Source organism: Mus musculus, chromosome 3 (assembly GCF_000001635.26).
Source record: "Mus musculus strain C57BL/6J chromosome 3, GRCm38.p6 C57BL/6J".
Taxonomy (NCBI): domain Eukaryota; kingdom Metazoa; phylum Chordata; class Mammalia; order Rodentia; family Muridae; genus Mus; species Mus musculus.
In genome coordinates, this window is record NC_000069.6 from 101685175 (window position 1) to 101958725 (window position 273551).

The following is a 273551-nucleotide window of genomic DNA, read 5'->3' on the forward strand; positions in this document are numbered from 1 at the left end:
CAGGCTGTACCCAACAAACTGGCAGCTCACACCTTCAATCCCAGGACTAAGAAGGCTGAGGCAGGGAGAATTTCTGTGAATATGAAGCCAGCTCAAGCTATGTAGAAAAACCCTATCTCAAAATAGAACACACACCACAAAGTCAAGAACCCGTCTAGATCTTCTCTGTTTATTCCGCTGTGTTCAGTAGCCTCCTGTGAGTCTAAACTGAGTTGCACAATCACCCCACCCCCTTCCTGAAGAGAGCTCACGCCTTGGGAAGAGAGAGCCGTGGAGAGGCCAGACCTTCCCGTGGCACATCTGACCCTCTCCCTTGGCTGCGCAGTTTAATGAGGTGTTTGCCTTCTTCCCTGCACCAGGCTCTGTGCTGAATAGTGCGTAATCTGGTTCCTTGTCATGGAGAACTGATCAGAAGTGGGCAGCCCTATTGCAAATGAAGCTATGGAAGCACAGACTCAATATTTGCCTAGGGTTAGAGTCTTAAAGACAGTGCAGCAACTTACGTCCAGATCTTCAGCTCTTGGATTTTATTTCCTTGTCCCTCCAGCTCTCCCCTGGGCCAAGATCCTGTACCTCTGTGTCACCAGCAGAGAAAGAAGTCCATCCATTCGTCAAGTATTCATTCTGCATTTGCCCACCATGAAGGTAGCGTGGAGCAGGGGTCGCCAATCTTTTCTGTATAAAGGACCAGGCAGTAAATATTTTGAGTTTTTCAACCATGTAGACCATTATAATGACATCTCTCTGCGATTGTAGTTAAAAAAGAGAACAGAGTGATTGGGTGAGGTTGTGTTCCAATAAACTCTATTTACAACCTCAGGCTGTGGTCTGGGTCTGGCCCATAAACTGTACCCCTGCTCTAAGTACTGGGGTTATGATTAAGAATTAAAAACAAAATAAGAGCAAACCTTTCTCTTTGTGGAGCTGACACTCCAGAAAAGGCAAAGAACTTGTATCCCTGGCTGTCCTGGCTAGTTAATGTCAACTTGACCCAAGTTAGAGTCATCAGAGAGGAGGGAATGTCAACCGAGAGAAAAACACCTCCAGAAGATCAAGCTACAAGGGATTTTTTAAATTAGTGATTGATGGGGGAGGCCCAGCCCGTTGTGGGTGGTGCCATCCTCGGCCAGTGGTCCAGGGTTCTATAAGAAAGTTGGCTGAGGAAGCCATGAGGAGCAAGCAAGCAATAAAGCAGAGAGTAATAGGAGCAGGACACATGGTGGCCTCCTCATGTGCAGGTAGGGGTGTGGTTTTGCATTTTTGTAGAGCTCCCCCCCCCCCACACTGAATCTTTTAGAAAATAAGCCCTAGCTAGCACTGAAGGGGCAGGAAAGGGGGCCAAGAGCAGAGCCTCTCAGCCTCCCTAACGCTGTGACCCTTCCATACAGTTCCTCAACTTGTGATGACCCCACAACCATAAAATTATTTTTGTGGCTATTTTATAACTGTAATTTTGCTGTTTTGAATTTTTTTGCTGCTGTTATGAACTGTAATGTAAATACCTGTGGTATTCAATGGTCTTAGATGACCCCTGTGAAAGAGTCAATCAACCCCAAAGGGGTCTCTAACCACAGGTTAAGAACTGCTGACCAAGAGACTCTGGGAGGCTGAATTCTCATTCCCTTCCTGCTTGTGACCTTGGGCAAGTCATCTCTGCTTTCTGAGCCTGGGTTTTGTCGTCCATAACAGGAAAGTGTCTTCCCTCCTGACAGCAGTAAGACATCTGGTCTGGTGTTCTCTAGCCGACAGAACCATTTCCATTCACATCCCTACCTCCTTTGCATCTCTACCTCCTCAGCCCTGGACCACCCTCTTCGGGACACCCTGGCCACATCCCTTTCCAGCAGCCTTCAAGATCTGCCCCTCACACCCACTGTGCATGAAGTCCGACTTTTCCCTGAAGGCTCCCTTGCCTTCTTGAGTGTGAACAGGTAAGATGCCTTACCTATGACTCCCTTGGCTTATATCAACTAAATTATTTTCCTTTCCCATAGACCTTTGAGCAGAATGGTGGTTGGGGGCCTCACAGGAGCTGTTTGCAAACCTATAGAGATAAGTCAAATTGCTTTTCTGTTTTGGGCTCTCAGAGGCAATTCTTGTGGCTTTGAGACTTCTGTAGGAACCGAGAGTTAGTTGATCAGGCCCAGGACCATCTAACGTGCCTTGAGATTCTCCTACTAGTCTGGGGTCCAGACCTCATGTGCAAGAGATCTTTGGTTCCTGGCACTTACTCTTGGAAAAGTTAAACTTCCATCTACCCTCTTTGTCTGAAGCAGTCTCGGCAGCTCTTCAGTTTAAACAACAACCACACAACAATTCTCCGTGATGGCTCCTACCAAGGGCGCTTCAGCCCGCGGAACACCTAGAATCAATGTAGGTAATAGTGTGAGGTGGGTTCTGTAGAGAGAAGCTGGTGATCATTTGCACAAAGGAGATTAGCTTGATGTAAGGAGTTTGGGTGGTTGAGAGGTGGGATAGACCTCCACCCCCCACCCCTCTACACAAACCAAGAGGCTGAGTGTTGGGAACTAAAGCATCCAGATTAGGGTAGGCATAGGAAGTTCCAGGTTCATTGGAAAATTAACCCAGTGGAGGAGAAAGTACTGCTTAGATCACAGCTGACTTGGTTTTCTCAGTTTGTGTGACGGTCACTTGTCCTTTCTGAGCCCCCATAATTATTTCCAGAAGAGGCAGTGCATCGTAGGGAAGTATCAAGGTGTGGAGTCTGTTGGATCAGCATGGATTTTTAATCTTGGCTCTGATGTTCTTTCCTTGTGTGCCCTTTGCTCCTATTTCTTAGTCTCTTGGTCTTTTAAAACTTGGACTTTTAAATAAGGAGAATACCTTCCCACCCAGAAATGAGGATTAGAACATGACAGCATTCAAAATACTGATGTTAATATTATATACACTAATTTGCTCCAATATATTAATCCAATTGCTTAACATGGATAACAAGCCTTTAGTAAATGTCATGCGATTAATTAGATGCTACAGGCTCCATGTTCCAATTATTGCTTACAGAGAACCCGGCAAGGCATGAAATATGATGAATTTCTCTTTCTGCTCTCTGCTGTCTGTGTTACCTATTGTGCTTCCAGAAGTTCACATGTGTGAAATCTAGAATTCTAAGAAGAGGCCAGGCATGGTGGTACATACTTTCTATTAGGCAGAGGCAGAGGCAGAGGCAGAGGCAGAGGCAGAGGCAGAGGCAGAGGCAGAGGCAGAGGCAGAGGCAGAGGCAGAGGCAGAGGCAGAGGCAGAGGCGAGGATCTCTATGAGTTCAATGCCATCCTGGGGTACATATGAATTTCCAAGTCAGCCAGGGAAACACAGTGAGACCTTGTTTGTTTGCTTGCTTGTTTCATTAATAATAATTCTATGGAGAATGCTCATTGAGACACAATACACAGAGAGGAGTTACCTGTCTAAGGTTGTGCAGTGGACGAATGGTAAACCTGGGCTAGGCTCATCCTACTGGAATATCATGCATGTTTTCCTCATGGATTCATGCATTGTCTCTCATCTGAGCTCCTGGCCATGTTGCTAAAGTTGTTTTGGTTCTCAGTGCCAAAGCCACCATGACCTTCACTCTGCAGAGAACAGATGCAGAAGAGAACTGAGGTGGAGCAGGAGCAGCGTGGGGGAGGGGAGAAGTGGCTGCATGGGCCTTTCTCTACTCATCTCTACCTGCCATACTTCACTGCCACCCACACATCTCACACAGAACCGCCTGCAGGTACACACTGGAAGCACCTGACTCCTCATCTGCTCAGTCACAGACTGCAGACTAGCCCTCACAGAGGAACAGAGTCCCATGGAATTGCCTGATCCGCTCAAAGGATAGCCATGAGCCTTTCGCTGACTCTACTATCTTTGCATATTTGATGGTAAAACTTTTGACTGTATCCTAGTCAGCTTTCCTTTGCATCCTCTCCTCAGCTAGTCATCTGCTCTGCAAATCCATTTGTACTCAGGGATGATGATGATGGTGGTGGTGGTAATGTTGGTGGTGGTGGTAGTGATGGTGATGGTGATGGTGGTGGTGGTGGTAATGAACTCGGTGATGGTGATTTGTACCTTGTAGGCAGACATCCCTGCCAAGCAGGAATTTCATCTCCAGTTGAACCTGAGATCTGGAAGTTTTGGACTCCTCCATCAGCAGTATTTATTTCCTCACTACTGCCTCAACTTGGTTTCTTTCCTCTTACTCTTTCACAGTGAAAGTAGGTCCTTAAACATGAGGGAAAAGCCTTCTGTCACTGTAACTCTCAAAGGAGTCATTGCTTGGTGAAGTACCGGGCTCACATGAAGAGCTTGGTGCATGTTACAAAGGTGAGCTACAGAGCCCTTCCCTCCACCTATTTGTTAGGATGGCTGTAGAAGGTCCTGGAGCCAGAAGACACTGCGGCCTGAGAGATGCAGAAAGAGGATGCTTCATGCAAGACCAAGGTGTTTGGAGCAGGGATAAATTACCAATTGTTAGTGAAGAAGCAGGCAGAGTCACTCAACATCCAGGTTTACAGATGGTTCCATTTATGCAAGAATATTTGTCTCACCAGGTACTGAGAGCTATGCCTGGGCAATATAAGGAAACTCTGTCTCAAAAACCAAAACCAAAACCAAACGAACAGCAAACCTAAAACATTCAAAATGCCACTATCCTGCATAATAGAGTTTGGGGGAGTTGAACTTCGAAGATTTATTTATTTATTTGTTTGTTTACTTATTTACTTATTTAATGTGTGTGAGGGCTCTGTTTGTGTGCATGCCTACAGACTAGAAAAGGGCATTGGATCCCATAGGGCTACAGTTATAGACAGTTGTGAGCTGCCATGTGGTTGCTGGGGATTGAACTCAGGACCTCTAGAAGAGCAGCCAATCCTCTTAACTGCAGAGCCATTTCTCCAGCCTAAGGGTTGAGTTTTGTTTGTTTGTCTTTAAGTAATTTTGCAGAGAGGGCATCTCCCTAATATCCACATAGCCAACAGTTCCTGAGAGCTTTTGAGCAATAAGTCCTGTGCTGAAAACTCACCATGGTGATACAGCACAGCACAGACCTACGCTAAGAATAACTTACCCCATCTGCCTGCATATCCACCAATGCCAGGGTAACAGGGTGCAGGGACCGAGGTGTACAAGGGTGTGGCGGGGATACCCTTGGGACATTAGCCTAGCCTGAGGCTGCACTACAGGAGGGAGAACATTGAAAACACGGGTCCAGGCAGCAAATGCCAAGACCCGGGAAGAGGGCCATGGTGGCAGGTGTATGGGGAACTGCCAGGCCTTCGGTGTTGCCAGGGCAGGAAGAGAAGAGGTGAGAGGCAGCAGGCAGCCCAGAGGAGGCTCCAAGGTATCTAGGGCAGATCTTGGAAAGCTACTAAACAGCAAAATGCATACTTGTTCATTGGCTTATAAAATCAACACAAGCATACAGGACAAAAGGAAGAAAGGAAGATGGCAGAAGGGGAGGTGGGGGAGGAGAAGGAAGGGAAAGGAAGAAGAGAGAGTGAAGGCAAGAGAAGAGAAAACTAAAACTATAAATAACAACAAATGTTTTTTTTTCTTGCCCATCTTCCTTCTTCTCCATAAAGGAATTGTGAAGAGCTTTTAAGTTCTTTCTAGGAAAGAAAAGTGTATGTAGTAGATTGCTCTGGCTAGTTTCATGTCAAGTTGACACAAGCTACAGTCATCTGAGAGGAGGGAGCTCAACTGAGAAAGATAAGATTGGGCTGTAGGCCTGTAGGGCCTTTTCTTAATTAGTGATCCACAGGGAATGCCCAGTCCATTGTGGGTGGGGCCATCTCTAGGCTGGTGGTCCTGGGGTCTCTAAGAAAGCAGTCTGAGCAAGCCGAGACAAGCAAACCAACGAATAGCACCCCTCCATGGCCTCTGCATCAGCTCCTGCCTCCAGGTTCCTGCCCTGTTTGAGTTTCTGTCCTACTTCCTTTGATGGTTAATAGTTCTGTGGAAGTGTAAGCCAAATAAACCCTTTCCTTCCCAACTTGCATTTTGCTCATAATGTTTCATCATAGCAATAGTAACCTAAACTAAGAAAGAACGTTCTAATATTTGTGACTATATATTCATATTCACTTTTTATTTATCACATTCAACGTGTACTGCCCTGAAGTTATAACGCAGAGTTTAGTTTAGTCTTATGCATTAGAAGTCATCTTAAGTCAAAACACACAGATTGTGACATTGGTCTTAACAGCTGTAGGGTTCTCTATTGTATGAGTGTCCAGTGATTTGGTTAAATTCCCTCCTGTTGCTGGACATTCAAGTTGTTTTTGAGTTTTGTCTATTACAAACATTACCTCAATGCACATTTTTGTTAATGTTTTCACTAATTGAATATTTACTTGGTGCCTTGTGTTACTCTCCCTGAGGGTCTCCATAAACAGAACGGGAAGTTTTGATCCAGGGGAATGTGTCCTTTCAGCATTGAGGGATCTTTCCAAAATGTTCGCTGAAGGCTGCAGAAGTCTCTACTCCTTATATGCATGGCTGAAGATGCAGCTTCGTGGTAGGGCGTTCACCCAGCACATGCCAGGCCTTGGGTTTAAATCCCAGCTCTAGGAATAAAACCATCACATATAAAGGGTTGTTTTGCTCATCCTTGCCTGCACTGGGAATTGCTCAGACCTGAGAACTTTCACCAAGCTGGTAAGCAAGGCCCGTATTCATCACTCCCTTGACTGGTTCCTTCTGGATGGCTTTTCTTACTTATTAAGCATTGTATTTTTTTCCTGTGAACTGCATGTTTGGGCAATTTCCTACTGGATGGCTGTGTCCTACAGTGTTCTGCTTGCTCCTTGTAAATCAAAGAAATTAGCCCTTTGTCATATGAGTAACAAATACCTCTTCTGTCTAACCCTTTCTCTTTGGCTCTGTTTATGGTAATGTTTTTGCAATGCTTTCTTGTAAAGAGAATGTTCAAGTTGCATCTTGAACGATGAGTCATCACGGTAATTACTGGCACCTATGTATGCTTCGGGCGCACTGAGCTTGCTTCTGAGAGGTGAACGACATATTAACTCATTTAATTCCACCCCCCAAAGATCGTTTACTTTTCCCCCAAACCCCAGGGGGTAAACCTACAATCCCCTCTATTTTAAGAGAAGAAACAAGCAGGTTGTCAGGTCAGGGAAGTCATTTGTCAGGACCTCACAGCTGGTGAAAGCAGAGGCAGGAATCAAAACCACAAGCAGCCATTTGCCAGGCAGTCTGGGCACAGTGGCAGAGACTTGGAGGTGCCAGCCTGAGGCTGGGCTGACCCCTGGAGAGAAAGGGCAAAGGAAGCTGGTGAGCACAGGGTGAGGGGTTCTCACTTGGTCAGAAGGGCCTCCACGTTGAGTTTCCATGAACTCAGAGTCCATGTCTAGACCTCGTATTACTTCACACCCTGAAGAAAATGTCCAGGGAGCTGGAAGGAAATGGAAACACACCTCATTGTGCCTGAATACACACAAGTGCTGTAAGGCATGTGTCTTAGTTAGGGTTTCATTGCTGCAAACAGACACCATGACTAGGCAACTCTTATAAGGGACAACATTTAACTGAGGCTGGCTTACAAGTTCAGAGGTTCAGTCCATTATCATCAAGTTGGGAGCATGGCAGCTTCCAGATAGGCACGATGCAGGAGGAGCTGAGAGGTCTACATCTTGTTCCAAAGGAAAACCGGAGAAGACTGGCTCATGAGCAGTTCGAAGGAGGGTCTCAAAGCCTACCTGCACAGTGACACAGTTCCTCCAATAAGGCCACACCTATTCCAACTAGGCCACACCTCCTAATAGCTGCACTCCCTGGGCCAAGCATATTCAAACCGCCACAGCATGTTATCGGGCTGAGCCAATGACTCAATAATCCTTTCTAGGATCACTGATATGGCTCCTGGGATTCACAGCCATGGGGTGGGCGAGCCTTATATACATACTTATATATATACATAGATGGCCTTTGCTTTAAGGGGCACTGGCAGCAAATGTTTCTCTCAGTGGCTATCTTACCACATACAGGTGCATTTTGGGATGTCTTCTTGGGGCAGCCTTGGTACCAAGAAGGTACCATTCTCCAAGAGAACACATCCAAGAAGATAGATCTGCAGCCTGGCAGTCATGTGCTGCCTTCAAAGACAGATAAAAACGATGGCAGATTAAGTGTGCCTCTGTCACTAATATCTTAGAGCCTACTTGTAATCTCAGCACTTGGGAGGTACAGGCAAGAGAATCAGAAGTTTGTCATCCTCTGTTGCGTATCAAGTTCAAAGCCAGCCTACCCTAGATGAGATCCTGCTTTAAAAAAAAAAGTTTAAACATTTAAAATTATGATGTCTTTCCAACTTGGAGGTGGTATTAAGTCCTGTGCGATGGACAGAACATTCCGGCTTGACAAAATGTCATGTTACTTGCTAATAGTGCCCTGCTCGGCTACCTCTTGATGGTGTCCAGCAGCTTTGCTGATGCTTCTCTTGGCTGAGATGGGAACTGTAGGAACTCTGGCTTCTGAAGCAATGTGCTGAGGGAGGAAGAGTCCATGATGCAGAGCCTAGTAACTCAGTATCACCTGTCAGGGATGCCAAGACGGTATCAGCACCCACCCCAGCCCCATGTGCCATGGCAGGTGTTGCTAACCAATCATGCCAGTTTGCCTGCTGAACCTGGCTTTGACTCTTTGTATCTCTCACCTCAGGCTAATGGCTCAAAGCAGCAATGCTGGGGTCTGACAAACCTGAGTTTAAGTCCCGAGGAACATGGACAATTTACTCAGCATCTCTAAGCTCTGTCTTTCTTCCCATTCATCAGTCCCCAGAACTCGGTGACAAGGTAAAATGGGCAGCTTGTCACAGAAATGCCTTGATAGATGTAAATCCCAGTTGTATTCACACTGGGAAAGTTACATGAAGTCTGTGAGCCGCTAAATGTGTGGCTAAGCTTAGATCAGTCTGAAGTCAACCCCTCCTTTAGGAGAGCGAGGCTGTCTCCCTATGTTTTACATTTATTCACTGATTTTCTTCTAATTGCCATTTGGGGGTAGGGAAGGTCCTATTCTAGACTCTGGAGCAAAGGTCCTTTCTTCTACTTGAAGAGCTTCCTTTATGGTGAGAAGAGAGACAGTCAACTGTCAAGCTCTTACTATCATGTACAAATCATGTTGTACTGACAAGTGGAAGTGCCTTGAAGATTCCAGTCTCCTAACACTGAGGTAAGCAGGGCATGGAGTGTCCTGTCCAGAGCTGATGCTGGGCTTGGTCTCTGACACACAGGAACACATGGTGCCAACTAAGCAGATCACACTACCCTCCCCACCTGGAGAACAGCCTAGAAATAAGTGGGCTGTATGGTGAAGAGCCCACACTGGGAAAGGAAACAGGTCATAAGCTCATGCTACAGCTACAGCTACAGCCTCCTGAGGCTCAACGTGTACAGCAAGGGACAGCACTCACTGTTGCTCCTCTGGGGAGGAACAGAGCTCTCTGGACACACATTTTATCCTGGCATATTGAGTGTGTGGCCACAGCTGGTGGTCCATGGTAGGCAGTTGTCAGCATCCCCACCTGGGACTAGATGGCTGGAAAGAGGATGTAGATGGGTCAGGAGAGGGGGAGTGTGTATGTGTGTGAGTGTATTTGTGTGTGTATATGTGTGTATGTATGTTTTTTACTGTATGTGTGTGCATGTATGTGTGTTTGTATGTCAGTGTGTATATGTGTGTATGTATGTATGTGTGTGTGTATATATGTATGTATGTATGTATGTATGTATATATATATATATGTATGTATGTATATATATATGTGTGTGTGTGTGAGTGTGTGTATATGTGTGAATGTGTATGTGTGTATATATGAGTGTGTGTATATGTGTAAATGTGTATGTGTGTGTGTATGTATGTATGTATGTATGTGCATATGTATGTTTATATGTGTGTATGTATGAGTGTGTGTATGTATGTATGTGCATATGTATGTATGAGTGTGTGTGCATGTGTGTGTATATGTGTGTATGTATGTTTTTGACTGTATGTGAGTGTGTGTATGTGTGTGTGTATGTATGTATGTGTGTATATATGTGAGTATGTATGTGTATATATATATATACATATATATATATATGTGTGTGTGTGTGAGTATGTGTATATGTGTGAATGTGTATGTGTGTGTATGTATGAGTGTGTATATGTGTGAATGTGTATGTGTGTGTATGTATGTGCATATGTATGTGTTTATGTGTGTATGTATGAGTGTGTGTATGTATGTGCATATGCATGTGTATATGTGTGTATGTATGTATGTATGTATGTGCAATGTATGTATGAGTATGTGTGTGCATGTGTATGTATGTATGAGTATGTGTGTATGTATGTAATGTATGTATGTATGTATGTATGTATCTGTGTGTATCTGTGTGTTAAGTATATGTGTGTTCTGTATTGTTGTTTCTTATCACTGCCTTGGCCTGCTCATGTTTTCTCCCCTGAAGATGACAAAAGCTAGCAGAGATAACTGAAGTTCAGAATGTTATAAAGGGCCAACTGCAGAGGGGACAATAAAATGAGATAAACAGGATGCAAGTCTATAAGAATCAGGTAAAAGTCCTGTCCCCGAGGGTCGGAAGGTTCCACCCTGTCAAACCCTGGTGGGAGACTCAGAGAAGAAAGAAAGATTTTGAGATAGAAGATGAGGGCAAACACAAGAGAAGCAGTCAGAGGAGTGTGGCCCCTTTGGCATACATGATCGTAGTGAGAGTTGTGTCACTGGTGTGCCCAGACCAGGGTGAGGGCTTGTTAGTGTGAAGAGAACAGGTGCTACTTCTGACTCTGTGGACAGGCACTGAGGAAACCTGGTCCTTTAACGACATCCTTCAAATCCGCAGCTGGGGCAGCTGGTTATGGTGAGACCCAGCAGCAGTCTGGCAACAAGGGAAATTACACTGAGAGACTTTAGAGGGCAGGGTCTCCTTGCTTAGAAGACAGGGTCTCTGTGCTTAGAGGGTGGGAGTTCCATGCTTAGAGGGCAGGGGTCTCTGTGTTTAAAGGGGGTCTTAGTACTTAAAAAGGTGGGCAACTGATTTCAGTGTATCAGTAAAGGCACAAAACAAGATATAAAGCCCTAATTTAGGAAGCCACTCCAATTGTCCTGCTGTACCTTGGGGCTATTGTATGCTAGGAACTTAGGGAGTTTAGCGGTTTGGGAAGATACTAGGAAGGCTATAAGGCATAGCTAATCTCCTCTGTGACAGCTTCTGTGATACAACAGGCATCGCGCTGCGTTTCACACTGGCTAGATCCTACCTGGAACAGGTGGGGTTTTTAAGAATATTTTAAGAAGAATTCTTAATATGTTCCACAAAGGGCATTTAATCAAAACTACAAAGTCTTTTGTGTTCAGAATGCAAGAAAGTGCTGGAGAGTCTTTCCCTAGAAGACTAAAGGCTTCCAGGGAATGGAGTAGATGCCTACATTTATTTGAAAAATGTAACAAATAACTCTCCATACCTACGGGCCTGGTGGTGCAGGCCTGTAATTTGGGAGATTAAGGCAGGAGGATTAAAAGCTCAGGGCCAGTTTGGGCTAAAGAGTGAATTCAAGGACAGTTTGGACAATTTAGTGAGACCCTATCTCAAATAATCAGACAAGTGGAGGGGTGGCTCAAAGATAGAGTGTCTGCCCAGAATGTCTAGTCTCAAGCTCAGTCCCCAGTACAAACCAAACAACCAAAGAGCCCAAAGAGTAAGACGAATAGTTAACAATCTGTGGTTAAGAGTACACACTGCTCTTGAAGAGGCTTAATTATCAGTACTCACATGAGGTGGTTCACAACTGCCTGTAAAGCTATAGTTACAGGGGAATTGAGCGCCCTCTTCTGGTCTCCAGGGGAACCTGTGCTCATATGCACATACCCCCACACAGATACATATATATAATTGAAGAATGATTTAAAAAGTAGTAATGGGGCTGGAGAGATGGCTCAGCAGTTAAGAGCAGGAACTGCTTCTGCAGAGGACCAGAGTTCAGTCTCCAGCACTAATATCAGGTGGCTCACAACTGCCTGTAACTCCAGCCACAGAGGCTCTGATATGACCTTCTGGGCTTTGAGGAGCACCTGCTCTAATATGCATGCCCTAATGCCATACATGTATGCACATGTACAATTTAAAAATAAAAGAAAGTTTAAACAAGACCCCAACAAGCATAATATTTCCAGACACACTAACATGGAAGAGGGAACTCTCATTGGGCCCTAAACCTACTCAAGGAACTATAGACAACTAAGAAATGCTTAGAGTGGGAGAAATAGTCTTTCCCCAATGAAGAGCTTATCTTATCCAATGTATCAGCCCTGAAACCATATACATATAAGCAACATTGTATAAACTGCTGTGCAAATTGTATTTACAAACTTAAGAATATAAGTCTATGAATATATATGCATATATACACATACATGCATATATATGTATATATACACATACATGCATATATGTATATATATATATATATATGTATATATATATATATAATTTTAAAAGTCCAAAAAATTTTTAAAAATCTGAACAGAGATAATAATAAAAACAAACAGAAATACAGGATGGTAGGACCTTTGGGGCTCAGAGATTTCCAGAAATTTCATTCTTAAATATTGCAGTTGCTTAATTTCTTTTACTGTTGCTTTTCTCTCAACTCCCAATTGTAACTTCACAGAATTCTTGTAAACACAACTTGGAATAACACCAAGTGCACAAACCAGTGCTGAGCCCATAGGAACCGCTTAAGTGTTAGCACTTAGTTTACTGTATAAAGGTGTCCAGAGATGTGTGGTGGAAGGTAGATTGACTTGAAAGGCATTAAGCAAGTCTGTCTCTGAGGATGTCTGTGTGTCTGCAGAGGTGGTGTAGAGGGATGCCCCACTGGGTGGACGATTGAGGCAGACGCCTCAGTGTTTCAGCTGTTACGTGAGCCCACGACCCTGCATCCCCATTTGCCACTGCTAGGTTGAGAGAGGCCATGCTCTCCTCACTGTCTGGATTTGAGGCGTAGTGTCATTAGTGTGACTTCTCAAGTGTTGTCACACTGGTCCCATGTAGGTGGATGTCTTCATCTTTGTCTGTGTCTCCCAGTTCCTATTCTCACTTTAAGGAAGCTTCCGCCCTCAGCATTGGTTCCTATGGTTGGGCTGATTCTGATTCCACCTCCCAGATCTGTTTAGCACAAGACCCCCTCAACCTTGTCTTTCTGCCTCCTGGCCACTATCCCTTGTTCACAGATGTGAAGAGGGCCCTAGTCAGTCAACAAAAGCATTAAGGTTGTGCTAAGACCTCAATCAAAAGCCATCTGCCGAGCCCCATCAACCCACTGAATCTAAAGAGAAATAACAGATCCTGGCTTCATTACAGATCACTGCAATGGCTAGCTGGAACTGCACAATGGAAGCCCTGAGAGAATCCAGACCCAAGGTTAGCATCCACTGCCTTTCTGTGACACCGCCAGCAGTGAGGAACACTTGTCCTAAACGGGAAGCTCAAGGGTGACACGCAGGTAGAGGCTCAGGGGACCTTTCAGCTCATGCCTCCCTCTCTCCTCATCAGGGACGGAGGTGACAAGCCCTCTGGCACGCCACGGATTCGTCTTGTTCTCATTCATGAATCCACCTTCTTACCCATGCAATCAGATACACAATCATTCAACACGACGACAATAAAATGATTCTCAAGGGGTCAAGCCTTGTCAAAGGGAAGCTAAATCAGGAAAACCTTTGTTCCTTAGAGAAGCCCTTCTTTATAATTAAGTCGAGGATTAGCCATATCCATAACAGTAAGACCTATATTTACAGACTCTGGGATCCCCATTGGTAAGAATTTCCTCTGGACATTGATAAGAACTTGCTGTGATGTGTGCACAAGAAGTTCTCTGGAGAGTTTTGTAGTGGGGTGAGAAGATAAATTATCCATCTATATGGGAGTGGCTGATGAAATTGTGATCTACTCAAATGAGGGGATGTATGAAACCAGAGGCTATAAAACGTAAAGAATAGATGTGTGTAAACTATAGGAACACATGGAAACAATGCTCCCACTCAGATGGGCTCTGGGTCCCCCACAGCACAGCAGAATCGCTGTCCCACAGAGTCCTTGTGATGTTCTGTCCATTTTTTAAAAAGACAGAATCTCTGTAGCCCAGGGTGACCTCGAACTCCTGATCCTACTGCTTGTATGTTCCAAGTGCTGGGATTATAGCCCTGTGTCACCATGACATCAGATTCTTGAGGTTATTTTTCTATATTCAAAATGCTTACAGATAATAGATATGAAAGTGTATGTATACATTTCTCCAAAGTTGGCTGTGTGAGGGATAACAGAAGGAATTTTGCACTCCATTTTCACTGTGCCCTTTTCAATGTGTTAGTTAACCAAATGCTTGTACTTTCTGTACATTAATAAATATTATGCAGGGCCTGAATTTGTGGGTCGTGGTTTTATTCTTTATATGTTCCTGCACTTCTTTCCTTCCTCCCTCCTTTCCTTCTTTTTAAGATTCATTATTTTTATTTTATGTTTATATCTGTGTTGCTGGCATGTGTGTAGGTACAGTATGGCCATGTCTGGTGCCTCGGAAGCCAGAAGAGAGTGTTGGATCTTCTGGAACTGGGGTTACAGCAGGATGGCTCTGGGCTGCACTGGGTGCTGAGAACTGTACTTGGGCCCTCTTCCAGGGCAGCGAGTGCTCTCTCTTAACCTCTGCGCCCTCTCTCCAGCTACTCTGTGACGGTTTTCTAAATACTAAGGCACAGCTTTAATTTTCTTTCCCTAGAGAGGCCCGTGAGTGTAACCATACCCAAACCTAAGTTTCGCAGCTTCTTCGGGTCAAGGTACCCACCCACCTTCTCATGAGAAACATCACACCGCCCCTGCTGCAGAGCTCCTCCAAGATATGCCTGCCTCTGCTTGCAGCCCTGACACCCTTGAGTGAGCACAGATTTTTGGCCTCGGTGCAATTGGTAGAATGTGGGGTTGGGGTGGCAAGTGGCTGTGTGCCTACTTCCCTTTGATCAGCTCCTGCCAGGTGCCCGCCACCCCACCCCACCCCACCCTGCCACCGTATCCTCAGTGCACCTTCCTGCATGCCAGGTCTCAGGGGCTGCTTAGAAGAAGGCTATGAATCAGCAGCTTTTCCTAAGGCAACGTTGGTTGGATGCCAGCACCAGCCCTGCCTGGCTTCAACTGGCCCACTTCAGTGGTACCTGGGAAGAGGGGGTCAGAGCCTCCTCCTGGGTCTGGAAATGAGTCATCTCCTTTGGCTGCCCTGGGGAGGCAGATGGTCCTGCCAAGGGAGAGGATTTGGGGACTCTGAATTGAGGGCCTGGCACCAGTGAGTGAAATCTGAGGAGTCCTGACTCTCCTATCTTACCCTCCCCGTCTGCCACCCTACTGAGGACCACTTCCTCCTCTGTATTCCTCACGAGTCCCTTCCTCCGTTGCAGTGCCTCTGCTTCTTCTTGACTGGGGACTACAACTTCCAGAAGCCCAAAGAAGGAAAGAGTGAGCCAGTTCCTCCAGTAATCGGTGCAGATTTCCTCACCACCTTCAGCATCGCTTCCACAGGGCAGGGTGGACTCAGGGACTCTCGCCTCTCCGACCAGGCACAGCTGCCAGTGAATTAGACCTAACCAGGCTCGGAAACATCGTTCTTCTTCAGGAGCTCCCACTGGATGGAAAGCAGTGCTCACTTATCTCAGTTGTCATGGTTTGGCCACCAAAGCAGCCAGTAGGGCAGGAGGAGTGCTGCTCATGGGACAGTTTTATGCTCCCAGATTTCAATTGGATGCAGAGACCCAACCGTATTGTCCTTTGAGGCAAAATCTCTTACAGAAAGCAGTGAGAAACACCAAAATATCGTAACACAATATATACAGTTCCCCACCAGCTGCTCCTGTCTGGGCACTTTCTTCTGTAGAAAAGAGGTATCCCAGCCCCCCAACACCACGGGGTAAGGACTACAGGTGCTGGGGTAGCCAGGCATGAAAGGAAGAAGACAGTTAGTTGTCTGGGCTGTCTTGAACTGTGTGGTGCTGGAAGCTGGAACTAACAGAGTGGAGGACATTCTTCCCTGTTTTCATAGAGGCTGGAACTGAAGGTCAGAGGGATTTCAGGATTTTCCAAGGTCAAACAGCCTGTCGCCCTTGATGCCTCCCCCGGGGCAGATGAGGGGACCTCACAGTCAGTTAGTGAAGGAGGACAGCGAGGGCTAAGATAGATTGAACTTCCTGCCTCTTGATGCAGGGGGTGTGACCCAGCCTCACTGCGGCTCACAATGCGGGCTCTGTGCCAACAAGATAGAAGTGGCAAGTCTCTACCCGAGGCCGGGCAATTACAATCCCTGCCCTGATCTTAATTCCCATGAAATCCTATAGCATCACATTGAGAGAAAAACCAAAGGAGGTTGCCCAACCCTTCCAAATTTCAGGGCCTGAAAGTTGGGGGCCCTGCTCACTTGCCGTTGTGTCGTACTCCCCCACCCCCACCCCACCACCGCCATTATGGGAAGATGTAACTGTGGAAAGCACAGTCCTTTCAAGCCTTCATACCCTGGTCTCCAGGCCTTTCTTTCTCTGAGATAAGGTATCTGGCTGAAGGGTTGTGTGGGGGCTCCCAACCCACTGAGCCACCTTCTTCCTGGTAAGGACAATGGCTGCTCTGTTTACAGAAGCACCTTCCTAGGTCTGGCTTTGGGCCCTGTGGTTACCATGACAAAGCTAGAAAGGAGCCCCCTCTGGGCCTCAGCTCTGGGCAAACTGTGATAAAACATCAATTTTCCAACAGAGGCCACTCTCAATTATTCATGGACTAATGGCTCAATTTGAGGAGCCTTTTCTGGTCCTTTCCTTTATCCCTCTTTCTGTGCCAGCTGCGTTTGGCTCTCCTCCTTAATCCACCAACCAGAAGAGGAATGGGGAGGGGACAGATGTTAGGGCCTGTTAGTGATTACAGTACAGTGTTTGTTTTAAAAGCAGGTTGGGCAGAGGGTAAATGGTTTTGCATATTCTTGCTAACCTCATTCCCTTAGACAACTTCCTTGAGTGTTTTGGTCCCCCTGGCTTCCTATGTCTTCTTTGGAGAAATATAGCCTAAAATTCAAACAGCCAGAGCCACTGGGAGGCCAGGCTAGGGCTAGACCAGTTGAGAAAAGAACTGCATCCATCCCATGCTATCCTGAAGACCCAAGGTGCGTGTGTGTGTGTGTGTGTGTGTGTGTGTGTGTGTGTGTGTGTGTACTTGGCTTCTTTAAAGGACTGTCTCTAATGAAACATGCTAGAAGTTGGGTTTTGAGGTATACAGAACACTCAGGTTTTCCTCTCTAGATTGGTTGGAGTTTTATATTCCCAAATCAACTACAGTAGCAAATAGCACATGAAAACTCATTTTCAATATATTCTAATTTCCAAGCACGTGTGGAGGCACACACCTGTAACGTCAGCACTCAGGAGGCCTGTGCAGGATACTGGTGAGTTCAAAGTCAGCCTGGCTGTGTAGAGAAAACTAACTTAGATTACAAACTGAGACCCTTTTCCAGAAAACAAAGGATACACACGGTTTGAGTCCTAGAAATGCAAGAAAGTACATTCATATGCTTTAGCAGTCCAAGGCTTAGGATGGGTTGTATTCTCAAAAGGAAAGATTTTTTTAAAATGTACTGTGATATTATTATTATCAGAAATAAAATTAACTGCAATGCGTGTCAGGTGCTGGATTTTGTCAATTCTGAACTATCTTTTTTTTTTCATGGTTACCCAGATGCTGAAGGCAGAAAGAAAAAAAAAATGGAGCTTAGAAAAACAATGTGGTCCAGGCTACTGAGGGTAGGTAGGGTATTGTTTGGCGTTTGACAACAGTTGACAGAGCTGTGGTTCCAGACCCACTACAGGGCCCATGCACCAGCCTGTTCTGTTGACTCAGCGATCATCACCTGTACCAGTAAGACCCCAGCAATGGGACCTGGAAGCCTCACTCTCCTTCATGTCTCCTTCCATGTATCTTGACCCTCAAGGCCTCATGGACTCTGTTGGACCATCCATCCCACCCAGCAGTGACCTGTGGGCATCCTGTTTTTCTGCGATCAGTCCCCTTGGCATTGGTACATCTTGTTCAGGCAGTTGACTCTTTTGTGCATCTTTGTTTAATCTCTTCGGAGTATAAGTTGCACACAAAGGGGCTCTGTCACCTTTTGTGTGTATTTTGTCAGCATCCTAGCGTGATGTTGGGTGCACATAAAGCTGGTAATGCCGATTCTCTGATTGGAGGGGTGGACACAAAGCAGCACACCCTCACCCTCATTCTATGTCTCACAGCACTTAACACAACGCAGAGCACATCAGAGACGCTCGGTGCCAGTTTTGATCCAATGAATGAACATTTGTCAAAAAGTAGGCTGAGCATCTACTGTGCACATTCACACCACCTGAGGTGAATTTCAGAATAACTTTATGAAGATGTTATCTCTGTCTTCTACACAGCCCCAGACTACACAGCCAGGGAATACTGAAGGTAGGGCTCATAGGCAGCAGGGTCAGGTGACTACAGGCACCTAAGGACATTCGCTTGAGACAATGATCACCCTTGGAGCCATCCTGGAGAGAGCTATCCTATAGGGGAACAAAGGACTAAAGTTAGGCCAAAGTCAACAAAGTACTGATAAGTGGGGCTAAGTGTTCTCAGCAGCAGCCCCAGGAGCAGCCAGGTCCATTGGGAGTCTCTGCCCCCAGCCCCTGATCTAGTGTTGCTACCAGGACATACCTATTTCAGACAAATGACATCAAACAATCCTCCCCCCGCCCCCCAGTGTCAGAACACACAGAGAGAACACCCTGAGTCTATGGGAACTCTGGGGGTGTGGATAGGAGAAAATGGGGTTAGACTAATTAACAAAGAAACCTTTCCTGCCCGGGGAACAATGCCTGGCGAGTGGGCCTTGAAAGATTTGTGCAGTGGGATTTTATTATTTTGTTTTTTGGGCCTGGAAACCTCTACAAAATATGGGAGGTGCTAGTTTATTGTTGCAGGAGAGACTAGACTTGGCCTAGGGTTTCCAGGCCACCCTGCCAGGTCCCTGCTATCCATTCCCAAATCTCCAAGCTCAGTTCTCCTCAACCCCTGCTATCATGTTTGACGTCGTAGAGCTTGTCGGAGACCCTACGGCTTCCACTGTCCATTCCTTCCTTTCTGAAAAATTTCTCCTACTTTGGATTCATAGCAGTCACCTCCTCCAAGAAGCCATCCAGGGATGCCTCTCTGAGGCCTTGGGCAGGTATTGGGTCTCTGAGCTATCGATCAGCCTTGTCCTTCTTCTTCCAAGAAAGATTTTAAAAGGGTTTGTCCTTGGCTCCTGCAAACTGTTGCCAGCCCACTGTGCAATGCAAGCTCTGGTAATGTGGCTCAATGAGAACAGCTACCAGGTCTGTCTGTGTGCCTGTCTGTCTGTGTCTGCCTGTGTGTTTGTCTATGTGTCTGTCTGTGTGTCTGAGTGTCTGTGACTGTGTAACTGCTCTCTCTCTCTCCTTCCTTCCTTCCTTCTTTCCTTCCTTCCTTCCTTCCTTCTTTCCTTCCTTCAATCCTTTCTTCTTCCCTCCCTCCCTCCCTCCTTTCCCCTTTCCTCCCTCCCTTGTAGTTTAACCCTACAAGGATTGATGGTACAAACAGAAATAAAAATAGAAGATGATGCCTATTTTTAGAAAGTTTATTTTAACCATTGTGGTATCCCATTTTTTGGAGAGATGAAGGCACAGGCTGGTTTGCACAATGAGGCAGTCTGTCCCCTGAGCACATAGACGTCACCACCTCCCCTGCCTCTCTGTCTGCTCTCAAGCCATACTCATTCTTGCCTTCTCAGGAATGCCACCACCGGCCTTGGCTTTTTAAAACTATCACTCACTCCCTGTCACATTTTCCATGACCACGTTCTTCACTCTCTGGGCCAAACAGCACCGTCCTGACCTCCAGCAGCGTTGAAGACTGCACGTGACTGCGTTCTTTGATTTCCCCCACTTCTTCCCAGTTGTTTTTCCCAGCTTGAGGGGTGCTGTGCGGAAGCTCTACAGCCCCGTGTCCTTTCCTGTGCCACTCTCCTGTACCCAGTAGACTATTAGGGACCTGACGACAATGCTCAGGATGCAGATACGGGTGCTATGAATGACAAGCTACTCAGAAGTCCTGGCATCTTTGCATAAGGCTGCTGCTGTCCACACATGCTATCTGCTGTTCCTTCTAGACATGAGTGGGTACACACAGCGGACAGAGGCTGCGGATACTTTGGTGTAGAGTAGTGTTCTTTGTCTTGTGGTCTGTAAACTGGGCATTGCCTTCGGACCTCTGCGTCTCTGGACTCTTTCTCTCACTCTTCCTTTGATTTCTTCACTTGACCTTCTCTCTCTCTCTCTCTCTCTCTCTCACTCACTCTCTCTCTCGCTCTCTCTCTCTCGCTCTCTCCTGGAAGAAGGTCAGTAGGAAACAGCTGTTGGACTGAACTAGGAAGAGATAAGAAATGAAATACAAAGTTAAGTCCAGGGAAAGAGAGGCCGGGAATGGACCAGTTCTCCTGGCCAGGACCTTAGGCCCCATCTCCCCTTTTCTAAGGACTTTCTTGAGGACCCAGCAGCTCCCCCTGGAGCCTCACACCACCCTGTTCTGAGGAGCTTGCTAAATCAGAGCATGAGGACCAGCGGTTCCTTACTGTGTCCTGTGTGCACCCAGAACCAGCCAGCCTTTTTCCAGCTTCCAATTTTCTCGCCTGAAATAATGATTTCCAGCCTTCCTATGAATCCTAATGTAGAGATCTGTGGTTTCATAGGGACCCCTGTGAGAGGGTTATTTAACCTCTGGAAGGGGTCACAACCCACAGATTGAGAGTCACTGTTAGGGGCTGGTGTGTAAACTGCATGAACAACAATGCCCAGCGCTCCTGTGAACTATCAGCCGTCATCTCTGCTTCTGTGCACCTGTTTGTGCAACCTGCCATTCATTCAGTAAGTGACTTGGACCATAGTGAGACTGGGAAGGGTGTTTCCTTGTGCTAGGCCAGTGAGATAGAGGGAAAGGGACACAGCTTCCTGGGACAGTGGACAGATCAGCATAACCTAAGCAGGGCGGTGCTTTTACTCCTGAGCTTGCAAAACTTCCCTAGGAAGCTCACTCAACCAAACACAGGTAGCTTTGGACGTTAAAGCTCATAGTTCCAAAGGCCCCACCACCATTACCAACTCAGAGTGGAGCTTTCGTGGTTAGGTTCTATGAACATCTGAGTTTGGTCCAGGCTTTTCTGTTCCTTTGCTTTGTGATAGAACGTCATCACTGTACTTCCCCGAGCCTCAGCATCCCCACGTGTAAGTGCATAGTCCCTCATAGGACTGTCATAAGGATTAAATACACATGCGTATAAAGAGCGTAACATAGTGCCTAGAACACATGTGGAGGTCAACGATCCCAGCCAGTGTCATACAGACTTAAACACCTTCGTCATAGTCATCCCTCCGCTGGCCTTCCCCAGCCTAATGCCCTCTCACCCACGTTAGGAAATCGTGTTTAAACACCTTACCCTTTGCTTCTGCTCACGGAAACTGTTTTACCATCAAAGTCTACCGACTGCTCCTTGAGAATATATTCCTCCTGAAGCCACCTCAGTTTCCTTCCAATTCTGTAATTCCCGATTTTCTGATTCTTCTCCCTGTATCTCTGCAGCTCCAGCGTGAACCTCTTCCATTCTGGGTGCCTCTTCTGTAAGATTCCACTGCCCCAGAGACAAAGACAAGTGAGCTTTGGGGCAGTGGTTCTCAATCTTCCTCATGCTGTGGTGACCCTGAACCATAAAATTATTTTTGTTGCTACTTCAGACCTGTAATTTTGCTATTGCTATGAATCTTAATGTAGATACCTATGGTTTCTGGTAGTCGTAGGTGACCCCTGTGAAAGGGTTATTTGACCCCTGGAAGGGGTCATGACCCACACTCTTTAGAGCTCCCATGCCCTGAGCCCCATCCATGTCCTCACCACCACAGAGGCCTTGAGCGGGACAAGTGTGGCTAAGCATGAAACTGATTCTGTTCTCACTCCATCCACAAACTTTGGTGACCTGACTTCTAAACTGAGGACGACAATACTACTTAATCAGAATGCTACAACAATTGAAGATGGTCTGTGCAAAGCCCTGCCTAGAGCTCAGGAGCTCTTGCTACCTCAGTCTTTGTGGTCTTGTGGTCATCTGTCTGCAGAGAAAGAGAGAGAGAAAAAAAGAACAATGAAAGTTCCTGTCCGCATGAAGAGTCCTAACCTGTCACAACCATTTCTCTCAAGAGCATTTCCCATCCCTATCTTCCTAGAGTAAAGCTCATCGTATGATACAGAGCTCCATCTCAGCTCTAGGTCATGCTCCTTCAGTACTGTGTAGCCAGTCTCCACCCTGTTAAGCTAGAACTCTGTGTCCTTAAATAGTAACTCCCAGCTCCTCCCTGTTCTTAGACCCTGGTATCCATTGTTCTGTGATCCCAGCTTTGTGACTGCCCTCACCCCAACTAAGTAACTTAGGCCATTCGGGAACTCACTGTGTAGCCCAGGCTAGTCTACAAGTCATTATACTGCCCATGCTGGACTCCAACTCATGACCTTCCTGCCTCCGCCTGCCCTGTGCTGTGGATGCAGGCGCACTCCAGTCCTCCTGACCTGTAGAGTGTGACTACTCTAGGTGTTTCCAATTAAGAGACTCATACACCGTTCAGTATTTGTCTCTTCGTGACTGACTTTTTTCAGTTAGCGCAATGTTTTCAATGTTCATCTTGTAGCGTAGTTTGGAATCCCTTTCCCCTTTAAACTAAACATTTCCCCATTTGTGTGTGTGTGTGTGTGTGTGTGTGTGTGTGTGTGTGTGACATTTGCTCATATTTCACCAGTGGTCGTATGTGTTGCTTACACACTGAGAATGTAGTACTGAGAATGTAGCTACTACAAATACCAGGCATTTGTCCCTGGGACTGTTTCAGTTCTCCAGAGTGTATTTCATGGTGATGGCAACATTTTATATTCATACCAACCGTGCACCGGCCTTTGAGTTTCTTCACGTTCACATAAAAAATTAGTGTCTGGTCTGGTTTGGTTGGGTTTGGTTTGACTTCGGGTTTTGGTTTTGTGTTTTTTGTTGTTGTTGTTGTTGTTCTTGTTGCTGTTTGATTTTGGCAGCAGTTATCTTGATGGACAGCAGGTAGTCCACCACTCTCTGAGGGAGCTTCTCTGACCAAGGACAGGTTTAGAGGACAGATTTTCTTTTCTTTCTTTTTTTGTTTTTTTTAAAAATAATTAATTAATTTTTTACACTCCATATTTTAATCCTCTGTGTCCCCCCATCTACCCTCCAACTGTTCCACATTCCATACCTCCTCCCCAACCCCCTGTCTCCACATGGATATCCCCCACCACCTGACATCTAAACTCCACGGGGCCTCCAGTCTCTGGAGGGTTAGGTGCATCATCTCTGAATGAACACAGACACGGAAGTCCTCTACTGTATGTGTGTTGGGGGCCTCATGTCAGCTGGTGTATGCTGTCTGTTTGGTGGTCCAGTGTTTGAGGGATCTCAGGGGTCCAGATTAATTGAGACTGCTGGTCCAGAGGACAGATTTCCTAAATGCATTTCTTAATTCATGTATGCACCCAGCCCTCCTCAAATTCGGATGCCTTAAATTCACAGGCAAGAAAGCAGCTTGATACAGAGCAGCCTGGGCAGCAGGCACACAGCGGGTGAGGTGGCGTTTCCGCTGAATCCTGGGCTATAGAGGAGTTGAAGAATTGCCCTCTCAACATCCACACGGTTCAGAGGACCAAGGTGCGAGCACTCCTTCATGATTCTCTGGAACTGATCGCACCCTGAGGCTCTGCCCAGCAGCCTTGCCCTCGCCCCAGCTGCCCAGTAGCTAGAGGCTGTCTGGATAGGAAACAAAGCAGCTTGCATTTATTATTTAACTAAGGCCCAGGTGCATCTGTTGTAGCATTGGGCACTGTTTATGGTTACAATAAAACACAGTTCCAGCAACAGAAGGTTCCCCTCAACTCCTAAACTCTGTGTGAGAGGGGTAGCTACCATTGGCCAATGTCTTTAAGTCTAGCCTGCTCTCAAAGAAAGCTATCAAAAATAAATAAATTAATTAAAAAAATCATGCACTGGGTTGGATTTTTGCCTGATCTCTGACTAACAGCAGCAGTTTGAAGACTTTCTCCTGGCAGCAGCTGGGCAGGGATACTCTCAGACACTCTGGCTTTTGTACTACGGGAGATAAGGCAGGGCCAGCCTGGCAGGATCCCAGCCGGACAGGACCGGTCCCATCTACCCCGCTTGCAGAATCAGCCACATATTTTACTGGAAAGCCTTTGTCCCAGGTCTGGTAATCTTAATTGCACCTTGGGGCACCACTGATCAGTAATCTCGAAGTCATTATGTAAGTCTTGGGAACCTATCAGGGGTGCCCACACACTGACTCCAGTGTGTGCCCTATGGTCACAGGGGTGGCTTGACTTATCTGTCACGTGCTCGCTCTGCTTCTCCCTTACTCCGAAAGCAACATCACATTGTGACTCAGTCTTATAAGGTCCAGTGGGAACTGTAAGCTCAGCAATCGGCAGGGAAAAGGGCAAGCATGGGCCTTAGCTCTCAGCAGCAACCCAGGGCAAGCAGCAGACGAGGCTTTGGCTGGAGGCAACCTCTGCTGGGTCTTGGCGCTGAAGAGAACTTTACAAAGTGAGGTCCAGAGCTGATACGTCTTAGGAGAGAGTTGTGTAGACATGACCATATGAAATGGGATAAAACACAGAGCTGTGCAGGCAGCTGGTGACACAGAAGGACCTATCATCAGCACCAGTGAGGAAAAAGGACACAGAGAGGAAAAAGCATGAGAACTGTGGTCAGAATTTTGACTCATCAATAAAGTATACTAATTCTTTTTCATGCCTCGTGGAAACTTTAAAAGTGAGGCAAGTCTCTTGGGGCTGGAGAGATGGCTCAGTAGTTAAGAATACTAGTTTGCTGCTCAACCTTAAGGGCCTGAGTTCAGATCCCAGCACACACATAAGCTGCTCACAAATGGCAGCTCTAAACGGATACGACGCCATCTTATGACATCTTCAGGGACCACACACACATGTGGTCATGCAGGCACACATGCATGTAAAAATAAACAAGTATTCAAAACAAAACCAAGATTTAATTAAACCAAGATTAATTAGGCATGGTGACTCATGGTATTTAATCCTAGCCCACAGGAGGCAGAAGCGGAGGTAAGCAGGTCTCTGTGAGGCTAAGGCCAATCTGTTTTATCTAGTTAGTTGCAGGCCAGCTATGGCTACATAGTGAGACCCTGTTTCAAAAACTGAACAAAACGACCCCCCCAAACAAAAACAACAAAAAAACAAAGGCAAGACAACTCTCAGGGATGTATACATATATCAGGGTATATATACTATACCTCTCAGGGATGCATACATATATCAAGGTATATCTACTATACCAGAAGTTGTAGAGTAAATGGCTGAGAACTTGAATATTGGCCTCTGAGACCTGTTTGTATGGTTCTGTTCTCAGATTCATATATAGCAATGTGGGCTCATGGAAGTTCCTTCATATAAGCTTAAGTATTAATGTCTAAAGAGGGGAGATAGTGATGCTATTGCAAAGCACTATTCGTGCTTGCATACTACACCCCAACCAGACAGCTGCTAGTCTGCTCATGTTGTAAGTCAAGGCAAGAGGACATGAAGTATTTGGGAATATGGCTGGTCAGTTAGATGCAACCTAAGAAAGGTGAGCTTTGGCTAAATGACAGTCCATACATCCCTTTGTGGCCTAGGGACTGTGCTGGCTTATGGAAGTAAAGAAAGAGTCATAATTCAGAGTCATCACTCTTTCATGATTAAATGGGATAAAATTAGACTTTCTCACTGCCCCTGGCTTCCTCCACATTACGCAGATTGCACTGTGGTGGCTCTATCTCCCAGCATGCATTGGGGTTACCTCTGCCCCCTGGCCCAGGAAGATCAGGAGAGAAGTGGGAGGTGGGAGGCAGCAGCAGGACTACAGGGTGAAAATACAGGGCTTCATTCCTGGATAGTTTGGGGTGGGGGTAGGAGGGGTGAGGGACGAACAGGGATTCAAGCAAAAGAGGAAAAGGTGCCCCATCTATTTCAAGATGGTCTGAAACTGTTTCAAGATGGTCTGAAGCTGAGCCGTGTTTTTCAGGTCTAGCTTCTGTTTCAGACTCACAAATTCTACAGCACCTTGGTACTGGAAAGAATTAATGGGCCAGTTGACCCAGACACACCATTTCCAGCTCAGTGAAGGTAAATCTCTTGCCTAGTGTCTCAGAATCAGCTAGTCACAGCCCAGATCCAAACCTTGATTTCCTCCCTCCGTGGAGCTGCCTGGACGCCTCAAAAGGGCCTCTGAATTACTCTTTGCCCAGATCCCTGCAGTAAGCCTTTATGGCTGGCCTCACGGTTTTTTGGATCCAAGCCAGTGTTGGGGAGGGGTGTCGGGGACGAGAAGAAAACACCTGGGGAGTGACAGGATGGTCCTCCAGTTAATTTATCCACATCTGCGGGGACCAATTGGAATCAAAGCCTTATCATGGAGGAGCGTGACCCCCGACCTGTCTAAAGCAGCCCTGAATACTAACCAGGGTGCTTAGATGGAGCTAAAAATAACTGGCTAATCACCAGCAGGAAGAACTAACAAGGCCTCAGAAGAAAGGGAAATGTCTCAATCCTCCTCTCTCCTGCAGCTGGCCTCCAGCTGGGTGGGGATGCAGGCTCCTCCTGGCTGGTAATTAGGCCGCAGAGGCTCTGGGGCCTGAAGGAACAGGGCGGCCCAGGCCCTGCCTTCAGGGGGATCAGTGGCAGGGTCATTTGGGGTGAGGTGAGTTGGAAAATGGTGAACCCAGAGGAAATGAGCGGCCCAGGAAGAGGTCTGAGGAACCGAGCAGCCAATCCTCTTCGTGGTTAACAGCCTTTCTCTGAGAAGGTAAAATCCTTCGTTTAAAGGAAAGGGTTTTTATTCTACTCTGATCGGCCGCCCCGCCCCTTTGAAAGTCTTCCTTTCTCCTAACGTAGCGGTCCCCTCCAGAAAGCATGACTGGGGTCCACACCTGGGTACCTGCTTGGAAATGACTTCTCCTGAACAATCGTCTTTGGAGAAGACCAGAGTGTAACTCTAGGGAGCAGTGTAGGGCAGAAGGTGTAATTGACACTTAGGAAGAGTGACTAGAGAAGCCGTGGGGGCAGGGAGGGGTGCTGTGTATCAGATATCATGAATATCAGATATTTACGTTGCGATTTGTAACAGTAGCAAAATTACAGTTATAAAAAAAAAATCAATGAAAATGATTTTATGGTTGGGGGTCACTGCAACACGAGCAACTGTAAGGTTGCAGCAGTAGGAAGGTTTAGAGCCCCTGGACTAGAGCTGAGAGTTCTTCTATCTGAAAGAGTAGAGCCAAAGGGTTGTGATTCCAAGCTGAAGGAGGCAGTTGATGAGGCGTGGCAATCGTTTTCCTGAGACAGAAATCTACATGCTTACTTCTTCCAAAAGCTAAGATCATCTTCAACAGACAACTATAACCCAATTCACAAAGGAAGTGCTTGGAGTCCATCCCTAAGCATCCACATGTACATGTGCCTGCGTGCGTGTGTGCGTGCGTGCGTCCGTGCCTGCGTGCGTGGGTGGGCTGGGCAGCAGGCAAGGGGTTTCTCCCTCTGGGCTGTGCGCTTGGGTAGGGTCAAGCAGATGGGGAGGCAAAAGAAAAGAGCCAAGCGAAGGGAGAATTCAGAGACAGCGGAGCCTAGAGTCGCATGGCCACTCTTCTAGCTGTGGGTATATTGGAGTTTATCTTTCCCCTACAACACCCCAATCTGACTTAGGCCACTAGGACCGGAGTGTTCAGCAACCACGTCCACTTCCGGTTCTTTCCTTTGCTGAGAGAGTGTCCCTATCCTGTGTTCTCAGCTCTGTACTCAGGCCTGGGGCTCTCCAGTCTGCATCCCCACATGGCCACGGCCCTGGGACAAGGAGCGGCTGGGGAGCCCCCCTGGGGGCTGAGTTCTGGAAGCCTCTGAGCCCAGGTTTGCATTCTTTTCCGGCAGCAAGACTGGCCCCTCCTGCAGTTTGAGTCACGTCCTGGTCTCCAGGGAGGAGATGGGCTGCTTTTCTGCCGGAGGCACTGAAGAAAGCCAGACTGAGTGTTTTCTTGTTTGTCTTTATCCACAAGATTTAAAATTCCCAGACAGCATAATGACACTGAAAAGAGAAAGGAGCAGAAATCACAGTTGCTCTGTCACCGCCTGCTCCGTGATGCTGGCAAGTTGTTTAACTCCCCGGAGCTGCTTCTGTGACTGCGAAGAATGACTTCTCCATTGCCTCCCTGGGCTGTGTGCAGCCACTGAGAGCAAACGTTGAGTTGTGAACAACCTCATCTCCCTCCGCTGTGGGGTGAATTCGTGTTTTGATTAATAGCCTGCTGTGACAAGACCTTCACCTTCTCTCTTCTGGTTAAGTTTTTTATGTTGATACATTTTTCCCCCCTTTCCGAGTTTTGACAGAACACATGCGGATGCCGTCACAGGAGTGCTCCATATCTGTCTCCTGACCCACGAGCAGTAGTTGCTCTAGACTATTCCTAAGTGGAATTGTGGCGCTGTCTCAGTTCCAGCCTCTACTTTGCATAATTCAGGGAGACTACCACGGTTATCGGGCGCATCCAAGAATTCCTTCCTCTCATTGCTAAATAGTATTTTAGTCTGTGGTTGTACCATGGTTTGTCCGTTTGGATTGCTACTGTGAACAAAGTGCATTGACATTAGTATACAGGTTTTGTGTTCTTTCTTTCTTTAAGGGTGGGAACAAAAATATCTAGGAATGGAACTGCCACACAAACACAAGCTTAATGAGACAGGGCTGTTGCCAGTGTGAAGGTGACAAGATGGTGGGAGACAGGGGTGGCAGACTATCTACTGTCTTCCATGACAGGGCTTTCTGTGGTCACTGTGTTGCTTTGGAGAGTGCAGAGATAGAGGCCTAAGAGAGAAACATGCTATTGGTGAATGCTGTGTGTGTGTGTGTGTGTGTGTGTGTGTGTGTGTATGTTGCATGCATGTTGTGTGCATGTGTGTGTGGTATGTGTGGTGTGTGTGTGTGTGTGCGCGCACACACATGAGTATTTGGTCTTGTCCAAGGATGAAACAGGAGAAGGGCACAGCAGTGGGTAGGATGTCCTGGGGGTGGGGGAGAGGAATAAAGGTGTTAGTGCCTTCTGGCTCAAACAGTTCATCCATTCATTCTCTTTCCTTCCTTTCTGCTGTGACCTTTGCTTGGGAATTGAGTCCTTGCTGATGGAGTTCCTGCCACGTGAGTGTTCCATAGGAAGGAAGGGGTCCTCCAGGAGCAACCAGGGGCTGGCCCCATGGGATAAGACATTACAAAAGACATGGAACCAAGGCAGGGCCAGAGGCTCACAGCCCCACACAGGGTGGCTAGAATCTACTTCCTTCTCAACTCGTATTGCCAACGTGTGTGTGCAAAGTTATTTACCCTCTTCCTTGCTTGCTTTTTCTCGCAAACACGCTGGTGGTTTTATCTTCTAGGTGGGGCAGGTCAGAACATTCTGTCTCAGCAGGATGCCTCTTTTTGGAGAGAGTTCAAAAAGTGCTGCCCGAGTTACCTAGAGGACAGAGCATCTGGGGTGGGAGCAGTAGAAACCCAGGTTCTAGCCCTAGCCGGCTGTTGCGTTCTTGGAGGGAGGCTGGAGCTGAGTAGCACTGGGCAGGTGGCAGTCCCTGGTGCAGAGTCCTGCTTTTGGACTTGATGAAACCAGATCCAGTAGACTTGCCATTTACCAAGCCCAGGTATCGAGGATGCAAACCTGGGAATCCCAGCACTCAGGAAGTCAGGGAAAGAGTTCAAGGTCACTGTCAGCTAAGAATTCCAGGCAGCCTGAACTATTGGGAAGCTGTCTGCAACTATCTAAATAATAAAAGACAACAGCAGCAAAGGGTTTTTGTTTGTTTCTTTGTTTTCCTTCCTTCCTTCCTTCCTTCCTTCCTTCCTTCCTTTCTTACTAACATGAGTGTTTTTACATCAGTCTTTTCATTGGGGCGTTTAAAAGCGCAGATGAGGGGTTGGAGAGATGGTTAAGGGCACCAGCTGTTGCTCTCCCAGAGGTGGTGAGTTCAATTCCCAGCACTCACATAGGGGCTCACAAGGGTCTATAATGGGATCTGATACTCTCTTCTGGTGTGCAGATGTACAGGTAGACAGCAGAGGGTCTATGTTCCCATCCTTGTGGCTTAAATGGAGCAAAGCAAGAGAAATAGCTTTCTTTAAATGGCCTTCCCTCACAGTGGCACTTCCTCTGATGCCCTGAACAGATGGCTCTCTCCTATGCACCTGCTGGCTGCTCCCACAACTACTGAAGATGAACCTCCTGCTGGCTGGACCTCCAAACCCAGGCAGAAATGAATTCTCATCATCATCCCTAATCATGTGTTCCTTCCTCCTTTCCCTCCCTTCCTCCTTTCCCTCCCTTCCTCCTCTCCTTACTTCCAGTGTGTGTGTGTCTTAGTTAGGGTTTCCATTGCTGTGAAGAGACACCATGACCAAGACAACTGTTATAAGGGACAACATTTAATTGCGGCTGGCTTGCAGTTTCAGAGGTTCCACTCCACTATCATCATGGCAGCGTCCAGGGAGGCATGGCGTTGGAGGAGCTGAGAAATCTCCATCTTGATCAGAAGGTAGCCAGGAGAAGACTGTCCTACCAGGCAGCTAGAAGGAGGGTCTCAAAGCCGACCCCCACAGTGACACACTTCCTCCAACAAGGCCACAACTACTCCAACAAGGCTATACCTCCTAAGAGTGCCACTTCCTGGGCCAAGCATATCCAAACCACCACAGTGTGTGTTTGTGGTGTGTCTGTGTGTGTGTGTGCGCGCGCGTGCACATGAGTCCGTAATGTATGTATATATATATATGGGTGCCTGTGTGTCATGGCATATGTAATGAGGGCCAAGGATCTCTTTGTGGAGTTGGTTCTCTTAGTCCATCTTTACTTGGTTTCTGGGGATAGAACTCATGTGGCAAGTGTGTGTAGAAAGCACCTTTACCCACACAACCACCTTACTGACCCACACCTTGTTATTTTTGTTTGTTTTGATAGAACTCATGTGGCAAGCCTGTGTAGAAAGCACCTTTACCCACACAACCGCCTTACTGGCCCACACCTTGTTATTTTTGTTTGTTTTGAAACAGAAGAGTTCCCTGAGACAGCTCACTGAGACCTGGGGCTCACCAACAAGGCTAGGCTAGCTAGCTGTCTCAGCTTCCTCAGCCTTTGGGATTGTATGTGCATGTTGCCAGGCCAGCGTTTTATACTTCTATGCTGGGGCTCCAACTCAGGCCCCAGTGCTTACACTGACAAACACACTGCTCACTGGCCATTTCCCTCGCTTTCCTTTTATTTGTTTTTGGAGACAAAAACTTATTATGTTGCCCAAACTGGTCTCAAACTTACCATCCTCCTGCCTCAGTCTCCTGAGTGCTGGGATTGTAGTTGTGTGCCTATCTAGCTCACTTTCTCTTTTTTTTCTCCTTCCCTCTGTTGCTTTGGTCACCACGCCTGACATCTTACACCATCCTACTTTAGCTGCCCTCCAGTAAGCTCAACAGGAACTTCAAAGTACGATCTTACAATCTTCTTCACTTTAAAAACTGGCGAAGCTGGGCTTGGGGCAGGTGGCTCTGTGGTAGAGCCCTTGCCTCCCTAGCATGCACAAGTCCCCGGAAACACCCCAATATCACTTCCCCACAAGAAAAGCTGCTACACATGACAGAACTTTTGGTTTTTGTTGAGAGAGGGTCTCATGTAGCCAAGGCTATCCCCAAATTCTCTATATAGCTGAGGCTGACTTTGAGCTCTGGATCCTCCTGCCTCTGTCTTCCAAATGATGAGCTGTGCCAGCATGCCCAGTCAACCAACTCTCCACGCCCACTCCTCAAGTCTATCGTCTTCCGCTGAGCCAGCACACTCTTTATCACCTAGCTGATTTTTTCCTATTAACTCTTCAGAGTTCTAGCTATTGAACTCCGGCATGTGCGTAAGATCAATCAATGTGCCTAAGATTCAGTGTTGTAATATCTTACTACTTCCAGGATGCTGGGAACACCCAGGTGTGAGGTTTATCCTTCTCTTCAGACTTCTTTTCAAAAATTTCAAGTGCCCAGAGGTTCAGTGTTGGTGAACCTCTGGGCCACGCCCATACTCACATTCTACCTTAAAAAGAATCAGGTGAGTCCTGCTTGTCTTTCAACACTCAAGTGAAGACTGCATCTTTTCAAGAAGTATCCCCACCTGCCTCCCCACCCCCCAACCCCCACCCACCTGTCATGTTTTCATTCCTCTCTCCACACCAGCTAGGGCTCAGTCAACAGGTTCTCCATTCCCACTCCCACTACATTATCTTTCTCTGAGCAAGCACCCTCTCTGATACTCCTCCCGTGAATGTCTTGTTTGCATCCATCAGTGGACATCACAAGAGAGATCTATGTTGAAAACTGCCTGCCCTTGGAACCGCACTGTGGAGTGTGAGAAATATCTGCAGCTCACATTTACTTGAGGGCTTGCTCTGCACCGATAGCTGTCTGAGCGCCGAGTGAAAATTAGCCCTTTTTAAGCTTGACAGTGACCCCGTGCAGATGCTGCTCTTCCTGACCAGGCTCTCCAGTTCCGCTCTGTGGCCAGAAGAACTCGAATGTTGAGTGAATGTCGATTGCTTTTCCTAGTAACTCATGCAAAGCTCTGTCCCACTCAGACTAAAACAATTACTCTAATTCCATTTCTCAGAATGATCGGTTTCAGTCCTAAATGGGACAGCTATTTCACTGTCCCTTCTGAGGCTCCGGGAACATTGCAGAAGGGGTGGAAACCAATTACTGTAATCTCATTTCTCTTGGAGTGACTGGTTTAGATATGGACATGTAATACAATTCTGGGCAATGTGGAAGGGAAGGGAAGGGTGGGGAGGAGGGGTACTTCTTGCAAGTGTCTGGATGACAGGCGTTTTGGTGATGATTTTGCAGCTAGAAAGGTATATTAGCTATTTCCTCATAGCTGACGAAATACCTGACATAAACAATTGAAGAGAAGAAAAGCTTATTTTGACTGAGTTTCCAGAGGTTTGGATACATCACATGAGGGGACACACTCTGAGAGCAGCTCCATCTGTGGCAGTGACAGTGAGGCCACAGAATGCTCAGGCTAGAGCCACAAGGGCCTATTCCTTCAAAGCCTGTCCTCAGCGACTGGCTTTAGCAACCTCAAAACGATGCCAGAAGCTGGGGCCCAAATGCTCAATGCTTTGCATCTAACCCTTAACAGAGGCAACCAGCCTGAGGGCAAAGATGCATAAAGAAAGTCTTGGAAGCAAGAAATGAAAAGTAATGGAGTCCATCAATTACTGAGGTAACTGATAACCAAGGACCATCAGGAGTTCTTTTTATGTGAGGAGACATATTTTTCTTATTTTTCAAGTAGAAATACCTAGCGGCCTCTTAATCACTGCAAAATCCACTAGGCTATTTTATATTAATTTTATAAGTAAGGCAATCAAAGTTTATCGACTTTAAGTAATATATCCAGATTCAATTGCCTGTGAAAAGCTAATCTGGCTCCAGGACTTTTACATATTACACAGCGCTCACACTCTGAGAGGGTCTCAATCTTCCTCAGGTTTTATAATTACTGCCATTATTATTTGTTGCTACTGTTTTAAGATAGCCTTACTTAAATTTTTTCTTTACGTCTGAGAATCATTTACATGCACACAATGGAATGTGATCAACTACCCCCCCCTTGCCAACTGTCCCTACATTCCCTTTAACACCCACCAAATTAATGTCCTACCCATTAGTAGGTACAGCCCAACTTTGTTTACACTATTTCAAAGCACAGGATTTAGGACCAAACAACAGATCTAAAGGGATGGGAGGTTGAATGTCCTAGAGGATGCAGAAGTTGATGACAAGTTTGGAGGAGAAGAAGAAGGAGGAGGAGGAGGAGGAGGAGGAGGAGGAGGAGGAGGAGGAGGAGGAGAAGGAGAAGGAGAAGGAGAAGGAGAAGGAGAAGGAGAAGGAGAAGGAGAAGGAGAAGGAGAAGGAGAAGGAGAAGGAGAAGGAGAAGGAGAAGAAGAAGAAGAAGAAGAAGAAGAAGAAGAAGAAGAAGAAGAAGAAGAAGAAGAAGAAGAAGAAGAAAGGGGCTGGTGAGGGCACATGGGACCATCTTTCAGAGTCTCCCGTGGATACCCAGGTGCCCCAGGCAGAGAGAAAGTGAGTCTTACTGAAGAATTTGAGCTTGGATGCACCTAGTTGAATGATTCCAGCCAGTCTAGCCATGCTGAGGGCCATCCACCAATGATGGCCATCTACTAACAGTGGCCATCCACCAACAGTGGCCATTCACCACCAACAGTCATGCCTACTAGTCTATCTTCATGGTCTTGTCAATGAGGCATTCCGGTTCTTTCGCCTAGTTGTTCAGGGTTCAGTCTACAGCGGCACTCACACATGCTTTAGTCTTTCCATAGTCCTTGGGCCAATAGTTGTTCTCTGCCAGGTAGAAGACAATCCACGTCCCTCTTCCCTCATTGGGCAACAGCTCCTGCAGCAGTGGGATGCCGTACTGATACCATGCTTGTATATGATTCACACCAGGCACCGTGTATACTCAAACTGTTTGCTCTTGGAGACAGAGCCAGCTGCCTGCTCAGACTGAAATTTCTTTACAAACCTCCCAGATCCTCCAGACATCAGCTCAGTCAGCACAGCCTTTGTGACCACCGCCCCTGCAAGGCAAGTTTCACACCATGGTCCCTACTGGGACCCAGGCTGCACAGTCCAGTGGCAGGGGGAGAGTTGTTCTGGGTTTTTGTTTGTTTGTTGTTTGTTTTGATAACCCACTGAGTTCAGTTAACGCTGTCATGTGTGAGTTGAGTGTGGGCAGCTGCTAAAACACTGGAAACCTACCAGTGGCCACACCTCATAAAAGAATGATTCTTCCTTCCTGGCAACTGTCCAGTGCCAATAACTCTTCAGTAAGGGATGGAACCTGGAGATCATCTTTCTGTTCTATGCTCGAGTTTGGCTGGTTTTATCTTGTGTAGGTGACCACAGTTACTGTGAGCCCGTGAACTCGTTAGCCGTGAAATTATGTCCAGAAGAGAACATTTCACAGTGCACCTCCCAGCCTCCAGATCATGGACTCATTCCACCTGCTCCTCCCTGATGGTTCCTGAGCCTTGGTAGTGGAAGTTAACATAGATGTCCCGCTCAGTGTTGAACACTCAGTGTCCTTTTCTCAGTACTCTAACTGGTTACACATCTCTCTGGCGACTGCTGTCCAGAGTGGGTGGAGGAGTTTCTCTGACCAAGGCTGAGAGCAGCCCACATCCACACATGTAAACAGGAACATTTAGGAGTCAATTTGACAACACAGCTATTTAACAAAACTAATAGTACCGGATTCTAGTCCCATCAAAGTCTTATTCTTTAACAGAGGCTAGCATGAAGCTTGCTTTGTAGCCCAGACAATCCTCTTGCTTCAGTCTCCCGAATACTTGGGTTATAGTTTTGAGTTAGCACAGTCAGCATCTTTCAAGTCCTTTTTTCTAGCATAGCATTTGGAATGGGATTATTGTCCAGCTAACAGGTTAGGAAAGACAGCAGCCTTCTATGAAATCTTAACTTCTCTGAACTGTTGTGATTTGAATCCAAAGTGTTCCTCCTTCCATCCTTCCTTTCCCTTCTAAATATCGACCACATCTCTATGATGTCATCAAATTACATCAATTTCATTAACGGCTCTGATGAAGTCACAGCCCTCATGGTCCAATCATTTCCTGCTAGTGCTCATGCCTTTAACACTCCAGCTGTGAATATGAAAGTCATTTGAAGGAGAGAGCCCAGAGCTAAACACTTGAAAACAAGTACCTAGGAAAGTGTTTTTTATAGATTTGGCCACCCAGTCATACAGAAATCACTAGCTGCGGGTGAAGGGGGCCAGGGTGTATCTCTTAGCTGGCAATAGAACTTAACACATCATCAACATGGTATATTTTTTCAGGCATTAAAGTGCAAATGTAAAATGGACATAGAGTCTTACGCCAAGGGTCCAAATAGCTGCTCAGAGGTTGTGCTAGTAGGGTTGGTATTCCTCCAATGAATCCCTAAGAAGCTATTGCTCAAAGCTGTGAAAGTGGAATCTGTCTCCCTGCACTCCCAATGAGTTCAGAGATGCCAGAACAATGTGATATTTACTATGAAAAGCTACAGGCTTGGAGTAAAGCCAGTCTAGGAGAGAGGACCCATATTTTATAGGTAGCAGAGCTAAAGGAACAAGTCTACTCAAGTCCCTTGGAGCCTTGGAACCCAGAAGATCCCATCACAAGCCACAGATGCTGAATACGATCGGCAGGCAGGATTTGCTACTTGCCTTACTGTGTTTTAGTTTTGTTTGGTCAAATCTTAGCTGGTTCTTCTTGCCTTCCTCTCTGTTGCAATGGAAACATTAACTCTGCCAATCTTTATTGAAAGTATGTAACTCATTTTTTGTTTTTCTTAATATTGCAGGCTTTCAAAGTTAAAAGTTGTCTTGAGTCTCAAAAGTATCGGATCTTCTAAAGATTATGGAGACATTTAGAGATGGAATAATTGAGTTTGGGCTTAGGAGGTAGAAAGAGGACTTTGATGCAAGGAATAGAATGCTCTGACTTAAGCATATGGGCTTAGGAGTCAAGGTGATAAGGCTGGAATTGTGAGGGTTAATCTTCATTCTCAATCAAATCTCATTGTGATGAGATTTAGACTCATCATTTAGACTCATCGTGAAGACACACCTTCAGACTGAATAGAAAGAAGGTGAACTGAGCGCCCGCTGCTTTCTTCTCTCTGCATCTTGACTAAGCAGTATGACCAGCTGTGACATACTCCTGCTGTCAGGCCTTCTCTGCCCTGATGGCACGTACTCTGAGACCAGGAGCCAAAGTAAACCCTCCTTCCTCCTTTACCTATTTTTATCAGGTGTTTGGTCACAGCAGTGAGAAAAGAAACTGATATAATAAAAAGCACACCATAAAATTTGATATCCATTTCTTCTTATAAAACTTGGCAAGCTAGAGGGGTGGGGGGAACCCAGTTCCTTAATCTTTTAAAGCATATCTGTCAAAACTCAACGACGAATATCTAACAGCACTGAGGGATTTAAAATCATTCTTTCATTTATGATCAAGCCCATGGCTATTTTTTTTAACTTGCTGAGTACTAGAAAGCTTATGTAGTGCATTAACACAAGAAAAGATTAAGATAAAAAGAAATAAAGCTATTATTATTCATAGGAAATATTATTACCTACACAAAAATGCAGAGGGGATGCATATAAAGATTGTGAGCACTAATAAAAATACTCTTCCTTGTTGCTAGATCAATGTGCACATATTGCATTCCAGAATGTTTGCAATGATTAGAAAGATAATAAAACACCACCTTTAGCAGCAACAAAATCTGTAAGGTTCCTGGAATAAAATCCACAAAAGAGACATGTATTAGACTATTATGAAAGAATAAAACCCAGAATTTATTGAAAAACATAAAAGACAAAACTAAATGAAGAACTAAAGAAGACGATGAATTGACTTAGATTCTTATAAAAGTTCCAACATTTCTCAGATGAAGCTGTGAATTCTATATGAGAAGCAAGAGAAGGCTCAACACAGAGTACCTTAGTACTCCACATAATGCTATATTAATGAAGACTTCAAAAGCATTGGGTAAACGAGGCTTCTCGAACTTCACATTCCTCTGAATCCCATGGGAATCTTGTTAATCACGGATTCTGGTTAAGAAAGTCTGGATCAAAGCTTGAGTTTGCTAATGACCTGATGCTGGCACAGCTGGTCCATGCGACACACTCAGAGATGATTACTAGGTAGTAAATAAAAAGAACAGACTAGCGAGCCCAGAAATGAGTTTATATACTTATAAAAGCTTCCGGAGTAAGAATGCATGGCAGGTTAGTATGGAAAGTGAAGTATGTGAGAAATTGTGTTGAACTAATGTAAAGAGGCAGACAGAGACACACAGAGACACAGACAGGAGAGGGAGAATAGGGAGGGAGGAAAGAGAGAAGAGAAAGGAGAGAGGAGATGGAGGAGACAGAGATAGAGAGACTGAGACAGAGACAGAGAGACTGAGACACACACATGAAAAACAGAGAGAGAGTGAGAGAGAGAGAGAGAGAGAGAGAGGGAGAGGGAGAGAGGGGGGGGGAGGGAGAAAGGGAGGGAGAGAACGAACATGGTTCCACTCACTCCCTGGTGCTGCCCACTGAATCATCTTGGGCCCCTGACTGCTAAGACTATAGGAGAATGAATTTACTGTTTTAAGTTCCTGAGCTTGTGGCTATTTATTGGTTTAGAGCCTTAGGAAACAAGTACCCCACATGAGAAAGGACGCCACAAGACTAAATGAAAAGATTAAACTACAGATTGGAAGAATTTTTCCAAGTATATAGCTGCTAAAAGATTCAAAGTCAAATTACAAGATGAAATGCAGGTATCCAACAATGAAACAAGTGACTTCTAGACCAGCAAAAGGATATGACAGTTCGCAGGAGAGAATGCCTTACTGTCAAGAGCCAGCAGAAAAGACCACAAGCTCACTAACCATTTCGGAAGCCCACTAGAACAGCGAGGTACCAATTTTTATCCATCACAACTGAGACATTGATCACAGAAAGTTTCTCTTTTTAAGATTTATTTATTTATTTCATGTGTATGTGTATATTGTCACCTAGACACACCAGAAGAGGGCATTGGGTCCCATTACAGATGGTTGTGAACTACATGCATGGATATGTCAGGGCCAGAAGTCATCTTTGGTGTCTGTCTCTAAAACTCCTCACTTCAAAAACTTATGTGTATTTTTACTTATATGCACGTGTGTATCTGTATGTGGGCGTGTGCACATAAGTGCAGGAGCTCATAGAAGACAGAGGCTCTAGGATACCCTGACATTAGAGTTAGAAGTGGTTATGAACCTCCTGATGTGCATGCTGGGAATTAAACGTCCATCTTCTGCAAGAGCAGAACACTCACTCAAACACTGAGCCATCTCTCCAGCTCCTTTGCCATTTTTTTAAAAACAAGAGTCTCTCACTGATGCTGAGACTTTCCATTTTGACTATATACAAAATGACCAGCAGATCCATAGAGTTTGCCATTCCTGCCTTCTGCACCCCCCCCCCGCCCCCTGTACTGAAGCTAGACAGATGTATGCAGATCCTGGCTTTGTGTGGATGCTGAGCCCACTGCCAGCTTTTGACCATTGCAAACAAAGCAGCTTTGAACACCAGAGTACATGTCTCTGTGTAAACATTGCTTCCTTTCCTTGATGAATGTATCAAGGTATTGTGGCTTGATTAAAAAGTAGGTATGGACTTACGTTTTAAAGATTCATCATGATAGCTGCCCCATTTCATATTCTCCGGAGCAGAGCACTGAACATCATGTATAACATTGTAACAATCTGGGTGCCCTTGTTAGACACTGAAATCTGGAACCCATTCTCCCATGAAAACTGATGGAGGAGGTCTAGAAAACACCTAGGAATCCGAAATCTGGGTGTTCAGAATATCCTCTGAGTGATCAGATTTCTCACCATAAAACTGGGCTTAGAGGCCGTTGGGGCTCTTGCTCCTGCCTGTGTCACTCCCTGCATCAACACTACGAAATGTGTGCAGCCTTTATATGATGGGCGCTGACATTGTCTGGGGTTTATGGAAGGTAGTGGATGTGATAGTGGCCCCTCCAAAAGATATGCCCACCTCCCAAGCCCGAGAACCCGAGACTGTGACTTTCTTTGGAAGAAGGACCTTCAAGATGGATTAAAGATCTTGAGAAGACATCAGCCTGAATTTAAGATTGAAGCTGTCTTAGCTTTCTACTGTTGTGATAAAACACCATGACCAAAAGCATGGAGAGGGAAAGGTTTATTTGCCTCACATCTCTGCATCATATTCATCATCAAAGGAACAGGCAGGAACTCAAAGCATAAACCCTGAGGCAGAGGCTGAAGTCAGGGAGGAGCACTGCTTACTGGCTTGTTACCAATGGTTTGCTCAGCTAACTTCTTTATACATCTCAGGACTACCTGCCCAGGTGGACTGGGATCTCTCACATCAACCATCAGTCAAGAAAATTCGCCACAGTGTTGCCTACAGACAATCAGATAGAGGCATTTTCTCAATTGAAGTTCCTTCTTCCTAGATATGTCTAAGTTTGTGTCAAGTTGACAAAAACCAACCAGGGCAGCAGCCCTGCTGCTAGAAGCTAGGAGAAAGAACACTCATGACTTTTTTCCTCCTAGAGGCAAGGGATCATCCTCTATGGAGACTTTAGAGACAGAGAATGCCCTCAACTTGCACCAATGGCTATTAGAACTGTGAGACTGTATTTATATTAAGTCACTCAGCTTTTGGGAATTGGTTATTGCAGTGAGGACTTGAAGATCAAAAGTATAGAATCAACTAGGCATGGTGATTCATACCAATATTTCTAACACTTGGGAAGCTGAGGCAGGAGGATTGTTGCATGTTCCATACCAATCTGAGGAGTCTGGGTTACATATTAGACCTTATCTCAAAACAAAAACAATCAAAAGCATACTCTTTGTTTTGAGATAGGTCTCTCTCTGTAGCTGGTTTTGAACTTACTGTAAGGTCTCGGTTAGCCTCAGACTCGTGATTCTTCAACCCCAGCCTCCCAGGTACTGGCATTAAAGATGTGGTGCTACCACACCTGGCTGGACCATGATTCCCCACCCCCAATATTTGTGTCTCTAAGACAGAGACCTTGGGGCCAAGTACATAGTATCTACTGAGTTTGCATTTGCTGGATCCTTGAAGGCAATGCAATATTGCTAATAACTGAAAAATTGAAGACAGATTACTGAGAACAAGTTACATAAATTGCAGTCTATCCACGCTATGCACGAGCATGGAGTGCTTTCACACAATGAGATACATCTGTGGTACTGGTGTGAGAAGGGTACCATGACAGATTGGGAGTGAAAAGTCACAGGAAGACCAGTCAGAGGACCAATCCTAAGGTGAGATGCTGTTTTACAATCAAAAACGATTTAGATTTAAAAATACATTTGACTGAGAGAAGATAAAGGTATGGAAAGAAAAACAATTTGTTTTCTAGCATGGTTTTTTTTTGAGACTAATTATAAAATTTTTGTATGTGGGTAAGTAGTCTTATCAAACATGTTTGTCATATATTTATTATCTCTCTGTGTATTTTTTTTATATATTTATGAGTAGTGCACGTCTGTAATCCTAGCACTCAGGAGGCTGAAGTAGAAAAATCACAAATTCAAAGACATTCTGGTTATAGGCCAGTGGGGCTACATAGAAAGATCTTGTCTCAAAAACAAAACAAAACAAAACAAAACAAAACAACAACAACAAGCCTACGCACGCGCACACACACACACACACACACACACACACACAAAACCCCTCAAAATTGTAGTGGTCTAAATTGTTAATATCACTTAGTATTACCAGGGCTGCTGAGAGAATAAGAGAAACAAGTTACTTGTAGTTTATGAAGAACCATAAAATTGTTTGCATTGTTTTAAAAATTACCTGTGAGTACATATGTCTGCATGTACATATATATACAGGTGTAGGTGCTCTCAGAAGCCAGAGGCATCCGATTCCATGGAGCTGTGGTAACAGATGGTTGTAAGCTACCTGGTATGGGTGCTAAGAAGCAAAGTTGGGTCCTCTGGAAGAGCAACAAGTTTATTCATTTATTTATTTACTTCTTTATTCATTTCACATCCCAGTCAGAGCCCCCACTCCCAAGGGGAAGCTCCCACTTGTTTACTACCCTACCCTGGGACATCAAGACTAAGTATCCTCTCCCATTGAGGCTCAATCAGGCAATCCTGTGGGGGGAAGCAGATCCAACGTCAGGGAACCGAGTCAGAGACAGTCACTGCTCCAATTGTTAGGAGACCCACATGAAGACCAACCTTCACATCTGGTACAAATGCGTAGGAAGTCTAGGTCTGGCTTCTGCATGCTCTTTGGATGATTGAACCCCCATGGGCCCAGATTAGTTGACTCTGTAGGTCTTCCTAAACTACTATATCCAGCAAAACCCTCAAGCACCATACATAGATGGAGTCAGCGGGGTAACAAGTCCTCTTAAATGATCAGCCATCTTCCTCTCAAGATCTATGTTTTATAAAGAAAAAAAAAATTTTCACTGGTACAGCTTTTTGTACATGTAAATACTTTTTTTGTAACTGAAAACACATTTCTAAGCCAAACATTGTGACACATGCAACAGGAAGCTGGTGTGGACTGTAAAGGGAGACCCTGCCTCAAAAAAATTAGCCAAACCCAAGATATTCATGTTTTGGACAATTCCCGAGAAGATGGGAAGCTGCAGAAAGAGAAAAGGCACAGTTCCTGACAGCCACTACCACCCTCCCTTCTGCTCTCCAGACCCATGTGTGGTTGACTCCCACCCACCTGACTGTAGACTTATTGCCTGTGCCCTTCCTGTGCCCATTTTCCAATCTCTGCTTCTCTCATCTGTCCCCTGCTCCCTCTCCTGCACCCTGTCCTCTCAGCCTGTGTCTGCAGGCTCTTAACCACATTCCCAAAGCATGTGATCCCTGTAAAGTTTGGGAAGTTGAGGCTGTGGGAGCAATAGTGAACTTCAGGTTGGTTCATGTTAGTGACTCCATTTCCTTGGACGGACCATAAGATCCCTGGGAAGGAAAAGAAGTAGAAGAAAATCAAACTCTGCCAGTCAGTGGTGGCACGTCTTTAGTCCTTGCCTCCCCTCAAGAGGTAGAGGCAGGTAGATCTCTAAGTTCAAGGCCAGCCTGGTCTACATATGAGTTTCAGGATATCCAAGGCTACACAAAGAAACCTTGTCTTGAAAACAAAACAAAACAAAACAAGACAAAAATCAAACCTTTAATACCCAGCAGACCCATCATATTCTTAAGAAAATCTTCTGGAATGTTTGGAGCACTGAGTTCTCGGCTGCAAACTCTATGCACCGTGGCACTGGGAAAGAGAGTGTACAGTCCCTTCCTGCAGATTTCCTAGCTCAGTGCCTCCAAGATAGTGCTTGCTCCATTAATGTTTCATAATGATAAAAGTAGCTTGTCTTTTGGCCAGCACGTTCATTAAATAGAATTTGTATGCATTTTCCATTAAAGCTTCAATTCCTCCAAGTTTAAAATAGAATTGGAAATTTGCTGTGTTTGAAATATTTTGGTTCCATTAGCATAATCTATCAAGTTAGGAAATTAGGAGCAATGAGAGCAAAGAAGGTCCCGCCCACACAGTCTCAGGCATGGAGTCAGGCAAAGGCGTCAAAGGGTGTGAGGTCCCACAGTTGAGGACTTAGAATGACTTAGAGGTCATGGCAGGAAGGAGCAAAGGCAAGCACCATCTCTTTCTGTTGTTGTTTCTTTATGGTAGGGGTCACACCCATGCCCTAGATTTTAGGCAAGCATTCTCCCCACAAGCTTCACCTATAGCCCTTTATAGCCTGGTGAGAAGAGCTCAGACTTCCTTGGGGCAACCTAGACTTGCTCTCCATGGACTGGAGACTGCTGCCTATGGACTGGGAATCTGGATCAAACCAGCCTCAGTTTCCTCCTCACTGAGGTAGCAGCATTAGTTCTGAGGAGTTAGCACACATGAATGCAGTTTATGTAGAACTAAGCCAGCAAGGCATTTGCAATGATCTGAATGGCCGAGCTACTGGTAGGGTTTTGATTCTGTCCTCAGTCTGAAAGACAGGATTGTATGAAAGCACCTGAAAATACTTTAGAGGCAGGCGTCATCCCTGCATTTCCCTTCCTCACACCTGCTACAATGGCATCTTACATGCAGCAGCTGCTGAGCTGACGCAATGAATGAATGACAAATGAAGGAATCTGACCCATAACTGCTTCAGCCATGATCTTTGAATAGTCATAATGATTACATCAGGTTCCTGACTCTCTTCTTGGGATATCCTTGGGTTGGACCCATCCCAAAACAGCCATAGGCTGAAGGAGAGGGGGTCCTAGGAGAGGCTAGGAGAGGGGCAAGCATGTGGGACAGAGAACAGGGTAGCTATCAAGAAGAACCCCCCCGCCCCCAAGTCATGATTTTTCTGGTCACCAAAGGCCTGGGCTAGAGCAGAAAGATCAGGTCAAACAGGGAGAACAGGGAAGGATGTGATATCTGATGGTGATAACAGAAGTGATCTTGACGACTAAAGCAGGCTTGCAGCTGGGGAAGTGGCTTGAAGGTTAAGGGCCTATACTGTGCTTGAACGGGATATGAGTTTGGTTTCCAGTACCTGGGACAAGAGATTCACAACCACCTGTAACTCTAACTCCATGTCAGAACTTCTGGTATCCAAGGGCAACTTCACACACACACACACACACACACACACACACACACACACACTCACACCACACACACACTTTTAAAAAAAACCAAAGATATAAAAGAGCAAGAGTGAGAGGAAATGATACTTGTAATGGAAGCCAAGTATGAATCTTTCCAATATATTATTCTACACAAAGTTGTAAGGTCACTGTAGTTCTTGATATATCTAAGGTGTGTAAGGTTGTGTTAGAAAATGGGGGCTTAAATTGCATTTCTTATACGTTAAGGCAGGCATGGTTGCAAGAGTGTGAAGCAACTGATGACGTGGCAGGTGCCTGCAGTCAGGAGGGAGAGGGAATGAAGAGAGAATGAAGGCTGGTGCTCAACTTGCTTTCTCCTTCATGAGTCCAGAGCCAGAGCACATGGGATGTCACCACCCCCATTAGAGTAGATCTTCTCTGTTCCATTAAAGCTTTCTGGAAATATCCCATAGATACACTCAGAAGTGTGGTTCTGTGGTGACCCTAAATCCAATGATGTTCATGATTAAGGCTACCCATGATGGGTGCTAATGCACATCTGGCTTGCTTTCAGCCGTAGCGCTCAGTTGCTTTTGATGGCAAAAAGCATTGCTTAGAATCAGGATGAGAAGATTTGGTGGTTACAGAAGAAAGCTGGAATGGATTCTTATAGTGTGTTGAATCACAATCCTGAGAGAGAAGGACAGAGGGAGAGAGGGAGGGGGAGAGGGAGAAAGAGACTGAGACAGTGAGAGATACATTCCTACCCTTGGGATTTATGATTGGAGCCTTATAGAAGTTTTACTGGGTGTAATTAAGCTAAGAATCTTAGTTGAAATTATCCTGGGTTATTCAAGAGCCATAGAAAGGCAGAAGTGGGTGCCCTACTCAAAAAGCAGAGAGGGCTTTAGAACAGATAGGGGAGAAGAAGGCAATGTGAAGACCTATACAGAGACAGGGAGGATGTGTTGACTACCTGTTGAAGTGATGTTTTGGATATTGTAGGTTAAATAAAACAACCAAACCCAATAATAACGACAATAATAAGCCACAGATGAGAGATGGGTTAACAGTACTGCATGACAACTAAGTTGTAGTTGCTTCCCCTCCCTCCATCAGTCACTTAGAAAGAAGGAAGCTTAGGCTGCTTGTGTATGAGGCTCAGAGTCTGGACTGAGGTTGCTGGCCGATCTGGAATTCTCCTTCCTGGTAGAACAGAACTGTGGCTGTAATGTGGTTCACGGTTAATGAGAGACACGTTCTCATTGGCGGGTGCCCAGAGAGAGGTCAGGTGATGTTTTAGTAGCCTTGTCGCCTTGGCAAAAAGACTTCGGCCATATCCAAAGAATGATCAGTTTAAAAGTATGCAGATGGCGGTAGAGGTGTGTGGTAGGGTGACATCCTGTGTTTTCAGAAAGGGAACAAAAGATCAAGGAAATAGTGACAGAGACCAGTGAATATATATTTCTAAAAATCAGAGGTATCCACGGTGGTGGTGGGCTGTTCTGTGAGAAGGGGACTCGAGTTCTAGAAAGAAAAACATTATTCCAGTGGCCACCAGGGTGGGTGAGGCTGAACTCACTAGCTGGTTGATTTCATTTGATCTTTCTTCACTACTGTGTATGGGTTCCCTTGCAATCACATGGTTGATCAAAAGGAAGAACTTTTTCGTAAGAAAAACGGCCACATTTTTCCACCCTCCCTCTCTCTCTCTTTCTCTCTCCCTCCCCCCCCCCCCGTGTGTGTGTGTCTGTTGTATGTAGGGAGGGGGCAGTATGCACGTCTGTGTGTGTACATGTGGCCAGTTTGGTATCAGGTGTCTTCCTCTACCACTTTTCCCTTATTTTTCTAGTCTCTTGTTGAACCTGAAACTTACCATTTCAACTAGACAGCCTGATCCACGAAATCTCATGATGTGTGTGTGTGTGTGTGTGTGTGTGTGTGTGTGTGTATGTGTGTGTATGTGTGTGTCTTTTACCTCTCCTCCACAGCAGTAGGCTTTTTACATGGGTGAAGAGATCTGATCTCAGGTCTTCAAGTTTACCTAGCCAGCACTTTAGCCACTGAATCTTGTCCTCAGGCCAGAAAGTCCATTTTTTATTTAATGGGTTCAAATAGTACCGTGCTTGGCTCTCAAAACTTATACTGAAGGAAACTCTTGGATAGTGACATATTAATTACATTATTTAATTAGAAATATTTTTGTTTCAGGTGACAAATACCTAACTCAGATCAGTTGGCATAGAAGGAAATATGCTCACATAGCAAACATAATGTGCTCGTGTGTGTCTGGAGCACAGAAGTTGAGTAGGTCTCAGGCCTAGAAGTCAGACATGCCCTCTTCATCTCTGGATTCTGATTCCTCCACCCACAGCCCATGGCTGCAAGGAGCCTTTGGCTGACTTCATCCTGATTGGCAAGGCAGGGAAGAAAAGACCTAGAGTTCTTCCCAAGGAAGAACTTCCACTGGCCCAGCCTGTGTGAGTCCTGTGGTTGTTCTTGGACAAACCACCATGGCCAAGAAAATGGGGCTATCACTAGCCAGACCTAGGTCATGTTCTCATTATTTTGGCTCTGAAAAAAGGGCTGTAATTAGCAGTCAGACCAGCACTACATGGATCTGAAATGAAGCACCAAGGAGATAGAACAATGGGAATCTATTACAGTGCCTATCACAGGACATTCCCCCACACGAGATTTCATGGTTCCTCCCTAGAGCCCTCTGAGGGTAAAGAGGACTTTCTACTTATCTCTGTGGTGCCTCTTCACCTGACAGGCTCAGCAGAGGATCTTTATCATATAATCACATTGCTTGTTATAACTCTGCCCTCCCCTGATATCTCTATTCAGCTCTTGATGGCAAAACACTCTCTCCTGAATTTTCTGATAAATAAATAAATAAATAAATAAATAAATAAATAAATAAATAAAACAAAAATTAGTCACTATACCCTGAAGGAGTCACCCTCTGAAACAACTGCCTTCTTCTTTCCCATTTCTTTTCCTGGCTCTTTGCCTTTCACAGAAATCAGAGACACCATTAGGAAAATCAGACAGGTGATGTTGAAAGATGCACTGCAAGGTCAAAGGTCAGGTGTGGGTCCTCATCAGTAATCTCAGAACCTCAGAGGTGGAGGAAGTCCAAGTGAGTCTAGCCTGGGCTGCATAGCAAATCCCAAGCCAGGCCAAACAGCATAGTAGTGGGTGGCAGGGAGCTTTGATCTGAGTCTAGATTCTTTCCACTTTGTTGTTCTGAGCCACCATTGCTCCAGCACATCTTGAGGCAGGGCAAGTTGTAGGTCAAAGTTTTTGTGGCTGGGTTGGTGTCCCAGTCCCACCACTAGAAGCTTTGCCTAGTTACAGAAGATGGCTGGTTCAAGCCCCATATCCTCTATTACTAGGAGTCATCACTTGCATATAAAGATCCCAAAGTATTTATGAAAAACACTAGTTTATTCCTCTCACACATGTATATATTTAGGATTAGTAGTGGGTGGCAGGGAGCTTTGCTATGATCCCAGGTTCTTTCCATCTTGTTGCTCTTCTACCCCTTGGGTATGGTATTTGTCTACCACATCTGCTTTCTAGGCCATAGGAAGGAAAAGAGTAAACAGGAAAACTTACCTTGGCTCAGAGCTGTGGGAGTGGCCAACCAATGAGCCCATGCCCAAACCTGCCTGAATGGCTAGGAACATGTAGATGACTCAGAGACCTAGGGTAGAACCAAAAACAACAGACCAAAAAAAAAAAAGTCACATTCTGCTATACTTATAGATTGGTGTCTAGGTCAACCATTATTAGAGAGGCTTCCTCCAGCAGCTGATAGGAGCAGATACAAAGACTCACAGCCAAACATTAGGTAGAGTTTGGGGAACACCACAGAAGAGGTGGAGGAAGGACTGTAGAAGCCAGAGATCTGAAGGACACCAGGAGAACACAATCTACAGAGTCAACTAAGTAGGGCTCGCAGAGATTGAAAAGGCATCATAGAACCAGTGTGGGTCTGTGCCAGGTCATCTGAATATATGCTGTGGTTGTTGTTTAGCTTGGAGGTTTGTGTGGGACTCCTAACAGTGGAGTTGGGGTGCCTAGTCCAGCCTTGGTATGAGGGATTTTCCCTAGTCTTGTTGCATCTTGTTATGGTATATTTGTATCACTGGGATGTCTGCTCTTTTCTGAAGGGAAATGGGGGATTGGAGAAGAGGGAAGACAAGGGTGGACAAGGAGAAGTAGAGAGGGGGAAGGCTGTGGTAGAGATGTATTGTATGAGAGAAGAATTAATAAAAAGGGGGGGGGGAAAGTCTCAAGTGAACCCAGGCATGGTGGTGTACACCTTTAATCCCAGCACTCAGGAGGCAGGGACAGGAGGATCTCTTTAAGTGTGAGACCAGCCTCGTCTACATAGAAAGCTCCAGAACACAGGATTCCATAGAGAGACCCTTCAAAAACAAAACCAAAACAAAGCAAAATCTCAAGTGAGTGTTCACCTTTCCTCTACCTTTCTACAATGGACTAACCTTCAGGGTCATGTCTAGCTGCAAAGGAATCCAGTAAATGTAGCTCTAGCTAGGTCATTATGTGTTTAGTAACAACTTAACCACAAAAGAAGAGCTGAAGGGCAGGTGGGACAACAGCAGTGTCTGCTCTGCTAGTTATAGACAGCATGGTGTCTAAGGAGAGACTCAAAGCAAGAGTCCTGCTTGTAAGTTGCTTTGAGTGATAGAAAGCTTATTCTTTGCTTCCTAGCAACAATATAAGGCAAAATAGAAGAAGAAATAAGAGAATGAGGCAAACACCTCAGAAAACTCAGACAAAAGGTAGGAATACCTTGAAATTGAGATATTAAAAGGGGTTTTAGAAGAAACCCTTGATATGGTTGGCTTAAAATACAGCCTTATTTAAACAGAATGGTGACAGCTGTAAATAAAATTACAAACTTCAGAGATACATGGTGGCTTCTTTAGTTACCACTTCCTGATAGCCCTGCACATCCCTGCGTCTCTGTACCCATCTGCTTTAACATCTTCCAGCTGCCAAACCTCCATGTCCTCCTGCTCCTGGATCCTCCAGTCATTCAGTGCCAAGGACCACACAGCCTAAGAAGGGCAGGCTGGGCTGTGAGTCAGAGCAGGGAAACCCAGGCTTCAGAAGGTCTTAATGCCTAGCACTTCCTGAACTTTGCAGCTTCCGGAGCATGCTGGCCTGTAGGATTTTACTTGACTCCAATCTCACTTCAAGTCAGAGCAGCTGGCTGAAGTACAGCACCAGATATAGAAATGGATTGAAGATTGAAAACACTGCAGAATGGAAAACACCATTATGGCAGCCATATTATTGTTTCAAACCCATTAACTCACAGTGTGAGAGTCTAGGCTGAAAAGTATCTTTATGGTTAGTATAGCTGGAAGGATGTGAGGAGCCAGTTAACAATGGTGAAGATTGCCAGGAGACATGAAGAACCCAGGATGGACAGGGACACTCAGTGCTGAGCACTCTGCAAGAAGCATCTGACCTTGGTTAATTTTGCACAATGCTCTTTTTATTCCAGCAGGACTTCTACAAGGCAGTTCCACTTTCTGTTAGCTATTCGTTTGAGCTATGGAATATTCTAAAGAGTAAGGAATTGCTAAGCTAGTTAGTTAGGAACCTCAGGGAGTTCTCATGATTAAGACTACTCACTCAACTACCACTCGGCCAGATGGTGGGGAGCAGACAGGTCTGGAATTGAGTTGTAGACTGAACTCATTTTGGTATTGAAAACTCTTCCCTTTCTGGTCCCTAAGATTGCCTTCAAACTTCAATAAACCAGATAAATGCACCAGGACTCTGGTGGTGTTAGGCTGGGTCTGCCTGATTCCCTTCTCACCTGCAAAGTACCTTTACACTGGCACTGGAGAACTCTCTGAACTCGCTGACATGTAGACTCTCTTGGACTTCTACAGAAGATTATCTGTTTCTGAGTTTATTCTGTGTTAAATTCCCACTTTTACTGATGCCTAAGGCACTGGTCTATCTAAGGGGTAGAGCCAGGACTTGAACCCTAATTTGCAGATACAAAGCAAATGCAAATTTTCCCTTTCCAAGCATAGGTCTTTCTTTGTTCCATGGCTTGGGTAGTTGATCTGTCTATCTATCTATCTATCTATCTATCTATCTATCTATCTATCTATCTATCTATCTATCTATTCCTATGGTTCCCTAGGATCTGACCCAAGGTTTTATAACATGCCAAGCAAAAACTCTCTGGCTGAGCTATAACCCAGTTTCTATGAACATACTTTTAAAATGTGCATGGTATTTTCTGTCTAGATATTTGTGTGCCATATGCATTCCTGGTACCCTCATAGACCAGAAGAAGGTGTCAGATTCATGGAACTAGCATTACAAAAGTACACTTTCAGATAGGGTGCTGTGAACCCCACCCGGGTCCTCTGAAAGAGCAGTCTATGTTTTTAACTGCTGAGCCATCTTTCTAGCTCACATATACATGCTTGCTCTGATAGTCATTATATATATATATATATATATATATATATATATATATATATATATATATATATATATATATCCTTGGTGTTAACATTTCCTGTTTAGGAAGATGGAATTCAATAGCTTTGTGTCTTAGTTAGGGTTTCTATTACTGTTAAGAGACACTATGACCATGGTGACTCTTATAAAGGAAACATTTAATTGGGGCTAGCATATACATAGGTTTAGAGGCTTGGTCCATTATTACCGTGGTGGGAAGCATGGTAGATGTAGGCAGACAAGGTGCTAGAGAAGGAGCCAAGAGTTCTATATCTGGATTGGCAGGCAGCAGGAAGAGAGAGTGGCTTTGGGACTGGATTGAGCATGTGAAATCCCCAAGTCCACCCCCAGTGGCACATTTCCTCCAGCCATGCCATGGCTCCTAGTAGTGACATCCCCTACGAGCCTATGAGGGTCATTTTCATTCAAACCACCACACCTTGTTTTCTGTATGTTTAGTAATTCTGACAAAATTCAGAAGCTGAGGACCTGTCTTCCAGTGGTTTTCCTTGAAGCCTCAATATGAGACCTTGTTTCCACTGAGAACAGACATGATTGATAGGAAGTCTGTAGCGTGATTTTGTTTTGTTTTGTTTTGTTTTGTTTTGTTTTTTCATCTCAGACACACTCTCTCTTCACAGAGGGAGGCTGCCTGCCATTTGGTTAACCTGTCGGTCGGGCTTAACCCTTATTCTGCATGAAACCCCTCTGTCCTAGCATTGGTGGAGAAGTGCTGAGATACAAGAGAAACAGAAAAAGCTGCCTCTCTAAGGTAGAGGGAGCTGGTGGTGGGCATGTGGAGAGGAGGAGATAGCTGTAACAGGAATCACATTGGCTGGGTGCAAGCCCAGATTCACTACTCACAAGGCACAAGGTCCAGTCGGTTCTGGTAATAGGTCTTTTCCCATCTGGCCTTCTGAACCTTTTGAGACACTGTCTTAGTCACTCTTCTATTGCTGTGAGAAGACACCATGACCAATGCAAATTTTATAATAGAAAGCACTTAATTCTCATTCAAACCACCACATGACACTCCCTGGCTCCCATAGGCTTGTAGCTATATCATAATGAAAAAAAAATGTATTCAGTCCAACTTCAAGGTTCCCCATAGTAAACTACAGTCTACACACTGTTTAAAAGTCCAAAGTTCCAAGTTTCTTCAGAGACTTCATGGCAACCTCTTAACTGTAACCCTGTGTAAACTCAAAATCAAAACACAGACTCTTGCACGCCCGACTCACCAGCAAGAACGACGCTGCAACAGGATCCTTTGCACACGTTTATTGGGAGAGCTTGATTGCAGAGGCGAAGAGACCAGAACTGGTGCTGCTTATATAGGCCTAGGAGAGGCGTGTCTCACACCCGGATTGGTTATGCATTCTACCTCATTTGCATGTTCCTCATCTGATTAGTTATTCTCTCAGTACCTCACAGAACCTCATTAACATACCTCATTATCATGCCCGGGCCAGGCAGTGTTTTGGCAAAAAACTTTACTGCATATTTACACATTGGTTGTTTGCCCAAACTTATGCGTGGTGGCCAGCAGTAGCCAGCGCCACCCTGCAACGGCACATGTGGCTTCCCACAACAGACCACATGCTTCCAACATACAATAGACAGAGAATCTACATTTCTATTCCAAAAGTAAAGAAAATGAGCATAGTGAGACCAAAGCAAGATTGGAAACCAACAGGGCAACTTCCAAACTCTGCATCTCCATGTTTGATGTCAAACACTCTTCAGATCTCCAACTCCTTTCAGTTTTGTTGACTGCAACACACTTCTCTTTCTTGGGCTGGTTCCATTTCCTGTTAGCAGCTCTCCTCAGCAGGCATCCCACTGCTCTGGCATCTCTAATAGCTTGGGGTCTCCAGGGCAACTCAGACTACACCCTCAGAGCTTCACTCAGTGACATCTCCAGACCCCCAGGCAGAGATGTCCTTACACAGCTGACTTCCTCAGTCATGGAGGGAGATTCCACGCCCCTTCCTTGTATTCTTGACTCTAAAGCCAGAGCCACGTGCTGAAAGCTCCCAAGTTCTGCTGCTTGATGGGGCTGGAGCCTGGTCCCCTCCTTCAGTTCCATCTGCAGCAGCTTTCTGTTGTAGGTGGGTTCCTTTACTAAGCTTTTCTTTAATTGCTTTTCCCAAGTTGGAAGCTAGACTGGGTGTGGTCTTGCCCTGAGGTCACCACTCCCTTTATTCCTTGTAGCATTAGGCTTGGCCAAGGACTTAGCTGCATTACACTTCCTGGTGCTTCTTTCACCTCAAACTACATTTTGTACTTCTCTTTCTCCAGCTTGTTCCTTTTCATTATAGATTTTCATAAGAGTGACCACTAATAACCACGGACACAGTCAATACTAGACTGTCATGAAATTTCCTTTGTCAATGCCATTAATCCAAAACTCTTCAATTTAGCCTCAGATAGATATTTAGGACAAGGGCCAAAAGCAGCCACAAGAACAGTCTCTCTGCCACTTACTAGTATTCTTCTCCTCTGAAACTTCTTGAGCTGGCTATCATAATTTATATCTCTCTCAGCACCACTAATGTCCATGTGCCCACTAGGATGGCCCATTAAAGCCCACTTAAAATGTTCAAGTGCTTTTCTAGTACAAATTCCAAATGTCTTTCATATTTCTCCAACAAACAGGATGGCCAGGCCTACCACAGCAATAGACCACTCTCTGGCACCAACTTCTGTCTTAGTCACCGTTCTATGGCTGTAAAGAGCAGACATGCTCTTATAAGAGAACGAATTAAAATGAGGGTTCGAGAGTTTTAGAGAACTAAGGTTCATTATCATCATGGACAGGACCGTGGCAGCAGGCAGGCATGTTGCCAGATAAGTACCTAAGAGATACATTCTGAACCAAAGGGAGAGAGAGAGAGGGGGGAGGAGGGGGAGGGGGAGGGAGAGGGAGAGGGAGAGGGAGAGGGAGAGGGAGAGGGAGAGGGAGAGAGAGAGAGAGAGAGAGGGAGAGAGAGGGAGAGAGAGGGGGTAGGGGGAGGGGTAGGGGGAGGGAGAGGGAGAGGGAGAGGGAGAGGGAGAGAGAGAGAGAGAGGGAGGGAGGGAGAGAGAGAGAAAGAGGGAGAGAGAGAGAGACTGGGCTTTTGAAAGCTCAATGCCCACTCCCAGTGACACACTTCCTCCAACAAGACCACACCTCCTAGTCCTTCTAATCTTTTCCAAATTGTGCCATACCCTGATGACTAAGCATTCAAATATATGGGTCTATAGGGGGCATTCCTATTCATATCACTACAGACAGGGTCTCTCTCAGGTTGGCTCAAGCTTATGCCCACCAGAAGGTTTGGCTGTAAAGACAACTGATCTCATGGGAAGCCAAGACAGCTAAACATTTGGCTCCTTCATGGCAGAAAAGAAGTCAAGCCTGAGAACCAGAGAGTACTGTTCTCAGTCTCTCACCATCACCATGGCCCCAGGGAGCTGCTGTCTCAACTTATTAGGGAAACTCATTTCCTTCTCTTCCTTCCTATTCTCCCTCTCCTCTCCTCCCCATGTTACCCTTGGCAACATCTATAGGTTTATACTGACTACAGCTTCTGGTGACCAGTACCCTTGTTACCTGGTTCTGCTAGCCAGTTATAGTGGATATTCTTCAGTTTGAGCCTGATTGGATGGAGATTCCCTTAGGAGGTTATGAAAGCACACCTCAGAGTGCATCTGAGAAGATGCTTCTAGAGACAGTTAGATCCTGAGGGAGGGCTCTGATCTAATCCACCAATGATTCAGCTGGGGGTTGGAGGATGGGGCGTGGAACCTAGTCTCAGGAAATGCATTGCTGAGGAATGAGATTTTGAAGGGCATGTCTCTGCCTCCACCCTTTGCCATCTTCACTCTCTGCTTCATGGCTGCGGTGGGGTGGGCAGCCTCCTCCACTCTTCTGCCTCACCGCAGAAGAAGCATGGTCCCGTAGCATGGAGCCAGTTGACTAAACTACAGCTCCCTGTGAGCCAAGGCAAATTCTTTCTTAAGTTACCTTCTTCAGGCATTTGGTCACAGTGACAAATGGCAAATATAGCCTTACTCTCTGGGGGAAAAATCAGCTTTTTTCCACTAATTCTGAACCTTACAGTCTTGTCTACATAATTGCTCTAAGTTCCTGTCTGGCTGTGGCTGCTTTGCAATATTGATGGCTCAGGTGCTGCTTCAGTCAACCACAGGTTGGCCTGGGTTATGCACAGGTCCTTTGGGGGAATGTCCCTTCGTAGAACCTGTGGGCTTCTTCTAGTGCTCTGGCACAGATGCACACACTTGCCTTCTCCCCACTTTCTCAAGGAGGAAGCTAGAAGTACCGATTGCATTAGGGGCTTGTCCCGACCAGTCGTGGCTTCTGCTACCCTTACAGTCTGGGTAGAAAGGACTTGCAAGCCACCCTGGAGTATAGGTGGTCTCTTCCTCAGCCTGGCCTTTTGTCCCCTAGACAGTTCAGCCTATGTATGGTTCACGGTGAGTGCAGAATCCCTCCATTGGAGGTGACTGCTTCTAACTTCCTTACTGCTCTAGTCCATCCTTCTGGAATTTAAAGAGCATCTGGTGCCTTTCAGCTGTGATGCCTGGTGCTGAGGGTGTGGCTGGATGATAATTGAGAGGCCCTCAGTTCACTCTCCAACGCTGAACAGTAAAGTTATGCATTGTTAGATAATAAGAATTTTTTTGGTATCTTTGTACAAACTACATACCCTAGTTCCTGCAAACATTCCTCAGATGACTTACTTTTGGGCTATTCTGGCACCCTGACTATTCTCCTTAGAATTTGGTCCCATTTGCCTTTTAAGTTATAGCCCAGAGGAGGAAGCAGTTCTCTGGATGTGGGCTAACAAATTCCCAGCCAAGTGTGGGGAGGTTGCTCTCATCCAGATTTCCAGTTAACGTCATTCATTTCGCATCCTTTATTCTAGGAGCAGCCCTTGGTCATGTAACCGGCCAGCACATTACCGTCAGCAACCTTTCTGCTTCTGAGTATGCATCCTGTGAAAATTAAGTCACCCAAAGACAACTCAGGATAAACATGTAAACACACATGCGTGCGCAGGTTTCTGCTTCAAGTTCTTGTTCTGACTTCCCTCAAAGATGAGCTATGACCTGGAAATGGAAACCAAATAAAAGATTTCCTCTTCTAAGTTGTTTTTGTTCACAGTATTTGTTAAAGCAACAGAATGGAAATGAGAGTGATTCAAAGTCAGCCTGGTCAGTGTAACAAGACACTGTCTCAGAAGAAGGAAAGAAAGAAAGAAGGAAAGAAGGGAAGAAGGAAAGAAGGAAAGAAAAGAAAGAAAGAAAGAAAGAAAGAAAGAAAGAAAGAAAGAAAGAAAGAAAGAAAGAAAGACAGGAAGGAAGGAAGGAAGGAAGGAAGGAAGGAAGGAAGGAAGGAAGGAAGGAAGGAAGGAAGGAAGGAAGAAGGAGAAAGAGGGAGATAGAGGGAGAGAAAGAGGGGGGGAGAGAGAGACTAAGGAAGGAAGGGAGGAAGGGAAGGAGGGAGGGAGGGAGGGAGGAAGGAAGGAAATGAGAACCTGAAGACTTAGTCAAGATTGCATGCTGACAGCTGACTGAGCCGGGGTGTGAGTCCAGGGTTCTAATGAGATGCCGTCTAGCGTCTCTCCTCCTGTGCCTATAATGGACTATCAGCTCTAAACCTCAGTGGCCACTTTCCTTTGTGTTCCAACCCTCCCCATACCTTTGCATGAACAGTTAAACTCTACGTTCTTTGTGTCTGAAACCTGCATGCCATTGTATTATTTCCACCATTTCTCTGTTGTACAGGACAAGAGGACGGTGCTCATCAGTCTCCTTGCAAGGCGGCCTTGTTTGGCCACTGTGTGATGGTTTGTTTATGTTCGGCCCAGGGAGTGACACTATTAGAAGGTGTGGCCCTGTTGGAGTAGGTGTGCCATTGTGGGTGTGGGTTTTAAGACCCTATCCTAACTGCCTTGCAGCAAGCATGCTGCTAGCATACTTCAGATGAAGATGTAGAACTCTCAGCTCCTCCTGAACCATGTCTGCCTTGATGCTGCCATGCTCCTGCCTTGATGATAATGGACTGAACCTCTGCACCTATAAGCCAGCCCCAATTAAATCTCCTAATAAGAGTTGCCTTGGTCATGGTGTCTGTTCATAGCAGTAAAACCCTAACTAAGACACACTGCCTACAGCCCAGGCTATGACTGATTGAACAGGGAAAGGACCAATCCGCAGACTCGGGATGTGTGAGCCTGGAAGTGCTCTGCTCAGAGCTCCCTCCCATCCTGTGGTTCAGGGGATGCTGCAGACTGACAGCCTCCACCTGTGGCCTTTATCTCCAGCGTGAGCTTTGCATTTCCCATGTGCTCTGTCAGTGCACATCTGGATGAATGCAGCCTGACCACTCCTGCCCCACTTGTGGCTCCGCTTAGCCGACAGCCTTGTTGGAAGCTCTCTACTGGCCCTGCTGAGAATGGAACTGCTCAATACACTCTTCTTTCTGCTCTGCTCTGCTGAGGATACACAGTACCGAGAAGCCAGAGGTTGGACACTTGCTCTATCTGCCTCAGTGAGATCATTTTATTCTGTCTTGGTAAAGGCGGGCCACGGTTCACCAGAGAAAAAGAAGGGAACGGTTCTTCTGTAAGGTAAGAGTGTCGGGGAGAGACATCAACCCTCAGTAGTGCTTGCATAAATAACTCAATCCCATTTCTCCAGTCTTTCACAGGTCTAAGGTGGGTTTTTTGTTGTTGTTTTGTTTTGTTTTGTTTTGTTTTGTTTGTTTTTTGTTTTTATTTCATGACAGGGTCTCACTGTGTAGCTCTGACTGTGTAGCTCTACATAGACTAGGCTGGCCTCGAACTCATAGAGACCTGCCTGCCTCTGCTTCCCTGGTGCTAGGATTAAAGGCATGCACCAACAAGCCTAGCTTTCTTCCCCAGTTTTGATATGAGACCTGGAGAGGCTGTTACCGTTTTCAAGGGCTGTTCTCCAGCTTTCTTTTCGGGTTGCTTGGCCAGTGATATCAAGTGATGGCCCTTTAAACTCATTCTTCCTTATCTGGTTTTAAATTAGGTTGGATATTTCTTAGAAGGTGCAAAATTGACCAACTTATCGATGAAAAAGTCTCACAATCGTTCAACATTAGGAAAAACTCAAATTGAAGCCATAATGAGATACCACCTCACTCCATTGGCATTGATCACTAAATAAAAGAGAAAAAAAAACCCCATGAGATGCCAACAAGGATTCAATAAATGAAATAGTCAGGCCGGAACTCTGCCTGCTTTCCAGGAGGCCTGCCAGCCTCAGGGACACTAGCTAAGACTCCACTCCTCCAAGTCCTTGCTTGCCAACTCCCCAGAAAGCCCACCCAACAGCGCAGCTAAACTGTACCATACCCTGCTCTCAATTTCCCACCCCACAACTCTGCCTGCTTTTCCAGAGGCCCCTGCACCAGGGATCCTAGGCCACACTGGTAATAGAGACCCTAGAGGAAAGTTTAGCACCCCAAACCCTAGAGGCCACAAAAACTCCACTGGAGACATACTACTGGACCTTAAGACTCACTGGTCACTAGAACCTAGAGCCACTCAGGTTAGAAGAATGGGAGGAAACAGAAGCCAAAGTGGGGGGAAAATCCAAAAATCATCCATCCAACAAAGACAAACTCAGAAATCATCATCTGCATTCACGGTGAGTCCCCTCAGACAGGGTCAGAGACGCATCTTCTGGGTGACTCTAACTCATCCACTTCACTTAGCAGTGAAGATTGACCATCATTATCCCTGATCATCTCTGGGGCTGGTGGCCCTTGGGCTGTGCAGTGTCTAGCTCCATGTGGTCCTCTCCAGGGCAGTCCTCAGGAAAGCTTCCTTCTCTCCCAGTCGGAAAACAACCCCAAAGACAGCCAATGTGAGCCAATGTGATAAGAGATGCTCTGCTTTCCCTGGCAAATCCCTTTGAAAATGCCTCTCCGTGCAGTGTTTTTGGCACAAGCATCCAGAAAAGGGTTATAATAATCATCAGCCTGAAGCCTTAAATACAGTCTTAGGTTCTGCAAATACCATAATGACAGACTTGAGTTCTCAGTATGAGGCATGATTGTGGGCACCGACGCTTAGCAATGTCCTGGGCATGGAAGCAAGTGTGAGTCTTATTTATGTCTGGGATCCAGAAAGAAAATGAGGATATTAAAGGCCAAATGATACAGTGCTCTCACAGAGCAGAAAAGCATCTCCATGAGGCATTTCTGGGAGGAGAATACATCCATGTGGGTCCCTCAGTGCACAAGGCTGCAGGGCCTGTGTGTCAATGTGACAGCAAGATGCATCTGAGTTAGTTGCCTAAAGTGGAGTCAGAGATGAGGCTAGAGCAAATGGGTGGAGCCTCCTTGGGTCCATGATGGACTATAGTTAAAAAACGTTTGTGGCTGTTGATGAAATATAGTGGGACAATGTCTAAGAAGGAAAGAAACCCCAACACCTGCTTTGAACCCACTAGTACCTTTATTTTGGAAGGCAAATGTCCTTGCAGAATTCAAGTTTAAAAAATTATAGTTTCCTTTTGGGGGGTGAGGGGGATGCAGTTGGAGAGATGGCTCAGTGGTGAGAGCCCTTGCTGCTCTTCCAGAGGACCTGAGTTTGGTTCCCAGCAGCCATGTCAGCCTGCTCACAACTTCACCTCCAGGAGCTCCAGCGCCCACTTCTGCCTCTGAGGGACCTGCACTCATATGCAAACACTCGTACACACAAATATTTATTTGTTTTTTTTACATCTTTACAGTTTTTTACATTTTAAATATTTTTCTTTAAAACTAAAAAATAATTATTTTATATATGTATATGAATGTTTTGCCTGCATGTTTGTCTGTTGTTCAAGTGATGTCTGCTGCCCATGGAGGCCAGAAGAGGACACTCGATCTCCAGATCAGGAGTTACAGATGGTTGGGAACAGACATGTTGTGCTGGCTGGAATGGAGCCTGGGTCCTCTGAAAAACAACCAGTAATTTCAACCACTGAGCCACCTCTCTACCCCCTTAAGTGTTTACATGTGCATATATATATATGCATATATATAATGTATTTTAATCATATTTTCTCCCATTACCCATTCTTCTCTCTTACTCCAGTCTTTTCTCTTTCCTCCCCCTCCTCCCTGTCCTCCTCCTCTTTCCTCCCCCTTCCCTTCCTTCACCTCCATTTTCTCCTTCTTTTCCCTCTTTTCTTCTTTTGTGACAGAATGATTTTTATAACAGTTTTTTTTTTTTAAACAGGAGCACAGACAAACTCTTCCTCCTTTTATTTGGCATAAGCCTAGCTAAGAGATATCGGCTGTGTGTTTATAAATCACTCCTAGTTTGTAAAGCAGGTTTTTCTACATTGCATCCCTTAGACCTGGATACAACAGCATTTTTCTAGGGGCCTTAGGTCAAAAGTGGATTCCTTGTGAGTTGTCTCATCTTTTAGGGATTTTCCAGGATAGCCCATGAGTCTGTCTGTCTGTCTGTCAGTGTTCACACGGGACTAGCATGCAGTAGGTTCCTAGCATGTGATTACCCTGTTAGAATACCCAGTACCCAGAGCAGGAGATTGCTGCAGCCTTCCTGAGAGGCCAGGTGAGAGAGGCCAGCCTGAGAATCCCTGCCCTCAGCAGATCCTTCAGGACTGGCTACACTGTAGCTATTTCAACAAGGTGACTGTGTGACATGATGATTTAAAATGCATTATTAGCAGCAGAGGGAAGGTGAGAGGGTCCTGGTTCTAGCAACTGACACCAAAGTGCTGCTCACCTTGGTCTGCTCAGTCACCTGTAACAAAACCATTGCCCTTCAGGATCTGTGGGGTGTTGGTTTCAGGGCCCTCCTTGGGTATCGTGGTTACCAAGTCCCTTAGCGCAAACAGCGAAGGGTTGTAGTGCTGCTGGCTCAGTGGTTAAAACTGTCTGTGTTGTTCTTGCAGAGGACCCAAGTTCTGTTTCCTGCTTCTACACCAGGCAGCTCACAACCACCTATAACTCCAGGGGAATCTAATACCTCTATTCTCATGGGCACCTGCACACATATGCTCTCTCATAAGCACACACACATACACACACACACACACACACACACACACACACACACACACACACACAAAATAAAATAAATCTATTTTTTAAAACCTCAGTATTAGGCTAGAGAGATGGCTCAGGGGTGGTGAGGACTGATTGATTCTTCCAGAGGACCCAGGTTCCCAGCACCCAGCCAGCAGCTAACAACTGTATATATTTACTGTATGTATGTATATACATGTATATCCAGTTCCAGAGCATCCAAAGGCCTCTTCTCACCTTCTAGGCACTGCGCATGTGTGATGAAAATACATTCATGAAACAAAATGCGCTTACACATAAAAATAAAAGTAAATAAATGTAAAACAGTCAGCATGATATATATATATATATCCCACACATGCCTGTATAATTTAAACATTTTCTAGATTATTTCTAATACCTAAAATAATGCAAATGCTGTGCAAATAGTTGTTTCATGCTACATTTAGGGAACTTTGATAAAAGAAATGTTTACACACACACACACACACACACACACACACACACACATATATATGTTCAATATATATGAAAAACTTCCCCCAAATATTCTTGATTTGGAGTTGGTTAAATTTACCAACTAGAGGGCTGACAAGGTGGCTCAGTGTTTAAGAGCACTGACTGCTCTTCTAGAGGTCCTAAGTTTAATTTCCAGCAACCATATGGTGGCTCACAACCATTTGTAATGGGATCTGATGCCCTCTTCTGGTATGTGTCAAGACATAGCATATATATACACACAAACATACATACATAACACACACGCATATATATATATATATATATATATATATATATATATATATCATACATACAGTAAATATATACTTACTAACTAGAACCTGTAGATGCATAAAGCTAGCTAGACCACACACTGAGTGGCTTCAACACCAGGCATTTATTCTCACATTTCTCAAGCCTGGGAAATGTAAGATCAAGGTGCAGGCAAATCCATTTCCTGGCTGGGCTCTTTTCCTGGCGATCTCCATATCCTTACAGACAGAAAGGGAGGAAGCCAACTTTCTGTCCACTATTAGAAGACCCTCCGACCAGTATGATAGAGCCATACCATGCTGGCCACATGTAACTTTACTCACCCCCTGCAAGACCTCTCCAAATGTGTCATATGGGTCAAGGTCAACAAGTTCTGTTTCCTACTTCTACACCAGGTGGCTTACAACCACCTATAACTTCAGCCACATGGGGATCTGACACATCTATTCTCATAGACACCTGCATGAATATGCTCTCTCATATGTGTACACACACATATATACACACAATTAAAAAATAAAATAAATCTATTTTTTTATTTAGCAATAAGTTTGAGGTCACAAAGAAGGAGACTACTATTCCAACTAAAGTCTGGACATGGCAAACTTACTGTCTTGACCAAGAGGGTTTGCTGGGAAAGACAGAACACACACACACAGAGGAACTGCATTTGTCTTTTATTTTAAGTCAGGTGGTGGCTGTGTCGTTTCACCATTGGTTAGGGTATCATCCCACAGTCTTGATTTAATTGGCTTGTCAGAAGACTGATGCACAGAAGTGAGGAGAGGAGAAAGGAGTCACTGATTTCGTGGTGGCATTATCTGGTTGGTTTGACAACACCCAAGTGGTGTGCTCATCGCAGTGTCTTCTCTCGTCTACAGGTCATGCCATGAAGTAGGGAGACCCTGAGGGAGAAGCAAGATGAACCAGGCTGACACATGTCTTTGTGGAAGTCAGAGTCCACTGGGGACAAAGAGCCCACCCTGGAGAGAATGCAACTGATTCACAAAGCTGTGTGCTTGGCTTCCTCATGCACATCACAGGTTATCCATTTAGGATCTGGGTGGGTGGCTCAGGATGCAGTGATGGAGAAATGTTTGTCACATGTAAAGGCCTGGATCACCTGGTGGGCAAATAGAGAGCAAAAAGCACAGGGTTTGGTCAACATTGCCAACAGGCCAAGGATAACCACAGACAAGCCTCTAATCCCCTTTGTTCCTTGATCTAACCGAGAGAGTGCCAAGGTCTCCACCCTTGCTCTCCTTCCTGCCCCACCCACCTACTGTGCCGCAGCCTTTTTCTAACAGCAGTGGGTAGCAACGCCCTTCAAAAACTCAGGGGACATTCTTCCTTTGTCAGAGTGTCACGCTCATACCAGCTTAGGTTGTCCCCATTTAAGACTTTATTCTTCTAGTTGTGAGTCACTGCTGCCATCCTGTCTGTCTTATTCCTGCTGGGAAAGAAGAGTAGGGGAGCGGTGGAACACCGAGGCTGAGAGGAATGCCAGAGGCTGAGGTGGTTCCTTGTGGAGCTAGGGAACATGGGGCAAGGCAGTTACAAGACAGCTCTACTGCCATGGGCAGAGGAAGGAATCACTCCTATAGAGTGGAAGGGACCAGATTGCTGATCCTCGTATTCTGGCGAGGTTACCCATCTCTGTGAGCCTCAGCTTCCTCACTGGTATAAAAAGTCCCCGGTTCTTTGAAAGAATAAGAGAAATGACTCCATTGCAAGCTAGGCAGTGCCTGGCACATTGGGGTAACCCCCACCCCACACCTCTTCCTTCTCTCCTTCCACCTTTGTATATGTTACTTTTCTTGATACTAAGACCAATCATCACCCAAAAAAAGCACTGTAAGGGGAGAAGGGCTTATTGGGGTTCACAGTTTGAAGGGTCACAGCCCATCATGGTGAGGAAGGCATGCAGAAGAAGGCAGTTGCTCACACAGCATCTGCAGGCAAGACACAGAGAGAGGTGGGGTGCTGCTACTCAGTTCCCTTTCCCTTTTTAGGGACCCCACCCCCACAGGATGGTGCCATCCTCTCTGTTACCTCTTTCTGGGAGCATGTTCATAGACTTGGAGATGTGTTTCCATGGTGATTCTAAATCCTGTCAAGTTGACAATGAAGATTAACCATCCTGCTTCTCCTAAAAGGAGAATGAGTGTCTCTAAACAAGCAAGTATCCTCAAACAGGCTGGGCAAAGTGCCACCATGCCACCACCATGTCACCACCATGCACACAAACACCATGCACCCAGAGGGGAACAGGGACAAGTGGGAGAGAACTTGGGCGACCCCTGTATGAAGGGTGGGGAAGGGGAGGGAACATACTCATCTATTCCACTCAACACTGTGCTTACAATGATTTATTCCACATCTCAGACTCAAGACAAGAATTTAAATCCCACTTAAAGGCAACTTTTCTCATGATTCAGCTCCATAATCATCATCAATATTTATCGGCTCAGGCCTGCTTCCAGACATCATAGATCTCCGTCAGTCTGGAAAGCCGAAGGATTAGAGGGGCCACTGAGAGAGAGGGGGGGGGAGGGAGGGAGGGAGGGAGAGGGAGAGAGAGAGAGAGAGAGAGAGAGAGAGAGAGAGAGAGAGAGAGAGAGAGAGAGAGAGAGAGAGACTCCAGGCTCCCAAGGGACAGCTACAGCAAAGGGAGCAGCAAGCCCTGTGCACTAGGTCTAGCAAGGGCCCGGCGACATTCAGAACATGAGGACATTTAGATTCAATGAAGGGAGATGATGTTTTGTTCTCAGTGAGAATGAGATACGCAAGAGGGAGTTGAGTGTGACCATAAAATGAATGCAGGAAAAGTTTCAGGCAAGTTCATGGTTGCCTGAGCTCTGGGAGAGGCACTATGACCCTCTGAGATTGCCTCGAGGAGGGTCACCTGACATGTTGCAGAAATCAAAAGAAGGAGAACCCTGTATCCTCAGGCCTTGGGTTCTGGCCCCATGACTGGCTAGTCATGTGACAATGGTTTGCCCTTGGTTCCTGCTCACGTTTGTGATTTTCCAGTGCTGTTAATCTGAGCTGGAGGAGGCATTCCCAGAGAAAAGGGCTTTTCAGCAGGAAAATGGGCTCTCAGGCAGCTGGGCTTTACTTGCCCCAAACCCCAAATATCTATACCTCCTCCAGCAGCAAATGCACAGGGAACATTTTCAATGAAGAGTTAATTGTGGTTTCCACCCTGAACAGCTTTGTGCATTTGTAATGGGACTTGGAAAAAGAAGCAGTAACAGTGTTAGAAATTCAATGGCTGAGCCCTGTGTGTGTGTGTGTGTGTGTGTGTGTGTGTGTGTGTATAGATTTTTTTCTAATGTTTTCGCCATATTGTGGGTTAGCATCACACACACACGAGATTTATTAGAGTGGTTTGCTGGCTAGTCCAACAGTGGCTATCTCCTGACTGAAAGGCAAAGAATATGGTAGTTGTTCAGTCCTGGAGGCTGGATGTCTCAGGAGTCCAAATCTGGCTCTGGAGTCGTGGAGAGCTGCTAGTCTTCTATGTTGGAATCCTGAAAAAGGTAGTTCTGAGATACGGGAGAGTGAAGGCAAGCAGGCAACCAAAAGCTTCCTTCCTCTATGTCCTTTTGTGTGAGCTACCACTAGAAGGTTTGGCCCAGATTTACAGTGGGCCCCTCTCCCTCAAGTAAGCCAATAAGCTAATCCAGAAAACAGGAGTCTCCAGCAGCTTGGGTTTTAGTGATTCCAGGTGTGGTCAAGCAGGCAGCCAAGATTAGTCATCAGAGTGCATGTCTTGTGTCCTATAAGGCCTCTGAGGTCTCTCCCAGGATGGCTTTAACCTTTTTGATAGAGTCCTCAGCTCTTCTCTTTTAACAGAACCACATGTTCCAGTGCAACAACCATTTAACTGAGGTACAACCACTGAGGTGAGGAACACAAAAGATGGGCAGCTTGCATTTTCCATGTATCCATGCTTGTGGCACCACTGAATTCTACTGTCCGGGCAGATTACCACCCCTACCAGCCTCTCTCATATCCTGACCCGATCAGTATGCACCCCCTAGTCTGCCCTCTACTACTGTATACTTCCCGTCTCTCGGCTATGGTAGAAAGGAGGTGGTGGGACACTGGCAACCGTCTGACTTCTTCCTTTCTCTCAACAATGTCTCTTGTAGCATGCAATGCTCAGTTAAATTCTACTTCCATTGCTATGAACTATTCCACAGTGTAAATATACCAGTGTTTACTTATTAATGCATATTAGGACTTTTTCCCAGAGTGGGGCTATTTCCTACAGTGAAGAGGTGCCATTGTATGAGTACACAGCCCTCACTCTGTTGGATGTGAGCCTCAGAGCATCACTGACGGTCATGTGGTAGACACATGCTCAATTTTAATAAATACTGCCAAATGCCTGTACCCATGTAGATGCCTGCAGAGTGTGAGATTAAATATTCCAGCTCAGATGCTTCAATAAAACACAGTTTAAGAAGAATTCTTTTAAAACTTCAAGGAGAACAACTGCTTTCAGGAGCCCCAGGCTACTTCAGGAATGACAGTTAATATGTTAACCATTGTTACGTGATCACATATCCTCTAACCGCTGACTTCCATCGTATAGATCATTTTGTTGGCCTAGTCTGGGCTATGGTTAATTTCTTAAACATAAGCAGGCATGCTCCCTTAAAAATAATTATAATTTATGGTTATCATTCATTTTGAAAGACTCCATCTGCTCACACATGGATTAATGACTTTACCACTCAGATTATAGATGATTTTCTTTCTAAGAACTAGTGTCACCATACTCTGACAGTGTGATGCATGTGCCTTGTGTATCTTAGGAAGTGACATCAACTCAATTACACACTCCTTTGTTCATTCTTCAAGGTTGGAGTAGCCAGCAGCCCTGTGTAAGGCACTCGGAAGATTAGGGCGTTAAAAAGAAGACTCACGGAAATGGCATCTACCCTCAGAGAACACGGTTCAGAACTCATGGATGCAAAGTCCCCAGTTGCCTAGGAGAAAGTTTGGAGTCTCACACTTCATTCCAAGTATCCTTATTAGGCAGTGGGGTACCAAGGTAGGTGACATTTCAGCAAAAGGAGCTGTCTTAAAAAAAAAAAAAAAAAAAAAACCTAAGGACAGAAGGTCACACAAGGGCAGATTGTTCTTCTAAAACTCCTTGAGGTTTCCTTTCACATAAACCTTATAGGCACCTGCTACCATTGCCTAGAGGTCAAAGGAAGTGATGGGACGCTGGGGGATGGTGCACTCAGTAAAGTGCACATGGCCATTTAAAATCACATTCCTACGCATACTTGAATGAATGGTCATACCCAGGCTGTAGCAGACAGGCATTGTTGGTTACTATAGTGGAGTTTTCATCCTTCCTTTCCTTCTAGATTCTTTTATTATATTTTAATTGTTAAAAAATTTTTAATTATGTGTCTCTCTGTGTAAATTTATGTACATGAAAGTAGGTGCCCACAGAGGCAATAGGTGTCAGGCCCCCTAGAGTTGGAGTTGCAGGTGGTTGTAAGCCAGTGATGTGGCGTTAGGAATTGAACTCTGGTCCTCTGCAGTATAACCCCTGAGCCCTCTCTCCAGCCCCTGCTTCACTAAGTTTGTGCATGCCAGCTTCTGTGACATTCTGACAGGGGAAATGCCCGGCCTTGGATATTCTGCCTCAAAGATCACCTGGGCTTCTGTTCTTAGGAGTAAGGCACAGCATCATGACTCCATGGGAATGAAGCAAGATAGTCTAAATGACAAGTGTCATGGTTTTTTTTTTTAAATTTAGTTTTTAATTAGGTATTTTCTTCATTTACATTTCAAATGCTATCCCAAAAGTCCCCCAGACCCCCTCCTCTCCCTCCCCACTCCCACTTCTTGGCCCTGGCGTTTCCCCATACTGAGGCATATAAAGTTTGCAAGACCAAGGGGCCTCTCTTCCCAATGATGGCCAACTAGGCCATCTTCTGATACATATGCAGCTAGAGACACAAGCTCCAGGGGGTACTGGTTAGTTCATATTGTTGTTCCACCTATAGGGTTGCAGACCCCTTTAGCTCCTTGGGTACTTTCTCTAGCTCCTCTATTGGGGGCCCTGTGTTCCATCCAATAGCTGACTGTGAGCATCCACTTCTGTGTTTGCCAGGCCCCGGCAGAGTGTCATGGTTCTAGTCCCATGAAGAGACACTATGGCCAAGGCAACTCATAAAAGAAGTTAATTTTTCTTTCTGTTTTTATTGTAAATTCTAAATTTACTTTATAATAATAGAAGAATAAATACAAAGAAAATAAATATAAAAGAAAATATGAAATAAAAGCAAATAATAAAAGAAAAATGCTTATTATAAAAGAAATTTAATTGGGGGCTTGCTTATAGTTTCAGAAGTTAGTCCATTATCCTCATGGTAGGGAGCATGGTGGCACTCAGGCAGACATGGTGTTAGAGCAGTAGCTGAGAGTTTTATATCCTGAGATGTAGAGTGGAGAGGGAGAGGAGGAGGGGGGAGAGGGAGGGGGAGGGGGGAGTAGGAGCGGGAGAGACTAACTAGGCCTGGCATGGGCTTTTGAAACCTAAAGCCCATCCCCAGTAACTCACTTCATCCAACATGGCCACACCTCCTAATCCTTCTAATCCTTTAAAAGAATTCCACTCACTGGTGACTAAGCATTAAAATAAATGAGCCTGTGGGGACATTCTTATACAAACCACCACAACAAGCAGAGGGTAGAGGGAAGCTCCTGGTGACTATGGACCAGGCTTGCCTGAACATCATGTCCATGGGCTGAAGACATGACTTAGTGACTCTGGGCATCTCTGAGATGAAGATCTCCAGTGCATCTCTCTCCTGAGTGGTGCACCTGTCTGGGTTGTTGTCCTCCCACAGCAGGTATACAGAATCTTTCCTGTCTGCATTGTTGTCCCTGACAGCTGATGTACAGAAACTTTCCTATGTGGGTTGTTTTCCTCCACAGCTGTTGCACAGAATCTTTCTGCAATATTTTGTCATTGTCCTTCTAGAAACATTCTGGCTTCTTTTTTATACCGAATTTCCTGTTCCTGATATTTTTTCCCCGTTTCTTGGGAAAGATGGTGTGGGAAATGCATTTTGGAGACTTTTTAAAAATATTTTTATTACATATTTTCCTCAATTACATTTCCAATGCTATCCCAAAAGTCCCCCATACCCTCCCCCCCACTTCCCTACCCACCCATTCCCATTTTTTTGGCCCTGGCGTTCCCCTGTACTGGGGCATATACAGTTTGCATGTCCAATGGGCCTCTCTTTCCAGTGATGGCCAACTAGGCCATCTTTTGATACATATGCAGCTAGAGTCAAGAGCTCTGGGGTACTGGTTAGTTCATAATGTCGTTCCACCTATAGGGTTGTAGATCCCTTTAGCTCCTTGGGTACTTTCTCTAGCTCCTCCATTGGGAGTCCTATGATCCATCCAATAGCTGACTGGGAGCATCCACTTCTGTGTTTGCTAGGCCCCAGCATAGTCTCACAAGAGACAGTTACATCTGGGTCCTTTCGATAAAATCTTGCTAGTGTATGCAATGGTGTCAGCGTTTGGAAGCTGATTATGGGGTGGATCCCTGGATATGGCAGTCTCTAGATGGTCCATCCTTTCATCTCAGCTCCAAACTTTGTCTCTGTAACTCCTTCCATGGGTGTTTTGTTCCCAATTCTAAGGAGGGGCATAGTGTTCACACTTCAGTCTTCATTCTTCTTGAGTTTCATGTGTTTAGCAAATTGTATCTTATATCTTGGGTATCCTAGGTTTTGGGCTAATATCCACTTATCAGTGAATACATATTGTGTGAGTTCCTTTGTGAATGTGTTACCTCACTCAGGATGATGCCCTCCAGGTCCATCCATTTGGCTAGGAATTTCATAAATTCATTCTTTTTAATAGCTGAGTAGTACTCCATTGTGTAAATGTACCACATTTTCTGTATCCATTCCTCTGTTGAGGGGCATCTGGGTTCTTTCCAGCTTCTGGCTATTATAAATAAGGCTGCTATGAACATAGTGGAGCATGTGTCCTTCTTACCGGTTGGGACATCTTCTGGATATATGCCCAGGAGAGGTATTGCTGGATCCTCCGGTAGTACTATGTCCAATTTTCTGAGGAACCGCCAGACTGATTTCCAGAGTGGTTGTACAAGCCTGCAATCCCACCAACAATGGAGGAGTGTTCCTCTTTCTCCACACATTTTGGAGATTTTGAATGCTAAAAATATCTCAGTTCCACGAGAGTTTGGCTAGGTATAGAATTCTATAATGGGGAGCATCTCCTTCCAGAAGTTTGAACCCAAAGCCCCTGTTTTCTCTTTTGCTTCAGCTATTTTGCTGATGCTATTGGGAAGATCAATACCATCCTTACTTGTAGTCTTTTGTAGGTGACTCTTTAATATCTGTGTTTTTGAAGACTATCTTCTTCACTGTGCCTTTTGAAAATTTTCAGTGACAAGTCTTAATGTGAATCTATTTTCACTTGTTACATTGCATATTTGATGTGTTCTTTAGAGTCAAAATGTTTGTCTTTCATTGCTGGGAAATATTTTGGAAGCATTTCATTAATGAGTATTTTCTACAAACTTGAATTATTTAGACATCTTATGTCTTAGACTACTGTTCTATTTTACTCTATCTTTAATTTTCTATTTGATTTTAAATTAAATTTCACGTATTTAATAATTAATTAATTTATTGAGAGCACCCTTATGTGTGAAGCACTTGCTATAGCATGAGTGTGGAGATCAGAGGTCAGTTTTCAGGAATCAGTTCTCCTCTTCTACCAAGTAGGTCCCAGGGATCAACCTCACATTGTCGGATTTGGCAGGAAGAACTGATTTCCACTGAGCCATCTACCAGCCCTCTCTCAGACTTTTTTGCTCTGCTTTCTGAGAGACTTTTTCCTGGGTTCTTTCATTTTTGTTGTTTTGCATTTAATTTCCAACAGTTCCTTTTGTATTCTGCCTGTTACTTCTTCATTTCATCCTGGTTTGTTTTTTTTTTTTTTTCTCTTGGATTGAGCATATTGTTACCTTATAGAAACTTAATATACATTTTATAGTAAAGTTTGTGTGTGTGATTAATTCTCTTGCACTGAGATTTCTGTTCCCCTCCACAATGCTTTTGTTTTGTTTTCCTTGTGTTTTCCACTCACATTATCAGTTCTTGAAAAGTCTGATTATGATCAAAACTACAGAACTATTGTTTGATTAGTGTGATGGTTTGTATATCCTTAGACCAGGGAGCGGCACCATCTGAAGGTGTGGCCTGGTTGGAATAGGTGTGACCTGGTTGGAATGGGTGTGTCACTGTGGGTGTGGGTATAAGATCCTCACCCTAGTTGCCTGGAAGTCAGTCTTCCACTAGCAGCCTTTGGATGAAGACATAGAACTCTCAGCTCCTCCTGCGCCATGCTTGCCTGGATACTGCCATGCTCCCACCTTGATGATAATGGACTAAACCTCTGAACCTGTAAGCCAGCCCCAATTAAATGTTGTTTTTTTTTTTATATAAGACTTGTCTTGGTCATGGTGTCTGTTCACAGCAGTAAAACTCTAACTAAGACAATTAGAAAAAAGAATTTTTTTACATCAATTGAAAACTGGGCAAGTTAGCAAGAGCTTTGAACTTGGTGTTACTATGTAGGTTTGGAGAGCTTCCTATGTTCTTGAGTTTGCTGCTCTTAGATTACCTCAGCACTCTGCATCCAAAACCACAGAAAACAGAAAGATACACATAACACAGCTTACCCCAAGTTCACATCCTTGCCAGACTCTCCAGCAGAACTACACGGGTACCCATTATTTTCACAACAGTTTGGGTACAAACTTTGAATGGCAGCTTTGGGACTCCTAGGGTGGCGGATGGGTGACAGAGGACAGCAAAGGATGGGAAGCAGCTGGTGGAGATGCTTCCTGTGTATCCTCCTGTGTATTCCATGAGCAGCACTCCTCATGGAATGGGGTTTGTCACACATGACACTTTCTCTGGTTGCCTCCCACTTTAGGGATGATGGTATCAGAGGGCCAACTACCAGGAAAGAGGAGGTGAGATCCCACTAATTTTGTTTGGATTATTAACCCAAACTTTCCTCTTGTCAGAGATTGTGAGTCACATACTGTGTTCCCCTCCTTACTACCAGAGGAAGATGATGAGATTATCAAAGGCATTTTGGACTCAACCATAATGGACCCTGGCTTGTGTGTTTTTTGGTAGTCGTGGGCGTGTCTGTCTTAGAGTTCTATTGCTGTGATAAAGCTCTATGACCAAAAGTAATTCAGGAAAGAAAGGGTTTGATTTACATATTCTGGCTGGGCAGTGGTAGAACACGCCTTTAATCCCGGTACTTGGCAGAGGCAGGCAGATTTCTGAGTTCAAGGCTAGCTTGGTCTACAGAGAGTTCCAGGACAGCCAGGGCTGTACAGAGAAACCCTGTCTTGAAAAACAAAACAAAACAAAACAAAACAAAACAAAACAAAACAAAACAAAACAAAACAAAACAAAAGACTTACATATTCTGAATCACACTCCATTGACAGAAGCCAAGGCAGGAACTCAAGGCAGAAACCTGGAGGCAGAAGCCATGGAAGAATGTTATTCAATGACTTACTCCCCATGGCTTGTTCACTTTGTTTTCTTATGTACTCCAAAACTACCAGCCCAGGGGTGGCTCTTCCCACTGGGATCTGAGCCCTCCCACACCACTTATGACTCAAGAAAATGCTGCTGTGCTTCCCCATGGGCAGGGTTACGGAAGCATGTTCTCAAGTGGTGGGGTCTCTCTTCCCAAATGACTCTAACTTGTGTCAGGTTGACAAAGACCTAACCAGCATGGTGTTCTTTTCTTTTTCTCTCAGCACTCAGCCCCTAGCTACCTGTAAGACTCTCTGAACACAGGTGAGCAGCTGCCCCAGAGCCTGGTTGCTCTCCAGACTGGAGTCTTCTCCCAAGAGCTGATGTAGCCTTTGGCGGAGAGTCAGCCCTGCAGGTCATCGATTTCAATGGTTCAGCATCTTGGTCTTCTTATGGATCTGCCTCTTTCAGTTTAATTCTAACAACTTTCTTGGCACAAAGACTGGAGAGAGCATTGCCAAAGCCAATAACCAAGTTCCTGCCACCAAGGATGATTTTGGTTTCAGTGTTTCTGCAGGGAGCACGCTTTGGGCTGTGTTGTGTTCTGCCTTTAGTCTGTTTTCAGATAGGATAGTTCATATTAGGAAGTGTGAGCTGGATTCCCTTCCCCTGTTATGTATTTCATTGCCTTCTGATGCTTCGTGTTATTCCTTTTTTCCTCCCATGAACTTTTTACACCATTGTTTCAAGGATAAAAATTGGGTAAGCAATCTCTTTTTTTGCTTTTATTTATTTATGTCTAGGCAGGTGCTGTCACAGAGCCCATGTGGAAGTCAGGGGGTGACTTGTGGGAACTATTTGTGTCTTGCTACTATGCAGGTTCCAGGGATCAAACTGGAGTTATCAGGCTTTGCAGAGCCATCTTGCTGGTCTAGGTAAACAAAATATTTATCAGACATTTATTATAACCCAGGCATTGAGAGTAGGGTCTTTGAAACTACAAAATTTTAAAATCTAGAATATGAAAAAGAAAACTAGGGCAGGCTGGTGAAGAAGTGTTCTCATGTGTTTATATGGTCACCCAAGGCCACACATCACACTGATCCTATAAACCACAGTGGGAAGGAAGGTGAAAGCTGAGTGGTCAGCATGTGGCTCCATGGCTCTGTTCTTTTTGCTGCTTCTGGCAAACTTCCTTGTGTCTCCGTGTCCTTATCTACAGAAAGGGAATGACAACAGAGGCATGCATCCTCTCGGGTTGCTGAGGGATCATTCATTGCAAAGTACAAATGGAAAACTTAACATAAAGCACTTGGGGAAAGTGGGCACACAGTGAACCATCACTGCTGATGCCCTGCCTTCCCGAGGTCCTTGCCCACAGTCTGTTACTCCTCCTTCAGACAAAGATGTGTCCAGCCTGGGTGCCATGCCTCTCCCTCGACCAGGGCATGGAGTTTGATCCTAAAATTCCTGCAAACTTTTGACACACCTCCCCAAAGGCTGCTGGGAATGCTATTGTTTCTAATTGCTGGATTTCCTGAAGTATGGCCATGTTCTGGCTGAGGATGGCTCTTTTGACATGGGTGGGATCAGGATGGTGCTGTAGTGAAGAGCCTGTAAGTCTGGAGCCAGCCAGACTTGGTTCAAGTCCTGGTTCTCCAGCTTTTCCAAGTTGTGTGATCACAGGCAAGCGGCTTAACCTGCCCCAGACTCGAGGCGCTCATGTAAACAGTAATATCACCCTGGCTTCACCATCACGAGGTGAAATAAAGTCATTTATAAAGAGTCCAGCTGGTATCTGCTACAGAAACACCCGATCCATAGGACATGCTTAATTCTGAGCTGGTTTACAGGGTTCTCTCTATCCATGACTTCTTTTTACCTTAATACAGACTTCACATCCATAGCTGAAGGAAGAGACAATCAGAGGTCAACCAATCAGATTGTCACTCAAGGGGCAGCCCTGGGGCTCAAACCCAGGAGGCTTTCTTACTCTTCTCAGAAAGTCTGAATGGACTCCAAAGTGCCACAATCAAGAGGCATAAATGGGGCTGGGGAGGGGGAAGGCTGGGGAGAGAGCTCAGTGCGGACAAGTGCTTGCTGTGCATCCTGATGGCCTGACTTTGGGTTCCCAGAACCCAGACAGTAGCACAAACACCTGCAATGCTAGCATACCACTACCAAGAGATGAGAGGTTGGAGACTGAGGGATCTCCTGAAGCTCACACAGCTAGCCTGACATAAGCAAGGATGAAGAAGGTCAATCTCAAACCAGGTGGGAACATATCCCCACAGTGGTGGGCTACCCTCCAAGTGCCACATGTTCACCATGGTGCATGTGCATGCACATGCACATGCACATGCACACATTCATACATACATACATACATACATACATACATACATACATACATACATGGCAAAGGAGTGGTGCAGAAAAATAGACTGGAGCTCAAGATCCTGTACAAACCGTACTGACGCTCCTGAGCTGGGCCCAGGAGATCCAAACGCTCAGCCATGAAGCAAGCGTGGAGGAAAGGCAGCTATCTGCAGTGCACACAAAGCCAAAGCAACAAATCCAAAACCTGTGTGAACAGAAAACATCAAGGAGAGCAATCATCGATAAATCAGAGGCTGGAGAGTCCTGTAGGATATTGAGTACTGTCCATTTATCCTAGATATAGGAGAGAGCCAAGCAGAGGGCAGAGCAGAGTCCAAAAAGATCCCCAGCGTTGGAAGGGATTTTTAATGAAATGTTTTAAAATTAGTTTTTATACAAACATGCAGTGTATTTTAATCACTCTTTCCCCAACCCCTCCCAGGCCTACCTTCCTTCCCCAGACATTCTAAACTTAAAAAAAAAAAAAAATTAAAAGCCCACTCCTTCCGATTTGTACTGTCCACATGCTTAGGAGTATGTGGCCATCCACCAAAGCATGGACTCAGAGCCTTTAAAAAAAACTGAGTCTCCCTCCCTATCAATTTCTCCTCTGCTAAGAGTTGGGGCTAGTGAATCTCTCTCCACTCCATGTTTGAATACTGACTGGCTTAATCTTACACAGGGCCTATGCAGATAACCACACCTACTGTGAGTTCATGAGTGTAGTGAAGTCCACTTGTCGTCCCATAAGATACTGTTTCTTTTGGGTCCTGGGAAGATAGTTTTGAAGATAAAGAAGGTTATCGGGATCATAACTTGTATGTTCAGGCACCATTATCCTCGGAGCCTGTGGATTCACAGGGAACTGTTGGTAAGTTGAGAAGGAATTGTGGGAGGGGGAGAAGATGTTTCAATCGCAGATCTTTCCTTCCCTTCCCTTGCTGGGATGTGGGACAATGGACCATGCAGGAAACTTGGTAAGGTAAAGCGGGTCTGAGACCCTGGCACTCAGATACACACCTGAGGTGGTAGGCAGCCCCCTGCTCCCTACTAGATTCCTGGCCTGGAACACGTGCCACACTTCCCATATAAGGAAATGTGACCTGTGGTGACATAGGCTTAGAACAGAGTTCTCCATGAGGTACCTAGGGGCCCTGAGGGTTTATCTAATAAGCTTTCCTTCCCTGGCATTCCTAATTTGCTTTCTCTTTGGTGTGGTAAGCAATATGATCCAGAGGGGTCGGTTTCATTCAAACTACTATAACTTGGGGAGAAAAGGGTTTATTTCACCATATACTTCACTGTCCTACATGGAGGAAAGCAAAGGTGGGCACTCATGGCAGGCAGCACCTAGAAGAAGGAACTGAGGCAGAGACCATGGACAAGTGTTGCTCAGTGGTGTGCCCCCCTCCCCGGTTTGCTCAGGCTGTTTTCTTATAAAACCTATGACCGCCTGGCCAACAGTGGCATCACCCACAATAGGCAGAGCCCTCCCCCTCCTGTTTATCAAGGATATGCCCCTACAGACATGCCCAAAGGAAAATCGGATGGAGAAACTTCCTGAGTGACTCTTGTTCATGTCTAGTTGATTTAAACTAAACAATCCAGGTGGCCTGCCCTTTCCCAGACCTGTGAAGATGGGTGGGTGGTAACACTGGAGAGGTCCTTCAACACCAGATCTTCTTGCTTTTGTTGGAGAATTAGGCTGAGTCTTGCGAGCTTGAGGCACAGGAAGGATGTTGAATTAGAGGAGGGTACTTCGCAGAATCCTATTTTGACATGGTTTGGGTAGAGGACTATGGCTATAAAGGGGACAAGGACTATGTCCCTCTCCCACATTACTGTAGCCAGTATGGTCCAGTCACAGTGTAGCATGGCATACTCCAGAACATGGAGAATGTTGAACAGCTGGCTTTTCTGGAACTGCTGAACCCCCTAGATGTTACTATTTTCATGATGCCGGCGTAATTCAAGAGACATAAGACCTAGGTCCAAGGATAACTCCTCTACATTATTATAGCTGTGACACATCTGAGGAGTAATGTGTGTGTGTCTGTCTGTCTGTCTCCCATTATTTAACCCTTTGTTTATTTATTACTGGGATCTGGATGCCATTAACCAGCAAAGCCTTCTGATTTTTGTCCCACTGAAATTTAATCCTCCACTCCAACTGTCTCATATACTAAAGAAGTGGGATCCCAACCCTGTAGACTCATACAGTACCCTAGAAAAGCTGCTTTGCCCTGGGCATCATTGCCTCAGGTCTTCTGCCACCCTTGGTGATTCTGGTCACTAATCTCTGGGAAACTCAAATGGGTCATTGCAACTCAGTGGTAAAGACGTAGGCCTGTCCCATGAAGAGATAGCAACATTGAGAGAGAGCCTGGCGGGAAGACTGAGAGATGAAGACCCCAGACAGTGAGCTGGTGTTGGCATACCCATATTGATGGTCATGAGGGACTTGAAGTAGATCCATGGAAAGGACCAAGGATCAAGAGGCTGGGATGGGGTCAGTTGGAGAGTATGGAAGAGCCCTTAAGGTGGGGTTGGGAGAGGGAAGGAACATCAGGAAGACTTCAGTCTCCCTGTCTCCTGATCATTGGTTTGTTATGATATCACCTACTAAGCATAGCATTACTAAAAGGCTCAGAGACAACAACTCTTGTGAACCAGTGGTGATTTTTTTTTCCAACCAGTTGCTGAAAAAAAGACAAAAAAAAACCTCAGTCCATGAGCTTGAGAATGTAGTTTGTTTATGCAGAATGGAATTTTCTATGGCTTGAATCCTCAGAACTATCAAACATGTTCTCACTGGATGCACTAGCTTGAATTCAAACAAGTCAATTCAATTAAGAAGCAAGAGCCATCCTGCTGTTTGGATTCATTGGCAATTAGATTTCTCAGCCAACCTTTGCAGTGCTATGCAATTTATAACGGTTGTCTGCATCACCCTCTTGGTGCCTGAATTGACCTCCATTTTACAGAGATAAAATCCAGGCTTCGAAGAGATTCAAATAAGACCACATGGATAATTCTAGATTGTGTTAAATTGTCAGTTACAACCAAGAGCCACAGTTGGCTACCAAAAGCTCCAGTGTCCCCTCAAGCACACTCCTCAGTGAGGCCCTGGGCCTTCCTGAACTGGGCCTGATTCCCAAGCCCAGTACCTTGATCTTTTGACCAATTGTGGTAATTTGATTCTCTTTGCTGGGGCTTGATTTATAAAGAAACTTGAAACGGAATTCTGCATAATGAAATCGAATAACTCATCTGTGAATGCTTCTGGAAAGACTTTTTTGGCTTTTTAAAGAACTACAAGAAGTATGGAATTTTCTTTTCTGGCTTTGAGCATGTTTGCCCAGGGAAATGATCACCAGAGGACAGACAACCATTTTGTGGTTGTGATGGAAAACGGCTGGAAAGAAATATAGAAAAATTCCCAGATATTTACAGAGTATCATTGTTTCTTAATTTATTTACCTCAGGAGCTTCCCTCTTTCTAAGCATCATGTTAAATATACTGTATCACTGGGGGGGGGGGGGCAGTATGGTTGTTGTTGTTTGTTTGTTTTTTGAGACAGGATACTGCCTTGAAAAACTGTGTAAAACTGTCTTAAAAGACTGTGTGCCCAGCTGTCCTGGAACTCACAACCATTGACCAGGCTGGCCTTGAATTCACAGTGATTCACTTGGCTACCCTCCCAAGGGCTAGGATTAAAGATCTATGCTACCACACCAGACATGACAGATTTTATTAATGCTTTTAACATTTTTAGTAAGTTGAAAGTAGTTTGCAAAAGTATATTAATTAGCCCCATGTCATAGGATCACCTTCTACAAACCACCTTAAAGGAAAATGGCTTTACTGGGTTTTGTTTTTGTTTTTGTTTTAGTTTAATTATTTATACAAATGTTTTGCCTACACATATACATGTGCACCAAGAGGGCCACTGTTGCTCCCAGAGGTCAGAAGAGAGCATCATGTGAGAGTTACAGATGGTTCTGAGTCACCATGTGGTTGCTGGGAATTGAACCCAGGTACTCTGGAAGAGCAGCCAGTACCCTTAACTTCTTAGCCATCTCTCCAACTCCAGTTTTCCTATTCTTGAGATGAGCCCACTTAGCACAGATCAAAGAACCACTCTGACTGGGTGAATGGCCAAGACAGAAGGCATATAGCTGCTTTCACAGCTTAGCTCATCTAACCCCAAACTACAGTATTAGAAGGGATTTGAGGGATATTTACTTAGATAAATTTTAAACTTGGATCGATAGACTTATGTAATTATACAAGGTTACTTCACAAACCTATAAATATTTGATTTAAATTTAGTTTGCACCATAATCTAAATGCTTCAAAAATAATTTGTCAGGGCATCATAGAGGAAGCTTGCAAGCATGACGTGGGGAATTGAGACAGGAAGTTTGTGAATTCAATGCCAACCTGAGATCCATCAAAAGATCATGTCTCAAAAATAACATCGGACAAAATACCACAGTTAAGCATTTTATATGCCCAGTATGTACACATTAAAGACCATGGTAAGCCAAATGTTCATTTTTCCATGCTTATATGTGTATAGTTCTTGTTGAAGCTGTTTTGTAAATGTCTGTTGATCTTCTGACCTGGTCTTTTCTTAATTAATTAACTAATTCATTAATTTTGGAGATGGAGCCTTACTATATTTTCTATTCCTTTCAGACTCACAGAGATCCATATAGCGCTGCCTCCCAAGTGCTAGGATTAAAAGCATGTGCCCCACGGCCATCTTTATTATTTTTTTTAATGAAGTCCTTCCATGCTTATTTATATAAAATCATGCACATGAATTAATTATAGGATGCACAGGTACTATGAGATAAAAAAAAATCCAGATAAAGTTTGCTTTTGTTCCATATTTTGTATGGTGAAAATACAGTCATCAGGTTTCAGAAACAACAAGCAGGCCAGTCTTATAAAATGCTACACTGGGGGTGGTTTTGTGCCTTCTAAGATCTGGGCACCTCATTCTTCATTTTGGAGATTAGGTAAGTTCACCTCGGCAGAGTGACATATCTGGGTTAATTCTATGTCAATGGTCACTGTCTTGATCAGGGTTCTATTGCTGTGAAGAGATACCATGACCATGGCAACTCTTATAAAAAAGACCATTTAATTGACTTACAGTTCAGAGGGTTTGTCTGTTATCATTGCAGCAGGGAGCATGGTGGCATTCAGGCAGACATGGTGTTGGAGATGTAGCTGAGAGTTCTACATATGGATTGGAAGGCAGTAAGAAGAGTGAACCACTAGGCCTGGTTTGAACTTTTGAAACCTCAAAGTCCAACTACAATGAGACAATTCTTCCAACAAGACCACATCTACTCCAACAAGACCATACCTTTAATAACACCAATCCCAATGAGTCTCTAGGGGCCATTTTCATCCAGACCACCTTGACATCAAAGAATTCAGTATAAAATATAAATTCAATTTCAGGGAAATAATTTTGTTGATTTTAAATTTTTGAGTAAGTATCAGAGAGCAGCCATGGGGGACCAGAGACATCTCTCATGTCATGGCAGCTAGCAGTAGTTATCACGTGGCCAGCAGCATCCTGGACCCCTGTCTGTACTGACCGATTTCACTCACCTAACAATCTTGCACAGTGAGTACAGTTTATGGACCCATTTTATGGATGAGAATAGCAAGATAAAGGTCCTCCTCTGGCAAGCCAGCATCCTGGGATTTGAATTCTCTAGGATCCAGACTCTGAGGAGTGAACCTTTGCTGTGTTGAAGAACCTCTTTGATGACTTATAACCTTCAAGCTAGATACACTCCAGCTAAAAAATAAGAATATGATCTTGCGCATTTGAGGTTTGTTTGTTTGTTTTAGTTTTAAATTATGTATATGTGTCTCTGTGTGGATTTGTGCACATGAGTACCAGAAGAAGGCATTGGAGCTTCTGCAAATGGAGTTACACACAGTTGTGAGCTGCGCCATGGTGCTGGCAACAGAACTCAGGTCCTCTAGAAGAGGAGCCAATGCTCTGAGCCGCTGAGTCATTTTCCCAGACCCCTTTGTTTTTGTTTATGCGTTTGTTTTCTAAGACAGAGGTTCACTGTGCACCTCACTCTTGCCTGGAACTCACAAGGATCGTCTTGCCTCAGCACCCTGCATACAGTTGCAGAGAGAAGGCAGCATGCAGGTACTGTGGTTATCGATGCTCACCTTCCAAAGTCTCAGACAGAAACTGCAGCCTGAACAAACCCAGCTGCAGCCCTTCCTATGTGAGACAGAGTATTTTCTCAGTTCTGTGCAACAAAACCAACTCACCAAGTACAGTGGCCTGTGAGGTGGCAGGAGCCCGTAGCAAGCACTGGCCTTCTGTATTATTAAATGCTTGTATTCATTGAATTGCAGATAGGCTTAGTGACAAGAAAGCGTTACCAAACTAAACTTAGAAATATTCCCCACTGGTGTCCACAGTTGCTGTATTTGATGGACATAGACTTGTCTTTCTTGATCCGGGCAATGACCTCAGAAAACTCCTGCAGTTAGAATAAAACAAACATTAGAAAGGCAATTAAGAGCAGTCAGAGGCATTCAGTGCCCAAACAAAGAGGAGTCTGTCTGTCTGGCAATCACCAGAAGGCAGGAGGCGGATGGTGCTGGCGATGTCTGGCAACTCAGCAGGATTGAGGGCCAACAGCTCCTAGCCTTTAAGAAAAGGTCAACAACACTGGTACAGCCAACATTGACCCCCTCCTGGCAAGAAAAGGAGGAAAGCAGGGAAGACAGGGACCCTTCTGACCTGCCACAGAAACTCCTAGAGGCTTCTGTGCTCCTCATATTGGTCAGGCTAGCCAATAGTCAAGTGAAAGGGAAGCTGGGAAGGCTCTCAGATTCCCAGTTTCACATAGAGGTGAATGTAAACAAGTCAGGAGAGGATGCCGAACCAGCACAAAGATGATAAAAGTTTTCCTTGCTGCTCCTCATGTCCAGGGTTAGAGCAGTGCTTAAGTGCTCACTGTGTGCACCCAGCGCTGTGCTATGATTGGCTGTAGGTTTTCCTGCCCTGAAGAATTTGCTAGATGAATTCCATAACCAATTTTTTTCAGGGTTAAAATATCATGGGGGAATTCTTAGCCGTGTGTGTGTGTGTGTGTGTGTGTGTGTGTGTGTGTGTGTGTGTGTGGTGTCCACACAAGAATTGAGTCTCTAAAGACACTTCAAACTCTATAGCTCTCTGGGTCCATATAAATAGTTATGAATAAAAGTCTTCCCAACCCCCACCTCCAGTGCCACGGTCAGCGATACATGGCGATCCAGATTGCAGCATAAATGATTTCTGTATTGATTTGATATGGTGGAGGCAATGGGGATTGGCCTGTCAGCCCTTATTTTAAAGGGTGTCAGTGCCACAAGCTTAAGAAACAAGGGCGAGGTATGGGGATGTGTCCAGTGACAGAGTACTTGTCTAGCATGCACAGGTCCCTTGGTCCAATACCTGGCACCAACACATAAAACGCCAATCCATGCCAAAGGATAATACTAGGAAATTAGAGGAAAAATTATACTAAACATAACTTTTCACTGGTTGTTTTTCTTTTCTCTTAAAAAGAGGTTTATTCATTTAGTTTCTTAATTAAATAAATATTCATTATGCATACATTTGTGTGCCTGTATGAGTTTATGTGTACTATGTGTATGAAGGTGCTCCTGGAGGCCAGAGGGCACGAGACCCTTAGAACTGGAGTTAGAGTGGGTGGTAAGCCACCTAAACATAAGTGCAGGGAGCCAAACCTGGGTCCTCTGAAAGAACAATAGCACTCTTAACTGCTGAGCCATCTTTCCAGTCCTATTTTGCAATCAGGTTTTGTTCTTATTGTCCCAGCCTCTTAACCCAAGGGCTAGGACTTTGGAGGTAAAGGACTACATAGTCCATTACCTTCACACTTCTGGACATCATTGATATCCACTAATGAGATGAATCTGTTTCTTCTTCTGGAAACAGAAGGAGGGGAAAGCAACCTGTACCCCCATCCCACAGCTATGGATGGCATAGTTGTAGGAAAGAGCACAGTGTAGGGGGACCCTAAAAGTGAGCACCATCACCCCCAGCTTTCCTCACTCTCACCCTTCTAATACCTTTATAATCATTTGGGGCCTTTAATCTACTTTTCTGCTTGAAATGCCAAGATCTGTAGAAGAATTTTAATCCAGTAACATGGCTGCCCTGGATGGAATGCAAACACACCCTTAGTGCACACCTTTAATTCCTAACAATGTAGGTGATATTCGTTTGTAGAAGGAAGCAGCTATGTTGGATAAGAATGTCTAATTGAAGGACAGACAAAGTGACAAATCAGAGAAAGATTTGACAGAATGAGTCAGAGACGGTATATGTCCAACTCTTATGAGAACAACCCAGGAAAGAGAATCTACTTAAAAGCAGGGCAGAGAGGGGGGGGGAGAGAGGGATGAGAGAGAGAGAGAAAGAGAGAGAGAGAGAGAGAGAGAGAGAGAGACCAGTCAGCAGTTTGGTTGAGTGAAATTGAGTTCAGTACAATCAATTGGGAGGCAGTGCAGTGCAGTGAAGTTGAATTCTTTTGTGAGTTCATGCAGATTGGTGCAGGTCAGGAGAGGCTGTTGAAGCCAGGAAATAACAAGAAGCCAGAAGATTAGAACAGATTGTCAGAGTAAGTTTGAGACTAAGCAGAACAATTCTGTGAGAAGCTAAGAGAAGCCAGACTGAATCAGTCAGCTTGGAGAGGAGTTTGGGTCAGAACAACTGTGTCAAACCAGCCAGCTCTAGTTCAGAGAGAACTAGAAAGGGTGAGCTTATTCAGCAGCAAGGCTTCAAGAGGACAATTACATCAGGCAAATAAAAGTTACTTTTACCAAAAAACAGTTGTTTCTATTTTTTGCTTGCCACATATGGCAGGGTTATGCATCAGTCAAACTTAACAGGAGGGCTGGGAAGATATCTTAGTGGTTAAAGTGTACTCTAGCATTCGTGTAAAAAGCCGGGTATGCGGTGCATACCTGTAATCCCAGGGCCTGGGAAGATGGAGACTAGAGGATTATGCCCAGTGCTTAGTGATCAGCTAGTCTAACCGAATTGGCGAGCCCTAGGTTCATTAAGAAACACTGTCTCAACATTGAGCGTGATTGAGGAAGATGCCTGATGTTGACATCTGACCTCCACATAAGCATATGGTGTGTTCATATACACTTTCATACACACGACTATATATACACATGGCCAATAAGAAAGCTAAACTGAAGAGTCTCAGTCATCCATATTTACAGTCAATATAACTATCTGCATATGGAAACTAGGTTTATAGTTAAGCACTATAAATGGCAGAATGTTCAGCAGGTTGCTGGATACAAGACTAATCCACTGAGAAAAGCCAATGAGCAAGCCCTGAATATGGACCATCCCTGATTCTGCTCTCTCATCTCCCACATCTAATACTTACTGAATCCACTTGAGTACACATATTCAATATATACAAAGTGCACTGACATCTCACCACCATCTCCCTAAGCCAGGCCACTGTCATTTCTAGTCTATGCCAGAAACTTTCTAACTGGACTTTCTGAATGCAGTTCTACCTCATGTGTCCCTCAAGTGTAGCTGGCATTGTCTTTCAAAGTCATTCACGTACCTCAAAAGCTTGACAATGCTCTTGAGAAGGATTCACAGCTCTTTAGGTTCATGAAGTTCTTCACTACCCGCCCCTGCTGGTTTTCTTTCTTGCTATCCCACACTTCCTACTTGAGAACTCCAGCCATTCTGGATCCATTCACGTTCCAATGTACCATTCAAAGCAATGTTTCTACCTGGAGCATCCTCCTATTCTTTACTACCCCTCCCTCTTCAGCTCCTTCTCTCTCTCTCTCTCTCTCTCTCTCTCTCTCTCTCTCTCTAATGATTTAATTTTACTTTATATGTATGCGTGTATGTGTTTGGTGCTGGAGGAGAACAGAAGAAGATATAAGATCCCCTGGAACTAGAGCTACAGGAACTCATACAGATGTTGTGAACTGCTGTTGACTGTGGGAATTGAACCTGGGTCCTCTGGAAGAGCAGTCAGTGCTCTTAACCAACAGAGCCATCTCTCCAGTCCCTGCCTCTTTAGCGTCTCATCCATTCTCAAGCTTTAGGTTGGCCTTTGTTTCCTCTGACTTCCCAAGCTAGGTGAGAAGCCCTGCTGGCTGCACTCTGAGCTTCCTGCCTCCCTTATCTCTTCATGGCACTGAAAATGCCTTTAACCCTCACTCAGCATCAGCCAGCGTAAGCTCCACAAAGGTTGCAAGTGTGCCTCATTGTATTTTTCATGCTGAGACCTGGTAGGTGCTTATTAAATAAGTATGAATAATGATTCCCTTCTGTGCTCTTCTCAGGCAGTGGGTTAAAAAATGGGGACTGGGAAGAATCCCTAGGCCAGGGTGAAGACAGCTAAGGCTCCAGCCATGGGTCACTGTCCTGCAAGAGCCACCACAGAGCATCCCAGCTAAACCATATCTCCAACAGCAACAAACGTGCTCTGTCTAATTTTAGAACAGAGAACACTCAGGATACCAGGGCTTATAGGGAAGGAGTAGGGAGCCCCAGAATAACGACACAGGTCTGCCTCAGTGTGTCATGAACACTGGATGATTCAGATGTCCCTGAGAGGTGACAGAGCTTCCCTTTATTTCCCAGCAACCTCCATGAGTGGGATAGCTCATTATCCTTAGTTGTTGATGAGGCATATGATTTTTTTCTATGAATTTTAAAATTAGTCCTTTGAGGATTTCGTACAATGTATTTTGATAATAACACCTCCTACCCACTCCTCCCATACCCACCTCCACTTCCCTATCCATCTAAGGTGTGTCTTTTTTCTTTTTTTTAACTCATCATGTACAATTGATGCTGCCTATATTCTTGTGGATATATGGCCTTCCATTTGAGTGTGGTAGGCCCACCAGGGACCACACCCTTAAAGAAAACCAACTCTCCCTCTTCCAGCAGCTGTCAATTGTCAGTAGTTTCTTAGCTGGGGAGGGATTTTGTGCCCACTTCCCCCATTTCCATGCTGGTCTGGCTTGTGCTTGCACGGGTCTCATGTATACTGTCTCAAATGCTATATATTTCTAGGTGCAAGAGGGGCATGATTCTTACAGAAGGTAAATGATGTCAAAGCTACCGATTGTAATAGACTATCCAGGTTTTTCCACACATGAGCCAAACACATGACATAAAGACTGAGGCATGTTTATGTGAGGAAAGATTTTATAGCTGGCTATGAGTCCACCCAATAGAAAGGATCATCTTACCCAAAATCATTTAACAATGACTTCTGAACCATCCTGCAAGTCAACACCATTCTAGGAACAGAGAAAACACTGAGCAGAAGCAGAGCAAATACTAATGATAATGACAATAATAATAATAACAACAATAATTTTTCTACAGTTTCTTCTATTCACTCTTTTTTTTTCTTCTATTCACTCTTAATATCCCCCTCAGTCTTCGTCTTTAATCACACAACTCACTGCTAGGGCAGGATTGTGTCATCAGCTATACACACCCCTGTTGATGGTTATTTAGATGATTTCCAGTTTTCTAACATCTTAAGCCTTCTTTGGCCAAGCCACTCGTTTGTGCAGATACACATATTTCTTCCACCAGGTCAGACTTCTGTAAGGAGAGCTGTGAAGGTGAAAGGTTATGCATTTTTCATTTGGACAGGTACAGACAAATCCCTTGCTCATGTCTCCTGGGCTGCAACCATTCTGTCTCCTGGTCACACTGGAGAAGGTTGTCTCCCTTTGGCCTCAGTCAAAACAAACCTTTGAGCCAGTTGTCGGGGTTCACACTTATAATCTCTGTATTTGAAAGGCTGAGATAGGAGGATTACCAGGAGTTCAGGGCCACCTTGTTCTACGTCGTGATTTTCAGGCCAGCCTGAGCTACAGAGTGAAACCCCATCTTCAAAAATGTCCAGTTTTCTGAGGAACTGCCAGACTGATTTCCAGAGTGGTTGTACAAGCCTGCAATCCCACCAACAATGGAGTGTTCCTCTTTCTCCACATCCTCGCCAGCATCTGCTGTCACCTGAACTTTTCTTTCTTTCTTTCTTTCTTTCTTTCTTTCTTTCTTTCTTTCTTTCTTTCTTTCTTTCTTTCTTTCTTTCTTTCTTTCTTTCCTTCCTTCCTTCCTTCCTTCCTTCCTTCCTTCCTTCCTTCCTTCCTTCTTTCTTTCTTTCTTTCTTTCTTTCTTTCTTTCTTTCTTTTTTTCTTTTGTTTTTTGAGACAGGGTTTCTCTGTGTATCCCTGGCTGTCCTGGAACTCACTCTGTAGACCAGGCTGGCCTCAAACTCAGAAATCTGCCTGCCTCTGCCTCCCAAGTGCTGGGATTAAAGGCGTGCGCCACCACGCCCAGCTCCTGAATTTTTGATTTTAGCCATTCTGACTGGGTGAGGTGTAATCTCAGGGTTGTTTTGATTTGCATTTCCCTGATGATGAAGGATGTTGAATATTTTTTCAGGTGCTTATCAGCCATTCGGTATTCCTCAGTTGAGAATTCTTTGTTTAGCTCTGTGGCCCATTTTTTTAATGGGGTTATTTGATTTTCAGGAGTCCAGCTTCTTGAGTTATTTGTATATATTGGATATTAGTCCCCTATCTGATTTAGGATTGGTAAATATCCTTTCCCAATCTGTTGGTGGCCTTTTTGTCTTACTGACAGTGTCTTTTGCCTTACAGAAGCGATCCACTAAACACAGACACTATTGCAGATGCCAGCAAGATTTTGCTGACAGGACCCTGATATAGCTGTCTCTTGTGAGGCTATGCCGGTGCCTGGCAAATACAGAAGTGGATGCTCACAGTCATCTATTGGATGGAACACAGGGCCTCCAATGGAGGAGCTAGAGAAAGTACCCAAGGAGCTGAAGGGGTCTGCAACCCTATAGTTGGAACAACTATATGAACTAACCAGTACCCTCCAGAGCTTGAGTCTCTAGTTGCATATGTAGCAGAAGATGGCCTAGTTGGCCATCATTGGAAGGAGAGGCCCTTGGTCTTACAAAGATTATATGCCCCAGTACAAGGGAATGCCAGGGCTAGGAAGTGGGAGTGGGTGGGTTGGGGAGCAGGGTGGGGGGAGGGTATAGGGGACTTTTGGGACAGCATTTGAAATGTAAATGAAGAAAATATCTAATAAAAAATTTGTTTAAAAAAATGTCCAAGCACACCAAGCTGTCGAACTTGGGTTGCCTAGGTTCCCTTTGCCACTTACACATCTCTGACTGCTGAGGTGGGAGATCACGGGGTTTGGTTAAGATGCCTTCCTCCATTTCTTTTCTAACTTACTTCCTCTTCTTTACCATTCTATAGGAATACTGTACTTAAGTTTGTGTATGAATATGGGATAATGTTAAAAAAGAGTTTAATCCCAACCTGCCTCCAGGAAATTAACTTTGTGGATTGATTTTTTTTCCAAGACTGTGAAGTGTTGCATAAATGCTCACTTACTATTACAGCATTTACATTTTTTGACTTATTCATTTATTTAGTGGAGTGGGGTGTGATGCTTGTGGAGGTCAATTAACAACTTGGTGGCTCTCTCCTCCCCCCATGTGGCTTCTAGGAATCGGAGTTGGGTCATCAGGCAAGTGCTTTTAATCTCTGAGTCTTCTTGCTGGCCTTGTAATGTCTTTGAAAGGTTTGGTATTTAGTTAGAAAGACCTTACTCACTTCTTTTTTTTTAAATTAGGTATTTTCTTCATTTGCATTTCCAATGCTATCCCAAAAGTCCCCCATACCCTACCCCCCTACTCCCCTACCCACTCACTCCCACTTCTTGGCCCTGGCGTTCCCCTGTACTGAGGCATGTAAAGTTTGCAAGACCAATGGGCCTCTCTTTCCAATGATGGCCAACTAGGCCATCTTCTGATACATATGCAGCTAGAGACACAAGCTCTGGGGGATACTGGCTGTTCATATTGTTGTTCCACCTATAGGGTTGCAGACCCCTTTAGCTCCTTGGGTACTTTCTCTAGCTCCTCCATTGGGGGCCCTGTGATCCATCCAATAGCTGACTGTGAGCATCCACTGTGTGTTTGCTAGGCCCCAGCATAGCCTCACAAGAGACAGCTATATCTGGATCCTTTCAGCAAAATCTTGCTAGCGTATGCAATGGTGTAGCATTTGGAGGCTGATTATGAGATGGATCCCCAAGTATGGCAGTCTCTAGACGGTCCATCCTTTCGTCTCAGCTCCAAACTTTGTAACTCCTTCCATGGGTGTTTTGTTTCTAATTCTAAGAAGGGGCAAAATGTCCACACTGGTCTTTGTTCTTGAGTTTTATGTGTTTTTCAAATTGTATCTTGTATCTTGGTCACTTCTATTCCTGCACTAATATCATGACCAAGAAGCAAGTTGGGAAGGAAAGGGTTTATTCAGCTTACATTTCCATGTTGCTGCTCACCAAAGGACGTCAGGACTGGAACTCAAACAAGTCAGGAAGCAGGACCTGATGCAGAGGCCATGGAGGGATGTTACTTACTGGCTTGCTTCCCCTGGCTTGCTCAGCTTGCTTTCTTATAGAACCCAAGACTACCAGCCCAGGGATGGCACCACCCACAATGGGCCCTCCCGCCTTGATCACTAATTGAGAAGATGCCTTACAGCTGGATCTCATGGAGGCATTTCCTCAAGGGAGGCTCCTTTCTCTGTGATAATTCCAGCTTGTGTCAAGTTGACACACAAAACCAGACAGTAATCTATCTATCTACCTACCTACCTATCTATCTATCTATCTATCTATCTATCTATCTATCTATCTATCTATCTATCTATCTATCATCTGTCTACTATCTACCTATCTATCTATCTTGTCTCCATGACATCACTACGTGCAGGTCACTATTCCATACACTGGTGAAAACTCCATTCCCCTGTATTTCTCTTAGCAATTCTACTGTTATTATTATTGTTTTACAAATAGGCTGTTAATTCATTCAGAATTTATTTCCAGGTAGGGTGTAAAGGGGGAACTAATGTTTTTACAAAAGAGAGTAGATTTCCCCATGGTAGGGTTAGCTGGAAGATAACTAGTGAATGCGAGCACCATCACCAACAGCTGATTGCCGTTCGTGAGTACTGCTGTGTCTGTTTTTAGCTGCACTGCTGCTGAGCCTGCACCACACTGCTTTAATTACCATAAATTTGTAATATACTTGATATCAGGCAGCACAAGATTTTCTTAACTATTCATGCCCAATAAACTGACTGCACACTTCTATTGTCCTTTTGACAGAATTGTATGGGGCATGTATGGGACGTGGCCCAGGGCCTCTCTATATGATCTCCATGGATCATACCTATGTCATTGATCTTGGTCAGAGCCTTTTTCTTATTTATATTCAAGAAAAGTATAGTTTTTTGGTTTTTTTTTTCAAATGGATCTTACATAGCTCTTGCTAAATGTATTCTAATTTGAGGGTGGTGTCATGATAGAGTCCCTGCCTAGGATGTTCAAACCCCTGGCTTGATCCTCCAATAAGTGTTCTGGGCTCCTAGCAATATTGATTGATAGGTGTGCTGGTTCATTCTTTATCAACTTGACACAAGCGAGGGTCATCTCTGGGAAGAAGAAACCTCAATTGAGAGAATGACTCCATCAGATTGGCCTGTAAGCAAATGAGGCATTTTCTTGATTAATGACTGACGAGAGAGGGCCCAGCGCATTGTGAGTGCTGCCATTCCTGCACAGGTGGTCTTGAGTTGTATAACGATGTGCTACCAAAAGGTCTGCGGCAACGATGTAGGTTGAGCAACCCATGAGCGAGCCAATAGGCAGCGTTCCCCATAGTCCCTGTTTCAGTTCCTGCCCTGACTTCCCTTTGTGATGGACCATAAGCTGTAAGATATAACGTGAAATAAAGTGTTTCCTCTCCAAGTTGCTTTTGGTCATGGCATTTATCACAGCAACAGAATCAAGTAAGGACATTCTATAAAGCTGCTTGTGTTACATCATAGTTACTAACTGAACATTGCTGGTATGCCAGAAAGCTATTACATTTTTTTGGAAATTGTCTTTTTTTCTGTATTTTATTTTGTGCTTGGTATTAAATCCAAGGCCTATGAATGCTATGACTGAGTACATCCCCAAACCATTTTTAATATTCTCTCTCTCTCTCTCTCTCTCTCTCTCTCTCTCTCTCTCTCTCTCTCTCTCTCTCGTGTGTGTGTGTGTGTGTGTGTGTGTGTGTGTGTGTGTGTGTCTATTTTGAGACAGGATCTCATTGTGTAGCTTTGGCTGGCCTGGTATGTAGACCAGATTGGTCTTGAATTCATAGAAATCAGCCTGACTCTGCCTCCCGAGTGCTAGAATTTAATTAAATAGTTATTCTTTTTGGAAGCGGGTCTTAATTACTTAAGCTGACCTGGAACTTGTGGCAACTCTCCTGCCTCAGACCCCTGAGATGAGCCACAAAGACCAGCTGGTTCTATTTCAGTAGCTTCTCTTGGTGTGTCCAGGTAGATGGCTGTAAGGGACAGCTCTTCATTGTGCCGACTCTTTGATTTGCATCTAAGCACTTTACACATGTTAGTGCCGCTATCAAACCACCCTTTGCAGGACTCACTTCCATTGCCCCTACTTTTTTGAGGTAGAGATCAACTGACTCACTAAACACCATGCTGTAAAGGCTTGCCTCGGTATTCCCTCTCTATGACATTACTTACAAATTTACATCTAATTCTGCAAGGGCTTTGTCTCATTGTTACTCTTTCTTGGTGTCATATTGGCAAAAACCCTAAGAATTTTATTGACAAGAGCAACATCTGGTCCTATGACTAGGCAAACAAGGCATTTAGGTGCAGAATTTTATGAGGCTTCTGAAAGTTCTATACTCAGAACAGAAGCATTTTAATAGACTTCCCAATGTTTCAGATTGGAATCAAGGGCAAATCACTGATATTAGTTGAAATTTGCATATTTTGTCCTTTAAGGACTTTTTAATGTTAACTTTTATTTTAAAATATTTTGTTTTACAGATGACTTAAAGGGTCTTTTTGGCATGTGTATTTTTAGCTGGCATGTGTGTTTTGAGCTGGCATGAATATGTTTGTGCCTATGGTAGTTCTTGAGGTTGTCAGCTGTTCTCAGCTTCTCTATTCTGGGCCAGTAAATCTTCTCTTTCATCCCTATGGTCCCACCAGCTCTGAGAATATGTAGGGCGTTCCCTCACTCTCTGACAGGCAGGCTTCTTCTATTTCTTTTCCACTAGACAATTTCTCATAGGCCTGTGTTCATGTGTGGCCCACATGCCCTTCATAACTAATGGGATGTGTTTTGATCCCTAGATTACTAAAATCACTTATTAGAAATGGCATTGAATGGGGATAAGGAGATGGCTCAGTGGTTGGAGGGTATGCGGCACAAGCACGAAGACCTGAGATCAAATCCCCAGCACTTACGGAAAAAGCCAGCCACGGCCGCTCACACATTTCTTTAGGTTATATGTAGGAATGTTTTACCTGCATATGCGTATGTGTGCCATGTGTGTCTGGTGCCCAGAGGGGTCAGAAGAGAATGTTCGATCCCCTGGCTGGAGTTCCAGAAGGTTGCATACAGCCACGTGGATGTTGGGAACCACAATTCTGCAAGAACGAATGAATGCTCTTAACTGTTTAGCCATCTCTCCAGCCTTTCTGACACATTCATAATCCCAGGACAGGATGGGTAGAGACAGGATTTCTGGGGCTCATTAGCCATCCAGTTTAACCAAAATATGGTGAGCTCCAAGTTCAATGAGAGAGCTTGTCTGAAGGGAATAAGGCAGAACACAACAGAGCAGGACACCCAAGCCCTCCTCTGACCTCTGCATATGAATGTGTGGAGCCCACGCATCCACAACCATGTATAAACAAATGCATGTGCATGTAATATAAATACACATACACATATGGAGGATCATAGAAGTTGATAGAGTTGTTTTGTTTTGTTGCTGTTATTTTAGGACAAGATCTCACTAGGTAGGTCTGAATGGATGACACTTACTGTGTAGATTAGGTTGGCCTCAAATTTACAAAGATCTCTCTCCCAAGTTCTGGGACTAAAGGCATATGCTATGAAACCTGGCGATTATTTTAAAATCCTCAGCAAAATGATCAGATGGGACTGAATTTCACAGGTAGCAAGAATCATCTCCCATTGTTTTGTTATCCTAAATAAGCAAAAAATATCTTGATGATCTCATGGATAGAATTGGTGGATTGCCAGGTTTTTTATTTACTTATTCTTTTTGTAATGGTTGGACTCAAACCTAGGGCTTTATGAGTGCTAAGCCAGGGCGCTACCACTGAACTTCCTCCTTAGCACTTGATTTTTGAAGATAGGGTCTTACTATGTACCCCAAGGCTAGCCTGAAACTCATTAGCCCCCTGCCTCAGCTTCCTGGATGCTGGGATTGCAGATGTGTATTAGTTCCTTATCCTGATGTAGCAATAAAATTCCTCACAAAAGGTGAGAGAGGAAGAGTTTATTTTGGTTTGCACTTTGAGGAAAGAGTCCTCCACAGAGAGGGAGCCATGGTAGCAGGAAAGCTGGGCAGTTGGTTCCCCTGAGTCAATAGTCTGGAAGCAGAGAGATGAAAGTTGGTGCTCCACCCACTTCTGCCTCCTTATTTGGTTCAGGACCTCAGCCCATGGAGTGCTGCCACCCACATTGGGGTGGATCTTCCCACCCCCAAATAATGTAGAAACTCCTCATTAGACATGCCCAGAGGTCTGTTTCCATGGTGATTCTAAATTCCATTAAAGGACAATCAAGATTAACATTACACAGGTGTGCATTCTAGACAGAGGGAGTATGCCGCCCGGGGAGGGGGGGGGGGGAGCAAGGGACGAGCAAGCATGACAGCCGGAGCAGGAAGGGGACAGCTCACATCCTGAGCCACAAGCAGGAAACAGAAAGCAAACCCGGAATGGCACAAAGCTTTAAAATCTCAAAGCCCTCCCCCAGTGACATACTTCCTCTTGCAAGGCCACACCTTCCGAAGCTACTCAAGCAGCACCACCAACTGGGGACCAAATGCTCAAATACTCATATGAGCCTACAGGGACCTATTTGTATTCAAACCACTACAGCTGGCTATTTTATTTTAACCCCCCTCATTTCACATTCGTCCTGAGTGAAGCACACTTTAAGCAATGCTATTATCAACCTTATCAGGATTCCTTCCCTGGTAGTCTAGAAGAATCCTACTTTCCCATGGCGAGGGAGGCGTGGCTAGGACTGTCATTCAATAGCCCAGTCCGCCTCCTGAGGGCTTTCACTGTGTTTTACAGGAAACCACGGAAAGTTATCCCATACAGACAGCTCTAACAGAACAACTTCCTTTTCCCTGGTCTCCTGGGATCTGAGTAGTTAGTGCGGGAAGACAATGACGGGGCTTGTGAACAGGAAAAGGAAGCCACCCGTCGTCTGTCTTCTCACAGTTTCGCTGGATTGGCTGGGTTGGCTGGGAGTGTAGTGAGGATCTTTGACTGACTCAAGCAGGGCAGTCCAGTGTCTTTTTTTTTTTTTTCCCAGGAGGACTTGCTGATTGCTAGTTTCATATCGCCACTGACATACAAGTAAGGCCTGTGTGGGAAAGAAAGCCCTAAGTAACAGGGAGACTCCCAGTGGTGTAGACCAACACACAGGAGCACTCCTTTGAGACCAGCAAATGAATACAGCATTCCCATCCTGCCGGCGTGCCCTGGAGGACTGGACAAGAAGGAGCATGAGGCATACTCACCAATGAGAGTATCTTAAGTAGCGGGAAGGGTCAGAATTGCAGTAAGTAAACAGAGTGATAGCAGTTACAGAACATTCGATTGTGTATAAAAGAGAAATATCACAATGCCTTTTAAAAAAGAGAGAGATTTCCACATTGTATACTGGGGTACATGGCAGGAAGCTAACACACCTCCAGAGATGCACCTCCTTCTCTTTCTTTTCCATCCATAGTGTGTTGGCTTTTCTCTCTATGTTATAAAAGGGCTACTGGGCATCCAGTTATTGTGCCCATATTCATAGCAGGAAAAGTGGGGAGGGCAAGAAGCAAGCTAGCCAGGTCTGGCCATTTCCCACAGAAATGCCTACGCTTCTGAGAGTCTGCTTTTGGTTTCTTCCTTTAACAAGACTTGGATCCTGTGGTTATCTCTGGATCAATTCCCTTGCAAAGTCTCTAGAGTTCATGGTTGTTTCAACCAGGCAGTTTAACCACCCTCTGTGCCTCCCCTTGTCATTAGAGGTCCCCAAGGGTAACTGAAGAGACTGGGATTCTGTTGAGGACAAGGGACAGACATCATCGGGTGGTGTCTGTTAACAAAAACTGTGTGTCAAAAAGACTCTAATAGCATTGACCACATTGTTGGCAAACTGAGAACTCAGAATGCTGTGTTCAAAAACTAAGAGTCTCAGACTACCAGTGGTTAAGTAATTGTGGGACCCTTCTGAGTTCATGGAGGAGGCATGAGGAATGTGAGGGGGGCAGAGAGAGGACCCCAGTGCTTCTTAGAGAAAAGAGTTAGAGGAAAGCTGACAAAATGGGGACATAGAAGACAGTGAGTGGGTGCCAAATGCATACTGTACTTTCTGTCTCTCTGCCCTGAGCAGTTTGGGTTGGAGCTTGGGGGGGTGTTGTGCACATAGGACAGATAGGAGAGGGAATGCAGATGGGTGCTGCATTCACCCAGGACCCCCACCCCACCCCGGGTGGACATAGTTTTTCAGAGGGAGGAGCCAGTTGGTTGCAGCCTCACTCTGCCAGACACTCACTGGACCCAGCCTCAAGGTGCCTTAAGCAGGTCACCTGCAATGCAAGCTCAGGACACATGTCCCAGGGGTCATCTGAGGAGCACTCACTCCAGAGGAAAGACCTCATTGTTCCCTTCAGCATGAATGCCACCCACCCCTGCCTAGCGTCTTCCCACCACCACTGTCCCCAGGCCTGCAATACTAATTTGGAGGGTGTCAGTTTTCAGAGATTGAGTCTGAATGGTGGGGTTCAGAAAGAGGAGGGAAGGAAGAGGCCCTTGGAGCAGGATTTGTTTATGCAAACCCATCCTGCCCCTTCCACCTTAGCCATCATCCCAGCAGCTGTGCCCTACAGTGATGAGCACAGGGCTTTGGTGACGTCACCCCCTCTGCTGCCAGGAGACATAAATTCCATTTCCCAGAAGATGCGGCAGACTGTAGCTTCTGGGCAAACAGTAACACTAGCGGTAAACATTGGCGGAGAGACCTTCAAATGGAAGAGCTGTGTAGACCTGGAGCAGCCAGGCTGCAAATCCCCTAATGGAGAAGGATCTCATGCTTCAGACAAGAAGACAGGACTCGCAGTGGCCAAAACAGTAATTTGAAGCCGTGCCCAAGCTATCAGCTCCTAAGCCTAATCATTAAACAAAAAAACATGCTTAACTGAGGGAGGACTATAGAAACCAGGTAGAGACCCCCTCCAGGAAAACAAACACACAAACAAACAACCCCACCAGGTCACTGGTCACTGCTCATTCATGGAGGAGTGACAGAAACGATGTCACTGGGGGGGGGGGGAGCAGTGGAAAGAAGAAGGAGGGGGAAGAGAGAGAAGCAAGGAGAGAGGGGGGAGAGGGAGAAAGAGAGAGAGGGAGAGGGAGAGGGGGGGAGAGGGAGAGGGAGAGAGAGAGAGAGAGAGTCAGTCATTGCCCTGGGGAAATCTAGGAGGTCACAATTTTAGTTACCCCTGAAGGAACTCACCAGACAGTCCACAGACTGTCCGAAATTTAGACAGCCAGGGTTCACCTGAACACACACACAAACGGGGCAGGTGGCAAACTTCAAGCTGTCTTCTAGATATAACTTGTGGGAAAAGGCCACCTGCAATGTTTTTAAATAATTGAAGTCCAGTTCACATGGTGTCTCTCTGAAGAGGCAGTCACTTCCAACCTACCAGAGGAGGGAGGCAGAGGCTGCCTTCATCTTGCACACTGTGGGACACTTAACAAAGGAGAGGCTGGCATCTGGGGACAGACTCCAGCTGTGCCAGGTCTGTAACACAGAGCCTCAGGTTGAGCGCAGCTCTGCCTAGGGAGCCAACAGGACACAGCTTCCTGTGTCATTCACTCAGTCTCAAACCCCTGTGCAGTGAGTCTGGAACCTCCAGGGATTCCCAGTGGAACCAGACACTAAATCCTATTCTAGATTTTTTTCATCAGCTGAGAATATCGCTCAGTTGGTGGAGAACTTGCCTGGCACGTGTGAAGCCCTGGGATTGGTTTCCAACTTTTCATAAGTCTGGGTCATGTTGCTCGCTTAGAATCCTAGCACTTGGAAGATAAAAGCAAGAGGGCCAGAAATTTAGGGTTATCCTTAACTACCTAGAGCATTGGAGGACAGCTCAGGCTACAAGAATCCTTGTTTGAAAAATAAAATGATATTTTTTTAGAAAAAAAGGCATGACAATCTGTCTCAAAAATAAGAGACCAAATAGGGAAGAATAGGAGGTCACCAGTGACTGGAGGTGTCGGGGAATGCATCAATAGGGAGATGTGGATCAGAGGGTGGTAAATTGGGTTAGACGAGAGGGCAAATTCATTCTGGAGATCTACTGTTCAGCACGAATATCACTAATTATGCACTGTTAAAAGATACATAAACGTCCGCATACAGCCAGACATGATGATAAAGGCATGATGTCGTTAGGTGTTTGGTCACAACCTGAGCAATAGAGTGAGTTTTTGGCCTGTTTGAGTTATATAGCAAGATCCTATCTCAAATAAGTAAGTATAAAATAAATATGAATTGAAAGAGAGAGGGAGAGAGTGAGATCTCCCCTGCCAGACTGAAGGAGTTTGCCCTGTATTGGGGAGTTCAACTTTCCCGAGACCCAAGCTGGGTCAGAGCTGCTGGGGGTGAGAAAGACTTTGGTCCAAGGCCTTTTTCTCTACAGGGTGTTTGATCCATCCAGAAACCTAAGCCTTTGGTACAGAGCTCTCTTTGGAGCGTCAAGGCAAGAGCAGATAGATGGGGAACCAGGCAGTGATGCACCTGGGGGAATGACACCGTTTCTCCTTCATCTTTATGTCACAGAGGCTAACCTTTACTGCACTCAAAACTGCTTCCTAAGTACCCGAGCAAATCCATTTGAGATAAACAAACAAACAAACAAAAAACCTTGATCTGATCTTGACTCTGCAACTCAAGCAAATCCCCAAAGCTCTCTCAACTCCATCCCTTAGCAAGGTGCTTCATCCCTTGTGGCATTGTTGGGAGTCAGAGAACTGAAACCCGAAAGAAGTTGATGAACTAGAATGTTCTAAAGGGGCTGGAGAGGCGGCTCAGCAGGTAAGGGCTTTTGTTGATCTGTAACTCCCACACCAGGAAATCTGATGTCTTCTTTTGGTCTCTGTGGACACACACACACACACACACACACACACACACACACACACACACACACACACACACCCTGCTCATAAGCATGCACACATGCACACACACAGAGAGCTCGATCATAAGCATGCACACACACACACACACACACACACACACACACACACACATTGCACTTATATCAGGCAACACACAGTTATAAATATAAAAATAAACAGATCAAGTGTGCTAGAGATGTAAATGTTTAAGAGGAGTGAGGCTGAGTTTGGACGTGTTTGGCTTGCTGTTTGTCTGACCATAGACATGCCCTGCTAGTTTTCGGTTTTCCACCCTGGTCTAATAAGCATTGAAGAGAAGGCAAATGAAGGCTGGGAAGAGAATCCAGAATCAATCTCCTTTCTCTTACTTAGGATCAGCCGTGTCCCTAAAAGAGCATCTGCAGTTACCATGGCAACCTAGACCCTTCCCACTTCACATCCTTGTGTCCAGAACAATAACCCATCTTAGCCCTCTGTGTTTGTGCCTATGAGTGGGCCTTGTGGGAGTGAGAGTGATCTAATATTAGGACACTGTGCACTCAGTGCTCATTAAGAGACCAGGAAGTGCTCACAAAGAAGACTTTTATTTACCTCCTCTAATAGGACACAGGAAATGGGCCATCTTTGATACTTTAGACCAGGGTGAAGTACACTGCTGCCTCTAGACTCCTGTGTGGTTTTGCCCAGCTTATGAGCTGAGAATGGCTTTCATATTTTTTAAGTGTTTGAAAACTCAGAGCAGTGGTTTCTCACAGTGAAGACAATGTGTGGCCAATCGTCTCTGTGCATAGCAGTGTTCTCTCAACCCACAGTCCCCCCTTTCTTTATGAGTTATCCAAGGCTTCTTTCATAATTAGGACAGAGCTGTGAGTGAGGCTATCTGGCCCACCAAGCCCCACATATATCTATTTGGGTCTCAGTGTTCAACTCAAGAAGCTTTCACTGAGAATGGACTCATGGAAGGCTCTGCCCAGCCTAGGGTCACTGAAGACCAAGGTTGCCTCCAAAAGGCCATGGCCAGGATCTGAATGGTAATACACTATGCTTCTAGGGAATCCAGATCTTTGCAAAGAGCCCTGCATGATGGCTTATACAAAGGAATTCTAGAAGGAGGTGATATGGACCTTGCCAAGGTCTAGACCATTCTGCTTCCAGGAGATCTCAGTTCTTTAGCAGAGCCCTCTGATCTACTGCCACGAGCCTAATTGGTAGCAGTCTCTACGGCTGCTTGTATATAGGTGGTTCTCACATTCAGGCACGTCCCTGTGCCAACCTGTTCCAACTGGCATTTTGCAAATAGGTGCGGGTATACCCAGCCTTGATATGCTGAAGGCCTTTGGGCCACAACTCCAATAGTCCATTGGTCACCTGCCCTGTGTGGATAGCTGCGGCCCTGTTCCTCTGGTGGATTGCTTTATGGCTTCTCTGTCGCCCTTTTATTACACTTACTGCCTGCAATCAGCTCTCTCCCTCCTATCCTCAGCCTGCCTCCCACAGACTTATGTCTCCTTCCCTGGTGTCCTCACTGAGCCTTTCCTGGTGTCACCTTTAGGAAAGCTTGTCGTGGGAGGCACAGGTCGGATTCAAGCACATTCAACACCAATAAACTATTAAAGTAGCAAACTAATGGTCATAGCTGGCCAAGTGTCGTTCAAGGTCTCCCAGGCCCAGGGACACTGGGCTCCAGGCCTGGAGAACGTGCAGTGTTTACACAGTGGCGTTTGTGAGCTGCTCTACAACAGTGGGGAGTCTAAATGGGCTTTGGAAATTACTAACTGTAAGTTGGGTTGACTGTTGACTAGGTAAGGACTTGACCTGATCCAGGGGAAGGTGCAAAAGACAGCAATATATGTGGTGCACGAGGACTGGATAGGATAAAGGATGTACCCAGGCCCCACACGAGGTCGTGATGGGTGATGCATTCATCGCTTTTCTCATTGCGCTGACAAAATGCCTGAAAACAGCAACACAAAGAAGGGTTTATTCTGGCTCCAGGCTGAATGGTACCATCCATCCTGTGATGAAGGCAGGATGGCAGGGGTGTACGGCAGCTCATCACACCACTGTGTGCTCAGTCCAGGGTCGCAGCCCATGGGACGGTGCCACACACACTCAGGGAGGATCTTTCCATACCAATTAACCTAATCTAGACAATGCTTCACAGACTGTAAAGAGGGTTGTTTCTAAATCTCATCAAGGCTACAATCAAATTGACTATCACTTATGACAAAAGGGGTCCTACAAGCTGCAGAAAGGACACGTTGGCAAATCAACTTTGATTTTAGGAGTGTATGTTGGCTTTCTGTTGCTGGGATAAATACTGTGACTAAAAACAACTTGGAGAGGAAAGACATTATTTGAGTTATATTTCCAGATCACAGTCTGTAATGGAGGAAAGCCAAGACAGGAACTAAAGCAGAGACTATGGAGGAACACTGCTCTTCACTGGCTTGCTCTCCAGGCTTACATACAGCTATGTTTCTTATGCCTACCAGGTCTGCCATCCCAGAGGTGGCATGGCCCACAGTGGGCTAGCCTTACTCCAACAAGGAACAACCAAGAAAATGCCCCCACCGACATGCTATAGGCCAATCTGTGAAGGCAATTCCACAATTGAGGTTTCCTCTCCCCAGGTGGCTCTAGTTTGTGTCAAGTTGACAAAAGCTAACCAGCCTACTGGGGAAGGGCTGACAGGGTTGTAAAATACCCACACAGGTTAAAGACTCATATTGAAAGCTGTGTTGTTCTGGGTCGTGTAATTGGCTCTTGGGTTCTCCTTGGCCTACCTGGGATGCAGGCTTCCTTGCATACTGATCCAATGGGCCAGACTCCCTGAGTTCTCAGCAGTACCTCTGTGAGGGCCAAGGGTGTGGTAGAAGGTAACGTCTAGTCTGAAGGATTTGCAAAGTGGCAATGACTTGATGTGAGAACTTCCTATTAAAGTCTCTTACATCGTTTCTATGCCCTCTGAATTTCCTGGTGTAAACTTAAGTTCTCAGAGAAAAAACCAATGTTGTAGTCAAGAGTCAAATCATCCCAGGCTACTTTTAGCCCCTTAGAAAGCCATTTACAACTCACCTCTGTGACTGCCCTAATGTCCTTGTGACTATCAAAACCCTTAAGATGTATTCTTAGCAGAATACTCCAGCTCCCACCAATCCAAAAGCTAAAAACATTATGGATGGCATCTGAGACCCATAGCAAGGTCATCCTTACTTTGCTTTACCACCCACCTATAGCCCTTGCCAATGCATTTGGTAAATGCTTTGATTTATGACTTTCTTTGTTCTGCTAATAGAAATCTCATAGAACCACTTGCATGGTGGAAACATCCTGAGTTCATGTTCCTGGACTATGGTGACTTATCTTTGACTCCAGAATAAACTATTCCTTGTGGGGCAATGGGCTATGTTCAGACAGCCTAGTCTCCAGTTGAGCTGAGGTCTTGAACCCTGGTAGAACCCGATGGGTGGTAATTCCTACCTACATGGGACTGTAGGCGTTCTCTCATGTCTCCTGGACCCCTGGCTCCTGTCGAAGTTACCGCTCCCACAGCCCCCCGCAGGAGAGGCTTGTGGCTTTCAGTCATGTAGACAATGTCCCAAGCTTCTGACCTTCTGGCTAGACTCCGCCCCACAGTTACCTAGCAACAGCAAGATAGCAAGCACTATAAGAGGGGCTGCTTGGCCCCACCTTGCTCTCTTAAGCTTTTACTTTCCTTACTCTCTCCCTAAGCTTTAACCTTTCTTACTCTCTAGCTCTCTTTCTCTCTTTCCCTTCCCCCTTCTCTTCTCTTGGCCATGGCCAGTCTCTTTTACCTTCTCTCTTTCCCCCTGCCTTTCTACAATAAAGCTCTAAAACCATAGACTGTCTCTGTTCATCAAGGTCCTCTGTGCTTGGACGCTGAGATAGGCTTTCTTCTAACGAGCTGCTTCTAACCTCCCGTCAGAAGGCCTTCCTGCGCTCCAGCCACAGACAGGACTAAAGACTCTTGCCTGTGTGGGAACCACCCAGTGTCCCCTCTCTCCCCCTGACCTCTCGTCCTTTCCTCTCTGGGGCTGACTGCCATCCCAGGGCCCCTATTCTGTTCTCAGCTCCTCGGCTATATCCAGCGTGGGATGCCGGAGACTGAGAACCTGGTACTGGGGACTGCTCCTTGTCCACCCCCACGCCGTGTGGGGTCAGTGGCTTCATAAGCCAGATGTCCACCCCGGACCATGTGGAAAGCATCCAGCAGTCCTCCTGAGTCTGCCTGCCCAGAGCACAGGAACTCTGGCCAGACAGGGGCTCTCTCCCTCCCCACTTTTCCCCTACACCCTCGACCCCACAATTCCTTATTTCCTTTGAGGTGAAAGCTGTGTGTGTGTGTATCCAGTGGAAAGGTGTGTATGAACAAAGTGTATGTGTTTTGAATAAAATATACATGTAGTATTGTAGATCTCTATGTTATAAACTACGTTCAAAGGCACAGTTTTGACACTGAGGAGAGGCAGCTATTTATCAGCTGCTGAGACTGAGACTATTGACACAATGCCAGGGCTGCCTCCATCCACGGTAATGGGGATGCATAGTGCTAGACTGCCTTGATGGGGTATGAAATGGATCTTCTTCAGCTGATAGAAAGATAGATAGATAGATAGATAGATAGATAGATAGATAGATAGACCAATAGATGATAGATGGTAGTTACTTAGTTTTAGATAGCATCTAACTCTGTAGCCCAGGCCAACCCCAAACTGCATCCTCTCACCTCAGCCTCTTGAATGCTAGGATCCCAGGCATCTCCCACAAGACCCAGAGTGCTGGGCTCATTTTCAAGACAGAAAACATTCCCTGCAGCCTCTTCTTCTGGCTGCATTAGGTTAGAGAGCTTGGTATCCTTTCTTGGTTCAGTCACTGGATGAAGATGCAGGACTGGCTTGGATGGAGGCCATAACTGGAGACACTGCAAATTTATTGTCACTGACACCAGCAAGGCTCCTCATATCACTTTGCCCTTATACATTGCTTTGCCATGTTTTTTAAACTAGTGACTTTCATGCTTAAGTGTATATCAGACTCACCTAGATGATGTACTGAGACCCAAATTGTTGGGCCTAGCTGCAGAGCTTTGGACTTTTGAGGTTGGAAGAGGGACCTGGGATTCTTCATTGTCAACACATCCTCAGGAGAAGTGGATCCCATGAGTGCTAGAATTCAAACTGAGAAACCAATCCTTGAGGACATTACTGTTCAAGACAACCACCATTTCTTTAAGGTAATACCCACACCCTGTTCCTCCATCCATTTTCCTGTTCCTGTCGCCTGTTTCACTGGAAACGGAGAACCATGGTCACACCATCAGTCTCCCTTTGCCCTGTGCTGTGATTTGCTTTGTGCTGCTATGGATGACCTAATGTTCACACTAACAATCGTTCCCTCACCCATTGGACTGCACCCCCTTCACCTGACCAAGGACATCACTCCTAGACATGACCCTATCTATGGGACATTATCATAGCAAACAAAATCAATACACAACCAAACAACTAAACTATTATTTTTGGTCTCAGCTTTCTCTGCGTCAAAACTCTGGGGTCTCTCTTCTCATCCTCCACATATCCTTTCCTGCCATTCTCTCTTGGGTCCAGTCCAATTAGACCTCTGTTCTCACTTCTGCAGTGCCATTGTTCTTGTTGAAGTTATCATTGTACCTCTTGTTTGTTGTTTCAGTAACAAGATGTCTGAGATTGGATAATGTTGAGTTTGACACTGGGGCGGGAAACAGATGACTTTCAAAGGGGCTAAAATAACCTAAGATAATTTGGCTGTGGTTCTCAACCTGACCGTGAGGTTCAGTCATCTCATCTTATAAAAATGTTAACTCCCATCTACCTACACGTTCTCTTTAGGTAGCTTTATCTAGTGTCTCAATTTGAAATGTCACCACTCTGCCATGACTCCCATTTTATATTTTCAGCCCAGACTATTCCATTGAATTCCCAACACTCGTATCTTCTACAACCTTCAAGGTGGACTAGACAAAATTAACAGTTCAAGGCTGAATTCCTTACTCCTCCCCAGCAACATGGGAGGCTCATCGACCCAGACAGACAGAACACACACACACACACACACACACACACACACACACACACACAGAGTTTCTTCCCTTCTATTCTGAGCTGAACAATGGGAACTCCATTCCTCAGTTCCTTGAGGTCATCTTTGTCTCTTCTCTCTCTCTCTTCCCACACCCAAACACAAGCACAGACCTCTGGATTCACTTTCAGAATGCATCTAGGACCCTACCCTTTCTTGGAACCATTTGTATTTTCTCACTGATTCTTTCCTCACCTATGGCATCATTTCAAACAAATTCAACCCACGACTACATTTAAAGGTCAATCCTGTCCTAGAACCCCACACCACAGAATCCCACCCACAGAGGAAAAGGCCGAAGGCCTCTGAGAGAACTGCAAGGAATCGAAGCAGCTTCGCTCCGACTTCGCCATGAGAATCCCCTAGCTGTTTCCTGTGCACATCAAGCATGGCTTATCTTTTACTGTTTCTGACACTGCTGGGAATAGTCACCATCTCAAATAGAAAATCAGAGACTGTATTAGCTTTTCAATCAAATGCTTTAAATTAATTGATGGAAATGCGTGTTCCTGCATAAATCAAGAAATTGGTGACTAAATTATATCTTGGGCATGAGTTAGATCAGGTATAGTCAGTTCTGTAGAGTCCCACCAGCTATGTCCAGACCCATAAAGAGACCGTGTATTTAGTCATTCCTGTGGTTGCTGTCATACTGAGATGCCTGGCCAGCCAACTTATTTCAATTTTTTTTTGGGGGGGGGCTCTGGGGATTGAACTGGGGTCCACAAGCACTGAGCAACTCAACTCAGCTATTCTGCTGCAATGCTAGAATGTCTCCTTGATTGATCTAGTTTGCCAACACTTTCCCCCCAACACCATCTCAAAGCTGGTCACTTGTGTTTGCACTGAAAACATCCCAGCCAGCATAGTCCTCCCTCATCTGTGCTCCCACAAGATGATATTCCTAAGTAAAGCAGGCAGGGAAGAGTCATTCTGATAGTTGTGTCTAGTCACAGCACAGCCACCTGTACCTCAACAAGGAAATGGATTATTCTAACAGGACAAATCACTCTTCCGTTGACATTGATGTGACTTTCTTCTTTCATAAAAGCCAAAACCTTTTCTTATCTCCCAGACAATGTTCTTTGTTAAAAATAGAAAAACACAGCATTCTGTGAAAATGGCAGACATCTCCATTAGGAACTGACTTGCTAGGAGCCCAGCCAACTGGGCACTGAATACAGTCCTACAAAGCTGGGGACCTGGTGGGCATCTTCACATGGAACCCCATGCCTTCTCTTCAAGTGAGGTAGTAAGGTTGGTGAAGGGGCCCAAGAAGACTCTCTACTGAAACCTACTGGGTTGACACTGGCCAGAAGGCTAAGGAGTCTCTCATGTTGAGTGAAGGTGGCATTCTTGTAGGGCCAGTGGTCCTTGGAAGATTCCTTTTGCCTCCCTCCCCCTCTCTCTTTATCCTTCTGCATGGTCGTTTCCCTTTCATGATGATTTGGTAAATAATAGAGGCCTCTCTCTCACCCCAGCATTGTAAATTCTAAAGAAAAGCCGGATCTAAGGTGAAAATGGTAAGGACAGAATAATCTTTCATCAGATTTCAGGATCCAGAGTATACGAGGTCTTTTGCAATGCCATTCCTTAGACTTTGTCCTAATACATCAAGGAATGCAAAGCACGTAATTTTTTGTAAAGTTGAACTCAGAAGAACTACATGCACAAGGTAGCTTGTGATGTTCTGGCCATGGGAGCTGGTGGCAGGGGCATGTCCTAGACCACGATGCTGCTGTTCAGCACAATACCTTGTCTAGTTTTCTTCCTCTCTCCTGAAGCCTTTTGAATAAACTTGATTCCTTCCCCAGACTCCCCACTCTTGAATACTATTAGCTTTTGGGCAGTGACAGTCTACAAGTAAGGTCAGAACCAGATGGGCTGAGAAGACTCTCATTATCTTAGCATATTTGATCACAATGCTGTCATTTATACAGGAAGTTTAGTTGGTTTAAAGCAAGCCATGGATTCCAAATGTGGCAGGGAAAATATTAGTGGAATTGACTATCAGTTTTCCATACTGACAAGTAGGAGAAAGCTCTCCATAGTAAGGCACTGAGAGATAGGTGGGGGCATTTAGGACCAGAGCAATGTGATGAGAGCAATAGAATCTGAATTCAAAACAGCAGCTTCACCCTATCTGGAACCAGGCCAGTGGAGGGGCCCAAGCAGACACTCTACTGAAACTGGGATGACACTGGACTCACTGACCAGAAGACTAAGGAGTCTCTCGTGTTGAGTGAAGGTGGCACTCTTGTGGGGCCAGTGGTCCTTGGCAGATTTCTTTCACCTCCCCCCATGTTGAAATTTGACTGGCTTGATCTTCTACAGGTGTCATGCAGATAACTACAGCTGCGGTGTGTTATTACCTCAGCCCTGCCATGCCCGGAAAATATCATTTTACGACTATTCTCCCCATCTACCTTACATTCTTTCTGCCCCATCTTTCACAATGTTCCCTGAGCCTTAGAAGGAAGGCAGGGGTGTGATGTGGATGAGACCTCCACCATTGAGTACTCACATTTACTTATGCTCAGTATATTGACCAGTTCTGAATCTGTGCATTAATGACTACCCATTTCAAAATGAAAGCTTCTAAGACATCCACTCTCTGTGACCCAGTTCCCCAGAGTCCTGGGTCCATGCTGTTTTGTTAGTCTTTCTAATTCACTGGGAGCTCACGGCCTAACTGTCTGGGGTCAGCTTTCTGATGCACTCCATCTGCTTCTCAACACTGACTGCATATTGCTGTTGCCATGATTGCCTTGAACACATCCTGATGGGACGTCACAATGACCATGGATTCTCTAAATGGGATTCAGTTGCTGATTTGATTGTTGTAACTGATTTTAGTTCGTTGGAACAGGTGTTTTCAAATTGTAATGTTCATCAGAATCGTCACCTGGAGGCCTTATCAAAACTCAAAACTCAGCTTGCTGAGTCCTGGAGTAAGATTTCTGGAATTTGGATTTCTTTAAAGGACACAGAAATATTATAAGAATATGTTTCCATTTTAATCCCAGTTGTGGGATAGGGGCTGCTTCAGATTTTCCTCGGCTGCTGACTATGATTTACCTCGTGCTCTAGCAGGGGCGTGATTTTTGCCAGCTGCAGATGAATTCTGGCCATTTAAGTGTGAGGGCCCTGAGAGGTAGGGAGGGTTCTTGGTTGGTTAGTTGATTGGTTATTGGTTGTTGTTGGTTGCAGTTTGCTAAGTAGTCATGGGCAAAGAAGAAGCAACAAGAAGAAAAAAATTAGGTATTCTGACAGCAAAGATCAAACTTGCACTAGGGAACTTCTTCCCTAATTAGCAGGAAGGATAACATCACCCCTTCCCTACTCCTGACTTTATTTAGGGATCTCTTTCTTTTCTTTCTTCTCTTTTATCTAGTGTTGGGGGTTGGAAGGATGGAAGAAGGGTCATGGAAGAGGGAAAGAACCCACCAAGTAGCTAAAGACCAGTAACAGGGTCCCACCCCTACAATTTCTGGGACCCCCAAATTAAGATTTCTAACAAGTTCATGGTAATGCCTACGCCACATAGATCTTGGCAACACTTTCATAACCAGCATTTGACATGAATCAGGCTAGGAACAAATCCATTGTATAAGAGAGGAACACATAAACAGGTTTGCCATATTGGGATTCACAAAAACATTCTTTCATAGAGATCAACAATATGGGCTTTCTGTGCCCTGGTCTTCGGTCCTAGAGCCTAAACTTCCATACAAGAACTCTGACCTCCTTGTCAGAGCAACAGTGTGGGAGGCCCAGGGAATATATGGAGAAAGAGGTCTTTCTAGAGTCTAGTCTCATAGCCTTCTTGGCCAAAGTATTAGTCACACAATTAAAATTGTTTTGGATCCTCTAGACCAGCCTCAGCACTGAATATCATGAGATGACTCCAGTCAAAGCCACCCTTGAGCAGAAGAATCACCCAAATGAGCCCTGCCCTAACTCCTGACAAAATCACGTTGCATAATACAGGGATTGCCATTTAAGCCACTGAATTTGGGGTGCTTTGTTCTGTTGCAATAGGCAACCTGGACCATGTGCCGATAACTATTGCCCTTACAGGTGTGAAATTCATGCAGGAGACTGTTACAACTATTTGACTGATGTCAGAACAGATGCAAGTGCACATGGTGATAGTATGAGCGTGTGAAGGTCTGTGACATTTTATACTGTCCCAACCCTGAGTCCTGCGGCCAGTTAAATGTCCCATGGATACACCTCTGCAGCAAACTATGCAACTGCTGCAAACAAGGCCTCCTTGTGAATTGTGCAGAGGCTCATGAGTTAGCATTAAGTTCAAAGTTGGGACTCATCAGGAGGATGTAGGAAGAGGTGGCCACTTGTGAGGAAGGCCGGACAGCGTGGAGCCCAGACACAAGGAGGGCTCTGTCTGCCCCCGAGCACAACGTGCCTGTTTCTCAAGGTGGAGTTTGGAGTTTGGGAGCAATTCTCTTTCTGAAGAAGGAGGTTTTTATTTCCTCCTCTCTCCACCTCCCTTCTGCCTCCCTCAGCCCAGGGGGAATTTTTAGAACTATATAATAAGGACACTTGCAGAATCACAGCCTCTTTTTCTGAACGTGTTTCTTATGTAAATGCATAGCAGAAAACCCTTCCTCTGCTTTACACTTCAATCCTGCTTTGAAAACCTGCAACACTGAAACAGAAAAAGACACCTTGGGAATGCATTGGCTTTCATCTGCTTTCCATTTTTACCTAAGGCCCCTACCCGTCCTGTGCCCCCCACCCCCCAGCCTTTATTCTTCAAGTTAAGATTAATTTTAAATCATCTCGTGTTGAATAAGGACGGTTCCTGTGCATTTGTTCCGTCCAAATATATTGAGGTGAAGCCCTTCACAGCAATCTACCAATCCTTGGAAAACGGAAAGGGCATAGGATGCCCAGCAGCAGGGCACAGAGACTCTCTATCAGATGACTGGGTCTCTCCTGTGGAGGGAGGGGAGCAGCCTGGATCCACAGTTGGCCTTCCAGGTTTCCTTCTTATCCTCCTTTCTCTCTTCCCACCTCTTGGTACAGTGGTTTGTTTACCAGTCTGTTAGCCTTGCCTTGGGAACCCAGCAGTGAGGGGGGCAAAGGATTCCTCTTCATCCCGGCTCAGAAGCACACCGCCAAACAGTATTTAAATAAAGAATAAATGCATGTGTTTAACCGAGCGGTGCTTGAATGAATGGGTTTGAAGCCCAACTCAGACACTTAACTGGCTGCATGAAGACAAATCTTAGGGGGAATGGAATACTTCAAGCTGTAATACAGCGTAATATGCACCGACTCCAGACCCTTCACATTGAACGCATTATCATGAAGCAGTGAGGCGGAGGGCAAATGCGAGCTGGTGGAAGACTTGGGATGACAGATGTTAAGGGGAACACTGATCAGCTCCAAAGAAAGGAGTCCTTTTGCGGGGATTTGTTACCCTCGGGGAGACAGCCCAATCAGACAAGTGGAGTGCATCATGAGGAGGACTCACGATCTGATTCCCGGATCCCACTCAAGAAACAGGTAATGGAGAGTGCCTTCTAATTCCAGGCTGGAAGACAGGAGTTGGGAGAGGGACACACTGGTCAGCTGCCTAGTCAATTCAGGGAGTTTCAGGTTCAGGGAGAGACTCTGTCTCCAAAAATAAGATGCCCCTGCTTCCACATGCACCTGGACTGAAGGACACGGGTGAACTCATACACGTTCATATCCCCTTCTGCGCATGCACACAAAAAAACGTCTTTAGGGACTGCAGGTAAAGAGGGGCTGTGTGACACAGAAGTTAACAATGCAAAGCTGGTGTGAGGCGGTGTCACAGTGTAACTCCACACTCGGCAGCAGGCTGAACCTTTACCTGTGGTCCGAGGAGGCTGTGGTTATCGCTTCCTTTCCCTCCATTCAATATCTCAAGCAGTGTTCCTTGCCTGGAGCCAGCTGCGGCCCCGGGGACAGCCATCTGAATTAATTATGAGAGATTGCATTATTTTTTCCATCCTCAGATTCCTAACCAGAAGCAGAAGGGAAAGTACAATAATAATTCACTGAGGCCTCAGGAAGGAAATAGTGAAGTCAGGCCATTCAAGGGAAAGCCAGAACACCGAGGGGAACTGGTTGTCCCTCCAACCGACAGGGGGCACCACTGAGTCAGACCGCCACTCCTGACCCCCGCGGGTGTCATCTGGCCTTCCTCATCTCTCTGCCCTCTGACTGGGATGTCTCAGGCCTTGATATTTGCCATCCCACCCAGCCCAGCCCTGTCCTTCAGATGAGGTTACCCATTAATTACTATGGTGCCCCATTCAGAGGAGCCCCAGTGAGGGAACAGTGGACCCCCGTAGTCAGGGTGGAGAACACTGGGTACCAATCCTCCCCGCCCCTCCTTTACACATACACCTCATTCCCTCCTCTTTCGACGTTCCTCTTCCTTCCCACTGTCCCTCCTCCCTTATGAAAGGCCCAAGACCCGCAGGTGCAACAGACACGTTCAGCCGCCCTTTGACCACGTCGTCCCAGCTCGCAGGAAGAAGGAGCAGTAAGGATATTTGGATATCTGAGTTCCCAGCCTTCTGTGAGTGCTGCCAGGAACCCCTTGCACCTCCCTGTCTGGCCCCTGCATCCCTAGACGGGCTCAATGCTCACTGCTCTCACTGAAAGCTACATTCAAAAGATTGAAAGGAGGCAACAGACAACATTGGCCACCTGTTCCCTCCCTGCTGGGCCGTGGCCAGACAGTAGAGCAGTGCTACGTTGTGCCTTGGGTGTGACGGACTGCGTGGGCCACCCAGGGTGTGGCTAAGGGCCCCTGCACTGAGGCAGCAGATCCCTGAAGCCAGGCTAGTCCCCAGGACGACCTTCTCCCTGGGGTCCACTCCCACGTTCTGAAGCCTTTGACATTTCTCTTCTGTGCCTCCCTATAGGTCCCGCTGCTCCAGGAGAGAAGAGTGATCCAAATTGGTGTGGAGAATGTGTTTACTTAAAATCCTATTGAAGTCTAAATTTAGAGCCTGTATCTGCCGGCCTTATCAAGAAACAAGTTCTAGAGAGAGGGTCCTGGTGCTCCGATGACCTTTAAGGAAAGATTTCAGAGTAGGCAGAGCTAGGTACACTGTCCTAGGAGGTGGGTCTGTGCCGCTTATGTCCTCACCTGCCTTGACAGAGAGGCAGCCCCGGGCGGTGGGGGTGGGGTGGGGGGATTCCCTACAATCATGGGTGCTTCCCAGGGATAACAGGGCCGTGGCCTTCCTCTCTTCCCACCTCTGACACAGCAAGAGATAACTGTCCTTTCTTAACTGTCCTTTCTTCCCTCCAATAGACCCAGAGAAAAGTTAGTTCGGCTGGCAGAGATTGTCTCCTAATAGTAGACATTACTGTCTCCCACCCTCCAGATATTGTTCAGGTTACTTAGCATAGAGTGGCTGCTTTAATTCTCACTCTTCCCCATTTTACAGACAGACAAAACAAGTCATGGAGGCATTGGCAATGTATCCCTAGTTGTAGAGCTTCTTAGTGCTTTCCTCACCAAACAGAAGTCCCACATGGAGGCCACACTGCCCAGCAATTCCCCAGGGGAAGTCTGAGGGTGACCCTGACCAAATAGGAAAGACCTGGAGCTACAGAAGGAATCGCCTCAGGTTTGTGTGGCAAGGGCTGCTCTCCCAGACCTGGCTTCAGAGCATCTGCCTCACAGGGGCAGTAGCCCATCTCCAGTTCTCCCAACTGTTCAGGGCAGGGTGGCCTGGAATCCTTAAGCTCTACTGGCAATATCTAGTGAAGAGTGTCCCCCTCCCCAGCCCCCCCCTCCCACCATGCAGATGCCGGACAATGAGAGAGCACAGAGGGGGGTGGGGGGGCTCCTCATAGGTTGCTCCTGCCTGGGTAGGAGGGAGACTCAGGTCCAAAGAGGGTGGTAGGATATGGAAATCTGTGGCCACACCCTCCAGGCTCCAGGGATACTGGCCCTTTTCTCTGTTCAACACGAATGCTCTCCAACAAACAGCATGGTATCCAGCTTCATCCTCATGCAGCCTGGGTGGGGCAGTAGGAGAGCAGAAACCTGGGTGAGGACAAGGGGGAGCTGGGAGGCTGTGTCCTCCAGCACCACAGCAGAACAGAACACTGCTGGGGGCTGAGAACAGAAGCAAAGGGGGACAATGTCTGTCACCACTGTTGAAACTTCCAGGAGAACAGACCCCTATCCACAGGGACACACAACCATAAACCCAGCCTCACTGGGGATAGCATCATTTCCTAGGCAGGTGGCCCTGGGTGGTATAAGAAAGCTAACTAAGCATGCGCCTGCCCGTGAGTGAGCCTGCTGTGCCCTGTGGTTCCTGCCGTAAGTACATCCTTGGCTGTGCGTGAGTTTCCTGGCTGGAGGCAATGCTGTGTGCAAGAGCAAGCATTCTCTGCCTTCAGGTTCTTGTCCTGACTTCCCTCAGTGATGGAAAGTGACCCGTAAGTGTAAGCTGAATAAGCCCTTTCCTCTTCTGCATTGCTTTTGGTCAATGTTCTAGCAAAGCCCCAGACTGAAGCTGGAATGGTCTCCTTGGCTAATGGCCATGCTCAGGGAGCTGGCCCAGAGCCTTTGAGCAGCAGCTGGCTCTTCTAACTCAGCTGCTCTGCACAAGGCTGCTTCTGGGGGGCCCCTGGCAACCCTGGCAACTTCTCGGGAATTTTATTTATCTCATAAATTAAATTCGTGAAATTCAAAAGGAAAGCAAAACAAATCCAAAGTCTATCCAAAGGTACAAAGGCCTACACATGAAAGGCAGGGACTGTTTGGACACGTCGTCATCGTCGTAGTGGTCTCATTATCCATACGACTTTGCTTCAGCCAGAACATACATAAGAACGGACTCAAAGCTGCCCACCACCTACCACCACCACACCACAGCTACACTCTGCCTACGCACTGCAAAATGGGCTTCAGCTCTCTCCTGTTTCTGTATACGTGGAAACATTATTTTATTAAACTAATATTCAGAATGGCATTCATACAAAGCCATACCATGGACCAAAATTCAGCAACTTAAATAATAATTTGTTCAGATCCTTAAGAGCAATGTATTTGCTAATTCAATCCACCCCACCCCCACTTCTCAATGGCTGTCACTTTTATCAGCTCTAGGGACTCAAGCTTAAAGTTAGTACATTCTCCAAGTTACCCCATACTCATATTTGAAAGGGAGGGGGTGTCCCTCTCCAGTAGGTCTGTTAATGGATGTATGCAAGAAGATCATGGAATTCCTCTGTGTTTAGGATGACATTAGGCTGTAGAATCGGATGGGCTTCCTTTTAGGACCACACATGATAGAAGTAGGCAGGTAAAAGAGGAGGTGGCTAAGATGGAGGCTCTCTGTCCACTCGCTGGGACCCAGAGCTTGCCTGGGGGCTTCCCCTCCTACACAGCTGGGATGCTCATCAGTAGTACTTCTTGACTCTGTAGCACCCGGTGCTCAGGATGCTAAGCACCGTGATGACTACAATTTGTTCTGCACCTAGACCCACACAGAAGCCCCAGACTGTGGGGCTGCGAAGCATGGGGTCCAATCATCTGTTTACCGAGCCCCGTTACCTGGATTTCCATCCCCTGGTGTGTCACTGGCCAAGTGGCTTTAACCACTCCAGGCCTGGTTTTTCCTTGTGTGTAAAATGAAAGCAAACTTTGCCTAACCCCAGGTTCTGTCACAGCAACTGAACAAGGAAATTTGAGCCAAGTGTTTGCACAGTTGCTGTCCACCCAGAACTCTCGGGAGTGGAGGGAAGATAGGTGGGAAGGCACCTGACCTGAGCCTCCGAGGCCAGAGGAGGTTGAAGGAGGACCAGATAGGTGACCTGGAAATGACCACAGGCCTGAGTCCGGGCTGTCAACTTTGATATCCTGGAGGGGCGATACATGAGAGGGTAATTCCGGTAACTATATTTCCTTGCAGAGTACACTGTGCTCTGCCACAGGAACATTTTCTCATTACTATATAATAACATCAGCGCTAATGTCCTCTTTCTCAAAGGAGTCCAGAGCACTTAGAGATTGCATGCTCAGTGCCCAAAGTGCAGGCCTGGGGTTGGTGGCAGAGGCTGCCAGATATCAGGCTTCTACTGCAGTAAAGCGAGCAGAAGCCAAGGGTGTGTCACACAGAGTCACCGCACTCAGCATCTCTAGTGCTCTGGGGACCCACTCAGAAAGGTCACTTCCCTTGAAGACACCACCGAAGCTAGTTTGAGGGGACTCCAATGAGCAGCCTTCTCTGCCCATCACATTCAACAGGAAAAACGGGGCTGGGGAGGAACTGGGAGGACTCTGGGAGCCTGACTGCTCCAAGAGGGTGCTTGCTCCCAGCCTCCTTTGCGGGCTGAGTCAGAGAAGGTCACACATGATTGAGTAGATCTGGCTGACCACCGCAGGAGCTCAGAAAGGGAAGTGTGAGCTTTCACTGCGTGGTGGATTTGGTTCCCAGAGGAGCTACTTACTGCTCTGGGATTGAAATTTACCTGATGGGAATGACAGATTTCCGCAGATCAACTGTGACCCTCATGAGAAGACCTATTGCTATGTTTTACTGTAGGGTCGTGTTTGGTATTTTACTTTGAGACCAAAAAAAAAAAAAAAAAAAAAAAAAAAAAGGGAAGTGTTCCTCATTGTATTATTCCAGAGCTTCCAACTTGCTGGACTCGCGGGTCATACACCTGCGCTAGAGGCCTGAGTACCAAACACCTTCACTGCCCCCCTGGGTCCCACAGCTCTAACGTGCGGGGAAGCCCAGGACCACACATTTTATCTGTGTTTCTGCAGGGTATAGGTCGCACTCAGATGCCACCAGGCAAGGAAAACCACAGTGCCTGAGGGTTCCAGGCACAGAGCGGTGGGTAGAAGGTGCTCAGACTTTTGTGACTTCCTGTTGCTGATGACGCGGCTCATGCCCGGGGCGGGGGTGGGGGGGTGGGGGAGTTGGGGGTGGGGTGGGACTGGCTGAAGGAGCAATGGCCTCCGGGGCTGAAGTGAACCATAGGCTCGAACAGTCTTCACATCTCACCCACAGGAGCTCTTTTAGTGTTGCCAGAGCCCCTTGGAGGCAGGGCCTCCTAACCAAATGGTAAGATGAAGAAAGTAATAAAGAAACTGAGACAGACACGGAAGGGAAGCCCGACGCTGGTGACCCTGATCCCACTGGCACCTGGGCCCTCACTAACAGTCTTTATACATCAGTCTCTACTCCACCCTCTCTCCTCCTGTCCCCTCCCTTCCCCCCAGCGGCACCCATTTCCTAGCTTTTGCTGTTTCTCTATCTGGAATCACTCTTCTGTCACCGCACCAGAGGGATCCCTTGACTCCATGTTCCATTGTCATTGGGTTAAAACAAACAAACAAACAAACCCCAAACAATTTGTAAACACCAACAAAAGAATTCGGATCCAACCAATTTATTCTGGGAATGGTGGGCATGGGAGTAGGGGGCGGGGGTGGGGAGGGGGGTGAGAGCTACCCAGGAACTTTTTTAAATGAGGGGACAGCCATAGATACATGTTTTATGATTATCACAATGGAAAACTGGGGGCAGGGGGTCCACCACTTATAGTCCAGGGTCATTGAACAGTCAACAATGCATGTGGTCGCAGCAAAACTGCCTTGGACTGTCCGTGAATGAAATGATGTTAGGGACCACTTTCCTCTCAGGTCCAATGTGGGGTGGGGGCGGGGCGTGCCTAGCTCACTTTTCCTTTCCTGTACAGTTCAGGGTCCAGTCCTATGGTGGTATCCACTTTCAGAATGGCCTTTTTCCCATGTCAAAATCAATGCAGTCAAGACAATCCGCTACAGGTGAGCCCGTAGGCGAGGCTGGTTAGAGGGCCTCTCTTTAAGAGTCATCTCTCCAGCGATTGATTCTAGATTATGTGGAGCTGACAATTAAAACTGACAATTACCATGAGTTCTGACATGGCACTTCCCATGCTCTTGTTTACGACTGCGACTACTTCCTTCAAGCTCCTGTTGCCATTACTGCCCCCTCAGTGGCAGACTGCAACCTGGGATTGTGAGTCTGATAAACCATTCTCCCTAAACAGAGTCCGCCGGAGCATTCATCATATCACAGTGTCAGGAAATGAAACTAACACACACACTAATGTATCCAGGCGGCTGCCAAAAGAGCTTCTCACTAACTGGTCCCGGCTCTGGGCTTCTTCCCAGGTGGAGATGGAAACCCTCTGTCACTCAGAAAGTGAACACAAGAGCAATCGTGTCAAAAATCAGAAAGTCCATCCGTCACTTGCAGAGAGTAAGCATGCCCGTGGGGTCCTGCTGGAGGTGGCTGGGAGAAGCAGATGAAGAGGGTGAAAGGTCAGGCTAGGAAAAAGGGATAGACTCAAACACCGCTGTACATTTGCATATCTCTCCTCTCCTTCATTCATCAAATGCTGGTGTTTGTCAGAGATATAGATCTCAACCTTCAGGAGTCATGGCGGGAGACTGACTTAATCTTTAAAAGACTCAAAATGCTATAGGGACATTTACCAAAGCCCTGGAAACTTGGGTCAAACCAAGGGGGCTGAGTCTGCTTCCTGGTGGTCCCCAGCATAGCCCTGACACTGAAGAAAATCACATCTTGTTGGAGTGGCACAGTGACACAATGCTTCAAGAGATATTGTGCCAGCAGACCCATCCCGGGGCTAAGCTGTTCCCTGCCATGCGGACCCCTAGAGTGGAGCAGGCAGGGTTTTCAGGAAGAGTGGAAGCTGTAGACTTGAGAGAGGAGAGACTCTTGCCAGGTATACGCGACCTGTGCTCCGTGAGTGGCAGTTTGGGGTTTAAGCCACCATTCAGAGGCTGCCACCTGCAGTCATGTTGTCTCCTATTTTCTAGTTCACAAAGCAGAGGGCATGCCTTCCAGCCAGGACAATCCTAAGGCTTCCGTGTGTGAAGAAGCAAACCCTAAAGACTAAAAGGAAGCAGAACCCTGCGATGCAGGAGGGGTAAGGCAGAAACACTCACTCCTCGGGCAGCTCAGGGGTGTCCTGGGAACATATAGGCTCTTCCTTCAGCATAATCTAGAAGGGTGGATTTAGATGTAAGATTTTTAAAGATCCCTCTGTCCCGAACGGTGTCTGCATTGGGGTGGGTAGCTTACTCCATTGGATCCAGAGCACAGTCTGTCCAGGGACAGTTTCATGACAGGAAGGAGGGGGGTACTTCCTCTTCAGTTAGCTTAGCGCTTTGCCCTCCTCGTCTCCCTTGGAGTTCCAGGTCAGTAAGGCAGGCTTCGTGAGAACCATTTTCAGGGCCAGCAAAATGACTCAGCTGGCAAAGGAACTTGCTTCAAACCTGGTGAGCTGAGTTCAACCCCTAAGGCCCATTGGATAGAAAGAGAGACTTGACCCCTGAAAGTTGTCATCTGGCAACCCCCCCCCACCCCCCCCCCCACCCCCGCTACATATATAATCTATGGTCCTTATTTTTTGTTTGTTTGTTTTTTGGGTTTTTTTTTTGTTGTTGTTGTTGTTTTTGTTTTTTCGAGATAGGGTTTCTCTGTGTAGCCCTGGCTGTCCTGGAACTCACTCTGTAGACCAGGCTGGCCTCGAACTCAGAGACCGCCTGCCTCTGCCTCCCAAGTGCTGGGATTAAAGGCGTGCGCCACCACTGCCCGGCTGGTCCTCATTTATAAAATGATGCCTTAGAAAGATTAAGGGATTTGCTTTTTGTGTTATATGGCCCACAAGCTAAGTTGCTTTTCTCTCTTCTGTGTCTAAATGAGTGATGGGAAGTGACTTCAAGGAAGACGGGTTTATTTGGGGCAGGTGGTTTGGAGCTAGAGTCCATCGTGGCCGGGAAGGTTTGGTGGAGGAGGCTTCTGCATATCTGAGTGGATTAGGAAGCAGAGACAGGGGCGTGAGGGTACTTGTGTGGCTTTCTCTTTTTCACCTGGGCCCGTGGCAAGGCATCACCTACATTCAAGGTCCTCCCTGGATTAAGCCTTTCTGGAAGCTCCCGCACAGGCATGCTCAGAGGTGATTCCAACCCCTGTCCAGTCGACAGTTAGAAGGGTCCATCACAGAGACAGATGTGATGAAGCTGGCTATCAGGGAAGTTTCTAAGATCAGTGGGACTCAGATTTCCTTGAGGATGCTAAGGGACAACTTCGTGACACAAGTAGGGCTCAAGAAGACAGTGGTGCAAGCAATACCCGGACTCCTCCCACCGCCCACCTGCAGTCTCCAGGGTTTTATTTACCTGTTTAGTTCTGTCACCTAGTAACAGCAAGCTCCCCAAGGGCAGACAGAACTCAACGCTCTCATTTGCCATTGAAGTTCCGGTGCCTGGAAGAGAATCTGGCTTGATGTCTGTGCACAATACCTATTTTTGGCTGAATAAACAAAGGAGAATGAGATCCTTAGCGAAAGTTTGTTTTGTTGGTCTCAGATAGTGAACCCAGGACCCTGCCCTAGCCTCTGAAAAGCTTTGAGAAAAGGGAGCCTTAGAGCTGAGCCTTCCTGAAAAGGCTGGAGATTTTACAGGCTGGAAGAAGGATCACTCAAGTTCCAGACTGAATATGGAGGAGACGGCAGAAAGCTCTGTGTGTGTGTGTGTGTGTGTGTGTGTGTGTGTGTGTGTCTGGCCATACTGTGAGAGAACTGTTTCGTAGGGGTCCCTAAGTGTCCACTGCAGTTCCTGCCCAAAGGAGAGGCTGGCCAGACCTGTGGATCAGTGGCTCTGGGTGGGGAGTGAGAGATATGGGGCTGCTAAGGTTGGGGGTGGGGTGTTGGCAGCAGGAGCCCACATTAACAGGTGACAAGGGTGTCCAGGCAGAGATGCTGGTACTATTAATAGGAACATACGTCACAGATAATGCTTTTGTGTGTCAGGAACATGGCCGCTGATGGATTGCGAGACTTCAAAGATGACATTGAAGTGCTAAGGTCAGGTGCTAGGAAGAGAAAACAGAGCGGGGAGGGTCTGGCAGCCAACGCCACTCGGTGTGTTTGCTCTGTGCATCACAGGTTTGAGTGGGAACTGCTTTGTGAAAATCTCCAGCTGGTTGCCAAAATATGAGCTACACGAGTGGCCCAGCCTGTCCCTCTGGACCCCTGAGCCATAAATAGTCAGGAGGACCCAACTAAGGGGGGTGGAGTTCATTTTGTCGTGTATGGAGTCTCATTATGTAGACGAGACTGGCCATGAATTCATAGAGACCCAGCTGCCTTTGCCTCCTGAATGCTGAGATTAATTGTGTGCACCTCTACCCCCCAGCTAGGGCGATTTTGGAGGTAGCCTGCAGGATTCCAACCTGCAGAATGCTGGCCTGGCAAGGGACTGGGAGGCTCCTTCCTTCACTAAGGACAAAAGGAGGATTGGGACCGTCTAAGCTGGGGATGGGGTGGTGGTGGCCGGTGTCCTATGACTTGCTGGATCAGGTAGACATTTTGTCTCCCATGGTTCTTAGAAAAGGCCGTTGAATGTCTGACGATTTGAGATTCCATGGTTTTGTCAGCCCTTCTGTTTGAACAGAAAGCTCCCTAATCCATGCCCCTCTCCACATTCACGCATAACTGGTTAACAAGTCATACCCGAAAATACGAGCCTCCCCTTCGGTGCACGATGCTGGTAGATTGGATTTTATTGTTGCCATCCTTGGGATATTCTTGTTTGCTAGGGTCTCCACGAGACACAAAGCTATAGATCAATCCCCTGCCCTGTACTCCCAGTCTTAATGTTATACACTGTTATTGAGGAACTATGGCTTCAGAGGTGAAGGGCTGGAAGAAAACCAAGTCTTTCTGGACCCTCAAATTCCTTTCTTCCTGGCCTAAGGGGCATTGTTCGGATCATAAATTGCAGGCCTTTTAAGAAAAGCAAACAAAGGCTAACTGCATTGCAAAGGTCACCGGGCCCGTGGAGAGAGCGCGTGATTAGCTTCTGAAACAGAAGGCTTTGAGGACTTTACAGGGTTCAAAGGTGCGACCAGAAATTTTCAGTCCAGGGCAAATCCTAAGAAGTCTTCCTCCCCCATCTGTCACCTCAAGAGCTCCGCCCATCTACCTTCTGGGAGGACCCGCTGCTGCGGACAGGGCTGACAGGGCGGGTCAAGCAAGGGCAGGAACATGCCCCACCCCCTCCCCTCAGACCAAGCCAGGAACAGGGGAGGTTTCCACTTGGAAAGCCATCCTGGTCGGCTTCTCCACGTGCCTCTCTGTCACCTGCACTGTGAATGACTAGTGATGACTTATACGCATGCCCAGGCGGTGACCTTGGATTTTTTTTTTTTTTTTTTTTTTTTGGTCTGTGATTCTCAAATGTTTATGAATAAATTGATAATGCCTACCCTGGTTCAAAGGATGGTTGGAGGGATGAAATGAGATAAAGCACAAAGAACAGGAAATGTACAGAACACATATCCGTGGATTTTAGGGGCCTGAACTGTTCTTTTCTGGAACATTCTCACCCTCCACCCATCTGTTGTCTTTGTGCCGAGCTGGGTGGGGGACGCTTGCACTGGGTGGGGGACACACGCTGTGTGTCCAGGGTGGACTGTACTGTGACTGTCCCCATGGAGTCAACACTCCCCTTTGCCAGCCTCATCCAGAGCATGGAGAGCCTGTGGGTCAGGATAGCCTGTCTGCGGTGGGAGAGGGCCACAGTGTGGCGAACTGCTCTCCTCCGCTGCCATTGGCCACGGTCAGCAGCCAGCCAGAGAGAAGCCGCGAGCGCCCCCTGACGTCTTCACCGCACAGCACAGGCGGGGCTGCCACAGCCAAGCAGCAGATCTCAGTCAGCCAGCAGAGATCGCCAAGTGTGCCCTGCGCATCTCCTGCTGGTCTGCTGTAGGTCTTTACTCCGTTTGGAACACCTGTCCTGGTCATAAAGGACAGGTTTCACATATGTGAATCCTACATAGAGAGACCCAAGGGCAGAGGACATTTTTGATGACCATTACCACGGAGACAAAAGGAGAATATTCTAGAAGGAGGCAAAAGAGGAAAGGGCAAAATAAGAGAAGACTATGGGGCTTGGGGTGAAGAAGAAAAGGAGTCCAGACCCTTTGGGCCCATGGCTCACTAAGTGAGTTCTCCATCCATGGTTGCCTCTTGGGCCTGAAACCACAGGTTAGGTTTTGTTTCGAGCCGCCCTAATGTTGACTGCCCCACAGAATATTCCCATCCCCCTCCAGGTGGGGAGGAGAGTCTACAACTCTGACCAAGTTTGGGCTGTCTTTGGGAGATGTGATTTGCTCAATTACGGCACAGTTCCCTGACACTCGGCACTGATCTCTCATTCCTTTGTATCCAAGCACCCCGGGTTGGGTCCTGACAGGAGAGTCATGAGCTACGAGGACTTAAAAGCTAAAGCTGGCAAAGGAAAGTGACTCCCTCTCAGAGCAAAGCTGTTGAATGAGAGGAAATGAATGGTCTAGACTCAGAAACAAAGCAATGGGGAGGGAGGGCTTCTGCCAAGACCACTGCTATTTGTTCCCAGGCTTGGCAGGAAGGGAGAAAGCCTGAAAGCTTTGCTGACAAGCATTGTTTACAAGCAGAGAGAGTGTGTGTTGTCCACACAGCCCTCGAAGTGCACCTTGGATCCCAGTCAGGATAGCAGACACCAGCTGTAGGGAGCTGCGATGCAGGCCCATCAGTGTGCCTTCTCAGGTCTGCTCTATCAGGCTGCACAGAGAGAGGAGGCAGGCACTTCTCAGAGACAGGCTTCTGGAGCCAGAGGTCCTTTTCCTTTCTCACTGTGATTTTTCAACATCTCAAAATTGCTTTATGAAGAGCCTCTTCTGAGCCTTGCAAAACTTGAGATCAAGTCCAGTTCCCCTGCCTCAACGCAGCAAATGCATGAAAACCCATCTTCCTTCCTCCCATCCATCCATCCATCCATTCATCCATCCATCCATCTATCCAAGTCTGCATTTATCAAGCATCCATGAAGCATCTGCTCTGCACAAGTCATAGTTCTGGGTGCAGAATTCAGAAGTGAACAACTGAAACAAGCCTCATCTGAGTGGAGTTATTTTCCAATAGGAAAACAAGCCAACCAGATAGGGACAGTAACAGGGTGGTGGGGAGCTCGCCGAGTTAAGCTGGTCTGGGAGGACTGAGCCATGTTGACATATGGCACGGAAGGCTTGTGAGCCAAGGGACAAATAGGTGCAAGGTGTGCAGAAATGTACTTGGTCTATTCAAAACAAAGCAAAGTGAGCCAGTGTGGGTGAACAGCTCGCAGGAGACTGACGGCAGGCGCCAGACCTGTGTGGGCCTTGCAGGCCATGGTAGAGAGCTTTTAAATGAGGTGATGAAAGGCCACTGGAAGGAACAGAGCCCTGAAAAAATATGACTCAGTGTGCAAGCATTTAAAAGAATTCTAGCTCGTGGGGTGAGCTGGTGTATCGGGATGGGATGGTGGGATGGGAGGCAAGACCGGATCTGCCGAAGTCTACAGGGTCAAGGGGATGGCTTGGCCTAGATACGTGGGGAATATTAACTTGGGACCATAGTTAGAGAGCAGCATGGGGACGTGGGGGTCCATCCGGCTTGGATCAGGTTATTGCAGACTGTAGTTTATCAGATTAGCCCTCAGGGTAGCACCTTCTCACGTGACAGGGCTGCAATGCTGAGTTAACTGCACGGATTCTAAAACCTTCCTAAACGCATTCTTGATGTAGAAATACATAGCTCTCCACCAGATGAAGCAAATCCAAGAACCAACCGTGGCAGACAGGTAGCCAGCAGTGTTGGTCCTTGGGGCCAGGAGTGGAGTCCAGGAGGTCTGCAGCCTTTCATCAATGGTCCTCCAGGGATGGAGGAAGATGCACATGGCTTGCTGGAGAGGGAAACCTAGCAGTTTCTGGAGTCTCCCGATTAAGTTGGGTCAAAAGGCGACATTTCCAGAATGGGTTGGATGAGAGCAAGTGTCTCTGAAGGAGACTTGGACATCTAGGCATTATCACTGGGTGATAGAAAAATCATGTAGACACCCCCTAAGGATCTGTGACCACAAGGTGATCTTGAATGCTTTCTCTCTGGACTTGTCTATTTGTTAGCTTGAAAATGCACAAGCATCAAATGTAATTTAAATGATCTTGGCTGTGCTGTTGGATAACTGGCAGGTTTAAAAGTCAGTCTTTTTATGTAGTTCAGCTTCAATCTAGACCTCAAACAATCCCCACAGATGATGTTTAAAGGAAGAATAAACAATCCACATTAAAAATTAACAAAGCACACAAAGAAACTATCATAGATTGTAAAATGAAAAAAAAAACAGAAATGACACTCTGGTGATTTCAGATATTAGAGTGGTCTTACATGGAATAAAATCATTTATTATATTTAAGATGTAAAAGAGGAGCTTAGAACATGACCATGACCAGGAGACCCCAAAACTGTGTTTCTCAACCTGTGGGTCATGACACTTGGGGATTGCATATCAGATATTCTGCATATTAGATATTTATGTTACGATTCATAATAGCAGCAAAATTACAGTTATGAAGTAGCAAAGAATTTTATGGTTGGAGGTTGCCACAACATAAGGCACTGCATTGCATGGTCATGGTGTTAGAAGGTTGAAAACCACTGCCCGAGAGCTTAATCGCACAAATCTTGGAAATGACCAAACAGACTCTTAAAATAAGAACCAAAATAGTAGAGCTATATTCAGTGGACACAGCAATACCACATTAGATGCAGCTTAAGAGAGAATTAGTCAGTTGAAAGGCGGGTGCAAATGTATATCCATCCAGAATGCAGTTCTGAGAGATAAAATAGTGTAAATTGTCAAAGCTGAAAGTCACAAAGGGTAGTATCGCCAGTTAACTTCACAACCACCTTAGATTTCCCATAGGAAGAAAGAGTAAAGACATTTTAGAGTTAAATGCTAATGATTCCTTAGAATTGTTGGAACTTGTTTTTCAAAAATAGAAAATCTAATAACCAAAAAAAGAGAGGAGAAACACTACACACACACACACTCACACACAAAATGGGGGAGAGAGTATTAAAAGCAGAAAGAAAAGAAAGATACCTTGTAGACAAATGGTCAACTGGATGATTTAATAATGGAAACCAGAAGATAGCAGAAGACATATTTTAATGTGCTAAGAATAAGTGTGTAACCAAGAGTAGAAAATTTCTTTGAAGAATGAAAATGCTCATTCTAGCCTGCTGTTCCTGCTGCGTGAGGACTCGCAACACAGAAAATGCTAGCGTGCATATTAGGGACTGAAATTCCAGAGAGTAAAGGTAGTGTTAAATGTGTGAACCAAATAAAATTGGACTTTATGAAGTAATTGAATAAGAAAAAAAATCTCCATGTTTGTTTATGTACTTGTGTGTATGGAGTGTCAAATGGGCTAAAACCAACATCCCTACTGACAGTAGCAGACAGGGAAGGAGTGATGGGAACCCCAGCCTGCTAAGATCCTCGTCATCATCAGATTAGAGTGGAGATGTTGGCCAACTCTGGATTCCAGTTCATAGCCCAGGTAACTGTTAAGAGAACCTAGACAAAGCAAGAAAGTCCCAGGAAGTGATGCAAGAAAAGGAAAGGAGGGGAGGGGAGGGGAGGGGAGGGGAGGGGAGGGGGGTGACAAAGACAATGATCTTAATTTTAACAGGGGCAATAAAGTGGGTCAAGAGGCATAGAGAGGTCAGCTGGAATCCAAGAGACAAGAAGAAAGCAAGCCACATGTGTGTTTAGTCATGAAACGTAAACACACAGCCCCCCAAAACACAGTGTGATGAACTCAGCTTCCACCATTAAAGTAAAAGATTCAAAAGCAAAAGAAGTGACCAGAAGGTAGAGCTAAGGTAAGAGGCGCTAATGAAAATAAGATGGAGCCTCTCCAACAAAATGCAAGCAAAGTGTATACATAGTTAGAAAAGGCCTCTGAAAGCTGGGCAGATAGTAACACTACTGAACCTACATGTCCCTAACAACATAGTCTCAACATTAAACAAAAGTTCTATGAAAACTGTAAGAAGCTGAAAACTTGTAATATCATGGGAAATTTAAAAACACTTTGTTCAGTAAATGTTGGAACACTTCAGGAACGCAGAAATACAGAAGTGTTAAGCAGCATGTGACCAGGTGACCTGACATTTATTGAACTTCAAATTTATATTTACATATCTTCTTGGCATGTACATCGAACAATGAGGAAATGCTGACTTAAAAGTTGTCCACCTAGAACGTGGAGAGATTGGGGTCTCTCAGATCTTCTCTGTGGTTAAGAATGTGAACCTAACCAAGCAACCTTCCTTGGCTACTTTTTAATGGCTGTGACAAAGGACCATGACCAAAAGCAACTTATACTTTGGGGCTGTTTACTTTGGGGCTCATGACTAGAGCCCAGCACCTGCTATCATGGTAGGGAGCATGGCAGCAGGCAGGCAGGCATGGCGCTGGAGCAGTAGCTGAGAGCTCACATCCTTAACTGCAAGTAGGAGGCAGAGAAAGACCTAACTGGGAACGGGTGGGCTTCTGGAACCTCAAAGCTCTCCCCAGTGACAGACACCCTTCCTCCTGCTAAGCCACATCTCTTAATCTTTCTCAAACAGTCCTACCAACTGGGGATCAAGTATTCAAACATATAAGCCCAAGGTGGGCATATGTATTTAAACCACCGCACAACTCACTGTGTTTGTCAGGAATAGCATTTTTAAAACTTCAAAACCCATGGGGTCTACTATCCACCATAGGTCTGTTGTTTCTGACTAACACCATTTTCTTAAGTCCTGTTAATTGCCCATTCTGGTGGAAACCACGGGGGTCTCCGCAGCAAACACCTTTTCTATAGTGGCAGTTTAGATCACTTATACTGTTTTCTCTTATAGACCTACCTATATTCTTTTTTTTTTTTTTAAAATCAAACACTCCAGAATTTAATATGAAAAATAAGTTAAAACTTCAAAGCAGCTTACATGTGCTCTATCCCTGAGCTACATCGTTCACCATCCATGGCTTTTTTTTTTTTTAATTGTTATGAAGAGTGTGTTTGGGATGGTGTGGCTATGAGGCGTGGCAGACCATGAGGGAGGAGAAGACACTGATATGACAAATATTTCCACAGAAATCACCCTGTACCAAGGACTAGGTTTCCATATCTATTTGTCCCCTTTATTGATTTCAATGTTCTAGGGAGAATTTTTTTTAAAGACATTTATTTTCTTGAGGGTCTGGAAGTCACAAGTTCAAGGTCAAGGTATGGGCAGGGCTAAATTCTGTGGTCTCTGTAATGAGTCCTTGCTGTCCTCTGGCATCCAGTGGCTCGTCTCTCCCGTTGGCTCATCTCTAGTGTCCCTTCTGTGAACCCTAGTCCCTTTTTGAGGACACCACCCAGACTGGATTAAGGCAACAGCACTTTAACTTCCTCCTCTCTTTAACAGCTTCTTTGTGGGCTATGGGGGGATTAGGGTTTCAGGCAGTGAACTGGGGAGGATATGACTTATGCTCCAGCAGCTGTTTGGGGAGACGGGGAAGTTGGAGACCCAGAGATGCCAAGCAACTGGAGAAGGCCATGAGCTCACCCAGCATTGCAGGTGAGAGGCACACAGTCAGGCTCATCTGAAGGCCTACCATTCCCTGAGCAAGCATAGCCCCGTTATTGGATGTGGGCAGGAGATGGAAAAGGTCCTTTGGAGTTCAGTTCCCAGCACCCATGTGGAGTGGTGTGTAACTGCCTGTGGCTCCGTGCTGGGAATCCAGTGCCCTCTTTCTGGAATCCTCAGGCACCTGCACGCACGTGGCATGCACACACAGAGACACACAAACAGGTCTTTATTATTGTAAAAGTGACGACAGAAACTGACCAAAGCTAAGGAGCGCTGTGATCAGACATTGTTGCACTGCACTGTGCAATCCAGCCTCAAAAACACTGGCGCTGAAGCTGGCCATCTGCGGTGTCCAGGTGGGGCTGCTCGGCAGGCTCTCCTTTCACAGCTCAGCATTGAGCAAAGATTGGAGCTTTAGCTGAGGCGCTAGAAAAGGTCAGCAATTTAGCATCAGGGGAAACCCACCAGTTTGCAGGAAGCTGGGTTGGTTTGCCTTTTAGACTAACAGTCCTGAAAATGAAGGCCCCATAGGGCCTGGCTCTTTTCATTTGTGAGTGCCTGCTGGCCTCTGCTGGCCAGATGTAGGAACAGCCAGGAATCCACAGAACATCCTACAACTTCCACAGTGCACAGCTCTAATGGAAAACACTTGGTCTCACAGGCCTGTGGGTCTTCCTCTCTAAACTTCACACAGTTTTTAAGTAACAGCACGTCCAGCCTCCCTTTTGCATATTGTAATCTTTCAGCTCCATGACTAGAAGGCAAGTCTTGGTGCTTTAACATCGCATTTGCTTTTTTCGTGCTTCCAAGGGGGGGAAAGTCATCTGGTTACATAAGACACATTTTCAACCGTTTAAAACTTTGATTTACTGACTGATAATCTGGGGTTTCTACTATTTTGTTGCAGCACTTTTGAATAAAAATAATATTGATTTTCACCAAATCGGAATCAGAAGTGGTGGTACAGGACTATCATTCCAGCGACTTGGGAAGCAGAGGCAGGAGGATTGCAAGTTAATTCAAAGCTTGCCTGAGTTACAGAGTGAGTTCAAAGCCGTCTTAGGCTTTTGCCTTGGAAATGTCATGGAATGGGGGGGAAGAATGGCTGATGGATAGGGTGAAGGGTTGTGGACTGCGGTCTCCAGCTATAACGTAGTGATGACACTATTGAACGCTCAGAGGCCGTGCTCACTCAAACACAATTGGACTGTCACCATTCTGTCACAGGTGGAGAATGCTAACAAGGCCCCATCTCTCCCTGATGCTTTATAAGCCATTAATGGCACTTTCTTCAGTGGTGTAGCCACTAGAAGGTGCCCATTCTCTGTAACTAGTCCCTTATCCATGTTCCTGGATGAAACCCGTATACAAGTCATTGGTTCACACACATGCGCACACACTCATACACAAAATTTTATACATGCATGAAAATATCACATGAAACCAATCATTATGTATAATTAATATATTCTAATAAAAAACTAATAAAAAAATAGAGCCATCCTGGGTAACTTAGTGAGATCCAGCCTCTAAATAAAAAGCCAATGCAGCTCATTGGCAGGGCGCATGCTCAGAACGTCAGGGGCCTCGGGCTCGTTCCTCCGCACGTGGGGTTTCTTCAGAGCCTCCAAAGCAGTGTTTGTGCTTTTAAGGATATTACTTTGTTAAGCAAATTTGGGAAGAATGTTCAAAATTCATAAAGGATTCCCTGGAGTTGAGAAGCACTAAAAACATGCCAAAGGAAGCCATTCGCTCTTAGAGCACAATCCCCAGACTGTACAGATGTGCGATGCTGTGGGGCTCCGAAGTCTCTGCATGGTGAAGAGCAGGGACCTCAGGATCCCTCCTAACATGACCACCAGAGCCATCATCTGAAATGTGCTTCAGACCACAAAGTCTTTCTTCTTGTTGGAGGTAAATGTTGCACCTTTGATCCCAGGACACAATAGTACCGACTCCACCCCAGCTTCTCACAGCCAGAGCTGCCCACCCATCCCTCCCAGCCTGCCTGAGGTGACCATTCTGGTCTCTCTTAGCTGTCCACACGTTCCCTCAGGATCGTCCTTCTGTGTGTGGTGACAGAATTTACCAATTTACTGTCTGCTTTCTGTCTTCTCCAGTGAGTCTGTCTTGTGCGTCCCTGTATTCTCAGTGCCTAGTGAGTGTTTATGTGTCAGCGAGGGAGTGAAATGATGGAGCTCACATCCAGATGTGAAGGACATGCCAGGCCACAGCACAGAGCTCGCTCCTGAAATGGAAGCAAGTTATAGGCTTGACCGTGGCAGAGGGGGTTGTGACGAGTCAGGCGACAGGTAGAGTTCCAGCTGCGTCCTTCTCTGGAACTTTCCCTGAGACTTATGATGACTCCCCACACTTGAGAGAGGAACGGGACCCACTGGCCTCTGCTTGGAGCTGGGGTGCAGAGAGTTAAAAAGGACACCAGCCACTGGTGGGCTGTCTGTCATGGTATGGGTTCTGGTCTAGCCAGCTGGAGAATTCACCATCTGCAGACTAATGCCTGGCCTGCACTGAGCCCATCTCCTGAGCATGGAGAATCAGTCACTGGGGAAACTGGATGAGAGCCGTCCCCAGGAGAGGTAGGGAAGATGAAATGCTTGTATGACCTGGGGCAGGAGCAGTTTTGTCTCTGGTGAGCTAGCTGACGGCCTGGTTCATTCTCTCTGTCATTGGCAGGCTGTCTCTAGCACAGGATCCTGGCAGCTGACAGAGGAACCACCCCGAGAACAAAGTCAAGCAGGAAGGAATGAAACAAGGGTTCCTTGGGCCAGCTCAGGGCAGCTCAACCTGCGGGTTCTTTAGGAAAAAGGCCACTTTCTGGGCCACCGCATCCAGCTCGCTTGGGTTAGCTGACTGAAGGAGGTTGCTCTTTGGAACAAAATAGTGCTTCAGGAAGTGCTGGCTCACACACCTGTGCAGCTTCCGGACGAGGCGCAGGAGGGCTTGATGGAAGACCTGCCAATCCTTGAGGTGGGGGTATTTCTCACAAGTCCAGAAGAGCACGGTCTGGGGGAAGAGAGATGTTGGGACAAGTTGAGTTTACATGGGAGGAGGAACAAGGCATCTTGGGAAAACTGGATTCACCAGGAACTACTGGTCCATTGCTTCACCTGGGCCTGGGGCTTCCCTAGCTGGCTCACACCTCCAAGTTATTCTCTCTTCCTTTCCTCTGACACTCAACCATCAACACTCTCCTGGTGAGTCATAGGGCCATCCAAGCAGAGGCTTTCTGCCTCCTAGCATGCAGGGGTACATGGAAGCCCTCATCTCTCGGACCAGAGAGTTCTGCCAACGTGGTAGTCTCTTCCTTCTGTATCTATCACTTGCTCACAGGCCTCTGCCTCTCAGAAACCCTATAGGAGCGACTCCCCTCTTAGAAGATGGCCTCTTGGCCTGGTCAGAGCCTCCTGCTCTCCCCTGCATGTCCAGGCACTCTCCTAATTTCTCTCCTCCCACTCACTCCGTCCCTTCATCTACTCCAGTGGGGGACCTCCTGCCATTAATCCTGAATGCAGCTCTCTTAGCCCAAGATCTCCAGCCATCACTATGCAGGCCCTTTCAGCCTCACCCCTGCTTGCCTGTCAGTGGATTGGACAGTTGGCCCACACCCTCCCTCTCTAACCAACTCTTCCTTTGGCCTCCAAGACAATGGTCTTCCAGGCTTCTCCTCTCATCCTAGCTACTCCTCTGCACTGCCTATGCACCCTAGCCGTCTGTGCCTGCTCTGCTTTGGGCATCCCTGAGGGTCCCTCCGTGGCCCCTTCAGCTCTTGTCCCTCCCCTGCCTAGCTCAGTGCAGAGCCGCCTTCTCAGTAAGATGGAGGACTCACATGGTACCTTCTCCAGCCCAGACGCTGCCTCTGACCTGCTTAGTCTTGAGTATTGGCAACTTATCTCAGTTTCAACATGCCCAGACTGAACTCATGGCCTTCGCCACAAACCTGCCTTTAGACCTGCTTATCCAGCTAGCTGTGCCAGACACAACCTGGGGCAGCATACTCCCTGTCACTCACAGCCCAACCTGCTCACCTTCCTCCTCATTGGTCTCTCAGACCTGCCACTCAGCCTCACTTCCCTCCCACTGTCCTCCCCACCACACTTTGGTAGCATCTAACCTGTCTGTGCCTTTTCTAATTACCAGCTGATCTGAAGTCCTTTGTAAAGTACAAATCTTCATCGTTTATTTGTTAAAATAACAGTTCCACTCACTGTTGTCTAAGAATACAAGACAGGGTCTCGCTGTGTAGCCCTGGCTGGCCTGGAGCTGTGTAGACCAGGCTGGCCCATTCCTATTCACAGACATCCTCCTGCTCTTGCCTCCTGCGCGCTGGTCACATGGGCATCTGGCTAAGGATACACTCCTTAGCACGCTCTGTGAGGTTTGGTCCCTGCTTTGCTTGCCAGCCTTCCCACCAACACTGGTGTCTGTACAATCAGGCCAAGTGCCACCAACAGCGACAGACAGGGAAAACAGGGCACTAAGACACAATGGAGGACTGTTCATCCAGAAAGAAATGAAGCCCTGTCCTCTACAGGAATACAGAAGAACATGTGTTAAGTAGAATGAGCCAGACTCAGAAAGATGGGCACCGTGGTTTCCTTTCCACAGGTGGAAACTAAAAGATAAAGTCTGAATGTGGTGGGATGAGGGCTGGGAATTCAAGAGAGTCAGGGTGAAAGGGGTAAAGGGGTTGAAGAGGGGTAGGGTGAAGGGGGTGGAGAGGGGTGGGGTGAAGGGGGTAAAGAAGGATGGGATGAAAGGGGTGGAGAGGGGTGGGGTGAAGGGGGTGGGATGAAGGGGGCAGTGCAAAGGGAGGTCAGATCGAAGTGGTATATGTTGTCCACATATGCAAAGATGTCACACCAAACCCAGTTACATATGCAATTAAACATGGCAACCAAAAATAATCAATTTCAAAAGAGTGTATATTTGAAGTCCTGGGTGGATGAAGAACACTGCCTGCTCATCCAGAGGAACTCAGCACTCTGGTGATTTCCTGTAAACCTGCTTCCCACCTTAATTTATAAATAAAGGCTAGAGCCGGTGGAGAAAGAGGGGAAGGTGGAGCTGAAGGCTTTGGGAGAGAGAGGATGATGGAGGAGGAGGAAGAGGGAAAGTGGAACAGAAGCAGCTGGCCTGGAGAAACCACAAGCTGTAAGGGTCTCATAGACGGGGAAGATGGTAGTGTAGTGGTAGACCTGCCCAATCTAGGCGCACAGCATGGATTCATAGTAATTGTGTTGTGTTTCCTTTGCTGGGGATTATTTGGGTTGGGGATTTACTGCCACAACCCAACAGTACTGTCAACAAGAGAGAAAGCAGATGAGCATGGACACTCCGAACTCAGATTCGGACACATGGAACTCAGATGCGTTAAAGACAAAAGATGAAGTACGATGAGGAGGTAGTATGGACAGGGGCAACTCCTACAGTGCTGGGGAGAATATAAATTAGTGTAGCTTTTGTGGAAAACAGATAGGAGGTTCCTACAAAATATAAAATTTGGTTATGCATACCAAGGAAATGAAATTAGAATATACTCTATGGCTACTGTGGCATTATTCACAATAGCCAAGAAAAAAAAATAACCAGTCTAGGTGTCCATCAACAAAAGAATAAAGAAAATGTGGTATATCTACATGGTGGAACACGGCTCATCCATGAACGTGCATGGAATCCTGCCATGGCGAAGTATGGAGGAAGTGGGGGAGCCCATGAGATAAGAAAGCAACTGGCAGGTGAACACTGCACACTCTCGGTCATGTGACCACCAACACAGCAGGTTCCACAGAGAAAAGCAGCGATTATGAGAACTTAGGAAGGGAGGGGAGAAGGGACAAAGGAAGGTTGGGTGTTACTACCAAAACACCCAACGATGACACGCTCACCAGAACAGCAGTGTACAGAGGGAGGAATACACTTGTGTGCTCACCAGCATGGCAGCACACCTGCAGCTTCCAGAAATTTGGGTTTTTTTTTGCAATAACCAGAGGAGTTGGAAGGCCCCCGACACAGGCAGGATAAACACTCGAGAAGGGAGTGTTCATCACCTGGCTTTACATGGTGGATGTTCTGTGTGTCTCAACTCTTTCTCTGTACCCACAACGTGTTCATTTGTACAATAAATCATTCCTAGTGTCACATCAAAAGAAGGGAGGAGAGAGAGAGGGGCTGAGAAGAGAGGTCAGGAAGGCGAGAAAGAAAACCCAACTGCTGTGATGCACAGCTGGGGTTTATGTCTCCAGGAGCTGAGCTGCACGCAGTGTGGAAATCCTGGAATTGAAAACCATTCCCATGACCCCATCCTGATCCCATCACACAGTGGGACCCACCTAGAGACAGTTGCCCCGTCTACCCCCACCACACCCGTGCTCACCTGCAGGTGGTGGGTGGTGATGACTGGCCTCCTCCCTGGACACCACACATCCTCCTTCAGCTGCCTCAGGACCTGAAAGCATTGCCTGCGGCAGCCTCCATCCTCGTCCAGCTGCTCAAACAGCACCTGCTCTGCCTGGGAGAAACTCAGCTGCCAGTGATAGGCGGACTGGGCCACCAAGTTAAACCCAAAGGACTGAAAACGAAACAGGATTGGAAAGATGAGAAGCACGAAGCTGGATACTGTGGAGAGCAGCTCAGACAGCTGGAGGGACCCGCAGCCCACAGCCTGTGGTATGCCTACGCAATGGAATATTATTCAGCCAATAAAAAGGAATTGAATCCAGTCATTCACAGGGATATGGATGGGATTGGAGTATAATATGCAAAGTGCAATAAGCTAGAAAAAGACAAACTCATACTGACTATTCTCACTCACATGTGCATGTCAAAACATGGAGACCTAATGGGATCATGGGAGAACAGGAAGCATCTTGGTATACTCAGGGAGCAAGGATGGCTCAGACCCCTATGGCAGTTGTTTCTACCCAAATCAGAGTCCTTGAGGACATACCAGCCTTTGCCTAAGGGTTTCAGATAAGAAACCTGCATTTCTGATGGCAGTGATGCTGTGGTGGTGGGAGGGGGTGCGTGCATCAGAACAGCAGCCCCAAGCAAGCCCCTAATGTGATCAGCAAAGCTGACCGCTCTATACTGAATGAACCCCCACCTGGTCACCCATACCTTGATGCACTCCACTCTCTCTGGGGAAGGCCATCGCTTCAGACACCGAGGCCACTGGGCTTTCTCAGGCCAGGTGGTGGGGATCTCCACGGTGGGGGCCAGCTCCAGCTCCACCTGGCCTGTGGACGTTTCCATGGCAACCCAAACCGTAGTGCGTTTTTCTAGCACAGTGACTTTGCCTGATGGGAAGGAACAGGAGGGACCCTTGAGAAGAAAGCCTTGCTCTACACAAGCAGCAGTGAGCAAACACTCTGGGAACTGTCCCTGCGACTGTCAGAGTCAGTTCTGTAGACACCAGTCAGCTATGGTCACAGGGTCACAAGGAAGGCTCATGGCTGGTGGGTCTTTGCTTTTACTCCCCACTCCTCCAAAGCTTTGAAGCATATGTTATTTTAGGGTGTGTGTGTACATGTGTACATGTACATGTGTGTGTGTGTTTTGCTAGAGATCATGCATGCGTGCATATATGAGTACTGCGGGAGACTGAACCCAGGGCCTCACACATGCTGATCACAATACCTCTGAGTTATAATCCAGCGGGTTTCCATTCAAATTGATGGGTTCTCTTCTAAAAGCTCAGTGAAGGAAGGTCATAGAATAAGATGGGGAGGGAGCATATTGGTGATTGTGCAATGGAATCTAGCATTTCTGTGTCTCACTGCTGGTTTGGCAGGGAAGGCTGGTGAGGGTGAGGATGGAGCTCTCACTCTCCTGGCAGGATCTTGTTGAAGTGTGGCGCTGACCCCACCCTCACGCAGGTGCCTTCCAGGGGAGTCCTACTAACCTGCTCTTTGTTTGACCCAATCTCAAGGTGCTTGCTTCTACTGTCCATCTTGGAAGCCAGCTTGGACTTATTGACCTAAGTCCATCTGATCACAAAAGCCCTCAGAGCACATTGGAAGAGGTCAGGTGGGTGGGAGGGGTCACAGCTGGAAGGGGTCAGGTGTGTGGGAGGGTCTTCTTATTTCATTTTCCAAGCAGACAGTGAGGAAGAAATCTGTGTTGTGAGTTTTCTAGCTCATGCGCAGCTTGCCCTCATTGCCAGGGAGAATCTCTATTAATCTATGTATACTTGGGTGCCTGTATGAGTTTATGTGCACCACATACATATAGCAGCCTACAGAGGCCTGAAGAAAGTATCTGATCCCCCTGGAACTAGAGTTACAGACTGGATCCTGGGAATTGAACCCAGGTCCTCTGCAGGAGCAGCCAGTGCTCCTAACTACTGAGCGTCTCTCCAGCCCCGACACATGGATGGGGTTGTGGTTTTGTTGTTTGTTTGGTTGTTGTTGTTGGATTTGTTACAGATAAGAATGGATGTCTGAATCGGGCATGGTGGCACACACCTTTAATCCCAGCACTTGGGAGGCAGAGACAGGCAAATTTCTGAGTTCGAGGTCAGCCTGGTCTACAAAGTGAGTTCCAGGATAGCCAGGGCTATACAGAGAAACCCTGTCTCAAAAAACCAACCAACCAACCAACCAACCAACCAAACAAACAAACCAAGAATGGGTGTCTGAAACTAAGGTCTGTCATTTCAGTCTTTCCTTCTGAGAGGACAGGAAGCTGTTAACTGTGTTTGGCTGCTCTGAGGAAAGAAAGCTGTCCTGAGCTAGATATGGTGCATGGCCCAGGGTCTACATCTCACCAGAGAGGCCTGCACAAGGCGAGGATGAGGAGCTTTTCTTGCTGGAAGCTTGTCACTGGTCTGGCCCAGCTTGCCTCTCCCATCGTCCCTTTCACTAGTAGACCATCTCCAAGTGCTAGGAGTGAACTTGGAGCTAGACTGCCAGGACCACTTCCTGCCGCCTCCTCCCTTTCTCTCTCTCTCTCTTTCTTTCTTTCTTTCTTTCTTTCTTTCTTTCTTTCTTTCTTTCTTTCTTTCTTTCTTTCTTCCTTCCTTCCTTCCTTCCTTCCTTCCTTCCTTCCTTCTTCCCTCCTTTCTTTCTTTTCTTTTCTTTCTTTTTTTCTTTCTCTCTCTCTTTTCTTTCTTTCTTTTCTTTCTTTCCTTCCTTCCTTCCTTCCTTCCTCCCTCCCTCCCTCCCTCCCTCCCTTCCTTCCTTCCTAATAAGGTTTCCAGTATCCCAGGCTGGCCTTGAACTTTCTATGCAGTGAAAGAGTAGCCTTGATCCTCCCTCTCCAGAGCAGAGGTCACCAACACGCCAGATGTATACGGAGCTGGTGATCAAATCCAGAGTGTTGTCCATGCCAGGCAAATATTCTACCAACTAAGCTGCACATGGCCCCAGTCTCAGACTGCCACAAGACTTAAGTACACACAAGTACCTTCCATAACAGCCATGAGATGACCAGGATGGAGACTTTCAGAGCTATTCTGTTCAGACAAGCAAGCATCTGACACTGAGCTCTGTAACCTGTGTAATTTTTCATAGGATGTGTGTGCCTGTGTGTCTCGCTTGGCAGAGGCTGCGGTCTGCTAGGCAAAGGGGCTGTCATTTACTGGACCAATTTTCTTGGAGAGCCAATTAGGTTTCTTTTTTCCTACTTGGTTACTATTTTCAAACCTAGAGTAGAGGATACTCCTGGCCATATTCCTTTGTGTGTTTGCAAAAGCTTATTTGCTGAATGGCCAAGTAAGCACTTCATAAAAATAAATAATGGATAAATTGCCCTTTAAGAATGAAATGCTCCCAAATTACCCATTCCCAAGAACAACATGAAAATGCCTGACCCACCCATACCCAGCAGGACCACACTGCTCAGACTTCCTATAGCTGTTAATATGCTACGTTTCCATTGTTGTTGGGATTCTTTGTCATTATTGTTTTCTTTTAGGTTTATTTTACTTTTAATTCAATAATGTGTGAATTATGTACACTCGTATGCAGGTACCCATAGCGGCCAGCAGAGGGCATCAGACTCCCCTGGAGCTGGAGTCACCTGAGGTGGGCGTTGGGAACTGAACTCGGGTCTTTTGCAAGTGGCAGCCACTGCTCCTAACAACTGTGCATCTCTCTGGCCCCAGTTGTTTAATTTTTTAAGACAGGTTCTCACTGTGTAACCCAGGATGGTTTCAAACTTGTAGTAATCCTCCTGCCTCAGCCTTCCCAGGGCTGGGATTACTGGCATACACCTGCCACCACACCTGGCAATCTGCTAGAATTGTCAACACATTAAAAAAAAAAAAACAACTACATTTTTTTCTTTAACTATTTATATTCTTCCCCAAGATTCCTGTTTTTGTGTTGTTGGTCTTTCCTTCCTTTCTGATCTCTCTCTCTCTCTCTCTCTCTCTCTCTCTCTCTCTCTCTCTCTCTCTCTCTGTGTGTGTGTGTGTGTGTGTGTGTGTGTGTATGTGAGTAATTATTTCTGCTGATCAGCTCATCTTCCTTCCTGGTTTATAATTACTTTGGTAACTAAGAAATTTAGTCAGTTTTCCCACATATGCAAGTGTGCTTATGTGTGTGCATCTGTGTGGACATATGAACCCCTGGATCGTGGCTTCGGTGTTTGCTGTTGCCAAGGTCAGTGTGTCCTTGGGCTGAAGGGCTTCTGCTGGGGTGGCTTGGTGCTTTTTGAACATTTCGTCTCTACAGCCTGTGTGCAGTCAGATGCTTAGTATTGCACAGAAATGTGCTGATACCCAAGGTCTGGGTGTGTGTGTGTGTGAGTAATTTGCTGCTTTAAATAAGTATGATGAGTTTGGGGCTGAGCACCAAACCCACAGCCTGAGGTGTGTTTGTCAGGGTGGTAATTTCTAAGTCACGGAGGCTCCTGAGAATGAATCCCTGCCCTGGGCATTTCATTACCAGACTAGTGCCCCTTCCCCCTCCCATCACCCTCCCATCACCACAATGTAAATGGTGACTGGTTATCACTCCCCTCTCACCTTCCCTTGACCTCACCGGCTCACCTGAGAGGTGACAGGTTCTCACTGCATTTTCCACCAGCGTCCGGAACACCTGCAGGACTTTGGCTGGCACAATGTCCCCCTCAATGTTCACATCTGCCTTGTGCCACTGCCACAGGGTCTTCATGAACATCTCAGTCTCCAGCCACTGTTGCAGGCCTTCGGGGTCCCGCAGAGGGCAGGTGAGCTTGGCGCCCTGCACATTGTAGTACCGCCAGCGCTGCCTCTGGACCCCCTTGTACCCTGCAAGGCCTTTCAGTGGGACGGTGACATGGAAGAGGCTGGGGGCCAAAACCTGAGGTCAGAAAAAGAGAAGAGGAGTTGAGCTCACACGCTGGGGAGGTGATCGGCAGAGGGGTGCCGACCTGTCCAGTCAGGCAGCTCAAGCAACCTTGCAGCCCTCAGCAATGTGATGATGTGCACAGAAACCGCCTGGGGAGTGCTGAGATGTACGTTTTTTTTGTTTGTTTGTTTTTTGTTTTTTTTGGGTTTTTTTTTTGGCACTAACCCACCTGGGGCTGTGGCAAACAGAGTGACTTGACTCAAGGAGTTTTGGGGTTTGTGAAGCCACAAGTTAAGCATAAAACCCAGAACTCTGGAGGGAACCTGAAGTCCAGGAGAGAAGAAAGGAAAGCAGAAATCAATCCACTGAGCCTCACACACAACCCAAATCTCTGGCTGTGCCCATCCCTTCTCTGAAGTCACAGCAATAGGTAACCTAGATACCACGCCCCCTGGCAAGCCACCTAAGGCTCCGAGGGGCTACCAACTACCTGGGGAGACTGACAGCACATGGAAGAGCTTTGAGTGCTTGAAGCAGTCTGTCCAATGGTTCTAGTCTTGGGATAGCTGAGCATTCTGGCATTAAGGAGAATGGGATAGGACTTTAAAGTGTCACTCTTTCTTTTCTCCTGTCACGATGACCTAGGGTCAGTATGCATGACTAACCCTTACAGAATTCAAGGTGAGATGAAAGTCTGTCTGTCCGGACAATGTGAGCCATTGAGATGATTCTGAGTTCAGTGGGAAAATGGATGTGAATCCACCCACTCCCACTCTCCAGAAACCAGTTAAGCTGTCGAGGAAGAGAGCAGGCAGCATACCACGCAAAGGACACTGTAAACTGGTTGCTGGTGCAGCTATTCCGGAGGGACCCTGAACTCTGGCTGTGCCCAGGCAGCTCACTGGCAGCCTCTTTGTTCCTCCAGCTACATTTTTGAAGAAAGTAATAGAAAGTCCAACAATAGTGAACTTTGGTCCCTGGTGTGGGCAGTGGCCAACTCAACGGCAACTGATCCCGCCTCGCTTTTCAGAGGACTTTTGATGCTTTCGATGAGGGCACCACATGACTTCTGGTGTGCAGAGGTTGGATTAAACAGGGAGGTCAGACACCTAAACTATAAATGGAAAGTGTTCATGCGATTTGAATTCTCTTGTACACGAGTTCAAACGTGCAACTGTGGGGCTGGGCAGGTGGTCTGCCAACACAGAGCTTGTCACATGAGCATGAGTACCGAGTGCCAACCACCAGCACCTATCAAAAGTCAGGTGTGTAGTCACATGCCCGTAATCACAGCTCTGGGGGCATGGGGGTGGGGCTGAAGCAGGCAGATCCCTGGGACTTGACCTATATCCACTATAAATGAAGCAGGGAGTCTCTAGGTTCAGTGAGAGCCACCAAGGAAGGAGGGCAGTCGGTGCTGACTTCTACAGCTTCCCCAGGTACACATACATGGCACACACACCCGAACAGGTGCATCCACCCACACCCATACTCCCCCAACAACATCAAATAAAGACTAAACCTTCTGCATTGCCAGTCACACTGATGCTGCTCAGTAAATACTTACCCAGCTTAGTCCAAGATAAAATTAAAGGCATTTTATGTGGTCTTTTTGTTTTGTTTTGTTTTGTTTTGTTTTTTAAACAGGGTCTCCCATATCCCAGGCTGGTGTCAAATTTGACATGGATATTCCCTCGGGTATTTTACACTTCGCCCCCAGGTGATGGCACTATCTGGGGAGGCCTTGCTGGAGGAATTAAGCCACTGGGAGTGGGGGAAGTGGGGGTGGGTGAGAGTTCCCTATTTCATGTTTGTGGTTGAAGACCTACTGTGTGCTCCCGCTGCCTCACCTACTATGGGCTCCCACTGCCTCACTCACTGTGTGCTGCTATGCCTTAGCCACCACGATAAGCTCAAAAGAATTATTTCTTCCATAGGTGGCTTTGACCACAGTATTTTATCACAGCAACAGTAAAGTAAGACAACGCACTAAAACAGATATCAAATGTGACCAAGCATGTCCCGTCGTCCTCCAGCCTTTGATTCCCAGGTGCTGAGATCACAGGCGGGCTGGGGATGGAACCAGGGCTTTGAGCATGCCAGGCAAGCACTTTACCAACTAAGCTGTATCTGCAGTCCCATTTCGAAGCTTACTCTACAGGACATAATGTTAGTTAACGTAGGATAGATTTTGAGCTATAAGAGAACTTTTTTGGCCCAGGTCTGGGGAGAGTGACGTGGTGTCGCTCTCTCTAGTCCTGGGCTGTATGTGTCTGATTAAGACTGGACTGGGAAGGAAGATATGGACAAACGTTCTAAAATGACCGGATCAATGCTAGTCTCACAATCTTTACCCTAGAGTCAGTTTCCTGAAATCTGATTCTGCCTCAAAATCCACAAGTCTTAGAACCTTGTGAGTGGACCCTGTACCCACCAGCCTGGGGTGCACGGGGCCAGTCACAGTTCTTGGTGCCAACCTCATTCTTCAATGTGCACGTGCCAGGCCTTAAAATCCAGGATCTTACATACTGGTGGGAAGACGAGTAAGACCACTGCAAGGTGAAAGAGGTTTATATGCAGAAAAACTGAGATCAAGAATAGTGAGGATTGAGAGGGGCACAGAGCCCCTTCCTGCTTCTTAGTGGAGATGAGCGAGAAGTCCAGTGGCTGACAGGCTGGGTGGGTTAGGGTCTGAGTGAGATCCCTGCTGACTGTCATGCCCTGGCCCTGGTGGTTAGACTCAATGGGGTCCCTCAGCAGGGAGGGGCTACAGTGCACTCCTATAGTTCCTCAGAGCTGCCTCAGAGCCTTCCCGCTCCCCCTCACCAGTACCCCAGTGTCTATTACCTTCAATGGCTTCCCCATGAGTTCCCTCAGCCCCCTCTGCCCAGCCTCTCATCTATTCAGCTGTGTTTAATAAGTGAGCCTGAACCACAAGGCAGCATGCTTCACCATCCGTCTTTGGAATGAGATCTGGCTTTAGGGCCAAATAGGACTCAGTCAAGCCCTTTGGCTTCCTCACCTCTAGCCTCTGTGGTCTAGGCCTGTGTGGACTCCCACAAGGGAAATATCATGGGGGTGTGTACACTGTGCCTGGAAGAGCATCTGTGGAAACCTGGGGCAGTACTAGGCTCTCAGTGGCATGGAGTCCCTCCTGTCCCAGGTCTTGGGTACTTCCTAGAGCTCCTCCCACAGGGAGAGCCCCACTTACCTTAATGCTCTCGTTGTGTGTGTCAGAGACAGGCACGGCTTCGAAACGACTGTCCTGGCGGCTGATTTCTGTGGTTAGCAGGTGGATGATTTTCTGCACCTCCTCCATGGTCTGAGAAATCTGCTGCCGCCTCAGGTCCACCTAGGCATGAGGAGATCAGGGAAACATTTACAGAGCCCGAGGAGATACCGGCACACAGGTGACAAAGCATAGGCGCAGTGATGCCTGACCCAAGGTCAGGGCAAAAATCTTGCCTCCCAGGACTCCAAAGGAGTCGCCTGCTTAGGCCTGACAGCGACCAACATGACACTTGCTTGCTTCTGAAACAGGTGCTGTTGCTCAATATTTATCCGGGATTTTTTTTTCCTGTGCAAAGACTGGGATATAACAGCAACCAAAGCGAAGGCAGGAGGTAAGGGTGGGGATGGAGGGGCAGGGATACATTGTAGCACACACCTGAGGTAAGGGTGGGGACACATTGTAGCACACACCTGTAATCCCAGTACATGGGAAGTAGAGGCAGGAGGATCTGAAGTTCAGGACCAGCCTTGGCTCTGCAGTGAGTTTAAGATCTGCATGGGTCGCATTAGATGGCCACAGAGCCATCCCTTAGAGAGACAGAGTGCAAGGCTGAGACCACACCCACCTGCACAGGTTTTATGGCCCGTAGGGTTAGTCCACTGATAAATATTCATTTAGCATTGGCTGTATGCAAGGTACAGCTTCATGCAGTGTCACGGCAGAGTAGACAGACATGACTGTGCACTTCCAGCATGGGAGAAGCCACATGAAAGAGAACACGTGTGGGGGCTCCATCACAGGGAAGTGCGGGGTGCTGACAGATACAACAGAGGGGCCATCCCCAATCTGCATTCTGAGATCTCTTTGATATGTATGCTTCCATAGACAAAGTCCTGTCTTTGGAAAATAAACTTGTACTGTCCCGATAGCCAACACTACACTGAGTAGCAAGAGACAAAAGCAAGGTTTGTAACTCTATGGGCCGGAGAATCTCATGGGAAACATCAAATACTCAAAGTGGTCTTTTTAAAGTCCACACATCTTCCTTGGTCTTGAGAATGGCAGTTGTACCTGCAGTGTGAGTGAGCTTCTTGTTGCCACTAGCAACCGTTCCCTCATTTCTAACCCTGTAATGCCCACCTCGTGATATGCAATATGAGTAACAGGGCAGAGGGACCCTCTTTGAATGGCTTGCACCTGTGGGAGGCTCTGCATCTTCTAAACTGCAAGTGGAAGAAATAAGGTGCTACAGAAGGGCAGAATGTCAGAAATACAGGAGGGTGCTTTGGGGAACCTTTGGTTAAAGATCCTCCTCACAGATAGAACTTCCCCCGTATGCCTGATTCAATTCCACGTGGGCAGTTTTCACTGAAGGCCCACTTTTTTGCTGGAACTATTTACTGCATGGTAAGAGATTCACAGATTGACTGCCAGAGTAAGATGGACTGAAATAGTTGTAGTCAGGTGCTGGAGAAGGCATTCATAGGACGCGGCGGAACAGCCAGAGAACAATTATCTAACCTGGAGGCCAAGGGTCCTTCCTGGAGGCAGAAGGTAAGAGCGAGATAGCTAGGGGGCTAGGGATCTGTCTCAGTTGGCAGAGTGAGCCCTTGCCTAACATCTACAAAGCCCTGGATCCCACCTCCAGCCCTGCAGACACTGAGTGTGGTGTGCATGGCTGTAGTCCTGGTACTTCAGAAGTGGAAGCAGAAAAACCATTCTCAGCTTCTCAGTAAGCCCTTGTCTCTATGTGTGGTCTGTAAGGTGGCAGGGCCAGAAGAGGGGGGAGGAGATCAGGGCCCCGTAAGTGTCTGCAGAGTTTCCCAACCAGAGCGGGAGGAGGAATTCATGAGGACAAAGGATCACCACTCCTTAAGAAGCTGGACCATGGAAGCAAACAGATTAGATAGGACCAGCAAGGTAACCGCTGGCTGTCTCAGACTGACACAGGGGCTCAGGCATGTTTAAACGCAGAGGGAAGTGCCAGTTGGAGAGGAAGAGGCGGCACAGCAGGGATTTCCCAGGAGGAAGGTACATGCAAATCTCCAGGTACTCACCACCACCTCATGTCAGAGGGAAAGAAGAGGGGGGACAAGAAGGGATGCTGGGAACTGGAGATTTCCTGCTTGGAGTCTATTTTCTTCACAGGGAAGGAGACAAGGCAATATGGAGACAGGAAGCCAGAGAGGTGGCATTTCCCAGGGGATGAGGGATGGCTTGGGTAGTTTATAAAGATAGCCAGGTTGTGGGGTATGAGTGGACTCAGTTGTAAGATAGAGGGCCTCTCAGCCCTCCATGCCAAGCTGGGGTTGTGAGTTTGGGGCGAGCTAGGAAGAGTTGGAGGGGTAGAAGCTAGGTGAGGTTTCAGCCACCGATTTTATTCCAGCCTGAGGAGGGAATGCAGAGATTCAGGCTGCTAGATTATAGGGCACTGAACAGGGTCTAGTCTGCTAAAGGAGTGTAGTGTGGGGAAAATATATAGGATCACTACAAGTAACATAATACAAAAGTCATGTGAGACGTTCTGACCAGGTAGCACACTGCAGTCAGAGTGGCTGCCATGGGGGCTCAATGATAATAATGCCAAACTCCCCAATCTTTAAGTTTGTGGATGTGATTCCATAGAACTTGAATGTGAGAAATTCAATGGACACACACACATACACACACACAAACGTGCCCTAGGTTGCTTCCCATTGCTCTGGAGAAATTCGGCTTACACATTCCGTTCACATTCTAACAGCAGGGAAGGCAAGGCAGGAACTCAAGCAGAGCAGGAACACAAGAAAGTCAAGCAGAAGCCATTGAAGAGAGCTGCTCTCAGGCTCGCTTGCTCTCCGGCTTGCTTAGCTAGAACAAGGCACTCTCTCAGAGGAGGTACAGCTCTCAGTGGACTGCGTCTTCCCACACCAACCATCAATCAAGAAAACACCGCCACAGACTTGCCAATCTGATGGAGGTGTTTTCTCCACCAATGTCCCCTCTTCAAAATGACTCTAGCTGGGTGGAGCCCAGTGGCGAATCCCAGCCCTTGGGAGGCAGAAGCAGGGAGATCCAGAACAGCCGGGGTACACGGAAAAACCCTGTCTCAAAAACTAAACCAAACCAACAACAACAAAGACAAAACAACAACAAAAAGCTCAAACTTTTGTCAAGTTGAAAACAAACAAACAAACACCCAAACCAGCACACTAAGAGAAGATCCATTATGATACTGGAATTACCAGAAGGGACGTGGGCAAAACTCCCAGGGGAATAGCCCTCCTGGGGGGGAAAATTCTTCATTATGAACTTGACCACAGACTGGGCGGTGACTGTGCAGAACAAGACTGAACACATCCTGGAAGGTGCCTATAACCACTCTCATTATCTGGGTGCTTAGCTCATCGTCCTGATGTGTTCTGATCTGCAGGCATGAAAGTCAGAATAGAGGACTCAGCTGTCTAGAAGGTGAGACTACAAGTTTTTCTCTGCCACTTCTTACACATAGATGCCTTAAACTTAGCATCTCAGAATTATTTCGACTTCAGCAATCATCTTATCTGGGGTCACTGAACAGAGTACCAGAGCATCAGGTGGCTCTCCTACGTTACCCTGGCAACTAGAACTACACCAAATGCACGGGGTTTCCGATGGCATTTCCAGCACTCCCGGCCACACCCTCCATGACAGTGCTGTGGGTAGAATGGGCCGCTGATCTTCTTCCTGGACTTAGAGAAAGCCTGCAGTCTGCAGTCAGGGCTCATGAAATGACAAGTCTAGAGTTGCCGTTTTGTGGGGGCTGCTGACTCTTCATGCATGCCACAAGCTCACAAAGATTAACACAGCAAGGGCCAGGCAGTGATGTGGGCATAGACCAGAGTCCCAGATATGTCTGTCCCCGCGGTGCCTTGGCTGCTGAATCAGGGTGCAGGTCTCATTAGGTGATGCTTGGCCCAGTCCTCCTGCACCACTGGCCATCCGTGCAGTGTAAGGTTCTCACTAGGACAGGTACATCACGGAGCCATCCACAGACCCCAACTGAGGTGTGCTGAGGTTCCCAGGCCCGTGTTAGGTTGTAACCCCAGCCTGGACCCTGGCAGTCCCCTGGACTATTGCCTTCACTTTTCTTGACTGAACCCAGAGAGACAGAACAAGAGGATTCAGACTGAACTTCTTGGTGAGGAAATGCAGAGATGAGGCCTGAGGGTGACTGCAGGGAGTGATTTTGGTGAATGGCAGGGGTGGGAGGGGGTGGGGGGGATGTTTTGCACAGTGCAGGTCCCTCCAAGACCAGCCCAGAATCCTCCCTTATCCTTAAAATAGTCTCTCAGGTGTCAGTGAGCTAGCAATACAGATTCATCACCAAATGTATTTCAGGCAAAGAAAAGCTTGAAAATAAAGATAAGAGGGAAATGAAGAAAATGGATGTGAAACACAATTCAATCCAAGCTCGACCTAGGGGACCTATCCAAGTTTCACCTTCCTTGCTGATAAAGTCTACGAACCTAAAGGGGTCCTTTCTCTCTTTTCAAAGGCTACATTTGTGGGTGTGACAGAGCCTAGGCAGAACCAAGCCACACTGAATCAACCAGGCACAAAGGGCGGGATGCTCCAAGGTCACACAGAGCCACAGATGACGATTTCCCACCAGAGCTCTGCCCAGGGCCTCATCTCTCCAGGTGTGTCTACGTGCCTGAACTCTCATCCCTGTCCCACCCCAGGTTCCCTCCCTCCCTCCCTCCCTCCCTCCCTCCCTCCCTCCCTCCCTCCTTCCAAGCCCCTGGCTTATTGTTGACCCATAAGTCATTTGTTACTATTAATAGTTCAGGTTTGTGAATAATTTACTGTTTCAAAAAAAAAAAAGTATTGGGAATCCAAGACTGCTCCCTGTAACAAGGCCATGCTGACTCACGGTGTTGCAACCCCCTTCCGTGAACTCAACTCTACGGAAGGGCACTTAAGCAGCATGCAGGGAAAGCTGGGGCACAGCTGCCTGCAGAACAGGTGGTCCTACTACTGCACAGCCAGGGGCGGGAGTAGGGGGCAGGGAGGAAAGACGGCTGAGAACTTCCTCCCAGACAACAGAAAAGTTAGGCTGCCGATTGTGGAATGGCTTGGGCCCAATAATAGGTTACACAGAATAAACAGGCACCTTCCCTGTCCTCGAGAGCTTGCCAGTTTAAAGAGAGAAAGACATATACTTAGTGACAGATGCAAAGGGGACAGTGGGCCTTCCTCTCTGCTAAGGCTAATTCTGGGAGGAATGCCTCCACCACCTGGAATTTGTTCTCCGAGCAGCAGCAGCAGCAGCAGCAGCAGCGCGGTGGAACTGGGGTTTCTCAGTCCGTCCAGGAACACTCAGGCCTCCTATACCATAGCATTTGCTGGTGGTTCCTGCTTTATAGATGGGGAAATTGAGGCTCAGGAGGTAACTTACACCAGAGTTAGTAAGTGACAGACAGATCATATTTGCTACCTAAAAGAAAGCATAGCTGAGTGCAACACCCGCCCCCATGGGATGGGGATGGGTGGGTAAATGGGTTTCATCTATTGAAACCTAACACATCCTCTAAGCCCTCATCTCCATCCCTTTCTCTGTAGACCACTTTTCTCCATCAAAGCCAACGTCCTTTCTTTCCCTCTCCAGAGTTCTCCACAGTAGCTTGGGGTCTGCCGCACACTGCAGTTAGCATCCTGACTGTACACAAAACATCCCCTTCCTCCTTGGAGTTAAGAATAGACTCTGCAGGTATGGCTGGCCATCCCTCAGGCATGCACAGAATTTCGTTCGCCTTTAGTGGAACACCTCTCAGGGTTTGAGCTCCCCCAAAACCACAAAGCAGGATTTGATATAAAGAGGATGTTCCGTGTGCATCTTCAAGATAGAGAATGTCAGCAGAGGGGATATGGTCTCTGGGTCCAGCCAGCTGTGCTGAAACCAGCACAGCCAACACACAGCCAGCACACAGCCATGGGACTTTAGCCAAGTCATTTCACCTCTATGAACCTCTTTCTTTCTCTATAGAAATGGAGGTTGGTGAATGTTATGGGCACCTCAGCCTGTTAGCACCTTTTGGGGGGTAGGTATATATATATATATATATATATCCAGGGGACTCTGTAGATATTTCAGACTACATCTTTTCAAGATACTCTGGGAGTATGGAAGGAAAGGAACGAATATGTCCAGGACACTGTTGGTCCCTTTGAAAAGGTAGAAGGAACCTCCAAGGTTGAAGTCAGAGGCTAAGGCAGGGCTAGGGAGAGTCAGTGCTTAACCAATGAGCACTATCAGCTCCACAGTTCCCAGGATGACAGAAGTGTTCTGTGCCCGTGTGTTAGAGAACCTTTTAGGCCAACTCTGAGCTGTGTGAGAAGAGATTAAAATGAGCCCAAAAGAAAAAGAACAAACACAAGGAAAAAGCTGGGCCCGAGGTCTGTTTAGGACAGAGCTCTTAGGGGGAGAAGAGGCTGACCCATCTTCAGGGACAAGAGATGAACAAGGACAGAGCTGTCAGACTGGTGGTAAGGGGCTGCAACCTGCTGAGAACTGGCTGTCACACGTGCTAACACTCAGTCCACAATTTCCAGGCCAGACACCGGGCCTGTGGTTGCCAGGTAGCGTGATTCTTTTTATCCCTACAGGGGACAGAAGCCTAGATTCTTATGTAGATATCTTGGTATTTTTGAAATGTCAATAGAGAAAACTTTAGAAAATGCTCTAGAGACCAAGCATACCATGAATCCAGGCTGGGTTCCACGTTGGGAATACCATTTACAATTTCTGCTGGTAGCAATGCCCAGGGAGAGTGGGTCAGAGGACTGGGCAGGTGAAATCACTTGAATGAATGCAATGCTAAGAAAATTGGAATGCTGCTGGTTTTCCAGAAAACATGCGACTCCAGGAAGATGCCCGTCAACACGGCCTCTGTGTAGAGGAGTGTCGGGGAAGCCACTTTGCTGGAGATTGGTTTTGGTGCAGGTCGATTTTCCTTATTTTCCCTTGATGTCTAAAAAATGCACTCATGTCTCACTGTGATAATAATCTTTGCTTTGTTTATGTATAAAGGCGTGAAAGCCAGAGACCAGTCCCCCACCTCTCAGTTTAAACCTCTTTGTTTAAACATTAACAACATGCCTTAGAAGCTTCATAGGTATGTGGAACAATGGAAGAGATTAAAGTAAATAATATTTAAGGTCCCTATAAAGTCTAACATCAAAAGAGCCTAAAACTGAAATTAGCCCTTCTCTTTCTCCATATTCCTATTTCCCCTCTTTCCCCCCTTTCCTTCCTTCCTTCCTCCCCTTCCTTCCTTCTTCCCCTTCCTTCCTTCCTTCTTTCTTTCCTTCCTTCCTTCTTTCTTTCCTTCCTTCCTTCTTTCTTTCCTTCCTTCCTTCCTTCCTGTCTGTCTTTCTCCTTTTTTCTTGAGTCAAGGTTCCACAATATAGTAGCCCAAGCTAATCAGGAATCCACTCAATAGACCAGGCTGGCCTTTGAACTAACAGAGAGTTGCCTGTCTCTGACTTCTGAGTGCTGGGACTAAAGGTAGGTTCCACCATGCCCAGCTTACAAATGAAGTAATACTTTTTGAAGATTTTGTTTTAATTTTACATGTATAAGTGTTTTGCCTACATGCATGTCTATGCACCACAAATGTGCCTGGTGCGCCTGGAGACAGAAGAGGAGATTAGATTCCCTAGAACTGGAATTACAGATGGTTGTGAGCCACCATGTAATGCTGAGAATCAAACTTGGGTCCTCTAGAAGAGCAGTTAATACTCTTAACTGCTGAGCCATCTCTCTAGCCCCCAAACAATATTTAAAAACTATCAGTTTTGTAGTTTTAAAACAAACAAACAAACATTGTCTTAAGTTCTTTTTGTTTGGTTGGTTTTGGGTTTTTTTGTAGGTTTTTGTTGTTGTTGTTGTGTTTTGGTTTTGTAGCTGTTTTTGAGGCAAGGATTCATGTAGACCAAAATACTCTCAGTTTCTGATCCCCATGTCTGTCACCGTGCCTGTGCCTGGCTACTCATATCCCAGTAATCCCACTCAGATTCTCATTTTACAGAAAGAAGTCTGAAGTCTGAGGCTCAGATAATTAACTGGCCATATGGACCTCCTCAGGGTGCTGAGGGTAGCCACCCTGAGTTCCTGAGAACGAGGCATCTATGGCCTCCAGAAGCAGGGGATTCCTTCTGATCAATGGCCATGGGATGGAGAGTTAGAGGGTGTGCCCAGGAGAGGCCAGCCCTGGCTCACCTTGCTCAGCAGGCAATGGTCTAAGTCTCCCTCTGGAAGAGACTTCATGGCTTCTTGGTCAACCCCCAGTATAGCAGCAACCTTCTGCTTTCTTTCCCGATGGAGGACAAATCTGGTGGGTAGCTTTCCCAGCAACGTTACTCTCTGGATAAAACTTCTCTGGAATTGTGAACGTGGACCAGAGACTTGACTTCTTCTTGCCTGCTCACTGCAGTTTTCCTTTCCAGCATGGAAGAATTCATCTGCCATCTTTCAGGGAACTGTAGAAAGACTAAAAAGGAGACGTGATGAAAACGAGTTGGAACTTATCCTGTTTTTTTTTTTTTTTTCTTTATCCTGTTGTCCTGGCACCAGGTGCACCTTGGTGCCCAGTACCTTACATCTCCCCGTCCTTACCTTGTTGACAGTAAATATCCCTTGGCCCTCCACTCCTGAAAATTCTGCAATTGATTTACTTCCTTACCATAAACAAATAAGAAATTGCAAACAAGCCGCCTGGTTTTTCATCATGCCCGGCACAAGGCTTGCCAATCAGATGAGGGCCAGGAGTGACATTTAGAAAAGCCTGAGCTCACAGGGACACTTGTGTATAGAGAGGCAAGCTTACATGCTCGCATAGTCACACACAGACACAGGCACACACACACACACCACATGCATTCACAGAGACACTTGTGTATATAGAGGTAAGCTCACACGCTCACACACTAATACAGACACATACATGAACTCACAGAGACACTTGTGTATACAGAGGCAAGCTTGCCCCCCCCCCTCTCTCTCTCTCTCACACACACACACACACACACACACACACACAGAGAGAGAGAGAGAGAGAGAGAGAGAGAGAGAGAGAGAGAGAGATACAAACAGGTAGATACACGCAGAGAAAAGTAGGGCAGAGAGTCCTGCCTCTCACCTGCTGACCTTAGAATGTGATTTCCCACTTGGACGTTGGCATTCAAAATATACTCAGTATAAACAGGCCCCTTAAGAGTCTAGGACACATCTAGTTTTACCAGTAAAACTCATCCTAGAAAACCGACAATAAGTTCCCAGTCTGACTGGTTGGGCCTAGTTTTACTCCAGGAGGGAAAATATCCCAGCAGCCTTATCTCCCTAAAGCTCGTGAGTATCACCGTCTTTGATCCGAAAGACTGACAGACAACAGAGCTGGCAGTCCAGTTCATGTCTGAGCAAGGCTTTCAAACAGGCAGCTCTCCAAGCCAGCCTCCTCAATGCTCAACCGCAGCCAATCCAGCCCTTCCACTCTCTCCCGCGGCCCCAAATTTGCATATCCTCCCAGACAGCTCCAAGGAGAGCCACATCAGACCCCACCCACCTCCCTCCTCCAGGCGCTGGGGCGGCCTTCTCCAGGCTTCATCTGCCAATCCCAGGTCTTATACCAGTCCTGAAAAACTGAGGATCCACAAAGGTCCCCAGAATCCCCCTCCACGCTGACTGCCTTGACTTTCCACCTGCTTTTCCGTGTCCTGGAAATCCCCTTCTCTTTACGGCACATGCTCTGAAATGGTAAGGGAATCTCTGTCCCTTGACTGCTGTTACTATAGTCATCATTCCGAATCTACCACATCAGCTTTTCACTAGTGAAACAAGAAGCTCTACCCCCTAATCTGCCTTTGGGAATTCTCTTTCCATGTTGCTTTCAACTCTGCTGAAGTCTCCCCACCCCCACACTCACTCCCTTCCCCACACACATACTTTTATTTTCACCCTAACTTCTGCTTTTGCTGGAATCACTACTGCATAGTCCCTGTCCTACGGCAGGGTCTTTCCCAATAACAATAAAGTTGCCCCGGGTTTCTGGAATTAAATGCCCACACCTTCACTATTCTTGCTCTAACACCGTCCCGTCTCAGTCACTCAGTACTACAGATTCAAGTGTTGTATCTGGAAACTTCTCTTGCTCCAAGATGGAAAGATACTTGCCAGGTATGGAGAGGGAATTCTGAATAATTGAACTATAGGAGGAACCCAGAGAAGGAAAGGCACTGTGAACTCAGGGCAGCTGCCTGTAGATGTATTCCCAGGAGAGCCACATCTGAAGATTGGTGTGTTGTGTGAACACAGCTTAGAGTAGCATGGCCTGGTTCCTAGTGCACTGGTAAGGTTCCACAGCACAGGGCTATGGCACAGATGAAGGCTCTGGCAGCTCCTATCAGACAGGCTGAGGAAAACAGGCTTTACCGGCAGACACAGATCTCTAGTTAATGGGACAACAGGTCAGCGAATGTCTGTTGGGTAAGGGTGTGCCTGAAGCACTGTGCCAGGCCACCAAGAGGGACCTAGTTAACTCAGGCTTTCCTCCGTCCTCAGGAAATAGAAATCCTCATTTTTTTTATAACATGCCAGTTTGAAAAATGGAAACCAGCTTTAGCCCAATTCAATCTGTAAGGACCAGGCAGGTGAGATGGCTCAGCAGAGATAAGCATCTGCCACCGAGCCGGAGGACCTGGGTTCGATTTCTCCCCACCTCCCAGGACCCATATGGTAGAAGGAAAGAGTGAACTGCCTCGTGTGTGCATCCACACATACATAGAAATAATAGATAGATAAATGTAATAGATTTGGAGGACCAATAACATGTTTAATGTCTGCTTTCCAAAGTATTCACAACATTTTATTTATAGTCTTGTGTGTGCACACAGAGGTCAGAGGACAAGCTTGGATGTCAGTCCTCAAGTACTTTCTTTTTTTTTTTTTTTTTTTTTTTTTAAAGATTTATTTATTTATTATATGTAAGTACACTGTAGCTGTCTTCAGATACTCCAGAAGAGGGAGTCAGATCTTGTTACGGATGGTTGTGAGCCACCATGTGGTTGCTGGGATTTGAACTCCGGACCTTCGGAAGAGCAGTCGGGTGCTCTTACCCACTGAGCCATCTCACCAGCCCCCTCAAGTACTTTCTACCTTTTCTGTGAGACAGAGTCATTCACTGTCTCAGGAACTTTGTCCCTTGCTTCCAGGCCTTCTGGGCCCTGCCTCCCATTGCTGGATCCCAGGCATTTGCCTCTGCACCCAGGTTTTCACATGGGCCCTGGGGATCTGAATTCATGCCTTCATGATTTTGAAACAAGAAGCTTATTAACTGAGCCAGTTCAAGGTTTTCAAAAACCTTAAGTCAAACCTAATATTCACTCTGAGGCATGAAGCACCCATCTTGAAAGTGATGTTTAATTGAGTGATGAGGCCAAACAGAAGAATTCAGGTAGAGGCTCAGAGAAGTCAGATTGAATCCGTCATTTTTGGAGAGGAATTTGAGCCAGAACAGCTGAGTTGAACAAGCCATCCAGACCCCAGGAAGCTTATTCAGCAGTAACTCTCAGAGGCCTAGATTAGATTGAAGAGAGGCTAGAAGCTTCCGGGACTCGGCCTAGGTTGACAGACAGAGGCAGCAAACCTCGGAGACGACAATCACATCAGGTGAATAAAGATTTCTTTTGCAACCTGCTTTATTCGCCGAAGGCAGAGGGCCTTCCTGTAATGTGTGGGGTCACTCTCCCATCTTTCTGTTGCACCGGATCACTTAATGAGTCATTTGTCACAGTTCCACCAAAAAGCTGTGTCTTTTCCTCTTGTGCTGAGGTCATTTGACATTTTGTCTGGGTTCAGAAGCAAAGGTTTCCAGACTCACACACTTGTGTGGGTGGGCAGAATCTAAAGTAAGAGTAGACCATGTGGAAAGAGAATAAGATGAGACCTAGGGATGATTTCAGGAGCATATACCCAGGACAGGAGGCATGGCTCAGTCAGTAAAGTACATGCTCAAGGATGGGGGTTTAAGTTTGAATCCCAGAACCTATGTAAAATGCCAAATATAGTGGTCCAAGCTAGTACTGAGGAGATGGAGAAAGGCGGATGCCTAAGGCTTGCTGCTCAGCCAACCTAGCCTATCCAGGGAGCGCCAGGCCAGTGAGACACCCCTGTCTGAAAAAACAGAGTGGAGGAATTCTAAGGAACTATACCTGAGGCTGATCTCTGACCTCCACATTCACAAGAACACACACACACACACACACACACACACACACACACACACACACACACACACAGCTGACTTCAACCCAGAAGGAGCAAAGCAACAGGATATGTGTCTGCACCTGAGGGAAGCCACCTTTCACAGGCTAATGCTGACAGGAATGCTGAAAAACAGCCCAATGAAAACGCGCTAGGAGCCCAGAGTCCTGTTTCTATGAAAGCCACCGCTTCGTCTGGCCGTCTGAAGAACAGTATACTGTTTCCTAGCTACTGCGATCATCCCAGCTCCAGAAAGAGCAGCACCCTCACAAAAAAGAAATCGGATGCTTACTTAACAGTAATGGCTCTGTCCCATACACAGCTGGAGGTCAGCGAGAGTGGGAAAAGCCAGGCTGCAAGGTCCAGCCGGAGAGATTGCCCAGCAGTTGAGAGTCCATATCGCTTATAGAGGACCTGGGTTTGGTCTGGTTTGGTCTGGGGCACCTAGATTCAACAGCTTACAGCTGCCTATAATTCCAGCTCCCGGAGATCTATCGCCCTCTTCTGGACTCCTTAGGCACTGCACTCATACCAGTGCATACCTACATTCATATAATTTTTTAAAAAATTAATTGTTTAAAAAGAGAGGAAGTATGAAAAGTGATTCGGTGTACGCTGGGGCAGACACATTTCCCAGATCCGTGTCCATCTAGGTACAAGATCACTACTATATTTTCCTCATTCGGTGGACTGAGCCCAGAAATCAGCCCAGAGACTTTTTCCACAGAGGACAGCCATCAAAGCCGTGAAGCTCTTGTTATGGCTTGGATAACATTTTATTTGCAAATCAAATCTCTCTGTCTATTTTTTTGGGGGGGGGAGAACATTGTATTTTCATCCAAAACTCTTCCTAATGCCACCCCAGTCACCTGAGGCTGGATATTGTTAAGTTGCTATCACCAGAGAAAGTGAGAGGGTGAGGCGAGCACCTCAGAGGAAGCAGGCACCTCAGGAAGCAGGCAGCTTTTTGCTCCTTTTTTTTCTGACTCAGTCTGGTAACGGCTGACCTGCTCAGCCCAGTTTCTGGGATGCCTGAGTCAGGAGGAAACACCTGGCTGATGGAATCCGTAATTTCAGCTCTTGGACATGCAGAGGAAAGCCCTCTCCTCACTACCCCACCCATTGTTGCTTATGAACCATGACAAATCTGTCTGATTGCTTACTCTACAGAGACCAACATGAGGATATAATGGGGATAAAAGTTTCCCGTCATAGATTTATGCAAATATGGCCATTTAATCTTTGGCAAAGAATAAATAAAACCAAGCCCACTGAAGAAAAGATATTCAACAGGTGGAATGATCAACAAATGGCGGTGAGATGGGTGGTGTGAGCGATGAATCCACTACAGGAAAGGAAGTCAGCCTTTTTTAAAAGACAGATTGGGCATGGCTCACAGACCTCAGGAAAAACACAAACCCTAATGCTTGTAGAAGGAAAGGCAGGGCAAGCCCTGTGACTTTGGGTTAAACAAAGATTTCTCAGGAGTGACAATCCAATAGCGCTGGCATCATTCATTGTCAAAGGGACAGCATGCTCAACAGGTGTGTGTGCACAGGAAAAAATTCTCAGAGAAGAATCACTTTCGCTGTTTAGCTAGCCCACCCTGTGGTGTTCGACAGCAGCCCAGGAAGAGCGGAGCTCTCTGTGGAAGAACTCACTTGTGTTTGTCGGAGCTAGCCAAGTGCATCTTAGGGGCTCCACCCACCCACCTATCAATCATCAGTTGCCCGAAGCCCAGACTGCAGTCTTTCAGCCAACATCTTTGGATACTTTGTGTCTTGCTTTCCTCTCCTTGACCCTAGGTTGGCCTCACCTGTGCTAGGGAAGCATTCTACCACTGATCAGGTTCTATGCACAGCCCGCCCCAGTGTCTTACTTTTCTGAAACATGTTTCTGTTACTTTCCCCACCCCCACAAGCATCAGAGGGCAAGTTTATCTTCTCCCTTTGGTCACAGGAAACTGGCTGAACCACCCGACCCCCAGAGGGCCTCTTGCCCTCTACCATCTGTCTTCAGAAGACTTAGTAAGTACTTCGTAAATAAGACTCCTGAGCTCAGGTGCTCAGCAATGGTACAGGAAGGGGCAGGTGCATCTCCAGGACTTGCGTATTGAAGCTCACGCATTAGCAGCATGGTCCCCAGTATCCTGATGCTGAGAGCAAGTATAGAGCCCTGAAGAGATGGACACTACTAGTAGGTCATTGTCTTAGGGAACTCTGACTGTCCTTGGCTGGATTTATGTCGTTCTCATAGCATCTTGGGTTGGTTTTCATGAGTGAGTTTTTACAGAAGAGCAAGCCTGGCTCCTCTTCATACTCTGGCTTTGTGTCCCACCTTGCAATTATTATGATGCTATCTGAGGAGTCTGAGAGTCCTCAATCAAAGGATAAGGCCAAAAATAAGGGACTAATATGTTCTGGAACCTCCAGCACCAGAATTTAACAACTTCCTTTAAAAATTATCCAGAGTCCAGTATTTTGATACAGTGGCTTGAAATCAGACTATTCAAGTATCCCAATTAAGAACGTACTAAGGGGCCAGAGAGGTGGCTCAGCGGTTAAGAGCACTGACTGCTCTTCCAGAGGTCCTGAATTCAAATCCCAGCAACCACATGGTGGCTCACAACCATCTGTAATAGGATCTGATGCCCTCTTCTGGTGTGTCTGAAGACTACAGTGTACTCATATAAATAAAATGAATGAATATATATATATATATATATATATATATATATATATATGTACTAAAATGAAACTTTCTTCCACGTTTTCCCTTGGGACTTCAGGACTCTAGGAAGGCCCACGATGGATGTACTGGGTTCCTCCTGGGAAAGGTAACAACCTCTCAAAGCAGTGCTGGGGAAAGGTGGCCCTTCAGCTCCGACCTCCACCACTCAGAGAGCACTGTGTGTGTTGTTGACAAGTGATTGACAAGGTCAAGTGCCAAGGCAAGCATGGTGCTCGCCCAGACAGGCTTATCAGAGCATTTGCCGATGCTAAGAAAATAAGACTTGGCCTTTGGGCGGGGTCTCCTTCAATAAACGTGATCCAGGTCAACTCATCCACACAAAGGACAATGGTGGGACACATGGAGGAGAGATGAAGGATGATCCCAGCACCAGTCAGCTGTCATGATGAAACTACTCATAAAATATAACCAGGGCAGTGTCCAATGGCAGGTACTAATTGGGATAGCTTTACTTCCAAAACTTACTGTAAAATAACATGCAAGATTTCTTAGGCCAGGTTTTGCCTACACTTCTTGTGGGGGTCATAGGTGAATAGAGGAGAGACAGGGACAGGCTGGTCCCCAGAACTGTAGGATTCTTGCACTGTTTTCATAGAACAACTCTCACGTTAGGAAGGGCAACATGACACTTCATGCCCCAGTCAATGACAGGCTATCAACAAAGTCCTACTAACAAATGATGTGTGGGCTGTTCTCATCTTCTCTAATGCAGCATCCATCATAGTCACTTCCCAGTGCATTTCCCCTATCACTATGGCAACCCCATCCATCATAAGCAACTAGAACAACAGTATCCATCAGAAGGGAAAAGGAGGCCCCTTAGCTCCAGCTCACGTGGTTTCATTTCCGACAATGACCTTGTCTGCTGGTGAATTCGGATCATATTATTACCCTGGATAGCCAGCTGCTGACACTGGAAGGCTCCAAGGACTTCTGGGCTTTTGGCACAAAGGACTGATCAGATTTCAGTTTCCTTTTTAATGTCCAATTAAGAGCAGGATTATATAAAGCCTCGACTTCTGTAGTCATTCTCTGCCATAAATGAGACTACAACAGTCAAAGACAAAGACCACGCTGACTGACACAGGGCCGCCAAAGGCCCCTCCAAATGGATAGCATGGGGACAGTATACAGCTCAGTCACTCCTGCAGCTCTGTGCCCAGGCCAGCTCATATAACTCCTACTGATTAACTACTTCTAGAAGCTTCCACAACCAAAGTATCTATTATGACCTCTTCAGGTTAATAGAGATGACCCAGTTAGAGATACACCCACTGAGGCATGGCTGAAATTGCTATAGAGTTATAATAGCTTTTCACCATGTGCTGGGGACATATATATATATATATATTCTTCATATAGTTTATAACTCCAAGTTAGGGAAGAGTGCAGATCTCCCAGAAACGCTATAGCTAAGGCAGAAGAATACATAAGTAACACTGCTGTCTGCCCTCATGGGTCTACGGATAACTTGCTTTTATTGTCCTGGTAAGTGGGTTTCACATTTGCCCCTTCAGAGCCTTAAGTCAAGTCTCTCAGGACAGCAGAAGGCATCTGTATTCAGCCGTGGGACGGCACTGTCACTCCACACTGAACTTGGTCCTTCACAGCAGAGTTGTCAATATAGGAGGCAGAAAGTGTCTAGTCAAGGCGGAGTCACTCAACTGCAAGGCAGGGTGGCAGCGAAATGTAAGTCAAATACACACGCGCTGGGCTACTGCTGGCTAGGAAGTCACGGAAGAAGGATTTACATCAAACCGTGAATGGCTGGAAGACTGATGAGATCGTTTAGAAGGAAAGGATGTTCCAGAGAAAAGCAGGCGGAAAAACAAAAGCCAATGGAGTCAGGGCGTCACTCGGGATAGACAGAGACCATCAAGACCTCAAGGCCCCCCAGACTCAGACAGACATCAGCTGATTCCTTTCATTCGTGTTTCCTGGATTTTATGTCATATGCATACATCAAATTACATGCAGACACATGGTGTGACATGGATGCAAAGCTGTCTAGGAGAACATAGGACTGATGAGGGGGTGATGTGGGTATGGGGGACTATGCTCAAAGTACAGAATATGTCTGTATAAAAATGTCCTTATCCAACCTAGCACCATGTACAGTGAGCATACATCAATAGGAATATCTCACAAAGATAAAAATGAAAATCACACTATAAAAATATAGTGAGAGAACAGGTAAACTTTGACAGAATGTATTTTTTAAAAAAAAATAGGAAATTAAAGATGTTTTTCTTCTTTTTCTTTTTTTAAAATTTGATTTAATTTAATTTTATCATTCTTAGTGCTGGGGATAGAACTCAGGACCTCACACATGCTAGGCAAGTGCTCTACCCCTGAGCTACATCCCTAGCCCTGAGAAATTAAAGACCTGTCAATCTGGGGGATTATTTCCTGAGTAAAGAAAACGAGCTCTGTGTGTTTTGATGTTTCTTGTTTATTCATTAATTCCATTTATATTTCAGTATTCAACTCTGTTGTAGCATTGTGACTTAATAACAGAGACTCTTGATAAACAAAACAAACCACAAACAAACAAACACACAGTGTTTTGGCGGGCCCCAGGGGAGTCAAAGGGGACTTGAGGTCCTGTCATCTGCCGGGACCTTACCTGCTGCGACCTTCCCATACTTCCAGGACCAGAACCTCATCTGTTGCCGCATTTCCATTTTCCCGGGCCTGGTTCCTGCCACTCAGCCCCTGTACCAGTCTTGCCTGATGAGTTCCTCCAGATCAAGCCTGCCTGCACCATCTCCATGGGCCTAGGCCTGGGTGCAGCTCACGTGCTGGCCTTGCCTAATGTAGCTTACAGCTTGTTTCCTCAGTAGGTGAACACCAGCACAGAAATCCACAACTGGGCAAAAAATGCAGAGAACAGTTGCTTATGGGATGTGCTGGCATCTACAACATAATCCCTATGCTTGAGGCGCAGGGAACATTGCAGAAGGGGGTATAGAAAAATTGCAAGAGCAGGAAGACCTGTATGACCGCTGTGAGATAAGTGTCCTCGGGGCATTACAGAGAAGCTGCAAGCACGAAATCTCAACACTATGGTCACCTAAATGAGACCAGCATGACAACACCAACTGGACTACCATTGTGGATGGGGAAATCTCGCAAGGCTCTGAAGAGCTGCAGGCAACCAATGCCTGCTGAAAGAAGCAGACTCAGTCTTCTCTATGGTCAAGCCCTTGGATCCATTATGCTATCCCCAGGGGTCAGCCCTAAACACATGCATATGAACAACACTAAATAGACTCAGCAGGCTGTATGTACACCCACACGCACACACACTTAAAGATGAGGTCATGAGTTGGAGATGGTTTGGGGGAAACATGGAGGAGGCATTAGGGGAGAGGGGGAAGGGTACTCTGAGTGAAATTCTCAAAAAATATTTTTTTAAAAAAATGTCATAGCCTTGCAGCGGTTTGGTGGCCCCTTCCTAAAACCTTTTCCTTGAGGGGATTTTTCTAAACAGTCACAAGCAATCGTTTAGTTTCATAACTGCCCAAACAAATGGACAATAAGACAAATGACACATTAGTGAAGAACTTAAGAAGAAAAGTCAGGGAATGGGACACCTATAGAGACTTTAGTAAGCATCTACCTATATCTGAACCTAAAAGTCCATGCTTGTGTGAGCCCAAGGCTGAAGAGATCCAAGGAGGCCCCAAGTTCTCAATTCTGATGACTAAAGGCTCTGTACAAGCAGGAAAAGATGAAGTCAGAACTGCCTGCATCCTGGATGCTTTCAAAGTCACGGGCCAAACTGAGACCCTGTCCAGACAGCCAGACCCAAATCCTCATGAAAACAGTAAGGTGCAAGGAGGCCAGAGCCCCAAACCCTGAGCAAGACACTAAATCTCAGTGGTTGAACTTCTGACTCCTTCAGTTGCCAAGATCTTCTGCTGTCTGTAGGAACTACAGAAATGTAAGATTCAAGTGAGAATGTAGATGAGCCATTACTAACGTGGTGTATCATCACACGAGGGGGCAGATTGTTAGAGGCTCAAAGGGTGATGGCAGAAACACAGTGGTCCCAACACTTCTCAGTCCTCAACAGAACAGGAAACAGACACACCATCAAAATAAAGACAGGGACAATCCTCTCAAGTGCCCACCATGACAAAGACAACCTTAAGACTTCTAAAAAGTTACACTTGCACGTCAATAGAAACACTGTGTGCTAAATAATCATGGGAAGGAGGAAATTAAAGAGAATAATGAAAAAATCAACAACGGAGACACTCACAGATGTGTTCACTGATCTAAATAAGTAAAAAGGAAAAACCGACAATAAGCACCCAGAGGTCAGAGAGAGAGACACAGTTACGGAGGGCTACTCTGCAAAACCTTCTGGCGATCCACTTAAAACCAGAGCTAAAGAGATGATGTCCCAGAAGGCAATTAAGGAAACAGCTCGAAAGCAGTGAAAACCTCTGTAAAGGAAACCATTATAAACTGCACAGCTGTTAGTTTTGTCTCTGCAGAAAACGCTGAGCTGGCTCTTTTTATTCATGGTTCTGTTAAACTTTCAGGAAGTGTAAAATTCATGTAAACATGTATGTATTCTGAACAAAACACCAGAGAAACACAGAAAACATGCCCAAGCTGTATCCAAACTTTTTATGTGGAAGGATTCTGTAATATTTGCTGATTTTTTTTCCTCTAGAAAGTAGGAGAGACAAAATGGTCCCCATAGGGTTGAAGTAAGTCTCCTGTCTCCTCTCTCCTACAGTCCATTTCCTTTCACCCTTACCCTTCTGCCCAAGCTGCTAGAAGCATTTGAACCTTCTGGATCCCTAAGGCCTGAAGGTTAGGATGCTCTTTCTTTTCTGAGATTAAGCACAAGACCTATCTTGAGGTGAGCCGTCCCGCTGAGCTCTCAGCTCTAGCCCAGGATGGCTCATTTTATTGGTGGAGACAAAATGAGTAGTTGTACTGGCTGGTTTTGTGTGTCAACTTGACACAGGCTGGAGTTATCACAGAGAAAGGAGCTTCAGGTGAGGAAATGCCTCCATGAGATCCAGCTGTAAGGCATTTTCTCAATGAGTGATCAAGGCGGGGAGGGCCCATTGTGGGTGGTGCCATCCCTGGGCTGGTAGTCTTGGTTCTATAAGAGAGCAGGCTGAGCAAGCCAGGGGAAGCAAGCCAGTAAGAAACATCCCTCCATGGCCTCTCCATTAGCTCCTGCTTCCTGACCTGCCTGAGTTCCAGTCCTGACTTCCTTTGGTGATGAACAGCAATGTGGAAGTGTAAGCCGAATAAACCCTTTCCTCCCCAACTTGCTTCTTGGTCATGATGTCTGTGCAGGAATAGAAACCCTGACTAAGAGAGGAGTGAACAAGTGGGGGAAAGAAAATGCTCAGCACATTCAAAACTAGGTAAGGCTAGACCATCATGTCACTCTGCTTCACGTATCAAAATAAATTCCAATGAAACCAAGAAGTTAAACAGAAAACTGGAACTAGGAGTAAGAGATGAGCTCATATGTGTGGGGGACTTCTGTGGTCAGTACCTCAAACTTCTGATAAAAACTGAAAACTTCAACAGGTAGGTAGGGGCGGCACAAGCCTTTAATCCCAGGACTCTGGAGGTAGAGGCAGGCAGGTCTCTCTGAGTTTGAGGCCAGCCTGGTCTACAGAGTGAGTTCCTGGACAGTCAGGGCTACACAGAGAGACCCGGTGTCAAAAGAAAAAGCAAAATGAAACAAACAGAAAGCATAAAACTTCAAAATTAGGAACCATGAATTTGAAGAAATAATCTTCAAAGAAAAAAATAGAAATAGCCCATATTTCTAGGCATCAATAATATGCAAGGTAAGTGCTAACATTAAGGCGGTCCCTTAACCACACAACAGACACCCCCACCACAACTGATAATTTGACAAAGACCGGGGAATTTTCCAAGTGTTCAAAAGATTGTGAAAATTCTGCCTTCATATATTACAAATAGGAGTATAATCTTGTATAAATGTTTTCATTATAACTTACTAAAGTGTGCCTACTGACCCAATAAGTTATCAGAAGGAAAAAAATAGGTGGGATACTGTCTGCGCACCTCATTTATATGAACGAAAACTAGACAGGAGCTGAATAAGTAACCGTTGGAAATTGGCTAAATAAACGACAATACGTCAGGTAATAACACTCTGTGGCCTTTAAAAAAGTAGTCTAGAAAAAGACAATTTACTACTAAAAAGTTTTCGTGAGAAACGTCACAGAAGCTTCGGAGTGACTCTCTCTGGCTAGTAAGGTTGCCCTGAGCTTTTCTTTGTTTCGCTGGGACAGGATCTCTCCTTTAGCTGAGAGATGGATGGCTTTAAACCATAGGTTCTCAAACTGTGGGTCACAACCCTAAGGGGTCATGTATCAGATGTCCTACATATCAAACAGTTGCATTATGCTTTATAAGAGTAGCAAAATTACAGTTATGAAGTAGCAACAAAAATAATTTAATGGCTGAGCGTTACCACAACATGAGGAACTGTATTAAAGGGTCGCAGCATCAGGAAGGCTGAGAGCCACTGCTTTGAACTCTTTAAGTATCCCAGGCTGGGCTTGAACTTGCCACCCGCCTGCCTCAGCCTCTCCAGAGGTAGGATTAGTCATTTATAACACCACGCCTCACTAGTGTTTTTAATGTTAGCTTTTCTTGTGTTCCCCAACATAATGTTTTTAATAACCAACAGTTGTCATTTTAAGAAAAAAAATATTACAAATCACAGAACCCAGTATTCCAAGATGGTGGCATTGAGAGGGCTCAGAGAGACATATAAAGCAAAAAGAAAACAGCGTACACACACACACACACACACACACACACACACACATACACACACACACACACACACACACATACACACATACACACACACACACATACATACACACACACACACACACACACATACACACATACACACACACACACACACACATACACACATACACACACACACACATACATACACACACACACATATACACATATATACACATATACACACATACGCACACACACACACACACACACACACACACACACACACGCACACACACACACAGAGCCCATGAGGGAGCCCGCTGTATCAGCTTATCCCCCACTTACCGCCATACCTTCACGGGTCAGTAGTCCTTTGCTGGAGGAAGTGTTTGTGTGTGTGTGTGTGTGTAACCCTCCACCCCTCCCATCAGAGGCAGCAGCCAGGCCCAAGATTCTTCAGAAAAGTGGGAGGGGCAGTCAGCTCGCCCCAGGGGGCAGGTGGTTTTACAGACAGCCCTTCCCAGAAAATGACAGGTTTTCCAGGACCATAAAGAAAAGGGAAATGACCTCATAAATGTCACATTTGCTCAGTTACATTATTAGTTGGCAAATCATTACTAGTGGCTCTAATCAAAGTAAAAGGCCACTTTAAATATATATATATAAGAAAAACAAAAAAACACCAAAGCTCTAAGACTGCTGGGGCTTCACCCTTGGGCCTTTTTCATAAGCTAAGCACAGAATCTGTCACCGAGCCATACCCTATTTTATATTATTTTATTGAGGATGGCTTGCGGCTGCTAGATTCAAGTGATCTCTTATCTCAGCATCCTTATTAATTGCCATGGTAGGCATGAAATGCTGGTCTAAATGAAAAGCATATTCAAAAGCCATCACTTTAAAAAAAAATATCTGTCATGACTGGGCAGTGGCGGTGCCGATCTTTAGTCCCAGCACTTGGGAGGCAGAGGCAGGCAGATCTCTGAGTTCAATGCCTTTAGGAAAAAAAAAAAAAGCTCGTTGACAGATCCCGAGGGACACACCTTATGATACACCCTACTATGTGAGATATTTATAATTATCAAAGCAGATACACAACTTAAAGGCTATTAATGTTTTCTGTTGCAGGCAAGGAGAAGGAGGAACCACTGCAGTCTAGAGACATTATTTTTACAGGTTCAGTTACTAAGAGTTCAGGAGGCACTAAAGTGTCTCTAGAGAATATTTTGAACTGTTCCAAGGTTGAACAGATACTGACCACAAAATAAATGGATGCCCTGTGCAATGTGAAGCAGTTTTTGATGGCCTCTGAAAGGCCATATTGTCTGCCCTGGGTTACTAAGTGTTCTGAGGAGAGAAAGGAGAGACACTTCTAAGAGCAAATGTTCCCCCTTACATTTCTTCTCCACAGCATGGGCTTTAGTCTTGATGAAAGTGCTGGGGTCAGGCTGGAGAGATGCTCAGTGGTTAAGAGCACTGACTGCTCTTCTGCAGATCCTGAGTTCAATTCCCAGCAACCACACGGTGGGGTGGCTCACAACCACCCGTGATGAGATCTGATGCCCTCTTCTGGGGTGTCTGAAGGCAGTTACAGTGTACTTATATATAATAAATAAAGAAATCTTTTAAAAACATGCTAGGGTCATTAGAAGTTATACATTTCTTCAAAATTCTAGCCAATGTTTCTAACATCTGACTTCTCAAGCTAATCGTCCCCTCAGAAAGCAAAGGTTGCTGTTATTAGCCCATTGCCCAGACTCAGATAACTGAGGTCTTCCCTTCCTTCCTGAAATATGTCAGCTCCTTCTGCTGTCTTCCCCATGTCCTAAGCACACAAACTCAGTCAGGTCAAAGACTGGGAAGTCTCACTCATACCTTGAGATGCCTGTCTCATTGATTTTTGACTGTCCCAAGGCCACTACAAAGTCTTAGTCCTCACATTTCTTGAATGGACTCAAATGTAATGCGGGTTAACAGTGTCCCCAAAGTGATTAATAAGAGCAACCCCTAGAGACAGCCCAAAAGTCGGCCATTGCTGTAACAACATCTTACTCTCCACAGCCAGTTAACGAAGGCTCAGACTCCTGACAGGCCATGTAAGTGAATACATAAATATCTTCCTCCACTGATTTAATACTGAAGAGAGAAAAAAAAAAACCCTTCATGCTTCCTGAAAACATGGGAACCCTTAACTGATCTGAGTCCTACATGCTAGCCCTGCGCAGCAGCCTTCTGTTCTAAGAGCCAGGGGTGACGTGGAGATGTTGCTAACAGTCTCTCAAACAGCATTGCTCCTGCTTCAATTTTCTCCCTTCCCCAGGAGGCAGAAGCAAGTACTTGTGTGAGCCTTGCCATCCTCCAAACAGGTCTAGACTCAGCACTGCCACCCATGGCTGTGACCCTGGGAAAGAAGGTCCCCGGTTTCCATGTTTTCATTCACCTGACAATTTTAAGAACAATATGGCAGAACCCTGGATGGTCTTATCACGCTAGCATGGAGGTGGAACCCTCTGAACAGTACTGTGCCAGGTCTCTTCACTAACCAAAGCCCAAAGAAAGATGAGTTCAGGGGAAAACCAAGCACACATCTGCCAGTGCAACACATGTTCCAGTGAGACTCGGGATAAGGCAGATGCTCAAGAAATCACTGAATAAATATGATTCTTCCTGATGCTCGAGGGTACTAGAAGCTACTTGGGTCTTCTGGTCATTTATCTGTGTCCATACATGAGTAAGCTTCCAGCTCCGAGAGGCTGGAACACGGGAGACCAGGTTTATGATCCCTGTACCCCTCACTGCTCACGACAGCATCACGGGATGCCAGCCAGCTGGGGGTACTGAGTTCCCTCTTTGAGTTACCTGTTCTACTTATTCCATGTGCCCTAACCTCCCTCCTTCCCTCCCTCTAGTTTTTCCCCCCTCAGGCTCACCCTAGGGTGGCAGCTGCCTAAGGCCCCTCCTTGCCATCCCGGGTCAGCTGACTCTGTATCTAACCCTTCCCTGCCCTGTAATCAGGACTGGAATGATCATAAATTCCTTCCCCGTGAAAGTGAGTCTATGAAACTGGTGCTGCAAAAATCTTGCTGAGTCAGCAGTGTGGAGCTCCGCAGCAAAGAGGAATCGAAGATGTCTCAAAGATGTTCTGGGGCCCATTTACTAAGGGGCCTTTTTTTTTTTTTTTTTTTTTTCCTTGAGGTGTGTCTAGATGAAAAAAATCAACACAAGGGCTTATCAAGTGTTCTCTCAGGCCACTCTTCTAGCTGTTTTCATTCTTCTGACTATTCTAAAGTTATCTGTATTTAGGTTAACCCATAAAAGCCAGCTTTTGAGGACTAATGAAGAACTCTAAATACTGATTTAATAGGGGTGATTTTAAAAAATTTATTTATCTTCAGATGCCTGGAAAATATATCACAATTTTTGCAATTAGTTTGCAAAGAATAAATTGACCCAACTGACAGCATTCCTGAAACTCTGACATGCTATTTCTATTAGATGAGTTATTAAAGAGACACAAATGATACAACATTGATGCTTAGATCCAAAATTCCTCCAAAGAACACCTTCACAATGCAGCGGCTGCCTTTGAGGACAGAAAGAAGATCAATTAAACACACAGTCGGACACATACACATATATCACGTGCACCATACATACAACCACACATACAACATTCCTACTTCCTGAATATCACACATAAACCACATAGACAACATACACGTATCATATATATTATATACACACATTCACACACGTACTATACCATCTACACACCACACATATACAAAACACACATTTACAGACAAATATCCACTATACATGCCCCTTATACATATTACATATACCATACACACACATACCATTCTCTCAGATAACTCCACACCACACATACAGATACTGTAGGCAAACATATATAATATACACATACACATACTCATCTCCACAGAGCCTATGGGCTAGTAATGAAGACATCGTTCTTTTAAGTTACAAAGTTAGCACTAGCATAGACAAGTATACACTGCTTTAAGAGAACCTAAGTAAACAGTGAACCACAGGACTGACCTTGCTAAGGCAACTGCCGAGCATTAGGAGACAAGTGGAGCGGCTGAGGGCTAGTATGGGGGCTAGTTCAGTGGTAGAGTGTGTGCTTGGCGTGCAAGAGGTGTTGGGTTCAAGCCCCAGCATCCACACCACGAAAAAAGTACAGCAAATGAAACTCAGAAATCAAGACTTGTTAGCTACAAAGGTGTTGTGGACCACTCAGCTTATTCTTTCAAACAAGAGCCACACTGGCTCTCAGGGGGGACCATGGCTTAGCCACGTAGGTAGAGAAGATCAATGCACAGAGATTATGGCTGCTATCCATGGTCTCTGTCTGCCTTCTCTGGCCAGTTAATCATTCCATTAAATCTACAATACGTTGAGCTACTAGATCAATAATAGTTGATCCACAGGTTCTTTCTGCTTGATGTCTTAATGACACATACTTCAAGAGATGATAGGCTCAAGTCATTCACATTCCAGTCCCCTGAAGCTGCCTTAACGTTTATTGCGAGAGATCCTTCTGAGCTGTGATTAGGGCTAAGGCCTTCCGATGGGAAGATTAGATGGAATTCTTTGGCCTGACTGATGATTGCACAGGAGCCAGGTTTTGAGGGAGGCAGGAGAACAGACGGGGAATAAGGCTCTTCAGTGACTGGGAGTGATGACATCAGAGCCAAGGAACACAGCAGCCAGTACTTCTTGATTGTCTGTCAGCAGGAATGTTTTCCAGATTCTCTGTTGCAAGCTTCCTTCCCTCCCTCTGCTGCTGCCCTGCCACTTCTCCATCCTGGGAACTTCAGAATCAATATTTTGTTCTAAGTGCTGTATCAGAACAAGCATAATATTATAGACAGACCAACCCATTTGGGGTCACTGTTTGGATAGTTTGCATTCTCAAAGAAGTAGGGGTGGCATGTGAGGCTCTAAAGCATTTGGTGACCCTGGTTAAATTTTTTCCCCCCTTCTAGAATCGTCCTCAGGGAATTGAGTTAGAGACCTTGATGACAACCTCAGGGTATTAGGACTTCGTGAAGGGGTTGTTTGGCAGATGGCCCTCCAGGAGTAGGCGCTATCCTTTTCATTCAGATATGCAGGCCTGGTGCCTGCTGCACAGTGGGGGCACACTAGCATCCACACATGCTGAAATGCATCTGTAATCACAAAAGTGGCTGTAGGAAGCGATGGGAATCTGATATGAATATGCCCATCAAGAACAGCACAGCGTCGGCCACCCTGAAGGACCCCTCTGCAGGGACAGATAGCTACACCAACTCCTGAGTGTCCGTAGAGGTATCTTTGCACGTCTGATGCTTCTTCCTCAGGCGAGCCTCGGGTCCTGCAGGGCATCTCCTCAATGCCCTGCCCACTCCTCTGCTCTTGCATTGGGAACTTTTTCATTAAATTCTTCTCTAAGCTGAGTGTATGTGTGAATGTTTGCACACTATACACAGCCATTTAATTCCATTTCTTCACTTTATTCTCTGAAGCAGAGATTCTGAAGAGCTAGTTTTATTCACAACCAACTATTCTACATGGTCTAGGCAGAGGTCTTTTAAATAAATCTCCCCTTACTATTTCTAATACATAAGCTTTTCTAAGCTTTATAAGTGCTAGAATTGTCCACATGTTTCTGCAAATGCAAGGCTCTCTTTTTAGGAGAAATTCAGGTCACCATGTGGCCACGTGGGTAGACTTCTTTATGGAGAAAAGGAACACCTCTTCATGTGGTGGAAATAAGCACAGAACTTTTGTATTTGTGTAACATAATAGTAATTCTTCTGATTGGAAAATATGGCACAGAAAGGAGAGAACTTCATTTAGTAAGTACTCCAATCACTCTTTAAAGAAATAACTTTATTCTTTGATAATTTTATATGCCTCCCAGGTCCTCTTTATTTCCCCAACTTCATATTCCTTCCTTTTAAAAAGTTAGTAACCTGTCCACTCCAATTTGTGCTATTTGTATACTTCTGGAGAGGTGGTAGGGCATCACTGGAACACGATAGATCTACCAGAAACCACAGCTTTAAAGAAAACCGACTCCCTCTCCTCCAGAGTCACTCACTCTTGAGACCTTCCCACCTCAGTATTTAAACATTTTTTATTGCACCCTGTGCATATAAAATAGAGTATATAATTCTCTGAATTGTCCATGTATACACACATACACACACACACACACACACACACACACACACACTGTTGTACAATTAACAGTGGCACAGTGGGACTTCTTTGGACACATCTCTTTGCACGTATGTGTACTTGGTAGGAGCTATGACAGCATGTCTTCTATAGCTGCATACTCTGACTTAATGTATTGTGAATCATCCCAGAATCGTCACCAGCATTCTTTTCTCTTCAGTGAATCAGTATGGTGTAGATATGGGTTATCTGTGTGTACATTCAAATATATTCTTTGTCACTGCAAAATTAGTACTTATGTTACACTAAAAAGTTGAAGGAAAAAAACTATTCCATGATTATAGAATTTGCATATTTTCAACCTGACTTGCTAAGAATACGATTGAACAATTTTATGCTTATATCATGATGTCAGTAAATTCCTTTTTCTTCAGTTTCAATCCTTGGTAGTCTGACTCATTTTTCTGAAATTTTTTTGGTGCTACTTATCTTTTTTGATTAAGATTACAATTCATAATTTTGATATCTTAGAAGTCTGGTTATTTACTTTTTTTAAAAAGAATGTCTTAACTAATTTTTAAAAAATCTTTACTTTCTGATGTGAATTCCAACATTATTTCATGCCTATGTAAAATGTTATTTTAATTATCATTGCCACTGACTATCAACATCCCCAGTAATACTGCTTGAAAGAAATCAAATGGTCCACCATTATGAAGCACAGCCATAAAAAGCAGCTCTCTACCTTACTTCCATATTTTAATTTCTGCATTTGATAGACTGAGGCCAAATTGCTTCAAGAAACATAGCTGCAAGGGAGTCCAGGCAGTGTACATTTTTAGCCCAAAGCTTCTGCAATACAAGGAAAATGGTGTATTTCAAGTAGGGTTACAACTTATTAATGGCTCATAAAGTTTACTTATGTCACAAATGACAATAAAAATGAAACAAAATTACATTTGTTTTACTGTTGAATTACATTTTATGAAAGTTATAGACATTTATTTTATATTTTATTTTTATTATATTTTATTTATTTAAGATATTTTACATATCTCTAAGGGGAGAGAATATATAAAAGCATTTCTTAGGCTGAGGAACTGGTTCAATGTGTAAAGAGCCTCCTATGCAAATATGAGGACCTCAATTAGGATCCATGTAAAAGCTGGATGCAGCAGTAACATCATCTTTAGCATCAGTGCTCAGGAGTGGAAGCCGGTGGGTCTTGGAGCCTCCCTGGCCAGCCAGTCTAGCCAGAACGGAGCGCTCTAGATTCCATGAGAGACTGTCTCAAAAAATTATGTGGAGAGCAATAGTGAAAAATGTTCAACATCAACTTCTGGTCTCCTCACACAGAAATACACAGGCACACATAAATACATTTTTAGAAATATTGTGTATCTGGTGTGTGTGTGTAAGATATATGTGTGTGGGCATGTGCATACCACAATGCATGTGTGGAGACAGATAAAAAGAAGTGTGGAGTCAGTTCCTTCCTCCCACTTTTATGTGGGCTCTGGGGACCAAACTAAGGCACCAGGCTCGCATTGGCACTGCAAGTGTCTTTACCCACTGACCCGTTGTCCTGTTGGCTCCATAACAGTTTTGTCTTTTTTGTTGTTGATTTTTGGTTTTGCTTTTTTTTTTTTTTTTTTTAAGATTTCTCTGTGTAACAGCCCTGGCTGTCCTGGAACTCACTTTGTAGACCAGGATCCATAACAATATTAACTGTGGATCAGGATCAAGTAGTCCGCAGACTATGGTTCCAGGAGATGCAGATGCTGTGTGCCACTCACCATATCTACATCACACCTCTTATTTCACTAAGGAAGCTTTTGTGGAAGTCCTAGGACATATACGGGAATGAGTTCTCCACTTCTGTTATACGGGGCCCAGGCATTAAACTGAGCTTAAGTCTGAGCCATTTCGTTAGTGTTTCCTGTATTCTTAGTCTGTTGGTAGCTTTAATTTGGCATGAGTATTGAATGCTGTGCTCACTGAAGTGTCATGAATCTTTCTCCTCTGATGTACCCCATGCATGAATTTTCCAGAATTGCACCATCTTTGTATTCTGCAACACTGTTCTCCTGGGTTCTTTTTAAGTCCCTGACTTGTTACTTGTTACAATCCATCTCACAGATCACTGGTGACTTCTAGTAGGTTCTTCATTTGTCAAAGTTGTTACTGTACTCCTAATGTACTCTATATGAACAAAAGGACTGTATTCTGTGATCCTTTAGTAAATTCACAAAGGGCAGGCATTAATTCCTGTTTGTTTGTTTTTTGTTTTGTTTTTGTTTTTGTTTTTTGTTTTTTCCAGACAGGGTTTCTCTGTGTAGCCCTGGCTGCCCTGGAACTCACTCAGTAGACCAGGCTGGCCTCCAACTCAGAAACCCGCCTGCCTCTGCCTCCCGAGTGCTGGGATAAAAAGCGTGCGCCACCACGCCTGGCTGTTTGTTTATAAGATTTATTTATTTGATGTTAGTACACTGTAGCTGTCTTCAGACACATCAGAAGAGGGTATGGGATCTCACTACAGATGGTTGTGAGCCACCATGTGGTTGCTGGGAATTGAACTCAGGACCACTGAGCCATCTCTCCAGCTCCCTAATTCCTGGTTTTATTTAGTTAATAAAATACCCTGATCTTTGTTACCTTTGCAAACTAAGGACCAACGATCAACTACCTGTAGGAAGAAGTCCTACTGAAAAGTGGAATTTCAGTTCCAAAATTTTACATGACAGTTACTTGAACATGTGTGCACTAAGAGTATAAATTGTGCACTAAACTGGACGGTGCCTATCCTGGCCACAGTCACCCGCCAGTGCCCCAGATACTATACTCTTCTTGTATTTTGTGTTCATGCTGAGAATTGAAGAACATCTCCCTTGCTCTGGAGCCGCTGAAGACCAGAAGCCATGCTGTGGCTGTGGTTTCAACACAGCATCTGAAACTGAAGCACGGTAGCTTTGAACATTCTTGTCACTTTTAAGGTTAAAAATTAAGGTTAATGTTCTCCCCCAAATTTTTCTCAGACTGGTGTTGGACTTGTTAGTTACGACTCTTGTCAGCTCAAAGGGGAAATTCTTATTTAAACTCCATGTGTTTATTTATTCATTGATTTCCATGTATTTAGGTATTTTAGGTAGTTAGTAGTATGATACCTTATGACTTTTCAGACATCCTTACTGTTTCTTTAAAGATGCTTTTAACAGACTATCTGTACAAGCAAAATAGGCTACCTACCAAGTAAGACTTCTGTGGCTTTGTACCATCAATACTCATTAGCAGCCATCATAGGGAATAAAATTCATCTTTACAAAGGCAGAGAAATAATTATTAAACTGTGCTTAGAGGACTACCCAGGGAGAAGAAAAATGTAATAATTTATCCAACAAGAGCAGCTGACAGCCAACCGGGCCTTATTACTTGCCACGTAATTCACCCTGTGGTCTGTCCTTCTACCTCTAGGCTGGGAATTACCTGGAGTTCACTTGCTTAGCCAGAAGCGGCAGGAACTTCAGCAGCAGCAGGGAATGAATAAAAAGCCATGGCCCTGCTTCTTCTGCAGCTAGACTGACGGATGCACTTTCTAACTTCTAGTACCAAATTTTCTCTGATGGGTTATTGTAGCTCTTTGTATTCTATATTAACTGTATCCCCTCAAAACTGTTTGCACAAGAGGGTCTGCATGTAGCTTCTGGGGACCTGCCCCCAGTTAACTGTGATTGGTAATTAAAGATGCCAGCAGCTAATAGTTGGGGAGACAAGAAAGAGGATTGGGGTTTCCAGGGCTTGGGACCTGGAGGAGGAGGAAGAGCAGAGCAGCACTGCCTGAGAGTGAGGGCCAGAGAGGCAGAGCTACCGTGTAAAGGTCAGGGGCAGCCAAGATGGAACATAGGAACTAGTAAGTAGTAACTTGGAATTATCGGTGGGAGGTAGAGTCTAACACCATGGAGGGTAGGCAGTTGACCAGCTATTGTGCTCCTTAAAGCATATTAAAATATAAAGGTTGTGTGTGTGTCTTTCATTTGGGAACAAAAACCATTGAGGTGGGAAACAACCTTGTGTAGGGATATATTAAAAATAATACTCCTACAGGTTACATTATATAAAAAGAGTTCAATAACATTTATATATATATATATATAAAATTTATATATATATACATATATATATATATAAATTTACTGCTTTATTTTAAATACTTTATTTGACAAGAATCAAGAGTTTCTGGAAGTCCTTTTCTTCCTCTCCTAAGGAGAGCTGACCTCCATTTCCCAGAGAGGAGAGCAGCAGGACTTCGTGCTTTGGAGTGTGGGACACCCTTTACTGGAATTTGCGGATATGATGTCGCAGGGAGTTCTATAATCTTTCTGACAGCTAGACACAGGATCACCTATGGGGTCTTCACAGCATCCCGGCCAGGCATGTTCCTCATACTGGTAGAAACAGCTCCTCCATACCCAAGGGCACAAAGGAAAAATTATTTAACAGTGGAACAGACCAGTACAGTAAAAGCCCAGACAACACAGAGGAGTCCAGGAACATAGCTGGAGGCAAAGAATGCAGGCTTGCACAGTTTCCAGGGGCATCTACAGAGCACCTTTCTACTCTGTGTGCTTTCTACTCCCAAGAGATTAGCAGACACAGAAATCCTAAACACACAGCCGTTTCCCTGGTCGGGGCGTGATCGATTGATCGATTGCCCACATGTGGACTCCTGGCTTATATGCCATTTGAGAGTGTTCAAGTTTTGTGAGAGACAGGTTATGATTCATTTGGAAATCCACGGAAGCACTCAATGAAAACCCACCATTTTCTTAAAAAACAAAAAACCCTCCACCCTGCCTTTTAAATAACCAGTAGAGGCTGATGCAGGGCAGAGTCCAGCCCTGGTGTGCTGTGCATGTCCCTTGTTGCACACTGACGACACTGTGAGAGACTCTCCCCTCTTAAGTCATTTACAAAGTGCTTAGCGTGTCACTTGCTCGCCACCCTCAGTCTGTAAAGTTTCCTCGTTGGCTGGGCATGATTTTGAAGTTATTGCTGATGCTAGAATCTCACAAAGAAAAACAGTCCCCAAATGCATCCAAGTGGGGGAAAAAAATCGCATGACGCAAGCGTCAAAGGGAGCTTCCCTGCCACAGCCAGCCCTCTGATGAGAAATGCTCCGCTAATTCTGCCCTTTATTAGTGAATGAGCACAGACTAAAGGCACAAGCTGCACCAGCAACCAATGAGCTGGGAACCAGCCAATGAGCTGATGGGAAGCTGGGAGCTCTGTACACATCAACCTGCACCAGAAGATTCCTGGTGGGGGAGAAGCAAGTGACAGGGATGCTTGCTAGGAAGATGACATCTCGGGGAAGGTCTGGCTAACCCTAGTTAAAGTGCGAGCAGTTTCACACACCTGCTCTTAGGTCCCGAGGAAGGGTAGCAGCATGAGGCACCAGTCCTACAAGGTGGATCTGAGCTGTGCAGCCAGAGGCGTGGTGCTGAGCTCAGCCCCAGTCCCGAACAAGTCAGCAATGACTCCCTCAACGCAGCAAGTTCTCCCTTTTGGAATCTCTCCTCCACCGCCTCTCCCATCTGGAAAGCGTCAGTGTGGGCTGAATACATCTCTGGTGCTGAAGCTGAGGCACTAAGGATGATGGGGCTCTGCTTCTGGGCAGGAATGCGGGCTCTTCACTTGATCATCTGGGTCTCCTCATCTGCATCATAGAACTCTTCCTCCTCCTCACTCTCACTGCTGACCTTGTCCAGGGGCTGCAATGGCAAAGGAGATCTTGTAGAAGTGATCATGACAGGCCTTAATGAGAATTACCACCCAGGCACTCACAGTGCAATTTTGCTGTTGTTTTGAGACAGGGACCCATGCAGACCAAGTTAGCTTCCAATTTTCTAAGTAGCTGAGATCACCTTCTGATCTTCCTGTCTCTACCTCTCTAGTGCTAGGTTTACAGGGGTGTACCACCACACTCAGGTTTAGATGGTTCTGGGGATCAAACCCAAGGGCACCTAGATGGTTACAGCATGTGTCTCTATACCTGTGGAGGATCCAAGGTCTGTAGAGATAGCGCTTCCTCTCCTAACCTCCTATATGAGTACATTTGAAGATCAGAAAATGTCTCCAGCAAAGGGCTGTTCAGAGTCTCTGGCAATAGCAGGCTCAGGAGGCCTGAGGTCAGGCCTGTGGCTCCAAACACGATGAAGGGCAGAGACCACTGTACTTCCTTCTGTGGAGACAGGAAGTGGAACAAAACCAAACAAACCATTCAGCTTCTCAGCAGGTGACATCAACAGTTGGGTGATCAAGAACTGCCATGTTTACTGTCTAGTCAGCACCTTCCCACAAGAACACCACACACCATGTTTTCTTTGCTCTAAGATAGTTATCCAGGGAAGTCACATAATGTTTCTTCAGGCATTTAGTGATAGGTCTAAGTGAGCCAAAGGGCTAGACAAGAATATGGACGAGAAGCCTTGGGCCAACCATGTCAGACAAAGCATGGCCATGGCTCTCTGTTAGCATGGCAGGCTCACACTGGCAGAGTTCACAGGAACTCTCAAGTCCAGCTTCCACCTGAGGGAAAAGTCTGCCCCACACTGATCTCCACATTCTCTTCATATGAAGACGGCCCTGGACTATCTGCTGATAATAAACTTTGCAGTGGTCAAATGTGTTATAATGTTCATCATTGAGAGACCCAAGATTTAAAAAGTAGAACCCCTCCCCCCAAAAAGCCCCATGGCACACAGAGTTCATAAACTATTTGAGTTGAATATGGTGCAACTGCTTCAGAGATACAAAGAGCATCCTCAGAGAAAGTCGATGATGCCTTTCAATACACAGGCTCCCAACCATCATGGGCTGGCTCTATTGGTTAGGGTATTTCTTTTCAATGTCCTCTAGAAAAGCCCTTAAAGGCAGCATCAAAACCCACAGTGTAACTAATGCCTTAATGATATTTTATTATATAATAGTACATTGTGATATAATACTCTAAAATATATTTTAGGATTTTAACTGTGTGTGTGTGTGTGTGTGTGTGTTTGTGCATGCACAGATGTGCTGGTGTCCACAGCAGTGGTGGAGTCCCTGAAGTTATAGGAGGTCGTGAGCTGCCTGACATGGGTGCAAGGATCAAACTTGGCTTCTCTGTAACAACAGATGTGTTCTAAGCCATTGAGCCTTCTCTTTAGTCTCTTTTATAAACATCCTAGGATTCAGTGTCTTTGTTAGTTTACATGAGAAAATGTCCTGGACCCTACCCAAGAACGCTGAATAATGAAGGGCCATTCTGACCTTCAGAAGATACAATATCATGGTTACCACATGTCTGACTCTGAGACAGCTCAAGGTCCCATGCCTGATCTCATAACTGTCTATCAATTAAGACGTGTATGGTCTCAGGGTTGAGACAGTCTGCAATTTTAGAAACAACCTTTACTATGAAAGCTGGGGTCTATAATAGCTTGTCAGCTTCATAAACAGGGCTTGGGCTACCTGTAGGACCCTTTCTCTCAGATCTACTGTTCATATCTGACAAAATCCAGGAGAGACCTGCAAGGGCCCCTAGGGCTTTCACAGGACCTGGGCATTTAAGACCTGGAGGGTTTTAAAGGGGTCATTTGTTTCCCCTGATCCCCACCCTTGTTTTGGGTTATAGAATTTTTAAAAATGCCCAAGAGGACGGGGCATGTGTGCTGCTAGGTGTGCTTTTCTTCCTGTTTCCCCCCCCCCAGTTGTGAGCACATACTCAACCTACTTCTAAAACACGTCTCATCTTTAGAGCTGATGACAACGCCTATCTCTTACAGCGATGGTGAGGGTTATATGCAGTGCAAACACTGCACAGCATAGAAGATTGATCGTACACACTAATTGACTTCTGAATGTTGATGGAAAGGGGAATGCTGGTATCACCAGCCCCTCCAGTGGGTCCATGTGAGCAAACAGTCAGACGCACCAGGGGTAAAAGCCCCAGTCCATCCACCCTGATGGAGGGCAAGGCTCTGCGTCAGACAGGCACAAGCTCGGCATCTGCGCAGCCGCTCTTGGCTGAGCTTACTCATTGCCTCTCTCTACACAAAGCACAAACGAGTGGGGAAGCAGAGGGCCACAGGCAGAGACAGGAGGTACAAACCAACCAGGGAGGGGACGAAGGGGGCAATGATCCCACCGACTCGGGAGAACATGGAGCACGCTCCCAGGCCAACGTTTCTGGAAAGCAGGAGAGAAACAGAATTAGTTAAATGAATACAATCACTCAGTCTCAGGGGGACAATGTAAAGATCCGGGGTAGGAAGAACACAATGAGCCAGACACAGTAAGTGCCTAAGGACAAGGACCCCATTAGACCTTTCTACGAGGCGAGGCGTTCCGTAATGACATCACCCTGTGCAACAGCACTAGACACACGAGGCGTCTCAGCACTTGAATGTGACTCATGAGAATAAGGAAAGGAACTTTTATTTTAAGAACAAGATCTTGCTATGTCAGCCCTGGCTGGTCTTGAACCGTGCCAATCCTCTTGCCTCTGCCCTCATGCTCTTCGAACTGAAGATATGGGCCACACCATACTCAGCAGAAACTGACTTTTAAAAGATGTATTTCTTTTTATGTATCTGAACGCTTTGACTGTACATACGTGCACCATGTCCATGCCTGGCACAGACCGGTGCAGTCAGAAAAGAGGTGTTGGATCCCCTGGGGCTGGACTTTCAAACAGTTGTGAGCTGCCATGTGGGTGATGGGGATTGAGTCTGGGTCACCTGCAAAGGCAGCCAGTGCTCTTAACCACAGAGCTATCTCCAGGGCCTGCAATCTTCATTGATTTAAAGTCACATGAGGATAGCAGGAGCCATATTAGTCAGAAGGTGGACAGAACAAATATCTGAGCATGTCTCACGGGAAGTAGTGAACTTTAGTTCTTCCATCAGTTATGATACCCACAACCCAGGCTCTGTGATCCAAAATCTTTGACTTTTTTCTTTTTTAACTCAGCTAGCTACTAAAAGTCAGGCGTGTCAATAGGAAGTGATGCATGCACATTGTGAGGTAGCCCACAACGTGAGCAGTTTAAGCAGAAAAGGCATTGAGGGAACAGAGAATGGCGCTGTTTCCAGATAGGCTAGGCCTCCACTTCTGCCTCAGCCCCACTGTTAGCATGGAAAGCCTCCTTGTGTGGATGGGGTGGCTCCCAAGTTACAGAAAAGGTTGCAGAGACAAGATGAGAAGACGCCAGCAGAGCAAGCTGCTTCTGGGAAGACTTCAGATCAACAGGTGGAGAGCATCCATAGGCTGCTTGCTTGAGGAAACAGAAGGGGTTCTTTCGAGTGCTCTTTAGGGAGACTGACAAAGGGCTGGCACAGGGTGGACCAGCCCAGGGCACAGGAAGCAGGGCTGAGGCTGCAGCCCTCTCCTGAATCTGGGTTTGCTCTTGTCCTCATGAAGGGAGATTAGGATTGCAGATGTTCTTTCTTATATAGGTATGCACTCGCTACTCCTCTTACACAACCGACTCTCTGAAACTGTAAGCAAGCCCCCAAGTAAAAGCTCTCTTTTATAAGTGTTGTCACAGCCACAGAACAGTGCCTAAGACAATGGGTGATTAAATGCTCTTAGGACTGACATGTACCCATGCACAGGTAGAGAAGACCATCTCTGTCCACGAAAGCACAGTTAACAAAGCCCAGATGGCATGAATGGGGCACAGAGATAAGAGACCCTTACCTGATGACAGTGGGGTACAGCTCAGAGGTGTAGATGTAAACAATGTTAAAGGCAGCACTGATGGTCAGCTTCCCCAGCAGGGACAAGGAATGGCTGTTGACCACTGCAAACACGCCTGTGTCTGAGGAGGGCAGACAATATTAGTGAAGTCCACAGTAAGAACTGTCAGCACAAAGGGTAAACTTAAAATACCAAAACATTCCACTGAGGTGAGGGATAGTCTCATGAAATTTTTGAGGGAAGATATGACAATGTTCTCTAGAGAACAAAAGATAAAAGAAATTTGGAAAAAAACTTGTAATCTTTTTTTTTCTCCTCAATTAATTTCTTCCTTGGGTTATTAATTGATAATTAGATTTGAATTTTTTAATCTATTTACACAAAAATGTAAAAGCATTCCAGTTTCACAGTCTTAAAATACAGCTGACTATCCTGTGTGGTTCTTTCCTTTATTAACAGGGGCTCTAGAGTTGTCTTCTGCCTCCAATGAAATCTCTCCCCTTCAAAAATCCACATACCTCTGCCTTCTGAACAGCAATTTTCTCCTTGTGAGAAGAAAACAGTTCTGAACTTTCTGTGCCTCCTCCTGTCTCTGCCACCAAACTTCCTCTCTAACTCCCAGCACCCAGGTGACTGGCTGCCTCTCCTCAAAGTCCCACCATCCCAATCTCAGATGTAATTGCCCTTCTTATTGACACTTCTGCTAAAGAGGAGACCTTGTCCCCTCCTTTGGATGATGTCTTAGTCAGGGTTTCTATTCCTGCACAAACATCATGACCAAAAAGCAAGTTGGAGAGGAAAGGGTTTATCCGGCTTACACTTCCATACTGCTGTTCATCACCAAAGGAGGTTGGGACTGGAACTCAAGCAAATCTGGAAGCAGGAGCTGATGCAGAGGTCATGGAGGAATGTTACTGGCTTGCTTCCCCTGGCTTGCTCAGCTTGCTTTCTTATAGAACCCAGGACTACCAGCCCAGGGATGGCACCAGGGATGGGCCTTTCCCCCTTGATCACTAATTGAGCAAATGCCTTACAGCTGGATCTCATGGAGGCATTTCCTCAAGAGAGGCTCCTTTCTCTGTGATGACTCCAGCCTGAGTCAAGTTGACACACAAAGCCAGCCAGCATGGACAATGTGGCACTTGAGCCCCTCTTCCCTGAAGACCTCAGTGGCTCCGCTGCTCCTCCTGCAGCCACCACTGCCTCTGCCTCCCAGTCCACCAATCAGCATATCTTGGGCGCTCTCTTGTCATTGCTCACTTCCCATCTTGTTTATAAAAGTGTATTTCAAGGTATTCTGTGCTATGGTTGGTGTCCTATTTATTCCGGTCTGGCCCAGAATTCCCTGGGCAATAGGGCACACTGTTGGTCACTTATCTGTTGAGCTGAGGCACTGGGACTCCCACTGGCATGAGTATGGTGGGAAGAAGCTACCCTCAGCTGCCAGCGAGGAGGGCAGATCTCATACCCAGTCCTAAACCATGTTAGTCTACTTTAACATGGTGGCATGAGACCAGGAACAGGTATCCTAAACACATAGGACTACATTCAATGCTGCCAAGATATTTGGGGATGACCATGGCTAGTTTAAGTGATCTATATTTAAGCCAAAGGTCTCTCTAGAAAGAGTCCATGCCTCTCAACATTTGCTCTAAGGTATGTTTCTAGGACTTGATAGAACTTCCTCTAGTAACAATTTAACTAGATTATTCACTTCACCATTTAAACCAATAATTCGGATAGATAAGCCTCTTCTCTATTTTCTAGAAAACTGAATCAGGAACAAAACAAAACAAAACAAAACAAAACATTGAGTAGCACGGATGAAAACAAAACTGTGTAATTGTTTGTGTAAACTGAAGTTCCTCAAAAACAAACAAGCAGGACACCTATGCTGTGGACTCTATGTGTAGGGGGTAAGCAGTTAGAGCTTTGGATCCCTGAAGAGTTAGAATGGTACAGATCCTAGTCCAATTATCAGGCTTTCTTAGTGCCCTCATCCCCACCCCTGTGTTTGATCTAATGTCTTTTGACTGTAAGTAAAGCCTTGGAAATGTACCACTGTCTTCCACCAACTCCAAGGATAAGACTGTTGCCAGCGTACGTCTGAAACTCAGAACTGTTGCTTTAATAAGTTTGTCATAACCCAGCTACCTGCAGCACCCCGTAAATGCAACTGATAGACACATTTCTTACTTCTCTCATTCTGAGGCTAGTAAATGCTTATGTGACTGCTTCCTTAATAAGCCATGTTATCCTGGGCACCCTGGATCTATACAGGTTCCTGGACACGGTCAGTAATATTTGGCTCAAGAATAAAGTATCTCTTCTTTCTCTTGAGGTGTGTTGGCTTCTAACTGCAATGGCTTTTGGTAGGGATGGATTTCCCTCATGTCCTGCCCTACGCACAGTAGCATCTTTCCAAACCACACGAAGGCACCCTACATCTCTACTAACAGGACAGAAGATTGCCATCTGGAAATTTAAATTCACGTGGAGCACACAGAGACAATCATCTAACTTCCAACAGAGTCCAAAGCTGCAGGAGGATTCCCACGTGAGGTGGAAGACACCTCCATCAGTAGCTCATTTGGGGAGGCTGGCTCTGGCCACAGGCCAAAGCCAGTCCATCTGCTGCTTGAACCCTCTCTCCTCTGCTCCTGCCAACGCACCTGCAGTCACTTCTTCAGGGGGAACCCACCTCTCCCCTAAGATGGCTTATGTCAATAGCAGACAGCTTTCTTTGTTAAGGTTCCTGCGTGTGCAGCTGCTGGGCTGCTGGCTGTGTTCCGGAAGGCTCTGCAGCCACTGAGTGGTCCCCTGCCTTCCTGACCTACATTCCTAGTCATTCCCAATGAATGGGCAAAGTGTTGTTTGGGGAAAAAGGCAAAGTGATTTAGAGGGGAAGTTAAAATGAAATTACAGTTTTTAAGAAGTGGATTTGCATAGCGCTTGTTTCTTTCCACATACCAAACTCCATGAGGTCATAATTTAGCTCCCAGAAGGCCAGAGTTTTCAGGACTTGCAGGAGCCCTTTGGAGTCATCAGAACAATCGTCTCTTTGGTCCACTTATTACTGAGTTTAACTGACGCCATTCCCTAACTGACTCACTCTTTCACCGTGTGTATGTATTTTATGATTATTCTCTCCTAGCCTGTGCTATACTCTTTCCCTTTAAGGGTGTTGTTTTAAAGGACTCAGGATTCCTGTTGCTCAGGTTGGCCCTGAACTCCTGGCTCAGTCAGTAAACTGTTGGTTCCAAATAGCAAACCTCAGCTCAGCCATTCTCTTCTCTCACAGAATGATAAGCATGAGACAATTTGTTTTATTTTGCTGTGTTGTAAGACAGACAGGGTTACAGGTAGCCCAGGCTGTCCTTGAGCTTGCTGTGTATCCAAGGATGACCTTGGACTCCTGGTCGTCTCCCCTCCCCCTCCTGAGTATTCTTCTAAAATTCAAACCCTTGCCCTGATTTAGCCTATCAAGTATCACACTGTCTTGATTGCTATGACTGTACAATAGGTTGAACACGATCGTCTACAGCTTTGTTTTTCTTGATAAAATTATTTTGGCTAGTCTAGAATCCTTTGAATAGTCATATTTGCACAAATTTATTCTATCAATGAAAGGATTCTCCTGGACATTTAATTTTGTGCTAAAGATAAATTGGTGTGGTAAGAGATGATGGCTTGGTTATCTCCTTATTTGTGAGTATTACTAGTGCCAATTCAATTAAAATTTTTTTAGTATAGAATAGAGTTTATTCGGGGCATGGGAAGTGGAGTTAAGGGCATAGTAGAGGCAGAGAAAGGCAGAGAGAAGGAGAGAGTAGAGAAGCAGAGGTTGGCCATGACCATGTGGAGAAAGGGGGAACAAGGAGGCAAGAGGCAAGAGTATAAGCACCATTTCAATTATTTAGTCCTTTTATTTCCTCCTTTCATAATTTTATGTTATACTTTATACATGCTATGGAAATTTTATCTCTAACATTTTAAACATTTTATTACCAGTACCATTGTTCAATTGCATAGTAGATTATTTCCTAATAATATATAGAAATAAAATTTTGTATCACATGATTCTGATAAGGTCATTTATTAATTCTATTTTCTAATGTTTAAATTTGTGTGTGTGTGTGTGTGTCTGTGTCTGTGTCTGTGTCTGTGTCTGTGTCTGTGTCTGTGTCTGTGTCTGTGTCTGTGTGTGTGTGCAGCATGGAATGTGTGTGGTAGTCAGAGCAGATCTCTGTGGGTTTGGATCTCTCCTTTCAGCATGTGGGTTCCAGGGTTGTTTCCCTCTAACTCAGCTTGAGTCTCTTTCCTGTCTTCTCACTGTTACCTTGCATTGACTGGTCCGTTTCTGACCATGCTCCATAGAGAATGGGCATCCTGATGACAGTGAATAGTATTCATTCTTTCAGTGGTAAATGCAGCATTTGCTAGAGGGTTTCCCCTCATCCCATCTGTCAGGTTAAGGAAATTCCCTTCTGCTCCCAGCTGCTAATGCTTCTTATGGAGGATGCATGCTAAACTCCAAAACCTGCATTTTCTGCCTGGGCTGGATTATCATTTTTCTTTCTAGGCTTCCAATATGGCGAGTGACACGGATGGGTGCTTGAACTTGGGAGGTAAAGCTTGCTTTTGTTTGACTTGGTCCTTGGGGTGATTGATGGCCTAGTGTGAACTGCTGGGAAATCAAATGGATGGGAATCTCTTCTGGTGGGAATGTCTCTAGCCTCACACTGGACTTCCCTCCAGCAAAGGGCTGCAAAGGCCACCTGCTGGCTTTCACAGAGGCTTTCTTGGACTGTTTCTCTACAGACTGGACCTACCCTGGCTTTACTGGCACAGGAATAGTCATGATGTTTTCTCAATCATGCCTAAGGCTCCTTCAGTGATGGCCCCATCTTCATTTCTGATATTTGTGATCCGTGTCCCCTTGTTTTTTATTTGTTTAGAGATTTATTAATTTTAATTGGCCCTAAACAATAAAGATTTTGGTTTCCTTGATTTTCTCTATTGTTTTTCTGTGTCATTCCTTGTTTTTCTCTCTATCATTTCATTTTTCTGCTTGCCCTCTGTCTCACTTGGCTTTCCTTCTTTAGAGTTTATCTTCTAGAGACAGAAGTTGAGATTGCCAGTCTGTTCTCTTGAGTGTTGATAATTATATAAATGTTCATACTTAAGCCTTACAAAATTTTCTACACGTCAAGAGTTTTGATATTACATATTTAATTTATGGTTTAACTAAAATATCTTGTAACTTCCTTTGTTATTTTATTTGACCTGTGTGTTTTGAAAAGGGTGTTGTTTAGTATTAAAATGTTTAGGGTTTTGTTTTGTTTTTTTCAGATACCTTTTATTATTGACCATTCTGGTCAAGCAATACTTTTATAAATCTTCAGTACTTTTAATTATTTTTACTTTTGTTCATGGTCCAGACTATGGCATCTTACCAGATGTCCTGTGGCTTTTCAAATGGAAGCCATGTTTCCTTGCACTAGGGTGTGGTGTGTTTGAATCAACTGAGTCACGATTGCTCTGTCTTGATTTCCTACTTTTTCAACCAATCACTGAACCAGCTACTGAAGGATCAAGTCTAAGTTCTGCACAGTTTTTTTTTTTGGGGACTATGAATGCTTTATAGTGGGCATACACATACAGGATCCTTACATGGTCACTAAAAGGCCACTCCTCAAACATGTATTTGAAATTTTATCAATTTATGAAGCTTCTGGTCATCATTTCTGCTGATAACATTTTCCCCTGAGACCAAAGTTAAATGTCAGGCCACTTGATATTTTCCTGCAACTCACTGGTGCTCTCTTAGATTTTATTTATTTTTTTAAAATTTATGGTGAATAGTATTTTTGTTTGTTTTGCTTTTTGTTTTTTGTTTTGTTTTGTTTTGTTTTGTTTTGCTATGACTGAAATTCATGGATCTCTTCTTCTGTGGTATCCAGTCTGCTGTTGGTCTCATCTCTCTATTGCTTTTGCATGCTGCATGCTTCCTCTTGAGCTATTCTGTGTATGTCTTCTTTATAGCTTCATTTTTCTGTTCATTCCAAAGATGCTTTTTGTCTACTTAAGCACACACACAGTTATAATAGCTTCTTGGACTTGTCTGCTTAAGCACACAGAGCATGGTCATAGTAGCTGCTTGCACATTTGTCTCCTTAGGCACATGAGCCACAATTGCAGTCACTGATTGGATGTTCTGTCTTCCTGGTCCTGACATTCATGCACCTCTGGGTTGTCTCTGCTGATTTCTCTCCTTGTGAGGAGGTTTTCTCCTGCTTATATGGATGTCTGGAAATTCTGATGGAGAGCTGTGTGTGACCATTCCCTGGTTAGGTGATGGGCTCTGTTAGTGACTTTGCTCTATGATGCAGCTCAGTTAGTTACTCAGAATCAGTTGATCATGATATGTTTGTGTTGAGCATTTTGGCAAACAGCCTTTCTTTTGCTTAGGTCTTTTACTTTTGGTCCAGGTTGTCGTCTCTAATGGTTAATGTCTAGCTAAAGGATGCACAACGCACTCATGGCCCTGGGTTCCATTGATGGCTCTGCCTGCTACCATCTGATGATTTCCTTCACTTCTATTTGGTGGTCCTTTCCATTTCTGTTTCATCGTCCTCCCTACTCCTGTCTGGTGATCCTCTCCTCTCCTGTCTGGTGATCCTTCCCTCTCCTGTCTGGTGATCCTCCCCTCTCCTGTCTGGTGATCTTCCCCTCTCCTGTCTGGTGATCCTCCCCTCTCCTGTCTGGTGATCCTCCCCTCTCCTGTCTGGTGATCCTCTCCTCTCCTGTCTGGTGGTCCTCCCCTCTCCTGTCTGGTAGTCCTCCCAGTCCAAGCTCATGATCTTCCCCACTCTTGTCTACGGTCCTCCTCAACTCTATCTTATGGTTTTTCCACTTATCTAGTGATCCTACCCACTCCTAACTCATGATCCTCCCCAATCATGCCTGGCAGTCCTGCCCACTGCTGCCTGACAGTCTTCCCCATTCATGCCACTCCATCCTTCTCTTGTCTAGTAGTTTCCTTCTGTCCTCACAAGCATCCTCCACTGCATGCACAGAGCCCGGAGGAACTTTCTCAAGATCTCTGGAGGTCTTCCTCTGTGGGTTTTACTTGTCTCAATATTTTTTTTTTTTTTTTGCCCAGCAACATTTAACTACCTTAGTATCTATTTCTTCTAGCCATCTCAATACTTTTGCTTAGCAAACTGTAGCCATGTTCAATATCTTGTTCTTTGGTTGACCCTGAGCAATCCCTCTTAGAGCCTGCCTTTGTTTAGTGTTCTCTTGCGGATCATCGCCACATGAAGCCTGCTGTCCAATGGCTAAACACGGACTTTTTAATGTATGTTTTTTAGTTTTTTAAAATAGGTTTTATATTTTAAAGTGGGACAATCATGGCCTAAAGTCCAAGCACTTGTCAGTTCTCCCATGGCACTGTAGTTCATTATTTTTGGATCACTAAATTCTCTCATTAGATTTCAAGCTGCCTGAGGCCAGGAAGTGGGCCTCTGTTACAGGCAGGACCTCGTATTCATAGACGCTGGAGAAGTTGGGACAGAGACGGGCAGATGACTCTGAGGAAGGAGATGGGTTATGCTGGTCACTCTGGGCAGTCAGTACACACACTCTTCAACTTCAATGTTGCTGATCTGGCGCATGCTCACATCTTCCAGAGAGGCCACAGCTGCCGTGGGTCTTGCCTACAGCGGTCAGTGCCACCCTAAGATCAGTCTGTTAACCCCGGGCTAGTCCCCACCAGGCCTGCCACTGGAGGGTTAAGAACTGGCCGTAATCACACAGTGTTAATGCCCAGACACTACAGCTTTACCGTGTGAAATCACGATCGTTGGCGCATCTCCATGAGAGCCTAGGCTGTGCTGTGAGCCAGGGATAAAAGGTGGACATGCTACCTGACCAGTCTGAATTTTATTTTCCTTATGTGGTGACACATAATGACCTTCTGTATATGGAGAGAATCCAGCACTTAGTCCACACTCCAAATGGCAATTTCTATTGTAAGATTAATTAGGACCCTTCTCTAAGCAAGAACACAAACCAAGTAAAATGCTTGTGATGAATCTGTTTTTAAAAATGAGTAAGTGGCCCTGCAAACACTCCTAGAGGAAACCACACCAGGAGGCCAACCAGGAAGAAAACACACGGATAGGAAGCCTCCCTCTATCAGTGCTGAAAGTTTTTGGATTTTGGAATATTTTAGATTTCAGTTTTTTGGATTAGGGATATTCAACTTATAATTATAAATCACAGACTGCAAGATACTAAACATCTGGGTTTTGGCTTGTTTTCTGTGTCTCTTATATTGTCACAGTATTCACAATGGTCCAGAAACTGAGAACCACAACCATATGCAAATGCTAAAAAGAAGTCAATGGGTAAAGGGCACCTGAGTTGGCAGAAAGGGGAGGGTGCAGGTGTAGAATGCTTGGTGGAGAAAAGCAGAGAAATGAGCAGGAGCACGGTGGAGAAATGAGCAGTCTTCTAGCTCACATGAGCTGCTAATAGAAACTGCAAGGTTTCTTTTTTAATACATACTTATCAGATCTTTCATAACCTATAGCTTGAAACTCTAAAAAAAAACAGATTTAAAAGAAACCAAACAAAACATCTTAAAGGGTAAATATGAGTAGTTTAAAGATATTTTTTTAAGCTCAGAGAAGATTCCAGAAAGAAGAGCAAGGGTGAGGCACCAGATGCTGGCCATCTGTTCTCTGTCTTTAGTGACGAATCAAATGAGGAGACTGGGCTCAGCCGCAGTGGAAGAGGATCATTCTAGTAGCCATGGTTATTACAGTCAGAAATCATTTACTAAGGGACATTACAGAGTTTCTTTCCTAGGGAATCTTTAAAATTTGTCAGGCTTTCCCCAAGCATAACTGCTGTGTTATATTCCCCAAGGCCGTGGGAACCATTGCTTCACTGTGTCTCAAGCACGTTTATCAAGGGGCAAGTCCACAGAGGGTTCCAGCAGCTCTTGGGACGATGGGGATAAAGAAGGCTGGCTGATCTGGTTAGGAGATTGTGCATGTGTGTTCATCTTTGGTTTTTGTTTTGTTTAGAATAGAGCCAATGTTAAGGGAAAGTTGGGCGCAGAGTCGTAGGGGTGGGGTACCTGAACATGCAAGGGAGTAAGAGGAAAAAAAGATATCCCTTGGCCTTGGCTTCCAGAGTGGGATGAGATACAGAAGAGGTGGTGTATGGCAGTAGGTCAAAGCTCCGCTCTCTGAGGTGATGCATAAATACAACAGTCATAGTAGAAAACGACATCTCCAAGTTGTCTGCATGAAACACGCTCTGCTGAGCATAAATCTACCACAGTTAGAAGCCCGTTATCTCAGACATACAGAACCGGGGCGCTGGCACTGGCATAGGACAAGACATGGACATGCATCCTGAATTCTCCAGTCTCCATGAGTTGATAAAGATCCCTGCCCAGCTTTGGTACAATCCCAGACTAAATCACTGTTAAACGGAGAAACGGTGTGTGTTCTGGTTCATGGCACAGAACTTCATGTGGTGGCCAACGGAGGAGCAGGTACTCCACAGGGTCAGGGAGTGAGTCTGGGCCATCGGGAAGGCTCCGGATAAGACCCTACAATGACTGAACTTTAAGGAGCAGCAGCCTAAGCAGAGGGGCACTTAACGTGCAGGCTGCTCTGGGGAACAACCACTTCACGCTTCTCAGAAGCTACCAGACTATCTCCATGACTCCCATCCAGAGCACGAGAGCCATATGACAGTGATCAAGGTCCCAACACTCAGTGTTATTAGCCTGTGTGCCCTGGTAGCAAAGCTGGTAGGACCCTCCTCACTGAAAACCACATCACTCTGTGCAGCAACAGTCACGCCTCCGATGTGCAGGTACCGTAAAAGGAGCACAAAACAAAAAAGCTTAGAAAGCTGTAAATACCTATGTATCTACAGAATTTCTTCCTTTTCTGTAATTGAAATGATATTGTGTTATGTAGCCCAGGCCTGCCTCCAATTGGCTACATAGTCCAGATCGGCCTCAAGCTTGGGATCTTACTAATTCAGTCTCCTAAGTGCCGGAATTGCAAGCATATGCTGCTATATCTAGCTTTACAGAATTCCTATACAGGGGTCACAACGTTAAAGGAGATGACAGAGAGACATTTGTTTCTAGATAGGGTCTTGTGTATCTGACCTCAGACTTGTAATATAGCCAAGGATGACCTTGAATTTCTAATCTTCCTGCCTTCCAGAATTCTGGGATTACAGATGTGCCACCATGCCCAGACTTTATGCGATCCTGGGAATTGAACCCAGGGTTTTGTGTAGTCAAGACAAGTGGTCTACCAACTAAGCTACATTCCCACCCCCAAAAAATATCTTTTGAAGCTGTTTGTTTAGTAAAGCTACAGAATTATAAAAATACCAAAGCTTCCTACAAATACACTTTATTTGAACTCTCTCTCTCTCTTTGTGTGTGTGTGTGTGTGTATGTGTGTGTGTGTGTGTATCACAGCATATGTGGGAGTTGTTCTCACCTCCATCATACAGGTTCTTGTGATCAGACTCAGGTCACAGGCTTTGTGGCAAGGCCTTCCCCAGCTGAGTCACCTCAGTAGCCATTAGTCATGCTTTAAAGTGACCAAGAGCATAACCACTGTGCTCAACAGTGGATGTTATTCTTATGGTGTTGCTGTTGTTATTATTACTAACCTTGGGGTACCACATGGAGACATTTAGGGGTTCCTAAGCTACCTCTGAGAACCAGAGTCCAACTGCCAGTCTCAAGACTGGCCAGAGCTCGCAGTTTCATTTGCAGCTTGGAAGGAGTGTCTTTTGGGTGCAGAGTGGGTCTTAGCCTTCCCTGTTACCAAGTAAACAACTCTAATGTCGCCAGTGCTGCATCCCAGATACCCCAGATGGTAGCTTAATAGCCTGAAAGAATTAATAGCACACCTCTGAGCACATTATTCACCCAGAGAATAGTTCAGGCAATGCAAAGGATCTGGCCCATTATAGCCCGCACAATTGCTAAGTAATATGCAATCACAGGAATGAAGCGCGGCATATGGTAATCCCTTTACTATATTGAGATTCATTGTAATAAAAGTGCTGTTCAAAACCCTCATGGAAATGTGAAAGGCATACCTTTCTTTTCCGGAAGAAACATCACAATAAGACAGGCCAGTCCTCCAAGGCACAGAAACGCTGCTAGTGTCCGCTTCCGACCAAACCTAAACAATAGGAGGAAGTCACATGTCTCTCCAAAGAATCTTATAAAGCCATCTTCCCTCTCCTGCAGCTTTCCTACTTAAATGTTCTCAATTTAATTTTTTTTTTGAGTGGGTGGCAAATGTAGCTGGTCAGGCGACAGTTCAGGATATAAATAAGCATGAAAAGGGGGACTCACTGGATAGCAGGATCATATCATGTACACAGGAAACAAACCATTGTATTTCCAAGAGCATGCACTGTGGCAGGAACTGTTTTAAATGCACGCCACCTATTACCTCACTGAATCCTAATAACAAATGTGTAGGCTTGTGTGGTGACACTCTCCGTCTTTTAGAGACTCAATCCAATAAAGAGAACAGAGTCCACTAGTTTGTCTTATTCTCTGGGTATCCAATTCTTATGGTGTTAAAATTTTTAAATGCCAAGGTTTGTTGGTCTTTGTCTCAAATCTTTAGAAAAATAAACAGGAAAAAACTTCTTGCTCGTGGTTTCAATTTAAGTAAAAGGTACTGTATACTTCAACTTCCAAAAAAGAGGACCAGGCTTAGAACAAATGATGTAACAATAATCTCCACTCTCAAGCCAGCAACAGGCCAGCTCCTCGGCTAGGAACTTGTAATTCTGATAACTAATTTGTCAGGGTAGTCAAGTGAAAGCTCAGTGGGGGGACTTCCTGAAGTCAGGAAGCTAACATGTGGCTCACACTAGAAGGAAACCCAGGTCTGCTTGACCCCAAAGGCACTAAACTTCTCCCTGCAGATTCCAGCCCTGCCTTGAGGCAGCAGCTGCTGGAAAACAGGAAAGAAAGCTCTGGTGTCTTTTTGACAGCTATTTTCCAGGTTATTTTTAACTGCTAGCATGCAATGGCTTTTGAGTGACATTGACCACGATAGGCAAACCCAGGCATAAACTATCCCCATGAATACCTTCCTGGTGATACTAGAAGTGGCCATGAGAGGCATATACAGGAACCTGTAGCTGGAAAAGAAGAGGCTGTGCCCTTCCTGGGATGCTGAGTGTGATGGCTGGCCTGCTTCTGGGACCATGGGGAACGTGAGCGATGGTCACCAGCAGAGGACTCAGGCAAGGGGTCTGCAATGCTCTCTGGGAGGCAAGCCTCCAACTGAGCAGAGTCCTGCATTTGGTTCTCAGCTGAAGCAAGCTGTCAGGAGGGCCGATGAGCCAGGGGTGGGGCTATGCAGGGCATTGCAGCTCATGGCCCAGTACTTTTGATGGCTTTTCCCTTCAGCTCACTAGCCCACCCCTATGCTCAGCAATGCATTACTCTTTGCTTTTTAAGAACAAAAGTAAACACAAACCTGGCACCGGTTGGCCTGGCACCTCAAAGGTCAAGCACATTTTCCTTGGCACTCTGGATAGCACTGTTTCTCTGGCCTCCATGCATGACTTGAAGGCCTGGCCTTCTCTCTATCTTCCCTGTGCCCGGATTTCCAGCCTGCCTGTCTCATTTTTCTTTCAAACTCTTTGTCCTCAAGCGTTCTTCCAAGTCTGTTCCTAAATTCTTTCACTAACTAGGCTAAGTAACCCTTAAAGGACTCTTGGTTTCCTGATTACTAGGCAGTATTATAGTTTGGGTTGAAATGAAAATGTCCAGACAATAAGAAATGGCACAACTCACCTGGTCCCTCAGTCACTAAATAACAGAGGGGCTAAGCAGACAGACAAAGACGCTGATCTCTATGAAATAACTTTTGGAATTTTACTCCCTTGCTCACAAGCAACATAAGCAGGGAATACTCTGCCCCTTCCCAGTAGTTCTTAGGAGGTAGGGAGTCTTTCTATTTCTGTCAGGTTTTGTCTTAAAAGAACTTGTGAATTATGAGTTGATGGGATTCTATCTACGTGGAGCCAACCACCACATTGCTTATGCTCTGAATCTGCATTGACTACTCAATGACTACGAGCTAAAGCCTATGTAAGCATACACAAAACTCCAGGACTACTACCATAAAAAGTGAGCTTAGCCGCATTTAGCCTGAGAAAAACTCTGCTGGGCAGTGCTGGGCAAACACTGTCTAAAGCCATGGAGCAGAGCCGTTGGGTACGCGCATGTGGAAGGATGTGTATGCTACAACGCACACCTCTGTGGGGTGCCTCTTTGTCATCCATACTCACCATCTTTGGTTAATCAGGTAGATGCAGAGAGGGTAGGATGGAATCTCTATGAGGCCAGATAGAGCCAGGTTGGCATAAATGCTGCCCCCTAGGTCACCTGCACTCAGGGTGAGGCCGTAGTACACCAAGCTGCACACAAACCTGTATGGGAGATCAAAGGACTGAGAGGTGAGGGGAAAGTCTATAGGACAGGAACAACACTTTTCCATGAGAGATTAAATGGACCACGCAGCACTACTAACCCATTTGATGAGTTTTACTCTCCCACCGAACTTTCTGTCTTAATCTAAATTTCTATCCTATTAAGAAACAAAAGCATAATGGGGCTTTGGTAGTGATTTATGTCTACACGTTCTACAAAGCAAATGGATGTATAGTTCCTGCTTGAGAAAAGACATTGTTCCTGCCTCCTCAAGCGTTTCTGCACCGCAGTGAAAACAATGACCCTATTCTTACTTCACTGGGTCCAGCAATCTAGGGAACACAGCCTGTGGCCTTGTGCTGTTATCAGAAGGGCAGGACAGAGCCTCCTATGGGGAAATCCAACAGAGGATGGCCAGAGAATGGCCTGGATCCTCAGGTGGGTCATCTGCGGGCCACAGAGCCTGGCTCTCCATCCCCCTAGAACCCTAGTCACTTCCAATCAAGGTCTTCAGCAGGCACACATACTAGAGACCAGACTAGAGAAGAAAAGGCCAGGGTCACAGCAGAGCAGGACCTGCGGGGAAGATCAACAGGGAGGGAGGCTCTTGAGAGACATTAACTCATTTCTGCACACCAGCATTGAAATCCACACTTAGGAAGCACTTCCCAGCTGTGGTATTGTGCCAGACACATGCCTGTCTCCAGCAGTGGGGAATGATATGCCATAAAGCTTAGCTCAATCGAGTGCCCACCCGAAGCTCCAAATCAGACGAAGTACTCAAAGGAACATCGGCGATTAGCAAGCTGCTCTATCAAAATCACAACACAGAACAGCTGGTCCTAACAACCCTGAGCCTGGCCTTTACTGATGTATGAACATAGCTAGTAAGCCACGAGTTCCTACCCAAGCAACAGATTACCTGGGCTTTCCAGCTCCACTGGTCGATCCTCTGTTGCAGTTCACAGTGGCCAGTGCCTTGCTAAACAGGTTGCTCATTTACTTCTATTTTGTTTTCCCTAGAAAAGCCTGGTATGTTGTGGCTGCACTGGAGTCACATGGCAAAGGGGATACTTTACTCCTCTCTCTACCAAAAATCATAGAAGTGGGCCAAGTGTCCTAGCCTATGAAGGAACAGTCCATGGCAGACTATAACATAGCTCAAAGACAAAGTAGTAGGACATTTGGCCTGATATGTATAATGCCCTTCACTTCCTTATATCACACACACACACACACACACATACACGCATACAGACATACATGCACATATACACACACATAGGCATGCATGCTCGCTTGCATGCATGCTCACGTACACATAAGCTTTTAAGGTAGAAGCTTCCTCCAAAGCAGCTGATGGAGTGTGCGACAAACAAACTCACAGCTGGGTAGATCTCTGAGTTCCTGTGCTCTAGGTGTTTGCTGCTAAGCAGTAAGAACCTCCAGTCAGCAGTATCGGTACTGTACTGCAGGTTTGGTTTTCAAGGGTTCTCTTTAACCTTCATACCTCTAGTCCTGGGTCTTTGACATTCACCATCCACTTATTCCCTGGGACAGGAGCCACGTAATTGTCTCTCTGAAACTTCACTCTTCAAAAGGAGCCACCTAGAATTCTGGATGCCACTTATACTAACCCAGAAGCATTCTGAGAGGTAGGCTGGAATGCTCTAAGTGAGAATCAGGCTCAGAGTGTTCACCCTTCATCATCTTCATCTACCGACTTGATGGCTGGTTTTGCTCAGCCCTGGAAACCTATCAGTGCCAGAGATAATAACATTTCCAAGAGAGCAGAGGGGTTCACACAGCAAGCACCGAGGTGAAAAGCCGTGGTGTTTTGGTTTGGTTTGGTTTGGTTTGGTTTTTATAAAGCAACCTCTTACTGACACTGGAGTAAGCCGTCTACAGCCCTGTGGCTGCAGGTAACCCTGATAAACAGGTAATCAAGAGACCTTTAGCATTCAAATAGAAGATTCCATGACATCTCTCAGAATTACCAGATGAACATCAGGATCAGGGTATGTCCTAGGAGGATCCGGTAACGGAAAAGATCCAGGAAGCTTCCAGTTGCCCTGTAGCTCCTGTTGGCCGGGTGTGTTAGTGAGAATGTACACTTGAGCTTGCGGTTCCTCTTGGCAATGAAGTACAGAGCCTCTTCCGCCTCACTCAGCCGACCCTGGGAGTATAACCAACGAGGTGATTCAGGAATGAATCTGAAAGACACGTCATTAAAGGCTGGATATTCATACAGGTGCGCGTGCAGAGGAAGGAGACAAACATCCCCTTGGTAGGTGGCTTCCCTCACCATGGGTCACTTCCTTCGCAAGGATAACATGACTTCCCCAGTGACACAGGAGAGAGAACAAGGGGGCTCATTTTTATCCGTAGGAACTGAGCTTTTCAAATACTGGTTTCAATAAAGGTAAATAGCTTCCATTTCCTTTTAAATAAGTTTCAGTAAGTGGATGGCAAATCTCCAACACTGGAGGATGCATGGTCCTCACAAAGCCTAGGCCAGGCTCAACTCTGAATCCCCACTAGATGTTGTTGATGGACAATACGGCAGTGGGTATAGCCTAGCTTTGTATTTTTCTGATCTCACTGTGTAGAACAGGCTGGCCTCAAACTTGCTACAAAGCCCAGAAAACCTCTGAACTCAAGACCTTCCAGAGTGCTGCGATTATAGGCTCGTTCCGCTATGCCTAAACAACTAGGTTCTTAAGCTCTGGAAGTCTAACACTGAGATAGAAATGTTTATCAAGGAAACGTTTCAAAGGCGCTTGTAACATAATGGCATGTTACTCAGGAGGACACAGTATTGTAAGATTACACAGAAGCACGAAACAGTGTGACAGATCTCTTCACCTGTGACTGCTCATTGCTTCAAATACTCAAACCATCCAACATACCAGCTTTAGAGGGTTGGGAGGAGCTTTCCTGTTTTACAAGAACTTCAAAGAGCAAGAGTTGCTGGCAGTTAACTTCTAGTTACAGAACAACGGGCATTTCCTAATACAGCCACAAGGTGTCGAGCCACTCTGCGCTAGGCCACTAGGGTCCGTACAGTTTTAAAACTTAGGCACTGCATGGACTTTGCTTCATCATTCTGTTTTAGGAGGGCTTCCCAAAGGTGTGGCAGAATGGAAGCCTTTAAAAAAATTATAGTGTGTGTGTGCGTGTGTGTGTGTGTGTGTGTGTGTGTGGGGGGGGTTATATGTTGTGTTCTTAGAGGCCAGAGGAGGATGTCAGGTCCTCTAATCTATCTGCTCTTTGCCTTATTCCTTTGAGGCATGGTCTCTCACTGAACCTGGAACTAGTCTGGTGGCCAGCAATTTTCCCTGGGTCACGGGTGCATGTGGCCACATCCAGTTGTTTACATGGGTACTAGAATTCGACCTCAAGTCTTCAAGCTTGCAAAGCAAGCACCCTTACCCACTGAACCGTTGTCTTTCCAGACTGGACACCTTCCTTACTAAACACAACATCAAAATACTTTATTTTTTAAAAGTCCAATCTGACATTTTCTGCCTTAAGTCAAATTTTGATGGATAAAATAGATATTTTTTTTCAAAATTCTGCTACTTCTCTGTAAGGATGGTGAGAGCAATAGTAGACAGCCGCTCTATCAGTAACCACTGCGTGAGCACCACTCTATGCAGAGTAGGATAACGGGTGCTGAGAGGAAAGATGTCGGGACAAAAAGAAGTTCTTACAGAACATATCCAATGGGGACAAGAACACTCACATACAACTCTGGACTGTCAATCAGAGCCATTTATAATGTCTTGTAAACTTCTTTAGCCACTTCCTTGTTGCCATTTAAATACTGATGTTGACTAATACATAAACAACCGAGTCAACACGGCCCTGTTTGAAAGCTGCATCTGCCAACAATCAAGCTTGACCCACTGACCCAGATTCGTGCAGAGCTACTGTGTCCGCGATCTGATTGAGTCTTCGTGTAAACAAAAAGAACTGTTAGGAGACAGCTAAGCTACCTACGCAGAGGAAACCTATGACGAGAATTTAAACTGGGCAGAGTTGGAAGGAAAGAGAGAGAACCAGCAGGAAGTGTATCAAAACCCTGACGTGATTATGGGTTGTTAATGGGAGCCAGGCACTCCATCAACCATACTGAAGATGGGAGTGAGGATGCTTTTAGAAGCCCTGCATCCGTCTCCTCCTGCTCACCATTGTTCATATCCTGACGTCATTTCCCAAGGACAGTTCCTCATCTAGCACTAAGTAGTAACTAACCCAGACTATAGACTCAGGGGAAACAAAGACACAGTGGCTCAGAGCCGCCACTGACTTTGCACTGCTTTTGAAGGAGAGAGAAGAGCCAGGCTAGGCGCAGAGCTATGAGCTTTGTTAAGTATTTGAAAAGAAAACTCATTTTATTCACCAATACGTGCATGGATGCTTATTAGCTCAATGTAGCATATGAAGTACAGCTTTACTACCTTTAAAAATGCACAATGTGCAAAGTATAAAGTGCTATTATTTCCCTTTATAATAAAATTACCTCCCCACAGTTCACAGAACTCAATCCTTTAATGATTTCTTTCTTTACTACAGGTTAACCATTCTGCTGCATTCATTTCTGCATTCACTATTCTCTTGTTTACAAAGACACATAGAAGCCAATTTCCGTTCAGATCTCACCAAATCTCAACTTATAAACAATAAATAGCTACTAAATGACAGAGCCGCTGGAGTTATGGTACTGCCACAGGTCTGTCTCACTGCATGCCACAGAAGAAACCCCAGATACCATTGGATGAACTCTTGGTTTACATAAAGGATTTTAGTCTGATACCTTAGAGAAGATACAGCTTTTATTTGGCACATTAAAGCTTGGTGAAGTGGGCTGAACTTGGTGGCTTGACACCATAATGTGACACTTGGATGATTGTTTGTGGAGCCCACTCTGGTCTGGGAGGGAATTATTCTTGTATTGCTTTGAGCACTCCTGTGGACAAGCTGTCTCCTGTAGACTCTGTACTTAGAGACCCTGAAATGAGACTCCTGTGCACAATGGACAGATGTCACTACATGGTCAGCCTTTACACTTGGCTCCACAATATCAGACCTCAGTCTCACACCCAGCCCATGGTGAACCCAGCTTGAAGATCTTTAAGCTTAAGGCACTGGGTTAAAAGGAAGAAGAAAAAGAAAAAGGAAAGGAATTTCCAATAGCCCGAAGGCCAAATGCAGCTAACTAAGAAATTAAACAGGAGATACCTACATTCTAAACTAATTAACTAGCATCTCTCTCTTCAAGGAGCTGGCAAGAATTGCATGTGTGCAGTTTAGCTCTTCCCAGAATTCACTGCAGGCAAGCTCCTGGCAGATGGAATGCTGCTTGCTTGCTTTCTTGCCTGCTCACACCCTTCCAAGACATTCCTGTTTATGGAACACGAATTCCAAGGAGACAAGACTACTTACAAAGATAAGAGAAAGACCAATGTTCCCTGAAGGTTGACCAGAACAGCTAGGGTCCTCCAGGAGCGGATGAAGTACCCTAATAGGGCATACTGCGCGATGCCAACAGCGAAGAAGAGACCACCAATCGATCCTAAAGCAGGGAAAAGAGAATTGTCACTGGAGAAGATCACCCATGGCACCATTCCCAACCTGATCAGTGAGCGTGACCTCCTTGTGAGACATCAATCAGTCTTGCCCTACTAAGTGTGAGAGGCAGAGGAGGGGCAAAGACCACATAGCACCCAGCTTCTAACGATATAGCACCAAGAAGGGCCAGAAATCTGTGGAAATGGTAGGAGGGCAGCTGAAAACATGTACCCTGTGTGGACGAGAAAGAAGTTCAAGGTTTTAGTCAAGCGCTTTCTATCCTGGGTGTTGCAATGACTTCTGTCTGCATCTGGGGCTGAGGCTGAAGATATATTTTTCAGTGGGGGTGATGTGGCTTTTGGGTCATGCAGTTCCTGCAATGCTGGTCTTAATCTTTTAAAGGGGTTGCATTCTGTTGTTTTATTTATTGTTATGTGTGTCTCTATGTGTGTGGGCTTGCATGTGCCACAGTGCACTTGAGGAAGTCGGAAGGTGACTTGTGGTAGCTGGTTCCTTCCTTCCACCACGTGGGTTCCACAGATCAAACTCTGATAGGCCTGTCAGAGAGGGTCTGAACGCACCAAGCCAGCTTCCAGCTCCTGGCTCTTAATCTTTATTACAGAGGCTATTCATGAAAATATCTTGAGCCACCCCCACTCCCCCTCTTTTCTCTACTTAATTTATCACCATCAGATATATGACTCTTTACATTTTCTTGTTTCTCACCTGCCTCTCCCAAGTAGGAACACAATCTGTTTGAAGCACGTATTTTTGTCGAAACACTAATGGAAAAATATCAACCACAGAACCGTAAAGAAGCCTATGTTTTTTAAAATAAGTGTTGAGATAAAGATTAAATGTGCCAGTTCGCCTGATGTTCTTGCAAATTCTGTACCTCTGGCACTTTCTGTACCTGCTTTTATCACTGTGGGCAGGTTATTGAGTTTTGTTGAGAATAATCTATTGTGTGTGATGTTTTATGAAACAAGTACCATTATTAACCGCACACTGAAGCAAGAAAATAGCTTGCGGGTTAGGGGAAGATGTCTCCAATACAGCATGTGAGATTATGGCAAAGCCAGGCCCTGTACAGGCTCCACTGCACTCTGAGCTGTTCCCATCTCCTTTCTCATCTCTATGGAAATGCAGGGTGTTTTATTGTTTTCTGAGACAGGGTTTCTCTGGGTAGCCCTGGATGTGCTGGAACTCACTCTGTAGACCAGGCTGGCCTTGAACTCACAGAGATCTGACATCCTCTGTCTCCCAGAAGTTGGGATTCAAGGTGTGTGCCATCATTGCCTGGCAGGAAAGGCAGTTTTTAGATGGGCTTTGCTGGTTTTAGTTTTATTTTTTCTATGATAATAAGTATTTTCTTTGATCTTTTTTCATAACTTATCACTTTATGAAAAAAACATGGTGACTTGCATATTTTTTTTACCCTAATTAGGAAAAGAAAGAGCCAAAAGGGTGTGTGTGTGTGTGTGTGTGTGTGTGTGTGTGTGTGTTCAGCATTCTGAAAGCAGAATTCAGCAAGTGAGGGAATAGAGACAATATGGAGGCCTCTGGAAATTTGAGACAATCAATAGCTAGCTGTTTGCGGACTCATTATAGTATGTCAAATAGCACCTGGCTGGCTTCCAAGGATACGGCTTCTTTCTCTGTCGCTCAGTATTTACCCATGACCACACAGTCAGGGGATAGTATAGGCTGGTTTCAGAGGGATCAAATTTAAACCCCAATTCTACCAAATACTAGAGCAGTGGTTCTCAACCTCTGGGTCGTGGCCCTTTCACAGGGGTCACATATCAGCTAGCCTGTATATTAGATATTTATATTATGGTTCATAACTAACAAAACTACAGCTATGAAGTAGCAACAAAGATAATGTTATGGCTGGGGGTCACCACAACATGAGGAACTGTATTAAAGGGTCACAGCATTAGGAAGACTGAGAACCACTGTACTACAGTGTGATTTTGAGCAAGTCACTAAATCATCTTGAATGTCTGTCTTCTCATCATTGAAATAAAAACAACTCAAGAGGCAGTGTTCATTATTAATAGCTTCCAAAAAATAATGCTTGTGAGACAAGTGTTATATTTGTAATCTCTGTACTTTTCTCCTCACAGTGATGGAGTGTCTGAGAGAACTCAGTGTAAGGGTGGAAGGGTTTATTTTGGCGTCCGTCCATTCTGAGAGGGCTGGAGTCTGAGAGGGTGGAGAAGCACAGCAGGGGGAGTGTGAGGCTGCTTGTTCATGCCTGGGCTGATCAGGGAGCGGAGAGATGAATGCTGGAACTCACTCATCTTTTGTTGTTTTCTGCTTTCCTTGGTCTGCACTCTCAGCCCATAGGATGGGGCCACCATCTTCAGGGTGGAACTTCCCCTCTCAGGTCATCTTCTCTGGACACTCTATCTCAGGCATGCCCCAAAGTGTGCTCAAGAACGTATTTCCTAACACAAGTTGACAACTGCAATTACCTCTTACAGCATCCTATTACAATCTGGGTTTGGGTTTGTATGTACTCTTATCTATTAATCTGGGTTTGGGTTTGTATGTACTCTTATCTATTAATCTGGGTTTGGGTTTGTATGTACTCTTATCTATTAATCTGGGTCAGGGCAGGGAGGATATCTAATTATGAGTATCCTTATCAGAAGATTTTCTTTCTGCCTTCCTTTCCTTTCTAATTTCAAGAAACCCTCAACCACGCTGTACAGGAGGACTGACTCTTTCTTATTGCTTCTGCCATTCAAATGGGGACTACCAATCACGGTTGCCTTAGTGCTAAGAGTAACCCTTGATGGACCAATCAGATCTTGTCACTTCAAATACTATGCTCAGAGCTCCTGGGTCTCATCTCTGGCTAAGAAAGTTTTCAGACAGGATGGAGAACAGAGAAGCGCCCGACTTCCAGGTTCCAGAAATCTCCTCGGCCTAGCTGCACTGACACGAGATGCTGAGTGACTGGGTTCCCTCTCTATCCACCCTCTTTAGAGCTGAGCATCCGTCACAATCAAATGGACATGGTGGACAAGGGAGATGATCCAAAGGGATGCTGTAGCTCGGTGGATAATCATAACCAGAGGCTTCCAGCTTACACACTGTGATGACAGTAGCAGGCAGAGGTCCAGACAGTAAATGTCAGTTGTATGTGGAGAGAAGGTAGTGTTGAATCTGATGAGCAGGCACAGCTAAGGTCCAGGGGGAAGCCACACATACATACCTATAAATGACGGCAGGCCCAAGGAAAAGAGCTACAGACCTGACTGGCTCAGAGCATTGTAAATGTGAGGATTCCAAGTTCCTTTATCATTGCGACCCTGGAATCCCATGTGTGGCCTACTTAATGTTTCTGTGCCTTGGGGTCTTTGTGCTTTCATTCACGTTTGTTTCCTATGTATTTCATAAGAAATACATTTCGAGTCTCTTGTTCCTGCTCAGTTAGGAGCAGGCTAAACCTGCTAAATGTTGGCAGGCTAGAAGATATCAAGTTCTGACTTGATTTTGTAAAAGGCACCAGTGACTGCCCCTGTTTTCAGACCCAAATCCTGAAGCAATGCTTGGGCCTGTGTCCCCTTCTCTGCTGGTCCCTCTCCAGGTCATGGCCATCCAAATCTAACTCAGTTTCCCCTCCTCTCTCTCTCTCTGTAGCAGTCCCCACCAAGTCTAAACCATCACTGGGCTCACATAACCAACTACACGGCTCCCTTAACGACCCCTCAGTTTTTATTTTTCTCTTTTCTGTGGTCATATATTCATGAGAACAATCTTTCTGGGTGAGGTCCCATCATTCCTTTATGTAACTTAAGTCCCGTGACCTTTGTCTGCATTTTGGATAAAAACTCGTTATTGCTCATGCAGCTCACTTTGGGCCAAGCACCCCCTTCTCATTCCTCTCTCCCCCACCCCTTCTTTCACCTTTTCCTACTGCACCCTAGTAGGACCTCAGGCCTTGGTCCTTGCCATTCCAACTTCAGGAATTTCGTTTCCTGAATTGCACGTGCTCAGGTTTTCCTATTCATCTAAATCTTAACTCAAACATATACTCTGAGGTTTTTTTCTCAAACCAGACTATTTAACAGCTTATTTAACTACTCTGGAAATTACTATCTGTCCCATCTCATTGCTTAATTTTTCTCACTGTCCTTAGAATTCTCTGAACTTGCTTATTTTCTCGGCATCCCCTAATTAAAAGCTATGTCTTCGCGGCAGTAAGCTTCTGAGGGCGGGGAGGCAACCACCAGTCCTTCCAGCTACGGCCCTAGTCAGCCACACCAACAGCCGGCACGGCACAGTCGCCCTAATGGTGCAGAAGTGGCACGCATGCCTTAGTTGTAATCAGCTTCTCACTAATCAATCTTAAGTCCTGCTCAGCAAGAAGGAAACCATGCCTGGTGCTAGAAACTCAGTGTTAGTGACGACGTGGCTATTGGAGGAGTCGCTACAACCACTAATTTACTTAAACAGCACAATCTATAACAATGATCTATAACCATCTGTCCTTATATTGGACATCTAAGTGTAGTGTTCATCCCTCATCAAGGAAATCTCTCTTTGCAACAGACACAAGTACTGAGAAACACAACCAACCAATGCAGAATCGCGGCACCTCATCCCAGTGGACACAGCTACTGAACATTCCCTCAACTAAGGCTCAGGAGACAATGCGGAAGAGGGGTGGGAAGACTGTGAGAGCCAGCAGATCGGGGCGCCAGTGGGGGGGGTCATTACTATGAGACTGTGTTTCCTAGAAACGTTAGAAGCTACATTCATAAAATCTCACCAACATTACTGCGGCCCAGAGGTAAGCTGAACTATGGCGATATCAGTGGACATGCCAAGATGGACAGGGAAAAGCCCACGAAGTCTCAACCTTACACACATAACTACGGGTACCTGAGGCAGGCTGGGAAGGGGAGGAAGGTCTTCCTTAGGTAAGAGCACACCAACTGCTGCCAAGTGCTCAGCCTTGAAAGCATACATATGAATAACATTATATGGACTGATGAGGTTATATTTAGGAATATATGTGCATATGTATAAACATTTACATAGCCCTTCCGCTCGACTCGAGACTCGAGCCCCGGGCTACCTTGCCAGCAGAGTCTTGCCCAACACCCGCAAGGGCCCACACGGGACTCCCCACGGGACCCTAAGACCTCTGGTGAGTGGACCACAGTGCCTGCCCCAATCCAATCGCGCGGAACTTGAGACTGCGGTACATAGGGAAGCAGGCTACCCGGGCCTGATCTGGGGCACAAGTCCCTTCCGCTCGACTCGAGACTCGAGCCCCGGGCTACCTTGCCAACAGAGTCTTGCCCAACACCCGCAAGGGTCCACACGGGACTCCCCACGGGACCCTAAGACCTCTGGTGAGTGGATCACAGTGCCTGCCCCAATCCAATCGCGCGGAACTTGAGACTGCTGTACATAGGGAAGCAGGCTACCCGGGCTTGATCTGGGGCACAAACCCCTTCCACTCCACTCGAGCCCCGGCTACCTTGCCAGCTGAGTCGCCTGACACCCGCAAGGGCCCACACAGGATTCCACACGTGATCCTAAGACCTCTAGTGAGTGGAACACAACTTCTGCCAGGAGTCTGGTTCGAACACCAGATATCTGGGTACCTGCCTTGCAAGAAGAGAGCTTGCCTGCAGAGAATACTCTGCCCACTGAAACTAAGGAGAGTGCTACCCTCCAGGTCTGCTCATAGAGGCTAACAGAGTCACCTGAAGAACAAGCTCTTAACAGTGACAACTAAAACAGCTAGCTTCAGAGATTACCAGATGGCGAAAGGCAAACGTAAGAATCCTACTAACAGAAATCAAGACCACTCACCATCATCAGAACGCAGCACTCCCACCCCACCTAGTCCTGGGCACCCCAACACAACCGAAAATCTAGACCCAGATTTAAAAACATTTCTCATGATGATGATAGAGGACATCAAGAAGGACTTTCATAAGTCACTTAAAGATTTACAGGAGAGCACTGCTAAAGAGTTACAGGCTCTTAAAGAAAAGCAGGAAAACACAGCCAAACAGGTGATGGAAATGAACAAAACCATACTAGAACTAAAAGGGGAAGTAGACACAATAAAGAAAACCCAAAGCGAGGCAACGCTGGAGATAGAAACCCTAGGAAAGAGATCTGGAACCATAGATGCGAGCATCAGCAACAGAATACAAGAAATGGAAGAGAGAATCTCAGGTGCAGAAGATTCCATAGAGAACATCGACACAACAGTCAAAGAAAATACAAAATGCAAAAGGATCCTAACTCAAAACATCCAGGTAATCCAGGACACAATGAGAAGACCAAACCTACGGATAATAGGAATTGATGAGAATGAAGATTTTCAACTTAAAGGGCCAGCTAATATCTTCAACAAAATAATAGAAGAAAACTTCCCAAACATAAAAAAAGAGATGCCCATGATCATACAAGAAGCATACAGAACTCCAAATAGACTGGACCAGAAAAGAAATTCCTCCCGACACATAATAATCAGAACAACAAATGCACTAAATAAAGATAGAATATTAAAAGCAGTAAGGGAGAAAGGTCAAGTAACATATAAAGGAAGGCCTATCAGAATTACACCAGACTTTTCACCAGAGACTATGAAAGCCAGAAGAGCCTGGACAGATGTTATACAGACACTAAGAGAACACAAATGCCAGCCCAGGCTACTATACCCGGCCAAACTCTCAATTACCATAGATGGAGAAACCAAAGTATTCCACGACAAAACCAAGTTCACACAATATCTTTCCACGAATCCAGCCCTTCAAAGGATAATAACAGAAAAGAAGCAATACAAGGACGGAAATCACGCCCTAGAACAACCAAGAAAGTAATCATTCAACAAACCAAAAAGAAGACAGCCACAAGAACAGAATGCCAACTCTAACAACAAAAATAAAAGGGAGCAACAATTACTTTTCCTTAATATCTCTTAATATCAATGGACTCAATTCCCCAATAAAAAGACATAGACTAACAGACTGGCTACACAAGCAGGACCCAACATTCTGCTGCTTACAGGAAACCCATCTCAGGGAAAAAGACAGACACTACCTCAGAGTGAAAGGCTGGAAAACAATTTTCCAAGCAAATGGACTGAAGAAACAAGCTGGAGTAGCCATTTTAATATCGGATAAAATTGACTTCCAACCCAAAGTTATCAAAAAAGACAAGGAGGGACACTTCATACTCATCAAAGGTAAAATCCTCCAAGAGGAACTCTCAATTCTGAATATCTACGCACCAAATGCAAGGGCAGCCACATTCATTAGAGACACTTTAGTAAAGCTCAAAGCATACATTGCACCTCACACAATAATAGTGGGAGACTTCAACACACCACTTTCTTCAAAGGACCGATCGTGGAAACAGAAACTAAACAGGGACACAGTGAAACTAACAGAAGTTATGAAACAAATGGACCTGACAGATATCTACAGAACATTTTATTCTAAAACAAAAGGATATACCTTCTTCTCAGCACCTCACTCCAAATTTCTCCAAAATTGACCATATAATTGGTCACAAAACAGGCCTCAATAGATACAAAAATATTGAAATTGTCCCATGTATCCTATCAGACCACCATGGCCTAAGACTGATCTTCAATAACAACATAAATAATGGAAAGCCAACATTCACGTGGAAACTGAATAACACTCTTCTCAATGATACCTTGGTCAAGGAAGGAATAAAGAAAGAAATTAAAGACTTTTTAGAGTTTAATGAAAATGAAGCCACAACGTACCCAAACCTATGGGACACAATGAAAGCATTTCTAAGAGGGAAACTCATAGCGCTGAGTGCCTCCAAGAAGAAACGGGAGACAGCACATACTAGCAGCTTGACAACACATCTAAAAGCCCTAGAAAAAAAGGAAGCAAATTCACCCAAGAGGAGTAGACGGCAGGAAATAATCAAACTCAGGGGTGAAATCAACCAAGTGGAAACAAGAAGAACTATTCAAAGAATTAACCAAACGAGGAGTTGGTTCTTTGAGAAAATCAACAAGATAGATAAACCCTTAGCTAGACTCACTAAAGGGCACAGGGACAAAATCCTAATTAACAAAATCAGAAATGAAAAGGGAGACATAACAACAGATCCTGAAGAAATCCAAAACACCATCAGATCCTTCTACAAAAGGCTATACTCAACAAAACTGGAAAACCTGGACGAAATGGACAAATTTCTGGACAGATACCAGGTACCAAAGTTGAATCAGGATCAAGTTGACCATCTAAACAGTCCCATATCATCTAAAGAAATAGAAGCAGTTATTAATAGTCTCCCAACCAAAAAAAGCCCAGGACCAGATGGGTTTAGTGCAGAGTTCTATCAGACCTTCAAAGAAGATCTAATTCCAATTCTGCACAAACTATTTCACAAAATAGAAGTAGAAGGTACTCTACCCAACTCATTTTATGAAGCCACTATTACTCTGATACCTAAACCACAGAAAGATCCAACAAAGATAGAGAACTTCAGACCAATTTCTCTTATGAATATCGATGCAAAAATCCTCAATAAAATTCTCGCTAACCGAATCCAAGAACACATTAAAGCAATCATCCATCCTGACCAAGTAGGTTTTATTCCAGGGATGCAGGGATGGTTTAATATACGAAAATCCATCAATGTAATCCATTATATAAACAAACTCAAAGACAAAAACCACATGATCATCTCGTTAGATGCAGAAAAAGCATTTGACAAGATCCAACACCCATTCATGATAAAAGTTTTGGAAAGATCAGGAATTCAAGGCCCATACCTAAACATGATAAAAGCAATCTACAGCAAACCAGTAGCCAACATCAAAGTAAATGGAGAGAAGCTGGAAGCAATCCCACTAAAATCAGGGACTAGACAAGGCTGCCCACTTTCTCCCTACCTTTTCAACATAGTACTTGAAGTATTAGCCAGAGCAATTCGACAACAAAAGGAGATCAAGGGGATACAAATTGGAAAAGAGGAAGTCAAAATATCACTTTTTGCAGATGATATGATAGTATATATAAGTGACCCTAAAAATTCCAACAGAGAACTCCTAAACCTGATAAACAGCTTCGGTGAAGTAGCTGGATATAAAATAAACTCAAACAAGTCAATGGCCTTTCTCTATACAAAGAATAAACAGGCTGAGAAAGAAATTAGGGAAACAACACCCTTCTCAATAGTCACAAATAATATAAAATATCTTGGCGTGACTCTAACTAAGGAGGTGAAAGATCTGTATGATAAAAACTTCAAATCTCTGAAGAAAGAAATTAAAGAAGATCTCAGAAGATGGAAAGATCTCCCATGCTCATGGATTGGCAGGATCAACATTGTAAAAATGGCTATCTTGCCAAAAGCAATCTACAGATTCAATGCAATCCCCATCAAAATTCCAACTCAATTCTTCAACGAATTGGAAGGAGCAATTTGCAAATTTGTCTGGAATAACAAAAAACCTAGGATAGCAAAAAGTCTTCTCAAGGATAAAAGAACTTCTGGCGGAATCACCATGCCAGACCTAAAGCTTTACTACAGAGCAATTGTGATAAAAACTGCATGGTACTGGTATAGAGACAGACAAGTAGACCAATGGAATAGAATTGAAGATCCAGAAATGAACCCACACACCTATGGTCACTTGATCTTCGACAAGGGAGCTAAAACCATCCAGTGGAAGAAAGACAGCATTTTCAACAATTGGTGCTGGCACAACTGGTTGTTATCGTGTAGAAGAATGCGAATCGATCCATACTTATCTCCTTGTACTAAGGTCAAATCTAAGTGGATCAAGGAACTTCACATAAAACCAGAGACACTGAAACTTATAGAGGAGAAAGTGGGGAAAAGCCTTGAAGATATGGGCACAGGGGAAAAATTCCTGAACAGAACAGCAATGGCTTGTGCTGTAAGATCGAGAATCGACAAATGGGACCTAATGAAACTCCAAAGTTTCTGCAAGGCAAAAGACACCGTCAATAAGACAAAAAGACCACCAACAGATTGGGAAAGGATCTTTACCTATCCTAAATCAGATAGGGGACTAATATCCAACATATATAAAGAACTCAAGAAGGTGGACTTCAGAAAATCAAATAACCCCATTAAAAAATGGGGCTCAGAACTGAACAAAGAATTCTCACCTGAGGAATACCGAATGGCAGAGAAGCACTTGAAAAAATGTTCAACATCCTTAATCATCAGGGAAATGCAAATCAAAACAACCCTGAGATTCCACCTCACACCAGTCAGAATGGCTAAGATCAAAAATTCAGGTGACAGCAGATGCTGGCGAGGATGTGGAGAAAGAGGAACACTCCTCCATTGTTGGTGGGAGTGCAGGCTTGTACAACCACTCTGGAAATCAGTCTGGCGGTTCCTCAGAAAACTGGACATAGTACTACCGGAGGATCCAGCAATACCTCTCCTGGGCATATATCCAGAAGATGCCCCAACAGGTAAGAAGGACACATGCTCCACTATGTTCATAGCAGCCTTATTTATAATAGCCAGAAGCTGGAAAGAACCTAGATGCCCCTCAACAGAGGAATGGATACAGAAAATGTGGTACATCTACACAATGGAGTACTACTCAGCTATTAAAAAGAATGAATTTATGAAATTCCTAGCCAAATGGATGGACCTGGAGGGCATCATCCTGAGTGAGGTAACACATTCACAAAGAAACTCACACAATATGTATTCACTGATAAGTGGATATTAGCCCCAAACCTAGGATACCCAAGATATAAGATATAATTTGCTAAACACATGAAACTCAAGGAGAATGAAGACTGAAGTGTGGACACTATGCCCCTCCTTAGATTTGGGAACAAAACACCCATGGAAGGAGTTACAGAGACGGAGTTTGGAGCTGAGATGAAAGGATGGACCATGTAGAGACTGCCATAGCCAGGGACCCACCCCATAATCAGCATCCAAACGCTGACACCATTGCATACACTAGCAAGATTTTATTGAAAGGACGCAGATGTAGCTGTCTCTTGTGAGACTATGCCGGGGCCCAGCAAACACAGAAGTGGATGCTCACAGTCAGCTAATGGATGGATCATAGGGCTCCCAATGGAGGAGCTAGAGAAAGTAGCCAAGGAGCTAAAGGGATCTGCAACCCTATAGGTGGAACAACATTATGAGCTAACCAGTACCCCGGAGCTCTTGACTCTAGCTGCATATATATCAAAAGATGGCCTAGTCGGCCATCACTGGAAAGAGAGGCCCATTGGACTTGCAAACTTTATATGCCCCAGTACAGGGGAATACCAGGGCCAAAAAGGGGGAGTGGGTGGGCAGGGGAGTGGGGGTGGGTGGATATGGGGGACTTTTGGTATAGCATTGGAAATGTAAATGAGTTAAATACCTAATAAAAAATGGAAAAAAAAATTAAAAAAAAAAACATTTACATAGATGCATACAATAACAATAAAAAGAGGGCATGAATTTGAAGAGGGCTGGGGAGGGACATGACAGGAGGGAAGGTCTGGAAGGAGGTAAGGCAAGGGAGAAATGTAATTATAATTTCAAGAGAGTTTTAAAAATTAGTGACTTAGTTCTAAAGAGTAGAAATGGCATTCTCTCATAATTTTGACATTTAGATACATTTTTTTTCAATCATAAGGTCAATTTTGTTCCTGTATTGGTACAAAAGACTGTCAAGTAAATGAAAGTTTTTCTTCTTTTAAAAAGAATCTCCAAAAGTTATCAGTGCAAAGCTATAATCTAAAAGGCAGAGGTTTAGATATAGGTACTCTCCTAAGACAATATTTGAAGTCACATAGTATGTGCACGTGCGTGTGTGTGAGTGCATGTGCGCGTGTGCGATAGGGCTGTGTATGCAGGTGCTTGTGCCTGGTCATGTGGAGGCCAGAGACTGATAACTGTCTTCCTCTATTGCTCTCCACATTGTGATTTGAAAAGGGATCTGTCACTGAACCAGAACTGTTGCCACTTCCCCAGCAGAGGTGACAGACATACACTGTCATGCCTGGCTTCTTATGTAAATGCTGGAGAATTTGAAACCAGCAAGTGTTTCACTCTCTGAGCCACCTCCTCGGGCCCCCAGCCTTTATGCTGGTTACTTTATGTCAATATAGCACAAGCTAGAGCCATTTTGAAAAAGGGAACCTCAGCTAAGAAATGCCCCCACGGGGCTGGACCATTGGCAAGCTTGTGGCATACTTTCTTGGTTGTTGATTGATGGGCAGTGACACTCTGGGGCTGGTGGTCTTGGGCCCTGTAAGCAAACAGCTTGAGCAAGCCATAAAGAGGCAAGCCAATGACAGCACTCCCCCCATGGCCACTGCATGCAGGTTCCTTCCCCGAGTCCCTGCCCTAATTGCCTGGACTGCAGACTGCAAGAGTCAAGTGAAATAAACCCTTCCTCCCCAACTTGATTTTAGTCACGGTGTTTCATCATCGCGATAGAAACCCTACCTAACACAACCTAGTGAGATGGCTCAGTGGGTAAAGGAGTTCGCTGCCAAGCCCGATGACCTGAGTTCAGCCCCCAGGTGCCCCATGGAGGAAGGAGAGAACTACTCCTGCAAGTTTCTCTCTGAGCATGTGCGTATGGGCACCTGTGCTCGCACGCGTGCACGTGTGAATGCATATACACACAAAATCTTAAAATTGTAAAAATTTTAAACACTTCTTTTTTACTGTATGTGTGACCTTGGGAGGATGTTGGAATTATTAGAGATACAAAATATGGCCTCAATTTAGAAATTTGGCACCAGTAAGAAATGCCCCTACGATGCCCTCTATCGACCAGAGAGAACAGTAAGAACGAGGAAAGCCACGAAATGGAAGTCATTAGAATGAAGTAAGGGGCCTCAGGAGAAAGAGTTCCCTGCCCTTGCCCTGTTTCCCAGTGTCGGGGAGAAATTGATGAATGCTGTTCTGAGCAAATGGGCCACTCGCCACTGTCATCTGGCCACCTGTCTGTGAGGCAGACCCAGGGAAGAAAGACTCTCACCAGGGAATATGAACATCATGATCTCTGACACCTTGGAGCGCACATGTGAGAGGACAAGTGTGATGCAGGCTGAGCACCCTCAAATCCGAAAACCCCCAATCCCAAATGTCCTAAATTGGAAACGGTTGTAGAGGTGACACAATTCCTCAAGTGGAAAAAAAAAAATCCATTCTTTACCTGGACATGACGGTTTGAACCCAAAATAGAGACATTAAAAATGCCGCATAGCATCACCTTCAGGCTATGCGCATAAAGCAACTATGAAATGTAAATGCATTTTGTGTTTAGAATTGGGCCACATCTCCAAGGCATTATGCAGAAGAATGTGGAATCCGGAACACTTCGGGTTCCCAGCACTAGGGTACGGAATACCCTACTACACAGAAAACCACAGGGGAATGGAAGGGAAGGCGTGGCCACCCTTCACTGCTCTCTTCACCTGTAGATCGCAAGTGCCTCAAGTCCAAGTGTGTTTTCTGACTCTCACTGCAAAAGTGAAGCAGTACCTGCAAGTGCCCAGTAGGCGGTGCCCACGCACTCATTTAGCAAGACAAAGGCCACCAGGGACATCCCTCCATTCATCATGCCCACCAAGAAGCGAGTTACTGCAAAGAATTCATATGAGGGGGAAAATCCATTTGCGACAGCAAATAAGATGTCAAGAGCAAAACCTGGGGAGAGAGGAACAATATTCAATGACCCAGAAGCAAAACAGCATTTGGAGAAAATAATAAATTATATTCATCAGTTTGTAAAATAAACCTTTGTAAACTTAAATGCCCTGAGATATGGTTTTTTTTTCTACCAATTTGCCTTGAAAATGAGAAAGAAAAACCAAGGCCTGTTTTCTTTGTTTTACAATTTCTGTCAATCACACACCACTTTTCAGTTATATGTAATAATGCTAGGAATTGAAAATCCTCGTTCATATTCGGCCTGTCGAGACAGCTACGCCAGGTCCTATAGAGCTCATTTGAAATAAATCAACAGAGAAAAATACAGGCAATGGAAGGGAAGGCTGTGGCACTCCTTCGCTGCTCTCTTTAGGAGCAGGGCAGAGATTACAATTTGGGGGTTGCAGAAAGCACTGTCAAAAAAAAATGTCTTTAACAACAATATCTGGTCTTAGCCAGGTGAGCTCATTCCAAAAAACTGCTTGGCCGGAGTCGTCACGAGTGGCGCGTGGCTTCGCGCCAATGTAATAAACAGAAGCTCTCTGTCCACCTGCGAACTCACAGAGGACTTTCAGAAAATAACCCCCCCTTAGTATTTCCATAACAGTCCTGGGAAAATAAAGCCTCTTATTCAGTGTATGCATATGGCGACAGATTACCTGTGAGATAGACTTTTCTCCTTCCAAATCGATCTGAAAGCTGACCAAAGGAGATAACACCAACAAACACACCACTGAAGAAAGAGGAGCTGGCCGCGCTGACTTTGTAAGATCGGTTGGCAATTAAAAACCACTACAAGAAAAAGAAAGGAAGAAACAGAAAGGGGACAATTTAGGCCACAGACAGCAATATATGCAGTGAACTAAATTAGTCTTGTATACAGCCCAGACTGGGACACCTTACTGCATCAACCGCTATTAGCCAGAATCTGGTATAATATTCATCTTAGACCATATCCAAGCTTCAGAAATGCTGGAAGCCATTGCTGGAGTGGTTTATTTCCAGATTATTCTTCATATACTTCTAACAGAACGGAACACAGCATGTAAGTGCTAATTGCATATCTGATTGTTGACTGCGGCTTTATCCTGCATCCATGGCAGTCTTTGGAGAGGAGATGCATTGCTCCATTTCTGTTTTCTTGATGCCTGCACATCCCAGGGCACATTTGAAGTGACCAGTGAGTAATTCTTTCTTTTAACAGACTAGTGTGTTTAAAATTCCTTGAATATGTTTCTCAAAAAAAAAATTAAAATGGGAAATGGGGCTAAAGAGATGGTTCAGAGGTTAAAGATCACTTGGCTGGTCTTCCAGAGGACCCAGGTTTGATTCTCAGCACCCACATGACAGCTGACAACTGTTGGTAGCGCCAGTTGGTTCCAGGGATCCAATGCCATCCTTTGGGTTCTGAGGGCACTGCACAGACATCCGTGCAGTAGAAACATTCCGTGTGTGCTAGACTCATATACAGTGGAATATTATCCAACCTTTAAAGCTAACACAGTCGGATTCATGCTACAGCCCAGATAAACTCTGAAGACACTATAGTAAGTGAAACAAGCCAGGCATGAAGGAATAAATACTGCATAAAGCTAGTCACATGAGGTACCTGTAAGAGACAAAGATAAGGAGTAGTGGTTGCAGGGACTAGAGGAGGAGGAGCAAGAGAGCCACTGTTTAATGGAATCAGACTTTCCTCTAGAGATGGACAGTGGCAATGGCTGCAGGATAGTGTGAAGATACTCAAGGGCACAGAATTATACCCTTAACATTATTCTTTATGTTAAGTGGATAATGTCAGCTTTGCGCCATGCGTATTTACCACAACAGGAATTCCTAGAGTATGATTATCTATTGTAAGACAATCATGACCTTAGATTATGATCAGCACCATCTTCTGACACCCTGTCTAGGGATGCTTAGTAGTAGAGATCAGTACAGTATGTCACAGAGATAGCAACCTCGGAGGGTACAAGAATCTTCATATTTCATCTTCCCAGTGCCCTTGCAGGGTCACCCAAGGGCCCTTCTTATTGAGAATTCTCAAGTGGCACTGTTCTGGGCCGCCTGACTCTGTTTTTATGTTACCCCTTCTCTAGGCTCTGACACTATTCATTAGGGCCCCCAAAGCACATCTTCTCTCTCTCTCTCTCTCTCTCTCTCTCTCTCTCTCTCTCTCTCTCTCTCTCTCTCTCTCTTCTTGCTCTGTATCTCCTATAAGCCTGGACTGATGAAGGTCTAGACAAGACAGTCCTAAGGCTCATGACAGACAGGGTATAATATATGTCAGAATGTCATGTAAGAGTCATGAAGAGAGCTCTGGCACTTGGAGAAGAGTTTTGTTCTGTGAGAAGTTCATTTATTTTGGATACACCGGTAGGTCTGCAGAAGAATGTTCAGCTCAGGAGGAATGAGCGTGGCGACATATTCTGAAATGGACAAATGAGACAGTAGATGCCATGCTGTCCTGCAGAAGACAGCTCAGCATCCATCACAGGGTCAGCCCTGCCCCTGTGACAGACAGACAGGAGCAGATGGAATTACCCTCCTAATTCAGATACTTGTTATAGTCATCATGTTCTTAATGTTCATGCTTACATGCTTTTAAAAACTGGCTTGCAGCTCTAGCCTTCCTTTCTCTGTTCTTTAGGGATTGCCAATCTGTTTGCACGATGAAGGCACTTAGGTGGACACTGAGCTGGCTCTGTTAACCAGGGAGAAGTGAGTATTCCGTTGACTGTATTTACCAAATTTCTCATATCCACTAAAAAGGCTACAGTACTTACTATCCCTCAGCAACTGAATAGCTGTCAACTTGGACAATGATTTTAGGAAGAAATGGCCCAAGGGACAGTTAGCCAGCAAATTCCAAATCCTGATTCTCAGGCTGCCAGTTCCAAGTGTCAAAGTAATTTCTACTAATCTTTCTTCAAGTCAGTGTTGGTTAGGCCGTCACTTCTCCTGGAATTCATTCAAGAATGACCAGAAAAGCTGAAAAGCAGATTTTTTCCCCCCAATGCTAACTAGAGAATGGCTGGCTAGAAGATGAAGTATCTCCCTAGCAGAGTCCCATGAAATGGAGTGGCAGAGGCAGGCCATCGGCTGACAGACAGATTTCCACAACCCTGACCTGACTCTGTTTTATGTGTTTTGTCTTCAGTTTTTCTAAAGTATCATTTAAATTCTTATTACTTAGCTACCATGTGATCTAAAAGGTTTTACTTTGTCCAAACTCAACTAAGATAAAGTAAGACAGGATCCCTGTATCTTGAAGACGGTTCGCAGATTTAGCTACCTGGAGAGGGTTGGAAGACTAGATCAGTTGCTAGCTCATTCTCTTACCCAATGGTTGATATTTAGTGTCAGGATAAGAGCCAAACCAGGAAATCATCAGGACACAAGAAATTAAACTATAACAAATCAAAATATAATGATGACTCTGACATTTTCAAGAAACATTTTAATGAATCTTTAGATTTTAAAAATCAAAATGTATAAATCATTCAAGTCCTTATTGGCTGGAGATTATTAAAGTGGTTCTTCCCTCATTTTTTGTTAATGGCAGGCCAAATTTTAAAGCAATTAGAATGAATATTCTCTGTACACTAATTCATTTCAAATTGAAGAATTGCTTGCAAATCCAAAATATGAAGATCCCACTTTCTCTCCATGTATATTAATAGGAAAGAAACTCTTTTTTAAAAATTTTTTTGATTAGTTATTTTCTTCATTTACATTTCAAATGCTATCCCAAAAGTCCCCCAGCCGCCCCCCTCCCCTATCCACCCACTCCCACTTCTTGGCCCTGGCATTCCCCTGTACTGAGGCCTATAAAGTTTGCAAGACCAAGGGGCCTCTCTTCCCAATGATGGCCGACTAGTCCATCTTCTGATACATATGCAGCTAGAGACACGAGCTCTGGGGGTACTGGTTAGTTCATATTGTTATTCCACCTATAGGGTTGCAGACCCCTTTAGCTCCCTGGGTACTTTCTCTAGCTCCTACATTGGGGGCCCTGTGATCCATCCAGTAGCTGACTTATGTGTTTGCCAGGCCCCAGCATAGCCTCACAAGAGACAGCTATATCAGGGTCCTTTCAGCAAAATCTTGCTGGTGTATGCAATGGTGTCAGCGTTTGGAGGCTGATTATGGGATGGATCCCCAGGTATGACAGTCTCTAGATGGTCCATCCTTTTGTCTCAGCTCCAAACTTTGTCTCTTATCAAGACAAACATGTTTATCCCGTCATGTTGACCTGACTCAACAATCTACACCCATTTTTGTGCACGTGCTCTCTCTAATCACTAAATAGAATGCTTGAGTGTTTGTTGTATTTATTTCAAAATGGATTGGAAGGGCCTGGTGGAAAAACCAGATAGCATAGTTCACTCAGCTACAGAAAAATAGGCACAGTGCAGGCCAGACCCAGGAGCAGATGCCTCTACCATAAAAGATGAAAGGGATGTAAATATGTCTAACCCAGGTGCGAGCCCAGCACCAGGTGCTCAGCGGAGCCTTCCAGCTCGCAGAGAGGGGCGAGGCGAGGAGAATGAAGGTGGACTTACTCTTGGCTGAGTATCAGAGACATGCTTGGGAGAGGGTTTTGTTCAGTATTCAAGCTTGCTTGTTTACAGGCTGAGGATAGAGGGCCACTGAAGTCTGGGTACGTGGAGGGCAAATCTACCCTGGTCGCAAAACAAGTGTGGGACAGAGATGGCAAGCTGACAGCAGTGAGACCCGAGATGTAAAAATCCCACTCCCTCTTATTAATGAATAGGAAAGAAAGACCATGAGGACAAATATTTTCATCCCCAAATGCTTAGTGAGCCAGGCTGGTCTGGATAGAACGGGGAAGAGAGCAGATTCAAGTTAGTTGTGGAGACCTGGCGTTCACAGGGTTGGAGTCTGGGAACAGGAATTACTACTGAATGGAACACACCAATCAAACACAGAGAAAAGCTTGCTGATGAGTTTTAAAGAACATCATAAAACGTGCCTTCAGCATGTCTTGAATGCATCAAACCTCGTGCTTTATGGAGATGTCAAGTCAAATCTATCATTTCTCTGACATGGCAGAAATATCATCATCTGAAAAAAAGAGAATGACCAACGTACTTCCCTAACATGGACTCCCTGCTCAGGCGTAATTCTAAAAGCAAAGTTAGCAGCCAAGAAATGAAAAATACAGACATCAAAGAGCTGTCAAACAGGCGGGCTGCACACTTTACAGCTAGATAATTAACCAACAGACTTTTCCACATTCTTCTCCTGTCCCCACAGCTACCCTGCAAACACAAGTGACAACATACCAGGGAAAGGGTTTCTATTTTTAGCCCTCAACCTGTGTTCTGTTCAGGAAACATGCAGGAAAATCAGCTATCAGAAGGAAATTAGGAATTAGCAGACTTATAACTTAGAGCAGCGATTCTCGGCCTTCCTAACCGTTGTGACCCTAACCGTTGTGACCCTTTAACACAGTTCCTCCTGTGGTGGTGACCCCAGCATAAATGTACTTCTGTTGCTACTTTGGAACTGTAATTTTGCTACTGTTATAAACTGTAATGTATGTAATGTGTTTGCTGATGTATCTGTGTTTTCCGGTGGTCTTAGGTGACCCCTGTGAAAGGGTCATTCAACCCCAAAAGGGTTGTGACCCTCAGATTGAGAACTTAGAGAAACAGACTAAAATATTGCTGGAAACTAAGAAGCTGGGGGTGAATGCTATGTGGCCTCTGTGCTTAGAAACAGAAGGCTGTTGGGAGGAAAAAGAAGACAATGTTTTAAAGTCACCTTCCACCGTGATTTTTACTGTAATTTTTCATTTTCGGCTTGCCTTGTGTCCCAGGGTGTGCCTCATTTCATGGTATGTGTGTCTTAAATATAAATGCCCCAAAATGTTTCTGGCTTTTTACGGGGTTTGTCTCACTGACTTGCAGTCTGTGTGCCATACTCAGGTCTCCACAGGACACCAGGTGTCATTATTTTCCTTCCATACTGCATAGTGTGGGGCCATCCCATCCTCCCCACTGCCCCAGTACACAGAAGGCCCTCCCTACCGGCATTGAGAACCGCAGTGTGTGCAGCCTGACTCTCAGCAGCGCAGGAATGTCACAGGTCACAGGTCTGTCTGCTTCATGTCCCCCACCCCCACCCCCTGGCCTAAATGGCCCACTCTCCTCTACTTTTGTTTATCCTCCTAGTTTATGGTGACATTTTATGGGACAGTAGTTGAGAGATTTGGTCTCGAACACAGAGCCCTCTTTTCAAAAGGAGCTGTGCCTGGTAAGCCAAGAGCTGAGCACAGTAGGCTTTTACAAGGATTAGGTCATTCCCTCCTCCAGGGAAACCTGGCCCTCTCTTGTTCCCCTTGTTTTGGCCCAGGGCAGGTGATGAGTCTGCATCACTCACCTAAGGGTGACACGTGACACACAGCCTGCCTTGCAAGAACCCAAGTGGGGACGTGGCTTTGCTTCCAAAGCGAAGCAAACATTTCTATTTGTGCCAGGAAGCCTTATTGCTGTAAGGATCTGACCTTTGCTTGTACATTGCTAGGCCCCTGCCTTCCCCTCCCCCACCTCCATCCTCCCCATCATTGCCTTCCCCTCCTTCACTTCCATCCTCCCCATCACTGGACTCCTGTCCGTCCTCTGAAACATACGTCCACACCCCACTTGACCTTCCTCAGCAGAACAGGCCCTCTCTTCTCCTTGTCACATCTTCCCCCATTTCCTTCTGCATGATGCCGAGTGAGCCTCGTGCTCCCCTGTCTCTCAAATGATGCCCTGAGCTTCCTGAGGGCACACTGGAAGCCTGTGTGCTAATCTCACAGTGCCTGCCAGCACGAATCGAACACTCACTGAATTGTGTGTGTAAGGGTGAATGCTGTAGTCTTACAGGCATCTTCACAAAAAGAGGACTTCTGTTTCTGTGTCTGGCTGACCTTGAACCGGAAGTGCTCCTCCTGCTCCCCTCTGACTGCTGGGATTCTGAAACGTGCTACTGTGCCTCTTGGCACCTTTACTGCCAGCCTTGCATCTTAAGTTTACTAGAGTGCAGAAACTAGCTAACTGGCCACCTTGCCTTCAGTGCCACTGAGGGGCATTTGGAGTTTGAGGGGTTGTCTTCTTTCTATGGTCAACCTGGCATTTAAACAACTTTAAGTTTATCTCATGTTCATTAATGCATAAGTATTTCTACTAAGCACAATACCCATCATCATACAAAGAGCAGTGCCACGGGTGGGCACACAGTGGGTCAATGAATCTGTGAGACAGGCAGTGACTCCAGCAGGTCAAGGAGGCATGATACCCCTCACCTGCTGCTGAGTGTCCTCTGAAAGGTGGACTGGTACTGGGGCCCTGTATATTTCACAAGTACCACCTCAGCTTTCCAAAAAACGGGGGCCAATCCATGGCCGTTCAGTCCACCTGGACAACATGCACAGGAAGACAATGGCAGCTCTCTGGTTGTCATGGCAGGCCACCTAAACACGGGCACACAAGACTGGCCTATGCCCACTGATTCAGCACCCTGCATCTTGAAGACACACTCTGGGAAAGTCAAGTTATAACAACCACTTCCACGCCCAGACTCCTGGCTCATGGATATTCCAAGACTGCGGAGCCAGAACAGGCAGCACTTTCCCAACACCCCAAGGAACGACCTTGAGGGCCCCGCAGGACCTTGAGTGGGTACTGATAGCAGTTCCACACAAACATCATCACCAACCTCTTTGCCCTTGTCTTCTCCATAAAAATTACAAATGGCTTTGTGCAGGAAAACCTCACTCCAGGAGCAGATCAGGTAATGAGAGCTCCCGAGAGTGGGGCGTACTTGGACCGGGCATCTCCAGAGCAGTTTCATGGTGATTAACTAACTTGCTTCATTTCCATGTTGTTGTCACTCTGAATCACCACGTAATGGGTGAAGTGTGCAGGCGAGGACAATCCATAGCACAGGCGTAAGGAAACAAGACATTAAAACAAAATTAGCCCCTACAGCAATTAATTGCAGTGAATTTTTCAAATACTTTTAATACTCTGCCTTCTGACCCCGGAGTCTGGCTTGGGGAAAAATATATTAATCTCAAGATAATAGTCAGTCAACTTCAGCTCTTCAATATCCACAATGATATTAAAGATTCCAACCTTGTGCTTTTTTTGGTTGCAAACATTAATTAAGCATGATAATTGTGTGTCTCCATGATATTTGGTATTTTCTGTAGGAGTCAGAGCTCAGGGAATAATTTGAATACAGCAGACAGCAATTTGCTACATAAATCCACCCCAATGGCTATTAGCTCATTTGAGAATAGTCAAGACTGCTAGATTAGAGGATTTTTTAAAAATTAAATACCGTGTTAATCACATAACCTTTTATTCACCCTTTCCAAACCCTCCATAAAACAGTTCTTCAAGATTAAGTACAATAAGATGTTGGTGGAAGCAATAAACTGTGGATTTTAACACAATACCCTAGATTGTGGAGTTCCGTGAACACTATCTTGATATCTCTATACACAGGTAAAGAAAATTTCATACTTTATTTTATTTGGATTTATTTAATAGGCTGTGGGAATGTGTGCCCACCTCCAGGCCTTTGTCAAGGTCCTCCATCTCCGTGGGGCAGGTATCAAGCTCAGGTTCCCACACTTAGCAGCAAGTGCCCTTCCTCTCAGCCACCATCATGCTGGTCCAAATAATTCAGACTAAATAATTTCAACAAGAGCCAGGTCTTGGGCTGTGCATATACCACAGGCTGCTTCAGTATGAAGACTGAAGGGGGAGCTGAGATCGAATCAGTGCTGAGGGGGGTGGAGGTGGGCTTGGAGCTGTACTTCAGCTGCTAGTGAAATAAACCCGGCTTGGTGCACAGCCCGGTGAGTGGCTGGCATGATCGGCCTGTGCTCCCCACCATGGCTGGACCTTTTTCACCAGCCATTAATCTACACTGCTTCCAGTCCTCGGCTGGATGGTGGTTTGGAGACAAGAGGGAGGGGCTGGAAGCCACCATATGTACCAACCACATCAAGCCACCCCAGCAGACCTCTAAGGTACCAGGCAGGAGCAGCCTGAGAGCTCCCATGTGGCTCACGTACTCTGGACGAGGAGACAATGTACATAAGGCAGATGCAAATGCTGTCCCTGACCCTTACAATAAAGTAAGACTTGGAGAAAAAGAAATGATTCTGTGTTTCAGTTATGTCTTCCCGAATCTCCACCAGAGGAGAGGAGTGTATGACGTGACGCTGCCAGGCTCCACCTGCTGAGGGGCAAGGGACTTGTCCCTTTCCTCTTCTCTCCCCTTTCCCCGCTATGACTTTCTTCTCTTTCTCTTCTAACCCTGTCCCCTTTTTGTGACAGGATCTCATCTTCAGTCCAGGATGGCTTCAAACTCATAATTCTCTATTCCTTGAATTCTGGGGTTACAGGCATGTTCCATCATGCCCAGTTTTTTTATTAAACGTCTCTGTGGTGTTGTCTGTAGTACTGGGAAGCAGGTTTCTTCATGTGGGTTAACAATAAAGCAGGGCAGAAGCCTGGCCTCTCCCACTGGCCAGTACAGGCTTGTGTGTGCAAGACAGCTACCCAGGCCCCCCACGTGTCCAGAACAAATCCCCTAAGTCATATCTCCTTGGAAAAGGCAAGTGTCAAACACCGTTCATAGACAGTGCTTCCTTGCCTGTCTGCTCTCTGCCTCAGAAGGATCACAGGAGTCAGGGGACAGGCTCCTCCTTTTACAAGCAGGGCACACTGAGCAAGTTCCCTGGCCACTCCAAGAATGCATTACTCTTGTTTCTCTATTGTTCCAAGAGGCACCCTCCAGCAGGTGAGTGGCAGCTGGAAGGTATTCCTTTTATTCGGTCTTCTGTCTGATGTGTGTGTCCCACAGTCTCCCCATAGTCACCTTGCTTGAATGCACTATCACCAAACTGCCCTCACTTCATTCCTCACTTCTTGCCACTTCAGTGAAGTTAATACACAGCTCAGGAGACTGAGTGGCTGGTCACAGTTTCCAAACAAGGGCTTCTGGAGAGGCAGAGCTCAGCTTAGCCCTCTCTTCAAGGACAACAGCAAAGTCCCTGCTCTTGGATATGATAGGGATGGATCAATGGCCTCAGCAGTTAAAAACGCATGCTGCTTTTGTTGGGGGCCTGGGTTTGATTCCCATGCACATTGGGCAGCTCACAGCTACCCAGCTCCAGCTACTCCAGCCCCAGGGCATCCAATGCCTCTGCACCTCTCTCTCTGCCTCTGCGCCTCTCTCTCTGCCTCTGCGCCTCTCTCTCTGCCTCTGCGCCTCTCTCTCTGCCTCTGCGCCTCTCTCTCTGCCTCTGCGCCTCTCTCTCTGCCCCTCTGCCCCTCTGCCCCTCTGCCCCTCTGCCCCCCTCTGCCCCCCTCTGCCCCCCTCTGCCCCCCTCTGCCCCCCTCTGCGCCCCTCTGCGCCCCTCTGCGCCCCTCTGCGCCCCTCTGCGCCCCTCTGCCCCTCTCTCTCTGCCCCTCTCTCTCTGCCCCTCTCTCTCTGCCCCTCTCTCTCTGCCCCTCTCTCTCTGCCCCTCTCTCTCTGCCCCTCTCTCTCTGCCCCTCTCTCTCTGCCCCTCTCTCTCTGCCCCTCTCTCTCTGCCCGCCTCTGCGCGCCTCTGCGCGCCTCTGCGCGCCTCTGCGCGCCTCTGCGCGCCTCTGCGCGCCTCTGCACCTCTGCGCCTCTGCCTCTGCGCCTCTGCCTCTGCCTCTGCCTCTGCCTCTGCCTCTGCCTCTGATTCTCTGCCTCTGATTCTCTGCCTCTGCCTCTACAGGCACCGGCTCTCACGCACACACACACTAGATACACATACACCTATATATTAAAAAATTAAAATAAAACATCTTAAATATGACAGTCTATGCAGGACATGCTTTAAAACTAAGGTTTATATGGAAAAGTGTTTGGAAACCACTCTGTAATGGAAAGAATATGGAATCACTGGACCCCAGGAGAGCAGCTTATCTGGGATATGGTTTAGGGTAAACTCCTTGATATCTGTCTAGTTATTTTTTGTACTGCTGTGATAAGATACCACAACCAAGATAGCTTAGAGAAGAAAAAGTTTATTTAGCGCTTATAGTTTCAGAGGCTGAGTTCATGTCAGTGATGGTGGGGAGCACGGCAGTAGGCAAGCATTGGACCAGTAGCTGAGAGCTCACACCTTGATCATCAAGTAGGAAGCAGAGAGAGCTAACCTGGAATAGCACCAGCCTCTGAAACCTGAAAGGCCATCCTCCAGTGTATACCTCTCCAATAAGGCCACACCTCCAAATCCTTCCAAAGCAGTTCCATCAACTGGGACCAAGCACTAAGAAATACGTGCCTACGGGGACCATTCTCATTCCATTGTTGATTTACACACTAGGGCTATTGGGCTATGGAAAGCCTATGGTAGACAGCCTCTTACCCATGAGCTCTGAAAGGCAGTCACATTGTCTGCCTCCCCATTGTCTCTTCTACCCATGAAACCTTCTGGAGGTTCACCTTTCTACCTACAAGCTTGGAGCAAAGAATGAACAGTCTCGCCACAGCTGAGTGGTCTGTAAGAGTAAATGGATTTCTGTCCCAGTAGTGGACAGTGTTGCCACCTGTACTACATTATAAACAAAGCAGACAGGCCATGGCCAGCCTTGCAAAGCATCATGGACCTACTCAGTCTGAGGCAACTGGTTAAAAGTTGAGACATTCCATAGATAGTCATGACTCCAGACATCCTGTAGAGGGTTACACATTGACATTACCCAACTGTGCAGCAGAGCATCCCTCTCCCACCTTAGGTCTAGATACACCAGAGGAATGCTGGAGGTGCAGGCTCACTCTATGCAGGGTAATTTGCTCCTTGCATTATAACTCTGAAGGTGGAATATTGATGCTCAGGTAAGAAAGGAACATAGCCTTTATGTGCCTTTCTGCCCCAGAAAGAAAGTAATTACAGACCTATAACCAAGATAAATGATATAGCATATATACCCAGTTGTGGGCATCCAAGTAGTACCAGTGAGAATGAGAGAGACAGACAAGCATTGCAGGAAGAGATAGAAAGGGACAGGGAGGAAGAGAGGATGAGAGATAGAAACAGAGAAGCACAAGGAGAGAACAGAAAATAGGGTCTCAGTATGTAACTCTGGCAGGCCTGGAACTCACTGTGTAGACCAGGCTAATCTTGAACTCATAGCCATCTACCCATCTCTGCCTCCTTAATACCAGCAGCCCTCTCTTGTTTGATTCTCTGGTGGTATTGGGGATTAAAGGAATGCACCATCAGGCCCAGCAAGTCAGAGAACTTATAACAGGAAAGTGTCCCATGGAAGATGTGAGGAGCAGGTGCCGCCCCAAGATGGTGCCCAGGATGGCTGCCAGGTCTTATGACCTGTGCCGGACTTCTTCATTACCTCAGACTTAGCCACATCCCAGCTGCCTGCACTGTGAAGACGCCATGCCTCGTCAGCTCACCTGAGGCGTCGTCACTTGCTGTGAACCAATGGACTGCCTTTATGTGACTGGGGTGATTGGGAGGAGTCAGTAGGGTATTTGAGGGTTCCTGCATTGCAATGGGAAGTGTTCCTGAATAAACCTGCTTGAAGAAGGACAGCGTGGTGTTGTGTCTTTCCTGCTGGTCGGGGTGGATGCGACAGGAAGAGAATAGGGAACTCAGCTTGTAGAATGCAGTGATGGAGAAAACTGGAGCCAGGATGCCAGAGACAAGAGAAGCAGTGAGGGGATTGGGGGTGGGGTGGGGGGGGGAGGAAGAAGCCGACACAGATGCAGACCGGCAGACAGATGGTGAGAGAGACGGTGACTTACAAACACACTCCAGTGGGCCAGACACAGGTAGTAGAAAGACAAGGCCCATCTGAGCCCTTTAGTTATTTGCCCTCAGGGATGCACTTGCTGGGGAAGCCACTTAATTCCATTTCTCCATCACCAACCACCTCTGTCTCTGTCAAGGTAGCTCTCTGAGCTCCCACTTGATAACTCCCCTTTCTGTCTGGTCTCAGTCAGTTGTGGAGCACTGTTTGCTGGGAGCCTCCAGAGGATGAGCACAGGGCCTGACGAGACTGATGGCCTAGTCCCGCTGCCCCGAAGTGGAGGGTCTAAAAGCTCTCCCCCTACTATGGAGGGAGTCCTTTCAGTCATGAGACAAGTAGTAGTCGCTCAATGAACACTGGTTAATAAAGGTATCCTTCCAGTCATAGAAGGGCTTCTAATTATTCATCTCATTAGTATTAATTTCACTCAATTCTACTACAATAGGCTGTATGCCTGCAGTGCTGAAGCAAAGTGTAGCTCTATTACCTAAATTAAAATATTTAATGGATTCCGTGGGATAGTCTACCCAGGTATCACTGAGGTCCCATTCTCCCTGGCCTATAGTCCCAACTGCTTGCAAGGCTGGAGCAGTAGCCAGCCTGGACTAGAGTGAGTTCGAGAATGGGCAGGGAAATCTAGTGAGATCCTGTCTCAAAATAAAAAGTAAAAAGAAAGATATGAAGACAGCTGTGGTAGAACACTTGCTTAGCATATGCAAGGCCCTAGGTTCAATCCCCAGAACCGCAAGATAATCAAGGAAGAAAGGGCTGCAGGTGGTTAACTGATGGATTTGGAATACACAGAGTAGCTCAGTGTATTTGGACCACGCTCCCTACACTTTGTGTGCAGCAGCTTCTGAGATGGGCAGTGCAGTCGTCTGTACTCTTTACCTACTGGCGTGACCCCATTTCAGTCCTGAACTATCTGAACTCTGGAATCGTCTCTTGTCTGGTGCTTGTGGGAGGGGAGGACAAATAGGGTTCAGGCTAGCTCCGAGAAGGAAAGTGCCAGGATTCTCAAGCCTGCAAGAAAGTTTACCGTGAGCTTCTCTGCTGGTGAGAATTAGGTGGAGAACTGTTTACAAGTGTAGCAGACTTTGGTCTAAGACTCACTTGCATTACAGTGTGATGATAGACTTTTTAAAGAATGGATCTACAGCTCTAGCCCACTTCACACTCCTAGGGGAGACTAAACGGAACCAGGCTTTCCTAGAAAGATGACTGTTACCACAGCTTAGATATGGAGCTGAAAGATAACCTGCAATATATTAAGTCAAAGACACACAGACACATAGGCAGACAGACAGACAGACAAATATACCTTCTCTCTCCCTCCCCATTTTCTTCTCCCTAACTCTTGGGTATGTGGGCAGGGGGCTTGAACCAGGCCCTTGTGCATGTTAGCCAAGAGTTCTACTATTGGGGCACATCCCTATCCCTCAACAAAGGTGTCTCAAGTACTTTTAAAAATCAAAATGACCCAGGAGGATGTCTACTTTCTAAGGGTAAAGGCACAAGGCAAAGACAAGGTAGAAACATGTTTCCAACTCTCCCCCCAAACACTGCTGAATATTACACATGAAACAAACACAAGATGACTCTGACAAGTAGGAAAAAAATCCACCTAGGGATCCTAGATCTCAAGAAATGACACAGCGGAGCGTTCCCCACTTTCTCCAGCCTCGTGTTCAAGACTAGATGTGGCGAAGCCAGCAGGTCGAAAGTGAGACAGGCAGAAGGACCCAAGCTCTCAGCAAGCACTGCCAAGTACTGTTAAAAAATGTTAGTGTTCCTGTAAGCACCCAGTAGTGCTGCTTTTTCTTTCAAATATACTAAGCTGGTTAGGGTGATGCTGTCAGTTTCCCTTGAGCCCGAAACTTCCAGTGAGGCAGTCACTTATGGACACCCAGCCAGACCAGCATCATGGTCACCCTACTGCTTGGAACATTTCAGGTAGAAAGAACTACAACCACAATGGATGCTGAAGCTACAACCCTCCAAGAGGCCGTGTTCAAGTCATGACCAAGCAAAATTACCCCTGCTTAGAAAGACTTTGCTTCAGCCATGGCAAGCGTCAGGGAACCCTGCCCAAGCTGCAGCTGTTCTCACTCAGGCTTGTGATTGGTGAAGCCCGAAACCATTCCGCAACAAAGCTGTGCCTGCTAAAGATGCCAGTAGACGCATATATAGGCTAAAGGCTACTACTAATGAGAAAAAAAAATCACCCAGATATTTATACAGACAAAATTACCGTGTGCAGCTTTATTATGTAAAACTTATGTGCAAATGGAAAAGAAATGAAAAAATATATTAACTTGGAAAACAAGCAAGCAAGAAGAATCAACCCGTTCCTCCCCAAGCTTAGTGACAGCTGCAATAATCCAGGCCTAGGCCAGTCAGTCGGCAGAGAATTATGCTGGGTGGGGAAGGTGAACCACCAAAGTCTCCAGCAATAAGAGCCAGGTCTTTATACGATTCTTCAAGTGACATCTCCTGAACGTTGAAGTTTAGGAGAAAACGTCTAGGAGGAGCTATACAAGGGTGAGCCATGGAGAGAAGCAGGACCGCTCTAAAGGCCAGCAAGAGATGCCGCAGCAATGTCAGCAGTCAGCTGTCATCAGCTGAGGTGTCATCAAATGGTTTGGGGAGATGTTATTGATGGGGAGACTGGGCAGAGGGTAATATGGAGTTTTCTGTATTATTTCTTGTGACTGCATGTAAATTCACGGCTATTTTCAATTAAATTTTAAATTAAATATAAAAAGGGCACTCCGTTGATAAACTGGGGGATAATTTAGGTAGTAAAATAATTAAGGGCTGTAATAATCTATAAATCACTAGAGAGAGATCTTCACAGACATACTTTTGATAGATATATAGATCAAGTAAACAGACACACGGGGAAAGGGAAAAGACGGCAGCTTACAGACGGAAGCAGGCTCCAGGCCTCGCATGTGGAGGGTGCGCTGAGTCAAGACCTAATCATTTGGCCACTATGAGCATCATCTATACTGGATCACACAAGAATCATGGGTGGCCCCTAAGCTGTGCATGGAGATCTGATAAACAACAGTGACTATAATCTGAAAGTCAGTCCCCATAGTCTTCTCACTTATTAAAAATGAAACAGTAGCTGTACATGGAGTAGGGGAACTCAGATGATGCCTGGAAGATATGACGTCAATATCATTAAAGCAGAGATAACTGGCCCGAGACAGGACACATAAGACTAATGCAACATAGACAATATTTCAGTTTTTAAAAAGGGGAGGTGAAGTGGGAATTTCTGGTTTCATTGGAGACTTGGTTGTGTCATGTGATCTTTTTCTGGAAGATGTGTTGGTGAAGCAGATACGAGAAAGGATGCTTTGCTGAGAACAGACCTGTGGTGTTTTTCTGGAAGCTGTCTGGTGAAAGGGCTTGTGATGTTTTGCTGGAGTGGACTTGAGAGCACTCGATGTTTGGAAAGAGTGTAAGTCTAGCCCAACAGACAGTGGACGGCACTCGGGCATGGGTTCCCTTTGCTGAGCTTCCTTAGGCTGGCTTGCTTTGCTGGTTTTTGCTTGTCGTGACTTTGTAAAGAGAAAGACACCAAAGAACTTCTGGTTATATTCCGGCAGCTTCTTTCAGCTTCTGTGGACTCATGGCCATCGGCAGAGCCTCGAGGTTTCCCCTGGATAGAGACTCTGCTCTGACTCGAGTTGGACTACTGCTGCAGATTCGTGCTAATGGACTGGACTTCTGACCATGAAGATTGGAATCACCCCAAAGAACTACTTCTAAACAGTCCACTTCCCCCTTGATCTACTAGCCATCTTCCTCCTCCCATGGCTTTGGTTGGTGGGCTATAAGGGAGGTTGAAGCATTTAAGGTCCCTCACTAAAAAGTAGGTTTTGAAAACTCTAAGCCTGCAAGGAAGAGCATGGATTGTCTAAAAACGGAGTCACAAAGACCAGGAAAGTGAACGGTCACAAGACCCTGAGCAGCTCAGGACAACTAATCGTAATAGAGGATCCTGGATTAGATCCGACATATTTAGAAGAGAAAAGCAATCCTGTTGTGGGAAGTATTAATCACATGACACAACCACATGTGGATGGAACACAAATCCCAGCTAGGTATCGATCTGTTAAGTTGGTAACCGAGGTGTAGGTGATATTCCTCTCTTAAACTTGTGGTCATAATTCTCCTCTTTGTGAGAGAATGTTACTGTCCTCAGGAAATACTGGAATACTTAGTATGAAAACACTGGTGTGTACAACTTTAAAATGGCTGAAAACCACGGACAGCAACAGCACTGCAGAAGCAACAGATGAAACCACGGGAAGCTAAGGGCTGGCCTTTTGTTTAAATCAGTTAGTTTCCATCACTCCTCCCCTCCCCCAGTGAAGATAGAACTGAAAGCCTCATATGTAATAGGCGAGCATATGACCTCTGAGCGGTAGTCACAGCTCTCTCAGATGGAAATTATTCACAAACAAGGGCAAAAAAATATTAGGCTACTGCTGCCAGTCCAAAAGAACCTCAGAGACGTACACCCTAGTCTGGGGGCAGACGATATGTTCCTTCTTGGAATCAGAATGAAGAGCGCGGACTTCCAAGTTAAGACCAATCTAGGTTCAAATACCAACACTGTCATTATGAGTTAAGCTTGACCTCGGAGTCTCAGTTTCTCCATCAGTCAAATGAACAAACAGCCAACCCCCACCCCAGAAAACAGCCTGTCCCCACCCCCCAAAATTACTCTGAGTGAGTAAGACAAACCTATAAAATATCACAATGTCTAGTCTAGCAAACAATCAACGATGCTAATTGTCTCATTAAGAGGCTCGTGGTGGGCAGTTACCATTGCTGCTGCTGGGCCACAGACATACAAAGACCATCGAAGCATGATTTCTTAATGCTGCTCTCAGTAGATGGTTTTCAGCTGCTTCATCTCTGGTTGGCTCTGCAGCACCAGAGTCTCTTGGTCAGCAGCGGCCTCACAGAACAGGTCCCCTGCTTACAGCAGGGAAACCATCTGTACTTTATCCTGTGCAGCCAATGTGTCCTGGGTCTTCAGGATAGACTGCTTGCTTGCACGCTCTTGCTTTACATGGCTTGTCATTCACTGTGTAAAGGACTCTACAGTCAGCGCAGGCTCTTTCAGAATTGATAACCCTTTGTCCCCTGACCCGTTTGGTGGCCTGCTTACCTCAGAGGCAATAGAGGTGAAACTGTTGCTGAAATGCACGTGCTTATGGATCTCACTGCCATTGGCGGTCAGCAGCCAGTCCCCGAAGGCCTGGCCTTTGCCCAAAGTCTGGTTGCTGTGGCTCTGGTTGGGCAGGAGATCGGCCATGTCCCAGTGGTATGCTGGTGTAGCTCCAATCAGTGCAATGAGGATGGCTTCTGTGGCCACATAAAGCTGGAAGTAAACACACAGAATCAAACGCTGCAGACAGGCACATGAGCGTAGAAAACAAGGGAAGCCTGCTAACCATGATAGATATAGTGGTTGGGCTGGGGATGAAGCTCAGCTGGTCGAGGGCTGGCCTAGCACTGCCTAAACCATGCACGCTGCCTCCCTTCCACAGTCCCAGCACTTAGGAAGTGGAGGCAGAAGGATCCAAAGTCCAAGGTCGTCCTTGGTTACACAGTGAGTTCAAGATAGCTAGAAATGCCTGCTGAGCTTACTCACGAAAACAGAGGAGAAAAGGACAAAGAAGAGAGGGAAGGGGGAAAGGGCTGGAGAGATGGCTCAGCAGTCAAGAGCCCCAGCTCTTCTTCCAGAGGACCAGGGGTCATTCCCAGCACCCACATGGCACCTTACAACCATCCATTACTCCAGTTCCAGAGAATCCCATACTCATGGGCACCAGGCATGCATGTAGTACACATGCAAACAAAAACATGAACACACATAAAGTAAAAACAAATAATCAAAGAAGAAGAGGGGGAAGAGGAAGAAGAGAGGAGGAGGAAGAGGGAGAAGTGAAAAGGAGAGTTGTGGGGGGGGGCTGGTTCTTGCTTCTGTGTTGTGTTGTGTTGTGTTGTGTTTTGTTTGGGCTACAGAAATGGACCACATCAGAAGCCAGGAAGAAAAAAAAAATGAAAAAGCACCCATGTTATGAGAGGGCCATCAGCAGTGCACTCACGGAGCACTCTACTTCCTTAGACAGTTTTCCTTCCATAGCTGCAATGTGTCTGATGCTGTGGGCTTTGTGTGATATTGTCCAGCACTGGCGTAAGGCCCACATTGCTGGCTCTGGTTTAAAAGATTGATATTCCAGTTATTTTCTTCTCAGCACAGTGTTTTCAGCTCAAAAAAAAAAAAAACCAAAAAAACAAACAAACAAACAAAAAAAAACATGTTACTGGGAGTCTGGAGGCTCTTGGCTTTGGATTCATGATATAAAGGCATTGTTTTAAAATGTGGCATACAACTTGTAAGACTTAAAAAGCTTCAAAATCTCAGGCATATTCAGGTTGCAATTTGTAGCTATGTTTAATCTTTGTTTGCTCTAACCATAACTGTCCACTAACGAAGAAAAAATACAGCAGCAATTGATATGCCATCTGCTGACTGCTCTCCGTCTTGTGGCTTCTCGAGGCTGGGTTTGTGGGTGTTGATCCCTATCAGACTTGACTGATATGGACATCTGTTTGTGTTAGCTCTCATCGTTGAATGATTATTTCAGATTTAACATTCACTAAGAAAGCACGTAATTAGTCTGCATGTTAAGAAGATCTTATTTTAAGGAAATAAGATCCCTGTTAACTTTGAACTTGGTCTTAAAATAAACAAGCTAAGTGTCTAAAAGATACAAAGCATGTGATTTCTATCATTGTGTGGCCGTGAGGGCTGACTAGGCACATGGAAACAGGGAGTGTGGCAGAAGATTCCTCTTCTGACCACCGAAAACTCTAGCTGGGGGCTCTTTTTTTTTTTTTTTTTTTTAAGATTTATTTATTTCCTATATGTGAGTACACTTTAGCTGTCTTCAGACACACCAGAAGAGGGCATCAGATCTCATTACAGATGGTTGTGGCTACCATGTGGTTGCTGGGATTTGAACTTAGGACCTCCGGAAGAGCAGTCAGTGCTCTTAACGGCTGAGCCATCTCTCCAGCCCTGGGGGCTCTTTCCACACCGTTCTGCAGGGGTATGTTCAGCTAAGCAGATAAATAGAAGAGCCAACAGCATAGCCACTCATCAGTGACAGGTGATGGAATTAGTTATGGAAAGAGAAAGAAGTCATGACATTTTGTGACTAGTATCAGAAACGAATGCAAAACTTGGGTTGTGATTTCTTCCCTCTTGGTAAGGCTGATGGGGCACAAGGCTATTTTGAGTTGATGGACTGTGGACCTTCTGGGAGAAGGGCAAAGGTACCGTGGGTCCATAAGCTGTCAGATTTCTGATAAGGTGAAAGGAAAATCTGTTCCTAGGCTTGCATATTTCCTGGACCTTATTTGCATGCTATTAAGGACATTTTAGAAGAGGAGGCAATCAGCTTATAAAAATAAAAACCTTAATAATCACAAGAACAAATAGATTACATATCTAGCAGTAGCTATAATTACGAAGCCACTTTCATCCACTTAGTAACTGCCCCTCTGATTACAATCTGCTGAAATTTAATTGATGGGTATAAAGAAATGAAAAACATGGGCCAAGGGAATGCAGGAGATGACTCAAAGCACAGCCTTTCATCAGGCAAAACAAACCAGCCACGTTCCCTCTCTAACCATCCCCCCTTCTACCTCTGTGTGTTCTGCTCCTTCCCCTGGAGGCACCATCTCCTGTCAGCATCGTTAGAATGCTCTCATTCTCTGAAAGTCTGCTTCTTTTACCTGCTTCCTTTCTGACTCAGCTTCCTCTCCAATGGCCCAGAAGTTCTGTTCATGTACATTTGTTATGTCTGATTCATCTTTGGGCTTCCAAAGTAAATAAGCCAGGGTCCCCACACTCAACAAGGGGATGAATAAATGACCAAGGAGGACACTAGTAATAATAGCACATGGTTTTATAATGTTAGCTATGTGCCATTCCAAGTCTAGGTTTCTGTTGAATGCATGTTAGCGCATAATGTTTTTACCTGGATTGTTCTAGGACAAGCAATATTCCAGATGAAAGAGGAAATGCCCTAAGGGGTCCTCTCATCTGAGTTTTGCCTCATCCTGACGGTCACACAGTCCTTGGTATGTATACAATTTTGGGAAAGCAGTTCAAAATGAATGGGTGGTGGAATCCAGTTAATCAGCCTTGGGAAGCAGTGTGCGCTCACTTCATCCCTAGCCATCAGTAAGAATAAATAACACACACTCTTCATCCTCTCTCCCTTCTCTCCCCTCTCACAACGTCTCCTTGGCCCCTTTATGGACAAGCATGAGTGTGCATGATGCGACATACACACACACATTCAAGGTCCTTAATACATATGTGTTCATCATTTTTATGCTAACAGAGAGGCTAACATGTGGAACTCTTCTATGCAGTGCCAGCCCATGATCATGCTTGGTTTTCTTACTCATCAGGGAGACACAGTAGGCAGGTAGCAGCCATGTTGTGTAATAAATGTTACACAAGGCACCATGAGATTAGGTCAGAGAGGTAAGGTTCAAAGCCCATGAAATGTCAGTCTTCCTTTCAAGAGGCACATCCTGGGGTTACATGGTCATATGAAGTCAAAGATGACACAACCATCCATGGGATGTACCACCCACCCAGAACATGCAGGTGCTTTTTCTTGGTTCGCCATTTTGACCGTGACACAGTTTACATCCCCTTCTGTCCCCCAAAGAACCAAAGTGGCCTCTCATCGTTTACTACCACTCTGCATATACCATGTATGCATGCACCCACATTTTTGTCTAATGAAATCACACCTATCAGCAGATGGACTTTAAAGCCACAATGAGAAACCACTGTCTAGTCTCCTTCTGTGTGGAACTAACAGCATCTTAGATAAATCATTATCTCCTTTGGCTCCAGCTCCAGGGAAGAACAAGTGCCCCAGATGGCTGGACTCCCCTTCCAGCCCCATCCCCACCCGCCCCAGTGTAATTAAAATTATAAAAATGACCCAAGGGTATTGAAAATTTGTTTCTGAAAGTGAAGGTTTCTAAAGTAATTTTGTAGTAACACCATTATGGGCTTTCATAATGTGTCTGGGGAAACCATCACAACCCTGCACTGTGAAGTCATGGTTAAGTCTGATGTTTACTTTGTGAGTTGGAACAAGATACAGAGCAATTAAAAACCATTCAAGGTTTCCTGTAACAGCAACAGCAAGATGAGAGTGGGGTCACCTAACTCTATGGACAGATCTTTTTCAAGGGAACATAAGGAACAAAAATCAAAGTTGATTTCATTGCCGGCATTGCTATTAGTCCTTTATGCACTTAGGACTCGATTGTTTAACTGGTCAACCAGAAACACTCTGTGAGTAAGCCCGTAGTCGTGAAAACAAACCCACATGCCGTGTCTGGAGCATGTGAGCACTCTTGGTTATTGAGTGAGTGTCTTACTGATAAGGATGTATTTGAGGGGTTTTAAATGCGGGACACACACATTCTAAAGGACTGGTGCCTTGTCTCTCTGTTCTAATCCATCTACATTGTATCACCAGCTCAGTCTCCTGAACTCAATAAACTCTCCTGGTCAAAACATACTAATGGGTGCAGGAGTATTTTCCTATAACCCAGTTGCTCTCTAGTTTGCATTCAAGCTTTCTGCACTCACCACTCAGGTATGACTTACCATGCTTAGCTACACATCTCTAAACTTCTTTTCTTCTTGCAGTACAACTGGATATTAATGTATGCCTCTGTCTAATGCACTCCCATCTAACTAGCCTCTCTAGAGGGTCCAGTGGAATACTTCTCTACTGAACAGCAAGCTTGTACAATACTGTAGGAACAATATGTACCAGGGCTTCCCAAACTTTAATAGGCAGATCGTGATTAAGGGGTATAGGGGTTCGCTCATTTGTTTTAATGTAGTGTATTGTGTATGTGTCTTTGTGAATGTATGCCACATGGTGTGTGTGTGTGTGTGTGTGTGTGTGTGTGTGTGTATGTGTCAGTGGAGAACAGAAGAGGTTGTGGGGGCCTCTGGAACTGGCTGCAGGTAGTTGTAGGCTGCTTGATAGGGTTCTGGGAAACAAACTCAGGTCCAGAAACATCACACTATGGAGTTTGGAAGAAACTGAGTTCGCTTTAGGTTATTTCCATGGAACCCTAAGACACGTGCTATCTGATCTCCCGCCTCTGACTGGGCTATCGTTTATGTTAAGAATTCCTTCCCCCAAGCTTTGCAACACCCACAGCAGCCTCTCTTTACTTATTCCAGTATGACATAGACAACTTTTCCCTGTAAGATCAGCAAGGACTGAGCCATCTCTCCAGCCGCACCCGATACACAAGGAAGCAGAGATAGGAGCTATTCTCTGCTTCTGCACCAGTGTTTTTCTATCGAAAATTACCTTCAGGTTTCTCTCTAAACCTAAGCTTCAAGTTCAGCTGCTCATCTTTCTGCAGGCTGCAGCAAACCCCAATCTCCTTCCTTCCTTTGCAAGGCATTGGTTGGGGTGTATTTCTCACTGAGGGAAATCGAACTTTGTATAACTATGGATAGAGTTAAACACTAACTTTCTAAAGAGCTGTAAAGTTACATTCATGCACTATCTAAGGCCTCTTTGTACCACTATGGCAACAGCACATCATATGTATGTTTAAACTGATTCTTTCCACAACAGTACAGCAGAAAGACAATCAAACCCAGCAGTTTTGGGCCAGGCATGGTAGGGCAGGCCTTTAATCACAACACTTAGGGAGCAGAGGCAGTAGGATCTCTGTGAGTCTGAGGCCAGCCAGGGCACAAACAAAACAATGATTTTTTTATTTTTTTTTTATTTTTTATTTTTTTTTTTGGTTTTTCGAGACAGGGTTTCTCTGTATAGCCCTGGCTATCCTGGAACTCACTTTGTAGACCAGGATGGCCTCGAACTCAGAAATCTGTCTGCCTCCGCCTCCCCAGTGCTGGGATTAAAGGCATGTGCCACCACGCCTGGCTGATTCATTTTTTTTTAATCCTACTTACTAAGATCCTAGAAAAATCTTTTATCAGTACCCATTTCTCTCCTGCAAGCCAGATGAAGCTCATAAGAGCACAGAGAGGACATTGGGGAAGAAGTGTATGACATACTTGTATAATTGCAGAGAGGCTGCTCAGGGGTGAATTAAAACTTAGGGGAAGGAGTGCTTAAAAGCAATAGCGGTCAGGAGGGAGAGCAGAGAGCACACTTCTTAGGGTGCCATGAAAATACCCCAGAACTCAGTTCCTTCCAAACTCTGCCATGGGATGTTCTAAAAGCGCTCTAGGTCTATTTCCCTTATGCTTTTACTCATTAGTTTCTTCTAAATCAATTCAACTTCTAAAATTTTATCCACTGCTGGGGGTGGGGTGTGGAGGTCAAAGGATAAGTTGTGGGACAATCTGGTTCTCTCCTTCTACCACGTGGGTCCAGGGAATTGAACTCAGGTCTTCAGGCTTGGCACCAGACACCATACCTGGCTGAGCTAGCTCACCAGCCCTCAATTCAAAATTTTTTTTGGGCCGGGCGGTGGTGGCGCACACCTTTAATCCCAGTGCTTGGGAGGCAGAGGCAGGCGGATTTCTGAGTTCGAGGTCTGCCTGATCTACAGAGTGAGTTCCAGGATAGCCAAGACTACACAAAGAAACCCTGTCTTGGAAAAACAACAACAACAACAATAACAACAACAAAAAAATTTAAAAAATTAAGTAAATCAACATAAAAGTACAATCTGTTATCAATACAGCTATCCTTTAGCAGATGGAACTATTAAAGATGCACTTAATATTACAAACTCAAGTGTAGCCTGGGATATTCTTGTCTAAGATGACCTACAAAAATATTTGTAAGCAAGATCTAGGGAGGGGGTGTGAATGTGAAAGGCAGCTCTTTTTGGTTTTGTGCTCAAAATGTTGGGGTGGGTGCTTCGGTGTTCCATGTCCCCTGTCAAGTATTGGTCAAGCAGTACAGCAGCTGGGCCTGCAACTGCTCCTTCATCTGGGTCTTCCTTCATCTGCTCTGACTTCTTGCACGTGTTTAAGCCTGTGATCAGAGGCATCTTTTTCACTGCGGATGCAGGCAGTGAGAACGGCAGGTTCTCTCCATGGCTGAACTCTTCTATTGCAATGGGCTGGACTTAGACTATAGTACAGTAAGGTCTTCAATAACGCTACGGTGTGACCCTCATCACTTCTCCACAGCAGGGACTTCAGAAGAATCAGCTATCCTTTCAGACACATCGAATTATAAAGTCGTCTTCCCGTGGAACTCAGGTGGAGGCAGGGACACGGCAACCCATACAGCCCACACCTACAAGATAAACAACCATCCATTGCCAATAACACTTGAAAACTTGGCAAATGGTGACCATAAATCAACCAACAGTTGCTGAGCAAAAAGATCATGGGCTTGGAACTCTTCCTTAACAAACTACAATGAACTAGGTCAGCCATTAATAAAAGCATGGGAGGGAGGGGAAGAAGGTGTAGGTCAGCAGTAAAGCTCTCGTATAAAAAGCGCAAGGCCCTGCATCTCCAGCTGGCAACGAGGTGATAAAAGCCCAGGAAAGTTAACAGGTCCTGACCCAGAATACTGGCCTTCTCAGTGCCACACTCAAGATTTGATTCTAAGTTGGCAACCACCTGGCTAGGCAAATAAGATGCTAACACAAGAAGTGGAGCAGAGAAGTGGCCAAAAGGATTGCCAGGAGAGGGGATATATACTTGGAACTCCTGGTTAGATGGAATATTGTCAAAGAAACCATTATACATGAAGACCAGACATTGCAGTTGCAGTTCTATTTCTCTATACTAATTCTTACTCTGCTAAGAGAAAGGCTTCCAAGTATCACCACTTGAACCGATGTTCTGCCTGGTGCTGAAGTCAACTGAAGATTTTAATGGGGAAAGAGAATCAGTAGATTAAGTTTTACCTTACTGCCTCTCTTCCTGCTGCAGCATCAACACAACGTTGAAGCAACTTGTGGGCTCTGGTTATAACCGCGGCCAGCCAGTACTTCCCTTGCAATAATACCTTAACTTACTTAGCTCAGCTGTCAGCCTCACAGTGTCAGTGTCACAGACCACTTCATCCCAGGATTGCAAGCCTCCGGGACAGGGAGCTAGCTTCATTTTCTGGCCCTGGTGGTAGGGATCAAACCCAGAGCCTTGCACATCTAGGGCTTTACCACTGACTGACCTGCTTCCTAGGGACAATCTGAGCTGCTCAGGCTGGCTTTGAATTTGCCTAGAAGAAGAGCCATCCTTCTCCTGCCTCAGTTTCCATAGTGCTAGGACTACAAGAATGAACCTCTTAAAGAGCCCAAGGACTCCTAAAATCAAGAGTTTTAGGTTGAGGTGTGCAGCTGGTTTCTGAGAATTCAATACAATGAACCACACTGTGTGGATGGTATCATTTCCCTAGACCAAAGCTGGCCTCGGAGCTTAATAACCCAGTAGAACTTTAACTAGAGAGAAATAAATTCCCGTGGATGGAAAGCCCCTTTAATAGGAAGCCTCCCTCAATCTCAGAGAGGGCTGAAGGAGGCCATACTAGCTAGACCTGATCTTTTGTGGGCAGGTTGTCCATGCTTTCTCTGTCTCACTCTGTAAGGGGTTAGGGTGCCGAATCCTTTTGATCCCGGGTAATGGGTTTCATCTTTCAACTAGCTCTGGTGGCGAAGTGTCAGTGCCAGGCTCTGGGTGACAGCCTGGGAGAGCTCAGTGGCTGGCCCGCCACCGCGCGGCGCCCGCCCGCCCCCTCCCTCCCTGCGCTCTCGCGCCACACCTGGGGCCAGCCTGAGCTGAGAGCGCCCCGGGGGCCGCGGGGAGCCGGGGACTCACCTGCAGCAGCACAGCCAGCAGGAAGCACAAGTACATCTGATAGAGGCCCATCTCGCCCACCGCCTGGAACGCCTCCTCCACCTCCATGGCGGGCTCGCGCCCGAGGACCCGGCCGCCACCGCGACGGAGGACCTGGCTGCGCGGTGGCTGAAGATCGGGCGACGGAGCGACCGAGGACTGAGCCGGGCGGGGACGGAGGGCCGAGCGGCAGGGACCGGGAAGGAGGACCGGGCGGACCGCGGCCGAGGCGGGGACAGAGGACTGGGCCGAGCCGGGGGTGGAGAACCGGGCGGGGCTGGGGCCCAGGCGCAGGCGGGACCCTGCAGACGACCGGGTCCGGGGTCGCGGCGGAGATGCGATGCTGGTCGCCCCGGCGCGGCCTCCCCGCTTCCTGTCAGAAGTGACAGGAATTTTTGGCGAGCGGTTGGCTGGCGCGCGGAAGGGAAAGAGGAAGTGGGTGCGGCGCGGGCGGCCAGGGCGACTCACGGGAGGGGCCGGCAGCTCCACGCCGTGTCCCGCGGGGTTCGCCCCTTCGCACAAAGCGGTGGAATGCGGGGGCGCTCAGAGCTCTAGAGCCTTCCGAGAAGAGGGCCGGGAGGCATCTGTCCCCTTCCTCCTTTGTCTTGCTTTAGGTACACAGGGTCAGATGTAAGCTCCGCGCCTCGAGACATCCACTTAGTAGTGCCCACTAGGCCCACGGACAAGGGACAAGGGACAAGGGCAGGGGGTCATGGTTGCCAAGGTCTGTCAATGGAGTTTGGCACAGGGCTGAAGAAGTGTGGGGACAGATTACTAGTGGCCCCACACCTAATCCTGTTTTGTTTTTAAACTATTGCAAGTATCTAAACCAGCATATCTCAACATGTGGGTCAGGACCAAAGACCCTTTCACAAGGGTCAGATATCAGATATTTACATTACAATTCATAACAGTAGCAAGATTACAGTTATGCAATAACAAAAAATTATTTTTATGGTTAGGGGGTCACCACAACACGAGGAACTGTGTTAGAGAGTCACTGCATTAGGAAGGTTGAGAACTACTAATCTAAACTATCGCTAAGTTTACCTTTGCTTTCTGTTGGTGTGATAATAGCATGACAGAAGAAACTTGGGGGCGGGGGGGGGGGTGGAGTTTATTTGGCTCACAGTTTCTCTCAGAGCCCATCATTGCTGGGAAGTCGAGGCACCAGGAACTTAAGCAGCTAGTAACATGGCATCCACAGACAAGAACAGAGGGCAGTGATGTGATGGATGCGCTCACCAGTGATCAGCTAGTTCCCTCACTCATTCGTTCAGACTAGGGCCCAACCTATGAAATGGCCTCACACATATGGGGGGGGGGGGCTTTCTAACAACCCAGTTTTTAAACAAATTCCCTCAGAAGCATGTCCAGGGCCAACCTACTCTAGACTGCTCCTCACTGAGTGAATGGGAACTTCCTTCCCAGCCGAGGCTAGGTTTTGATCGTTAAAACGAACCATCCCCTGAATATAATACAGAGTATAATGGATGACCAGGAGGTCCCCTTGTCTTGCAAGCATTCTTGTTGTGCTTCCACAATTTCCCATTAATTATGTCTGCTGTTTATAACTGCCCTTTAGTGGTCATCTACCTAATTATTGTAATAAAATGATACAATGTTGACTATGGCAGGGTTGGAAGCAGCCAGTGTGGTGGCCACAAAAGATGAATTGGAAGTGCTTAAGCCAGTGGTGGTGGCAGCAGCCATAGAGGCAGCACAGACCTTTGATTCCAGCCCTGGGGAAGCAGAGGCTGGGCTCAGCTACAGAATGAGATCCCTGGCAGCCAGGACTACAAAGATAAAGCAGCAAGACTTCCCTTTAACCATATGGTCTAGCTTTCTTGGCAGGCAGTGCTCTCTGTGAGAAGAGGGAGGGGCAGGGAGGAGAGGGGTCACTCAGCTTTGTTTCTTATTAAAGAACTTTTACTATTTTTTTTTCTAAAAATGTTTCCATTTTTATTTACGACTGTTTTGGGAATAAACTTGCTCATTTTGCCCTCCTAGACCATGATCTGGCTGTATTTGCACCCCACTTTTCGTTATTTTTATTATGACATACTTTGTTTAGTGTTACATAGTTATTTATTAAATAATTCATTATTTGTTTTGCATTTTTCCCACTTTTTTTCTACACAGAAAATATTTGAATATAAAATTGTAGTTCGCAGACTTTGGAATTTTTTTTATATATATTTTGTTTAGCTTTGTTACTTTGTGATTCTTTTACTAGCTAGATAGTGTCAGTGTTTATAGCTTGTTGGCTTTCAACACTTTCTCTCCCTAGCCATCTTTGATTTATTTAAGATAAGCACTGCTGTATCCCAAGTTGGCTTCAAATTTGTTATATAGCCAAGGCTATCCTTAAACTCCTGATCTTCCTGCTTTTGTCTTCTAGAAGGCTGAGAGAGCAGGCTAGCCAGCCTACTGCACCTTGTTACAATCTCCTTTGTAAAGAGTGATTATGTGAAAGGGTATACAATCCTCTAAGTACTATTTACCCTGATTTACCAGTTCTCCTAAGCAGTATTTTGTAATGGTATTGTAATTTGCTCTTTAACCAGTGTTATGTTTTTGAGCATTCTTTTTACCTTTCTAGTTAAAAGTTGTACCTTTTAACATTTTTTAATTATTATTTATTTGAACATTTTGTGGGCAAAGACAATATTAAATCCTAGAACTGCCTGACTTTTCCTGGGACCTAGCATCATTGTATTACAGTGCATTCATTGTAAACAAAACAAAACAAAACCCTGCACCATATGTGTTGAGAACAACACATGGTTTTCATTTGCTGGGCTCAGAACATTCTGTAAGTTAGTACATCATACTTGTAATCTTACTGAAATCATTGGCATGCATACTAAAGGCTTATATCATTCTTTAATAAATATATCAACATCTTCCAAATTATTTTCTTTTTAGATTCTCTTTTTAAATTTATAAGTTCACAAGAGGACAATCTAAGTCACTTGTTTATTATTAATAATTTCCTTGAAATCTTGTTGTAGTCTTCATCTTATCCTTATCTTTTGTTTACTCTTCCTTCTTTTGGAAGTTTATGGGAGGAGGACTTATTTCATTCATCTTGACAGTCTCTTGTTGAGGTTTGGTCTGTTGATATGTACTGTAATGCTAAACACTGGCCCTGGCTACCTCAGGGAAAGGAGATCCTCAGCACACCACGTGATGCTGCCCCTCAAGCTATCCCTGATTGGTCAATTAACAAGCCTATGGCCTATGGCTTATGCAGGAAATAGGAGGTGGGTCATCCAGAAGGAGAAAGAATTCTGGGATAGAGCCAGGTGGAAAAGCCACCCGGGAAGATGTGAGGAGACAGATACATGGTACCTGAGCACAGGTAGCCAGACACGTAGTAAATGTGGATTAAACTAAATGTGTTATCTTAAGTTATATTTAGTTAGAGAAGAGTCTAGCTATATGGCCAAGGTTTTTTTAATTGACAGGTGATGCATCCATACAATATTCAAGATATTCTCTCTACAGTCTCTCTCTTCCCATTCAACCTGATAGTCTATTGTTTGTTCCTTTGCTTTGTCTGTTTCTGTTTGGTTTGTTTTTGTTTTGTTGTCTTCCTATTTAGCCTTTAGTGGCCTGAAACTTGATATGTAGACTAGGCTATCCTTGAGCTCACAGGAGTCCACCTGCCTCTGCCCCTCTGCCCCTCTGCCCCTCTGCCTCCTGAGTGCTGGGATTAAAGACATATACCACTATACTAGACATTTAAGTGGAGAATAAATCTCGATATATTTGTGATGAATTATATAGTCAAAATTGTTTTCGCCATCCTGCTCTGTGCTTCTTTTAACTGCCTTGGTCATCTGTTGGATTATTGCATTTATTTTTAAAGACAAGGTCTCACTATGCCCCCCTGGCTGGCCTGGAACTCACTTTGTAGACCAGGATGGACATTAATTCAGAGACATATCTCCCACTGTCTCCCAAGTGCTGGGATTTAATCTATTTTTTAAGATCTATATTCCTTTTGCTACTCTGGGAGCTCTGGGTCACATCTTTATTAGTGTTTTGGAAGTTACACCTACAATTTTTAACACCTATAAAACTGTGCTTTCCCACGATGTTTTTATCTATACATTCTACATAGAATCTATGTGTGTATCCTCTTTGCAAAGTGATTAAAAACCTATACAATGTTTTAGGAATACTGTATCTCAGGGGGCACAAAGATGTCACATTCTGGAAATGTTTCTAAATGATTGTCACGTTGGCAAGTTTTAAATTACCTAGGAGACAACCTTCTGGATACGCCTGTGAAGGTGTTTCTAGGGAGGCTTAATAGAGGTGAGTCCTCATGTTTAGAGATTGTGGGCTGCCATCTCAGGATGAATAAAGAGCAGAGCAGAGCACAGTCAAGCAACAGCCTTCTCTCAGCTTCCTGAGTCTCTAACCCGGGACTCAAGGTTCATGGAAAGAGTTTTGATTAGAAAGATTCAGAACATGTTTTATTGCTGAGAATAATTATTTTTAATATAGAAACAAGAAGGCAAAAAACAAGTATGTTTTCATGGCAGTGATAATGGATTATTTAATAGCCCAGGCTCTTTTAATAGCAAACTGGGAGGCCATGGGTCAGCTTACCTATGTTATGTGTGTGGGGAAAGAGGCAAATGATTATTCTTAACAGAAAAGATAACTGTGATTATGTTGCTCTGTGGGGTATTAATTCACTCGGTGCCTGGTCTAGCAGTACCACCCTAACACTCATGTCCTGTATGCAGCCATTTATTCAAAGGCTGTGGGGCCATCTTTGCCTTCCTTCAGGTCCCTCAACTGTGTTCCAGTTGCACAAAACCTTAGCAAGGCTTTGTCCCATTTTGGACCAAATAAACATGTATTTAACTTTTTTTTTTCCCACAGGTTTCTCTGTGTAGTAGTTCCTGTCTATCCTGGAACTCACTTTGTAGACCAGGCTGGCCTCAAACACAGTTTCTCTTGCCTCTGTCTCCCAGATGCTGGGATTCAAGGTATGCACCCATACACCCAGCAATGTGCATTTAACTTTAAACCCCCTTTTTTGATGTCATGAAGAGTTTAAGTGAAAAAAATTACAATTAACATTATATATGACATATAGTTAAATTAATATATTGTTAAGTAGAAGGTGAACTCTTACATCCTATACTCAAAAGAAGAAGTATTTTCAGTTGACCAAGGCTTGTTCTGTATAATCAGTCCCTGATATATATTGCATCATCTAATCTGGCAGCAGTGAGTGGAAAATACACGTAAGATACACCAGTGGAAAAATGAAAGCAAGACCTAGAGAGAGAACTTAAACCCAAAGAACAACAGATGGAGAAACAAAGTCACATCTAAAGTAAAATCAGCCAAAATTGATAGCAATTAAAGTTTGCAAATATAATCAGGGTGAAACCAAGATTCACCTCCAAATTCAGTCCTGAAAGCCAGATTAAAAGAGTGGAGGTGCTGTTAACTGAGGCGGGAACCCAAAGTGTGGAGGTTTGTGGTAGAGGGTGTATGTCAGAGTGGTGGAGCCAACGTTGGTCTTTTAAATGTCTGCTGTCCCTTTAAGATCCTGCCCTCCCCCCTTAACCCAGCCAGGCCCCTGCTGGGTTTCCATGCCCTAATTTACAGTTAGAGACAGAGCTTCTGAGCATGCACTCTAGAAAGAGCCAGGCTAATTAAAGCTCTCCTGAGGTTCAAGGTATTGCGTCTGTGGCTCTCAGCAATGGCTTCCATTTGAGCACATATTTCCCTCATCTGACCTCCCAGCCCCCACCTCATTTTGTTTTTTTCTTAAGTTTTTTTTTTAATCATAATTTTATAATATCTGTATCTTTATTTATAAATCAGGAACAGTACACATTGGGTTTTTTTAATAGTTAAAAAATTAGAATAATGGTTGGAATACAGTGTTTATCAAATGCCCTTTGAAAGCATACTTATAAAAGGAAGCAAAAGATCAACTTTGAAGCCCATGTCAGCCATCACTGTCTTCATCAGTGATGATCCTGTGTCCCTGAGCTCTGCCCTGCCTTTTGTTTCACTGGTAATTTGGTGTCCCACATGGCTAATGAAATTTGGTGTGTGAGATATCAGATTAGTGTACAGTAAGTGTTCTACACCAGCTACATATACCCAGGGCTACAACTGTCTATCTGTCTGTCTTTCTTTCATCATCTGAAGAATATTTTCCTCTGCAAATCCTTCATTCACACTGAGAGGACACTGTATTGTGTGTGGGGGGGGGGCACAGCAAATTACTTTGATAAAGACAGCTGTTGTACACATCTGTGTCAACAGTAAATGGACAAAAACCATACAGCATATATGGTCGGGATGCAGAGGTCACAAGGGAGTCAATAGTATCTCCAGGATGGGTGCCTAGGAAGGAAGACAAGAACACAAAGGACGAAGAAAACAGCGTTTCCTGTGATATGGATGGATGCCTCTGTCTTCTAGGCTCTTGAAACAACTTCCCTTCAAAAACCATTGTTAGGTTGGTGAAAAACATTAAACAGATCCCCTAATTTATGTGGAGAAATTGGCTATTTCCATACCTCTAGCCTTAGCAGTAAAGTGTAAACAGAGCTAGGCGAGATTCAGGAGGTTAAAGGAGAGAAATAGGAACGAAATTAGCCATTAATTATGCTAGAATTTAGATAGTAGAGTGTTTTGCTTGCTGAGAGTCTAATTTTACATGTTGTCCAAGAGGCACGAAGCTTAGATAATAGGACATTCATTTAATTCAACAGATTCATCCCTGAGTGCCTGTCTTTAATGAGAACGTCAGTGATGCTGCTGTTCCTGTTATTGCTGCGGCTGTTTCTTGCATCAAAGAGTTCTATAATAGGGGGAAGAGGCTGAAATGATGAATTTGGTATGTGCATGGGCTCAATCAATTGAGGTTATGATTCAATTGAATGGATCAAAATGTACCCTGTATAGAAACGAAGACCCCTCAGTTTCCCAGTGTTTATGTACGGAGACTGAAATGGCTCCAAACCAGTGCAGTTGGTAGAGTATTGCACAGGGGTAAAAATAACCTGTGGGACATTGGGCTATGAACAGACAGGCTGGTCTCCAGTCTAGCTGAGGTCTGAACCCCGAAACTGGTGATAATTCACCTTCATGACATGGTAGGCGCTCCTTCATGCTTCTGGAACTCTGGCCCCTGCCTAAGTTACTGCCCCCCACAGCCCCTACAAGAGGAGCATGGCTAAAAGTCTCATAGGCTTCTGACCTTCAGGCTAAACTCCTCCCCAGTTACCTAGCAACAGTGAAGACCATAATAGGGCTGTTCAGCCCTACCTTTCTCTCTTACTCTCTTGTTCCTCTCACTCCTTTGTTCTCTTACCTCTCACTTCTCTCACTCCTCTCTTCTCTTTCCTTTCTCTTTGTCCTCTCCTCTCCTCTCCTCTCCTCTCCTCTCCTCTCCTCTCCTCTCCTCTCCTCTCCTCTTCTCTCCTCTCCTCTCTCCCTCTTACTCTCTTTCTCTCTAGCCGTCCCCCCCCCCATTTCTACCTTCTCTCTTTCCCCCTGCATTTCTATAATAAAGCTCTAAAACTATAGAGAGTCTCTGCTCATCAAGGCCCACTGTGCTTGGAGGATGGGACAGGTTTTCTTCTAATAAACCGTTTCTAATCTGTTAGAAGGCCTTCCTGTGTTCAAGCCAAGATCCGCTGCGCACACTCTCACAGGTGTTGGGAACCTCTCTTCCCTCATCCCTCTCTCCTATAACCCTGGTGGCTTTAGCAAAGTAGCTCTGGGGTTCCCAGGTAGGGCTGCCCCTTGGCCACCCCCTGAAGAGTGGGTCAGAGGCTTGAATGCCCACCCAGGGCTGAGTGGAAGGTGTATGGCAGCCCTCCCATGCCTGACTGACCAGAGAATAGGTGGAACTCTGGCTGGGTGTGGGTCTCTCCTCCCCCCTCTTCCCCAGGGCCCCCTTTTTAGTTCCCAACAAAACCCACATGACTCTGGGCTGACTCCCACGGGCTGACAAGTAAAGAACAGCAGTGTTTATTGCTTGTGGAAAACCAAGCTCTGTAGACTTCAGAGAATGCAGTTTGATGTGCTGGGTCTACTCAGGCTCAGAAACAAGGTGTCAGGATTCTGCGAGTCTCCCACATTTTACATTCATTGCCAAGAGCTGGCCTGCTCTAGTCCTAACAACAGTGTTCAACCAAGTAAAGTCCTTTCCTTGCTGAGTTTACTTAGACTCCTGGGGAAGACCTCTCCTTCCTGGAGGCACTGAATGGGATGACGGATGATAGTGAGGAGGAGGCAGAGGAATTTGTAGCACAGGGGAACCACAGGCTTGTTCTGTTCTCTGAACATGAAATCAACCCCAGTCAAACAGCAGCTCAAGCAGATTGTAGCAGAGGACGGTACCCATTAAATCTTCCCGGTTACAGCTTTTCCCTAGGGTTATCTGCCGCAGGAAGAATGCAGCGCCATCTTCTCTCCCTACTGTGAAAGTTGTGCTACAAAGTTATATTAATGCACAAATTCACAGAGAGAATGTACATGATTTTCAGAACCAAATTAATCCTTAATTTACTGTCATACAGCTACTTGAGCCAAAAGATCATATTGCATTTTAAACAATATAAACTCATGGTCTTTCTCAGTCTTCATTTACATAAGAAGGGTGACTTACTCTCAGCCAAATGGAGCAAATCAAATAAATCCTACTGTAATTTCTCTCTTCCAACCAAAGACTTTGAATATTCTCAACCTCATTTTCCAGTCTTACAGATAATCTGTCATGGTCAAGATTTGTTTTTTAATTGAAAATTTTTTTTCCTCTCTCTCTCTCTCTCTCTCTCTCTCTCTCTCTCCCTCCATATGTAAGTTCTTTCTCCTAGAAGAAATTTGAACATTTTCTTGATTTTATTATATTTAAACTTTTTACTGACTGAATTTCACATCATGCACCACACTTGCACTCATCTTGCTGTCCTGTACCCACCCTTCACCCTCGCAGCTACACCCAGCCAAAGAAAATAAAACACAAACAAAGCATAAAACGAACAAAAAGTGCCCCCCAACCAGAAAACCCATCTCACTGTAGAAGCTGCAGTGTGTCACAGTGGGTCACACAGAGCACCATTTTGTCCATGTCTTTGCTTGCACATGGTCACTGCAGTGACTCATTGGTTTGGTTCTGCTACCCTATCAATACTGGATCCTGATTGAGCCTCCTCTGGGATACCCCATTGTTAACCTGTGTCATGGAGATCCTGCAGCTTTGTGTTTGTAAGGCTGGACCCTTCAAGAACTTCAGCAGCTCCTAGATGGGGTAGATGTTGGGATGGGCCATTTCAAAGCCCTAAATCTGGCCTGGGTTGTACCTGAATTGCTCAGCCCACCAGCTCTCCAGCTTCCACACCAGGGCGAGCTCACCAGCACTGTTTCAGCTAGCTCACCCAATGCCATAGCCAGCAAAGGGGTGGGGGGGGTAGATGCACACACACACACCTCGTCCACTCTCACGCCCTCAGGGCCAGGTCACCCATACCTTCGTTACCAGGGTCAGCTCAACTGTGCTGCCCACACATGCTACAGCTGGTAAGAGGCTGCTCTTCCACGCTAATGACCTTGGGGCCAGCTCTTCCACCTGCTGTAGGTGGCAAGGTGGGGAGGAAGGCCTCTCTCCCACATTCACACCACATCACAGCAGACAGGGGCGTGGCCAGCTCTCCAGAATTCATGCCCTTGGGGCTAGATTCCACCCCCCCATCCCCACCACCAGGGTCAGCTCTACTGTGCTGCTCAGGCAAGTTGTGGACTGCTCACATCAGGCTATTCCTCTCCACCATCATGTCTCCAGATCCACCTGTCTTAATAGTGCTCAAGCCATTTGGCTTCTGTGGTGGTTTGAATAGATATGGCCCCCACAGACTCATGTGCGCAAATGCTTGGCCCATAGGGAGTGGCAGTATTAGAAGGTGTGGCCTTGTTGAAGGAAGTATGTTACTATGGGTGTGGGCTTTGAGGTATATGCTTAGGCTATGACCAGTATGGTACACAGTCTCCTCCTTGCTGCCTTCGAATCAAGATGTAGAATTCTTAGTTCCTTCTCCAGCTCATGTCTGTCTGCATGAGCCATTATCCCTGTCATGACAATAATGGACTAAACCTATAAGCCACCCCCAATTAAATGATTAGATTACTTTTATAAAAGTTTCCATGGTCATGGTGTCTCTTCACAGCAATGAAAGCCAAACTAAGACAGCTTCTCTTTTTCTCCCTTCTCTCCCCTACACACTCGCACAATATAGTGGCTCCCACTGTGAGTGGGCCATGAGGCAGGCGTGGCCTCTGGGTCTCTTCAAATGTTTGTTCAACCCAAAGATTCCAAAAGGAATAGATTCCTGGCTAAAGTTAAACACAGCGCAGTGAAACTATACTTCAGCACAGAGTCATCCAGTCTCATGGTTGAGCCACCACCTCAGCCAACTAGAGAGGTTGGCAGGTAGGCCAACGGTGAGAAGTCAACACAGCAGGACACATTCAGTCAGTGGTGGGTCTCCACTCTGCAGTTCTTGCTCTTCCTCCTGGGCTAGGATGCAGCTCTGGGATTCACAGAAACTCACAAGGTGGTCAGTGTTCTCAAAGGAAGAAGGCACAGGCCCACTGGCACTTGCATTTGTTACTGGCTCTGTTGATGGACAGTGTAACTCACCATTTCCCAAGGAACAAGAGCTGCAAGCCAGGTGCCTTCAAGTCTCCCATTCTGCCTCACTTCACAGCACATGAAACACTCAGCTTCTCTTCATCGTCCATCTTACCATCACCCATTTGCTTGTTTCTCACCCATCACTACCACATCTATTTATTCAGTACTTCCATTCTTCTCTCTCTCTTTAAAACAAACAATACATTCACTGACCCCCATGAAAATGAAATCAAACAAGCAAAAGGCCTATAAGACAAAAGGAAAAAGAAAGAAAAAGAAGAAAAAAAAGAGTCTAAACAAAGCAAAATGAGATAGTCTACAAAATACCATTGATGTGATACCCAGAGAGACTCCATTGGTGAAAAGATTTTTTCCTTTGCCAGTCAGTATCATCCACTTCCCTCTGTCAGTGCTGGGACTCCATCTGTCTTGAACCTGTAGGCCTTGAGGGTGCCACCAGAGTCTCTGAGTTCATATGAGCATCAGTCCTGTTGTGTCTGGAATATTCTGTTTCCTTGGAGTCAACCATCACCTCTGGTTCTTAAAATCTTCCTGCCTCCTCTTCTGTATAGATCCCTAAGTCTTGGGGGGGGGGCAGGAGGGGCTTTGATGAAGACATCATCACATTTGGGATTGAGTGCTCCAAAGTCTCCCACTCTCTGCACACTGTCCAGTGGTGGGGCTCTGGGTTAATTCTTATCTACTGCAAGAGGAAGCTTCTCTAATGAGGTCTGATCCAGGCACTACTCTATGAGCATGCCATTAGGAATCCTTTTATTATTATGTTTCTATAACAGAACAATAGTATTAGCCTTTCCCCTAGGCTCACCTCTTATCTAGTCTCAGGCTCAGAGGGTAACTTTTGAGCATCAGTTCTCTTCCTTCCACACATGGATTCCTGGGGTCAAATTCAGTTGGTCAGGCATGGAGGCAAGAACCCTTACCAGCTAAGTCTCCCTGGCCTTGAGGAGCACTATAATTTTAAGTAATCACTGAATCTAACCCCACATTACATACAAATGTAAGTCTGAGGTCTGGGAGATGGCTCATTCATTAAAAAGCTTGTCATGAAAACATAAAGGACCTGAGTTTGGATCCCCAGCACCCACATAAAAGCCACATGTAACAGTTTGATGCCAGCAGGGAAGAGGGGTACACACATGCATGAGAGCCCTTACACATACATACATCACACACAGGGCTAAGGCTAAATGGAGATCAAGTAAGATGCTCAGGATGGCTAGTGAGCATATGGAAAGTCACACACCAAAGCAGTGACTGTAACTAACTTCTCAAAAGTGTGTGTTCCCACCCATGTGTACTATCACAGACTACTCGCAGATATAGGCTGCTGTCTGTGGGCTACTTTCTCTTAGTACAAATTAGCTTGGTAGCCTTGTCCTCTGGTTTCTCTGTCAGGAGAAACAATGTTTTGTGTCTCCAGTTCCACAATGATTTTAGGGTTCAGACAAAGGCAAAAGTAAGGACTTTGCCATGTCTCCTAAGCTAGAAGCCCTAGCTGGGCACACACACAATGTGCCCTAGCTAGACACACTGTTCAACAATGCAACCACAGACATAAGCACATGCAGAGTGCTTGTCTATTGTGTTTGGAGCCGGAGAATGGAATTGTGTTTGTCAGCCCGTGGAAGTGAAAGGTTAGTCCTTATGTAACGGCTATTCTGCCTCTGACTAGAAAGATGCTACACCTTAGGATATGCTTATTATAAATTCAGGATATGTCTAGTTACAATTCCCACCTCTTTAAATGTTCTGCAATCCACTAAATGCTAATCAGACCCTTTGGCTTACTGTGTGTAGCACTTTTTTTGCAAGCAAAGTAGTCATTGTTTCCACTGGAGGCACTTGTAACCTTTCAGATGGTGATGAATGGTGAACTTGGAACTGGGATGTTAATGATACATTCTTAGCCTCTCTGTTCAGTGTCCTGCTCTTAACGATGTGGTCTTTGCCACTGTCTGTGTCCTGGTGACCATCTTTCTCTTTCTCTCTGCCACCCTTCCATGGTGGACACATTGGCTGTTGACGATGGAATGACAGCTAAGTCAGGAGGGAGGAGAATAAGGAAGGTGATTTTTAGCAACAAAATGACTGTGGCATAAAACAAATGTGTAGCAGTGATAATTAGAGATGTTGAAGTCAGTCCTTCATTATTATATTTTCTTTTTCTCTTGGCTCTTTTCAGCTGTATTTCTGAGGCAAAAAAAAATGCTGTCTGTTGGAAGGAGATGGTTGTCTCTTAAAACAACATAAATGGAAATATATTGGCTCTGTGTTAATTTTGTTTTTAATTTGTTAGATATTAAGATGCAAGCGGATAACTAAACATCACTTAAGCAGAGAGGTTTTTCACGTAATGAAGTGGTTTGCACAGGGGGAGGACGGTCTGAGAGAGACAGTCTGTTTGTTGTCAAGTGTAGAAGGGCAAGATGAATTCATCCCCAGAGCTCTTTCCTGGCCCTGCCAACAGGTGCCCAGCTGGCACTGGATAGCAGCATAACAGCTTGACGCATTCAACTGAGACCCATGTTTCCATTTTCCTTCAACCAGGGAGTAGCTAAAAACATGACCTCTAATCCCCTTACTGCGTGGGGGACATATAGAGGTAAATGAGCTTCTGGCTAAAGGCTCTAAGTAGGAACATCTCCAGGAGTTTTCATTTTTAAAGTTTAGCTGCAGAATGGGTTGGGAGTCCCTCGTCTGAAATCATTGGGACCAGAAGTGTTTCAGAATTTCTGATTGTTCTTCTCAGGTTCAGGAATATATGCATACACGATGAGATGTTTTAGGAGGGGACCCGAAACTGAGCACGAAGTCTATTTGTATTTCCTGTATACCTCACGCACAGCCTGGGGGTTATTGTCTTTTCAGCATCCTGCCTCATAAGGTCAAGTGTAGGCTTATCTACTGGTGATTTTATGCCCATGCTGAAAACGTTCTGGCTTTTGCAGCAATTGGAGATGTTCAAGTTGCAGCAATACCTTGTGAACTAAAGTAATTTGTGGATCTTGAGCCCTTGACTGTGTGAACAAATTCAGAAAAGCTGATAGTCTGGGGGATTTCAAAATTGGAAATTTAATTTCAAGATCAAGGTTAGACTTTATGTATTTTTAAATGAGACCCGTGTTCCAGGATCCAGTCCATACACAACAGAGAGAAGGATTGTCCCTTCTCTGTGAACTCAAATTAATTTAATTTGACCTAAACCCAACATTGCTGTCATAGGCTCACAAGTAATTCAAATTAGCTTTTGAATGTGAATATTTTCTTTTTAATTGATAGTTTTGTTTTGTTTTGTTTATTTTAAGCATCTCTTATAGCCCATTAAAGTTCCCAGAGGATCATGTAAAACTAGAAAGAGCTGGTGAGATGGCTCAGAGCGAAGGGTGTTTCCAGCACAGGCCTGACAGCCTGAGTTTGATCCAGGACCCACATAACGGTGAAAGCAGAGAACCAACTGCACAAAATTTCCCTCTGTATGCCATGCACATGTGCCATAGAGCACACACACACGCACAAGAAAATAAAAATTAGGTTGGGTGTGGTGGTGCACACCTTTAATCCTAGCACTCAGTAGGTAGAGGCAGGCCGCTGAGAGTTCTAGGCTAGCCTGCTCTATATAGCCACTTCCAGGACAGCCAGAGTTACAAACTGAGATCTTGTCACAAATAAATAAATAAATAAATAAATAAATAAATAAATAAATGCAATTTAAATTGGTGGAAAAATAAGAGAATATGGTTAGCAATTGAGAGAGCCTGCAGCAGTGGAGGTGGGACAGGGAAGATAGACCAATGAGGCATGTGGACCTTAACTGCTGCAGCGGAGAGCACTGAACAGAGGGGGCTCCTACAGCCCAGCCGAGGCCCTGGGTGCAGACCAGGGTGCAGTCTTACAAGCTCTGGGAGACAAGAAGAGCAGAAGTGTGTTTACACTTGTCTCACAATCACAACTACTCCCACATGTGCCACTTTACACATGTACATAATATGTTTCTCTAGGTAATTCTTAAAAAAGATAAAACATTGAAACACAAAATTACCTGCAATCAAATGTCTACAGAAAGAGAGAGGGTATAGGGCTAGCATCCCCCGCTGTGTGTGTGTGTGTGTGTGTGTGTGTGTGTCTGCTTCTATTTCTCTTTTTATGCTTACCATTTCTTATTATATTTATGTTGTCTTTTAAATATATGCCTTGTTTCATGATTTTTTTTATTGTACACCAGAAACATATTTGGGGGAGGGGGGGCCAGGTGATGGTGGCACACACCTTTAATCCCAGCTACATAGAGGAATCCTGTCTCGAAAAGCCAAAAAAGAAATAAATTTTTTCTTCTTGTCCTCTTTCTTAGGAGAGTGTAGATTATGTTCCCGTGGGCAGTTAATTTACAGCCCATCTGCCTGTGGAAGTGCAAGGCAGATAAACCATCTCCTTCCCAAGTTCCTATGGCTGTGGTGGTTCATAGCAGCAACTGCAGCCCTGACTAAGACAACCTTCTACGCCTGTGCCAACTTGTTGACACTCCCTGTTCGTCCTTCTGTTTCCTGCTTAGTGGCCACTCCCTTCTCAAAGCCGCACCCTTGGCTTGATCAGGTTGTGACATGCCCACTCTCCTCTCTTTGTCATTTTACCTCTGAGCACTTTGGGACGAGGCAAAGCCTCACCACCTCCTGTCAGAAGACAGGGTGCATCAGCACCTAGACAGAGCCGTCTGGTGCAAAGAGAGCAGGGAGTGAACGTGGAGTGAACGGAAGGAGTCCAGAGAGCCATTCCTACCAAGGCACTCCATTGAGGAAGGCTTGCAGAGGGCAGAGGGCAGCCAGATGAAATTCTCATATTTAAAGCTATGCACCTCTGCTGGTTAAGCCTCCATTCCTGACAGATTTCTTAGTTCCTGGGCCTCTAGCTCCTGATACTTCCGGCTGTTTGATAGGAGAAAGGGAAGAGAGATGTCCGCCGTTACCCTTTCTTTTTCTTTCTTTCTTTTTTTTTTTTTAAGATTTATTTATTGTTATATGTAAGTATACTGTAGCTGTCTTCACACACAGCAGAGGAGAGCATCAGATCTCATTACAAATGATGTGGGTGGTTGCTGGGATTTGAACTCAGGACCTTCGGAAGAGCAGTCAGTGCTCTTAACCACTGAGCCATCTCTCCAGCCCCTGACCCCCGCAGTTACCCTTTAATCACAAGTTCCTCTCACCTTTCCTACGATCCCACTCCTCCTACTGTGCTCTACCCAGATTCCATGTACACATGGAGTTAGCTCCCCACCCACTCCACTCTACAGTGCAAGTGCCACTTTAAAAACCTAATGTTTACAGATTGCTCAAACTCACTGGCTTTCCTGTGACATTTCCACATGTGTATATTGTGTCTTGCCAATGCCCCTCCTCCCTTCTTCCTTGTCTCTTGTCCATTCTCCTGTCCACTTCCCCTGGTCACCTTTCCATTCCCTAATAGTCCCATGTCAGGGCTTCTGTGGGGGATTGTTTAATTTTTGTTTGTTTACTTGGTGTGTTTGGTTAGGGTTTTTTGACAGGGTCTCACTTTGTAGACCTGGAACCCACAGAGATCTGCATATCTCTGCCTGCCAAGTGCTGGGATTAAAGGCAAGTCCTTCAATCACCAGCCATTTGCCTACTTTCTTTTTGTTTCTACACACTAGAGAAAGCAAATCGCATTTTTCTATATCTAGCTTATATCCCTGAACACAACTTCCTTCACTTCTATCCGATTTTCTGTAAGTACAGACTGTGTTCTTTTGTATGATAAGCAAGTAACATATTATTATCTACCTATCTATCGATTGGCACTAGGCTGGTTGGGAACAGAGCTTCAGTAAACACAGATATGCATGCACCTCTCTTGATAGCTTCCTTTCATACGCCCAGTAATAGGGTGGCTGGGTCATATGTCAGGTCTGCTGTCAGGGTTTTGAAACACCTCCATACCAATTCCCATACTGACTGGATGACTAATTTGCATTCCCACCAACAATGTATAAGATTTCTTTTTTCTTTTTCATATCCTTCCCAGCATCTATTTATTTATTTTGAAAATAGCTATTCTATTAAGATGAAAGGTCAATGTGTATTCTGTGTGTTTGTTTCTTTGAGATGCACTTTTGCTCTGTGGGCAGGCTGGCCTCAAACAGCAATCCTTCTGTTCGAGCCTCCTGAATTCTGGGAACGATTCCATGATGTCTAAATATATTGAACATTTCTTCACATGTTGGCTATTTGTATTCTTTCTGCTGCTAAGTGTCTGTTCAGATCACTCGTCCATATTTTATTGGCCTTGTTCTTTTGTTGTTAAGGCTTTTTATATTCAGGATACACAAGTACCACTTCCAAGGAGCCTCTTCTGTCCTGGCACCTCCCACAGTTGGTCATTTTTGTCCCCATCTCCTTTATTAATCAGTAAATAAGGACTCAGTCTATTACATTCTCTGTTATGTTCCTGGTATCTAGCATGGTGCTTAAGGCATAATTCATCACGAATGTGCTGAATAAATTAATTAATATTTGCAATAAACCAGAGCTTATAGTTTTACTAATTATCCGTTATATCGAAAATTGCTGGAAAAATAAATTGGAATGTTTTGAATGTGGTGATGGTTTGGTACCTGAATCATAGAAGTAAGTTTGAAGTTGAACTTGGTTAGATTTTATTACAAAATACCCAGGGTCTGAGAGAGGGGAAGGGAGGGCGGGCAGGTTTGGAGAATGGGGTCAAAGATAAGAGAATGTGGGGGAGCAAATGCCACACAGGGTATTTAACCCTTTCACCTGCATTCTCTGGAGAACTTAGATATTTCTATATTCTATGTTTTAAGTCTGAAATTTTTTATACACTTGAAGCAAAAAAAAAACAAAAAACAAAAAACAAAAACCTTATTATATCTTAAAGTGAATTTAGCCAAGCCACTGGGCCCCCTATCAATTTTTTATTGTTGATAACTAGGGTCCTAGCCTTTAACATACAGTCCTTGAGGGGTGGGGGAGCAGCCAACATACAAATGGGAACAAGGTCTCAGCCATGTGCAAACCAGCCTGAAAGAACCTTCATGTGCCAGGCAGCTAAGCTGTAGGGGCAGGGCAGCCTAGACCCTGGGAGTCCATCCACCAAATGATGCAGAGGATGCCAGAGAAGGGTGTGAGAGCTGCTTTGCTTTTGGTCAAGGGTCAATTTTTAAAATCTGTCCACGCCCACTCAGCTACTCTCTGATCCAAATTTCCATTGAGAAATTGACTCAAAAGCAGCCAGTAATGCTCCTGTTGTAGCCCAAATGTATTGCCTTCTTGACTTTTTTTTTAGATTTTATTTATTTAATGTAAATGAGTATACCATAACTGTCTTCAGATACACCATAACCCATTACAGATGGTTGCGAGCCACCATGTGGTTGCTGGGAATTGAACTCAGGACTTCTAGGAAGAGCAGTCAGTGCTCTTAACTGCTGAGCCATCTCTCCAGCCCCCTTGCATTTTTTTTTCTCCATCAGCATAAGTAGCCCATACCTCTAACTTCAGTTTCCCACAGAATAAGAGAGTATCAAGGTATTGTGGTTTGAATTCAAAGTTTCCCCTTATAGACTCATGTTTTGGATGCTCGGTCCCCAGCTGGTAGTCCTATTTTAGGAGGTCCTGGAAAATTTAGGAGGTTGGTTGTAGTTAAAGAGAAGAGTTCACCGGCGGTAAGTTCTTGTGGGTACATTATCCCTGGCCACTTCCTATTTTTCTCTGCTTCCTGCCTTTCATGATGTGAATAGCTGTTCTCTGTCACAGATGCCCACTGCCAAGACATCCTTGCTCAACTGTGTGGGGCAAAGAGATCGAACCATAAGCCACGCAAACCTTCTTCCCTTAAACTTAAGTTGTTTCTATGAAGTGTTCTCTTAGTTGGAGTTACTATTGTTCTGATGAAACATCATAACCAAAAGCAATTTGTGGGGAAAAAGGTTTATTCTGCTTACATTTCCAGGTCACACTCTACCATTGAAGGAAGTTAGGGCAGGAACCTAGAGGCAGGAACTGATGCAGAGACATGGAGGGGTGTTGCTTACTGGCTTGCTCCCCTTGGCTTGCTCAGCCTGCTTTCTAATAGCCCTCAGGACCACCAGCACAATGGGCTGGGCCCTCCTCCATCAATCATCAGTTAAGAAAATGCCCTAAATGTGTGCCTACAGCCAGATATTACTATGACATTTTCTCAACTGAGGTTTCCCCCACACAGGTTACTATAGCTTATGTCAAATCGACATCACACTAGCCAGTGTGGGTCTTTTCATAACAGCAATGCGAGTTATGAAGACACAGGGCATAAAACAAATGTGTGCAACTTTTTAAAAATTGTTTTTGTTTTATGTGTATGAGTGTTTTGCCTGTGCATATGTATGTGTACCATCTGTGTTGGATGGCGTTGGAGATCAGAAGAGCATGTCAAATGCCATGGAGCTGGAGTTCCAAGTGCTTGTGAGGTTTCACATGAGAACCAACCCTAGGTCCCCTGCAAGAGCATCAAGTGCTCTTAACCACTGGGCTGTCTCACTAGCCTGCATACAATTTTTTCCCCCCAACAGTATGAGGATGTCTTCTGCTCTGATTACCGTAGAATCCCATTTTCATTCAAAACTTCATCAGCACGGCCTTTTCTAAAAGTCCATTCTCCTATTAGAACTTTGGTTTTTCTAGGCTACAGCAGAATCGCCCAGTACGTTTCAAGCCAAAGTTAAAGGTTCCTCTCTGTCACTGGGAACTTCTATAATTAATGACCTCACTTTTGGTACCCAGCTTCAGATTGGTCGGCTTCCTGCCTCTCTAACAAAATATGAGAAGTGACTGATAAATAGAAAAGGGTTATTTTGGCTTACAGTTTCCAGTCTAGAAGGAACGGCCCCAGGCTTGAACCTGTGTAAAGTGACAAGGTCTCATGCAGTGTCCCAAGCTGTCCTGAAACTTACTATGTGATCTGGGCTGGTCTTTAGGTTGCAGCAATCCTCCTGCTGCAACTTCCTGAGTGCCTTTCGTTCATGCTTATATGTTGAGCTAGGGAGCAGAAAGGAAAGAGATGCTGGCTTGAGAGCCAGGTAGCTGCTCAGCCCATGAGAGTGGATGTATCACAATCCTCATCAGTCACAGAAGAGCAGGATCCTTGGGAGCTACTGGTCTCCAGCCTGTGCTGGATGGCTGGGAAGCTGGATCCTGACTTCCAGTGGGATAGATACATCCAGATCCTGCCAGCAAAGACAGGCAGCAGCGCTGTGCTTTCCGCAGACTCTTTGTGTCTGGACCACTGCCACCCTGCTTCCCACTCTGGGGAGGACTCTTCCTCCTCTCAGTTTGTCACCCCTAGAAATGTCTTCAGAGACAGGCGCTGAGGTGCCCTTTGAGTTAATTCCAGGGCTGTCACAAGGACTTTGCAAAAGGTTCCGCCTTACGTCTCAAAGGTTTCACTGTTTTCCAGAAGTCTCATCCAAAAGAGCAATTTTAAACATATGTTCCTTTGGGAGACAGTTACCATCTAAACTCCAGCAAAGCCTCTTCCATGTCCCAGTGGCTGCTAGCATCCCTTGGCTCCTGGTACTGTGGTCATGCGGCCTTCTCTTCCTCTATAAAACTGCAATCACACCCCTCTCTCATTTTTCCTTACATTTAAGATCCGTTGAGATAATCCTGCATCATTCCATATCAAGATGGTGTCCCTTGGCAGGGGTCCTTAACATATCACACCCACAAAAGCCAATGGCAATACTCTTGGTTCCAGCGCTTAGGGAACATTTGAGACCTATCACCTATCTATCCTATGAAAGCCCCATTTCAAACTTGCCTTCTTAATTTTTTTTTAAATGGACGCTCTTTTTTTGTGCTCTTTATAATAGATTTTCTTTGGGGTTCTAGAAACTGTTAGTTAACCAGACTTTGGCTCTAACCAGATTGAATCTCGTTCTCCTGCTCCCCAAACTGTTTTCCTAAGAGAAAGTGCACTGCGAGCCATCAAAGCGATTTCAGCTTTGTTTTTGTCTCTTTTGAAAGATGTTTTTCAGGGAAACCAACTTAAATAAATCTTTATCTAACTAAGGATCTGTTTGCAAATTCTCACAAAACAAAAACTTCCAGAGATCTCTGGTTGACAAAGCAGGGAGCAGCAGCCTTCAAGTCTACCAGACCTAGTGACCCCTGCCAGGATGAAGCTGGGATCTATAACAAGGAGCTCCGGTTTCTCTGCTTTTCTCTGCTTATCACTACAGAAGCAGCCCTGGAAAACCAGCTCAGCGTTTCCCCTCAGGCTGCTCTATATTAACCTGGAGGCGCTGCTACGATGCATCTCTGGGATAAAGTCGGGTCGTTGTTTCATCTTCTCGGTGTGTGTGTTTGTCTGCATGGAAGTCTGTGCACCATGTGTGTGTGGAGCAGCGAGGACTGGAAGAAGATGTCAGATCCTTTGGGCCCAGAGTTAAAGGCAGTTGTGAGCCACTGTGTGGGTTCTGAGACTTGAATCCAGGTCCTTTTAAAGAGCAACAACTGCTCTTAACCAATGAGCCGTCTCTTTTACCCCAAAGTCAAGTTGTTCTTTAGGAAAGGAAGTAATGACAACTCATAGGAGTTATGCAAGCCTCTCGTGTGTTTCAGAATCCACTTGCTGCCATGCATAAATGGACAGAAACCTGCATGGAATTCTGAAAGCCTTGCTTTCTTCGTGAGTCAGGAGACTTTGGCCAGCTAATTGAAATTCCTTGAGCCTCAGGGTGCTCATTAAGAAAATGATGAAGTTGGAGGGCATCAGCTGCTTTCTGACAGTAAGCGGGGAATGCATTTTCTAAACAAACAAAACTTATCAGAGATCCAAATGGATCAAACAGACCAAGGTGAACCTGCTCCGTGCCTGAAGGACAGGGGCTCCATGGATAGAGACACCGAGAAGCAAAGTGGGCCTGGGAACCACAGCTTCCACCTTCTCACCCAAGGAAAACTTGAAAGCTTACACACTCTCTGTCACAGCTTGAGAATTAAACATCTTAATTCTGTGCCCATCTTGATTGTCTGTCTTGAGGCTTGTTCTCAGACTTGAGGCTGGCTCAGAACTCTCAAAGGCTCTTAGGTTCTCTTCCCGTTGCTTTGATAAAATATCCTGACAAAATCAATTTAAAGAAGAAAGGGTTTATTTTGGCCAACTTTTAAGGTCAAGTCAATCTCTATCAGGCAGTAGAAGCAGCTGGTCCTGTCTTGTCACATCCACAATCAAGAAGCAGAGAGGGATGAATGCGTGCTACCACTCAGTTCCCCCTCACAGTCTCCCTGCCAAGGGAATGGTGGCACACACAGTGGGCAGATATTCTCTGGCTCAATACAATCAAGATAGCCCTCTACAAGTGTGCCCAGAGACCCATCTCTCCGATGATTCTGGATCCTGTCACGTTGACAATTAACACTAACCACTATAGACTAAACGTGCGTCCTTTGGCATTCCACTATGTTCCCTTCCAAAAGCATAGTTTACTTTTGATATTTTAGGGAGGATCTATTTTCAGGTCTTAGATATCTACACAAGTTCTTAAAAACCTCCTGAGGTAGAGAGTGGAATACGTAGGCTGGGAAAGGTGCTTCAATGGAATATCACCATGGCCCAGTTCTACACGTTACAGAGATTAAACATGACACAGCAAAACTGGCTAGTACTCACAGTCCTCCATGTCCTTCCTGGAACTTCTCTTCAGCCCCAACTTGCCCCATCTATCAGCTAGGATGTAAAAAACATCCAGGTGGAGAGAGTAAAACGATGAATAAATAAATGGAGGGAATGTAAGATTTTCAGTAGAACTGAAGCTTTGTCTGATAGTCAGCCTTGACCGACAACTTGGCCAGGTTTTGAATCAGCATGGGTGTCTCAGAGAGGGCATTTCCAGAGAGGTTTAACTGAGGAGAACAGGAACCATCCTGGATGTGGGTAGTACCATCCATCGGGCAAGTCCCCAGTGAATAGAAAGGGAGAACGGACGAACCAAGCTGAGCCCCTGCATTCATCTCTCTCTGCTTCTGGACACACGGTGATCAGTGTCTCATGCTCCTGTCCCTGTGGTGTCTATCACATGATGGACTGCATCCCTAAAGCCAGCTGTCACATAGTCCTGTCTCTATGGCCTCCTTTCCATGATAAACTGCATCCCCTAAGACCTTGACCCCAAACAAACCTTCTTCCCATAACTTGCTTCTGCTAAGGACTTTGTCCCAAGGATAAGAAATTAGCTAACAAGTAAAAATTTTAAAAATACTAAAATACTTGATGTAGACCCGAGCTTCCCAGGTATGTTGCTGTTGACATGTCATGTCTGACACTGATGCTCTTACTAACTGAACGTCTGGGTCCTTTGCTCTACCCAGATAGAAATAGTAGGTAGGCAAAGAGAAGCTCTTCAAGTGCTGCTGGTATTTGGTGGCACATCCCTTGGAATTTTTAAGAGTGGGCAATAACACCCGATGGGTGAGATCAAGAGCAAGCAGGAGTTAGTGTTGTGGCTTCTGCGTAGGCCTCAGGTAGATCAACCCTTAGCTCTGTGATTCTTGTGGAGCCAGGGAGTCAGGCTGCCTTAGCCCTTGGCAGTAGTAAGCGCTGCAGTGTCTAGGCAAGCCCAGGTATCAGGACTCTTTACTTTGGTGTCAGATGTCAAAGCTGCAGCTCCTGGGCCTGCGCTGTCTGTGACCTTTAACTCTAAAAGCGTGGCAGTTCTGGAACACTCCCAGTTACCAGAGGCTGCTGTTTCTCTTTGCTGATTCCACTGTCTCTTTGCCCTCACCATCCTGGTTCTTGCCCTGTCTACTGTTGAGGACTGTTCACCTGCCTCTTTTTTTTTTTTTTTAAATTGGATATTTTATTTGTTTACATTTCAAATGTTATCCCTTCTCCTGGTTTCCCTTCTGCAAACCCTCTATCCTGTCCCCTCTTAATCCTTCTTCTATGAGTGTGTTCCCCCCACCTACCCACCCACTCCTGCCTCACCTCTCTCTATACTAGGGCATCAAGCCTTCACAGGACCAAGGGCCTCCCCTCCCATTGTTGCCAATTAAGGCCCCTTCAACTCCTTCAGTCCTTCCCCTAACTCCTCCATTGGGTACCCTCTGCTCAGTCTGATGGTTTGCTGTGAGCATCCACATCTGTACTAGTCAGGATCTGGCAGAGCCTCTCAGGAGAAAGCTATACCAGGCTCCTGTCAGCAAGCACTTCTTGGCATCAGCAGTAGTGTCTGGGATTGGTGACTGTATATGGGATGGATCCACAGGTAGGGCAGTCTCTGGATGGCCTTTCCTTCAATCTCTGTTTCACTCTTTGTCCCCGTATTTCCTTTAGACAGAAGCAATTCTGGGTTAAAATTTTGGAGATGGGTGGGTGGTTCCATCCCTCAACTGAGGGGTTCATGCCTAACCTCTGGATATGGTCTCGACAGAGTCTCCCTCCCCTTTGTGTGTGTGTGTATGGGGGGGGGGTATTTCAGCTAATATCGTCCCCATGAGGTCCTGGGAGGTTCTTGCTTTCCTGGCATCTGGGACTTTCTGGTTGCTACCCCCAGTTCCCCTCCCCATTGCTACATACCTCTGTTCAATTTCCTCCATTTCCTCCCATACCTGATTATGCCTCTCTTTTTTCCCCTTCTCCAATCATCTGGCCACCTCTGCCATTTCTACCCCTCAACATGAATCTGCTGAGCTGTGCCTGCCGCTCTTTCACCTCTGCTGCTGTTCCACTGTCTCTGCTTCTTCTTTCTTCATGTTCTCACCTCAGCCCACACTCCTGAAAACAGTCATAAAAGGTCAGTTTTTTTTTTTTTTTTTTTTTTTTTTTTTTTTTTTTTTTTTTTTTTTTTTTTTTTTTTTTTTTTTGTGGCTTAATGTTGCCACACCAGGGGAGGCAGCACAGGAGAGGTGACGCAACTGGCTAAGTGATCCAAACAGCTTGTTTATGCAATCAGAGGAGTGAGAGTTGTTAGTCACAGCAAACCTTCAGTAAGATTGAAGGTTGGTTCATGGCCCTGTTCCATTAGCACTAGCTCTGCCAGGTCATGGAGGGAAGCGCTCTACCTCTGGCACAGAGAGAAAAGGACGCAGGGTCATCTAGAGTTCAAGGCTTGTGACATCAAACTGTCTGAAAGAGTCCTGGCTGTGATGGTGCCTTCAGAAGGTGGCCCAATCAGCTGGGAACCTTGTGTAGTTTCCTCAAGGCAGTTGTGGCGTGCACAGAACCGCTGGTGCTGGCAGGAGAAGCTTCTGGCCCGTTGTTTGGCTGACAAGCCTTATGTTTAAGACAGGGAGGCCAGAAGGGAAGAGCCCAGCAGTTGTGGAGTCAACTTGCTGCATCTCCCAACACCTTTGCTTATTTACAAAAGAATGAACATCAAAAATGTTTTCAGTAAGAACTTAAGGAAATCATCACCCACACTAATGGTACGTTTAGCAGATGTTAACAATGCTGTGACTATGCCCCCAGAGAAACGTAGTGCCCCTCATCTGTCTTAATTTACTATGAGGAAAAATATGCATGCCTAATTGTGGGGAAATTGATATAAATACTGAATTGAAATTTTGTTTTTATAATGTACTTGATAATACTTATAATCACAAGTTTAGGCAATGTTTCATTTTGCGGCACTACCCTAGAATGAAATATTTCTATTTGTTTCACAGAACGATATAGTTCTCTCCACTTAACTAAGTTTATGATGCTTTCTGGTGTGTGTGTCTGTCTGTGTGTGTGTGTGTGTGTGTGTGTGTGTGTATGCATGCACATGTGTGTTTGTGTGTTCATGTGTATGTAGGTGCATGTGTCAGCACTGGTGTATGTGCACATGTGTGTCCTTGCATGCAGAAGCCAGAGGACAACGTTAGGTGTCCATCTTCAGGTACCATCTACTCTTCCCTGGTGGCAAAGTCTCTGGTCCAGAGCTAACCAAGGATTGGCTGTCTGTCTAGCAAGTGCCAGAGATCCCCTTAAAGGCTACTTCCCTCAGAGCAGTTGCTGCTTGGGTATCATAACTAAGGCACGCGAGTCAAGGTTTCGTATTCCGATGAGAGAGTTGCACTTACTTCCTGAGTTTCATCCCAGGGATGTCAACTAACTAAGAGGTTGGTTAAACTGACCAAACCAACAAAATAATAAGTAAGAAAAGTCAAGACAGAAAAAAAAATAACAATAAGAAATGGTTTTAATGACTTACAGAAACCACACATCAGGATGGCTCCCATAGGCACATATATTTGAAGACTTGGTCCCCAGTTGGTGGAATTGTCTGAGAAAGATTAGGAGGTGTGGTCTTGGTGGAGTAGATATGTCCCAGGGACGGGCTTTGAGGCTTCGAGACCTTCTGATCATGCCAAGTGCGCTGCCTCCTGAGTGTGTTGGAGAGGCTACCTCTCAACTATTCCAGGCCCCATGCTTTCCCTCCCCACCATGGACTCTGTCCCTCTGGAGCTGGAAGCCCAATGAAATTCTTTCTTTTATAAGTAGCCTAGGTCATAGTCAAGGTAATGTCCTAACTCTCTGCCGTGCTGGCTACATTTCTCCACTTTCTGTTTTAGATTCTCAAGCTTGAGGTAGAATGTGACTATGCCTGAGACAAATATAATAAACAGAATGTAAGTAGAGCCCAAGGTCAGGACACATTTAGTTAGTGCTAGGTAGGCAAGGATAAGAACCATCAGTCACAACTTATTGGCTTTTAGTGTGTTTGGTGGCACCAGACATTAAAGTATTGTGCTGTGCCCAACAGTCTGTAAGGGTCTCCTTATGTACTAACATAGTTACCCTCAGATTACTGCATGGCATCTTCTACCTAGAAGCCACTTTCACGTTAAGCTGAAGAGCCCTCAAGCAATAAGTCAGAGCTGTATTTGCACCCAAGCCTCTGGCTCCTGCAGCCAATCACGGAACCCCTTGATTGCGGACCACCTGCTTTTTGCACTAGGATGCTTGCACACACCTGTCCCATGCTGTGTCCACTCGCTCCTTCTCTGGCAGCCTAGTGTTGCTGACCTTCTCCTTTGTCAAAAGTCAGCCTTCCTCTTCATCCTCCACTGCATAGGAGCAACCCAACACTTTCCTCCACAGTGAAGAGTCTCTCACAGTCTCTGCAGGTCCCAAGTGAGGATCTGGGCCTCTTTTTCCTAATCTGCTTGAGACACATTTTCAAATGCTTTGAAGTGATGCGGTGATGCCCCACTTGAGATCTCTTTCCTCTGGGCCACAGGCACAACTAGCCTTACCTGCATCTTTTGGAGATGACCACACAGATGTTAACCTTAGCAACAGACTGTGATACAGTCTTCTGTGATACAGAGATTACTTACACCTGTAGAGCAATTGTCCCTAACTGGAAGGACCCCAAGAGACCCAGTCTTCTTATATATTTATTCTCTCTTTTGGTGCTGCTTGCTACCTGGGCAGGTGGAGGCTGGGAAATCAGAATACACAGCTATGTAGAATTGCACGTAATGAAGCTACCAGGTCCTAGACCCCAATACTTAAGGTCTCCCTGCATGGGCTTGGCAGATGTGTTTCCAAATTTAAATGAGAATATCTGTGGACTCATCCCTGAGTACTCCGTGGCCTTGGCTGTTCTCAGTCATCCTAGTTCACCTGCATGGCTTCCCTGAGAGACAGGAACGTGTGTCTTCTGCACACACTGAATGCCAGGAGGAGGAGCCTTCCAGAGATGAAATAGTTAAGGACTGCTAAGCTGGAATTCAGCTCCAAGTCTTTCAGCTTGACTACCTCAAAATCTTCCATTCTTTTTTTTTTTCCCTTCAGATTTCCATGTTCTAAATTGTCAGTTAATTAACCTCTATTTAAAGGTACATTTATATATTTAATTTCGTTTCCCACCCCCAAAAGCAAGTTACCTATAATTTGAAATATTCTCTTACTTTAGAATATTCAGGGGCTTGCAAGACTAATTAGAAAATGGAAATTTCCTACAAGGGAAGCACATTTCTGTAACAGGAAGCACAGTTCACCTCCTTCCAGCTCCATGTGCAGCAGCAGCCTGGCTGCCCTTTCATGGAAGACTCTTGTCTCCTTGGAGTGGAACAAACACCTTTCCATGGGGTACTGTTCACTAAGTGCTGTTCTGGACCCTTCTCAGATGATACTTTGCTGAGTGAGTTCATTCACTTTATCCTGCAGGTAGAAATGAACAGCCAGTCAGCCTTACAGATGACAAAATGAAGTTCAGAGAACTCGAGGCATTTGAACTCAAGCTGCATGGCAGCTTCCCATATTCTTTGCTCAGCCATCATCTCTGTTAGGCCAGCACAGGGAAGTGCCCTCGGGGGAGGGGTCAGAAGCAGGAGATAGCCCAGGGAACGTCCTCTGTGGCAGGGCACAAACAGCCTGAAGAATGAGACTGCCTAAGCTGAGCCCATCTGTAGAGCCTCTACTAATTATTACCAGCTGTATTACAGGGAAAGTGTCATGGGACAGAGAGGGAAATACCCCATGGCACCCTTCAGCCTGCCACGCCCTTTGCCCCCACTGCACCCCTTCACCCCCTCCTCACTCCTTTACCCTCTCCACACCACCTGTTTCCATACCTCTTGCCTAGCTGGCCTTGCTTTTGTCTGTGGGAGATTCCAGTACAGAGGGAGTCATTAGTTAAGCTACAGTAAGATGGCTGCTACTCCACTTTACCCTTCAGACCTGGCTTGGAATTTTAGAGGGAGGAGACCCAGTGTGCATTTGGAATACCTTAGACTTAAGTATGGAAGGTTTTGAATCAGCATATATGTATAGAATATATAATGTATTATTATAATACAAAATATACATATTATATTATTTATATTATATAATTGACACATATAAAAATAATATCTATTAAAATATTTTTAACAAGAAAGTTCATGAGACACTTAGAGTATAATAATGAAATTGTAAAAGAAAAGAGAAGGCTCTTTGTTCCTGCTTTGGCATTTACAGAGTGAAAGCTGCTCTCAGTTCTGTCTTCATCCACAGAGGGGAGCAAAGAGGTTAGAAAAGCCTGGGTTTTAACATGAAATAGTCATGCTCTGCTCTTTAGCACCTGCATTTGTCTGTGGCTTGTCCAGAGGGCATCTGCATTCCGGTCTCCATTTTACAGAGTGTATGTAAGCTTTCCTGGGATGTTTCAGTGCTTGGATCCCAGTTTCCATCCCTTCAGCTTGGTCTTTGGCTTCACCGAGAGCATCCCCAATGCCCAGCTTCCATAAGAGCTCTCTGTGAGGCACAGCTCGGAGAGAGGCTGCTCAAGCCACGGGTCACTCCAAGTCGGTGGCCCAGGCACGTTGTTCATTGCATTTCCATTATAGGAATTAGTGTAAACCATGTATGCCCCAGGTACAAGGTCTAGATAGAGGTGGGTGCTGCTCTTAGGGAGCCTGGAGATGGACAAGCCCAGTAAATGATCCCAGTGCAGGCCAGGGGCAGCTTGGTTAAAATGTGTCCATTGCCTGGAACCACTCTTTAAAGGTAACCCTCAGCTCTTGGACCTGTGACTTTACTCTACATTTTAAAAAAATGATGAATATCTTTACGGCTCTTCCAAAGCAGAGTCCTCTGGATGGACTCCAAGATCGATACCTTTGATACCGACTTCTACAGTGGTGAACAGCAGTGTACAGACTTTATAGAATACAATCTACGGCCTTAATTTATGCTAGCAGAAGTAAGGGGGGAAGTTAAGCCTGTTTGTTGGAAAAACTCCAGGTCTTTGTAGGAGGCTGGTGATCTCCACACGGACATGTTCATCTTTATAGCACAGGCAGGTCATACCAAAGGCCTTGTCCCAGTTCCTGGCTCACGTGAAGAAGTCAATAAGTGGCCAGGGAGATGGCTGAACGGAAAAGAGCAGGTGCTTTGTAAGTGTGCCAACCTGAGTCCAAGTCCCCAGCACCCACAGAAAAAGCTGGCTGTGGCTTTGTGTGTCTCTGACACCAGCACTGGGGAGCAGAGAAAAGCAAATCCCACGAGCTCACTGGCTGGCCAGCCTGGCTATAAGCCGAGCTTCTGATTCAGTGAGAACGTCTGTCTCAAGGCAATAATGTGGAGGTGATCCAGGACAGCCAACGTCCTGCTTTGCCCTTTGTATATGTGTGCATGGGTGCATATACCTACACACCCACAACATGCTCCATAACACACAGATGCACATACACACACTCACAGATACATACACAGACATACCACACACACACACACACACACACACACACACACACACACTATCATCAACAACACTAAAACCATCACCATCACAAAAAAATACTCTGAAAATGCTACTCATCTATGCCCGTGTCCCTGATCATAGTTCAGGATTTGTAGGCTTGAATATAACCGAGAGGTTGATATTAAAATGAAGTGCTGCATAGAGATTTGGGGTTCTCTAAACTCTATCAGGACTCCTGGGTCCTTCCTGCTCCTCTCTCACTTCCCAGGATCTGAGCGCCATAGCTCAGATGATCTAAGGGAGCTGCTGCTGCTGCTGCTGCTGCTGCTGCATATCCCAGCAGCTCACACCCTGGCCAGCACAGCACAACACACGGTGCTACCACAGGGAACTGCTGGAACCCAAACAGATTTTCACTGCTGTTGGTTCTTTTCCTCACTCATGGATTCCAGTTGATATGACGGCCACCTTGGCACTGTGAGGGAAGACTGCCTAGCAGTAGAAGACAGGGTCATTAGAAAGAGCCTATAGACTGCCTTCCATCAATTCCTGATTTAAACTTTTTAGGATTTAAGTCATTTTAATTTGTTTTAAATTGATTGATTGTTTGGCTGATTGATTGATTGATTGATTGATTGATTGATTGATTGATTTTTGTGTGTTGTGCTCTTTCCTGCATGTACGTCTGTGTACCATGGGCATACAGTACCCACGGAGGTCAGAAGAGGGTGTCAGATACTATAAAAGTGGAGTTGCAGATGTTTGTGAGCTGCCATGTGGGTGCTGGGAATTGAACTTGTATTCACTTGGAGGAGCAGCCAATGCTCACAATTTCTGAGCCATTCTCCAGCCCTCATTAAAAAATATATTTATTATTTATTTATTTTTATTTACTTTTTTGTGGTGCTAAGGATTGTATTCCAGGTCTCATGTAGTACTGTAGCTATGGAACCACTCAGCTAGATGAAGTACCACCTTCATGTTCAATGGATTACTCCTTTCACTAAACCCAGGCCACACTGACCCATTTGCTCTCAGCTGGCTCTATAGAGTAAAGTTTGGTCCCTAGACCTGTCCAAGAGATGTGGCCTAATGGAAGTTGGGCCACTGAAGGTGTGCCCTTGGAGGGAATGCTGATACTCTAGTCTAGGGAGAAAGACAAAAACTAAGAGAAAATGAAACACAGAGTCTGAGGCTTGCCTGTGCTAAAGCCGGATGCTTCTTTGACAACGTCATTGCCTGTTGGGTCTTGCACAGCCTCACGGATGCAGAGGCCCTGGCAAGGGATCCAAGATCCAAGTCCTCTGAAGCATGAATATAACCAATTTTTATTGAACTGGGAAATAATTTTACATTTAATGATAACTTCATTTTTGTCATTTTCATATTTTTAAGTTTTATATTTATATTTTATATTCAAGGTTGAATGCAGAACCTCATTCATGCTAAGGACACGTTCTACCATTTTACTTATTAAAAGTTAGAGTAAAACTTACATCTAAATGTATACACAATGTACAGCCTATGCACTATTATATAATCCTGTGTGTATGAAATAAATCTTGACCTGCTCTGGCTGGCAAAATGAAGTATCAAGACGAAATGCCACAGATGGGTGGCTTCAACAACAGAAATGCATCTCTCACCACTCGGGCGATGGGAAAGTTCAGGGTCAAAGGTGCTGGCTGTTATGTCCTGGTAGGGGCTCTCTTCCCAGCATTCAGACAGCTGCCTTCCTTGGTATTTGTGTTTATGTGTACAGACAGGGACACAGACCAAGTTCTGCTGTCTCCTCTTCAATGGCACTAATCCCACACACCAGAGCCTGGCTCTCATGAATTCATCTGATCCTAATCACCTTTACAGTCCCCATCTCCAATATTTAATCACAAAGATGGCTGGGGTCTCTACCACTGAATTTTGGGGTGGTGGGGTAAGTTTTAACATTCAATCCACACTAAGTACTGTTTCTAATAATATGTATAAGTATTAAAAATCTTGTTTTCTCAAACTGAGGGCAAACATCCCTCCATCCACCTACTGTGTGCCTACGTTGAGCACCTATTATGTGCTAAATCTATGCTATCTGAATCTGAAGTCCTCAGGTTCCAAGGTCCTGCACCTCATGTTAAATAAATACTCTCATCAACTTCCCTCTGTCTCACTGGCTCTCATTATCACCTATGTTCCCCTTTCTCTCTCTCTCTCTCTCTCTCTCTCTCTCTCTCTCTCTCTCTCTCTCTCTCTCTTTCATGCTTGCCTAGTGAATAGATTTCCCATGGGGGCTTAAATACTTTTCTTCTTAGATTTCCACTTTTCCTTTGAATGTGGCCAAGCCAACAGACCTCTCTGTGCGCCCCATGCTTCCCAGTGTGACTTCCCTGAGCCTCGGCTTTGCAATTAGTTAGCGCATCTCACAGGAGAGGCCTCTGTGCCCACAGGTACTATATTTGGCGGTTGAGTGCTTAATAATTAATTGCTCAGATTTGCGATTCTTCTCTTCTCATGAATTCTAGATGGCATCTAATTCACTTATAGGGTTGATTTGGATTTTTAAATGGCTATATATTTTTTTTTAAGTAAAACCAAACAAAACCCGTATCCTAAAAACCATGTCTATGCAATGTTAAGAATTGTGTTTAAAACAGTTTCCCCATCCTACTACCATGTTAGAATTAGAATGGAAAATTGTGACTACTGTGGAAAAAGAAGGGTTCTTCTGCCCATGGTTGGTATTGTAAACACCGCTATTTCCCAGGAGCTGGCTGGACTCTAGCACATTTGCCAGTGTAGGTTGGTTATGTATTCCCTTCGTCTGCCTTGAATAATAACACCCCCTTAAGATTGAGAAATGAGGTTGGTTGCACATACTCAGGATCTCCCACATCACCGTGCCTTTGTGCCATCCATGTCAGGAAGTGTTCAGAGCTAACTTGAGGGTGGAAGACATAATAGAGAGAAAGTATCAGAATCTTAGCAGTCTCAGCCTTGCCTGAACGCCTGTGTCTTAGTCAGGGCTTCTAGTCCTGCACAAAACACCATGACCAAGAAGCAAGTTGGGAAGGAAAGGGTTTATTCAGCTTACACTTATGCTGCTGTTCATCACCAAAGGAAGTCAGGACTGGAACTCAAGCAGGTCAGGAAGCAGGAGCTGATGCAGAGGCCATGGAGGGATGTTACTTACTGGCTTGCTTCCCCTGTCTTGCTCCGCTTGCTTTCTTATAGAACCCAAGCCCAGGAATGGCACCACCCACAATGGGCCATCCCCACTTGATCACTAATTGAGAAAATGCCTTATAGGTGGATCTCATGGAGGCATTTCCTGAAGGGAGCCTCCTTTCTCTGTGATAACTCCAACGTGTGTCAAGTTGACACACAAAACCAGCCAGTATATCCTGGGAAGCCCAGATGAGTGTAGAACCACTGTGCGCAAGCCCAGGTGTCCCACTCTGCTTTCCTGTTGCTGTTCTAGAACATTCTGAACAAAAGCAACTTGTAGAGGAAAAGATTTATTTGGCTTATAGGTGATGGTCTATCATCAAGGGATGCCAAGACAGCAATTCAAAGCAGGAACCTGGAAACAGGAACTGACGTGGAGACCATGGAGGAATGTTGCTTATTGGCTTGCTTTCTCTGGTTTGCGCAGCTGTCTTTCTTATACAGCCCATTCCCACCCACCTAGAGAGGGCAATGCTCACAGCGGGCTGGCCCTCCTGTGTCAATTAGCAGGCAAGAGAATGCCCCACGGACATGGCCGGAAGACTAAGTCCATCAAGGCAGTTCTTCATTTGAGGGTCCCCCTTCCCAGGTGTGTCAAGTTGACAATAAACTTAAGCAGGACAACAGGTGAGACAGCAGACCTGTTCAGAAAACACACAGTCATAAGAAATATTAAATAAGTGGTTTTAGTCTCTCTACATTTGGGGCCTTATGTTGTAGTGTAATTAAAATTCAGGTTTCCCTTCTTGTCCACACGTGCATCATAAGACCTGCTTGCACTTATTCAGCATTTATTTGTCACCTACTCCAGAGATACCTTGATGAACAAGACTGAACAACACCTTCATCCATTCAACCAGAGCTGGAAGACCTACTGATTGATCCAAAACGCCCCTGCAGCCTGGAGTGGGGGGTAAGGGTGGGGCTGAAGGCTTGGGGGCGGGGGAAGATTTTCCATTTTAGAGTAGTGCTTGTTCAGTTAAGGAGTTTCCCAGCCTAGTGTGCAGTTTCCTGGTTTGTAATTCACCAGGATGAGGGTGTGGTCTATTGGATGTGGTCTATTGGTTGGTGACTAGTTTGAGGACATTAGTCTGAGATGCTATGTACACAATTTCTGCTTATGCAATCACTGCCTCCCACGGAAGGGCCATCCTGGCTGCTCAGAGTTCAGTTTTGCAGCAGAGACTCAGGTCACAGGAACTCAGCAGTTTGGCTAATGTCACCAGTTACTGGCACTAATATAATTTCTTCTGAATCTCAGATGAAGACTGTGCATTCAAAGTTGATTTCATAAGAATTTGGGGTTTCATTGACTTGTTTAGTTTAGTTTTGCCTGCAGGAAAATGCATCCTCACTAGTAACAGCTAAACTCTTAGGTGTTTTTGTTTGGTTGGTACTAGGAATCAAGCTCAAAGCCTTGAACATTTGCAGACAAGTGTATCCTCCCAGTGAGCTTCTGTGAACTACGTTCTTCAACCTTTATGAACTAAATTCTTAAAGTCCTGGACAGCCAGTCTTCTGCAAGCATGATTTTCTAAAATAGATCAGTGGTTTTTGTTT

At 45.5% G+C, this 273551-nt stretch overlaps 2 protein-coding genes and 2 long non-coding RNA genes across 13 annotated transcripts; 1 reads left to right on the forward strand and 3 right to left on the reverse strand.

Moving 5' to 3' along the window:
* Positions 1–41960: 41960 nt before the first annotated feature.
* Positions 41961–52365, reverse strand: Gm33309. Of its 4 annotated transcripts, XR_867526.1 has the most exons (5): positions 52329–52365; positions 51952–52043; positions 48184–48271; positions 42163–42367; positions 41961–42075 (listed from the first exon to the last, which is right to left on the reverse strand). It is a non-coding gene; the product is annotated as a predicted gene, 33309 (long non-coding RNA). The 4 variants fall into 4 exon arrangements; XR_867525.1 differs by having other exon boundaries at positions 41961–42367; XR_375918.1 differs by lacking the exons at positions 41961–42075; positions 42163–42367 and adding an exon at positions 42417–42909.
* Positions 52366–127901: 75536 nt separating this feature from the next.
* Positions 127902–151109, reverse strand: Mab21l3 (mab-21-like 3). 2 transcript variants are annotated; one of them, NM_172295.4, is made up of 7 exons: positions 150747–151049; positions 149820–150090; positions 141557–141697; positions 138066–138357; positions 134192–134370; positions 133449–133643; positions 127902–130078 (listed from the first exon to the last, which is right to left on the reverse strand). In NM_172295.4, the coding sequence occupies exons 2-7, from the start codon at positions 150066–150068 to the stop codon at positions 129845–129847; spliced, it is 1290 nt and encodes a 429-aa protein (NP_758499.3). In that variant the 5' UTR covers positions 150069–150090; positions 150747–151049; the 3' UTR covers positions 127902–129844. The 2 variants fall into 2 exon arrangements, with proteins under 2 accessions (NP_758499.3, XP_011238422.1); XM_011240120.3 differs by having other exon boundaries at positions 128505–130078; positions 150739–151109.
* Positions 142976–150245, forward strand: Gm33381. 5 transcript variants are annotated; one of them, XR_003954538.1, is made up of 3 exons: positions 142976–143131; positions 146094–146238; positions 149629–150245. It is a non-coding gene; the product is annotated as a predicted gene, 33381 (long non-coding RNA). The 5 variants fall into 5 exon arrangements; XR_001783942.2 differs by lacking the exon at positions 142976–143131 and adding an exon at positions 143398–143626; XR_001783943.2 differs by lacking the exon at positions 142976–143131 and adding an exon at positions 143398–143608.
* An 18159-nt stretch (positions 151110–169268) lies between the features above and the next one.
* Positions 169269–243046, reverse strand: Slc22a15 (solute carrier family 22 (organic anion/cation transporter), member 15). 2 transcript variants are annotated; one of them, XR_001783691.2, is made up of 13 exons: positions 238858–243046; positions 230131–230343; positions 212763–212895; positions 211936–212100; positions 198286–198415; positions 194835–195050; positions 192696–192836; positions 190473–190558; positions 179316–179436; positions 177731–177803; positions 175627–175815; positions 174990–175345; positions 169269–174035 (listed from the first exon to the last, which is right to left on the reverse strand). XR_001783691.2 is itself a non-coding variant. In NM_001039371.2 (12 exons), the coding sequence occupies exons 1-12, from the start codon at positions 238942–238944 to the stop codon at positions 175265–175267; spliced, it is 1635 nt and encodes a 544-aa protein (NP_001034460.2). In that variant the 5' UTR covers positions 238945–239279; the 3' UTR covers positions 170594–175264. The 2 variants fall into 2 exon arrangements, 1 of the variants encoding a protein (NP_001034460.2); NM_001039371.2 differs by having other exon boundaries at positions 170594–175345; positions 238858–239279.
* Between the last annotated feature and the right edge of the window lie 30505 nt (positions 243047–273551).

Coding starts and splice junctions, on each gene's coding strand:
- Mab21l3 (NM_172295.4), bottom strand. CDS start 150,068: ATGGCAGATGAATTCTTCCATGCTGGAAAGGAAAACTGCAGTGAGCAG. Junction 141,698..149,819: donor ACCATTGCCTGCTGAGCAAG/GTGAGCCAGGGC, acceptor CCTCATGCCTAG/GTGGACCTGAGGCGGCAGCA. Junction 138,358..141,556: donor CACACAACGAGAGCATTAAG/GTAAGTGGGGCT, acceptor TTCTGACCTCAG/GTTTTGGCCCCCAGCCTCTT.
- Slc22a15 (NM_001039371.2), bottom strand. CDS start 238,944: ATGGAGGTGGAGGAGGCGTTCCAGGCGGTGGGCGAGATGGGCCTCTAT. Junction 195,051..198,285: donor TTGGTCTTTCTCTTATCTTT/GTAAGTAGTCTT, acceptor CGTGTCTTTCAG/ATTCATTCCTGAATCACCTC. Junction 175,816..177,730: donor CCCCCTTCGTCCCCTCCCTG/GTTGGTTTGTAC, acceptor CTGTCTCCACAG/AAGGAAGTACAGTGGTCTCT.